The following is a 288,358-nucleotide window of genomic DNA, read 5'->3' on the forward strand; positions in this document are numbered from 1 at the left end:
ATACCTATGAGCTAACGGATTCCAATAGGGTTAATGAAGCCATTCTGCGGGAAGCTGAGCAGAGGGCACTAGACGCATTTTTGCGGGGAATACAACGCGAAACCTCCTGCAAGATTAGGATGGAATTCCCTAAGACTCTCAATGAGGCAGTCGGAATCGCTGTGGCGTTAGAGGAAGTTGAAGCAGTAACAAAGACGCGGGACAGGGAAGCAGTGTTTAATACAGAAATAAAATGTTTCAGATGTGGTCGGGTGGGACACATTAGACGCGATTACAAGCAAGTGCAGTGCAGGAAATGCAGACATTGGGGTCATATGGAGCGTAATTGCAGTGGGTCCTGGCAGAAACATGACAGGAAACGTCACCCCCCTCAGTTAAATGGGGCAGGGGGTGGTGTGTCCACTGTGCAACACCCCTGGTAAGGATTAATGCTAGTGCAGAATCAGTGGCAGACTTTTTCTGACCGGCTGAGTGAGGGGCAGACTGTGCAAATTTTTATTGGATACCGGGTCTCAGGTACGCGTGGCAGGTAGAAATGCACTCGGTAAAGCAGAATTAAAACCACCACACTGGCCGTTAAGTGGCGAGGGGAAGGGGGAGGGGACAGGTGAAGTCATTCGGGTCAACTGCGTTAAACTTCCGAGTGCAAATGAGGAACTTCTAGGTGAAAGTAGAAGCTCTTCCAGTTGTTGGCAGCAGCTATGATGTCATACTCTGATTGGATTTCCTGGTTGCGCATCACGCTAAAGTTAACCTGGAACGGTGTACAGTAGAATTGGACAGAATACAATTTCGACTAGGTTCTGCAGCCGAAAAACCATTACTGTCGCAAGGAACCGCCCAGACGTCGGGTGGGCCACCTAAACTGCGTACAAGGTCCCTTAGGGTTAACTTGCGGGATACTATACCGAAGGGTACAGAGAAAATAATCTGGGCAGATGTTGGAGCTAGCATGCCGGTAAATTCGTTGTGTGTCGTTGAACCTTTGTCTGAGAATGAGCCGCTGGATAAAATGAAGTGTTTTACATGCGATAGCGTGTCCTACGTGCGGGAGATAGAAGGAAAAAAGGTTGTGCCTGTCAGTATTGATAATTTTGGCCTTGAAGAGGTGCAGCTGGCACAGGGTATCGTAATAGCGCACCTGGAGATAATAGGGGAAGTGGATAAGAATTTCGCAGCAGATTACACAATGCCGGGAGAGTCTGTCAGCTGGTCCGCACTGAGGGGCAAAGTAGCACATTTAGAAGGGCAAGGCAGAGAATTCATGGAGAACCTTTTGATGGAATATGAAGAGTTATTTAATTCTCATGGTCCACTGCCCACCACACTGTTAGTTCAGCATTACATCCCCACTGGCAATGAAGCACCAGTGTATAAATGTCCATATTGTGTTCCGAAAAGTTTACAGCCTGTCATGGAAGAATTTATTAATCAACAGCTTAGGGATGTGATAATAGAGACCACTTGTAGTCCCTGATCCGCTCCTGTCATAACAGTGGGTAAAAAATCACCTGATGGGGGCAAGGCATATCGTTTTTGTTGTGATTATCGTTTCCTGAATCAAAAAACTGTATCGGATGCATACTCAATGCCTAATATCACTGAAACTCTGGATAATTTGAGTCAGTGTCGGTACTTCACGACCTTGGATCTTTGAAGCGGGTACCACCAGTTGGAGGTCGCCCCGGAAGACCGACCGAAGACAGCTTTTTCAACACCTACAAGTCATTTTCAATATTGGCGAACAGCTTTCGGACTCAAAAATGCTCCGGCAACCTTGTAACGGTTACTAGATAGCGTGTTACGAGGGCTGAAACCTAATCAGTGTATGCTATATTTGGACGACATAATTGTTTTCTCAAAGGACGTGCAAGAACATGTGCGCTGTCTGCGCGAAGTTTTTGATCTATTGAAAGCAGCACAGTTAACTCTTCATATGGAAAAATGTCATTTTTTGTTGCAAGGTCCGTTATTTAGGTCACATTATAGGAGAGAGGGGGTGTCGCCACGGATCCAAAGCATGTAGAGGCGGTAATGAATTTTCTGACACCTACAAAAGTAAAAGAGTTGCAGTCTTCTTTAGGTCTCTCCAATTTTTACAGGAGGTATATTCAAAAATTTGCGGATATTGCAAGGCTCCTCACAATGTTGTTGAAGAAGGGAGCAAAATTTCACTGGTCAGCAGAATGTGAAGAGTCTTTTAAAAAGTTAAAAAATTTGTTAACATCTAGTCCGGTTTTGGCTTTTCCAGATTTTAGTAAACAGTTTATATTATCTTTTGACCCTAGCAATTTTGCTTTGGGTATTGTATTATCTCAGGAAATATTGTACCCGATAGCATATGCTTACAGATAGCTAAACAATGCAGAAAAATATTACTCAACAACCGAGAAGGAGTTATTGGCATTAATTTTCGGAATAATCTATTTCCGGTGTTATTTGTATGGAAACGTTTCAAGGTGATTACTGACCATGCATCACTTAAGTGGTTGTTAGGGCTTAAAGACCCAATGAGTAGGTTAACTAAGTGGGCTTTGCATCTTAGTGAGTACGATTTTGAAGTGATTCATCTACTGGGTGAATCGCATGGAAATGTGGATGGTCTGAGATAAAGAATGCGCCATGGAATGCACAGGAATAAATGAGAACGAATGAGAGGAGGCACAAACCGCCAACACAGATTGTCAACAATTTACCTCGCAGTGACAGTTCGTCGTGGAAGACGGGATATTGTACCGTAAAACTAGGCACGGTCAACGCATATTCGTACCAGAAAAATTGCAAAGCGAAATTTTAAGGCAAGCACATGATTCAATGTTTCCTGGTCATTTGGGTCGAAGAGCAATGTAAAGGAGGGTAGCACAGAGTTATTGGTGGTCAACGCTTAGGCAAGATGTCGATCAGTACGTAAAGAATTGCATTCCGTGTGCTCAACGGGCGGAATTGAGTCATCAGAAAATTGTGTTGCAACGACTACCAGAAGCGGATAGACCTTTTGAATTACTTGGCTTAGACGTCTTGGGACCGTTTGTGCAAACACCAGCGGGTAATCGCTATGTTTTAAAAATAATAGATCATTTTTCGCGCTATGTGTCTATGACAGCTATTCCGGACCAGCGAGCCGAAACAGTGGCTCACGCCATGGTACATAAATGGATATTGAAATTCGGAACACCTGAAACTGTAATTACAGATCAAGGGACAAACTTTATGTCCGATTTGATGAAACAGTTATGCAAGTTGCTGCATGTAAAGAAATTGAGAATGAGCGCGTTACACCCGCAGGCTAATGGTCGGACCAAGAGAGTTCATCGTACAATAGCTAAGATGTTAAGTTATTATGTAAATTCGCAACACAACAATTGGGATACCCTATTGGCGTTTGTAACTGCAGCGTATAACTCAAAAGTGCATGAAAGTACAGGATTGTCTCCGTATGAAGAACTGTTTAGTCGGAAGATGCCATCTCTGTTTGAACTGCTCAAGACCCCACCAGGAACCGATATTTTGGCTGTTAAGAATTTATACACAAAGTTGAAAATAATGTGGCAGCAAGTGAAAAAAATGAACACTAAAGCTTTAGAGAGACAGGACAAAGTTTACAATAGAAAGGCGGCTTTACCCAAATATCATGTAGGACAATGGGTGATGATGACTGATCCATATGTGCCAAAAGGCAAAACCAAAACATTTGTATCCCGTTATCAAGGTCCTTTCCAGGTGATCGAGATGACATCGCCGGTGAATATAAAATTACAGCTTCCAACTCGCCCTACTATGGTGCATGTGAGCCGAGCTAGGCCTTTCAAGAGGAATTTTGAGGAACTTCCTTCACTGTCTGCAGTAACTTGTGGAGAGAAAGATGAATCTAAGAAAAAGAATAAGAAAGGAGTAGATAAACAAGAGAAACAAGTTAATTGTGGAAGCAATCAGACATGCTATTATGCTCTTAGGCCACACATAAAAAGGAAGAGCTAATGTGAGCTGTTTTTCTTTTGTTTCTCAGGAGGCATGATGTTCTGGTAAGACCAGCAGTTCCTGCGTCATGGGTTGCGCTGAAGAGGGAAGGTGTGCACTATCTCTCAGCATAGTTATTCTGTTTTGCTGCTGCGACTTAGCTGAAACCTTGAAGGTACGTCCTATATCAAGTGGTGTTTTGTTCTCACATCAATGGACCTTAATGGTGGACTGTAATATTTGGGCGGTTGGAGACACACTCTGTAAATTAGAGGATACATTTAATGAACTTTATTCCATGGTGGCTAATCAGTCAAGATTTAATGACATACAGGGGGAATATCAGCTACTACGATCAGCTTTTGCGCACTTACAAGCTCAGTTGCGGCAAACTGCAGGGTTAGTCCCGCACGTCCGTAGGAAGAGAGGATGGTTAGACGCAGGTGGCCATATCCTAAAAACTGGTTTTGGGACCGCTGACGCGGAAGATATTAAAAGTATTAATGAAACGCTACGGCAAGTACAGGATAATGCGAATAGCAGGCAGGGAATGCTAGATCTTCACACAACCCAATTAGAGAGTTTGGAGAAAGATGTAGTTAATAATACGCGCCAATTGCGAGCTTTGGCCGCGACCTTGATGTCCCACATTAAGGCCACAGTCGACACAACCAATCACGACTTGGGTATAATCAGGTACCGGTTGGATAACATCGATTCACAGCTGATAATCGCTAAGCTGCTCCGTTTTCTTGCTGATAGTATTACGGAAGCACGCATAGAAGCCACAGAACTACAGGAGGCTTTGTTGCACGCAATGCGCGGGCACCGAACCCCGGTACTGTTACCTTCGGAACAACTTCGGGAAGGATTACCGAAAGTTCAATCGGAATTTCCCGCATCCCTGGAGCTACTGACGACATTAACAGACGAACACTTATCTCTGTACTACAAAATGGCCTTTGTATGCGGACGGGTACCCTGCTGAGAATTCATATCATAATACCATTAACATGTAAGGATTGTAAATTTGAATGTTATGCCTTGCATACATATCCACTGAAGTGGGAAATTTTGCAGAAATTAACCGTTCGGGAAATACTGTTAGTGGCACGTAGAAGACAAGCTCACGCGTTCCTCATTGCACATGACTTGCTGCATTGTCAAACAGGTCCAGTTACCATCTGCCCCGCGAAATTGTTACACACTGTTCCCAAATCTTGTGTGTATTCTCTATTCCCCTCTCAAGAACCAGTTGCGGAGTGCCCTAAGGAAATTATAGCAGGCACGGTGCAGTTCTTTCAGCAAGTGGGTCCACATTGGGTATTCTCAGTAATGATTACTGGAGCTACAATCATGAGCATAACACACACATTGGTATATGTACCTGACCAATCGGTGCGATTCGTCATGAAAGAAAATCTCACTCTTTTAAATAGCACATGAAACCCGACTTTGCTCGCCTCTTTGGACCGGATGCTAGCAGCTCAGGATGGACTTATAACTATGGAACATATTTTTCAACAAGTGCACGAGTACCGTAATGAGCATTCGCAACACTTACTAGTCATTGGATCATAAACCACTGCCCCCTGCATTTTTATCTTTGTCGTAGGACTAGTGTACTATCGCCTCAAGAGGTAGGTAGCCGAAATCCCGCCCCTTCCAACCTTTAACCTAAGGGTCCAGACAAAATCACTGAACACTTGTGAGCCACCGCAGTAGAACACTGAGTAATGTTTATGAACAAAGATTAGACTGAGGATAGAAGTGAAAGAACACAGTGTAAAAGTGAATCAATCCCATTGTGTTTGTGAAGTGAACTGTAGTTGTTTTGACTTTTTGATTGAATTTGGGGACGAATTCTTTTCGTATAGGGGAGGAATTGTAGAGGACAAGGGGTTATTTTTAGGAAATATGGTGCGAAATTGTGATTTAGTGTGTTTCAGTGCGCGAGGCGCCAGCCTCACGGCAGACGGCGGACGAAGGCTGGCGGACGCGTTATGCAGGTGACACACACATCCATGCCCGAGGCAGGACTCGAACCTGCGACCGTAGCAGCCGCGTGGTTCCGGACTGAAACAAATCTGTGCCTTTGGCAGAATCTCCAGACATGAATGAGTGTTTCGATCCTCCAAAAAAGGGATACGAACGTGAACGGAAATCAACCGTCTTTGACGATTTTAACAAAGAGCTCGTGCGTAGAACTGTACTTATTATTACGACAGAGGAGAGTATCCAACGGCTAAAAAAATAGTCTGACTTCCGTGAAAAATTAATTACTCGGGCTCAGAGACCTCTGTTATTCGTCTTCTCTGCTCCCTTGGTTTCCGATTCAAGAAGTGTAATGACGGACGGAAATTCTTAATGGAACGTAGAGACATTGCAGCAGCAAGAGCCAAGTTTTTGCGTACAATGTACTTCTTGCGTGCTGAAGACACCAGGCCTGTAGTGTCCTTGGATGAAACTTCGGTTCCACAGTAGCACACCAATCAGTATATATGGCACGACTCCAAAGGAAACGGCGGTTTGAAAGGTAGAGGTGGCCGATTAATCATCGCCCACGTTGGCTCATCAACCACAGGCTTCATACCAGAGGCCAAACTTGTTTTTTGTGTAGGGAAAAAGTTCCTGCCAATCCATTACCATTCAGAAATGAATGGAGAAGTTTTTAAGAATATGGGTATATTCGCCTGATGTCTACGCTGGAAGAAGGGTCAATTATAGTGATGGATAACGCCAGCTATCACTCTATTCAGATAGAAAAGCTGCCACGTTCAAATTGGTCCAAGGCAGATATTATGGAGTGGTTAAAGAGAAAGAATGTTTCATTTTCAGTCGATGAAACGAAGGCTGAACTCCTGTCTAAGGAAGAAATCGTAGGTGCTAAAAAGACTTAAGAATTAGATCAACTGACAGACGAAATGGGACACCAAGTGGTACGTCGACCACCGTACCACTGCCAGTATAATTCCACTGAATTGATGTGAGCCCAAGTAAAGCGAGAAGTAGCGAAAAGAAATGCTACTTTCAAACTTGCTGATGTCTAGAAGTGAAGAAACGAAGCTCTTGATAATTTTACTCAGCAGGAATGGGAGAGGTGCGTAAAACACGCAGAAGCATTGCAAGAAACTGATTCTTGAACCAGGGTTTATGAGACACCGTAGTGGAATATGTGACGATACACCTGGCTGAAACAGGCGACAGTGAATCTGAAGACGCAGAGCCAGAACAGCCTCCAGTTTAGGTCAGTGCCGTCTATGTTAAAAGCTGACTTGATTTAAATGTTTGTCTATTCATTTCAGTTACAGAGGACATACTGCGAATGTTTTTCCCCTACAGTAGACGTCTGATAAATTTATCACAGGTGATGGCGATTAGTTTACTCGTCAGTAACTGTCAATTAAAATAAGTTTGTCAGTTCTGCATTAATTAGCAACAGATTTCCTAAAAACCTGTATCGAATGTCTTTACATTCGAGAAAAGCATAGAAATCTATGATATTTGACAACTTTTACAAAAAACTAGAACGTAGAAATGTGTTACTTTAGCATGGCAGAGGATAGTATACGGTGGTTAGAGAAATACAGGGTAATGTCCGTGATAAAATTGATTATTCTGGCCAGTCACTTCAATGCACTGTCTTCTCCACCCACTTGGTTTTTAATTCAGAAACTGTAATGATGGAAAAAATTTGTAACACAAGACAGGGACATTGCAGTAGTAAGAACGAGATTTTTGTGTACCAAGCACGTATTACGTCCTCAGAAAATAGGCTTACAGCAAATTTAGATAAAACTTGGGTTTCACAAAACCTTTCGAAGAAATATTTTGCTCGACTCCAGTGAAAATATTGGCTTCAAAATAACCACAATTACTTTTGCGCAGCGTATATTGGATTTTTGAGTGACGGATGCAATGACGAAGGATATGTATTAGCAGAAAGTAAAATATTTTCGGGAAGAAGGGAATATTCTCGGTCATATTAAAGCGATCCGTCCGAACAAAACTCTTGGCGACGGCCTCTGTACGTGATACGATACAATAATGATGTCTGAAATGTTACCAAAAATAATTTGGTATTTTTCGTAAAAACCTTCTCGCGGGAAGTTTCTTCCCAGTTCTACAGAACGAAAATTCATCAGCGACTACAGTTTTCGCTACACAGTCGGCACAGTTTCACACCTATTTTGATAATTTATTTTTTATCTCAAAATACTTTTATGTTTCCGAAATAAAAGACGCAGCATATGCATCTGTAAACTTTGAGGATGTTCATTTTTTTTTTCAGTCCAATTACCTTAGTGATTCTGTTACTACTACAGGTTGATGTAAAAAATTATTGTCATCCAAAGTTTTTATTTTTTTCCTAGCAGCTAGTGATAACTTTCTTTTGGAAAGTTCTCCATCATATTCTAGACTAAAAATAGAGTTGCCTATTTTTTTTTTATTTTTTACAAACATTTGAAATTATCACTATAAAAAAACTGGCAATGCTGTAAGACGGCGAGATGTCCTTGAAGCCCTGTTTTCGTGCTGGCCACTCTAGACAACATGACTGTGTCAAACAGGATGTTATTAATGCTATATTTGAACATTAACTACTTATTTTTCCTTCACATCCGCATTAACCTACATTTTTCTATATTTAGAGCTAGAATCCAATCATCACACCAACTGGAAATTTTGTCAATCTTGTATCAGGTTAAGAGTACGGCTGCCAGCCCCCCTCCCTCCTCCTCCCCCCCCCCCCCCCCCCGACGAATTAGATATTCAGCAATCACAGGCCCTGCAGCCCACGCGCTGCTTCCACAAACGGTCTCCATTCCTTAATGTTTTGTGCCCGGTTCCTCCAGGTATCTTCAATTCCCAGGGCTGCTAGTTCCTTCGCCAGGTCGTCCATCCAGTGCTGCCTTGGTCGTCCAATGGGGCGTTTGGTGTTTGGTTTCTCTGCTAGCGTCATCTTCGCCTGGCATACTGGCTACATGGCCCACCCATTGTATTCTTTTGCTCTTTATCTTCTGTAGGATAGTTGGTTGTCGCATCTGAAGGTAGATTTCCTCCTTTTTCCTTCTCCTCCATTCTCCAAACTGGTCCCAGTAGCTTGCTCATTACTTTTCTTTAAAATATTAATAGTTCTCCATTTCTCGCTTAGTCATGCTGCATGTTTCTGAACTCTACATTACTGCTGGGCATATCACTGTGTTCTAGTTTTTCATCTTAGTGTTCACTGAGATCGATTTAGAGCCGAGCATCTCTCCGAGGGTACGTATGCATCTCATTCCCACTGCTATTCTTTCCTTGATGTCCATTTTTATGTTGTTGTCCGTGGTAAACCAGTATCCCAAGTATTTGAACTGGTGTACTCTCTTGAACATCTTGCCATCTATCTCAAGAAATTCATCCTGCTCTTGTCTTCTTCCTAATTGCATGAACTCTGTTTTGAGCCCTACCTTCTGTGCGTAATAGTCCATTTTCTTGTACATTCCTTTCAACTCATGCTTTGATTCACTTACAAGGGAACCTCCCCACCGCACCCCCCTCAGATTTAGTTATAAGTTGGCACAGTGGATAGGCCTTGAAAAACTGAACACAAATGGTTCAAATGGCTCTGAGCACTATGGGACTTAACATCTATGGTCATCAGTCCCCTAGAACTTAGAACTACTTAAACCTAACTGAGGACAGCACACAACACCCAGCCATCAAGAGGCAGAGAAAATCCCTGACCCCGCCGGGAAGCGAACCCGGGAACCCGGGCGTGGGAAGCGAGAACGCTACCGCACGACCACGAGATGCGGGCGACTGAACACAGATCAATCGAGGAAACAGGAAGAAGTTGTGTGGAACTGTGAAAAAAATAAGCAAAATATACAAACTGAGTACTCCACGCGCAAGATAAGCAACATCAAGGAGAGTTTGAGCTCAGAGCGCCGTCGTCCCGTGGTTAGCGTGAGCAGCTGCGGCACGAGAGGTCCTTGGTTCAAGTCTTCCCTCGAGTGAAAAGTTTAATTTTTTATTTTCAGACAATTATTATCTGTCCGTCCGATGCGAGGTAACTGCGCCGTAGTGTTCGAGTAGACGTGATTACTATTCCTGCAAGTTGTACACCTCTTGTTCAACTGTTAGATGTGTTTGGTTTTCGGCAAGTGAAATACTTTGTGAAAAGATTCTATGATTTTGCGAAGCTGCACAGGTACACAGAGCAGATTTGTTTACGTGATCGTGTGTCAATTATCAAAGTTCAGGCACTCACACACAATTAACTTCGCTCCCCAAAATTCCAAGACATGTTCAGATTTGCTTGGACATATGCAGGATTTGACGGTCTACACACGGAAAAATTTGAAAACGTTAAAAACATATGTTTTGACAGAGCACAGGGAAAACTGTGCGACTGTGAAACTGTTGCATTCATTTGTTGCAGTTTATGTGACAAACTCTTATGTTTTCGTTACTTTTTTGGGAGTGATTATCACATCCACAAGAAAACCTAAATCGGGCAAGGTAGAAGAATCTTTTTACCCATTCATCAGTGTACAAGTTAGGTGGGTCGACAACATATTCCTGTCATGTGACGCACATGCCGTCACCAGTGTCGTATAGAATATATCAGACGTGTTTTCCTGTGGAGGAATCGGTTGACGTATGACTTTGCGATCAAATGTTTTCGGTTCCCATAGGAGAGGCACGTCCTTTCGTCTACTAATTGCACGGTTTTGCGGTGCGGTCGCAAAACACAGACACTAAACTTATTACAGGGAACAGAGACGTCAATGAACGAACGGACAGATCATAACTTTGCGAAAATAAAGAAAGTAAACTTTTCACTCAAGGGAAGACTTGAACCCAGGACCTCTTGTTCCGGAGCTGCTCACGCTAACCACGGGACCACGGCGCTTCTGAGCTCCGACTATCCTTGATGTTGTCTATCTTGCACATGGACTCCTCAGTTTGTATATTTTGCTTATTTTTTTCATAGTTCCATACAAGTTCTTCCTGTTTTCTCGATTGATCTGTGTTCAGTTTTCCAAGGCCTATCCACTGTGCCAACTTATAACTAAATCTGAGGGGGGTGCGATGGTGAGGTTCCCTTGTTAGTAGTAGTACTATGTCATCTGCATATGCGAGACAATTGAAGTTACCTTCCATCTCTACTCCAGTCCACTCCTGTGGCCTACACTCTTTTATTACTTTCTCTAAGACGACATTGAACAGAACACATGAGAGAGCATCCCCTTGTCTGACGCCTGTCTCAATCTCGAATGTTTCTGATGTGGCTCCTCGGAAACGTACTGCTGCCTTTGACCCTTCCATAGAAGTTTGCACCATTCTCACTAGCTCCTCAGGGTTTCTGAAGTCACGCATCGCACTGTATAGGCTATTCCTGTAGATGCTGTCATATGCACGTTGAAAATCGACGAACAGGCTGCAGATATCATCATCATATACCCAGTGTTTTTCAAACAATTGTCTTAGTGTGAAAATGTGATCTGTTGTCGATCTGTTTGGTCGAAAGCCAGCTTGGTACTCCTGTATGTTGTTCTCTATGAATGGTTGCAATTTTCTGAGGATAATGATGGACAGCACCTAATACGTTACATTCAACAAGCTGATTCTTCTGTAGTTACTGCATTCCATGTTGCTTCCCTTTCTGTATGTTGGGCATATTATAGCCAATTTCCATTCTTCTGGCAGTCTCCTTCTCCCATATCAACTGGATCAGTTTATATATCGCTAAGTGTAAACTCTTCCTCCGACCTTGATTAATTCCGTTGTTATTCTGATCCCCCCTAGGGCTTTGTTGTTTCTGAGTCCTTTGATTGCGATCTTCATGTGTTCTTTACTAACTTTCCATTTTTTTCATATTTCCTTTCCTCTGTAGTATTTGCAGGTAATATCTCATCTTGGTCTGGGCGATTCAACAGTTCTGAGAAGTATTCTTTCCATATTTACACAATTCTTTCCTTGTGATTTATCAAGTTGCCTTTCTTATCTCTAATGAAAAATGTTGGGCTCTGAAATCCACGTTTCCGATTTTTTATGTATTGGAAGAATTGCTTTGAGTTCTTGTTATGACCCTCTGCCTCAAGTTGTTCTAGCAAACTGGTTAGATATATTCTCTTCTCTGCTCTTAGGATTCGCTTTGTCTCCCTTCTGATGTTGATAAAATGTTCCCTTTTCTGCTCATTCTCCCTCATCTTCCTTTTCTTTTCTGTAGCCTTCTGGCATGTCTTGTTGAACCATTTCCTCTTATTCATTACCTTTTTTCTTCCCAATATATCCTCCGCTACAATTAGTACCGTGGAATTTATTTCTTTTCACCTTTCCTCCACATTCTTTCTTGGTTCCAGGGTCTCTAGGGCCTCAAAACGGTTTTTGATTTCTATAGCATATTGTTCTTTAATGGCACTTTCTCGTAGTTTCTCAACATTCACAGCAGGTTCTAGTGTCCCTTCTTCTTATGCATGTAGATGAACGTGAGTTCAAGCCTGCACACAATGAGGAAGTGGTCTGACGCACAGTCGGCTCCTCTATACGACCTGACGTCCATGACTATGGCTATAGCGTTGGTCCAGCAAGATGTGATCTATTTGGTTAGTGGGTCTTCCATCCGGTGAACACTAAGTTTTCTTATGTATCCTCTTGTGTTCGAAGTAAGTCGAACTTACTCTCAGGTTCTTTGAGATAGCTAAGTTGATCATCCTCTGACCATTCTCAGTGGTGCCTTCCTATAGTTGGTATGTAGAATTCTTTTTTTTTCTGCTTTTCCATTAAAATCTCCCATCACTATCCTGATATTTCTAGTTGGTGTGCTCTCAATTGTTTGTTATAGTTGGTCACAGAACTCTTCCTTTTCCTCATCTGTTTTGTCCTCAGTTGGAGGCTGAACATTGATGAATGTAATGTCTGACACTTGGTTTCCAAGTACTATGTAGGATATTCTCTTGTTAACAGCTTTGAATTCCTTCACCGAATTTGCTTTGTTGTCTATCACAAAACCAGTGCCGAATTCGTGTTTACCTGCACACCCGCCGTAGAACAGTGTGTATCCATCCTCTTTGTGAGTTCCTACTCCTAGCCATCTTGTCTCTGGTACCGCCACCAGCTCCAGTTTATATAGGTTAATTTCTGAGACCATAGTCTGGGTGGTTCCTGCTCTATACAAGCTCTGAACAGTCCAAGATCCAAAATTAGTTTCTAAATCGTATGCCGTTTGCCCTTTGCAGTTTTAGTATTCCATTGTATCCATCCACGTCCGAGGCAAGTCCGTTTTTCGTAACAAATTTTTTACAGGACTGGGTTGTTAGCCCAGTGCCCAACCCTCCTCCTCAATCCGGGGTTGAGACCGGCAGTGACCCCAGGCGGGGTTATTACAAGGAATGAGGGGGGATGAAATTACAATAAAGGAAGAAAATAAAGAGGGTTTAGAAACACAATGTGGCAGTAGGAGTAGGAAGACGCGCCGCAGAGCGCACATTCCTAAGGCGAAGTGCCGCGCCACTTGGACTGTTGGCTGGGTGTATCGTAACCGGTAGTGGCTTATCTCGCCTCCCCGTATCTCGCCGTGAGATAACGCCGCAAACGGGCTGCACTGCGCCGCCTTGCGCTCACTCGCGACTAGACTACAACGCACTTGGCAACTCTCGCAGTCGGGTAAGAACTTTCCTCATTTCAGTTTGTCTGAACGTCTTCCACTATAATAGGAGGAGCGGTTCTCAATTATTGGATTACCGTATTTTGGCCCAATAAATAGTGAGATGCTGAACCTGCCGGTCTGCATTGACTGGCGACGTCATCAAAATGGCGGACATAAGTATCGCATTAGAATCTACACTATGTGAGCAAAAGTATCCGGACACCCCCAAACATACTTTTTCATATTAGGTGCATTGTGTTGCCACCTACTGCCAGGTACTCGATATCAGCGACGTCAGTAGTCATCAGACATCGTGAGAGAGCAGAATGGGGCGCTCGGACTTCGAACGTGGTCAGGTGATTGGGTTTCATTTGTGTCGTACATCTGTACGCTAGATTTCCACACTCCTAAACATCCCTAGGTCCACTGTTCTCGATGTGAATAGTCAAGTGGAAACGTGAAGGGACACGTACAGCACAAAAGCGTACAGGCCGACTTCGTCTGTTGACTAACAGAGACCGCCGACAGTAGAAGAGCGGCGTAATGTGTAATAGGCAGACATCTATCCAGATCATCACAGAGGAGTTTCAAACTGCACCAGGATCCACTGCAAGTACTATGACAGTTAGGCTGAAGGTGAGAAAACTGGGATTTCATGGTCGAGCGGCTGCTCATAAGCCACACATCACACCGGTAACTGCCAAACGACGCCTCGCTTGGTGTAAGGAGCGTAAACATTGGACGATTGAACAGTGGAAAAACGTTGTGTGGAGTGACGAATCACGGTACACAATGTGGCGATCCAATGGCAGGGTGTGGGTATGGTTAATGCTTGGTGAACGTGATCTGCCAGCGTCTGAAGTGCCATCAGTAAAATTCGTAGGCGGTGGTTTTATGGTGTGGTCGTATTTTTCTTGGAGGGGGCTTGAACCCCTTGTTCTTCTGCGTGGCATTATCACAGCACAGGCCTACATTCATGTTTTAAGCATCTTCTTGCTTCCCACTGTTGAAGAGCAATTTAGTGATGGCCATTGCATCTTTGTAACACGATCGAGCACCTGTCCATAGTGCACGGCCTGTGTCGGAGTGGTTACACGACAATAACATCCCTGAATCCTATAAGACACCGTTGGGATGTTTTGGAACGCCGAACTCGTGCCAGGCCTCACCGATCGACACCGATACCTCTCCTCAGTGCAGCACTCCGTGAAGAATGGGCTGCCATTCCCCAAGAAACCTTCCAGCATCTGATTGAACGTGTGCCTGCGAGAATGGAAGCTGTCAAGCCTAAGGGTGGGCCAACACCATGTTAAATTCCAGCATTACCGATGGAGGGCGCCACGAACTTTTAAGTCATTTTCAGCCAGGTGTCCGCATACTTTTGATCACATGGTGTACATTCATAACAGCCAGGGTGTCGTACGAGATGCGGATACAGAGTTAGAAGGGGGAGGGGGGTCTACATCTTCACTGATGGTCTAGAAACCACTGGAAGTGTATGGCATAGGGTACTTCCCATTATACCAGTTATTAGAGCTTCCTCCCGCTCCATTCACGAAAGGGGCGCTGAAGAGTGACTATTTAAATGCCTGTGTGTGTGTTGTAATTATCCTAATTTTGTCCTAAGGACGTTTGTGGGACCAGTATGTAGAGCTTTACACTAGCTAAGTACCTGGCGTTGTCCGGGTATGTACTTACTCCATCTTCTATTAGTCCACCTGCTGCACCTATCTATGCCTATCTCCTCCTTCCTCTTCGCTGTCTGTCCATCTCCTCCACCCCTCTACCCAGAACCATCTACTCTTTACCCCTCTATCTATCTCTTCCTCCCCCTCAAATTCCATCCCCTCCTAACCCTGTCAATCTCTTCCTCTCTTTTTCCTTCTCATCCTCCCCCTCTCACTGCTATCTCCTTCCTATTCCTTTCTGTCTTCTGTTTCTCCAACCACTTGCTCCTCCCCTCTCTGTTCATCTCCTCCTCACCCATCTTTCTGCCTATCTCTTCCTTCCCCTGCGTCTGTGCATCTCCTCCTCATACCTTTCTCCATCCATCGCTTCTGCTCCCTCCTCTCTGTCCATTTCCCCATTCCCCATCTCTGTCCATCTCCTCTTCCTCCTCCTCCTCCTATCTATGCCTATCTCCTCCTTCCTCCTCGCTGTCTGTCTCTCTCTTCACATTATCACACTCACCCTTATAGGTTGGCGGTGGTTCTTACCTCTATAGTATTTCTTTCCAGATTGTGAAGCTAATATGTATATCAGATTTCACTGCGTTACAGGGATTTAGGATGAGCTTCTTACCCGTGGCGTTACTCGCATACGCGTGTCTTAAATATACAGGGAATTTAAAAATAAATATACGTACTACAAAGTATTATTTGGTCCAAACTATCGATCGCTGCGCCTCGGAGAAACAAATACATAATCTAGTTTACATTAATAGTCGTTAGATGTCTTCTGTTTTGCTTGGTAACCGTCATATGTTTAAAATGGCTACTCCACAGCAGAATTCATTTTGTGTTCTCGAGGTTGCAAAGACGTTTCAGGTTGACGTACCAAATTCATCCTCCGAATGGGTGGAACATTCGCAGGTGGTATGGACAGTTTCTAGATAAAGGAGATAGTCCTGGCCGCCGTCGTCTTCCTGAAGAAAATCACAACCTGCGACATCGTCGCGAAAAAACAGTGACCCGTATATGTAATAAGTTTCCTTTAATTTACGCCTATGGTCACAAACTTTTTGTTAACAGATTACCGGTTTCGGTCTTTAATGACCATCATCAGATCTGTTTCATGAAAACAAAGCTGTACATTAGCACTTTGTTTTTATGAAACAGATGTGATGATGGTCATTAAAGACCGAAACCGGTAATCTCTTAACAAAAAGTTTGTGATCATAGACGTAAATTAAAGGGAACTTATTACCTGAAGAAAATGTTGGACGAGTTCAAACTGCTGTACAACGTAGTCCTTTAAAAAACTCGTCGTGCCAGTCGGGAGTTAGTTGCCTACAACAACAAATTGGCGTGTTTCCAGACGTCGGTTGGTTATGAAGCCGTACGAGTTACAGCTGTTACAAGCTCTGCGTCCTGACGACAGACTCAAACGTGTCGAATTTTGTAACGAGATTCTCGATGCTATTGGCAATGATAACACTTTCGCACAGCGCATCGTGTTCAGTGATGAAGCGACTCTCCATCTTAGTGGTCAGGTAAAAAAACACAATGTTCGAATTTGGGACCTACAAAACCCACATGCAGCCATTGAACGTGTACGAGATTCGTCCAAGTCAATGTGTTTTGTGCGATATGCCGATCATGTGTTTACGGCCCATTCTTCTTCGATGGAAACACGGTTAACGGTCAGCAGTATCTCGCTGTGTTACAAAACTGGTTGTTTCCGAGGCTGCACGAAGCCGACTTCATTTTTCAACAAGACGGGGCACCGCCTCACTGGAGTCGCCGAGTGCGTGAATATCTGAATGAAACTGGACAGAACCGATTGATTGGTCGGCAAGGAGCTGGCGACGTAGGATGTCTCAGCTGGGCTCCACGGTCACCGTATTTGACACCCTCTGACTTCCTCCTGTGGGGTTTCGTTAAAGACAACGTTTATATACCACCACTCCCACAACATCAGTCACGAAGGATATGCTTGCCCGAGTTTGGGAGGAATTGGAGTATCGATGTGATGTATGGAGGACATATTGAAGATCTATAATCTGAACTTGAGAAGTTCGTAAATGTGTGTGTAAAATTGGTTCAAATGGCTCTGAGCTCTACAGGACTTAACTTCTGAGGTGATCAGTCCCCAAGAACTTAGAACTGCTTAAACCTAAGTAACCTAAGGACATAACACACACCGACGCCCGAGGCAGGATTCGAACCTGCGACCGTAGCGGTCGCGTGGTTCCAGAGTGTAGTGCCTCGAACCGCTCGGCCACCCCGGCCGGCTATGTGTGTAAAGTTTGATATGCGTATGTCTCAAAGTTAAATAAATATATGCCTTCGAAATACGGATATTTTTTTGAAACACCCTGTATTTCACACGTATTTAACATAGTTCCGAATTTGTACGTATATTTCGCAATCATGTCAAGCGAATTTCGCCCTGCAGTTTCATTTTCACGCAGCTCCATGTTTATGGCGTTGCACGTCCTGAACTACGTGCTGTGCGATGATATAATTTTGCGGGTACATCCAGTGGTATACCAGCTCTGTCCAAAAAATTCCAGAACATTCGTAATCTCGCGTCAACGGTGAGTTGAAGCGAAATACGGTTGGCATAGCTACGCTTGAGTTTCATGTGTAACTGTGGAAAGTTTCACTGTTGTATATGTTAGTTATTGTTCAGCGCTGTATTGAGCAGAGCGTTGGGGTCGCACAGTTTGCGAATTTCGAGGTGGCTCAGTCAGAGGAGCAACGCGTTTGCAGTAAACTTTGCGTGAAACTCGAGAAAACCTTTACAGGGACACGCCAAATCATGCAGGCAGGCTACGGTGACGAGCGCTTAAGCCGTACTCGCACGGTTTAAAAATGACCGGATGGAACTTGCAGATGACCTTCGTTCAGGACGCCCTTCGACAACTACCGACGACAATCGTTTCAGGATCGTTAACGAAATTGTCCGAGAGTTTGCAGGAGAATGCAGCATTTCCGTTGGATCATTTCATGATATCCTGACACAGCACCTTGGAATGCGTCTCGTTGCCGCTAAGTTCCTGCCACGGCTCATCAGTCAAGACCAGAAAGATATTCGGCTCTCAGTCTGTGAAGAGTTTTTACATCGGGAAATGAGAAAGAGGTGTTCCTTATCAGAATCATGACTGGTGATGAGACGTGGGACAATGGTTATGATGTCGAGACTAAGGTTCAATCTTCACGATGGGTCGGGAAATGTTCTGCAAGACCAAAAAAAAAGATCGTTAGGTCACATGTCATAGCTATGCTGATAGTTTTATTTGACTTTGAAGGATTAGTTCGTCTTGAATTCGTGCCACAGGGAGAAACTGTTAATGGATGCTACTGTCGGGACGTGTTGCGACCCCTGCGAGAAAATGTGAGAAGGAAATAGTGGCCTCAAATGGGGCGAGACAATTCATGGCTGTTGCGTCACCATAACACACCCGCACATTCATCCCTGTTGGTGCGTGCCTGTTGCGCTAAAAACGAAATCACCGAGCTGCCTCATCCTCCGTACTCTCCAGACCTGGCCCCTGCGGACTTTTTTCTTTTCTTCCAAAGTTGAAAACCCCGTTGAAAGGGCGAAGATTTGCAACCAAAGTCGAGATAAAAGAAAATTCGCACGGTCCAGCAAGGGGCGTAAGAAGAGTGCTTCCGGAAGCGGAAACGGAGTTAGGAGCGGTGTATCAATTGTGGAGGAGAGTGTTTCGAAGGAGACCGTGCACAATAAGTAAAGGGTAAGCGTAGAAAAATTTTGTGGACTGAGTTTTGCAATTTTTTGAACAGACCTCGTATGTGCCTAGTGTCTACAACATTTGTTGTAAATGGAGTTAGCACTAAAGCAGTAATAAATTAAAACGTCGTGCATAGTGGAGGAGCACTTTCGCACGCATGTAGTGTTTATGACGTCACATCTATGTGTCGCATGGTGAGATGCTTTTCTACGTAAATTCGGCGGCGTGTGTACAGCGCGGCTAAACAAAAAAAGAGAACAAACGTTTACACACTTAGATGTCACATATAACAAGGATCAGTAATCACCTAGGAACTGCAGTTTCTCGGAGCACTCTCTGCTGCACAATGGCAATGCGAGAGGCAGTCGTCCAGATTCCCAGCGTCCGGTTGCTCATCCCTGCACGTGGACACGCACGGACCGGTCGCGTGACGTCACCCACCCCAACAAGCAAAGTCAGCCCTCCTCAGTACTACACAGCACCAGGTAGACAAATAATTTGCCTACATAGTAGTAAAGTTACACACCTGCACCTAATGTGGCACATTAGGTCGCTAAATTGGCACCTTAACTCGCACCCAATTGGACTTACACTATGTCATCAAAAGTATCCGGACACCCCCCCAAAACATGCTCTTTCATATTAGGTGCATTGTGCTGCCACATACTGCCGGGTATTCCACACCATTGGCCTCAGTAGTCATCAGACATCGCGAGACAGCAGAATGGGGCGCCCCGCGGAACTCATGGATTTCTAACGTGGTCAGGTCATTAGGTGTCACTTGTGTCATACGTCTGTACGCGAGATTTCCAAACTCCTAAACATCCCTAGGTCCACTGTTTCCGATGTGATAGTGAAGTGGAATCGTGAAGGGACACGTACAGCACAAAAGCGTACAGGCCGACCTCGTCTGTTGACTGACAGAGACCACCGACAGTTGAAGAGGGTCGTAATGTGTAGTAGGCAGACATCTATCCAGACAATCACACAGGAATTCAAAACTGCATGACAGTTAGGCAGGAGGTGAGAAAACTGTGATTTAATGGTCGAGTGGCTGCTCATAAGGCCTTAGCTTAAATCTCTCCCATAGATCTCGGCTGAAGGCCACACATTAAGCAAGAGCAGTGTTACGGCTTAAGGCCAAAACAAAGATTTTCAATGTTAATTCAAAACAAGCTGAAAACTCAGCTGAAGGCCGCATATTAACAAACAATTTAACGGCTTAAAGGTCTAGGAAGAAGAGCTTCCAATTTGAAATGGCTGAAGGCCTTATCTTAAAATATTTCGTCTAAAACTTCGCTAAAGGCCACATACTAAAGAATAACAATCTTATGACGTAAGGGCAAGACAAAGATTTTGAATTTCTAATTTAAGAGAGATTAAAACGGCTGAAGGCCACAAAAACCATGCAGAAAACAATTTTACGGCTTAAGGCCTAAAAGAACAGCCTTGCAATTTAAATAAGCTAAAACTCGGCCACACACAGTACTTAAAAATAAAAGGAAATCACTATGTGAAATAGAAGGAGCGGCGCTCAGAAGCTTCCAAGAGTAGGCTTGGGAGGCAACACAAACGCACGTTTAGGTGAGACAGGCAGCCCGACCGACAAGCTCTTAATCGGAAGGCAACACAACCAAGGGACGGTTCACGACCGACCGACTGACCAACGGTGAGATCCAACTGCACAGGTAATGGAAAATATCGGCCGATGAAGAGTAAACCGAGATACCAATAACTTAAACTAGGCCTCAGCAAGATTAAGGCATCAAACATCACCCAAGACTAGTTTAAAAGAATCCGGAAACACAAGTCACAACTGTCGAGTCACTACTGGAGGCGGCAGATTCTAGGCAAGAAAACACACGACTTGTTATCACACTCGCCATGGGCTGAGAAAACAACAATCCACGAATAACGAAGAAATCGTGACAGTCGAGTTTTAAGAACAGGTAACTAATTACTCAACTTGAGGATCCTGCTTCGGAAGAACGCGAAAAGTCGTTCGCGGAGCTAGCGCCTCCAGATGGAACAGCGCGTGCCCGCCGTCAAAAGCCCCGGCCTGGCTTCGCGCTGTGGAGACTGCGTCGCTGCTCAGTGCCAACGAACCAGCAACGTTCAACCACATCCACAGTCGGAGAATGGTGTTGGTGCTGAGGATCCAAAACGTCGTCGACTGAGACGACAAGCCGAGCAGACGACCCACCTTCCCGACGAATACTAACACCATACGGACCCGACTGTTGCTGGCTGCCAACTCTTCCCCGACTGCTACTGGTGTCAGTGCTCAGCGGACCACATGTCGCCATCCGACGATCAGGCGACCGACCTACCAAAGGTCTACCGTCGGCGTCGACCACGGTCCCGGCGCGTTCTTGCACCGTGCGGACCCACCTGCTGCTGACTGCCAACACCGTGCTCGACTGCTGCTCCCAACTGAACTGACTCCCTTCGGACGGACGACGTGCCGGAGACACTGGCTAGGACCCAACAATGCAGAGGGAACACAGCCGACATCTCTGCACAGGAAGGATCGGATTTGGATTGCTTGGGGGAAGAGACCAAACAGCGAGGTGATCGGTCTCATCGGATTAGGAAAGGACGGGGAAGGAAGTCGGTCGTGCCCTTTTAAAGGAACCATCCCGGCATTTGCCTGGAGTGATTTAGGCAAATCATGGAAAACCTAAATCAGGATGGCCGGACGTCTGCACAGGAAGGAACCGACCCAAAAACACGTGGTCGATGAGACGACGCACCGACCGACCAACCAACCAAGCAACGGTCGTCCCCGTTGGTACTGGCTGTGCAACCAACGGTCGTCCCCGTTGGTACTGGCTGTGCGGACCTCACTGGGGCTCCGTCCCCGACTGCACCATTGCTGCGTCCAGACCGTCCTCCAGGTCCGCCTGCAACACACGACGACCCGGAAATACTATCGGTTACTCCAGAGCTGTTACGACAGTGCTCTTATCGATACTCGCTGCTGCTGCCACTCACGGGCATATAAGGCAGGAAGTTAGTGAGGCTAGTACGTGGAATAAGAAAACGAGGTGGCAGTACCGTAATAGAAGATGACAAACAATAATAGGGCATAAACATGACGCGTGCACGGCTCAGCTTTTAGCTCAATTTCGGATGTTGTTGTTTTATGCGTACCACCAGAATTAAACATGCATTTTCACCAACATACCGAGTGTAAATTAAGGTCATCACCAACAATAACCATATGAGCCGTCTGCTTGTTTGAAATCAAATTCAAGTTTTCTTTCAACCTTTCAGCAGCTGTATCATTTGAATTGGGATGTCGGTAAAAGGATCCAGTTACTATTTTATTCCGGTTGCCAAGAACGACCTCTACCCATACTCACAGGAAGTATCTACTTCAATTTCGCGACAAGATAAACTACTTCTAACAGCAAACAAAAACGCCATTGCCAACGGTGTTTAGCCTATCCTTTCGGAACGCCGTTAGGTTCTTCGTAAAAATTTCGGCTGAGCTTCTCTCCGGCTTTAGCCAGCTTTCAGTGTCGATAACGATTTGAGCGTCAGTGCTTTCTATTAACGCTTGGAGCTCTGGTACTTTCCCGACACAGCTACGACAATTTACAACTGTTATACCAATGGTTCTTGTATCTATGTTAGCCGGCCGGTGTGGCCGTGCGGTTGTAGGCGCTTCAGTCTGGAACCGCGTGACCACTACGGTCGCAGGTTCGAATCCTGCCTCGGGCATGGATGTGTGTGATGTCCTTAGGTTGGTTATTTTTCAGTAGTTCTAAGTTCTAGGGGACTGATGACCACGGATGTTAAGTCCCATAGTGTTCAGAGCCATTTGAACCATTTTTTTTTGTACCTATGTTCTTCCTGTGTTCAGCTTGCATCCTTTGTGACTGAAACCCTTCTTGTATTTTCCCGAGACCCTCTAAAAAAACCGCCCAGTCCACGCCACACAGCCCCTGCTACCCGTGTAGCCGCCTCCTGCTTATAGTGGACACCTGACGTATTCAGCGGAACCCGAAACCCAACCACCCTTTCGCGCAAGTCGAGGAATCTGCAGCCTACACAGTCGCAGAACCGTCTGAGCCTCTGATTCAGACCCTCCACTCGGCTCTGTACCAGAGGAGCGCAATCGGTCCTGTCGACTATGCTGCAAATGGTCAGCTCTGCTTCCATCTTGCAAGCAAGACTGGCAGCCTTTACCACTTCTGTTAGCCGCTCGAAACCAGAGAGAATCTCTTCTTATCCAAAGTGACACACATCATTGGTACCGACGTGAGCAAACCACCTGCAGTTGGCTGCACCCTGTGCTCTTCATGGTATCCGGGAGGACCCTTTCCACATGTGGAATGACTCGACCCTGTATGCACACGGAGTGCACATTGGTTTTCTTAACCTCCTTGTCAGCCAAGTCCCTAAGGGGCCCCATAGCGCGCCTAACGTTGGAGCTCCCAACTACCAATAATCCCACCCTCTGTGATTGCCCGGATCTTGCAGGCTGAGTGGTTTCCTCTGAAACAGGACAGGCAACAGCATCCGGCTCAGCGACAGTGTCAGACACATGGAACCTGTTTGTCAGACAAACCGGGGAGGCCTTTCGTGCAGCCGCCTGGGAAGTCTTTCGCCGCCTGCTTCGCCCCGGGGCGACCTCCTACTCGACCACAGGTGAGGGGTCAGCCTCAGTGCGAGCTGTAACTGGGCTGGCCACCGGTGAGGACCGATCGGAGGGCTCTGACGCGCTGGACGTCCGTTGGATCCCCACGGCCGGCCCACAACAGTGGTGCCCATCCACTGGAGGCTCAAGCTGTGTAACCGAAACCATCACAGCCTGAAGCTGAGAGGGAAGTGTCACCGACTCGTCTCGCATCAGCAGTCCCTGCCCATACTAAAAACCGTGGAAAACTAAACTGTGTAGATAAACGGACTATCGGCACATGCTGCGCAACTGTAGTGTAGACTGACGAAAACGCAGGAACTATGTCTAATAAATTAGATTAACACGCAGAGACGCAGCACTCAGCTGAAACTAACAAGGGGACGCCACGATGTTTGGAACGCGGATTTACTTCAAACTTCGTACACTCGCAGTACTCCATTAGGACAACAAAATGTGTAAGCAGTAGCGCGTACTTCTCAAGCGTTACTGAGAAAATCGCAAGATAATTTCGGTCGTCAAATATATACACCTGTGTGTGGCCATTTTTACCATGAAACGGCGGCAGCCGAAAAAAATAAAAAGGTGGTTAGCGTCCAAGCCCCGTAATCACTGGATCCAGTTCCGATCGTCTGTTTGTTTTTTTTTTCAATGCAGTCATTACTATTTATATTACAGATGATATAATGGGGAAAAATACGTGTAATCGGATGAACTTTTATTAAATTTACAATGTTATTTGGCGGTCTACTACTCTTGTTATCACAAATAGTATAATATTCATAACTATCGACTAGTAAACGACCAAACGCATAAAGTGATACTGAAAATGTATGCTCCGTGATTTGAGAAATCCCTTATACCTGCAAGGAGCCCGAAACCAGTTGTTACCTCGAAGTTTTGACCGGCACACACGGCTTTCGAAAGATGTACAATTAATTGTCGCTTTCGACATTACGAGTACAAGTTGCAGGATGGTATTTTTCGTAAAAACATGGAAAATGTAAAGTTAAACGGCACCAGCTCCATTGAATAATTGCTATGTTTCCGCATACGCAAGGTCTTTTCAGGTTTTCCGTGGAAAAACAAACCTCGTTAACATTTTCAAAAACCTCTATTTCAAGACGATAATTTGGAAGCAAACCATGCATAACGCAGTATTTCCTTAAAAATCGACGCTGATAATTGGTTATGCAGTATCGAGTGTATTTTAATAGCGTCTTCCGAGAAGCAATTTCTCGTTCTCTTTCGATCAAATATGAACAATTTTGAAGACACGGACAAGCATACATCTTCAGTATCACTTTATGCGTTTGGTCGTTTACTAGTCGATAGTAATGAATATTATGTTATTTGTGATTAAAAAAATTAGTAGACTGCCAAATGTCATTGTAAATTTAATAAAAGTTCATCCGATTACACGTATTTTTCCCATTATATCAATTGTAATATAAATAGTAAAGAAAATGACTGTGTTGAAAAATAAAAAAAGTAAAAAACTGACGAACAGAACTCGATCCAGCGATTACGGGGCTTCAACGACAACCACTTTCTTTTTGATTTCATTTTGTTCTGTATTGTTCGTTGAATTTGTTCAGGGCGGACGTCCGATGACACCCGTTCAGTTTGTTCGTTGATCCGTTCGCTCAGGTTTTTTATTACAAAGGATGGCTAACGCTCTGACCTAACACGCTTACCTACCGTGCCGGCACCACTGGGCTGCCGGCGCTTCATGGTAAACATTTCCACGCACACATATATATATATATATATATATATATATATATATATATGACGACCGAAATTATGTTGCGATTTTCTCAGTAACGCTTGAGAAGTACGCGCTACTGCTTACACACTTTGTTGTCCTCGTGGAGTACTGCGAGTGTACGAAGTTTGCAGTAAATCTGCGTTCCAAACGTTGTGGCCCACCTTTGTAAGTAATTCGTCCCGGATTAGGAACTAGTAATATGTCACAAAATCGGTTTACTCTCCGACGCAAACGAAAACGCGAGAACTGTGCCTATTAGAGATTAAATTAACACACAGAAACTTAAGAAACGAACACAATGTTATAAAATTCGCTCCTGCTTAGGAACTCTCAAGTGACAATTTTGGTTACTCCCATGCTGCTGCTTGTGTCTCGGCCGGCTGCTGCTGCCTGACTGACTGACAAACGCCAACCAATTAGGTGATAAACGCTGTATGTTTCATTACCTATGTGTACTGCTGCCAGTAATGAAATCGCCAAAATTTTAACATATTGAGGTCAGACTGATGGGAATATAATGTTAAGTCAGCTTGCGGTATTTTCAACATCTGATGAACTGATGCGCCATCAGGACCTGCATCACTGTCATCAAAAAACGGATCGCTGTTGTCATTAAAATACTCGAACAACATCCGCGTCTTCATTGATTACAAGGTTTCGACGTCAATGCCACGTTGACGCATTGGCATGGCAATGTTTTCATCCAAAGACAAGAATGTATAAATACGTTTAGACGAAAATACATATTTAGCGGTCAGGTGCTACCTAATAGGTTATTATTACTTAAAATTTTGTTAATTAATAAGAAATGTTAAATTAAAGACAATTAGCCTTCTTTCCAAATAACCAAAATATAAGAAACCAGCTGAAACCCTTAACGAACGACCAAACAATTCCTTCCTGTTGCCTAACTTGAATCTTTGGCTTCCTGGGAAGAAATTAAGTGAGGAAGTGATAGTTGGAGTCAACGAATATTTAGCAGAGTTCGACACAACATATTTTTCTGCTGGAAGGATCGCTGGACCAAGTGTGTATCTTCAAAAGAGACTATGTCGAGAAGTAAGGTGCGTTGTTTACGAAAGAAACATTTTCTTGTTTTTTTCCAGGCGTGTCAAACCACGATCATATTAACAGTTCCTGAGGTTAGCCGCAGGGACACCTCAAGGTTAAGGACCGTATGTCTCTTAGGAACAGCTACATAGCGCTGGTTTACCTGCCGGCTCATATACGGTAGATGCTGTTATGGACTTCAGTCCGAAGACTGGCCTGGTGCATTTCACCATCCTAAACATCTCTGCGCAAGCCCCTTCATCTCTGCTTAATTACTCCACCTACTTGCTATATTCGAATGTCGGCCTTCCCCTCCAATTTTTTACAGCTACCCTTTACTCCATCACAAAACTGACGATTTCTCGATACTTCATAATGTGTCCTGTCAACGGATGTCTTATTTTAGTCTGGTTATGCTATAAATGTCTTTCTTTCCGAGTTCGATTTATAAGTACTTCATTAGCTACCTGACCTTCCCGTCCAATCTTCAGCATTCTCCCATAGTACCACGTTTCAGAAGCTTCTATTCTCTTCTTGTCTGAAATGTTTATCGTCCACATTTCACTTCCCCAATTTCTCTTTTCTAGTAATGCTTTCCCTCCTATTGCCCGTCTGCCCAAAATGCAAAACTCATCTAGTACTTTTAGGATCTCATATCCTAATCTAATTCCCTCAGCATCAGCTGATTTAATTCGACTTGCCTTCACAAAAGAAGACGAAGTAAATATTGCACAATCCGAATCGAGAACAGCTGCCAACATGAGTAACGTAGACGTAAATATCCTCGGACTAGTGAAGCAACTTAAATCACTTAATAATTGCAAGTCTTCTGGTCCAGACTGTATACCAATTAGGTTCCTTTCGGAGTATGCTGATGCATTAGCTCCTTACTTAACAATCACATACAACCGTTCGCTCAACGAAAGATCCGTACCCAATGACTGGAAGATTGCACAGGTCACACCAATATTCAAGAAAGGCAGTAGGAGTAATCCACTAAATTACAGGCCCATATCGTTGACGTCGATATGCAGCAGGATTTTAGAACATGTATTGTGATCGAACATAATGAATTGCCTCGAAGAAAACGGTCTATTGACACACAGTCAACATGGGTATGGAAAGCATTGTTCTTGTGAAACACAACTAGCCCTTTATTCACATGAAGCGCTGAGTGCTATTGACAAGGGATTTCACATGGATTCCGTATTTCTGATTTTTCCGGAAAGATTTTGACACTGTACCACGCAAGCGGCTCGTAGTGGAATTGCGTGATTATGGAATATCGTCTCAGTTACGTGACTGGATCTGTGATTTCCTGTCAGAGAGGTCACAGTTCGTGGTAATTGACGGAAAGTCATCGACTGGAGTAGACGTGATTTCAGGCGTTCCACATGGTAGTGTTATAGGCCATTTGCTGTTCCTTGTCTGTATAAACGATTTGGGAGATAATCTGAGCAGCCGTCTTCGGTTGTTTGCAGATGACGCTGTCGTTAATCAAATAATAAAGTCAACAGAAGATCAAAACAAACTGCAAAACTATTTGGAAGAAATATCGGAATGGTGCGCATGCAGTTGACCTTAAATAACGAAAGGTGTGAGGTCATCCACATGAGTGCTAAAAGGAACTCGTTAAACTTCGGTTACACCATAAATCAGTCTAATCTAAAAGCCGTAAATTCAACTAAATACCTAGGTATTACAATTGCGAACTACTTAAATTGGAAGGAACACATAGGAAATGTTGTGGGGAGGGCAAGCCAAAGACTGCGTGTTATTGGCGGGACAGTTAGAAAATGTAACAGACCTACTAAGGAGACTGCCTACATTACGCTTGTCCGTCCTCTTTTAGAATACTGCTGCGCGGTATGGGATCCTTGCCAGATAGGACTGGCGGAGTACATCGAAAAATTTCAAAGAAGGGCAGCACGTTTTGTATTATCGCGAAATATGGGTGCTACTGTCACTGAAATGATACAGGATTTGGGCTGGAAATCATTAAAAGAAAGTTGTTTTTCGTTGCGACGGAATCTTCTGACGAAATTTCAATCACCAACTTTCTCCTCCGAATGCGAAAATATTTTGCAGACACCGACTTACATAGGGAGGAACGATCACCAAGATAAAATAAGGGAAATCAGAGCTGGTACGGAAAGATATAGGTGTTCGTTCTTTCCGCACGCTATACGAGATTGGAATAATAGAGAATTGTGAAGGTGGTTCGATTGACCCTCTGCCAGGCACTTAAATGTGACTTGCAGAGTATCCATGTTGATGTAGATGCAGACTACATCTACTTATCTTTGTTTTACTTTTGTTGATGTTCGTCCTATAATCTCTTTTCAAGTCAATATCCATTCCCTGCAATTGTTTTTCCATCTCCTTTGTTGCCTCTACAGTGTCATCGGCAAACCTCCAAGTTGTTATTTCTGAACTTAAATTCCTTTTCCAAATGTCTCATTGACTTGTTTTGCTTCTTACGCAGATTACATACACCATTCAGAAAAATTAGCGGAACATGATTTTTGGCGTCTGCCATACTCCAATGAGCAGTAACTGAGGACCGTATACGTTACCAAACTATAACTTTATCTCTCACAATGTAAGTACTGATCAATTCGTCAATACATCTTTGATTGCTTACATAAAAAGGACTGAAATGTCCAACAGGTGTCGAAAACAGTGTGGAAACAATCATTCATCCCGTCACCCACGGGGATTTTCACTGGACTTTGAGAGCTTCACTAACATTCATGCCCTCCATGAGCGTTTATCACCACCTAAGACCTATGTAGCTTGCTCCATAGGCGTATAGGTCTACGGAGATCACCATGTGGTGTTCGGTGCCGCTCTTCAGTGAGAGCCCACGAGAGTTCTTGGACACTCTGTGGTGGTACAGGACGATCACGAACACGACTATCAAGCATGTCCCACATATGGATGATGGGGTTTAGTTTTCTCCAAGCAATTCGCTCAACCGTGATATACACTAATGTCCATTAAAATTGCTACACCAAGAAGAAATGCGGGTGATAAACGGGTATTAATTGGACAAATATATTATACTAGAACTGACATGTGATTACATTTTCACGCAGTTTGGGTGCATGGATCCTGAGAAATCAGTACCCAGAACAACCACCTCTGGCCGTTATAACGTCCTGGATACGCCTGGGCATTGAGTCAAACAGAGCTTGCATGGCGTGCACAGGTACAGCTGCCCATGCAGCTTCAACACGATACCACAGTTCATCACGAGTAGTGACTCGCGTATTCTGACGAGCCAGTTGCTCGGCCACCATTGACCAGACGATTTCAATTGGTGAGAGATCTGGAGAATGTGCTGGCCACGGCAGCAGTCGAACATTTTCTGTATCCAGAAAGGCCCGTACAGGACCAACATGCGGTCGTGCATTATCGTGTTGAAATGTAGGGTTTCGCAGGGATCGAATGAAGGGTAGAGCCAAGGGTCGTAACACATCTGAAATGTAACGTCCACTGTTCAAAGTGCCGTCAAGTCGAACAAAATGTGACCGAGACGTGTAATCAATGGCACCCCATACCATCACGCCGGGTGATAGGCCGGTATGGCGATGACGAATACACGCTTCCAATGTGCGTTCACCGCTATGTCGCCAAACACGGATGCGACCATTATGATGCTGTAAACAGAACCTGGATTCATCCGAAAAAATGACGCTTTGCCATTCGTGCACCAAGGTTCGTCGTTGAGTACACCATCGCAGACGCTCCTGTCTGTGATGCAGCTTCAAGGGTAACCGCATCCATGATCTCCGAGCGGATAGTCCATGCGGCTGCAAACGTCGTCGAACTGTTCATGCTGATGTTGTCTTGCAAACGTCCTCATGTGTTGACTCAGAGATCGAGACGTGGCTGCACGATCCGTTACAGCCATGCGGATAAGATGCCTGTCATCTCGACTGCTAGTGATACGAGGCCGTTGGGATCCAGCACGGCGGTCAGTATTAACCTCCGGATCCCACCTATTCCATATTCTGCTAACAGTCATTGTATCTCGACCAACGCGAGCAGCAATGTCGCGATACGATAAACCGCAATCGCGATAGGCTACAAGCCGACCTTTATCAAAGTCGGAAACGTGATGGTACGCATTTCTCCTCCTTACACGAGGCATCACAACAACGTTTCACCAGGCAACGCCGGTCAACTGTTGTTTGTGTATGAGAAATCAGTTGGAAACTTTCGTCATGTCAGTACGTTGTAGGTGTCGCCACCGGCGCCATCCATGTGTGAATGCTCTGGAAAGCTAATCATTTGCATATCACAGAATATTCTTCCTGTCGGTTAAATTTCGCGTCTGTAGCACGTCATCTTCGTGGTGTAGAAATTTTAATGGCCAGTAGTGTAATATCTCTTAATATTTTAAACCGTCTGATAGTGAGCCTTATTTTCTAGGAGGTCTCCAATAAACTGACACACGTGTTCAGATGTTCCACATTCACGTAATATGTTTACTAGGCGACGGAGCGCCATCGAACCGGAGGCTTGCTGGCAGTCGGGAAGCCGAGTGGTGCTCGGATGAAGGGCCGAAAGTTGTGATTGCTACAGCTGCTCGAGAGATATGCTTTAACACGGTGACTCTCGTAACCTTCCTTATCGGAACAGCTTTCCCGTGATCTGGAATGAACTCTGATTCTCTGAGATATGTGTCAAAGAGCATGAGTTGCATAACGTTGTCTTATCTAGACCCAGCGGTGGCTTAACACTATCTGGGTTATTCGCCACTGCTGTAAATAAAGTTGGAGATGACTTGCACAATTGGTTGGACTCCTTACTCAAATCCTTACCTCACCCTGTCAGTGCTAAGCGCCAGCACGTAACCTGCACGTCTCGTGGAAGTTACAACCGAGCGTGCTGGCTGAGACGCGGTGTGTTGAGGTACCGACCTCGCAAACTACAGGGCGCCGGTTCTAATCCACGTCCGGCTGTCGAGATTTAGGTTCCACATTGATCACTCGAAAGCGCTTAGATCTTTCGTGATCGAATTAATTAAAATTTCGCGTGTATCTGTAAAAACTGGTTTCCTTCTTTTGGAACGGACACGAAGTCAGGCCATGTTTCTTAATTTCGATTTTTGTTTACAGTTTCATAATAATTTTAAGTCGGACGTGTATGTCTCGCTGGACTCGACGAGGAATAAACGGTCCCCTTAAATTTATTCCTCCTCGTGTCCGTCAGGACATCACTGACAGAAAAAAATCGCAACACCAGAAAATAATGTACAGTAACGAAATTTCGGAAATACGAGATGCATTCAAGTTCTAAGGCCTCCGATTTTTTTTCTCCGGACTGGAAAGAGATAGAAACATGCGCATTGTTTTAAAATGAGGCCGCGTTCATTGTCAATACGTCCCAGAGATGGCAGCACCGTACGGCAGATGGAATTTTACCGCCAGCAGCGAGAATGTGAACTGTTTTAAATACTTAAAATGGCGACGTTTTCCTTACTTGAACAGCGTGCAGTCATTCGTTTTCTGAATTTGCGTGGTGTGAAACCAATTGAAATTCATCGACAGTTGAAGGAGACATGTGGTGATGGAGTTATGGATGTGTCGAAAGTGCGTTTGTATGTGCGACAGTTTAATGAAGGCAGAACATCGTGTGACAACAATCCGAAACAACCTCGGGCTCGCACAAGCCGGTCTGACGACATGATCGAGAAAGTGGAGAGAATTGTTTTGGGGGATTGCCGAATGACTGTTGAACAGATCGCCTCCAGAGTTGGCATTTCTGTGGCTTCTGTGCACACAATCCTGCATGACGACCTGAAAATGCGAAAAGTGTCATCCAGGTGGGTGCCACGAATGCTGACGGACGACCGCATGGCTGCCCCTGTGGCATGTTGCCAAGCAATGTTGACGCGCAACGACAGCACGAATGGGACTTTCTTTTCGTCGGTTGTGACAATGGATGAGACGTGGATGCCATTTTTCAATCCAGAAACAAAGCGCCAGTCAGCTCAATGGAAGCACAATGTTTCACCGCCACCAAAAAAATTTCGGGTAACCGCCAGTGCTGAAAAAATGATGGTGTCCATGTTCTGGGACAGCGAGGGCGTAATCCTTACCCATTGCGTTCCAAAGGGCACTACGGTAACAGGTGCATCCTACGAAAATGTTTTGAAGAACAAATTCCTTCCTGCACTGCAACAAAAACGTCCGGGAAGGGCTGCGCGTGTGCTGTTTCACCGAGACAACGCACCGGCACATCGAGCTAACATTACGCAACAGTTTCTTCGTGATAACGACTTTGAAGTGATTCCTCATGCTCCCTACTCACCTGACCTGGCTCCTAGTGACTTTTGGCTTTTTCCAACAATGAAAGACACTCTCCGTGGCCGCACATTCACCAGCCGTGCTGCTATTGCTTCAGCGATTTTCCAGTGGTCAAAACAGACTCTTAAAGAAGCCTTCGCCGCGTCAGCGTTGTGAAAAGTGTGTACGTCTGCAGGGCGATTACGTCGAGAAGTACCGCCAGTTTCATCGATTTCTGGTGAGTAGTTAGTTAGAAAAAAAATATGAGGCCTTAGAATTTGAATGCACCTCGTACAGTAAGGACGGCCCCAACATCAACATGCAACGAAGTTAGGAGGTTTGTTCCGCTGTGTTGAGAAATGATTTAATAAACGAGTTAATCTGAATATGACGGTTGCATTTAAAGTTGAACCTCGCTTTGGAGAAACATCCTCGAGGGCCACACACACACTCTCTTACCCGCTTAACATGAAATCACAAACCATAAATACAACTGAATAATCCGTTCAGGATATATTTAACATTCCAAAAACAGAGCAATAAGTTAACTCTAGGACAGAGGCAGGTTGCCACAGGAAAGTTAGGATCACAGTTGACTCGTGTGGCCATGTGGTTCGCGAAGACACAATCAATATTGAATATAACTAATTAAATAGATAAATAATGTAAACAAACCCAGAACCGCCGAATAATTCACCCCAAACATAATGAAATGACTTTGATGAATTATAACCCAACTTCAAAGGTATGTATCTAACAAACTTAGTTGAAAGAAAGGGTATAAAACACATAGAACCAGCAAATCTAACAAAAAAAATGTATACTTACAGAAAACAAGTTATGAGAAAAACAAACTTAGAAATAAGATAATCCAAATAAGCATCTAAAACAACAACTGTAATTGTCAAAAACTTCAAATAATAAGGTAAAGAAATCACACGAGGAACAGGGAAAATTAATCAAGATAAGAGACTACCACCAAAAACAGCAACAAACAATAAACCAATTATACCAAATCAAATATAATAAACCTTACCATCAAAAGAAAATCTTCAGTAAAAATTATAATCTCCAAATGTTGAATAATAAAATAAACGAAAAGAATAAGAAGCCAAATTTTAGCAACATTAAACCACGCAGCCGGGAACAATTAACATTTTACAGAGGACACCTTTGAATAGACAAAGGGTAATGGCAGAGCGCCAACAAACTATAATATTAACCCACGTGGATGGTTTCCGACGGACCAATAGTGATGAAACAAAGAATATTCACAAAGAGGCAAAAATTATCAAGATTGGGAAAAGATTAGAATGTACACACAGGCAATCGGAGGCACACAAACATTGACTGTGAACCGAGGGCGCACTTCTTACGTGAGATCGTTTCAGCACATGCTACGTTCTTCTTACGGACAAAGGTCTGCTATAGGAATCAACCTGAAAGTCTGCCAAAGCCCTGCATTCCTTGTTGCGACCCAGCAAAACAATTTTTATAAGACAAAACGCGAGGCCAAAAGCTGCGCAACGTGCATCTTAAGTGAGACCGAACTACAAAAAAGCTCCACTCTCGCTACGAGACAAAACGCCACGCGGTTAAGAGGTGGTTTACTATCTCTGGCCCAAAAAAGGCACGTACTTTGACAATTTTTTCTCGGGATGTGTTATAGATATCAACGTCAAATTTGATCAAAATGTTTATTGATATTTCCTCTAAAAACTGAAATTTTTTCGACCGGAAATGTCGAAGAGCAAAGGCGGAAGTACCGTCAGAACTAAACAAAATTTCGATGTAGATCTCCACGCGCGGTATGTCACAGGTCAGCCGGCTCGTCTGAAATCAAAATTGAGTCGACGTAAGCGAAGTATATAAGACTCGTTAGGAGTTGTACCTCGCTTAAGTTATTTGGACCATAGGAAACAAAATGGCGGCCATTTGAAAAAATAGGGTTTTTTCATCGATTTTTCGACTTCGTCGGCCAAGTAAGAATACTTATAGTTGATGGATCGGAATAAAAGTGGTACAACTCCTAGACAATGTAGTTAGCTTCGTTGGAAGCAAATGAATCATGCCAATCTGTGCAGTAGATTTGAAGGTACCCTACCGCGCGATAAAAAAAAAAAAAAGTCATTTCGAGACAAATGTTTGAACTTTTGACTACATATAAATGCAATATTATGTAACTTACGTTCAATCTGCTATTCCGGGACAGTAAACTAGTCCTTCCTCTTCCTCATAGTGGGCGTTCTGCTCGATCTGGGCCATCCTGCGCTGCTCCAGAGCCGCTCGTACGGCCGGTGACAAGCGGGTTTTCGGCCGCTCGAATCTGGTGGTCGTCCGAATGCTTAGCGAACTGCGTCGAATAGAGTCCCAGTGTGACGTCCATCGTTGTCATGGTCTTCAGAATTGCTGAATACCCTTCGTCGAAGCTGCTCACTGCCAGGGAAGTCGCAATCTCCACAGTCCTCGCACCAGAATACAAATGCTTGGGGGCTAACTTCCAAACACACACGGCTGGATTCTAAACACTTTTATGGATCCAAAAACGCAATTTAAAAAAAAATTGATTTTTTGAACCAAAAGATAGTAAACCTTCCCTTAAATCAACTCACCCTTCTTCGAGGAGACCTTCGCTGCAGACCCTCGGAGAGCTGGAAGACTGTACATCTCACACTAAAACTTCTCCTACACAACGTCGTGGCCGAGAAAACCCAAGATAAAGGCTTCCGCTACCAACTTAACAGCGATTACTTTAACACAAAGGGAACAAACCTCTTTGCCTACCTGAAAACTACAACGGTTGGCCATTCTGTAAGAATGACACACAGATTAGCCGACCGCAGTGGCCGAGCGATTCTAGGCGGTTCGGTCCGGAACCGCGCGACCGCTACGGTCTCAGGTTCGAATCCTGTCTCGGGCATGGATGTGTGTGATGTCCTTAGGTTAGTTAGGTTTAAGTTGTTCTAAGTCTAGGGGACTGATGACCTCAGAGCCATTTGAACCATTTTGAGTCATAGATTACGAGATTCGATGTCATAAATATTGGGATGCCTGAAAAACTGCTACATCATGCATGACGTTTACATTTATCACTCCTTCGCTACTAATTCTGTCCTGAACATATTTCGCAGGCAGTATCCACACATGCCGCTGAATGTACCTACACAAATGGAGCATTGAATGATGCATAGTTCAAGAAATATAAGGTCATAAACACAGAGATGCGTAAGAAATTGCCGCATCATGCATGAAGTTTCAGTACATTTATTTTTTTACTTGTAAGACATCCATACAATCGAGTGAAATTAAGAAAATCCCTGACACTCGGCAGCTCTTTTGACAACTTTGAACTGCGAAGCGCGAACGGCTGTAGGCGAAAACGGAAGCCATCTTTAGAGTTACGAAGAGGCGTTGCCATGGAGACGTTGTAGACACGCGAAGCATAAACTGTATGGGGTCGTGTTTCTTAATTTGGATACTGTAGTCACAGATCTGTACATTACACGTATTTCTTTGTACGACTGTTTCAAAATTTCTGCTAATTCTGTGCAGCAGACTAAACCACCGTACAGCAAAATGAAACACACCCACGTTCATTCACTCACTCATGCCTGAGAGTTTTGGAATAGGAGAACAAGGGATAAAGATTTTATGGAATCATAGTCGTGAGTTGGGCTACATTTAAAAACACGGAAGACTTATAATGCCGTCATAGACGCATTTGCAATCCTGAAATGAACCAGCATAACTGGCATATGATGCTTGCAAATCGAAGAGAGAAATAGGCCGCAGCTAGATTGAATCATAGGTCAGTCTACTCTGGTACGAACTTTAGCAACGAAAACACCCAAATTGTTCTGTAGTCTACAAAGTGTACTGGAAAGCAAAATAAAGTGTTGATATAGGACTCTTTCAGCATCAGTGTTTTGTGCTGTATATTTCGGCGGTTGCATATTACCGGCTTACCCTACATCCACATCTACACTCCGCAAACCACCTGGCGGTGCGTGGTTGAGGGTACTTTGTTCACCATTCTCACGTCTTGCACTTTCCTGTTCCAGGCGCGATTAATTGGCGGGAAGAACGATTGGCGGTAAGCCTCCTTGATGGCTCGAATCTCTCTAATTTTATCTTCGTGGTATCTTCGCGGTGTATACGTAGGAGGAAGCAACAATATATAGGGTGTTTCAAAATTACTCCGACACACTTAGATGGGATGTAGATGGCATCAAAGCGAGGATATGAACCTCGGTTCGGAAATGTCATCCAACGACGCTACAGAGCTTCGAAGAGCTATGGGAGCAAAAAACATGACAAGAGTCTCCCGTTTACTTTAAAATACTCTGACTGAAAAGTGGGATACCTCATTCTACTTTCTTCAGTATAAAAATTTTCCCAAAAAGAGCTCTTTGAGCATTTCTTCAGTAGAGGAGATGTGTTTCACAGTAGCAAAGAAATAAATTTTCATAGCTCCTCATGTATGCATTTTAGAGCCCATATTTACTGGACTTTTTTTCTTATTTTGGTGCATACTACCACCCCTAAAAATTGTCTATCCCACAATAGTACCAACAACAACAGTGGTACAATTATTCTAGTGTCAGAGGCAATTCAATGAGTTTCGCTTATAACTTTCAACTCGTTCTTTCCCAGCGTCCCTCACCTCAAATTGATACGTTCACACGTTACAAAAATGTACGGCCAAACTTTCAGGAAACATTCCTCACACACAAATATAGAAAATATGTTATGTGGACATGTGTCCGGAAACGCTTACTTTCCATGTTAGAGCTCATTTTATTACTTCTCTTCAAATCACATTAATTATGGAATGGAAACACACAGCAACAGAACGTACCAGCGTGACTTCAAACACTTTGTTACAGGAAATGTTCAAAATGTCCTCCATTAGCGAGGGTACATGCATCCACCCTCCGTCGCATGGAATCCCTGATGGGCTGATGCAGCCCTGGAGAATGGCGTATTGTATCACAGCCGTCCACAATACGAGCACGAAGAGTCTCTACATTTGGTACGGGATTGCGTAGACAAGAGCTTTCAATTTGGGTTGAGGTCAGGAGAGCGTGGAGCCCACAGAATTGGTCCGCCTCTACCAATCCATCGGTCACCGAATCTGTTGTTGAGAAGCGTACGAACACTTCGACTGAAATGTGCAGGAGCTCCATCGCGCATGAACCACATGTTGTGTCGTACTTGTAAAGCCACATGTTCTAGCAGCACAGGTAGAGTATCCCGTATGAAATCATGGCGGTGAATCGAGGAAGTACAGTACATACTGACGAAACTAAAATGAGCTCTAACATGGAAATTAAGCGTTTCCGGACATGTCCACATAACATCTTTTCTTTATTTGTGTGTGAGGAATGTTTCCTGAAAGTTTGGCCGTACCTTTGTGTGTGTGTGTGTGTGTGTGTGTGTGTGTGTGTTGGTTCAAATGGCTCTGAGCACTATGGGACTCAACTGCTGAGGTCATTAGTCCCCTAGAACTTAGAACTAGTTAAACCTAACTAACCTAAGGACATCACAAACATCCATGCCCGAGGCAGGATTCGAACCTGCGACGGTAGCGGTCTTGCGGTTCCAGACTGCAGCGCCTTTAACCGCACGGCCACTTCGGCCGGCGTGTGTGTGTACAGAGCGATTCCTTCACAATATTAAGGACTTCCAGAGATTATGGAGAAGTGTGAACGTATCAATTTGAGGTGAGGGACGCCGGGAAAGAAAGAGTTGAAAGCTATAAGCGAAACTCATTGTGTTGCCTCTGACACTGAAATATATGTACCAGTGTTGTTGCTATGATTGTGGAATAGGCAATTTTCAGGGGTGGTAGTATGCACCAAAACAAGATAAAAAGTTTAATAAATATGGGCTCTAAAATGCATGCGCGAGGAGCTACGAACATTTATTTATCTTTGCTACTGTGAAACACATCTCCTCTACTGAAGAAGTGCTCAGAGAATTTTTGGGAAAATTTTTAAAGGTACTGAGGAAAGTAGTACCAGGTATCCCACTTTTAAGTCAGAGTCTTTTAAAGCAAACGGGAGACTCTTGTCATTTTTCCGCTGATCTCTTTCCCTGCTGCCATGACATCTTCCAGCAGGATAACTGTCTCTGTCACAGCGCCAGAATCGTGCTATAATGGTTCGAAAGGCAGGTTAGTTAACCCACGTTGATGGCTCGGCCACCGAATTCGTCCGATCTGAATCTAATGGCGCACATCTGAGACGCTACCGGGCGCGACGTCCACCCCCACAAAGTACCGGTCCGTAATTTACGCGAACTGCATGGTCCTTACGTAGACATCTGATACCACATAGCGCTTGAAGCCGACCAAACACTTGTCGAGTCTGTAACACGCAGATTCGCTGTTGTAAGGCGTTCTCAAAGCGAACCATAACGTTATAATGTTTCGGCTTATCACTATAAACCGTGCAGCAGTGCGTTTAGATTCCGTTAAAAGAGCGTTTTCTTATGTTGGGTTTCTGCTTTAAGTTAGTAATAATAACCGATTGTTATAAGTGAGAGCAACATCTTCGGAAGGGAGGGGGAGTGGGGGGTGTGGCTCTGAGCACTATGGGACTCAACTGCTGTGGTCATCAGTCCCCTAGAACTTAGAACTACTTAAACCTAACTAACCTAAGGACAGCACACAACACCCAGCCATCACGAGGCAGAGAAAATCCCTGACCCCGCCGGGAATCGAACCCGGGAACCCGGGCGTGGGAAGCGAGAACGCTACCGCACGACCACGAGATGCGGGCAGTGGGGGGGGGGGGGGTGTGTAATATAAGCTATTCCTAAGCTGTCTGTAGCTGTTTTTTAGGTGTTCGTACCTCAGTCGGTGCAAACGGAACCATCATGGGACCATTTTGCTGTCTGTCATCGGCCTGTCGGCCGGTTGGTTGGTCTGTCGGTTGGTTGGTTAGTCTGTCGGTCTGCCTGTCCGACTGTTCATAATCCGTTTTCTAAGAAAGCGTAGTGTTATCAGCATGACATTTATGCCATGTAGTGCAGTCTACACTCCTTTTGTGGTGTAAATAATTGAAGCTTTTTATTCAGTGCAATCAGGACATACGGCCATTTACGTAACGTATTTTGATACTACAAAACTCACTCATGAAAATAAAACCTATAGAGCGGTTCCCTTTGACCTAGAATCACTTAGCTGGGCAAGAAGCAATGTCACACGGTATGTAAGTGTACTGTCATATCGCTGGTTTAGTTGAGTATCTTTGCAGGCAGCCGCGTCTATGTGGAGTCGAGCGCGGGACACGGAACTGCTATGTTGTGTAGTGTGTAGCTCTACATGTGAGAGGCATTATTAGCATGGAATTTGAAGTGTTGCTACAAGTGTTATTACAGTATAGTGATGAAATATGGAAATGATTCAGAGGAAAGTGCGTCAAGAAGTAATTTAAAACTGAGCAGTGCCGCCGATAACGTATTTGTGTTTCCTCTCGTTGCGTGTCGTACCGTACAGTATCAATCATCCGCGCCGTGCTCGGTCTCTCAGAATGTAACACGCCCGGGATTACAAATGGGGGTGGGGGACCATTTTAACTGGTTGTCGCTCTGGACCGCGCGCCCTACCCACTCCACTTACCTGGTAATCCCTCGGCGGTCGTGCTCTTCTGCTCCACACTGCTGCTGGCTTGCCTGAAATTATCTATCGAATTATGCAAGCGGGTTTAGGGGAGCCACTCAACGTTAAGACACAACACAGTTCGATGTCTGCTATGAACAACTATATTTTGAGACGATAAAAGAAAGTCGCAGGTTGCACTGTTTACATTCTAATTCAGAAGTGTTATCCCAATTAACGGTTGATTAACAATCCACAACATCATTCGGACGAGCGCGGGTGATTGTTGATGATGCGAAAACGCGATGATCGAACGCACGTCCTCACGCTCGCCACCAGACACTCGCGCTTGTTTGTACTCTTTTGTGGCAGCTAATTTTTGCTGATTCACATCAGTTCATTCTGAGAGACCGAACACGGCGCGGATGATTGATACTGTACGGTACGACACGCAACGAGAGGAAACACAAATACGTTATCGGCGGCACTGCTCAGTTTTAAAATACTACTTGACGCACTTTCCTCTGAATCATTTCCATATTTCATCACTATACTGTAATAACACTTGTAGCAACACTTCAAATTCCATGCTAATAATGCCTCTCACATGTAGAGCTACACACTACACAACATAACAGTTCCGTGTCCCGCGCTCGACTCCACATAGACGCGGCTGCCTGCAAAGATACTCCACAACTAAACCAGCGATATGACTGTACACTTACAAGTACAAGTAAACGGAAAAATCCGAAATAGTTAATTTCTAACTATATCAGACGACAAAAACATTTCTTATGTTATTTGTTATCCAATGTACAACTGGAAATTGAAACATTCTCATAAGTCTTGGAATCTTTGGGGGCCGTTTCTTGCCATTATCAATGCCGATAACAGGCAAACATGGTCAATATGCGCTATTTCCAGGATGTGTGAACTGTCTGTATACATAATTAAATTTGTATGGAAACTTCTCGCATCTGCCCATTTTTTTTTATTTGTCATCAGACTGTCTGTCTGTTCGTCTGTTGAGATCTCTTTTTCTTGATGACCCATCAAGTTGAAATTTGTCTTGCATGCTGAACTCTATAGTTCCTTGGTGTTATAAACACTTCAAGCTTCCAAGTCAAGGTAATCAAAAGTTACAGCCATTTGTGTCACATATTTTGATGCTCGCAAACTCATTCATCAAAACCTACAGTATACTTCCCGTTGACCTAGAATCATGAAATTTGGCGAAAAGCAAGGTTCCAGAGTACAAGTAGACGAAATAATCCGAAATTTCTGAATCTGTAATTATACCACACGAAAAAATACTTTTTTTCGTTATTTGTTATCTGACTGTCTGTCTGCGCTCCGCTAAGACTCTTTTCCCTCAGGAACGGTATGATGTATCAAGTCCCTCGGCAGTGTAAACAGTGTACGCTTCTACACGAAAGCAATCAAAAGACATGTCATGTAAGAAACATAATTAGAATAAACCTAAGAAAATAATCAAAACATAACCGAATTTTCACACATCACCAACTTCTGGTGGTAACTATGTAAATATGTAATATCTTTGATCCAAGTTGTCAAGAGGAAAAAAAAGGACAAAAAACTGACTAATCTTATATCTAAAAGTCAGATGTAGAATTACGCCCACAAAGAACATACAAGCAACTTGTAAATACAAAGTCCAACAAAGACAGCATCTGGCGGCATCGATATTACACGTAAAGAAAAAACACCAGTCATGTGTAATACCTCTGCAAACATAGCTATAGTTCATATTATACGCAATAAAAACAATGTAGACAGCAATGTAACTGGCGTATTTTAGCGCAATTGTTTAATTACTGTTTAAATATATCTTGTTTATTTTATTGCACTAAATAAAGCCTGCAGCATTCAGCTATTTATGACACAAAATCACATAATTTTCTGTGGTTGTTTTAAATGGTTAACATAAATGAACTGTTAGAGACCTGAATTTTACATCCTGAAAAATTATACTATCTCTTTAGGAAGAAAATTTCCAAGTGAAACTAAATTCCAGGGTTTAAACTTGTCCCAAAAAAGGTCTTCCAAGTATTTTGTTGCAGAAACAGACAGAGCCTCATCACAACTGTTTTGTTCTCCTCCGGAATGATGCTTTTGTTCGATACAGAACTGTGATCACTAGCTATTGTAAAATCGTCGTCTTTTCCGTCTATTTCTTGATCTATACCCCTGACATCTTCCTCTGGACACCGATAAAAAATTTCATCAAACTCGGGAACATTAAAACTGACATGTTCCTGAGAACGGGTGTTGTACAACGGTATCGTACTGAAGAAAACAGTAACGTCCTTAACGAAGCACGGTCTAGGAGTCCGTAACACCTATCAGTAACACGTGTCGACAACAAACAAGGAAGGTGATGACGCAACCGACAGCAAAACATTGCAAGGTTGATAGTTGAAGGAGAATAGATGGAGTATAGCAGCATTCCGCTATTACTAACCTTGAAAAATTTTCGCCCGGTGTCAGAGACCCACTTGTTTCACATATTTTGATATCTTGCCAGCAGAAATATTGATAACAACCAAAAACCGTTCAAATTCTCGATTCCCAGGATGGATGGTCTAACCATTGTTTTATAGTTGGCTCTATTCGCTCTTTCTTTAAAAGAATATAACACCACGGTAGAAGTGTTGCGCCTGTTGAAACTGCTGAATTCTCAGACGGAGAGTGTACAAGCGGCTCTTGCTACTTGTTGCAGGTACACGCCAGAAGCTTCCGTGTACGTGACCTTTGAAGATGGTGCTACTGTTGGTGATGGCCGTGATACTGGCGGTGTACTTCTGGAAGAGGCTAACTGCTCCAGAAGAGGAGTCGTTCGACCAGCGGAAGCTGGAAGAGGCCTGGTGGGGACCTGGAGAACCCAAGCAGGTGGACGAGTCCATCCGGCCCTTCACCATCGACATCCCAGACAGCGTAAGCTGCTCATCTTGTCTCATATTGACAGATCTGGAAACAAAATGTGTGTGTGTGTGTGTGTGTGTATGTGTACTAGCTGACAAACCCGGCATTGCCTGGGATTTAATTTTACCAATTTTGTATTAGAAACGCAAAGAAAAAATGGACTGTCTTTGTAGTGGAGCATCGAAAAAATTTCATTTCCATGTATTCGTGGAAACACTTTTGAAATTATGAAACAGTCGTACAAAGAAATACGTGTAATTTACAGATCTGCGACCACAGAATCCAAATTAAGAAACACGACCCCGTACAGTTTATGCTTCGCGTGTCTACAACGTCTCCATGGCAACGCCTCTTCGTAACTCTAAAGATGGCTTCCGTTTTCGCCTACAGCCGTTCGCACAAAAGCAGTTCAAAGCTGTCAAAAGCGCTGCCGAGTGTCAAGGATTTTTTTAATTTGTCGACTGTATGAATGTCTTACAAGTAAAAAAATGGTTAAAATGGCTCTGAGCACTATGGGACATAACATCTGAGGTCATCAGTCCCCTAGAACAACTTAAACCTAACTAACCTAAGGACATCACACACATCCATGCCCGAAGTAGGATTCAAGCCTGCGACCGTAGCAGCAGCGTGGTTCCAGATCTAGGCACCTAGAATCGCTAGGCCACAGCGGCCGGATAATCTATGTGTCATACAGTGATATCATTCTTTAGCTACATTAAGCGGATACTGTCTGCAAAATGTGCTGAGAATAGAGTTAGTAGAAAAGAAGTAACGAATGTAAACGTTGCAGCAGTTGTATGCGCATCTCACAGTTTATGACGTCATACCTCTTGAAATATTTGTGGTACCACGAAATACTTGGTAGGTGCATTTAGCGACATATATGGATACTGTCTACGAAACTTATTGCGAGTACAGTCAAGTGCACAGAAGTAATATAAATTGGAAATCTGTGGTAAGTTCTATGGGATCAGATTGCTGAGGTCATCGGTCCCTAGGCTTACATACTACTTAACCTACCTTAAACTAGCTTACGCTAAGAACAACACACACACACACGCATGCCCGAGGGAGGACTCGAACCTCCGAGAAGGGGAGCTGCGCGGACCGCGCCAAGGCGCCTAGACTGCCCGGCTACCACGCTCGGCGAAGTTACACAAGGTGACAACTATTGAACTATATGAAAAAAAAAACATAAATTACTTACGAACTAAGGCGTGCATTCAGTATGTAAACGTCTCTACAGACACTCGGATTTTGGTTACGATGTGTTAGACACGTCTGCCATCATTGGCGATAATGTGGCGCTGACGAGTAGCGAAATTCTGCATAACCCGCTAATGTGTCGGAACATCGATGCTGCCGATGACCTCCTGAATGGCTGTTACCAGCTCAGCAATGGTTTTGGGGTTGTTGTACACCTCATCTTTAATATAGCCCACAAAAAGGAGTCACATGTGTTCAGATCTGCAGAATACGGCGGCCAATCGAGGCCCATGCCAGTGGCCTCTCAACATCCCAGAGCCAGGATGCGGTCACCAGAGTGCTCCTCCAGGACATCAAACACTCTCCTGCTTCGATGTGCTCAAGCTCCCCCTCGCATGAACTACATCTTGTCGAAATCAGTGTCCAAAACGTTCACGTACCGTCCGTTAGCCACACCACACAGTCACCCGTTGAGGGTGAAGAGGCTCCTCGATCGCGAAATGCGGATTCTCAGTCCCCGAAATGTGCCAGTTTTGCGTATCGACGGACGCACCCAAATGAAAGCGGGATTCGTCGCTAAACCAAAACATACTAATTCCCATGAAGTGGACCTAAATCAGTTCTTGCTCCAGGAACCATCAATGCTTAACTTATTCATTTATTTTTCCGAATAAAAAAATATGTTCGCCATGTGCGAGTAAGAGTGTGTATGTATAATCATACCTCCCCAACCGTAAAAGACACAAAGATGACGTTTGGACAGTGATATGTGTGTGTGTGTGTTTGCGTGCGTGCATGTGTATGTGTATTTGGCTACATGCTATTCAAGAATTTTTCTACAATATATATATATATATATATATATATATATATATATATATATATACTATTGGCCATTAAAATTGCTACACCAAGAAGAAATGCCGATGATAAACGGGTATTCATTGGACAAATATATTATACGACACCACAGTTCATCAAGAGTAGTGACTGATGTATTGTGACGAGCCAGTTGCTCGCCCACCATTGACCAGTCTTTTTCAATTGGTGAGAGATCTGGAGAATGTGTTGGCCAGGGCAGCAGTCGACCATTTTCTGTATCCAGAAAGGCCCGTGCAGGACCTGCAACATGCGGTCGTGCATTATCCTGCTGAAATGTAGGGTTTTGCAGGGATCGAATAAAGGATAGAGCCACGGGTCGTAACACATCTGAAATGCAACGTCCACTGTTCAAAGTGCCGTCAATGTGAACAAGAGGTGACCGAGACGTGTAACCAGTGGCACCCCATACCATCACGCCGGGTGATTCGCCAGTATGGCGATGACGAGTACACGGTTCCAATGTGCATTCGCCGCGATGTCGCCAAACACGGATGCGACCATCAGGATGCTGTAAACAGAACCTGGATTCATCCGAAAAAATGACGTTTTGTCATTCCCGCACACAGGTTCGTAGTTCAGTACACCATTACAGGCGCTCCTGTCTGTGAAGCAGCGTCAAGGGGAACCGCAGCCACGGTCTCCGAGCTGATAGTTCACGCTGCTGCAAACGTCGTCGAACTGTTCGTGCAGATGGTTGTTGTCTTGCAAACGTCCCCATCTGTTGACTCAGGGATCGAGACGTGGCTGCACGATCCGTTACAGCCATGCCGATAAGATGCCTGTCACCCCAACTGCTAGTGATACGAGGCCGTTGGGATCCAGCACGGCGTTCCGTATTACCCTCCAGAACCCACCGATTCCATATTCTGCTAACAGTCATTGGATCTCGACCAACGCGAGCAGCATTGTCGTGATACGATAAACCACAATTCCTGTAGGCTACAATCCGACCTTTAGCAAAGTCGGAAACGTGATGGTACGCATTTCTCTTCCGTAAACGAGGCATCACAGCAACGTTTCATCAGGCAACGCCGGTCAACTGTTGTTTGTGTATGAGAAATCGGTTGGAAACTCTCCTTATGTCAGCACGTTGTAGGTGTCGCCACCTGCGCCACCCTTGTGTGAATGCTCTGAAAAGCTAATCATTTGCATATCACAGCATCTTCTTCCTGTCTGGGCGCTACAGTCTGGAGCCGAGCGACCGCTACGGTCGCAGGTTCGAACCCTGCCTCGGGCATGAATGTGTGTGATGTCCTTAGGTTAGTTAGGTTTAATTAGTTCTAAGTTCTAGGCGACTGATGACCCGATAAGTTAAGTCGCATAGTTCTCAGAGCCATTTCTTCCTCTCTGTTAAATTTCACGTCTGTAACACGTCATCTTCCTGGTGTAGCAGTTTTAATGGCCAGTGTAGTTGGAGTCACCATCTCTTTCATGGGACGTCTAGTGTCGATGCAAAGCATCACTTTCATTCCCATTACAAACGAAATGACTCTGAATGTGGAATTCTGCGTGCGCATTCGGTAGAGCGGTAACAACTTTGTGTAGTGCGACTGCAGCAACGAGTGAGCAGCGATGTTGCTGCTAGATTACTGGCTGTCGGTAAAACGATTATCGCACTACAGTAAGTTGTTACCGCCCTACCAAATGAGCGAGCAGAATTCCATTTTAAAACCAGTTCTGTTTGCAAGTGGAAACAAACCGACGCTTTCCGTCGGGACTGAAAGAGGTGGAGAGTGTAGGCTGACTCCAGCTACACCTCGCAAAAGCGAATTGCAGATATCAGCCGATGACTCATATGGAGTTTCAGAAATACTTTTACGAACTTTGCTCATCGGCTACTTCCACCAAAACAGGGGAAAAAATATCTTCTGAACGTCGACTCTAAAACGCATACATTAAAGAGCTGTGAACATTTGTTCTTGTTCGCTACTGCGAAACACAGCACTTCTATTGTACAAGTGCTCATAGCTCCCAACGTAAGCATTTTATAGCCCATGTTCACTGGATTTTCTTGGGACTTTGCTCCATACCGCCTCCCAAAATATCGAAAGCAAAGAGCTTGCAGTAAAAGACGTGTTTCACACAAGTGCTCATAGATCTTAATGTATGCATTTTAGAGGCTGTGTTTACTGTCTTTTTTTGTCTCCCTGCATATGTAGATGATAAACAGGTCTGGTGTGTGTGTGTTTGTTGTTTGCTCTGTTTCACAACATAATGTTTATTGCAAATATGACCTATGGAACAAGGACTAACGAACTAAGTAACTTCTACTGCTACCCCATGTATAATTGGCTATAGGGAGGACAAGTACGTACTGAGATAAATAGTAACATACATCTGGAAGCCCTCTGTTTTGACGTTCTGGAGAAAGCAAAATCTACTGACGTTTTTCAGTGCTCTCGGTAAACATGATAAAGTCTGTGTTGTACTCTAGTATGGTAGGTTTCCTTCACCGAGCACTTACGAGATAAGATCGCCAGCTGCTCTATTATTTCGTTTGCTTAGAAGCTGTCAAACCGGTTCGAAAGTCATTCGGCACACATTCATTAACGAAGATATTTCAGTACTGCGGTCAACATGGTGCCAGAAATGGCTCTGAGCACTATGGGACTTAACTGCTGACGTCATCAGTCCCCTACAACTTAGAACTACTTAAACCTAACTAACCTAAGGACATCACAAACATTCATGCCCGGGGCAGGATTCGAACCTGCGACCGTAGTGGTCGCACGGTTCTAGACTGTAGCGCCTAGATCCGCTCGGCCATCCCGGCCGGACTGTAGCGCCTAGATCCGCTCGGCCATCCCGGCCGGCCTATGGTGCTAGAGCTCGTGGAACCAGCCCTACGTGGGCGATGGTTGAAGTTTCCACAAACCACGATTGGACGGTGTGTGGAAGTGTTATTGTTTCACAATTTCTTATTAGTGTTAAAATGGTTCAAATGGCTCTGAGCACTATGGGACTCAACTGCTGAGGTCATTAGTCCCCTAGAACTTAGAACTAGTTAAACCTAACTAACCTAAGGACATCACACACATCCATGCCCGAGGCAGGATTCGAACCTGCGACCGTAGCGGTCTCGCGGTTCCAGACTGCAGCGCCAGAACCGCGCGGCCACTTCGGCCGGCTATTAGTGTTAAACAAATGTCAGCTGAGAAACTGGCAAAGTGGTTTGTTTACAGTGAGCGTTTGTAGAAAGTGTTGTGAAAGAGAAGGGAAATGTGGTTTTCATAGAGGCCTGATTCAACAGCTGTGATTATAATCACTCCGTTCAGCTTTTGGCAAAACTGATGAAATAAGTTACAGTCGGTCTGAAGAATTTGTTCGTTGTCGCGAGGCCATCAGAGAAGAATTTCGCTGAAGTCGACCGAAATCAGTTGTTGCTCCAAGAACCATCGATGCTTAACTTATTCATTTATTTCTCCGAATAAAAAAATACGTTCGCCATGTGCAAGTAAGAGTGTATATATATTTCCCCAATCGTAATAGATACAAAGGTGCCGTTTGGACAGTGAATTGCAGGGACAAGGGATACTTGAATGCATCATATTTCATGTTTGTGCTACTTTTTTTATTACAGAGATATGAGGCCATCTTTGGCTTTTTTTAAATGGAACCCTATGTTAAATTTTAACGTAACATGATGTTCTTAAAAAGACGGTTTCAAAGATGTGTATATCATAATATTTAGGCGAATAGTTTTTGAGACACAGATATGTTCTCGGATCGTGTTCGTCCTTCGAAGCGGCGTTGTCCAGTGCGACCTTTCCTGTTGTGTGGAGCACATGGTAAACGTCGCGAGTCCGTCCTTACACAGACACGCCCATTTACCCGACAATAGTAATACATACTGCGATATTTTGCGCAAAAATTAACTGATGATGTCCCGCAAATATTATTCAGTTATTTGACAACTGTGACACCAAAATAGTAGGCAACATACGGTATTAAAAGACTACAAGATGTTAATACATTTTAAGTAACAGAAATATAAATGTAAATGAGGAGGCCCTTATTCGTCACAATTATTTCGTACATATTTGTTTTTTATTTGAAAATATTTAATATTGATCACAATACGGAGCATATACACACAAGATGCAAAATACATACTGCACATGATACAAATCTTTACTGAAGCATGTGCTCAAAATGCTTCCCCTCTGCTGCAATGCATATTTGTAGTCGCAATTCGAATGATTTGTGAATGGTTGCGAGGGTGTCACGTGAGATATCACCGCACGCTTCGAAGATACGTTGCTTCATATCGCCTGGCGTAGTTTGAGCATACACTTTATGTTTGATTGCTCGCCCCCAGAGAAAAAATCAAGAGGGGTCAAATCAGGAGACCGGGCTGGCCACTTCACTTCAGCACGTCGTCCTATCCAACAGTCCGGGAACTTTTCATTTAACAGCTCTGTAGCCACACGAGAAGAGTGAGCAGGACATCCGTCATGTAGGAACCACATGCACTGACGTGTAGTTAGTGGTACCTCTTGCAGCAAAATGGGCAGAACGTTTCGCAGGAACTGCGCATAGTTATTGCCGTTTAGTATACCCGGAATGACATACGGCCCCACAATGACATTTCCGACGATGCCGCACCGCACGTTAACACTCAACGGTTGCTGATGCTGTACCTGTCGAAGCCAATGAGCGTTCTCTATTGACCAGAAATGCATATTATGCAAATTCACATTGGTGAAAGTCGCTTCATCAGTAAAAAGCACGCACTGAAAAAACGTTGGATCATATTGTAGGCGCTGCAGAGCAAACCGGCAAAATTCCTGGTTCCGTTCGAAATCCGCACCGGAGAGTACTTGATGTAATGAGAGGTGAAATGGGTGAAATCTATGCCGGTGCAATATGCGTAGCACACTTCTCTGACTTATTACCACATTCCGAGGCGATACATCGCAACAAAACAGTAGGGTCGTTATGCGCCAACGCTAGAACGCCCTCTTCAAGTACCTCGCTAGTTGCAGTTTTCTGCCTTGTCCTCTGTATGGCGTTCCGTGATCCAGATTTAAGTACTTTCTTGCAAATACGTGCAAGAAGCTGGCGCGTAGGGCGCTCCTGATCAGGATACAGATCTCCATACCGCTTTATTGCTCTAGCAACATTTGTTCCGCTTTCATCATACATGAGCCGTGTTGTGGCTCGCATTGGTGCTGTTGGTAGGTTGGCATCGTGTAATAGGGATAGTGACGTCTCGTTTTCTTCTTGTGTTTACTGGCGCCACGACATTTGCTAGCATTGTCTGTCCGCGAATGGCAGCAGCAGCGTTTATCAATATCTAGTACGGTGGTACTGTCTTTGGAGGGACGTCAAGTGTTTTCCGGGTCCGAGTGTGTCGGGTAGTTCAGTTGGGACGGAGCAGCAGTGAGGTCTGACAGTGCGGGGGCATGCTGGGATCGCTGGTGGCACGCAGGCGCTGCCGGATCGAAGGGCTGCAGTTGCGAGGGCGACAACCTCGTTCTCCACCAGACCCACGACGTTTGAGTTGAGTGAACATGAACCCAGTAGTGAAACCTCCACTATTTTGAGATCACGCCGTTTGTCGTCGCTGAGACGAAGAACAATGAGTGGAGTGTTTGAAGTTGGCGAAATTAACTAGCCGTCCTCCACCTTTTATTATTCATCATTGAATTCCTTGTGTTATTACTGGTGAAGTTCAACCAGCGGTATTTTTCTGCCCTAATGGCCGCTAACGCCCATTACCTGCCTTGGAGGTTAGCGTATTTTCGCGGCAGTGTACCTTTCCTCGCATTGCCACTGCTGTACGGTAAGGTGTGTAGTTCGACAGCTTCCTTGATTGTAGTTCGGGTATTTTGTTTCTTTTGGACTACTTTGGTCGTAGTGGTTCCTTCTGCTTCTGGATGTTCTAAACTCCAGATTCAGAAGACGCAGTGCTGTCCGCAGGTTCCGCCTTGCCTGTTGTGTTGGTTATCAGACGTTAGGTAGATGTTGCAAGAGTGTTGGCCGGCGTTTAAACTGTCACTAGTTTTGAGTTGCCACCCGGTTAAGTGAATACGACTGCTGGCTGCCTGTCTCATCGATTACGAAGTTGAGCGACCTTACCAGGTCGACCCTTGGAACTCTGTCTGAGGCCTACTTCTCTCTTGATTTTATCAGATTGTGATTATTGACAATAAAGCCTTCAGCAGTGAATGCAATTTTTAATTAGATATTGTCTCTTAATATGATTGTCCTTTTTTTAAATAATATTTTAGTAAGAATTTTATATCTAGGCCTTCAGCCGCCAAATTGTTTTTTTTTAGTAATTACTATTGGGGCCTTCAAATGACAAATAATTTGAATTTCTGGTCAGCCATGAATGTAATTTGTCGAAAGAATTTCTAATTACATATTGTCTTAACAGTCAAATTTGATAATTGTTCCTTATTGTCATCCTTATATGCAATTGGTTCCAAATAAAGTGTACGCAATTTTTTTTAAAAAAAGAAAATCTGAGCAAACAACGGTAACTCCCACCCACACCGAAATCTGCCTTTCCCTAAGTACCCCCTCTCAATACATTAGAAGCATATCTAACTTTTCTTCGTTGGTGTACACGTCTGCTCCAAGAAACTGTGACGGAAATGCGATGTCTCGTTACCCCGGCAGCACATTTATACCCTTCTCTCCAGCTGCCTTGCGGCGTTATCGAGAAGCAGGGAAATAACGCCTTCCCTGTTAAGTTCCTCAGTGGTCAACAGGAAAGGCAGCATTGGACAACACCGCTTCGAGACACGAACACGATACGAGAACAAACTATTCGCCTGAATGATGATATTCACATATCGGAAATCTTCTTTTTAAGCCCATCATGTTACGCTAAAATTTAACATAGGGCTCCATTTAAAAAAAAAAAAACAAAGATGGCCTCATATCTCTGTAATAAAAAATAGCACAAACGAATCCTGCCTCGGGCACGAATGTGTGTGATGTCCTTAGGTTAGTTAGGTTTAAGTAGTTCTAAGTTCAATGGGACTGATGGCCACAGATGCTTAGTCCCATAGTGCTTACAGCCATTTGAACCACTTTTTGAGCAGCACGGTATACAGACGCCCATAAAGGGCTTGAAATGTTGTGTGACGTCGTTGGTGTCTGTGAGGGTACTTGTTTTGTTATAGCTGTGCTGCCTCGACCGTTTCCATCTGCTTGGCCGCACACAGACACCATTTTGTGTTGTTCGCGACACGAATAGCGCACCATTCCACTGCCTACAGTACGCAGCGTCAGTCACACAGCCTGCAACACACGACGAACACACGACACGGGGTCAGGGGAACCGTCATTCGTCAGCGCCGTCTACCGTGGCGTAGTAACGACGCATTTCCGGACACATGATCATGGGACCTCTTCTCCACTTTTAGTCACGAATCCATCCCTGCAGTTTGTCAGTTTTATTAATGTTCACGCTGTATACGGGGTGGGGCGCTTAAATCCAGACAAATGAAACTTTTTTTTAAAAGCAAATTAATAAAACAAAATACAAATGAAAATGAAAATCCTTTTCCATATAAGTAGCGGTACCTTTCAGGAGTAACATTATTCCATGAAATCCCCTACAGCCGCAATGACCGCTTCCAATCTTGTCCTGAAGCGATCGCACGCACTCTTTACAACAGCGCTATCCATATTCGCGAATGCTGCTTCGGCAGTGGTGTTTAGAGATGCGACATTAGAGTGACTCGCCTTACTGATAACTCCAGAATGAGATTTTCACTCTGCAGCGGAGTGTGCGGTGATATGAAACTTCCTGGCAGATTGTGTGCCGGACCGAGACTCGAACTCGGGACCTTTACTGATAACTCTCTCGACTACGCTCCAACCATAGTAGCGAAGGGGATTCAAATCCGGGCTATTCGGGACCCGGAATTCCTTTCACCAGAACATGTGAACGTTATCCGAGAGCCAATTTTGACGTAAAATTAGCGACACCCCGGACGGTGCACAAGTCCCGCCCATTCACCCCCCTCTACACCAATCCATATCCTAAGCTCCGCCCATGGTCTGCCGCATATTCCAACATCAAAGTTGTTCGTATCACAGATATGCCAGTCATAGCAAGGGACAAAATCAGTAGTTAGTACAAAATACAGTTTTTCCGGTACCATTGTGAAAAGAATTAGAAATATGTACATTGAATACGCGAGTTGAAAAATCATCAATAAGAAAGAAAAATAAAAATGGTATCCACACTGTCTTTTTTATTTCATGAGCTTTCATCTGCAGTATATCAAAAAATCTGATATTTGTTAACTGCAGTGAGCGCAAATTTCCGTCACCTCGCGTAGTGTAAGAAATTCTGTTGGGAAATATTAATTGGTTGTATCGCCAAGGAAGCTCTCCATTATCTCGATTGTCTAAAGTCAATGTTGTGCATAAACAAGTTAAAGTTGATGTCTTGGTTTGTTTCTGATTACCTCATAAAAGTTACATTTCCACAAATTTCACACTTAAAACTACTCATTTTAAATACTTTTAATTACACAAACTGCTAAGAAGTACTAACAGCACAAAACTGCTAGTATGAACAATCACGGTAAAAAACAAAGAACGACGAACAAAAACTCGTGGACTGCAAATAGCGGGGAACAAGCAAATTCTCACCCAACAAAATGCGACGAACAAACGCTCACACTGCGAGAAACGGCGAACACACTGTGAGAAAGGGCGAATAAACAAACGCTCACTCTGCAAATCACTACAAACGCTGTGAAACTCGGAAAATGCAAACACGGAGAAACACTTAGAAAAAGCAAATGCCATATGGGGACTACCAAAGATCATATTGATGCGCTCTTGGTTGGTGTGACGGGGGGGGGGGGGGGGGGGGTGTAGGTGTGGAGGGGGATAAATGGGCGGGGCTTGTGCAAATGTCTGGAGCTGTCGCTAACGTTTCCTCAATTTTGGACTAAATGGCCCACATGAGGTCCTCCTCCTGCCATCCGAAGCATTTTTCGCCCGCTGACATTCAACACAGACGCCAGTTTCCTCAGCGATTGCCCCGGGTCCTCCGAAACCAACGCATGAGCTTTTTCGGTGACTTTCGCAGTTCGTGGAAAGCGTTTCCTCGAAAGAAATTTCCTCGCCGAATTAGCGGAACCTTCCCCACACTTCTCCGAAGCATTACACCTGGCCATTATATCGTAAACAGTTGATCGCGGGTAAAGAATCGAACTATTTCACTGGGTGAACGCCCAGCGAGAAAACTTTCGACCATCGCGGCTCTACAGTTGTACTCCGCACGTGTCCGTAACATCTCGGCCATTTTGAGTTTCTGACCGTTTACTGGATGCCTATGGCTGTCAAGAATACCAATCGAGACCTCCAGCGGAACTACGATGTGGCCGGAAATTCGAATTGAAATTTGTCCGGATTTAACCGTCGGACGCCGAAGGCCATTCATTTCAAAAATCGAGAATCTCTACGATTTTTGCCTATTATGGACATTAAGACTCGCAAGACATCGGTCCCAGTGTTTCCAAGACTTTCGAGAATGTTCTCGGTTCGAGTCCCCTGCCGAGAAGTCCGTCACTCCAGTGAAAAGTGAATGATGCGTAGTGGAAACAGTCGTCCAGGCTGACACTGTTTTCCGCGAAATATATTTTTTATAGGAATTTTCGGCCTAGAAAAAGCGTTCGACAACGTAAAATGGAATAAGATGTTCGAAATTTTCAGGAAAATATCTGTAAATTATAGTGAAAGATGGATAATGATAATGTGTACAAGAAGCGAGAGGAAAAAATATGAAAATAAAATGCCTTTGAGCACTATGGGACTTAACATCTGAGGTCATCAGTCCCATAGACTTAGAACTACATAAACCTAAATAACCCAAGGAAATGACACACATCCATGCCCGAGGCAGGATTCGAACATGCGACCATAGCAGCAGCGCAGTTCCGGACTGAAGCGCCTAGAACCGATCGGCCACACTGACCGGCTAAAAAATAGGAATAGAAGACCAAGAACAAAGTGGTCGGATTAGAAAGAGTAAGACGCAGCTGCCGTTTAATCCGTACATTGAAGAAACGGTAATGGAAATACGAGAAAGGTTCACAAGCGGAAAAATAATTGAAAGGTGGCTACACTGAGCCACAGCGCCAGAGATCGCTAGAGAGCATTGTTCCGCCGCCTCCACTGGCTCAGTCATTATTGAGATGTGCTAGAAGTCAGTGCTTGGGGAGAGCTCGTAGTAGTCAGTTCGTGTTGAGATGTGCTAGTAGGGAGTGCTTGCTGAGATGTGATACTGATAAATTCTTGTTGAGATGTTGTAATAGCGAGTCGGTGTGGAGATATATTGTAATAATTTGAGTGCTTGTCATCAATATATGAAGGTAACGAAACTTGATTTATTTTTCATTATTTCCATGTTTTAAATAATGCGTCATTACAGGTTCAGTCAACAAAGCATCTGGCTTGTGTTCTTGGATTAGAGTGTAATTGTGGTTCTCTTGAGTAATTATGGTATTTTTATTTTCTTTAATTAATTCAGTATAAATGATATTTAAAATTTCTTGTGTTATTGAAGAAGAACCGTGCCAGATGCGTACGTTGAGTCATACTTCCACACACAGAACAGTTATACTTGTGCTTTGGTTTCGTAGGTTTTATAGTTGCTGGGGACTTAATTAATTAATTAATTAATTGTGTTAATGAAAATTTCCATTTCATTCCTTGTTGTTGTTCTATGCAGTCAGATAGCGTAATAATACTAGTCAGGGCCAACCGTTACGAGACTTCGTAAACGGACAGACAGCTACTAAAGCAAAAATTAAAATTATTTGCATTTCATAGAAATAAGCCACCATGCACGTGGCGACCACTGCTTCGGATCGTCCCTTGGAATCTTCTGATTGTAAAAAATAGTAGACAGTAGCATTGTTGTAGTAACTTGTAGTTTAGTAATTATAGTCTGTTTTGCATGTGTAGATTTGGTAATTGTCATTCTTATAATGGTATTTTTTCTCTGAATTTGATTGTTGTCTTGTATACGTGTTTGACAATTTAGTGCAATTATTTCAATTGTTCGTTAATCGTGTTTGAGGGAAACATTTCGAGTGAATGGTATTGTTGATGATAAAGAGTCATTGTGTGTAATTTTCGTACAGTGACGAGTTTTGTTTGTTTTGTAAATGATTACGCGATCAATGAAAAAGGCAAAAATGATGAATAGTGAGAATGATGAAATTGTTGACATGGCGAACTCGCCAACACAAGAGAACAGTATGTTGAATAATGAAGTGGAAAACAATGTAATAAGTCGGGAAAATAGTCCGGAACCAATTCAAAACTTTTTACAATTAGAAAATTTTCAGAATTCGAGACTAACGACAGAAGATTCTGGAATAGTATCGAACACAGATGGCTATACAGCTATGACGAAGGAAACTGGTTTTGCGAGAAATGATAGGGGCGAAAAGAATTTCGAACCAGATCAAATGGAGCAGTTGATGGGTATAATATTAAATTTGGGATCTGAATTAAAAACACAGATGGGAACAATGGAAACACGAATGGAAACACGGATGGGAACTTTGGGATCTGAATTAAAAAATGATATGGGAACAATGGAAACACAGTTTAGATCTGAATTAAAAACACAGATGGAAACAATGGAAACACGATTAGATTCACGAATAGGGACATGTTTCAAAAACATGAAAGATGAATTAAAGAAAGAAATTAGAGAGGAAGTACAACCGATTTTGAATTCTCACAATAATAGATTAATTGCAGTAGAGATTAGACAAAGGGAACAGGATAGAGAACAGGAAGAAAGAGATCGCGTGATAGTACAAAAATTTTCAGAGTTAAATTTACAACGTGCACACGATAAGGAAGAAATATTTGAGAGAATCGAGGAATCCGTACCAAATGACAGATTAAATAACCTAACACAACAATATGAACAGTTAACTACCAAATGTGTCAACACTGAAACCCGAGTCGCGACACTTACGGAAGACGTAGGTAAACAGAAAGAAAAAATAGGTGACTTATCGGAAAGAGTTGAGGAGATTTCAGATAAATTGACAAATCTTAGTTTACATGGGGACAGAGATTCAGATGATACAGCTCCATTACCATTTGCAGAAACCGAAGAGTACCAGAACATAAGCAAGCATGTTGAAAATCAGGGAAAATTTAATGAACGTGTTAAAAGGGAAGTTGAGGCATTACGAAAGCAAGTCAAACAAATTGAAGGGGAAATTGTAGGAAAAGACAGCAAAAGAAATTTGGAATCACAGATAGCAGAGGGGTTTGAAGAAAATAATTTGTTTCATTTACGGGATGCAACAAGAGAGCGCCAGGCGCGCGAACTTGACAATAATCGACATTCAAACTGGGACAGACGCGGTAGGTCTTTGTCGCCACGAGGCGAAAACTTTGACTATAAACACTTTTTGACTGTTCGGAAATTTAAGATCTTTTGCAATTCTAGGAATGACATACGTCCATGTTCATGGTTGGATCGATTTACGTGCGCACTTCCGCCAGATTTGCCACAGTGTCACAAACTGGAAATTATGTGCAGCTATTAACGTCCTCAGGGGATTCACTACACTAAGTGAATATGTGCCGTAGCGATCACAGGGCCCCGAGCTGTAGTGGTGCTATTTCCCTTTTAGTTTTCTGCACCGCTGCCTACTCTTTCACTATTCTTTGCATCTATAAAAATAACTCTTCTACTATCCATCTATCTAGACAGTAAGTAAACAATAACCGGATATGACGATTTTACCCAAAAGTGACTTCGGAAATTACCGTTTGGACTTACTATATTTTCTGCAGCATTCATTCGTAGCTTAAATGAAATTTTACCTGTTTGTCTTCGTGACAATATTACTTCATATGTTGACGATATTCTTATTGCTAAACGTTCTTGGAGTGAGCATAACATTTCGGAAATCACTGTTTGGACTTACTATATCTTCTGCAGCATTCATTCGTAGCTTAAATGAAATTTTACCTGTTTATCTTCGTGACAATATTACTTCATATGTTGACGACATTCTTATTGCTAAACGTTCCTGGAGTGAGCACAACAAAATTTTGGATTCATTATTACGTATTTTTGCACGAGTTGGCATGACAGTGAACTTGGAAAAATCTGAATTTGGTCGTTCTCAGGTGAAATTTCTCGGTCACATTATTTCTACAGAAGGTATTCTTCCTGATCCAGAGAAACTAGATGCTATTCGTAATTATGCTGTTCTTACCACAAAACGTGATGTTCGTAGTTTCCTTGGTGTCTGTAATTTTCTTAGACGCTTTGTTAGATTGGATGATTTGGCCACACCTCATTTACACATTTCAGTTATACACATTTTGGTCCCAGAAAATGCTTTCATAAATTGCGAGAAAATTGCTACTTCAATAATATGGAAAAACGTATTCGATCTGTTCTTGCGAAATGGAAATTATGTCAAAAGGCTAAGCCGTCAACTGTTTCTCACAGAGCACCGTTGTTTCCTATCATTCCAGCGAAATTAAAGGACATGGCTGCAGTCGATTTGTTCGGTCCAGTGGTTCGTTCTACTAATGGGTTTGCGTACATTTTCGTAGCAGTGGAGTTGACATCAAAATATGTGTGTTTTACACCTTTACGCAAAGCAACAGCTCGTTCAGTATCTAACGCTTTCATCAAACATTTTCTTAAAGAAGTTGGTCATGTTGATAAGGTTATATCAGATAATGGATCACAGTTTCGCTCTAAAATTTGGCTTCGTACTCTACGGCGTCGTAAAATTAAACCAATCTTCATTTCACTTTTTCACCCTCAATCTAATGCTTCAGAGAGATGGATGAAGGAAATCAATAAATTGTGCCGTCTTTATTGTCATCAGAATCACAGAACTTGGGATCAGTATCTTCATATTTTTCAAAACATTCTGAATGAACTTCCTAATGACTCAACTTCTTTACCGCCTCTATTGATATTAAAAAATAAAGTACCAACAAATCGCATTTCTGAAATCGTTCCTTTTCCGCCTTCACGGAAACTGCGGCATTCTGAAGTTGTCAACCTGGCTCTACGAAATATTGCGTCTGCGGCTGCAAGAAGAGAGAAATCAGCTAAGCGCCCTGGTCGTTTAAAAACTTTGTCAGTTGGTCAGAAGGTGTTAATTAAGTCCCATCGTTTATCTCATAAAGGAAAAGGCTTGTGTCGCAAATTTTTTCTGCTTTATAACGGTCCATATAGAGTTCGCAAAATTATTCATGATAACACTGTTGAAGTACAAACTCTTAAATCTCGACGTTCTAAGGGAATACATCATATATCGAACGTAAAAATTTTTGTAGAATGACATACTTTAGAGAAACTAACAGCTACGTAAACATGCGGAGAATGCAAGAGTACCGCGCTGTGTTTTGGCGGCGGCACATACTCAAAGCAACAGTCAGTCTGCGCGCCGCACAAGGCAGTCGTTGACCGCAAACAATCACTTCCTACGTCACGCGCCTACAGCTGATCGAGCGCTCAGTGCGAATGCACTGACAGACGTAAATAAATACACAGTTTAATTTATCCGAATAAATTCTGTATAAAGCTATAAGGACTTCATAAATTATGTTATTAACGTTCAGCATTTTTCAGGATACGGTTGTATAAAGTATTTAAGACCTTCAGGTAAATTCTGTGCGTGTCCGACGTTAAGACGACTTGCTTTGGAGAAAATTTTCAGGAAGAAGGTCATTTCGAAGAAGAAAGTAATAAACAAAAAAAGGTAACGGTTAATTGAGTTTATTTTTCAGGTAACATAATTCCACTTAGGTACGTACTTCAGACGTAATTTGCTGCTTGCGATTACGTGATTCATACTTTGTGCTAATTTCATGTTCTATGAATTTACTAGTGAAGCGACGTGCTTACGCATATTAACTGATTTTGACAATGATTAATTAATGAACAGGGTTGTTATTTGTATATATTATGCATCGCTTGGCTGCTATGCTTTTTCACTGATGTCATATTTTTCTATTATGTGCCTGCTGTGCTTATTTATTTAAATTATAATTGTCACCTGATTAATTGTGCTGATGTGGTTAGATATGTAAGTTATACTTTGTGATTTATCTGCTTGCGCCTTCATGTTTACTTATTAAGATTACATATGAACATTTATTTGCTTATGTCGATGTGATTCTAATGACCTGTTTATTGTGTAAGGCATGTTTGCTGCTGTGCGTATGGATTTCACATTTACACATTTCTGTTTTGTTGTCATAACTACTCTTCAATTTAGAATATAGAAATGCTGATATACTGTGTACGTACGTAGAGTTTAGGTTACACTGTGGTATTAATTATAGATTGTTCGCTTGGCAGAGCCTCGTTGTAAGAATTGTGCTGCATCCACTTGTTGACATTCTGTTCTCTACTGGTATATTTACTCGCTATTGCATGTTTTGCTTACGCTCAGTGCCTTATATTTTTAAGATAAGAAAATGAACTGCTATAATTCGACGAACGACATTAGTACAAGAAAGTCATAGAAGTCACATGAGCTGAGGTTTTATGGAAGCTGTATAAATTTATGCTAATAGGAAGGAAGCTAACGACATGACAGACCAAAACTAGGTTTAGACCATTGACAGTATTACACTGCATTTTCGTGAGCAATTGAAATAGGAAGTGACACTTGACACAAGGAATACTCCACATGTTTGCTTCTGCCATGATTCTTGAAGTGGTGTACACACTGTGAAATATTATGATTATTCACACTCCGTAATCGTACTTAATTACTGAGAGTTATTCGAACTAAGTCTGTTAGAGGTCATGTATGCATTTCTTTTATTTAATGATGGACAAGGAACCAAAATGTATCTTATAATTTATAATGAGTAGAAAATTTGGGTCAGATGGATTACACAGAGGTTGTGTGTGGACACTGTGTCTTCGGATTGTATGGGATGCTGAATTGAAGTTGCACTAGGATTTTGTCTGTACTTGTTCGAGGAGACTGACTAGAGGAAAGAGTTGTTATGGAAGTGAAATGATATTGGTGCTGAGGTTTATATGTATCGACGTATTATTGAGGTATTAAGATTAAGTGATGATGATGATTATTGGAGTTTTGGTGGATAAGAGGTGAAGTAAGTGAGGAGCATATTTTTTTTTTTTTCGTTGGTCTATATGGAACAAGGAGGATAAAGATGACAGACTAGAACACTAAAGTAGCAGGAAGATTGTCTACACACACACTTTGTTAAATCACTAAGCAGTATATACTTTTTTTTGGAGAGAGGAAGTAATTGCATATCTTGGCACACTGACAGTTGTTCAGCAACAGTACATTTGATCTGGCCTGGCAAACATTGGGCTTGACATGATGACTATGACGTTGACTTAACTATTATTGACTGTTATACATTGCTGCCACTACTACTTGATACACATAATGAACATAAAATTTCGACAGAATTGCATTTACACAGTTAACACTATTCAATTACACAGTAGCACTAATGTGGATGAAAGATGAGTGAGTGTGTTTTGTGTGTTTTCCTTTTATAATCCTAGAGAAGTGATCCCAACCTATCTCCTAAATATTAGTTCACTTGTTTGTTGTGGCTTGCACTGACACCCATAAATGTTATAGGTTTACTGGATTTGTGTATTGTAATAGTTAATAGGACAATTATCTGATATCATTTGTGTGTTTATTATGATTTGTATGTTTAGTGTAAGAGCATTGATAATAATTTGTTAAAGAAATTGTATGTGCATTCAAACTATTGTTCATGACTGAACTGTCTCAGTAGTTATGGTGAATAGTATGGACTGTTACTTGCACTTTTTCTACATGATTGGTGCCACAAGGACATGTTTAATTTCTGCTGATGAACTGTGTGATCAGTGATTGTAAAAAAATTATGGACTGTTACTTGTACCTTTTCTACAATATTGGTGCCACTAGGACATGTTTAATTTCTGCTTATAAACTCTGAAGAACAGTGTAATCAGTGACAGTGTATTTTATGGAACTGCTTCTGCTGAGAAATGTGACTTGTTGCTGTGTGTACCTGCTCAGCTTTGCTGGTGCCACTGATGGACTGCTTCTACCGAAATGATGTCACCTGTTGATGTCTGCACCTACTCAACATTGCTGGGTGCCACTGATGGACTGCTTCTACTGAAAAGATGTCACCTGTTGATGTCTGCACCTGCTCAACATTGCTGGGTGCCACTGATGGATTGCTTCTACTGAAATGAAGTCACCTGTTGCTGTGTGCACCTACTCAACATTGCTGGGTGCCACTAATGGACTGCTTCTACTGAAATGGTGTTACTTGTTGGTGTCTGCACCTACTCAACATTGCTGGGTGCCAATGATGGACTGCTTCTATTGAAAAAATGTTACTTATTGGTATTTGCACCTGTTGACCATTGCTGGGTGCTACTGCTGGAACTGTCAACTGCTTATTCTTGGGCTATGGAAAGCGTTTATGTGAATATTTGTATAAACTGATTTATTGTGTATTACTGTTTGTGGAAAGTTATGAGACTCTTACCTGCACATATTCGTCATTGCTGACGCTATTGATTGAACTGTTTAACCACATAATACTTGTATAAACTGTTATGTAAAGTCACATGTATGAAAGAATTTGTATTGCTTACTGTATTCTATATAATAGGTTATTGAAAGGTCAGTGCAAAGCCAAAATTTTATCTAGTTATATGATATTTACGTATTAATATTATCTTTTATTTTTGTCTATATTTTTTTGACGAATTTGGTGGTATTTTCACCACCAATGCTGGCAAAAATACCATCAAATTCTAGCCGTGGAGGAAGGGCATATGAAAGGTGGCTACACTGAGCCACAGCGCCAGAGATCGCTAGAGAGCATTGTTCCGCCGCCTCCACTGGCTCAGTCATTATTGAGATGTGCTAGAAGTCAGTGCTTGGGGAGAGCTCGTAGTAGTCAGTTCGTGTTGAGATGTGCTAGTAGGGAGTGCTTGCTGAGATGTGATACTGATAAATTCTTGTTGAGATGTTGTAATAGCGAGTCGGTGTGGAGATATATTGTAATAATTTGAGTGCTTGTCATCAATATATGAAGGTAACGAAACTTGATTTATTTTTCATTATTTCCATGTTTTAAATAATGCGTCATTACAGGTTCAGTCAACAAAGCATCTGGCTTGTGTTCTTGGATTAGAGTGTAATTGTGGTTCTCTTGAGTAATTATGGTATTTTTATTTTCTTTAATTAATTCAGTATAAGTGATATTTAAAATTTCTTGTGTTATTGAAGAAGAACCGTGCCAGATGCGTACGTTGAGTCATACTTCCACACACAGAACAGTTATACTTGTGCTTTGGTTTCGTAGGTTTTATAGTTGCTGGGGACTTAATTAATTAATTAATTAATTGTGTTAATGAAAATTTCCATTTCATTCCTTGTTGTTGTTCTATGCAGTCAGATAGCGTAATAATACTAGTCAGGGCCAACCGTTACGAGACTTCGTAAACGGACAGACAGCTACTAAAGCAAAAATTAAAATTATTTGCATTTCATATAATTAAGCCCCCATGCATAATTCAGGATGAAAATATATCAATGTTAAGATTCACTGAGAATGTTGCTATCCTGAGTGAAACTGCGGAAGAATTGCAGCACCTGCTATTGGAATGAACAGTAAATGAGCAGACAGTATGGACTGAGGGTAAACCGAAGAAAGAAGAGAGTAATGAGAAGTAGCAGAAATAAGATTACCGATGAACTTATACCAAAAGTGGGAACCACAAACCAGATGATCGGAGGGAATCGACAGTTGTACAGTTGGGCAAAGACGCTATATGGCTACATTTGCTACGATGTGGTGATACTATCATTTTGTGCTGTATGAATGTTCTTTGTAATCGAGCGTCTGTGGGTAGTTGTTTGTATCTATCCGTTATCTTCCGTTAGCAATTCAATAAATTTTTGTATGAAAAGTTTATATTGAAATCGATTTTTTTACTTAATATTTCATCAGGAAATGTATTGTGTGTATGCAGATTTGTATCTCTTTACGTACGTTCATTGTTATGCCTGTAGGTTCGTTCTGCGTTGTGGTTATCAATGTTTAAGTGGTTGACGAATGTAGACAGAAGAGTTTCGCTAATTCTCGTGTGCTCTCGAGTACCAAAGTTGCTCCTTGTCTGTCATATGTAAAATTTATTGAAATCCTAACGTTCGACTTTCTATATGCGTAGGTTTGTGTGTATCAGTAATTTAGTGTATCGTGAGTGAAGTGTACGGCGCATACTGTTGTTGGTTTTACGCGCAGATTGGTTACTTGCGTTCTTCCTTGCACCTTTTAATTTGTTTGGTTTTCTGGTTCAAATGGCTCTGAGCACTATGGGACTCAACTGCTGTAGTTATCAGTCCCCTAGAACTTAGAACTACTTAAACCTAACTAACCTAAGGACATCACACACATCCATGCCCGAGGCAGGATTCGAACCTGCGACCGTAGCAGTCGCGCGGTTCCTGACTGCGCGCCTAGAACCGCGAGACCACCGCGACCGGCGTTTGGTTTTCTACCTAAATATGTTACAGATGTACGTTGCTTTAGATTGTTTGTGTTTGTCTGGAGTACTTTATGTCCTTCTGAATTTTTGGTTGCTGGGTGCGCCATTTTGTTGGTGTAGTAGTATTACTATTTTAGATTGAAGTCGTTTTGTTGTGCTATATTCACTATGTGATCAAAAGTATCCGGACATCCCCTAAAACATACGTTTTTCATATTACGTGCATTGTGCTGTCACCTACTGCCAGGTACTCCATATCAGAGACCTCAGTACTCATTAGACATCGTGAGAGAGCAGAAAGGGGCGCTCCGCGGAACTCACGGAGTTCGAACGAGGTCAGCTTGTTTGGTGTCACATGTGCCATACGTCTGTACGCGAAATTTCCAAACTGCTAAACATTCCTACGTCCACTGTTTCCACTGTGATAGTGAAATGGACACGTGAAGGGACGCGTACAGCACGAAAGCGTACAGACCGACCTCGTCTGTTGACTGACAGAGATTGCCGACAGTAGAAGAGGGTCGTAATGTGTAATAGGCAGACATCTATCCAGACCATCACACAGGAATTCCAAACTGCTAGAAGTAGTATGACAGGCAGGAATGAGAAAACTTGGATTTCATGGTCGAGCGGCTGCTCATAAGCCACACATCATGTAGGTAAATGCCAAACGACGCCTCGCTTGGTGTAAAGAGCGTAAACATTGGACGATTGAAAAGTGGAAAAACGTTGCGTGGAGTGACGAATCGCGGTACACAATGTGGCTATCCGATGGCAGGGTGTGGGTATGGCGAATGCCCGGTGAGCATCATCTGCCAACGTGTGTAGTGCCAGCAGTAAAATTCGGAGGTGTTGGTGTTATGGTGTGGTCGTGTTCTTCATGGAAGGGGTTTGCACCCCCTGTTGTTTGGCGTGGCACTATCACAACACACGCTTACATTGATGTTTTAAGCATCTTCTTGCTTCCCACTATTGAAGAAGAATTTGGGGTGGCGATAGCATCTTTTAACACGATCGAGCACCTGTTAATAACGCACGGCCTGTGGCGGAGTGGTTACACGACAATAATATCCCTGTAATGGACCGGCCTGCACAGAGTCCTGACCGGAATCCTATAGAACAAAAAAAGTGTTAAAATGTGTGTGAAATCTTATGGGACTTAACTGCTAAGGTCATCAGTCCCTAAGCTTACACACTACTTTAACCAAATTATCCTAAGGACAAACACACACACCAATGCCCGAGGGAGGAGTCGTACCTCCGCTGGGATCAGCCGCACAGACCATAACTACAGCGCCCAAGACTGCTCGGCTAATCCCGCGCGGCGCTATCGAACACCTTTGGGATGTTTTGGAACGCCGACCTCGTGTCAGGCCTCACCGACCGACATCGAGGGCGCCACGAAATTGTAAGTCATTTTCAGCCAGGTGTCCGGATACTTTTGATCACATAGTGTATCGTAACGTATCGAATTCAGTCTGTGAGATCTGATGACAAAAGTCAAATTATAAAAAATACGAGGAAGGACGATTAGCAACAGCAGCAAAGCACGAAACAGATTACAGCATAAGACTCGTGCACTTTCACAACGTTGTAATAGAACACAGAATGATAACGACCACTGATGATATATAAACGTAAATACCAGATTTAAGAAAAAAATAAGATTATGTAGCATTATAATAACATAAGAAATATTATGTAACTCGCATATGGCAATCCATCACAATAGTAATACTAAGCTACTGTAGCAGCAATCTGGATTGTACTACATAATAAAGAATTTCTGCTACCTTGGAAGCAATATAACACGACGACAAAGGAAGCAAGACGAACACAAAAAGCGACTAGCACAGGCACAGAAGCGTTCCTGAACTAAGGAATTCAGCTAGTATCAAACATCGCTCTTAAATTGAGGAAGAAATTTCTGAGAAAGTACGTTTGGAGCAGATCATTTATGATGGTGAAACATGAACTGTTAGAAAGCCGGAAAAGAAGCGACTTGTAGCGTCTGAAATGTGGTACTGCAAGAAACTAAATGGATAAATACGATAACAAGTGAAGAAGTTCTCTGCAAAATCGGCGACGAGGCGAGCACATGGAAAACATTGGCAAGGAGAAGGGACAGGACGACTGGATGTGTGTTAAGAATTAATAGCTCCCATGGTACTAGTGCCTACTGTACGTAGTAATAACTCTAACAGAGACTGGAATACATCCAATAAACAAGTGCAGACCTTGGATGCAAGTTATACTGTGAGGTTAGTGCAAACTGAAGATTGGCACAGGTGGAGCGCGTCAAACCAGCCAGAGGACTGAAAAAAAAAGTAATACTATCAGGTAACTTCCATCTTTCAAAAGTTTTTTCGTACGGTAGTCAGATGTGGATGTTACCTGTTCATCTAGGTGACGCACTAACTGTGAGGGAAGTGATAATTGATCACAAATGAGAAGGCATTGGCGAGGCGCTTGTAAGATTGGCACACTGAGGGTTCCGTACAAATTTAATTGTGCGCATGCGCTGATCAGCCAGAACATTCTGACCGCCGGCCTACTGTCGACGTAAACCCGTCCAGGCGACAGCAGGCGAGGAATGGCTGCTAGTCAGACACACGCACTGTCCGTGTAGCTTCAGCGACCGTGGTGTCCGTGTGTGGAACGGGGAGGCGCACGATCTATCTGAGCTTACCCGAGGGCAGGCTGTGGTGGCTCGCAGGCTCGGCACGGGAATTTCGGAAACTGCGCGACTTGTCGGGTGTTCGAGGAGTGCTGTGGTGAGTGTCTTCAACGCGTGGCGAAACAGAGCAGAAAACACATACAGACGTCGTGCGGTTGGGCGGCCACCCCGCATTACAGATGACGGACGTTGTAGGCTGGGCAGACTGGTAAAACAGGACAGGCGGAGAACTCTGGCGGAACTAACGTCGTACACCACTGGCCATTAAAGATGCTACACCACGGAGATGCCGCACTACAGACGCGAAATTTAACCGACAGGAAGAAGATGCTGTGATATGCAAATGATTAGCTTTTCAGAGCATTCACACGAGGTTGGTGCGCGGTGGCGACACCTACAACGTGCTGAAATGAGGAAAGTTTCCAACCGATTTCTCATACACAAACAGTAGTTGACCGGCGTTGCCTGGTGAAACGTTGTTGTGATACCTCGTGTAAGGAGGAGAAATGCGTACCATCACGTTTCCGACTTTGATAAAGGTCGCATTGTAGCCTATCGCGATTGCGGTTTGTCTTATCGCGACATTACTGCACGCGTTTGTCGAGATCCAATGACTGTTAGCAGAATATGGAACCGGTGGATTCACGGGGGTAATACGGAACGCCGTGCCGGATCTCAACGGCCTCGTATCACTAGCAGTCGAAATGACAGGCATCTTATCCGCATGGCTGTAACGGACCGTGCAGCCACGTCTCGATCCCTTTCAATCAACAGATGGGGACGTTTGCAGGACAACAACCATCTGCACGAACAGTTCGACGACGTTTGCAGCAGCACGGACTATCAGCTCGGAGACCATGGCTGCCATTACCCTTGACGCTGAAATACAGACAGGAGCGTCTGCGATTGTGTACTCAACGACTAACCTGGGTGCACGAATGGCAAAACGTCATTTTTTCGGATGAGTCCAGGTTCTGTTTACTGCATCGTGATCATCGCATCCGTGTTTGGCGACATCGCACATTGGAAGCGTGTATTCGTCATTGTCATACTAGCGTATCACCTGGCGTGATGGTATGTGGTGCCATTGGTTACACGTCTCGGTCACCTCTTGTTCGCATTGACGGCACTTTGAGCAGTGGACGTTACATTTCAGATGTGGCTCTACCCTTCATTTGATCCCTGCGAAACCCTACATTTCAGCAGGCTGATGCACGACCGCATGTTGCAGGCCCTTTCCAGCACATTCTCCAGAACTCTCAGCAATTGAAAACGTCTGGTCAATGGTGGCCAAGCAACTGGCTCGTCACAATACGCCAGTCACTGCTCTTGATGAAGTGTGGTATCGTGTTGAAGCTGCAGCGGCAGCTGTACCTGCACACGCCATCCAAGCTCTAATTCTCTGAATGCCCAGGCGTATCAAGGCCGTTATTACTGCCAGAGGTTGTTGGTCTGGGTAATGATTTCTCAGGATCTATGCACCCAAATTGCGTCACTTCTAGTATATATTTGTCCAATGAATATCCGTTTATCATCTGCATTTCTTCTTGGTGTAGCAACCCACCGATTCCATATTCCGCTAACAGTCATTGGATCTCGACCAACGCGAGCAGCAATGTCGCGATACGATAAGCCGCAACCGCGATAGGCTACAATCCAACCTTCATCAAAGTCGGAAACGTGATGGTACGCATTTCTCCTCCTTACACGAGGCATCACAACAACGTTTCACCAGGCAACGCCGGTCAACTGCTGTTTGTGTATGAGAAATCGGTTGGAAACGTTCCTCATGTCAGCACGTTGTAGGTGTCGCCACCTGCGCCAACCTTGTGTGAATGCTCTGGAAAGCTAATCATTTGCATACCACAGCATCTTCTTCCCGTCGGTTAAATTTCCCGTCTATAGCATGCCATCTTCGTGGTGTAGCAATTTTAATGCCCAGTAGTGTAATAACAGAACATTTTTATTTGCTCAGTAAAACATGACAACTTATCTTTTATGCTTGCGTGCAGCACCGTTGTCCTACTATGCTTTTAACGGATGATGTATCGAATGTCTGTTCATATGTCAAAAGATTTTTATGTGATTAATTACAATTAAACGAGTTACAGATTTTTTTTACTTTACTTGTAGTGTGAAACCTTCTTTCTTGCCGTATTTCATGATTCTAGTTCAACGGGAAGTTCCCTACAGGCTTTGGTGACTGAATTCGCGCCTATCAAAATATGAGACATAAATCGCCGATTATATTTTTCACACCGCCGAGGAACTTCAGACTTCAGTTGTCGATATAAATTTGAACGTGATACGCCAACCTCTTCCAGAGAAAAAGAGGTCTTAAAAGACAGACATATGGATAAAACAATGTCAAAAAGTATTTTTTCGTGTGATATAATTACAAATTACCAAATTTCGAATTCTTTACTCTACTTGTACTGTGACAAATTACTTCATGTCAAATTTCATGACTATGTCAACGGGAAGTGCCCTACGGGTTTTGATGAGTGAGTTTTAGAGTATCAGAATGTGTGACATAAATGGATGTATCTTTTGATTGGAGTGACTTAGAAGCTTCAAACTTTTGCATCGCCAAGGGACCATAGATCTTAATATGTGACGTAAGTTTGAACTTGATACGTTACCCTGTTCCTGAGACAAAGGATTCTTAACAGTAGAATAGAAAGAGACAGAGAGACGGATAACAAAGCGATCCTTTAAGGACTCCGTTTTTTCAGGTTAAGGTACGGAACCCTGAAAAGCACGTAAGAAAGTAGCTAAATAAATCGATGTGTCTGAGATACGGTTTTACAGAGAGATGCTGAAAACTAGATGCACTCATAGGATAGGAAGTGAACAGTTCCCTGCAGAATCATCGAGGAGAGGAACTTGTAGAAAAGCCGACAACAAGAAGAGAGAGAGCAATAGGACAATTAAGAATAACTAGATTTAAGAATAACTTGCATTTGAGGGAGCCGTAGAGAACGATAAATATGGCGAAGACGGGGATTGGAATGTATCCAACAAATAATTGAAAAAGTTTGTTGAGTTGGAGGACTTGGCGCAGCAGAAAAATTCGTGGAGAGCCGCATCGAACGTCAGAAGTCTGATAGCCTCCCCGACTTGCACTCCCCCTTAAAGAAAACCAGAAAAATGTCCTTACTGCCACAAGTTTCTAATTCGACTGCTTCCATATCTAAATGTAATGAACAACGGCTGCAAACCGCGTACAGCTCACTTTCCGCCGGTGTACAAACTTTAGTCTTCACCAAGATCTTCCCTCCAACGTACCAGTCACACACAAGAGTTGCATCGCAGTATCTGAACCTGCTGTGGCCCCAGTTTGTCAGATGCCAGTTGCTAAGGACGTGTGATGTGTCACATCCTCTGGAAGAAATCATACAACCCGTAACTGCTGTAAGTATGTACCCGTATCAAGCATCAGTTAAATACACCGCCTCCTCTTTTATCAGGGAGGAACACTTATGAAACTTATCACAGTTCAAATTCAAATGGTTCAAATGGCTCTGAGCACTATGGGACGTAACATCTATGGTCATCAGTCCCCTAGAACTTAGAACAACTTAAACCTAACTAACCTAAGGACAGCACACAACACCCAGCCATCACGAGGCAGAGAAAATCCCTGACCCCGCCGGGAATAGAACCCGGGAACCCGGGCGTGGGAAGCGAGAACGCTACCGCACGAGCACGAGATGCGGGCAAACTTATCACAGTGGAAGGTGTTTACGTATCAACAGATAACCTTATCGGCTGTTAATAGAATTTTCTGTAACGGTGACCACAAATGCAACGGGAATTCCACTTTTAAATGAGAGGAGATAGCGAATAGGTGAAACCATTACATTGAACGCCTCTATGATGGGGAAGACTTGTCTGATGGCGTGATAGAAGAAGAAACAGTAGTCGACAGACAAGGGATGAGGAATATATTTAAAAGAGCTTTGCAAGGCTTTAGATCAAATAAGGCAGAAGGGATGGATGACATTCCATAGGAATTTCTAAAATCCTAAGGGGGAAGTGGCAACAAAACGACTAAACATGCCGGCCGGAGTGGCCGAGCGGTTCTAGGCGCTACAGTCTCTAACCGCGCGACCGCTACGGTCGCAGGTTCGAATCCTGCCTCGGGCATGGATGTTTGTGATGTCCTTAGGTTAGTTAGGTTTAAGTAGTTCTAAGTTCTAGGGGACTGATGACCTCAGAAGTCCCATAGTGCTCAGAGCCATTTGAACCATTTCAACGACTAAACATGTTGTTGTGTAGAATATATGAAGGACTTATTTCAATAGTGGTACAAGTCCATTTTTGTTCATTTTGAGATACAGAGCCCTAAAGTTAAATGAGCGCTGAAAAATCTGCAGTTGAGATACCATGGCTTCTTGCTAGAGATGAACCTTTCGTTCTGTTTGCTTGGCTAATTAATTTTAGAAGCTTTATAGAAAGAAAAGTGGAGGTAATGGACTTGTACCACTATTGAAATAATCCCTTCATATGAGACTGGCAATATACCGTATGACTTTCGGAAGAATTTCATCTGTAAGTGCGAGAATTATCGAATAATCAGATTAACAGCTCATGCATCCAAGTTGCTGACAAGAATAGTACACAGAAGAACAGAAAAGAAATTCAAGGATGTGTTAGATGATGATCAGTTTGGCTTTAGGAAAGGTAAAGACGCCTCAGAAGCAGTCGTGACGTTGCGGTTGGCAATGGAAGCAAGATTAAATAAAAATAGACACGTTCGTAGTATTTGTAGAACTGGAAAAAACTTTCGACAGTGTAAAATGGTGCAAGATGTTCCAAAATCCGAGAAAAGTAGGTGCAAGCGATAGAGAAAGATAGGTAACATGCAGTATGTATATGAACCAAGAGGGAACAATTTGAATGGAACACCAAGAACGGACTGTTCAGATTAAAAAGGGTGTAAGACTGTTCGATCTAAGGAGCAATGACAGAAATGGAAGAAAGGTTCATGAGTGGGATTAAAATTCAAGGTGAAAGGATATCAATGACAAACTTCGCTGAAGACATTGGTGTCCTTAGTGACACTTAGGAAGAGTTGCAGGATCTGATGAAGCCGGCCGAAGTGGCCGTGCGGTTCTAGGCGCTACCGTGTGACCGCTACGGTCGCAGGTTCAAATCCTGCCTCGGACATGGATGTGTGTGATGTCCTTAGATTAGTTAGGTTTAAGTAGTAGGGGACTGATGACCTCAGAAGTTAGGTCCCATAGTGCTCAGAGCCATTTGAACCATTTTTGATCTGAAATAAACAGTCTAATGAGTACAGAATATCGGCTGAGACTATATCGAAGAAAGACGGAGGCAATGGCAAGTAGCAGAAATGAGAACATCGAGAAACTTAACATCAAAATTGGTGATAACGAAGTAGGTAAAGTTAAGGAATTATTCTACTTAGGCAGCGAAATAACCCATGACGGACGGAGCAACGAGGCTAAAAGGGCATTCCAAGCCAAGAGAAGTCTACTAGTATCAAAGGTAGGCCTTAATTTGAGGAAGAAATTTATGATAATGTACGTATGGACTACAGCATTGTATGTTAGTGAAACACAGAGTGTGAGAAAATCGGAACGGAAGAGAATCGAAGCATCCGAGATGTGCTGCTCCAAAAAAAATGCTGAAAGTTAGGTGGACTGATAAAGTAAGGAATGTGATGATCCTCCGCAGAATTTGGGAGGAAAGGAACGTGTGGAAAACACTGACAAGAAGAAGCGACAGAGTGATAGGACATCTTTTAAGACATCAGGGAATGACTTTCATGATACTGGAGGAACCTGTAGGAGGTAAATACTGTAGAAGAAGACAGAGATTGGAATACATCCAGCAAGTAATTGAGGATGTAGGTTGCAAGTGCTAATTTGAGATGAAAAGATTGGCATAGGAGGAATTGATGGCGGGCCGCATCAGAATAGTCAAAACACTGATGAAAGAAAAAAAAAGCGAGGACAGACATTGCAGATGATTTAATGCTGCAGTATCTCAGTCTTCAGAGACATCGTTATAATCAACCTGAGAGACAGCTGAAACTTCCTTGGCTACCATGTCTACCAGTTTGTCTGTCAAAATCAGGTACAAATTTGGAAGTGGGCGAGGAATAAAATTAGTTGTTTTTAACAGGATGTGATATAGTGAACATCCTCCAGGTAGAATGATGGCTGTTGCACTAACTAAACATAAAACGTTTCCTTCCATAAGGACAGAAGCTGAAGTAATGAGTTAACATTTGAGACTTGAACGTGAGCCCCGTGCCTACTAGGAAGATATGCCGTCCTCTAGACCAACGTTCTAGCTAGCAGGAGACCTTGGTTCAAGTCCTGACCTTAGCACAAGTTTTAACTCATTATTTCAGCTTCTCTCCTTATCGCATTTGAAGCTCAGTACAGGTATGTCTCTAGGGAAGTGAAAGTCCATAGCATCAATAGATCACCTATGTCTGAGGTACAGGCGGGATTTCCCCATTATGAACGAAGTTGGGATGCTATTCCAATACTGGAGAGCTTCGGCGACACTAACTATTTAGGAAGGGAAAATTCGAGATGGACTGGGGTATGAATTGAAGTTTGTGTTAGGGAGGACGTAGGACTGGGGTAATCCGTGTGTTAGCCGCAATGCCAGCGTGGTGTAGTGATCAGCACATCTGACTTATAAGCAGGAGACTCACGTTCAAGCCCTGGTACTGGCACAAATTTTAATTCTTTATTTCAGCAGCCGGCCGCTGTGGTCTAGCGGTTCTAGGCGCTACAGTCTGGAACCGCGCGACCGCTACAGTCGCAGGTTCGATTCCTGCCTCGGGCATGGATGTGTGTGATGTCCTTAGGTTAGTTAGGTTTACGTAGTTCTAAGTTCTAGGGGATTGATGACCTCAGATGTTAAGTGCCATAGTGCTCAGAGCCAATTGAACCATTTGAATTTTATTTCAGCTTCTATCCGTGTCGAAGGTAAAGTTGAGACTCAATATGTCTCCAGCAAAATGTAATTCCATCATATCAAAAAGTCACGTTTGATAGCTGGACGTTTTGCACGCAGGGTGTTTGGAAAGTTGCTGTACAATTACAACATATGTTATAAGTGACGTCCGCAGGCGGCTGCACGAGTCTCAAGCGACTTAATATTGTAGGAAAACACTTTCTGCAGATCCGATAGTGATATGCTTTTTACGTACACAGTTATGCGCGGGTGAACGATTGCTGAACACTACATATTTCAAAATGGTTCAAATGGCTCTGAGCACTATGGGACTTAACATCTGAGATCATCAGTCCCCTAGACTTAGAACTACTTAAACCTAACTAACCTATGGACATCACAGACATCCATGCCCGAGGCAGGATTCGAACCTGCGACCGTAGCAGTCCCGCGGTTCTGGACTGAAGCGCCTAGAACCGCACGGCCACCGCGACCGGCCTTACATATTTCGCTGCTGGCCCAAAGAAGAATGTCTGGAGGTGTAAGGTGCGGCGAGCGAGAGGGGAATGGGTTTCGTTGAAGTGACACGTTCCCCAAAAAACTTTTCCACAAGATGCATCCTGTCGTGAGCTGTGTGTACAGTACGCTAGTTTGTTGAAACCATGAGCAGTTGATTTTATCTACCTCTACATCTACATCGATACTCCGCAAGCCACCGTACGATGCGTGGAGGAGGGTACTCTGTACCACTACTTGTCACTTCCTTTCCTGTTCCACTCGCAAACAGAACGACGGATAAACGAGTGTCTGTATGCCTCCGTATGAGCCCTAATTTCTCGTATCTTTACTTCGTGGTCCTTACGCGCGATGTTTGTTGGTGGCAGTAGAATCTTACGGCAGTCGCCCTCATATGCCGGCTCTCTATATTTTCTCAATAGTGTTTCTCGAAGAGAACGTCGCCTTCTCTCTAGCGATTCACATTTGAGTTCCCGAAGCATCTCCGTAACACTCGCGTGTTGTTCCAACCTACCGGTAAGAAATCTAGCAGCCCACTCATGAACTACTTCGATGTCTTCCTTCATTGCGACCTGGTACGGATCGCAAACACTCTAGCGGTACTCAAGAACAGGTCGCACCAACGTCCCACATGCGGTCTCCCTTTACAGGTGATCACTCTTTCAAAAATTTCTCCCAATAAAAAACCGAAACCTTAGTTTAGTAGCCTTACCTAGCACAGTCCCCACATGCTACCTTACGCCCAGCAACCTCATTAACTTTCATTTTTCCACATTTAAGACCATCTGCTATTCATCACACCAACTGGAGATTTTGTCCAAGTCGTCTTGTATCTTTCTGCAGTCACTCAACTTCGACATAATACCGTATCCCACAGCATCATCAGCAAACAACCGGAGATTACTGCCCACCCTGTCCACGAAATCAGTTATGTACATAGAGAACCACAACGGTCCCATCACACTTGCCTGGAGCACTCCTGACGATACCCTTGTCTCAGATGAACACTCGCCCTCGAGGAGAACATTCTGGGTTTTATTACTCAAGAAGTGTTCCAGCCACTCACAGATCCGCAAACGTATTGCATGTGCTCGTACCTTCGTTAACAGCCTGCATTGGGGCACCGCGTCAAACGCTCTCCGGAATCTACACTACTGGCCATTAAAATTGCTACACCAAGAAGAAATGCAGATGATAAAAGGGTATTCATTAGATAAATATATTATACTAGAGCTGACATGTTTATTACATTTTCAGGCAATTTGGGTGCATAGATCCTGAGAAATCAGTACCCAGAACAACCACCTCTGGCCGTAATAGCGGCCTCGATACGCCCGGGCATTGAGTCAGAGCTTGGATGGCGTGTACAGGTACAGTTAGTTGCACATGCAGCTTCAACACGACAGCACAGTTCACCGAGAGTAGTCACTGGCGAATTGTGTCGAGCCAGTTGCTCGGCCACCATTGACCAGACGTTTTAAATTGGTGAGAGATCTGGAGAATGTGCTGGCCAGGGCAGCAGTCGAACATTTTCTGTATTCAGAAAGGCCCGTACAGGACCTGCAACATGCGGTAGGGCATTATCCTGCTGAAATGTAGGGTTTCGCAGGGATCCAATGAAGGGCAGAGCCACGGGTCGTAACACATCTGAAATGTAACGTCCACGGTTCAAAGTGCCTTCAATTCGAACAAGAGGTGATCGAGACGTGTAACCAATGACACCCCATACCATCACGCCAGGTGATACGCCAGTATCACGCTTCCAATGTGCGTTCACCGCAATGTCGCCAAACACGGATGCGACCATCATGATGCTGTAAATAGAACCTGGATTCACCCAAAAAATGACGTTTTGCCATTCGTGCACCCAGGTTCGTCGTTGAGTACACCATCGCAGGCGCTCCTGTCTGTGATGCAGCGTCAAGGGTAACTGCAGCCACGGTCTCCGAGCTGCTAGCCCATGCTGCTGCAAACGTCATCGAACTGTTCTTGAAGATGGTTGTCGTCTTGAAACGTCCCCATCTGTTGACTCAGGGATCGAGACGTGGCTGCACGATCCCTGCGGAAAAGATGCCTGTTATCTCGACTGCTAGTGATACGAGGCCGTTGGGATCCAGCACGGCGTTCCGTATTACCCTTCTGAACCCACCGATTCCATATTCTGCTAACAGTCATTGGATCTCGACCAACGCGAGCAGCAATGTCGCGATACGATAAACCGCAATGGCGATTGGCTACAATCCGACTTTTATCGAAGTCGGAAGTCGTCCTTACACGGGGCATCACAACAGCGTTTCACCAGGCAACGCCGGTCAAGTGCTGTTTGTGTATGAGAAATCGGTTGGAAACTTTCGTCAGGTCAGCACGTTGTAGGTGTCGCCACCGGCGCCAAACTTGTGTGAATACTCTGAACAGCTAATCATTTGCATATCACAGCATCTTCTTCCTGTCGGTTAAATTTCGCGTCTGTAGCACATCTTCGTGGTGTAGCAATTTTAATGGTAAGTAGTGTAGAAATATGGAACCTGTCTGTTGCCCCATATCCATATTTCTGAGTATATCGTGTGAGAGAAGCGTAAGCTGATTCTCGTACCAGTCATGCTTTCCAAAACCTTTCTGATACGTGGACATAAGCTTCTGAGTCTCGAGAAAGTTTATGATATTCGAAATGAGAATATGTTCAAGGATTCTGCAGCAAGTAGAAATTTTGGATACTGGGCTGTAATTTTGCGAGCCCGTTCTTTTACCTTTGTTATATACTGGAGTCACCTGCGCTTTTTTCCAGTCGCCTGGGAGTCTGCGGTGGGCGAGAGATTCACAATAAATGCAAGCTGGATAAGAGGCCAGTGCCGTAGAGTACTCTTTGTAAAATCGTCCAGGGATTTTACTATCCGGACCTGGTGACTTATTTGCTTCTGTTTTTTCTCTATGCCAGTATGCTCATTTGTATGTCGTCCACACTGGAATCTGTCCGGTGGTCAAATGACGGTATGTTTGTACGAGTCTCCTGTGTGAACGATATTTTGAACGTTAAATTTAAAATTCAGCCTTCGTTTTTCTATCTTGAACTGCCATACCAGATTGGTCAACAAGGGACTGGATGGAAGCCTTAGACGAGCTTAGCGATTTTACGCACGGCCAGAATTTTCTCGGTTTCTCTGCCAGACCTTTTGCTAAGTTGTGACGGTGGTAGTAGCTGTATGCTTCGCTTGCAGATCTCTTCACACACACGCGAATCTTTACTAACCTTCGCTTGTCGTCATTTATGCGTTCTCTTTTGTACCGAGACAGCAACATTCTCTGCTTCCTCAGCATCCGCCGAGTTTCGTTATTAAACCGTCGGTCTTTCCTATTCTTTTTCCCCTTACTACTCATGTAACTCTCCAGACCACGATTTTCAATCTGCTTAAACTTTGCCCATAATTTCTCTACATCCATCTTACTAGAGTTGAGTGACGCCAATTCACCGTCTAAGTGAGATGTTAATAACGGCTTATCTGCTCTGTCTAGCAAAAACACTCTCGTAACCTTGTTGACTTGTCTTACTTTAGCTGTCCAATGAAATCGTTGATAATTAAACAATAACATTCGTTGTTCACGGTTTCTTCAAAAAATAAAGGTGCAGTAACTATTTTCAGCCACACTCCCAATTTTCTGATGATGCAAAAGCGTTTCAAGCACAGCATGACGTTACACTGTTCTTTTTTCCGTGTGTCAACATGACCAGGGAGGTGGAACCAGGTATCACCTGAATAGAAGCTGACAACAACAATATCAAATAAATGGTTCAAAATTTCTCTGTGCACTATGGGACTTAACATCTGAGGTCATCAGTCCTCTAGAATCTAGAACTTAGAACTACTTAAACCTAAGCTGAAGCGCCTAGAGCCGCTCGGTCACAACGGCCGGATCAACAATATCTATGGCAGCTAATCGCAATACACGATGTAAACTATTTGCGGTAATGCACTCACTTTTTGTGAATCCGTATCTTTTAATTCTTGCTCTGCTAGCACGTTATACGGCAACAGCTGCAGTGTTTGCCTACCCGCTTTATGCGCGGTTGTAAACCCGATATCATTTTCTTGTGCCAGCTTACATAATGAATATGCTGCCTAAAGCCACAAACATCCAACAACTTCTGTTCGTTTAGCTCAGGCGGTATTCCAGTTCATTCGGCATCTAACACTGAACTTGTCGCTCAAAATATCTCCGTAAGTCGACGAACCACTTTACGATGAGGCACAGCTATTTTCGGGAATTTTTCAATAATGCCTCCTGCACTAAATTCGGTTATTTATTGCCTTTTCTAAACACATGATCGACAAGAAAAACACGTTTCTCAGTTGAAAGCACCATAATTTTTTTTTAAAAAAAAGCTGAACAGCATTATGCATCTCATTCAATAGCTTTCAACTGAATCAAACAGTTAAAGAAATGATACGCAACACTGGAACGAGTTAAAGTTGTAACGACCCTCTGCGTATTGTTCCCCTGCTTCTAAATGCGTGAACCTTTGTCGTTTCTTGTTACGAGTGGCTGATCACACCTGCTGAACTACATGATCCTGGCTGCCATATTGTGGAACTGACAGCTCACCAAGATTAATAAAATTTACACTTCGAGAACTGTTTTTGATTAAACTGAACTCTTTTACAAATAATATCCACGTGTAAACCTCTCTGAATATTGTCAAAGCTGCCGTAATTCTTCTGGGGCCTTTAGTTGGGGCAGGGGGGAACGTTCTCTCGACATCGCAATTCACTCTTGCCTCAGCTATCGCTCTGATAACTGAAATCTACGACTAAAATACAGTGCTAGTATTTAAAAATGGGAAGGGATCCAGTACAAACAGACCTTCAGTATTTTTCTTTCATAAATAATTCTGCTTACAGTCCTGAAGAGACCAATTTTAAAAATGCTACTGTTTATTGAACTTGAAATTGTTAACGAATTTATCTTTGGCCAAATGCAACTTTAATTTTTAATATTAGAATGAAACTCCCAAGACATTTAGTGTCTTGTCTTTTAAAGAATAGTGTTTAAGAACCTTTGAAAATAAAAAAAGAGTTTACCTACTATTTTTATCATCATCTGATTGAATTTACTTTTATCTTGCGAAACTAAGCAAATTTAACTCAATGCTACTGCAACGTGACATATCGAATTTGCATTTCTCCATATTCTTATGTACAATTTCTACAAAAATTCTGAATTAACTTCAATGTCTTTCTTAGTGAACAACTAATATTTTTTGAAAGGATTTAACCCCTTCATGGTTGATGCAACACATATGTCCCAGTGAATCAATATATAGCTTTGAGCATTGGGATGTCTGTACCTCACATCCGTCTAGTTCTACCACGTAGAGAGATGCTTTGATGATTTTCTGGAATGTACTACAGACCATGGGGTAGATATGTAGAACATTGTGAGCAATGAAACAGAGTGGCGTGTGAAACTTCCTGGCAGATTAAAACTGTGTGCGGGCCGAGACTCGAACTCGGGACCTTTGCCTATCGCGGGCAAGTGCTCTACCAACTGAGCTACCCAAGCACGACTCACGCCCCGTCCTCACAGCTTTACTTCTGCCAGTACCTCGTCTCCTACCTTCCAAACTTCACAGAAGCTCTCCTGCGAACCTTGCAGAACTAGTACCCCTGGAAGAAAGGATATTGATGAGACATGGCTTAGCCACAGCCTGGGGGATGTTTCTAGAATGAAATTTCGAGTCTCGGTCCGGCACACAGTTTTAATCTTCCAGGAAGTTTCATATCAGAGCACACTCCGCTGTAGAGTGAAAATTTCACTCTAGAGTGGCGTGTGTTTGTAGGTGGTATAGTACGTTTGTTCCACGAAAATAAGATTGAATCACCATCTTCTTCATTCCAAGACTGTGTGAATTAACTGTTTTTTTAATATACATCATACACATTGTTTTGTATCATTACTACACACCTAAATAATTCTGTTGGTTTCCAGATAATTCGTTTGTGGTGGGGCGTATATGCCCCAGAAGACTTAATGTCAAAGCCATCGTCAGATTTGATTGCCAGGAGAGTAAATATGTTTTAGTAATGATTTGTTATACTTTCTTCCACAATGTCCATCCTGACAAAATCATAATAAATTTAAAAAAAAATTAATTCTGAAAATCCTAGGCTTACATGAAAACATCGATGTCGTTACGTTTGTAGCGTGTATGTGTCCCACTCCACTGATTTTCGTAAAAGGTCGGCATGAAATTTTTTTGGTAGTATAAGTGTGTTATTTATCACAGAGGAAGGGTGTTTTCGACCTTTTGTTTTTCAAATATAATCAAATTTTAACGGTGAAATGGTTAAGCAAGAGTTATTGTAAGGTATTATTAGAAGAATGTGACACAATAGACAATAAATTATACTATATTCTTTCCAAAAAAGCACTCACCACATTTTCTTCAAAATCTCACTTTTGGAGGAATCTAACACCAAAGACAATAAATTATGCCAAATTATTCCCAAAAAAGCAATCACCACATTTTCTTTCAGTTGCAGACTAAATTAATTAATTGCATTAATATCATTTATAGTATTAATGGAAACAATTAGAAATGTCATTCGACCAGGTACATTAGCAATACGACTAGCAGCAAATATAATTGCTGGATACTTATTATTGACCTTATTAGGAAATACAGGACCATCTATAGCAATAAATTTAATTCCATTGCTAATTATTGGACAAATACTCCTATTAATCCTAGAATACGCAGTAGCTATAATCCAAGCTTATGTTTCCTCAATTTTAAGAACTCTATATTCTAGGGAATATACTAAACTTATGTTAACAACTCACTCAAATCACCCATTCCCCTTAGTAGACTATAATAAAATGTCAATGGCCTGCGTTTTCAGATGCAGTGCAGTCGAGAGTGTGGTGAAAAAGCGCTTTCACAGTGTCTTCACTTCTCGTGCTATATAGATAGAGAAAGCACATCATACTGTCTGTATTTTGGAACCATTATTGATATAACGAAGGTGCAGTTCTTGGAGCACCTAAGTTTGCCTGGAAATATCTTGCATTCGTGGCCAGAGTCCTTTATGAAACTATTTTCGCTGTAACCACATTTGATTAGTGATTAATGTTGTCAGTTTACAGAACCAACTAACACTTTCTTTCCCACGTCACGTAGGGTCGGCGTTGCTTTTGTACTCTATCCATTGCCTCTTCCTTCTTCCATCCTTTCTCCCTTACGTTCCCGGATATCTTATCCTTCCACCTCATCTTCGGTCTTCCTCTCCTACTCGCTCCTTCAATCTTTGTATCTTCAAATCTGTTTCCGATATACTCTTCCCTTTTCCTCTGCAAGTGCCCGTACCACCTTAGTCTGCTGTCCCCATGGGTCCCACTTTCACAGCTCCTCTAACAAATTCATTTCTAATCCTGTCCTTCCTTGTTACCCCACACATCCACCTCAGCATCCTCATTTCCGCCACTTCCATCTTCCTTTCCTGCGCTAATGTGATTGGCCATTTCTCTGCCCCCTATATCATAGCAGGCCTTACCACCGACTTGTACACTTTCCCTTTCAACCCAGTGCTCACCTTCTTGTCACACAACACTCCACTCATTTTCCTCCAGTTGTTCCAACCGCAGTTTATTCGGTGTTGTATCTCGCTTTCCATTCCTGTATGTACGACCCCATGTATTTAAATTTGCTGACCGATTTCAGCTCATCACCCTGGATCTTGCAGGACCTCATCTGCACATCCTTCAGTGCTAAATATTCTGACTTTGTCCTGCTGATTTTCATCCCTCTTTCTTCTAGTGCCTTCCTCAAATCCTCCAGCTTTTCCTCAAGTCTGTCGATGCTCTGCTAAGACCTTGACTCTAATTTTTTTTATTTAACTAGGGCGACTTGACTCAAAAAATTACGACGTGTGTAACGAGTGTCAGTCACCGAACAACATTTTAGATTGATCTTAAGATGGCCGAGTAATTAGTAAAGAAAATTTGCGATCTTGACGTAGGATTTTTTTTATCCACACGATTTTTTTCTGACGCAGGTTATACAAGACTTGCACGAAAGGCTGAAATCCACGCCGAAGTTGACGCCGCCGTTGGAAGGGGTCGGCTTCGAGTACGGCTTCAACTCCGAGTACCTGCAGGAGTTGGTGAAGTTCTGGCGGACGCAGTACGACTGGAGGGAGCGCGAGAAGTTCCTGAACCAGTTCCCTCAGTTCAAGACGACGGTGAGCGGCCTGGAGCTGCACTTCATCCACGCGAAGCCGGCCGAGGTCCCTCAGGGCACAGTGGTGGTGCCGCTGCTGCTGCTGCACGGCTGGCCAGGGTCAGTCAGGGAGTTCTACTCGCTGCTGCCGCTGCTCACCACACCCAGGAAGGGCGAGGGATTCGTCTTCGAGGTGGTGGCCCCTTCCCTGCCTGGTTACGGCTTCTCGCAGGGCGCGGCCAAACCCGGGCTCGCCTGCGTCCAGATAGCGGCCGTCATGAAGAAGCTCATGCAGCGACTGGGTCACAGCAAGTTCTACGTCCAGGGTGGAGACTGGGGCTCCGGCATCGGGACCGCCTTTGCGCAGTACTTTCCCAGCTGGTGAGCAGTTTCTCAGTCCGTCTGTAGTTGTGCAGTACGTCCACAGAGTCCCCATACCCGTAGGCGAGAACAGTATTTCGTACAGAGGATAGTCAAAATAATGTGTAAAAGCGGTGGCTCGTTCCTTTCAGGTTACTATTCCCTGCCGTAGGGGCTGTGATTTTTGATATTTTGTCTAAACCACGCTCTGTGACCAAAATGGTACTGGAACAGAGGATGACAGACTAAAGGCCGAAATACTAAATGTCTTTTTCCAAAGCTGTTTCACAGAGGAAGACTGCACTGTAGTTCCTTCTCTAGACTGTCGCACAGATGACAAAATGGTATATATCGAAATAGACGACAGAGGTATAGAGAAACAATTAAAATCGCTCAAAAGAGGAAAGGCCGCTGGACCTGATGGGATACCAGTTCGATTTTACACAGAGTACGCGAAGCAACTTGCCCCCCTTCCTGCAGCGGCGTACCGTAGGTCTCTAGAAGAGCGTAGCGTTCCAAAGGATTGGAAAAGGGCACAGGTCATCCCCGTTTTCAAGAAGGGACGTCGAACCGATGTGCAGAACTATACACCTATATCTCTAACGTCGATCAGGTGTAGAATTTTGGAACACGTATTATGTTCGAGTATAATGACTTTTCTGGAGACTAGGAATCTACTCTGTAGGAATCAGAATGGGTATCGAAAAAGACGGTCGTGCGAAACCCAGCTCGCGCTATTCGTCCACGAGACTCAGAGGGCCATTGACACGGGTTCACAGGTAGATGCTGTGTTTCTTGGCTTCCGCAAGGCGTTCGATACAGTTCCCCACAGTTGTTTAATGAACAAAGTAAGCGCATATGGACTCTCAGACCAATTGTGTGATTGGATTGAAGAGTTCCTAGATAACAGAACGCAGCATGTCATTCTCAATGGAGAGAAGTCTTCCGAAGTAAGAGTGATTTCAGGTGTGCCGCAGGGGAGTGTCGTAGGACCGTTGTTATTCACAATATACATAAATGACCTTGTGGACGACATCGGAAGTTCACTGAGGCTTTTTGCGGATGATGTGGTATATCGAGAGGTTGTAACATTGGAAAATTGTACTAAAATGCAGGAGGAGCTGCAGCGAATTGACGCATGGTGCAGGGAATGGCAATTGAATCTCAATGTAGACAAGTGTAATGTGCTGCGAATACATAGAAAGATAGATCCCTTATCATTTAGCTACAATATAGGAGGTCAGAAACTGGAACCAGTTAATTCCATAAATTATCTGGGAGTACGCATTAGGAGTGATTTAAAATGGAATGATCATATAAAGTTGATCGCTAGTAAAGCAGATGCCAGACTGAGATTCATTGAAAGAATCCTAAGGAAATGCAATCCGAAAACAAAGGAAGTAGGTTACAGTACGCTTGTTCGACCATTGCTTGACTACTGCTCAGCAGTGTGGGATCCGTACCAGATAGGGTTGATAGAAGAGATAGAGAAGATCCAACGGAGAGCAGCGCGCTTCGTTACAGGATCATTTAGTAATCGCGAAAGCGTTACGGAGATGATAGATAAACTCCAGTGGAAGACTCTGCAGGAGAGACGCTTAGTAGCTCGGTACGGGCTTTTGTTGAAGTTTCGAGAACATACCTTCACCGAATAGTCAAGCAGTATATTGCTTCCCTCCTAAGTATATCTCGCGAAGAGACCATGAGGATAAAACCAGAGAGATTAGAACCCACACAGAGGCATACCGACAATCCTTCTCTCCACGAACAATACGAGACTGGAATAGAAGGGAGAACCGATAGAGGTACTCAAGGTACCCTCCGCCACACACAGTCGGTGGCTTGCGGAGTATGGATGTAGAGGTAGATGTAGAACCAGCAAAGTAAAACAGAGGCCACTACTTTATTTATTTATTTATTTTTTTATTTATCTATTGATAAGTAATCAGCATGGTTTCAGAAAACATCGTTCTTGTGCAACGCAGCTAGCTCTTTATTCGTACGAACTAATGGCAGCTGTCGACAGAGGATCTCAAGTTGATTCCGTATTTCTGGATTTCCGGAAAGCTTTTGACACCGTTCCTCACAAGTGACTTCTAATCGAGCTGCGGGCCTATGGGGTATCGTCTCAGTTGTGCGACTGGATTCGTGATTTCTTGTCAGGAAGGTCGCAGTTCGTAGCAATAGACGGCAAATCATCGAGTAAAACTGGAGTGATATCAGGTGTTCCCCAGGGAAGCGTCCTGGGACCTCTGCTGTTCCTGATCTATATAAACGACCTGGGTGACAATCTGAGCAGTTCTCTTAGGTTGTTCGCAGATGATGCTGTAATTTACCGTCTAGTAAGGTCATCCGAAGACCAGTATCAGTTGCAAAGCGATTTAGAAAAGATTGCTGTATGGTGTGGCAGGTGGCAGTTGACGCTAAATAACGAAAAGTGTGAGGCGATCCACATGAGTTCCAAAAGAAATCCGTTGGAATTCGATTTCTCGATAAATAGTACAATTCTCAAGGCTGTCAATTCAACTAAGTACCTGGGTGTTAAAATTACGAACAACTTCAGTTGGAAAGACCACATAGATAATATTGTGGGGAAGGCAAGCCACAGGTTGCGTTTCATTGGCAGGACACTTAGAAGATGCAGCAAGTCCACTAAAGAGACAGCTTACACTACACTCGTTCGTCCTCTGTTAGAATATTGCTGCGCGGTGTGGGATCCTTACCAAGTGGGATTGACGGAGGACGTCGAAAGGGTGCAAAAAAGGGCAGCTCGTTTTGTATTATCACGTAATAGGGGAGAGAGTGTGGCAGATATGATACGCGAGTTGGGATGGAAGTCATTAAAGCAAAGACGTTTTTCGTCGCGGCGAGATCTAATTACGAAATTTCAGTCACCAACTTTCTCTTCCGAATGCGAAAATATTTTGTTGAGCCCAACCTACATAGGTAGGAATGATCATCAAAATAAAATAAGAGAAATCAGAGCTCGAACAGAAAGGTTTAAGTGTTCGTTTTTCCCGTGCGCTGTTGGGGAGTGGAATGGTAGAGAGATAGTATGATTGTGGTTCGATGAACCCTCTGCCAAGCACTTAAATGTGAATTGCAGAGTAATCATGTAGATGTAGATGTATTTATTTATTTATTATTCCGTGGGTCCAAATTAAGGAGAAGTCTCCATGGTCATGGAACGAATCAACACATGAAATTATAACACGATAGTAGAAACAGATAAAATGAAATGCAAGAAACGTATTCAGGCGACAATTCCTAAGTTTAAATAAAGAAAATCAACAATGTAACACTGGAATTTCCTTAATTATTCAGCTCTTCCAGGAGCTCCTCGACAGAATAGAAGGAGTGAGCCATGAGGAAACTCTTCAGTCTAGACTTAAAATCGTTTGGGCTACTGCTAAGATTTTTGAGGTCTTGTGGTAGCTTATTGAAAATGGATGCAGCAGAATAGTGCACTCCTTTCTGCACAAGAGTCAAGGAAGTGCATTCCACATGCAATTTGATGTCTGCCTAGTATTAACTGAGTGAAAACTGCTAGCTCTTGGGAATAAGCTAATATTGCTAACAACAAACGACATTAAAGAAAATATATACTGTGAGGTCAATGTCAGAATTCCCAGACTATTGAATATGGGTTGACAAGAGGTTCTCGAACTTACACCACATACAGCTCGAACAGCCCGTTCTTGAGCCAAAAATGCCCTTTTTGAATCAGAAGAATTACCCCAAAAAATAATACCATATGACATAAGCGTATGAAAATATGCGAAGTAGACTACTTTTTGTGTTTAACTGTCACTTATTTCAGATACTGTTCTAATGGTAAATAAAGAAGGATTTAGTTTTTGAACAAGATCCTGAACATGGGCTTTCCACAACAGCTTACTATCTATCCGAACGCCTAGGAGCTTGAACTGTTCCGTCTCGCTTATAATATGTCCAATCTGCCTGATCAAAATATTAGTTCTTGTTGAATTGTGAGTTAGAAACTGTAAAAATTGAGTCTTACTGTGATTTAGCATCAAATTATTTTCCACAAGCCACGAACTTATTTCATGAACTACATTATTTGATAATGTTTCAATATTACACACAAGATCCTTCACTACCAAGCTGGTGTCTTCAGCAAACAGAAATATTTTTGAATCACCTGTAACACTAGAAGGCATATCATTTATATAAATAAGAAACAGCAGTGGCCCCAGCACCGACCCTTGGGGAACGCCCCAGTTAACAGTGCCCCATTGGGACTGAACATCACTATCACTCTCAATATTGCGGAGAATTACCTTCTGCTTTCTGTTCTTAAAGTAAGAGGCGAACCAATTCTAAGCTACTCCTCTTACTCCATAATGGTCCAACCTCTGCAGCAATATGTTGTTGTCAACACAGTCAAAAGCCTTCGTTAAATCAAAGAAAACACCTAGCGTTCGCAACGTTTTATTTAATCCGTGCAAAACCTCACAGAGAAAAGAGAATATAGCATTTTCAGTTGTTAAACCATTTCTAAAACCAAACTGTACATTTGACAGCAAATTATGTGAATTTAAATGCTCCAGTAACCTTGTATATACAACCTTCTCGATAACTTTAGCAAACACCGATGGCATAGAAATAGGTCTATAATTGTCAACATTATCCCTGTCTCCCTTTTTATAAAGTGATTTCACTACCGAGTGCTTTAATCGGTCAGGAAACCGACCACTCCTAAAGGAAAAGTTACAGATATGGCTATGTACTGGGCTAACATACATAGAACAATACTTCAGTATTCTGCTAGATACTCCGTCATATCCATGAGAGTTGTTGGTCTTTAGTGATTTAATTATTAACCCAATCTCTCTCTTGTCGGTATCATGGAGGAGCATTTCATGTAACAGGTAACACAACATCAAGTGGATTTAGTGCTCACGTACTCACACTGAGCCGTGAACACTTCCCAATTTATCAATGGGGAATAATAGAAAATGATTATTACTATTATCGGTGCCATGCGTGCAATGCTCGTGCCAGGCGCGCGATATTGAATCTTTATCCTATCGTTAATGGCGGGAGACCTGCACGACCTTATAGCAGCCGTTATAGTTCTACATTATTCTGTGACACTACGGGTGATTTCACGTAATGGGAGAGAGAGACTGCAAGATTAAAGGACTCATTTATTAAACAGTTGAAAATTAAACAATAATACAACCAAATGGGGGTGGGGGAAGAAAGATTCGTGTTCAGCAGCCTACCCCAACGTAAGTTCATAACCAGCCACCATAGTAGGAGAAAAGGAATTTTAGTAACGATCGCAGTATTACCAAATAGAATCCCATTTAGTAAAGGAAAGGGATGCACGCGTGCAACGACCACCACCATGAATCAGCCGAAGACCAAGAAAGATGCTACTGTGCGTGAATCGCTAGGTAGCCTCCCGTACTAAAGCAATAAAACCCGCAAGACACGAAACTATTCATAATGACCTAGCCGGTTCCCTCTGTGCCGCAGGGTGCGAATCTACAGTGCACGTCGGCGCTCGTGCTTACCCAACTTCATCTCCTGGAAGCGGCACCTCCGGTCACCGGCACTGTCACACCAGAACTCAACTACTGCCCCTTTGTCCACCATCCACCCACGGAAGGCGGTTGGCGCCTACAGGCTGAAAACGGGCGAGCACTTAAACTGGCCAATCCGAGGGCCGGAATCTCACAGGGAGACGACCTCGCGACGTTAAACTCGAACAGGAATGGCGGTTACAAAGTTGGTAAGGCAGAACTGAGAACAGCAGAAACTTTGGCCACTACAGAATGTTCAAACGACACCACGTGCTACCCTGGCGATCGGAAAAGGATGGGAAACGGGAAGCCATCATGACTGCTAGGAAGACTGCTGCCCTCGCACACAAACAAAGAAAATTTCTAGCGCCAAGCTCCTCTCACAGATCAGTGTGAGAAAAGCTGTAAAAATCGTCAAATAAATCAGGCAACCTATAGAAATTATTAATATTGCCTGAATTATTATTTTACGGAATACCAGAATGCTGGGATTAGAAATATGAAATACGAGCACTGAATGGTGAGTGAAGTGCACGACTTTCATATGAAGAGGGTTGCGTTATTTGGGGAAGGAGACCAGACAGCGAGGTCATCGGTCTCATTGGATTAGGCAAAGAAGGGGAAGGAAGTCGGCCGTGCCCTTTCAAAGGAACCATCCCGGCATTTGCCTGAAGTGATTCAGGGAAACCACGGAAAACCTAAATCAGGATGGCCGGACGCGGGATTCAACCGTCGTTCTCCCGAATGTTTCATGTGAAGAGTTGTGGTAATGGGACGGTTGTGTCGCGCTGGACTGTGCGAGTTGAGTATGGACTGGGAATCAGTGCAGGCTTTTTACGAGTAGTGCACTGTTCGTACTTGCATTCAGAGGCCGAGATCGACGTGCAATGAAAGACCTAACAGAGTTACAAAGAGGGCAGACTGTGGGGGCCCGATTAGCTGGAGCATCAGTAACCGAGACAGCCAACTTATTCAGTGTTTCAAGAGCAACTGTTTTAACAGTCATGACAGCCTACACAGAACATGGAAAGACATCATCGTGCAAACGTAACAGTGGGTGCAAATCAAAACTAAATGACACAGATCGTCGTACGCTAACACGAATTGTGCCAAACGACACAAAACTACGGCGGCTAAAGTGACTGCAGAGCTCAACAGCCATCTTCGAGACGCCGTAACTATCAACACTGTCCACCGAGAACTAGCGAATATTCGTGGGCGAGCTGCTATACCGAAACCATTAGTAACGGAACCTACGGAAAGAAGCGCAAAACATCGTGTCCGGAGCATAAATATTGGGCTGCCGATCAGTGGAAACACGTCATATGATCCGACGAGTCAACGTTTTCGTTATTTCCAACATCGGGCCGGGTTTGCGTCTGGAGAACGCCGAAAGAAGCCTACAATCCTGATTGCCTGATTCCAGCAGTTATATGTTTGCACAACATGGTTATGGATTAACAGCGATTAATATAAATTAGTATTAAGAAAGCAGTCTTAATCGCGTTTTTTATTTATTTAGTGGCCACAAGTTTCATCCCATCGCAGAGGCCATCTTCAGAGCGAACATACCACTGGTCGACTGCTCGTGACGTCAGTCTCCTGCCACACCTCGGTAGACGTGACGCCACCAGCAGTCGGCCAGCGGTATGTTCGCCCTGAAGATGGCCTCTGCGATGGGCTGAAACTGGTGGCCACTAAATAAATAAAAAACGCGATTAAGACTGTTTCCAGAAGTTATGCGTGGAGGTGGAAGTGTGATGGTGTGGGTAGTCATATCGTGGTATTCTGCTGGTCCCATCATTATCCTCAGAGACCGTGTTACATCCAACGACTATGTGAACATTTTAGGTGATCAGGTGCACGCCATGATTCAAATGATGACCCCAAACAATGATGCCATATTTCAGGACGCTAACGCACCCATTCACACAGTCAGGACAGTACCATCTTGGTAGGAGGACCATCCAACTGAACTGCAGCGTCTTCCGTGGCCAGCACAGTCCGCGGACTTTAACATTATCGAACTCTTGTGTGACGTATTGGAGCACAGAGTCCCTCGTTGCTATAGTAGTTAGATGAGGTTCTGATTGACGTGTGGCATAACATTTCTCTGGAGACTATAGACATTATATGCCAGTATTCCAAGAAGAATCGCAGCTGTATTACAGGGAAATGTGGGTCCAACCCTTTATTAATAAACCATTCCCAAGTAAGCACAGGTGTTCACATTATTTTGCCCATCTCCTGTACGTTGGAATAATTATGTACACTGCCTGACATCAGGCTGAAGCACCCTGAAGACATCTTCACCTGTCAAACTAACTTGCGAAGCATACATGTCATCGGCGGATTTATAAGCAATTAGAGTTGCACTTCTCTGTGAGAGGTACAGCAGCCATCAGATTGCATTGTTCATGTTATGATTGTTACCAGAAATGGTAGAGGGATAAGTGGGGTGAATAGCGTCAGAAGATGAGTGGTCATTGTGGAAGACACGTCAATGAATGTGAGACAGCGTTATCAGCACCTGAAAAGAGTTTGAGAGGGGGGGGCGTCCATTTGGTCATTCGAGTTGTACAACATTCTCATCTGTAGAGCTTTCGGGTGTGACAAAGTTCCCTGTGTAGGAACGTGAGTGGAGGGATGGAACACTCTCACCATGCCAGTCACCTTCACACCTGAACCTGCCATCTGAGAACAGACAACGCACTGCCTGCAAGATTCTGTCTCATCCTGCTCCATTGGCTGGAGACCAGACTAGGGAATTAAAATCCCATGCATAGGCTGCACAACCCAAGTGACTGCAGTTACAGTGGTGCTACGAATTGGAAGCAGCGACTGACGATGAATGGTGCCACACTGTGTCTAGTGGCTGTGCACTACACTGGATGACCATCATCAGCAACGATGGTGGTGATCAGGTCATGGCTGGTAGAGACTGAGTAAATTCTGATGACACAGCGGTACCTCACAGACGTCGTGTATCCTCATACGTTAACTCGCATACAACAGAATTTTGGTGCCATTTTTCAACAGGACAATGCTGGCCCAGGCTTGGCATGTATCTCTAGAAATTGTCTGTGTGATGCTGAATTACTCCTGTGGTCGGCAAGACTTCCAAATCTGTCCTGATAGAACACGTATGGGACGAGATCGGCCTGCCACTGTTGATACTTGGGATATCGAGGACTGGTTGGTACAGTTGTGTGCTCCTTTGCCTCAGGAGAGGATACAATGGTTTTGCGACACCTTTCGCAATATATTCAGAGCACACATATACACCATTATACTGCAAATTCCTTATAGTTGCCGACCGAGACAGACGCAGCAACAGAGAAGTAACCGCTTTTGTGAAATTTACGAGTTTCTAACCATGAGCGAATTTTATTATACCATCTGTGTATTTTAATAGTTTAGTTACTTGAGTTTCTGTATGTTAATTTAATCTCTAATAGCCACAGTTCTCGCGGATTCGTTTGCGTCGGAAAATAAACCGATTTTGTGACATAACACAAGTTCCTAATCAGGGGCGAATTATTTAGTTTCACGTGAGTGCTTTGGAAGTTAGGTTTTTAAATATCTGCGTATTATTAGACACAGTTCCTACATTTTCTTCAGGGTCTACAGCAGAGTTGCACAGGACGTGCCAATAATCCGTTTATCTGCATAACTTAGTCTTCCACGGTCTTTAGTTTGGACAGGGACTGCGATTGTTGTGTGCGGATGTGAGCTGAGTCGGTGACACTTCGCTCTCAGCTCCAGGCTGTGATGGCCTCGGTTACACAGCTTGAGGCTGCAGTGAATGGGCACCACTGTTATGGGCTGGCCGTGGGGATCCAACGGACGTCCAGTACATCGGAGTCCTCCGATCGGTCCTCACCGGTGGCCAACGCAGTTACTGCTGCACTGAGGCTGACCCCTCACCCGTGGTCGAGTGGGAGGTCGCCCCGGGGCGAAGCAGGCGGCGAAAGACTTACCAGGTGGCCGCACATAAGGCCTCCCCGGTTTGTCTGACAAACAGGTTCCAGGTGCTGTCTGTGGCTGACACTGTCGCTGAGCCGGATGCTGTGGCCTGTCCTGTTTCAGAGGAAACCTCTCAGCCTGCAAGATCCGGGCAATCACAGAGGATGGGATTATTGGTAGTTGGGAGCTCCGACGTTAGGCACGCTATGAGGCCCCTTAGGAACAGGGCTGACAAGAAGGGAAAGAAAACCAATGTGCACTCAGTGTGCATACCGAGCGGAGTCACTCCAGATGTGGAAAGGGTCCTCCTGGATGTCGTGAAAAGCAGGTCGTTGCTCACGTCGGTACCAATGATGTGTCTCACTTTGGATTAGAAGCGATTCTATCTGGTTTCGAGCGGCTAACAGAAGTGATAAAGGCTGCCAGTCTTGCTTGCAAGATGAGAGCAGAGCTGACCATTTGCAGTGCAGTCGACAGGACCGATTGCAGACCTCTGGTACAGAGCCGAGTGGAGGGTCTGAATCAGAGGCTCAGACGGGGTAGCAGAGGCTGTGTGGCGTGAACTGGGCGGATTTTAGGTTATAGGGTCTCGGGAAAACACATGAAGGGCTTCAGGAGGGTGCAGGCTGAACACAGGAAGAACATAGATACAGGAACCATCGGTATAACCTGTAAATTGTCGTAGCTGTGTTGGGGAAGTACCAGAGCTCCAAGCGCTAATAGAAAGCACTGATGCTCAAATCGTTACAGGCACTGAAAGCTGGCTGAAGCCGGATATAAGCTCAGCCGAAATTTTTGTGAAGAACCTAACGGTGTTCCGAAACTATAGGCTAAACACGGTTGGCGGTGGCCTGTTTGTTGCTGTTAGAAGTAGTTTAACTTGTCGCGAAGTAGATACTTCCTGTGAGTTGGTATGGGCAGAGGTCATTGTTGGCAACCGGAATAAAATAATAATTGGATCCTTTTACCGACCTCCCAATTCAGATGATACAGCTGCTGAAAGGTTCAAAGAAAACTTGAGTTAGATTCCAAACACGTACCCGATAATAGTTGGTGTTGACTTTAATTTACCCTCGATATGTTGGCGACAATACATGTCAGTTCCGAAATTGTGCTAAACGCATTTTCTGAAAATTATTTCGAGCAGTTAGTTAATGAGCCTACGCGAATAGTAAACCGTTGTGAAAACACACTTGACCTCTGGGATTAGTGAACACAGAGTTGTCGTAGTGAGACTGAATATTGTAATCCCCAAATCCTTCAAAAATAAGCGAAAATTATACCTATTCAAAAAAGCAGATCATTCATTCCAAATTAATAATATAAGTGTAGACCAGATGTGGACTGAATTCAAAGAAACAGTATCGGTAGCAATTGAGAGATTTATACCAAATAACGAACGGCGGAGCTGATCCTCCTTGGTACACAAAACGGGTTAGAACACTGTTGCAGAAACAACGAAACAAAAATGCCAAATTTAATCAGGCGCAGAATCCTCAAGATTGGCGATCTTTTACAGAAACTGGAAATTTAGCGCGGACGTCAATGCGAGATGCCTATAACAGTTTCCAGAACGAAACTTTGTGTCGAAACCTGGCAGAAAATCCAAAGAGAATCTTGTCGTATGTGAAGTATGTTGGTGGCAAAAAACAATCAATGCCTTCTCTGCGCGATAGCAATGGGGATACTATCGAAGAAAGTGATGCCAAAGTAGCGTTACTGAACACAGCGTTCCGAAATGCCTTCACAGAAGAAGACGAAGTAAACATTCCACAATTCGAATCGAGGACAGCTGCTAACATGAGTAACATATCCTCGGAGTAGTGAAGCAACTTAAATCACTTTATAAAAGCACGTCTTATGGTCCAGACTGTATACCAAGAAAGTTTCATTCAAAGTATGCTGATGCATTAGCTCCATATTTAACAATCATATACAACCGTTCTCTCTCGACGAAAGATCCGTACCCAAAAACTGCAAAGTTGCACAGGTCACACCAATATTCAAGAAAGGTAGTAGGAGTAATCCACTAAATTACAGGCCCATATCGTTAACGCCGATATGCAGCAGGATTTTGGAACATATATTGTGTTCCAACAATATGAATTACCTCGAAGAAAACTGTCTATTGACACACAGTCAACATGGGTTTAGAAAACACCGTTCTTGTTAAATACAACTAGCTCTTTATTCACACGAAGTCTTGAGTGTTGTGTGCAAGGAATTTCAGATCGATTCCGTATTTCTGGATTTCCGGAAGGCTTTTGTCACGGTACCACACAAGTGGTTCGTAATGAAATTGCGTGCTTATGTAATATCGTCTCATTTATGTGACTGGATTTGCGATTTCCTGTCAGAGAGGTCACAGTTTGTAGTAATTGACGGAAAGTCATCGAGTAAAACAGAAGTGAGGTATAAGATAAGGTGGGGTAAATCGGACCTAGTAATTTCTTGTGGCTATAAAAAGCTTATCCGAGGTCGGAACGTAATATACGTTAAATTATAGGCAAATATAAAAGAGCAACTGTTTGCAAAATATTTTTGTTACACCATCAATAGTTTTTGAGATATCCGTATTTTAAGAAATGTCCATTTTTGCCATTTGCAAAAGTGGTGGGGTAAATCAGACTCCCTATTTGTTTGGCTGATTTTGCACAGAAATAGTTCTAAATGAATGGTTTTTGGGAAATAATTACAAGCAATTATGTTTTTTACATAAATAAACCAAATGTATTAAAAAACAATGTTTACAGTACTAAATGTACTGAAAATTAAAGGAATGTAAATTTTAATTGAAAAAAGATGATTTCATTGCACGGCGGTGCGACAGCAATGTCGATCTTGGAATGTTAAAATCACGAGCTACAGCTCGTAAAGACATTCCCATTTGGACTGCAGCAACTGCTCAGCGAATACTGTTTTGACTGTGTTTTGTCGTTTTTCGTTTGAAATTTCCTATCATTTTCCTAAAAATAAACGCAAATTCACTTTGTTTACATAAATAAATAATTCCATACAGATAAACGATAAAAATATGCGATCGGATTTACCCCATCATTTAGCGGTCGGATTTACCCCACCATACCATGTTTCATTTGACACATATAGAAACCATTTATACATTTCCAACAAAAACGATACATACACTGAATAGGTCACTAAATGCACTACAAAAATCACTTACCGTTTGTTTTCCGATCGTTTTATTTAACAAGGTAAATCTAGTGATACAATCTGCACAAAAATTAAATTGAAACAATCGAAAACGCAGTTGTTGTCTTTTGCGAGTCTAAATGTCAAACGCGGCCAAGATATCATTTTCGTTATTTCGAATGCTCTATGTGGTGATACTAATGCGAAATCGCTCCGCTTTGCCGTTTCTCACAAAAAGAGGGCGCTCGGGTTTATACACCCGATCGGATCTACCCCACCTTACCATATGTTCCGCCACTCTTGAAATGTTCTTTTTGGTGCACAATTTCCTTGTATTGTTCTGTCACACTAAAGCAGACAGCTCACGTGGCATACTGAGGGTACGGATCACAACATTCAGGTGGATGCAGTATTTCTCAGCCTACAAAAAGCATTTGACTCAAATCACACTGGTACTTGTTATCAGAAGTATTGTAATATGGATTATCAAGTGAAGCATCCTCAAGAGAGGATGTAGCATGTCATCTTGCATGCAGAGTAATCGAAAGATGTGGAAATAGCTTCTTATATGCCCCAGGAAAGGATGTTGGGACTTGTGTATTAATGTCCAGGCACAGAATTATCAGCGATCTCACACGATACAGTGACGTACACTGAAGAGCCAAAGTAACTGGTACACCTGCATAGTACAGTGTAGGGTTCCCGCGAGCACGCGGAAGTGCCGCAACACGACATGGCATGGACTCGACTAAAGTCTGAAGTAGTGCTGGAGGGAACTGACACCATGAATCCTGCAGGGTTGTCCATAAATCAATGAGAGTATGAGGAGTTGGAGATCTCTTGTGAATAGCACATTCCAATTCAAAAATGGCTCTGAGCACTATGGGACTTAACATCTATGGTCATAAGTCCCCTAGAACTTAGAACTACTTAAACCTAACTAACCTAAGAACAGCACACAACACCGAGCCATCACGAGGCAGAGAAAATCCCTGACCCCGCCGGGAATCGAACCCGGGAACCCGGGCGTGGGAAGCGAGAACGCTACCGCACGACCACGAGAGGCGGGCGCATTCCAATTCATCCCAGATATGCTGAACAATATTCATGTCTGGGGATTCTGGTTGCCAGTGGAAGTGTTTAAACTCAGAAGAGTGTTCCTGGAGCCACCCTGTAGCAATTCTGGACGTGTGGTGTGTCACATTGTCCTGCTGAAATTACCCAAGCCCATCGGAATGCACAATGGACACGAATGGATGCAGGTGATCAGAGAGGATGCTTACGTACCTGTCACCTGTCAGAATCGTATCCAGACGTAGCAGGGGTCCCACATAACTACAACTGCACACGCCCCACACCATTACAGAGCCTCCACCAGCTTGAACAGTCCCCTGCTGACATGCAGGATCCATGGATTCATGAGGTTGTCTCCATACCCCTACACGTCCTTCCGCTCGATATAATTTGAAACGGGACTCGTCAGACCAGGCAACACGTTTCCAGTCGTCAACAGTCCAATGTCGGCGTTGACGGGTCCAGGCGAGGCGTAAAGCTCTGTGTCGTGCAGTCATTAAGCTTCGAAAGCCCATATCGATGATGTTTCGTTGAATGGTTCGCACACTGACACATGCTGACGCCCCAGCATTGAAATCTGCAGCTGTTTGCAGAAGGATTGCACTTGTGTCACGTTGAACGATTCTATTCACTCGTCGTTGGTCCTGTTCTTGTAGGATCTTTTTCCGGCCGCAGCGATGTCTGAGATTTGATGTTTTACCGGATTCCTGATAATCATGGTACACTCGTGAAGTGGTCGTACGGGAAAATCCACATTTCATTGCTACCTCGGAGATGATGTGTCCCATCGCTCGTACGCCTACACTACGTTCAAACTCGCTTAAATCTTGGTAAGCTGCCACTGTAGCAGCAGTAACCTATCTAATAACTGCGCCAGATACTTGTTTATATAGAGGTAGCCTGTTTATATATCTTGTAAGGTGCCAGGCAAATCCAACACCTTCCATGAAAACCCTGACATGATAGCAAATCCGGCAGTATGTCACATAGCTCCGAATAAATCGTGACATTAAATTAACCAAAGTAATACGAGTAACGAGTGAGCAAATGGAATACCACAGACTAACACAAGAACGTCTAAATGCATGTCATACCTTCCCACCGTGAGACAGACGCAGCTCCGAGGGGAGAAACGAGAACAGAAGGCGAGAGCAGAGTCGTGTAGGCTAGGAGGCCCTACGATAAGGGACGGACACTCACGTCGCCAGCCGACCGCCAAGACCACCCACAGCCTATGTTAAAAGATAGAGCACTCCAGAAGAACAGTATAGATGTTATGATAACACTAATAGGGCCACACCAGCTGAAAGTTTTAGCGTGAGACTATACGCGTCTCTGTTACGTTGCAAACTTTAAAAACATTGCCCCACCACGAAAAGTATAACGTTTCTCATTGGATAGACAGAATTTTTGTGGGCGGAGCTTAAGGTTAACATTGAGAGCCTGATTGGTCAGATGAAAACACAGCCAGATAGTTTTTTTAAACCAACTTCGTTAAATTGCAGTAAGGAGAAGTTAGGAAGTTGTTGCTTCCGAGGCGGCGTGATGAGCGGTGCTGTGCTGTCCGCCACCCCCTGACGAACACCGACAAGGTAATGAATGCACGCGATGCCGCATAACAGCGCATAAGGCTTCACTCAGAACTGCAGAAGTTCATGCCCTTTTTGCGTAATACTAGTGTCGATCGTCAATTAAAGCTCATGGTATTGACATTTGCTACGAGAAGTTAAAATCTGAAATGCGATGATTTTTCTGTTATATAAGTATTGAGAAGCCACATCAGCCACTGTAAATTACGATAAGTTAAATAAGTAATTAAAGATAATTGAGGGTCACTGTAGACCACTTTGATAGTTTTCTCCTTTATGAAACTTAACTTAAACCTAGATTATAGATGTGATATGGCATAGGTCATCCTTCGATCCATTATAGAACTTGGAAACCCATTCAGGGAATATTCGTTCACGTTTCTGTTGAACGCAGTTGGTTTTTATCATCCTGTATTAAAATATTTCTTTTATCAATAGTGCAATTTATAAACAATGTTTTGTGAGTAGAATAAAAATTCCAATGGTAAACTTAAATGCTTTCTCGACGTTATTTTACCAGCTAAATAAAAATAGGAAAGCCTTGAACCCCTTCCACTAAATTTAGTTAGTATTAAGATTATTTTACAGGGAGTGCAGTGGAGCTGACGCTGAAATCATTAAGTATTTGATTATACCATCGCCAGTCTTACTTCATGTCATGTGTGGTCTGGCGTCTCCTTACCAGCAACAGGTCTCAGGGTTCAAACTAGTCAATTCCCCAAAAAACACGCTCAGAGCGTCGTTGCGCGAAAGTGGTAGGGAGACACGACTTAGAACAGACAGACACCACGCAGAATGTTAGAATCTGTGAATCTGAATACGCATGCCTATACCTGTTTCTTCGGCGTATAATCAATTACATTCTGAATCAATTATTGGGTGGTATCTTTAAAAGACTTAAAAATGTTGCTAAGGTTCCAGATAAAGCAGACACGTGACTTTAACGTAAGAGCTGTTTCTCGGTCTCCTTTCTAGTGTACTGGGACTCCACGTCAACATGTGCCACGACAGCGGGCCCAAGGCGGTGGTGAAAGGCCTCATCGGCTCCCTCTGGCCGACGCTGTTCGTGGAGCGCCGCTACGTCCATAAAGCGTTCCCTTTCTGGAAGCCCTGGCTCAACACCGTTCTCCTCGAAATGGGGTACTTCCACCTTCAGGCTTCGAAACCGGATACCATAGGTAAGAAAGTGGTACTTGTAACTAGATAAGCTGTCGGGTTCTAGTCACCTAAGATTTTGAAAATGTATTTCATGTATAGGGCACCACGATGTAGAATCTAGAGAGACAGAAGAATGTGCAGTGAAATGTATTGCAACAGGCACCACACCAGTGCGACGTTTTCTTTTTTTTTTTTTGACGTGGATAGGAATGTAAGACAAACTGTCTGGCGATGAAGAATTGTTCGATGAGTAGAATTTGAGGAGGTAGAGTAGAAGCGAACGGGAGATGATTTCACGATAAACAGCTGCCAGCCTTGTAAGGGGTACCACTTTTGATACTAATATGTCGTTGTATGTCGTACCTTTACACAAGATTCGTTCTCTGACTTAGCCTTTTACCAGCTGTGGCATTTTCTTGCTTATTTTACACTACTGGCCGTTAAAGTTGCTACACCAAGAAGAAATGCAAATGATAAACGGGTATTCATTGGACAAATATACACTCCTGGAAATTGAAATAAGAACACCGTGAATTCATTGTCCCAGGAAGGGGAAACTTTATTGACACATTCCTGGGGTCAGATACATCACATGATCACACTGACAGAACCACAGGCACATAGACACAGGCAACAGAGCATGCACAATGTCGGCACTAGTACAGTGTATATCCACCTTTCGCAGCAATGCAGGCTGCTATTCTCCCATGGAGACGATCGTAGAGATGCTGGATGTAGTCCTGTGGAACGGCTTGCCATGCCATTTCCACCTGGCGCCTCAGTTGGACCAGCGTTCGTGCTGGACGTGCAGACCGCGTGAGACGACGCTTCATCCAGTCCCAAACATGCTCAATGGGGGACAGATCCGGAGATCTTGCTGGCCAGGGTAGTTGACTTACACCTTCTAGAGCACGTTGGGTGGCACGGGATACATGCGGACGTGCATTGTCCTGTTGGAACAGCAAGTTCCCTTGCCGGTCTAGGAATGGTAGAACGATGGGTTCGATGACGGTTTGGATGTACCGTGCACTATTCAGTGTCCCCTCGACGATCACCAGTGGTGTACGGCCAGTGTAGGAGATCGCTCCCCACACCATGATGCCGGGTGTTGGCCCTGTGTGCCTCGGTCGTATGCAGTCCTGATTGTGGCGCTCACCTGCACGGCGCCAAACACGCATACGACCATCATTGGCACCAAGGCAGAAGCGACTCTCATCGCTGAAGACGACACGTCTCCATTCGTCCCTCCATTCACGCCTGTCGCGACACCACTGGAGGCGGGCTGCACGATGTTGGGGCGTGAGCGGAAGACGGCCTAACGGTGTGCGGGACCGTAGCCCAGGTTCATGGAGACGGTTGCGAATGGTCCTCGCCGATACCCCAGGAGCAACAGTGTCCCTAATTTGCTGGGAAGTGGCGGTGCGGTCCCCTACGGCACTGCGTAGGATCCTACGGTCTTGGCGTGCATCCGTGCGTCGCTGCGGTCCGGTCCCAGGTCGACGGGCACGTGCACCTTCCGCCGACCACTGGCGACAACATCGATGTACTGTGGAGACCTCACGCCCCACGTGTTGAGCAATTCGGCGGTACGTCCACCCGGCCTCCCGCATGCCCACTATACGCCCTCGCTCAAAGTCCGTCAACTGCACATACGGTTCACGTCCACGCTGTCGCGGCATGCTACCAGTGTTAAAGACTGCGATGGAGCTCCGTATGCCACGGCAAACTGGCTGACACTGACGGCGGCGGTGCACAAATGCTGCGCAGCTAGCGCCATTCGACGGCCAACACCGCGGTTCCTGGTGTGTCCGCTGTGCCGTGCGTGTGATCATTGCTTGTACAGCCCTCTCGCAGTGTCCGGAGCAAGTATGGTGGGTCTGACACACCGATGTCAATGTGTTCTTTTTTCCATTTCCAGGAGTGTATTATACTACAACTGACATGTGATTACATTTTCACGCAATTTGGGTGCATAGATGCTGAGAAATCAGTACCCAGAACAACCACCTCTGGCCGTAATAGCGGCCTTGATACGCCTAGGCATGGACTCAAACAGAGCTTGGATGGCGTGTACAGGTACAGCTGCCCATGCAGCTTCAACACGATACCACAGTTCATCAAGAGTAGTGACTGGCGTATTGTGACGAGCCAGTTGCTCGGCCACCATTGATCAGACTTTTTCAATTGCTGAGAGATCTGGAGAATGTGCTGGCCAGGGCAGCAGTCGAACATTTTCTGTATCCAGAAAGGCCCGTACAGGACCTGCAACATGCGGTCGTGCATTATCCTGTTGAAATGTATTGTTTCGCAGGGATCGAATGAGCACATCTGAAATGTAACGTCCACTGTTAAAAGTGCTGTCAATGCGAACAAGAGGTGACCGAAACGTGTAACCAATGGCACCCCATACCATCACGCCGGGTGGTATGCCAGTATGGCGATGACGAATACACGCTTCCAATGTGCGTTCATCGCGATGTCGCCAAACGCGGATGTAAACAGAACCTGGATTCATCCGAAAAAATTACGGTTTGCCATTCGTGCACCCAGGTTCGTCGTTGAGTGCACTATCGCAGGCGCTCCTGTCTGTGATGCAGCGTCAAGGGTAACCGCAGTCACGGTCTCAGAGCTGATAGTCCGTGCTGCTGCAAACGTCGTCGAACTGTTCGTGCAGATGGTTGTTGTCTTACAAACGTCCCCATCTGTTGACTCAGGGATCGAGACGTGGCTGCACGATCCGTTACAGCCATGCGGATAAGATGCCTGTCATCTCGACTGCTAGTGATACGAGGCCGTTGGGATCCAGCACGGCGTTCCGTATTACCCTCCCGAACCCACCGATTCCATATTCTGCTAACAGTCATTCGATCTCGACCAACGCGAGCAGCAATTTCGCGATACGACAAACCGCAATCGCGATAGGCTACAATCCGACCTTTATCAAAGTCGGAAACGTGATGGTACGCATTTCTCCTCCTTACACGAGGCATCACAACAACGTTTCACCAGGCAACGCCGGTCAACTGCTGTTTGTATATGAGAAATCGGTTGGAAACTTTCCTCATGTCAGCACGTTGTAGGTGTCGCCACCGGCGCCAACCCTGTGTGAATGCTCTGAAAAGCTAATCATTTGCATATCACAGCATATTCTTCCTGTCGGTTAAATTTCGCGTCTGTAGCACGTCATCTTCGTGGTGTAGCAATTTAATGGCCAGTAGTGTATTCTGGTAGCTTGGAAGGGCGTCTACCTACCTCTACTCACCTACTTTGAGTTAAATCTGTGAGCACGCCCGACGCCTTCTTCTTGCTGGATTTAAATTTAGAGTGGATCTGCCTAGCTCTTCTACCCTCACTTTCTCCTCCAGAGATCTTTTGCAAAAGGTCCTCTTCAGCAGATCGCCTACAATATTTACCACGTTGGGCGCACAGCACTTTACACGCAGTTTCAAAGAAAAACAGGACCAGGTGCTGCGAGCAACGTAGCACCCTCTGTGCCAGCAGTTCACGTGCATCGCACGTGCAGAAGGAAACACAGCTGGCCTGATCGCAGAGCCGTCGACTTTCGTTTCGGCACTCGACACTGGTTTCCAGTTATCGTGGAGAGAGCGCTGCAAATCAGTCTTTGTCCGCTTGATTTGTATATCAGCACGCACTCTAAGACAAATGGCGTAATTTACTGCGATTTTCAGCTCCTATTTGCAGAGAAGTAGCATAATTTTAGCGCAATATTTACAGTGTGCTGTTGCCAATTAGCACGTGATCACCAGCTGCCGCAATTTATAGAAAAAATGGTTCAAATAGCTCTGAGCACTATAGGACTTAACATCTGAGGTCATCAGTCCCCTAGAACTTCGTAAACCTAACTAACCTAAGGACATCACACATCCATGCTCGAGGCAGGATCCGAACCTCCGACCGTAGTGGTCGCGCGGTTCCAGACTGTAGCGCCTAGAACCGCTCTGCCGGCGCAATTTATAGAGCTACTGCTAAATTTCTTAGTAAGTCAAAGACATTCGTTGCGAAATGAGTGAAACGATATTTAGAGGTTGGAAATATGGATGAGAGAGCTAAGGTGCCAAGCTGTAATCGATAATGGATGAGACTAGAGTAACTATTAGGTGATTGTGCAATTAGTAATAACATGTATTTTCATGTAAACATATATAATAGTGCCATCACTGGCATGTCCTCGCCGACATCACTGGCATGTCCTTGCCGACATCTCTGGCATGTCCTTGCCGACATCTCTGGCATGTCCTTGCCGACATCTCTGGCATGTCCTTGCCGACATCACTGGCATGTCCTCGCCGACATCACTGGCATGTCCTCGCCGACATCACTGGCATGTCCTCGTTGAAACCACTGGCATGTCAGCCTTGACACCAACAGATTGTACACCTGACATCGCTTGCATGGCCACTTTGATGTCACTGACATGTCCTGTTTGATGTCAGTGCCATGTTCTTGTTGACACTACTTATTAGGACGACAATGACGTCGACTTCCTCCCCTGCCAGTCTCTCTCTCTCTCTCTCTCTCTCTCTCTCTCTCTCTCTCTCTCTCTCTCTCTCTCTCTCTCTCTCTCAACTTCCATGTCTCTGTCTTTTCTTCCTATTCTATGTATATCATCCCATCCCTTATGTAACACACAGCAGGCCCCTCTGTTCTCTGTTCTAATTTCTTCCCTGTTTGTGTTTTATTTCTTTCTTCCTCCAACTTTATCTACTAATGATTGAATATAAGTACAAAATGTGAATTGTAAATTGCTCCTTTTTTTGTTAACTGAATTGCTCACAGACTGTGAGCAAGCATTTTCAGTGTGTGCTTCTAGGTCGACTTTTTCACACACGATATTCTTTCGCCAATTCACTGTTCACATCGTTTGCAGGACTGGCTCTGCAGACGACACCTGTGGGCCTGGCGGCGTACATCCTGGAGAAGTTCTCCACCTGGACAGACCCCTCCTGGAAGAGCCTCCCGTGTGGAGGTCTGACCAAGAAGTACGAGATGACAGACCTGCTGGACAACGTCATGATCTACTGGCTCACCGGCTGCATCACCACCTCCGTCAGGCTCTACTCTGAGCAATTCAGCAAAGCGGCCAGAGTCGGCCGGAAGCGAGTGTAAGTTCTGGCTCCCTTCTCTTACCAAACCTTCACGAAATACAGTTTTTACATGTCATGCGTGTGTAATTTCCAACTGAAGATGTTTTGCCATAGATCTCATATGGCCGTCCCGTATTGATGTACACGTCATTTTTTCCTCATCATTCATAATGCACCATGTGAAGCATCATTACAGTTATAATAGCGTAGTAGGTGATAGCAGGTGTTTATAATTGAAGTGCAAACTACTCGTGGAGGTTCTAACAATACCACCACTTGCAAAGTAGGTTACGAATCGGATTAATAATGTTTTATCACGCAGAATATGTTCGCTTTATCGGGCAACAACAAAGTTATTGACTGTGGATGGTATCGTCAGAATCGAAATAATGAAGTCACTGTAAAAAGAGTCATTAATTTTGGCACTTATCTTGAATGGATTCCCACGTAGATTTCGTCGAAGTTGTTATGGCTAATCTTGATGATTCTAAGGTGACTCCACTTTGAGTGCTAGAAGGTCCTGATCTGTATTTTAGCAATATTTGAAGACCTAACAAATGCGTTTTTCAGGAAATTCTAAATGATCAAACAATCTCAGGTCAGAACAATGGTATGGTAGAAATAGTTTTTGACTTGGTGTTCACGATCCACATTTTTATGAAACTTCTTATAAATTCACATATGCTTCTTCTTAATTGTCACATCATCAAGAAAACAGTTTTTTATCAATCTTCATATATTTAATTTCCACTTTCACCAAACACAAGACTTGACTGTTCTTTTACAAAGCGAAATAACAACTTCTTCTGCCAAAGCGAAACAAAGATTGCTCTGTGCACATTCGTGCCAAAACGGTTACAAGTAAGTCAAACTTTATGACAGTCTCACAGAAATGAACACACACAAGAACCATATCACTGTAATATATCGACACATCGGAGTACCTATACATTAATAAAACCAAATGTGAATACTGTCACAAAAATGTCTGTTACTTCGCAGAAAAGTAGTACGATATTACTGGTATCGAGAACTGGGGTTGGAGTGCCGTAATAGTCACGTAAATAGAGAACCATTACAAGGTCTAGTGTGGGCTGCAATTATCGTATGCCAGTGAAACATAGTAGGTATGGTAATGCGTAAATGCAGAACAGATTTAAGGCCAAAAAACAAATTAGTTTCAGTTTTGGGCACCAGGAGCAGACCTGACGCTGTACACCGTTTGTATGACGGTATGTGATCCACACTGTCATTTGATAAACAACGACGTGAGTGGACAAGAGGAGAGACCGTGCACTATTTGTGAAACTGTTTCACGTGAACAATAGCAATTACAGTGCTGCATTCAGAGCGTATTCAAATGGTTCAAATGGCTCTAAGCACTATGGGGCTTAACACCTGAGGTCATCAGTCCCCTAGACTTAGAACTACTTAAACCTAGCTAACCTAAGGACATCACACATATCCATGCCCGAGGCAGGATTCGAACCTGCGACCGTAGCAGCAGCGCGGTTCCAGACAGAGGCGCCTAGAACCGCTCGGCCACAGCGGCCGGCTAGAGTGTATCGCCGACTGAAAAGTCTGAGGAGGGGTCCGATGTCATTAAATGATTTGAAGAAGGTGGTGATGAAATTCGAAAACATTGGTGAGCTTGGTGTGGCGCCTGTAAGAGGGGGGCGTCTCCTGTCCCGGTGGATGCTGTTGACGAGGCTGCTGCTGCACAGCACGGGCCCTGGGTGGTGGCAGGATTGCCCGTCCCATGGCCAACAGTACGCGAAGTTTTGGGTACGTTTTACACTGGTACCCGTACAAGATCCTCACGGTGCAGCAACTGAAGTCTCATCATCCCCAGCACAGTTCTGAATTTGTTCTTCGGTTCCTGACTCGAATCGAAGTTGATGACATACGTCGACTTACTGGTTGTGGGCTTGTTCTGCAGATTGCTAATGATCCCAAACGTGCTCCTAAATTCTGAGAGAATTATAGAAAACAGAAATGCGGGGAACGGAAGAATATCGTTTCGCCAAGTCAGTCACTTGACTTAAAACCCACTGAAATCTTAGGGGATGAACTTAACACATAGGTCAGAAGACTAAGGTCGCCTAATGGTGACGGTCTATACAGCAATTTGGAGAGGTGTTGGACAGCAATATCCGCAAAAACACTACACAATTACCTCCAGAATGTGCAGCTGTTCTGAGGGCAAGGGGTGCAAACTTTGAAGAGGCTAAAATCTAAACCATATTGTATTGTGCTTAATGACAGAGAGAGAGACAGAGAGAGAAAATATTTAAAACTTTGGACATAGCTGCTAAGGTTCAGTGACCGTGTCAGAATTATATTAGAACAAATAAGCCGTCGGTAACAAATATTAAGTCAGAATTGACCAGGTTTCGACGCTACTATGAGCGTCGTCTTCAGAATTAAACTAACTGTTCTAAAACATAATAGGTATATAAGACATTAATGAACTGAAGTGTGTACTGACTGGAAAGAGATGCAGTACTTACAAGTCACATTATAAAAAAATCTAAGCCGGAAAGGCGACGTCATGAAAAGTTGTAAACAACAGTTTTGTTGCAACCAGTGTTGACTCAGGTACAAGCAGCCCTTAGCGGCATGACGTCGCCTTTCCGGCTTAGATTTCTTAGAATGTGACTTGTATGTACTGCATCTCTTTCCAGTCAGTACACACTTCAGTTCATTAATGTCTTATATACCTATTATGTTTTAGAACAGTTAGTTTAATTCTGAAGACGACGCTCATAGTAGCGTCGGAACCTGGTCAATTTTGACTTAATATTTGTGATCGGGGGCTTATTTGTTCTAATATAGAGAAAATATTTGTTTCGTTGGTCTATTTAATTTGTACCACATGTTTGTACACTGAAATAGAGTACAAGGTTACTATAAATGATCTCAAATATTTGCTGCTGCTGTATTATTTGACACACACACACACACACACACACACACACACACACACACACACACACACACAGAAGGTCCAAGCTGATAATTAAGTTCTTCACACATTTTGCACAGCATGTCCTTATCCATTTGTTGAGAAGCACTGTTGATGCGAGGTCGTAGTTCGGGTAGGTTTGTTGTAGAGAAGGGATGAACACTGAATCTTTCACATAACATCGCACAAAAAAAACAACCTGGCGTCAGGTTCGCAGGGTGTGGGGTCTACGACATCAACTGCGAATCATCGAACTCACCGTGAACGAGCCATCGGTTTCTCAATTTCCTGGTTAAGAATTCACGATCATCATTGTGGAAGTGGGGTGGAGCATCATCCGGGTGGTGGGTGAAGTCCACACTATCTGTCTCCATTTGTAACGTCAGCCAGTTTTCCAGGACGTGTAGAAACAAATGTCCTGTAAGAATAGGGGAGCACAGACTGTAAGCCGTTAAGGCCATCTGTATACAGGATCGTTTCACACCTATGATGGTCAGTATAAAGTGTCAAATCAAAAACACTTTCAGCCGTCTATATTTCCAATTTTATTCTCGCTACCAGTTTCGGCGTTAGACTACGCCATCTTCAGGCCCCCTGAAGAATCGCACCCCTTGTACAATCGAAGTAGGGGCCGGGATACTGTCACTGGTATCCGTAGACTCCTTTTGAACAACGCAGCCACTTTGTTCATCAGTTGCAGACTCAATCTGAAAAAAACTGATCATTCGTCAAGACATTGGCACCTGCCCACGTAAGTGTCTGAGCAAAGTGACGCGGTGCTACATCTACTATTTTCTCCCATGTGTGCTCCTCAGATCTGCACATCTTTCCAAAACTCAAAGTCTACCTTGCCAGCCAGTTTTTCGTCCAGCTGAGTAGCGATCACAGTTATAGACGAGTATCTTGCAGTGCTTCCAGAGCAACGCTACGCATGTGGGATGTTTGTTACTGGAACAGCGCTGGATGAAGTGTACTAATGCTAAACGAAATTTCGATGAAATATAAGAGCCAATTTTGATGCCATAAGGCACAGCCACTGTAGGTTAATTAAGGGAGTGTAGGAAATTTGACTGAGTTACCATCAAACAAACATGGACCAGTGCACGACAACATATGACTTTACTGGTGTAAAGGCAGGGCAGGACCTCAGCTCGCTCCCAAAGGAGGTTACCCCAGCTTCGGTATACCGCTCGCGGTTCGTCGAACTTGGTTCGAAGTTCATTAATACGATCTTCATTTATATAGATGGCTCTAAGACCAATGACGGTGTCGGGTGCTCTTTTATTGTCGGGGCACACAGTTTCAAATACCGGCTCCATGGCTATTGTTCGGTCTTCACAGCTTAGCTATTTGCCATCAGGCTGTTCTTTACATCCGCCGCCGCCGACATTCTGCTTATGCCATCTGCTCTGATTCCCTGAGCGCCATCCAGAGCCTCAGTGATCCGTATCCGGTTCACCCGTTTGTGCACCGGATACGACGCTCTCTTCAGCAGCTGGCGGACGACGGTTCTCGGGTTACCTTTATGTGGGTTCCTGGCCACGTCGGTCTCCCTGGGAACGAAGCTGCAGATGCCGCGGCCAAGGCTGCGGTCCTCCAGCCTCGGACAGCTTCTTGTTGTGTGCCTTCGTCTGATTTTAGCAGGGTCATTTGTCAGCGCATTTTATCGCTGTGGCATGCCGATTGGTCTACACTTACTGAAAACAAGCTTCGGGCCTCGAAACCTCTCCCCACGGCTTGGACACCTCTTCACGCCCTTCTCGGAGGGAGGAGGTCGTTTCGGCCCGGTTACGGATTGGACACTGCCGGTTCAGCCACCGCCATCTGCTGACGGCTGCGCCGGCGCCGTTCTGCCCGTGTGGGCAATTGCTGACGGTACGACAGATTTTAACGTCCTGGCCGAATTTTAATACACTGCGCACTGATCTTGGCTTGTCATGTACTCTGGATGAAATTTTAGCGGATGACCCAGGAGCAGCTGCTCGCGTTCTTCGTTTTATCCGCTTGACAAACCTGTCTAAAGACATTTGATTATGCTGTTTTCTTTTAATTCCTTGCCTGTTAATGTGCCTTTTATAGTGTTGTCCTTTTTAGTTGCTGTTTTAACCTTGTGCCTCGCAGTGCATTCATAACTTAGTCTGGGCGCTAATGACCACTGTAGTCGTGCGCCCTAAAACCACAAAAAAAAGAAGGCAGGGCTATAAACCAATAAAGTCAAATGTTGTCATGTACTGCATCGAGTTTGTTGGGTGGTAACTCAGTCAAATGCACGGAACATGGCTATTTATAGCTGAAATCTGTATAGGCAAGAATAATTTAAAAAATCAGTGTGACTGCGACTGATTGCTGTGTTTCCATCCATGTTCCTTGAAAACTAAACGGTTTTTCAAAACGTAAATTCTCATTTCCACTATCAGGCCGATAATTCTTCGGACCACCGTATTGTTGTTGTTGTGGTCTTCAGTCCTGAGACTGGTTTGATGCAGCTGTCCATGCTACTCTATCCTGTGCAAGCTTCTTCCTCTTGGTCTCCTCCTGCGATTTTTACGCTCCCCCCCCCCCCCCCCCCCACCTCTCCTCTCACTTCAATACCAAACCTACAAAGTCCGGTTCTATGCGCTTCAGTCTGGAACTGCGCGAACTCTAAGGTCGCAGGTTCGAATCCTGCCTTGCGCATGGATGTGTGTGATGTCCTTAGGTTAGATAGGTTTAAGTAGTTCTAAGTCTAGGGGACTGATGTTAAGTCCCATAATGCTCAGAGCTATTTCAACCTACAAGGCCTTGATGTCCCAGAATGTGTCCTATCAACCCATCGCCTCTTGTAGTCAAGTTGTGCCACAAATTTCTTGTCTCTGCAATTCTATACAGTACCGCCATATTAGCGACGAGATCTACCTGTCCAATCTTCAGCATTCTTCTGTAGCGTCACATTTCTAAAGCGACTAGTATCTTCTTGTCTAAACTGTTTATCATCCATTCATGGCTACACTCCAGACAAGTACATTCAGAAAAGAAGTCCTAACACCTAAATCAGTATTCGATGTTAACGAATTTCTCTTCTTCAGAAAAGTTTTTCTTGCCTCTGCCAATCTACATTTTATATCCTTTCTAATTCGCCCCTCGTCAGTTATTTTGCTACCGAAATAGCAAAACTCATCTACTACTTTAAGTGTCTCCTTTCCTAATCTAATTCCCTCAGCAAGACCTGATTTAATTCGACTACATTCCGTTATTTTGCTTTTCTTCATCTTCATTTTATAACCTTTCCTCGAGACACAGCCCATTCTGTTCTACTGCTCTTCCAAGTCCTTTGCTGTCTCCGACAGGATCACAATATCATCAGCAAACCGCAAAGGTTTTGCTACTTCTCTCTGAACTTTAATTTCCACTTCAAATTTTTCTTTGGTTTCTTTTACTGCTTCTTCAATGTACAGATTGAATAACTTCTGGGATAGGTTACAACCTTGTCTTTCTCCCTTCTCAGTCACTGCTTTGCTTTCGTGTCCCTCGACTGTTATAGCAACCATCTGGTTTCTGCACAAATTGTAAATAGCCTTTCGCTCACTGTATTTTACCCCTACCACCTTTAGAATCTGAAAGAGACTTTTCCAGCCAACATTGTCAAAAGCTTTCTCTAAGTCTACAAATGCTATAAACGCAGCTTTGCCTTTCCTTAACCAATCTTCTACGAGAAGTCGCAGGGTCAGTATTGTCTCACACGTTCCTATATTTGTCTGGAATCCAAACTGATCTTCCCCGAGGTCGGCTTCTACCATTTTTCCATTCTTCTGTATAGAACTCTTGTTAGTATTTTGCAACCGTAACTTCTTAAACTGATAGTTCAACAGTACTCACACTTGTCAGCACCGTGGTAGAAGGAACGAAACGTCTATAGGCTGGTGTCGGGCCAAATACGCGTGTGCCATCCAGTAACCGACTGTGCGCCTGTGTTCCAGCATCGAGAGGTACCCGCCGACCGCCGTGGCACAGTTCGAGCACGACATCTTCTTCACTCCCGAGTGGGTGGCCCGGGACGTCCACCCCAACCTGGTGCGCTACAACGTCTTCCCCAACGGAGGACACTTCGCCGCCTTCGAGGAACCCAAAGTGCTGGCCGAGGACATCTGGGAGTTCGTCAAGTCGGTACACGTGTAGCGTGTGCGACTACTCGGGTGTCCAGCGTGTGCGAACTACACCGGCAGCTACCAGAACTGAAACTCACCTGCTGCTGTATGTAAAATACAAAGTACACGGCATTTACCAGTGTCACACTGTACAGTCGATTTCTTTTAGTGACATTAAAATTTGCTGTTTTCCATACAGACCTATATTTATTATTTCTCGCCTACTTTCTGGCGTTTTAGTTGTCACAGTAGTTACGATAATGAATCTTCCTTTAATCCTCGCATGATATCAGCTCGGAAAAAAACATGCATAAGGGGTCTTTTTTGACCCCAAAGTGATTCTAGCAACTAAGTGGCAATAAAGTGTAAAATATTTCCACAAAAATAGTAACTTCTTATTGTAATACCCGTGAACATGGTTAAAATTACAACTCCATTGCTACATCTAAATCTACATGACTACTCTGCAATTCACATTTAAGTGCTTGGCACAGGGTTCATCGAACCACAATCATACTATCTCTCTTCCATTCCACTCCCGAACAGCGCGCGGGAAAAACGAACACCTAAACCTTTCTGTTCGAGCTCTGATTTCTCTTATTTTATTTTGATGATCATTCCTACCTATGTAGGTTGGGCTCAACAAAATATTTTCGCATTCGGAAGAGAAAGTTGGTGACTGAAATTTCGTAAATAGATCTCGCCGCGACGAAAAACGTCTTTGCTTGATTGACTTCCATCCCAACACTCTCTCCCCTATTACGTGATAATACAAAACGAGCTGCCCTTTTTTGCACCCTTTCGATGTCCTCCGTCAATCCCATTTGGTAAGGATCCCACACCGCGCAGCAATATTCTAACAGAGGACGAACGAGTGTAGTGTAAGCTGTCTCTTTAGTGGACTTGCTGCATCTTCTAAGTGTCCTGCCAATGAAACGCAACCTGTGGCTCGCCTTCCCCACAATATTATCGATGTGGTGTTTCCAACTGAAGTTGTTCGTAATTTTAACGCCCAGGTACCTAGTTGAATTGACAGCCTTGAGAATTGTACTATTTATCGAGTAATCGAATTCCAACGGATTTCTGATGGAACTCATGTGGATCACCTCACACTTTTCGTTATTTAGCGTCAACTGCCACGTGCCACACCATACAGCAATCTTTTTCTAAATCGCTTTGCAACTGATACTGGTCTTCGGATGACCTTACTAGACGGTAAATTACAGCATCATCTGCGGACAACCTAAGAGAACTGCTCAGATTGTCATCCAGGTCATTTATATAAATCAGGAACAGCAGAGGTCCCAGTACGCTTCCCTGGGGAACACCTGATATCGTTTCAGTTTTACTCTATGATTTGCCGTCTATTACTAGATGCTCTAATTCAGTTGTACAATTGTACAAAAAGTTATCAATGGTAATGTTCCTACCGCTTCCCCCAGGTGATCAACTAAATCATGTACTACTTATCCGTCGCCCTTGATTTATTTCCCACATTCAGCAAATTTACCTGTATACAGTTGTTTATTTTTCAGATGATTGGTCTCAGAATCTACAGATGCGCAGACTTTTGTCCTGAACTTTTCTGATTTTGAAGGAATGTACAACTCGAGTGGTCACCGCCCCTAGGTGCTCATCAACTGCAATATAAGGCCCATGGATACAAGTGGAATGCATGCGTCAATGAACATTACAAACGCAGCTCCTGTAGGTTCAGTTTTTGATTCAGAAACTGCTTTCCTTCTCTCTTAAGTTTACCATCGAACCGTAGGCACACCATAATATCACCAAATATTGAAAGGCTCATTGTAGCTCGAAAAACAGGTAAGATACACTCACCTGACAGAAATTCACTGAAAGATTTCCCATGTGACTTGTGTAAACCAGCTGTTGTTAGTAGCCCAAAGAACACCTGTAGTTCCGTAGAGTCAAGCTCAACCCAGCGTTCAAAACATGGGTGAAGGACTTCACTTCATCTGTACGATTGTCTAAATGCACTACTATTTCACTCTGCATGTGATTGGCGATAAGAAGTCTGAGACTATCCGTCCTTATCTGTAACTGTGGTCTAAGGTGACGATGAATACATACAGTTTCACGTATTATACTACTGGAAGCCTGCTTGCACACATCAGTAGGTACTATGCCATGTGTTATCGCTCCACTTCTATGTTACAGTGTAAGAGTAATAGAGTGTGGTGATGAAAATCGTGGTATAGAGATATGCACATATACACATGGCGTGGTATAGAGATATGCACATATACAGATGGCGGTGGTATAGAGATATGCACATATACAGATGGCGTTGTATAGAGATATGCACATATACAGATGGCGTTGTATAGAGATATGCACATATACAGATGGCGGTGGTATAGAGATATGCACATATACAGATGGTGGTGGTATAGAGATATGCACATATACAAATGGCGGTGGTATAGATATATGTACATATACAGATGGCAGTGGTATAGATATATGTACATATACAGATGGCGGTGGTATAGAGATATGCACATATACAGATGGCGTAGTGTAGAGATATGCACATATACAGATGGTGTGGTATAGAGATATGCACATATACAGATGGCGGTGGTATAGAGATATGCACATATACAGATGGCGGTGGTATAGAGATATGCACATATACAGATGGCGTGGTATAGAGATCTGCACATATACAGATGGCGTGGTATAGAGATCTGCACATATACAGATGGCGGTGGTATAGAGATATGCACATATACACATGGCGTGGTATAGAGATATGCACATATACAGATGGTGGTGGTATAGAGATATGCACATATACAGATGGTGGTGGTATAGAGACATGCACATATACAGATGGCAGTGGTATAGAGATATGCACATTTACAGATCGTGTGGTATAGATATGCACATATACAGATGGTGTGGTATAGAGATATGCACATATACAGATGGCGTGGTATAGAGATATGCACATATACAGATGGCGGTGGTATAGAGATATGCACATATACAGATGGCGTGGTATAGAGATATGCACATATACAGATGGCGTGGTATAGAGATATGCACATATACAGATGGTGGTGGTATAGAGATATGCACATATACAGATGGTGGTGGTATAGAGATATGCACATATACAGATGGCAGTGGTATAGAGATATGCACATATACAGATGGCGGTGGTATAGAGATATGCACATATACAGATGGCGTGGTATAGAGATATGCACATATACAGATGGTGGTGGTATAGAGATATGCACATATACAGATGGTGTGGTATAGAGATATGCACATATACAGATGGCGTGGTATAGAGATCTGCACATATACAGATCGCGGTGGTATCGCGTAACAAGGTGTAAAATGGCAGTGTATTGGAGGGGTTGTCACTAGTACTCAGGTGATTCGTGTGAATGTGGCTGCACAACTAAAATTAACAGACTTCGAATGTGGAATGGTAGTTGGAGCGGGAGCAGGTAACAGCGGAAATCGTTAGGGAATTGTGTATTCCGAGATCCACAATGTCAAGAATGTGCCGAGAATATAAAATTTCAGGCATTGTCTCTCACACGGACAGTTCAGTGTCTGGCGGACTTCACTTAACGATAGAGACTAGCGGCGTTCGCCTAGGGTTGTCAGTGCTAATAGACAAGCAACATTACGTGAAATGTGGGACGTACGAGGAACATATCTGATAGGACAGTGCGGCGAAATTTGGCAGTAATGGGCTATGGCAGTGACACCACATACAGCACCACTGCTGGCCTCGTGACCATATTGGCTGGACCCTAGACGATTGGAAAACCGCGGCCTAAGCAGCCGAGTCCCGATTTCAGTTGGTAAGACCTGGTGGTAAGGTTCGAGTGTGGCGCAGACCCCACGAAGCGCTGGATCCGAGTTCTGAACAAGGCACTGTGCAACCTGGTGGTGGCTCCACAGTGGTGTGGGCTGTTTTTACATGGAATGGGTTGGGTCCTCTGGATGTTCGGCTAGTTCCATCCCATTTGCATCCATTCGTGAACTTCATATTCGCGAACATCGCAATTTTCATGATTACAATGCGCCATGTAACCGAACCACCGTTGGTTTGAAGAACATTTGTGACAATTAGAGCGAATGATTTGCCTACTCAGATTGCTCATCATGAATGTCACAAAAGAGTTATGGGACACAACTGAGAGATCAGTTTGTGCGCAAAATCCTGTACCATCAATACTTTCGCAATTATGGACGGCTATAGAAGCAGAATGGCTCAATATTTCTGCAGGAGACTTCCAACGACTGGCTGAGTCCGTGCCGCTTTGGGTTCACTTCTCACCTCACTGTAGCTTCCTGAATACCATTGTCATCTCATTCACATTCATTCATATCCGCATCTCCGACCTGTCTATCTTACTCTGTCACATGTCTCATCCACATTTCCAAAAATTGATTCATTATAGCTCGAGCCTGTAACCCCTTTCAAAGCATGTACAGTAGTAGTAGTTGTGGTCTTCAGTCCAGAGACTGGTTTGATGCAGCTCTCCATGCTACTCTAACTTGTGCAAGCTTCTTCGTCTCCCAGTACCTACTGCAACCTACATTCTTCTGAATCTGTTTAGTGTATTCATCTCTTGGTTTCCTTCTACGATTTTTACCCTCCACGCTGCCACCCAATACTAAATTGGTGATCCCTTCATGCCTCAGAATATATCCTACCAACCGATCCCTTCTTCTTGTCAAGTTGTGCCACAGACTCCTCCCCAATTCTGTTCAATACCTCCTCATTAGTTATGTGGTCTACCCATCTAATCTACAGCATTCTTCTGTAGGACCACATTTCGATAGATTCTATGCTCTTCTTGGCCAAACTATTTATCGTCCATGTTTCACTTCTATACACGGCTACACTTCATACAAATACTTTCAGAAACCACTTCCTGACGCTTAAATCTATGCTCGATGTTAACAAATTTCTCTTCTTCAGAAACGATTTCCTTGCCATTGCCAGTCTACATTTTATATCCTCTCTACTTCGACCATCATCAGTTATTTTGCTCCCCAAATAGCAAAACTCCTTTACTACGTTAAGTGTCTCATTTCCAAATCTAATTCCTTCGTCATCACCCGATTTAATTCGACTCTATTCCATTTTCCTGGTTTTGCTTTTGTCGGTGTTCATCTTTTATCCTCCTTTCAAGACACTGTCCATTCCGTTCAACTGCTCTTCCAGGTCCTTTGCTGTCTCTGACACAATTACAATGTCATCGGCGAACCTCAAAGTTATTATTTCTTCTCCATGGATTTTTATTCCTACTCCAAATTTTGCTTTTGTTTCCTTTACTGCTTGCTCAGTATACAGACTGAATAACAGCGGGGACAGGCTACAACCCTGTCTCCCTCCCTTCCCAACCGCTGCTTCCCTTTCATGGCTCTTGACTCTTATAACTGCCACCTGGTTTCTGTACAAATTGTAAATAGCCTTTCACTCCCTGTATTTTACCCCTGCCACCTTCAGAATTTGAAAGAGAGTATTCCAGTCAATATTGTCAAAAGCTTTCTCTAAGTCTACAAGTGCTAGAAACGTAGGTTTGCCTTTCCTTAATCTTTCTTCTAAGTCGTAGGGTCAGTATTGCCTCACGTGCTCCAACATTTCTACGGAATCCAAACTGATCTTACCCGAGGTCGACTTCTACCAGTTTTTCCATTCGTCTGTTAATAATTCGTGTCAGTATTTGGCAGCTGTGACTTATTAAACTGATAGCTCGGTAATTTTCACATCTGTCAACACCTGCTTTCTTTGGGATTGGAATTATTATATTCTTCTTGAACTCTGAGGGTATTTCAGCTGTCTCATACATCTTGCTCACCAGTTGGTAGAGTTTTGTCAGGGCCGGCACTCTCAAGGCTATCAGTAGTTCTAATGGAATGTTGTCTACTCCCGGGGCCTTTTTTCGACTTAGGTCTTTCAGTTCCCTGTCAAACTCTTCAAGCAGTAGCATATCTCCCATTTCATCTTCATCTACTTCCTCTTCCATTTTCATAATATTGTCCTCAAGAACATCGCCCTTTTGTAGACCCTCTATACACTCCTTCCGCCTTTCTGCTTTTCCTTCTATGCCTATAACTGGGTTTCCATCTGAGCTCTTGATATTCATGCAAGTGGTTCGCTTTTCTCCAAAGATCTCTTTAATTTTACTGTAGGCTGTATCTATCTTACCCATAGTGATATACGCCTCTACATCCTTACATTTGTCCTCTAGCCATCCCTGCATAGCCATTTTGCACTTCCTGTCGATCTCATTTTTGAGACGTTTGTATTCCTTTTTGCCTGCTTCATTTACTGCATTTTTGTATTTTCTCCTTTCATCAATTAAATTCAGTATCTCTTCTGCTACCCAAGGATTTCTACTAGCCCTCGTCTTTTTACCTACTTGATCCTCTGCTGCTTTCACTATTTCATCTCTTAAAGCTACCCATTCTTCTTCTACTGTATTTCTTTCCCCCATTCTTGTCAATCGTTCCCTCATGCTCTCCCTGAAATTCTCTACAACCTCTGGTCTGTCAGTTAATCTAAGTCCGATCTCCTTTAATTCACACCTTTTTGCAGTTTCTTCAGTTTTAATCTGCAGTTCATGACCACTAGATTGTGGTCAGTCCACATCTGGCTCTGGAAACGTCATACAATTGAATACCATTTCCTAAATCTCTGTCCTACCATTATATGATCTAGCGGACACCTTCCAGTATCTCCAGGCTTCTTCCATATATATACGACCTTCTTTCATGATTCTTGAACCAAGTGTTAGCTATGATTAAGTTATGCTCTGTGCAAAACTCTACCAGGCGGCTTACTCTTTCATTCCTTACCACCATTCCATATTCGCCTTCTACGTTTACTTCTCTTCCTTTTCCTACTATCAAATTGCAGTCGCCCATGACTATTAAATTTTCGTCTCCCTTCACTACCTGAAGAATTTCTTCTATCTCATCATACATTTCATCAATCTCTTCGTCATCTGCGGAGCTAGTGGGCGTATAAACTTATACTACTGTGGTAGGCGTGGGCTTCGTATCTATCTTAGCCACAATAATGCATTCACTATGCTGTTTGTAGTAGCTTACCCGCATTCCTATTTGTTTATTTATTATTAGACCTATAACCCTGTATTCACCTGACCAGAAGTCTCGTTCCTCCTGCCACCGAACTTCACTAATTCTCACCGTAACTAACTTTAACCTATCCATTTCCCTTTTTAAATTTTCTAACCTACCTGCCCGATTAAGGGATCTGACATTCCACGCTACGATCCGTAGAACGCCAGTTTTCTTTTTCCTGATAACGACGTCCTCTTGAGTAGTCCCCGCCCGGAGATCCGAATGGGGGACTATTTTACCTCCGGAATATTTTACCCAAGAGGACGCCATCATCATTTAATCATACAGTAAAGCTGCATGCCCTCGGGAAAAATTACGGCCGTAGTTTCCCCTTGCTTTCAGCCGTTCGCAGTACCAGCACAGCAAGGCCGTTTTGGTTAATGTTACAAGGCCCGATCAGTCAATCATGCAGACTGTTGCCCCTGCAACTACTGAAAAGGCTGCTGCCCCTCTTCAGGAACCACACGTTTGTCTGGCCTCTCAACAGATACCCCTCCGTTGTGGTTGCACCTACGGTACGGCTATCTGTATCGCCGAGGCACGGAAGCCTCCCCACCAACGGCAAGGTCCATGGTTCATTGGGTATACAGTATTATCATTAATTATGAATAAAACATAATACCACGCTTTGCTTCAACGAAAAGCAATTCATAACTTACTTTGTTCAAACGATGCACATGTATATATTTTCTACGAACTGGTTACAACAGTGGACATATAAATGTCCTTTGAAGGAGAGCATAGTTGTGAAGTTTCTATTTTCGTCGTAAAGTCAAAATATAACATCGAAAATTTCATGCTGTATACCTGGGGTGTTTTCTGACCCCACTGCAAAAATTCCAAATTATTACATTACGAAATACGACTTAGCCATAAATATTTTGCCCAGTTATAATGAAAAGTCCTTAAAACGCATGAGAATTCTATGTACAAATTACAACAGTTTCTCTGTAGTTAAAAAACCTTGGGCCTAAAAAGCAAGGTAGGATCGCCACATACAGTGAGTGGGCAAACGTTCTGGGAAGGTACTACAATACGGTTCGATCGTCGGCTGCTAAAGCGTATTGTCAAATAATTCCTTTCAACTAGCCCTGATTTTCAAGAATCTGAGGTCGATTGTGAACGATCAATCTGCTCCAAATATACTCCTGGAAATGGAAAAAAGAACACATTGACACCGGTGTGTCAGACCCACCATACTTGCTCCGGACACTGCGAGAGGGCTGTACAAGCAATGATCACACGCACGGCACAGCGGACACACCAGGAACCGCGGTGTTGGCCGTCGAATGGCGCTAGCTGCGCAGCATTTGTGCACCGCCGCCGTCAGTGTCAGCCAGTTTGCCGTGGCATATGGAGCTCCATCGCAGTCTTTAACACTGGTAGCATGCCGCGACAGCGTGGACGTGAACCGTATGTGCAGTTGACGGACTTTGAGCGAGGGCGTATAGTGGGCATGCGGGAGGCCGGGTGGACGTACCGCCGAATTGCTCAACACGTGGGGCGTGAGGTCTCCACAGTACATCGATGTTGTCGCCAGTGGTCGGCGGAAGGTGCACGTGCCCGTCGACCTGGGACCGGACCGCAGCGACGCACGGATGCACGCCAAGACCGTAGGATCCTACGCAGTGCCGTAGGGGACCGCACCGCCACTTCCCAGCAAATTAGGGACACTGTTGCTCCTGGGGTATCGGCGAGGACCATTCGCAACCATCTCCATGAAGCTGGGCTACGGTCCCGCACACCGTTAGGCCGTCTTCCGCTCACGCCCCAACATCGTGCAGCCCGCCTCCAGTGGTGTCGCGACAGGTGTGAATGGAGGGACGAATGGAGACGTGTCGTCTTCAGCGATGAGAGTCGCTTCTGCCTTGGTGCCAATGATGGTCGTATGCGTGTTTGGCGCTGTGCAGGTGAGCGCCACAATCAGGACTGCATACGACCGAGGCACACAGGGCCAACACCCGGCATCATGGTGTGGGGAGCGATCTGCTACACTGGCCGTACACCACTGGTGATCGTCGAGGGGACACTGAATAGTGCACGGTACATCCAAACCGTCATCGAACCCATCGTTCTACCATTCCTAGACCGGCAAGGGAACTTGCTGTTCCAACAGGACAATGCACGTCCGCATGTATCCCGTGCCACCCAACGTGCTCTAGAAGGTGTAAGTCAACTACCCTGGCCAGCAAGATCTCCGGATCTGTCCCCCATTGAGCATGTTTGGGACTGGATGAAGCGTCGTCTCACGCGGTCTGCACGTCCAGCACGAACGCTGGTCCAACTGAGGCGCCAGGTGGAAATGGCATGGCAAGCCGTTCCACAGGACTACATCCAGCATCTCTACGATCGTCTCCATGGGAGAATAGCAGCCTGCATTGCTGCGAAAGGTGGATATACACTGTACTAGTGCCGACATTGTGCATGCTCTGTTGCCTGTGTCTATGTGCCTGTGGTTCTGTCAGTGTGATCATGTGATGTATCTGACCCCAGGAATGTGTCAATAAAGTTTCCCCTTCCTGGAACAATGAATTCACGGTGTTCTTATATCAATTTCCAGGAGTGTAGATTATTACGAAATAAGAGTGCTTTGTTCCTCATAACCTTAATTCCGCCTAATTAAAGTTGGTTGTTATGTAACATGACAGACTGCATGGAATTATCCATCCATTTCCGTACTGATCTTTTTACTTATTTGTCTTTGCATGTCTCTTGTGTGTTTCAAGTTTTCGAATTCGGTTTGTGTTTCAGAAATTATCCGCAGGATTATCAAGATGTACAGGAACTCAGAACATTCCCTTATTCGCTGTGACGTAATAGGTTTTGTGGCGGGGACAGCATCCATCCTATAAAGTCTGTTATGATAACGCTGCACATCTTAATTTTGGCAATTATTAAAAAAAATACGTTTACAGCAGCTGATATATTTCAACATACGAAGGGCGTTCAATGGGTAATGTAACACTTTTTTCTCGGCCAATTTTGTTTAAAAAAGTGTGGAATGTATTGTGGGACATCGTGGAATGTTCCCGCTTGAGCGCCTATAGTTTCATGAAGTTCCAATAGATGGCAGCTCTATACATAGCCTTCAAAATGGCGTCTGTAAAGGAGGTGTGTTCCAAGCAGAGAGCTAACACAGATTCTTTTTGCGGGAAACCAGAGCGTCGCAGATATTCGTAGGCGCTTGCAGAATGTCTGCGGAGACGTGGTGTAACATTACGAGTCAAGACAGCTGTAACGGAACTTGAATAGCGTAAAGTTATCGTTAAAAACGCACGCCGCGCGATTTGTTACGATTTGGTCGGTCATAATAGTAGTAACATGCTTTTGAATACAATTAAAATATAACGGCGATATCTGTTTAGCGTTATTGGAAATAATATGTAATAAATTCATGGGTAAGGTAGCCGATCCTATAAGAAGAGGTAAAATTGGGCATATTAAGGTGTTTTGCTTTATATCGACTAAGCCGATGATACGGCGTCTTTTTTTTCCGTTTACTCTTAGAAGAAGAAAAAAAGAAAACAAGTAACGATGTGCTAATTGTGCGTTGTGGAAAATATAGGGGCGAATTTTAAATAGATACAGTGTATAATCAGACTAAAAAATGGACATTCAGTTACGTAAAATAGCGGACAGTGAAGTGTGGTCATTAAATTGAGTACACCTACAGGGCGGTAAATTCCGGAATAAGTATATTCGCATCTCACGAGGGACGCGATATTGAGACCGTTTTTTTTTATTATATCACGGAGAACGGGCTTCAATTTACAAAAAACGAGAAAAGCTGTATCATTATCATTGACTGTTGGTGTCAAGTAACCAAAACTGTTCATCAAAGGGTTTCGGTGAATGAGTGGTGAATGTGAAATGAAACTGTGAACAAAGTTATGTTAAATAAAGCAGAAGAGACAAGACAGTTTGGTAGTATCTGTTATTATTCCATAGACTGTAACATTTCTTCTCGTTGTACGAAGCCTTTATAGACGATCGTCATGACAATTTGCTTTGAAGGGATCTCGTTACGAGTTAAGTTTTGGGGACCTGGTCAAGAGGGGATAGTTCGTAGATCTTAACTACTGCAGCTATTCTGGAATCAGGTGCTACCGTGACCGTTGTGTGTTGTCAATGGCTTAAGGTCATCATATCTCATGCTCAAAGATCGACGCGCCTTTCCTCTTGATATAACGGTGTCTCACGGTAACAACGACAACGCCGACGGCGAAGGAAGACACGGTAGAAGTGGCGCCACAACGTGCGGCTCGATCGAGGAGGATTGCTGCATCGAGTCGAGTGTCATCCGGATTCACGAACCCTAGAGTTGGAAAATATTGTAGCAGCCAGTGAGTCTGTCCAATGAAAGAGGTATTCTTCAATAATCGCTAAAAGTGAGTGATACTACCAGGTATGATTAAAATAACTGTATAATTATAAAAAAAAGGAAGTTGAGACTTGTGATTTCGGTAGATAAATATATATAAATACATAGTGAAAATAAGTGTATGTCTTGGTAGTGAATAATCATGTCAAAACGAACGAAAAGAATACATGGTAATGTGCAGTTGAGTAGAGTAATGAGTAGAGAGAGAGAGGAAAGTGAAGAGGATAGGGATGATGCATTCCATGAGCTCAATGTGGGACAGGAGACATGTACAGATAATAATATAGTTATTGATTTAGAGCCGTTAGGAGATTCAAATACAATGATAAGTAAGGTAAGCAGCGTGGGAGAACATACAGATCTTGAGGTTTCGGAAGTAGATCAGCAAGTTGAACCTCAAAATGGAAATATTAATCAAAAAATATTTGATATGCTGGTATCAATAAATACTCAAATGGGTGTAATGAATGGAAGATTTGGTTCACTAGAAAAAGATAATAAGCAATTAAAAGAGGACAATCAAAAGTTAAATGAAAAATTTGAGGCCAAATTTGGTTCATTAGAAGTTAAAATGGATTCTTTGGAAAGCAAGCTGAACACCTTTGATTATAAACTAGAAAATACTAAGAAAGAATTAAAGACGGACTGGGAGACTCAATTAAATGCGAAATTTGGAGAACTAGATGTAGAGTTTTCTAACACCTTAGAAAGGCAATATAATAATTTAATGGGAAAACTTCATGACGTAGAAAAGAAATATGAGGTAGTTTCGAAGAGTTATGATGGCCTGTCCAATAGGATGGTTAAGTGTGAAAGCAGCTGTTTCAATGCTAGCGCACAGATAGAAGAGCTTTCTAAACAAATAGTCGAGTTTGAGTCCGATGCTCGTAAGGGGATTGACAAGTATTTAGTAGATCAAACTAAAAGACTTGACGAAGATCTATCTGAATGGATAGAAATAAAAGGAAATGAAATTGTAGACAAGGTTAAGACTACTATTGGATCCCAGCCAAATGAAAATATCAATGAGTACCTAAGTAGAAATGATGAATTAATTAAGCTCTTCACTAGCGAATTTCAGAAAATAAAAGACAAAATAGTTGATGAGTTACCTAAATGGCAAAAGGAAACCAATCATAAATTGGCGGAGTTAGAACGAAAGTCATCACAAAATTTGTTGACAGAGGACGAACGTTCGGAGAATAGGTCGAAAAACAACCGAACATGTGATAATACGAAGTACAATTGTGGTGCAAATTTGCATTGGGAAGTTGATGATTCGGTTGGTAAAGATGATGATTCTTTTGGTCAGCGAGGATATTTGTCTTCTTTAAAGGTGGAGAACAGCATTTTTAAAAGTAGACAATTCCCAACATTCTCCACTGAAAAGAACAACCTGCATCCGAAAATCTTTATCAATAATTTCAAAAGAATATTTCCACGTAGCTGGTCAGAACACGACCGACTTCAGTTTATAGTATCCAAAATTACCGGAGAAGCCGCATTATGGGCCGCCGAAGTAAGTGAAAGTTGCCATACTTGCGCTGAGTTTGAACAACATTTTTTGGCTAAATACTGGTCGTCGAGTAAACAAGAGAAATTAAGAAAAGAGGTTTACCAACCTGAGTATTTTAACAGCAAAAGGAGTACTTTAAGGCAATATTTTGAAAAGTACATAAATAAGACACGTTATTGGAGTGATCCAATTTCTCACAAGGAAGTGATCACAATTTTGAAGGGAAGGTTGCCCATAAATATACGTGAAAAGTTAATAAATGTTCCTGACCACGATGTAGAACAATTCTTGTCGGTGATTGACTCTATAGATATGATTATGGAAGACGCAAGACAAATGAGTAGTAATCAAATGTCGACTCACACTCATAGTAATACGAGTAATTATAATAATAATTTAACGTATGATAATAATAATACCGAAAACCAGGTCAAACCCGCATCACAGGAGCGTGGACAATCTTCATCCTATGGTTGCAATAAAAACAATGATTATAATAAATATAGAAGAGATACTTACTGTGCTAGAGGTAAACCTCGATATGGTGACGCGAATGTGCATAGTAGTGATATTAATAAGAGTAACAGGTACCCAAGTGATGAACCCAATTGCATTCGACCTTGGGAAGATAATTCGAAGCATAATGTTCATCGGCAGGATGGAACAAATGCCTCGAGTCCTCATCCAGCACAAGGAGTTATACCAATGGGCGAAGGAGCCTCCAATGTGCGACGGGGTGAATACCATAACTCGGATCATACTGTACGGATTGTGGAAGTTCATGAACTCCCACCGATGACTCAACGAGATAGATTAAACTAATACCAGTCACCAAATGCCTTCCTAGGATGACTGGAAAGGAGAAGGAAGGCAGGCATCAATTTGAAGTGAGAGTATTAAGGTACAATAATAATCAGGATATAAGGAATGAGTTAATTGAAGAAAAACCTGAAGTTTCTAATAAATGTGGACAAATTTTACAGGCAATAATTCCAACAAGTATAAATAATGTTGATGTTGAAATATTAATTGATACTGGAGCAACTATTAGTGTCATGACGATGGACTGTTTAAAACAGATAAGCCGAGGGGTAAAAATGCCCACTTTTCCTATCACAGGATGTACCGTGTCTGGCGCGTTCAGCGCAAAAATGCAAAAAGTTGTGAAACAGGTACGTGTTGACGTTACAATACAGGGGGCTCAAATTGAAAGTACATTCCTGGTTGTTCCTAAAATGACAGTACCATGTATCTGGGGTTTGGATTTTTTATGTGAGACCGGTGCAATCATTAATTTAGAGAAAGGTGAATGTATATTTAATTCCAATGGTAATGTTTTGACAACCACCCTGAGAAAGGGCCGAGTAATTCCAAATCAATTGTGTATGAATCTAATGGTAAAATATGTCAGTATTGATGATGAAAATGTGTATGATATATGCCTTATTGAATGTTCTGAAGAAATGATGGATAAAATGTCATTGCAGGAAAAGGTGTTAGAAACAGAATATTTATCTGTTATCCAAAGGGATGAACTGTACTACTTGTTGGAAGCATATCAGTCGATTTTTAGTAAACGTCCGGGTATAATAAAAGACTTTGAATACCATATAAAGACATATGCACATAAACCCTTTTGTCGTACTTCCTATTCTATCCCATGGACAAAGAAAGAAGTAGTCAGAAAGGAAATCAATAAAATGTTAGAATGGGGTATTATTGAGCCCTCAGATTCTGAATATTGTAACCCTCTTGTGGCGGTAATTAAACCCAATGGTGACATCAGATTGGTGTTGGATGCCAGAGAGATCAATAAGATCATTATACCTGTGCAAACGCGACCAGAGAACCTAGAAGAGTTAGTACAAAAGTTTTATGGTGCCCGCTTCTTAACTTCTTTGGATATGCGTAGTTCATATTGGCAAACTAGAATATCTAAAGAATCTAGAAAATATACTGCATTCGTTTTTCTGGGCCGAAGTTACCAGTTTACTGTCATGCCATTTGGGTTGAAAATAAGCGGTGGTGTTTTCATATCGGCCTTAGATACCGTACTGGGCAGAGACCTTTTGAATGAAGTTACTTTATATGTGGATGATTTGCTAATTGCTTCTGAAACTTGGGAGGAACATTTGGACTTATTAAGAAGAGTTTTTGCGAAATTTTTGGAATACGGAGTTACTGTAAATTTGAGAAAATCCAAGTTTGCTCATAACCAATTGAAATTTCTTGGACATATAATCACTCCTGAAGGGATAAAACCAAATCCTAAAAAGATGGATGCGATTAACAGATGTGCTTATCCAAAGAATAGAACGGAATTAAAGTCATTTATCGGCTTAGTTTCATTTTTTCGACGATTCTTACCCAATCAGTTAGGAAGCCAAGACTGTCTGTTACGGCTGTTAAGAAAAAATGTCATGTGGGAGTGGAATTCCGGATGCACGCAAGCTTTTGATAACATCCGCAATGCTTTGACTAATGCTCCACTGTTACATCATCCGAGACTTGATCAAGATTTTTATATTGCTGCGGATGCTTCTGAAACAGGATTGGGTGCCACTCTTTTCCAGATGGACAATCCAGAAGATATCAATACCATCAAAATAATTGGGTTTGCCAGCAGAACACTCTCTAGCTGTGAACGTGCATATTGTACTACTGAATTGGAAGTACTGGCCGTGGTCTGGTCACTTAGAAAGTTTCGCTATTTTGTATATGGAAAGAAGATCATTATATTCTGCGACCACAAAGCTTTATCTTTTATTTTAACAGGAAGGATGTTCCATTCACGTTTAACCCGGTGGGCCTTGCTACTGCAAGAATATGATATTACGCTCAAATACATCAGAGGGAAAGACAACATCATAGCCGATGCTCTTTCAAGACTACCGAAAAGAAAGAATGACGACGAGTGTGAAGAACGGACTATTGACTTTAAAGTCATGAATTTATCAAGACAATATTGTGAGAGGCAGATTTCACAGCTATCTCGAAGTCTTCCACAACTGCAAGAAGATGATAAGTTGTGGAAAGCCATTAGGCATGCTGTTGAAAGCAAAACGCTTAGTCACTCTCAAGAACAGTATCAATTAAAATCCGGAATATTGTATCGGAGGAAGGATGAAGAAGATGTTTGGAAAGTTTGTGTTCCAAATAAATATTTAGAATCAATAGTATGGTACACTCACTTGAATTGGGGTCATTTTGGTGCCGCTAAATGTACAGCCAAAATAGCACAATACTGCTATCATCCAAATTTGGGACGTATAGCTACAAATATTATTAAGAAGTGCAAAATATGTCAGAAGGCGAAACCCATAAACTATTGTCGGAAGATAGAATTACATCCTATCATCCCACAACAACCTTTAATGTTGGTGTCATGTGATGTCTGTGGGCCATGTCCCGTGACACGTGGACGGTTCAAATATGTATTAGCTTTCTATGATCTCTTTTCAAAATATGTGAAATTATATCCTTTGAAAAATCTCCACGTTCGACCCATGTTACGCAAATTTATCAACAACTATATAACTGAGCTTGGCAAACCTATAATGATCTTGACAGACAACGCTGCTTATTATACAAGCAAAGTATGGAGAGACACTATGAAAGAACAAGGAATCCAGCACATTTACATCTCAAGATTTTACCCTTGTGGAAATCCGGTTGAAAGAATCTTCCGAGAGTTGAACCGATTTTTACGGACGTACATACCCAAACAACATTATAAATGGATCGATTGGATTTATGAATTTGGGAAAGTGTATAATGACTTGCCACACTTATCGACAGGTTATTCACCTAACCAAATAGTATTTGGTGAAAGTATTGTGCCAGAATGGATGAAGAAATTACCTGCGATAGAACAAAAGATTACCAAGAAAGAAGATATGGTGAAGAAGGTCTACGAAAACCTGAAGCATCAAGCACAATTGAGAAAAACCCGTTCTGATAAAAATGTGAAGAAAGTAGTCACATATGATGTAGGGGAAGAAATTTTATTGAGAAATCACCCAAAAGCATCAACCAGGAAAAGACTGAATAAGAAATGGCAATATTTATATACAGGTCCATATAAAATAATGAAAATACCTCATGAAGGGAGCTACCTCCTGGCAGATTGTGATACTGATGTAATTAAAGGCTTGTTCCCTCACATAGACCTGAAGAAGTATTATCAATAAAGAGCAAAATATAGATTCAAGAAACACTGAATGATAGCAAGACTACACTCAGTGGACTAAATAAAAGCACCAATGGATAAATACGTACTTATACTAACTTACAAAGAAAATTGAAGAATGTACCGACGATTTCCATGAGATACCTTCTTGGTATCAACAACAATGACAACGCTGAAATACGATTTATCCTCTCACCGAACAGCGAGGATGGATGATTTAAAAGTGGAATTAAGAGGAAAAGAAAAGGACCAAATCCTTTCTGGTTAAACAAGTGGCCTGATAAGGGTTTTGGCCTGGGATGCCAATCGTCGAACCCGGCTGTGATCCCTGCCTTGCACAGTCGGTTGAAGAACTGAGGGCTTCATCCAAGAAACAAAAATGTGGTGTGAAAATGAAGTGATTAGTGCGAAGTGTTCCTAAGACAACCTATAAACAAATGTGGAATTTAGTTAAGGGCATTTTGTCTAGGCCCATTAACTCAACTTAAATATTGTAGAATGTATGTACTGACTTGTTGAGTGAATCTGAGAGTGAGTGTATTCGCCGAAACAAATACCCTCTCCTGTCACAGTACACAAAAAAAAAGCCTGTTCTGTCTGGAACCCTCTTCAAGACATCACAGTCTGGGGGGCCGTGTAACATTACGAGTCAAGACAGCTGTAACGGAACTTGAATAGCGTAAAGTTATCGTTAAAAACGCACGCCGCGCGATTTGTTACGATTTGGTCGGTCATAATAGTAGTAACATGCTTTTGAATACAATTAAAATATAACGGCGATATCTGTTTAGCGTTATTGGAAATAATATGTAATAAATTCATGGGTAAGGTAGCCGATCCTATAAGAAGAGGTAAAATTGGGCATATTAAGGTGTTTTGCTTTATATCGACTAAGCCGATGATACGGCGTCTTTTTTTTCCGTTTACTCTTAGAAGAAGAAAAAAAGAAAACAAGTAACGATGTGCTAATTGTGCGTTGTGGAAAATATAGGGGCGAATTTTAAATAGATACAGTGTATAATCAGACTAAAAAATGGACATTCAGTTACGTAAAATAGCGGACAGTGAAGTGTGGTCATTAAATTGAGTACACCTACAGGGCGGTAAATTCCGGAATAAGTATATTCGCATCTCACGAGGGACGCGATATTGAGACCGTTTTTTTTTTTATTATATCACGGAGAACGGGCTTCAATTTACAAAAAACGAGAAAAGCTGTATCATTATCATTGACTGTTGGTGTCAAGTAACCAAAACTGTTCATCAAAGGGTTTCGGTGAATGAGTGGTGAATGTGAAATGAAACTGTGAACAAAGTTATGTTAAATAAAGCAGAAGAGACAAGACAGTTTGGTAGTATCTGTTATTATTCCATAGACTGTAACATTTCTTCTCGTTGTACGAAGCCTTTATAGACGATCGTCACGACAATTTGCTTTGAAGGGATCTCGTTACGAGTTAAGTTTTGGGGACCTGGTCAAGAGGGGATAGTTCGTAGATCTTAACTACTGCAGCTATTCTGGAATCAGGTGCTACCGTGACCGTTGTGTGTTGTCAATGGCTTAAGGTCATCATATCTCATGCTCAAAGATCGACGCGCCTTTCCTCTTGATATAACGGTGTCTCACGGTAACAACGACAACGCCGACGGCGAAGGAAGATACGGTAGAGTGGCAGTGAACAAAAGCACGGCGAGTCGTTGGGCAAGGCGTCTGTCATCGTCGCAACAAGGTCGCGAAAGCCTGTCCGATGTCCCACGTGTCGGCCAGCTGTACGCAGCTGTGACTCCTGCAATGTTGGAACGTGAGGAGACTCTCATTCGAGGTGATCGACGTATTACACTCAGACACCTTGGTTGCTGCTACTGACACACTCGCCCAGCAGTTGGCGGCACTCAAATGTGTGTGCCCACTGGATACATGACTGCCTCACAGAATACCATAAACAGCAACGAAGAATCATCTGTGTGGAATTCCTCGGTCGTTGCGAAGGTTACAGTGACAATTTTTCGTCGAACATCGTCACAGGCGATGGGAGATGCGTTCATCACTTCGAACCGGAAACCGAACGGCAGCCCATGGAGTGACGCCTCACCACTTCACCTCCGAAGGAAAAGTTCAAAGTCGCACCCTCAGCTGGTGTAGTCACGGCGACGGCCTTCTGCGACTCTGAAGGGGTTATTGTATTTGATGGTGCAACGGTCAACTCAGAGGTGTGCTGTGCTACCCTCAGGAAACTGAAGGAACGACTTCAGCTTGTTCGTCACTACGAAAATGCAAGCGATCTTCTCCTTTTCCATGGCAACGCAAGGCCTCATACATCCGAGAGGAGCCCACAAAACTCCACTGGACTGTTCTCCCTTATGCACCCTAAAGGCTGAATCTCGCACCTTCCGACTTCCGTCTGTTTTGCTCAACGAAGAGTGCACTCCACCTGGATGATGTGGAGGTGGTTGGTGCAGCAGGACGCTGGGACTGACGTCGACCAGTAGAATGGTACCACGTGGGCATACAGGTCCTCCCAATAAGGTGATATAAGTCCGTCGCACTGACCAGAGATCATGCAGAAAAAGTAGGTTCTGTAGCGAAAAGAATGGGGAATAATGTCGTGCATTGGAATCCTGAATAAACCAATCTAGTTTCAGAAGAGAATTGTGTTGCATTATTTACTGAATGCCCCTCACAGATAAATATAGATCAGTGAGTTTTGCAATGCTTTACCTCAACAGATGCCAATTTCAGTTTCCTAATCCTCTGACTGAACACAATAATTTGATGTATATCACAATAGCATTCTGTTTGATTTTTGTTCTGGTACTTTTCTAATAATTTTGATTTTTTTATGATTTTAATCCTTTCGAAGTCATTACCACCCGTTTCAGTCAAAAAAATTATAAACAGTATTTGCACAATGTCGTTTGGATATATTGAACCACCTATCAAACGGCCATCAACATACATTTATGTCCTGCTAAATTGGATTCATAAGACTCATTGTAATTATGACATACGGATTTTTAGATGGCACTCTCTATACCAACCACTAGGATCAAAGTAACAGCGTCAGCTTATGGGTTGCGGTAGCGCCTGGGCAGTTGTGTGGGGCACTTTTTGTGGCGAGAACGTTGGAACGGTACCGGCACCTAGAGGTCTGCGTGCACAGGGCGTAACGGGCATAAGGGCCGATATTTCTATTGGTGACTGAGGACAGTGTACTGAACAATATTACATCAGTATTTACATCGTTTGCAGACTAATTACTACATCTATTACGAGTCATATGTTTTTAGGCTGATTTGTACCTACAAGTACATGTGGCAAGACCCGGTCATTAATGTTTATTTTCCCCTGGGCAGCATACCAGGTGTTGAAGTGTGGATGTGTGGATGCTAAACCGTGAGTGTTAGTGGTGCTGTTACTTCTGTGCAGAAAACCTCAGGTAGTAAAGTTTGTGACGTGTTTGTGCGAAGACTCTTCGATACAGAGAAAAAACAACCGACACACTGATGTGTGTACATATTAAGGTACCACACAGAAAATATCTGCATTTGTACCTGATAAACCTGTATTTCCAAGATGGCGCTGAACTGTTTTTGGTCAGTAAGAAATTAGTAACAACGATGCATTGCTATAGTTGATACATTTGACTACTGTTGTTGTTATTTTAGGAGCCGAATAAACAAATGTTACACAAAGCTTTTGTTTCCCTAATATAAAAGTGGTTGCCCGATCCTGCAACTGCGGACAACCACATAAGTTGTGGATGTGGAAATCTGCATTATCGCCATTTGAAACAAACTATACGTAGATCTCAGCAAACGGTGCATTTGTCCCCGCGTGGTCGTGGCAGAAATGTGTTCCTTACGTCCCACGTTCAAATGGGCGACTATCTGATCCTCCAGTAGACTAACATACCATACACAGCTAGTTAATGACCAGGTAAATATTGTAAAGCAGACACTAAAAAACCACTGAACACATACTGAAAAAATTCCTTCTCTGCCTCTGAATATCGGATCCATTTCATCACTGCCGCTGTCTCTCTTCTTTATCTCCTTAGCTGACTCTCTTGTCTCACTTTGCATTAATTGTTTTCTCCGTTTCCTCGTCTATGCCCTTTCCCCTCATCCACTCTCGATTGACATCATCGACTCGTAACCTCTCCCTTCCTAATCGGCTTACTGGATTGCGATATAACTGATCGCGATCGCGTATGCTTAATGAAATTATACAGTTAGTAAGACTATCGTTATAGAAGGAGAATAACACCGGTTATTTGGAGGAAAGTGTACAACAGACCGTACCGAATCTAAATACTGATGATAATTTTGAAATGGGTGGAATATACTGCAATCTCTCACGAACCACACAGGGGGAAAAAGGATACCACGTAATGTTTCTTACAAAAATTACTGATAATAGAAAGAAAACACTGATTAGCTAAAAAGGGGATAATTAAACGGTCGCCAGCCCGCTAGGACAATGAATTCCAGACTCTTAATAAAGGTAATGGCAAAGAAATTTAGGCAGTAATCACTGGCGTGGCAACAGAAGGTTGTCACGCTTTTTCACAGCACACCAGTTCACGAGAAAGTAATCATAAAGCACTGAGTTTGCTGTTACTTATTCTGAGATACTAAATTTTGGAAGTAAAATTGACTGGATTTACCGGTTAAATAAAGGTAACTAAAACTTTGTCATTAAAAAAATTACTTTCAGTAACCTCAGTATAACTTTATCCAAAATGTAGAAAGAGATAAGCAATTCACTTTCGATTATTGAAACATTGCATTAAGTTTACTTTAAGCAAACGAGCAACTGATTTTACGTTTAGTATAACAACAACAAGACTCATACCAAACCAGCAGAAGTCACTCGCTAAGTTAATTACAGAATAAATGAAATGTGCACTCTTAATTTGCGCTGTACCTGTGGTTATTAATGTTGCCAGTGATATTTTACGTTACTTTAAGTGAATGAAATTAATACTTAAAAGTGCAAGTTAGTTAAGCCTCTGTTATACAATACAAGAATGAGCAGTTACTGGGGCAGAAAATTTTAGACTGAAACTGTCATTAGGAAACACACAAAACTGGCAGTAAACAGTTAATCAGTTTTCATATTGTTACCACACTCGGTGATTGCATGGAAAGGAAAGGGACTCTGCCTGGTAATAATGTCTGACGACTGTCAACACAGCTGCCCAACAAGTTTTAACTATTGCGTGTTATTATTATAGTCATACTTTGTGAAAGAAATGTCAGTGAGTAATGCCTACGTAAGTTTATAATTTTTCTCTTGACAGGCTTACAGTGTTATAGCTGTGGGGATGACAATGCTGAGCTGCTGCTGCTGCCAGGTGGGAGCCCCGAGTCGTCCCCAGAGCCGGGGGTAACTACGGGACATGCAGTGGTTGTAGTCAGATGTCAGATCTTCCTCCGCTGTCCACTCCTACCGCGCTCTCAATACTCGCGGAGCCACCAAGTAGAGGCGTCTACACTGGCGCGAGCATAGCTGCACACCGCACTTCCGCACTCTTTTACAACTCAAGCTGCCCTGCCTCGCAACGCGACAGACACTCTCCATACGCAAAAATAAACAACGGCATACCTACTGTCATTTCGTCGTTGCTATCGATACATTTACAGAAAATTCCCTTGGCTATTACCCAGCAATTCACAATATTTTCATTATATTTACAATCAATTATATGCAGTCAGAAATAAATACACTCTTACATCCAGTATGTATTAAATCTGTTGTTGTTGTGGTCTTCAGTCCTGAGACTGGTTTGATGGAGCTCTCCATGCTACTCTATCCTGTGCAAGCTTCTTCATCTCCCAGTACCTACTGCAGCCTACATCCTTCTGGATCTGCTAAGTGTATTCATCTCTTCGTCTCCCTCTACGGTTTTTACCCTCCACGCTGCCCTCCAATACTAAATTGGTGATCCCTCGATGTCTCAGAACAGGTCCTACCAACCGATCCCTTCTTCTAGTCAAGCTGTGCCACACGCTCCTCTTCTCCCCAATTCTATTCCATACCTCCTCATTAGTTATGTGATCTACCCATCTAATCTTCAGCATTCTTCTGTAGCACCACATTTCGAAAGCTTCTATTCTCTTCTTATATAAACTATTTATCGTCCACATTTCACTTCATGGCTACACCCCATACAAATACTTTCAGAAACGACTTCCTGACATTTAAATCTATACTCGACGTTTAGAAATTTCTCTTCTTCAGAAACGCTTTCCTTGCCATTGCCAGTCTACATTTTATATCCTCTCTACTTCGACCATCATCAGTTATTTTGCTCCCCAAATAGCAAAACTCCTTTACTACTTCATGTGTTTCATTTCCTAAACTAATTCCCTCAGCATCACCCGACTTAATTCGACTACATTCCATTATCGTCGTTTTGCTTTTGTTGATGTTCATCTTATACCCTCCTTTCAAGACACTGTCCATTCCGTTCAACTGCTCTTCCAAGTCCTTTGCTGTCTCTGATCGAATTACAATGTCATCGGCGAACCTCAAAGTTTTTATTTCTTCTCCATGGATTTTAATACCTACTCCGAACTTTTCTTTTGTTCCTTTATTGCTTGCTCAATATACAGATTGAATAACGTCGGGGAGAGGCTACAACCCTGTCTCACTCCCTTCCCAACCACTTCTTCCCTGTCATGTCCCTCGACTCTTATAACTGCCATCTGCTTTCTGTTTTTTGTCATCAGTCTACTGACTCGTTTGATGCGGCCCGCCACGAGTTCCTTTCCTGTGCTAACCTCTTCATCTCAGAGTAGCACTTGCAACCTACGTCCTCAATTATTTGCTTGACGTATTCCAATCTCCGTCTTCCTCTACATTTTTTGCCCTCTACGGCTCCCTCTAGTACCATGAAAGTCATTCCCTCATGTCTTAGCAGATGTCCTATCATGCTGTCCCTTCTCCTTATCAGTGTTTTCCACATATTCCTTTCCTCTCCGATTCTGCGTAGTACCTCCTCATTCCTTACCTTATCAGTCCACCTAATTTTCAACATTCGTCTATAGCACCACATCTCAAATGCTTCGATTCTCTTCTGTTCCGGTTTTCCCACAGTCCATGTTTCACTACCAATCAATGCTGTACTCCAGACGTACATCCTCAGAAATTTCTTCCTCAAATTAAGGCCGGTATTTGATATTAGTAGACTTCTCTTGGCCAGAAATGCCTTTTTTGCCATAGCGAGTCTGCTTTTGATGTCCTCCTTGCTCCGTCCGTCATTGGTTATTTTACTGCCTAGGTAGCAGAATTCCTTAACTTCATTGACTTCGTGACCATCAATCCTGATGTTAAGTGTCTCGCTGTTCTCATTTCTACTACTTCTCATTACCTTCGTCATTCTCCGATTTACTCTCAAACCATACTGTGTACTCATTAGACTGTTCATTGCGTTCAGCAGATCATTTAATTCTTCTTCACTTTCACTCAGGATAGCAATGTCATCAGCGAATCGTATCATTGATATCCTTTCACCTTGTATTTTAATTCCACTCCTGAACCTTTCTTTTATTTCCATCATTGCTTCCTCGATGTACAGATTGAAGAGTGGAGGTGAAAGGCTACAGCCCTGTCTTACACCCTTCTTAATACGAGCACTTCGTTCTTGATCGTCGACTCTTATTATTCCCTCTTGGTTCTTGTACATATTGTATATGACCCGTCTCTCCCTATAGCTTACCCCTACTTTTTTCAGAATCTCGAACAGCTTGCACCATTTTATATTGTCGAACGCTTTTTCCAGGTCGACAAATCCTATGAAAGTGTCTTGATTTTTCTTTAGCCTTGCTTCCATTATTAGCAGTAACGTCAGAATTGCCTCTCTCGTCCCTTTACTTTTCCTAAAGCCAAACTGATCGTCACCTAGCGCATTCTCAATTTTCTTTTCCATTCTTCCGTATATTATTCTTGTAAGCAGCTTCGATGCATGAGCTGTTAAGCTGATTGTGCGATAATTCTCGCACTTGTCAGCTCTTGCCGTCTTCGGAATTGTGTGGATGATGCTTTTCCGAAAGTCAGATGGTATGTCGCCAGACTCATATATTCTACACACCAACATGAATAGTCGTTTTGTTGCCACTTCCCCCAACGATTTTAGAAATTCTGACGGAATATTATCTATCCCTTCTGCCTTATTTGACCGTAAGTCCTCCAAAGCTCTTTTAAATTCCGATTCTAATACTGGATCCCCTATCTCTTCTAAATCAACTCCTGTTTCTTCTTCTATCACATCAGACAAATCTTCACCCTCATAGAGGCTTTCAATGTATTCTTTCCACCTATCTGCTCTCTCCTCTGCATTTAACAGTGGAATTCCCGTTGCACTCTTAATGTTACCACCGTTGCTTTTAATGTCACCAAAGGTTGTTTTGACTTTCCTGCATGCTGAGTCTGTCCTTCCGACAATCATATCTTTTTCGATGTCTTCACATTTTTCCTGCAGCCATTTCGTCTTAGCTTCCCTGCACTTCCTATTCCTTTCATTCCTCAGCGACTTGTATTTCTGTACAACTTGTAAATAGTCTTTCGCTCCCTGTATTTTACCCCTGCCAACTTCAGAATTTGAAAGAGAGTATTCCAATCAACATTGTCAAAAGCTTTCTCTAAGTCTACAAATGCTAGAAACGTAGGTTTGCGTTTCCTTAACCTTTCTTCTAAGATAAGTCGTAAGGTCAGTATTACCTCACGTGTTCTAGTATTTCTAAAGAATCCAAACAGATCTTCCCCAAAATGAATGAGATTTTCACTCTGCAGCGGAGTGTGCGCTGATATGAAACTTCCTGGCAGATTAAAACTGTGTGCCCGACCGAGACTCGAACTCGGGACCTTTGCCTTTCGCGGGCAAGTGCTCTACCACTGAGCTACCGAAGCACGACTCACGCCCGGTACTCACAGCTTTACTTCTGCCAGTACCTCGTCTCCTACCTTCCAAACTTTACAGAAGCTCTCCTGCGAACCAGGAGAGCTTCTGTAAAGTTTGGAAGGTAGGAGACGAGGTACTGGCAGAAGTAAAGCTGTGAGTACCGGGCGTGAGTCGTGCTTCGGTAGCTCAGTGGTAGAGCACTTGCCCGCGAAAGGCAAATGTCCCGAGTTCGAGTATCGGTCGGGCACACAGTTTTAATCTGCCAGGAAGTTTCAGATCTTCCCCAAGGTCGGCTCCTACCAGTTTTTCCATTCGTCTCTAAAGAATTTGCGTTAGTATTTTGCAGCTGTGACTTATTAAACTAATAGTTGGGTAGTTTTCACATCTATTAACACCTGCTTTCTTTGGGATTGGAATTATTATATTCTTCTTGAAGTCTGAGGGTATTTCGCCTATCTCATACATCTTGCTCACCAGATGGTAGAGTTTTGTCAGGACTGGCTCTCCCAAGGCTGTGAGTAGTTCTAATGGAATGTTGTCTACTCCAGGGGCCTTGTTTCGACTCAGGCCTTTCAGTGCTGTGTCAAATTCTTCACGCTGTATTATATCTCCCATTTCATGTTCATCTACATCTACATCCTCTTCCATTTCCATAATATTGTCTTCAAGTACATCGCCCCTGTATAGACCCTCTATATACTCCTTCCACCTTTCTGCTTTCCCTTCTTTGCTTAGAACTGGGTTTCCATCAAAGCTCTTGATATTCATACTAGTGGTTCTCTTTTCTCCAAAGTTCTCTTTAATAGCTTCTGTAATAAAGCTTACTGATTCAGAGTGAGAAGTACAGTACAAGTTATCAAGGATATTAAACGGAGAAATATTTTGAACGGTGCAGAATGTGTTTTATCTGCATTTTCGGTATTACAAACGTGCTCGCTATTCTTTCATTCGACTTACATTTCTACATAAGCAGATATTTAAAAAGTGAAACGGCATAATACGCCTAAAGTAACGCAGAGAGGAAAAGAACTTTTTTTAGATGACTTGGCAACGCTACACACACAAATCACGTGGACATATGTTTATCCGGAAGAACGAAAATAAATTTTAGTGGTGCAATAACTTTCGTGTTTGAAGTAAAAATATGAACTGCTGCAAACCAACGTGAAATTAGTTCAAAAACATCAGTGGCAAACGTACCAACAACCAAAAAGTGTGCGTTCATCCTACACGTTCCCAAATTATCGGAACCAAAAGCGCCCTAAGTGAAATCACTCTTCAATACCTTTTGTTTTACATCTTCGAAGCAAAGCAAAACTGTTAACACATTTCATTCCAGACCACTGACGATGTTTTAAACGAATAAAACAAAACGCATGTGGTGAACGAATTACGAATTTTTTAATAGTTACAAGGACGGCTTTGAATACCTTAAATGCTTCGCGTATATTTATCTAAGTATGTGCATTCATACATAGTTTAGTTTGTTGCGCAACCGAGACGATACCTCCGCAAAAGTGGCCCCCAAAATATCCCACTGCCCACTGGTTCTGGTAGAGACAGGCTATTTGACTGCTTTCTTGAAATTAAAATAATTTGGAAGCCCCCAAGACGCTCCATTCGAGTCACGTGACAGCTGTGACGTCAGAAGCTGGCTCGCTGCTCCTACTGCCATAAAGCTAATTGAAAGAGTTGTCTTGTTTTGGAATTTATGTTTCCGAAAATGGATTACAAATGGTGTGTAGTACCACATTGTACAAATACATCCATAAAAACTCTTGAAAACGTTTTTGAACGTTCGAAAGAAGGAGCGTAAAGAGTGGTTGCACAGTACCGGCAAAATGCCACCACATCGATGCCCAAGTTCCCTTACTTAATTAAAAATGTCTTCCACTCTGTAGTTAACATTAATTTACCTCCGACATATGCCTTCGTACTGTTACAAAGAAGGATAGCGTCATTCTAAGAAATTAAGCTTTTAGAAAAAATTGTGGCTATACCGCTTCATTTCACATCATTACGTAGCTTGTTTGGCAGAGCGGTGGACATTAGAATAAAGTAAGATGATATCCGCAGGTCGTGCTTTCGAATCCAGCCTGCCACAATATTTTAACTTACGAGTGTGAGTCAAATGAAAACCTTAAATTTGTAATAACAAATCGAAATTCCCTTCCGTTATCCTGTAAGTTGGTAAGCATGCTACAAACAGCGTGCAGAATGGCCTGTAGGTGGCAGCAAAGTGTAGACGCACACATACCGTCGCAGTGTCAGTATAAAAATGGCCGCCCCACTTGCGACTTGCACCAGGGAAGCACAGCGTTCTGTTATTCGGTTATTGTTTAGTGAAGTGTGAAACCTACTGAAATTAATCGAGAATGAAGGTTCAGTATTGTGATGCATGTTTGTTACAGCAGCAAGTCTACGAATGGAGTAGGAAGTTCGCAAATGGTGTGACTTCAGTGGAAGGTGTTCCTCGTCCAGGTCAGGCACAACGAGTTGTGACTCCACAGAACATTGCAGCAGTTGAAGCCATAGTGAAGGAAAACCGCCGAGTGACATAGCAGCATGTTTACAGATTAGTCATGTGTCAACACACCACGTTGTGCATGATGTGCTCCAGTTTGACGAAGTGTCTGCAAGATGGATGCCACGGCAGCTGACTCCCGAAATGAGAGAATGACGTGTCGACGCTCGTGAAGAACTTCTTCGGCGCTTTGAACGAGAAGGTGATGGGTGATGGCTTCCTTGCAAGAATCGTTACTGGGAACGAAACATGGGTTCACTTCCACCAACCGAAAACGAAGAGAGCGAGCAATGAATGGCGCCATTCCTCATCAACAAAACCAAAGATGATCCGAACAGATCAGCAGGGAAGGTTATGCTGACGCTCTTTTGGGATGAAAAGGCGTTATTTTGGAGCATTACATAACTAGAGGGACCGATGTCACCAGTGCATCATACTCAGATCTCCTAAAAAATCATCTGCGACCTGCAATCAAATCAAAGCGACGTGGATTGCTGTTAGCAGGTGTACTTTTGGAACGTGACAATGCAAGGCCCCGTCCGCAGCTCGTGGTCGTGCGGTAGCGTTCTCGCTTCCCACGCCCTGGTTCCCGGGTTCGATTCCCGGCGGGGTCAGGGATTTTCTCTGCCTCGTGATGACTGGGTGTTGTGTGATGTCCTTATGTTAGTTAGGTTTAAGTAGTTCTAAGTTCTAGGGGACTGATGACCATAGATGTTAAGTCCCATAGTGCTCAGAGCCAATGCAAGGCCCCACACTGGCCATACAACATTTGCAACAGTCACAGACCTGCATTTTGAGTGTCTTCCTCATCCAGCATACTCACCAGACCTTGCCCATAAGTGATTTCTATGTGTTTGGACCACTCAAAGACGCAATGGGAGGAAAGAAGTTCCGTTCTGATGAAGAGGTACGCCACGCGGTGCATGAGTGGTTGCGTGGACTACCACAAGAATTGTTTTCTAAATGAATTTATGCACTTTGTAAGCGCTGGAGGACTTGCACTGAGAGTGAGGGAGATTACGTTGAAAAGTGATACAGCTGTGTACCATTTCTGCACAATTAAAAAAATATTTAAGGTTTTCATTTGACTCACCCTCGTATTTGTAGAAATAATCGGCAGCTCCTTCATATGAACACAAAGCCACAATTAGAAACAGTATTATTGGTTATTTTACTTGGCGTTTACATGCTCTTACATTTTCAAGAGTGTTTACACACGTCACGTTCAAAAAGATGTTTTCTAGTTATGTGACCACACACATTTTACTTTATTACAAACGAGGTTTTTTTTGTATCTTCGTATTGACCAGCTAGCCTCCTTATAGTTTAAGCTTTTAAGGTTTCATCCTCTTACAGGAGGTGAAATTAAGTCTGCTTCAGACACTGACGTTAGTTTACGCTCACAAACAGCACAGTCCTTATGTTTGTGTTACCTGCATGTTGTTTTATATCGCTCTACGTATAAAACCCCATCGTCCTACAGCTCGTTGTACTGAGTGAGGGAGTTTGGCGACATCTTCAGTACTGGCAATGATTTCCGAAACAATGAATTGTTTGTACGCAAGTGCATTTGTCCATTTCTGAGATTAAGATTGCTGTGACGCAATATATAATACAGGTACCATCGAAACAACTGTTATAATGAATTATTGCTAACGCAATTGCCATATTTCGTGTAAAACTTTTTGAAACTTGTGTGCTACGGTCGCAGGTTCGAATCCTGCCTCGGGCATGGATGTGTGTGATGTCCTTAGGTTGGTTAGGTTTAAGTAGTTCTAAGTTCTAGGGGACTGATGACCATAGATGTTAAGTCCCATAGTGCTCAGAGCCATTTGAACCATTTTTTTGAAACTTGTGTTATATTCATCGGTAGTCACATTCGCTATCTGTTGCGCCATAGAGCGCTTCGTAGAGGTGCCCTCTCTGCTGAGTATCTTACGTAGCGGAAATCAGCACTAAGATTTCCCAGGAATTAATTTATTGTGCTTTGGGCCACAGTTCATGACTGACAGTCGACTATCTAGATAACTTGCGAAAGTTCTACAGTTGGTTGGTTTGTGGGATTAAATGGACCAGACAAGTTCTACAGTTCCTTAGTTTTGAGCGAGTTTAATGAAGTTGTAGGGAGCAGAGAAATGAATATCCGTCGTAGCGCATATCGCCGCTCTAAACTGGTGGGCATAAGCGCATCAACTTTCGCAAGGCTTCCACTACCACCGTCCAAAAAATTCCTTTCTTTCGTCACTTAACAGTTGCAAATGCGTTTTCCATCACTAAATAGCCAAACTGTTTGCAGAAAAAGTACGTAAAAACCTCGTAACTCCCATCATAGCGTGTAGGCTATCACGGCCGGCGTCTTCAGTCGAGTCGTAGACTCACCTCAGATGATGTTGCCCGCAGCTGGCAACGAAACGTCAGCGAGAAGTATTTCTACTATTGGACCACGGCCTCTTAGCGCAGAAGTTTTAATTACTCGTAACTCCCGTTGGCACTCCTGCAACACAAGCACTGCTTCGTCTTACTCCTAGTCTGTGACGTCATCAGAGCTTCGGCCAATAACAGAGCGTTTTCGATCACGTGACCAAATACTGATATTTGATGGTTCAAATGGCTCTGAGCACTATGGGACTTAACTGCTGAGGTCATCAGTCCCCTAGAACTTAGAACTACTTAAACCTAACTAACCTAAGGACATCACACAAATCCATGCCCGAGGCAGGATTCGAACCTGCGACCGTAGCGGTCGCGAGGTTCCGGATTGAAGATCCTAGAACCGCTCGGCCACAGATTAAGAGAATAAGAGTCTGGCGCAGTTGTTAGACCGGTTATTGCTGCTACAATGGCACGTTATCAAGATTTAAGTGAGTTTGAACGTGGTGCTATAGTCGGCGCACGAGCGATGGGACGCAGCTTCTCCTAGGTAGTGATGGAGATTTTCCCGTGCGACCATTCGACGAGCGTACCGTCAATAACAGGAATCCGACATGGCTGCGGCAGGAAAAAAGATCCTGCAAGAACGAGACCAACGACGACTGAAGAGAATCATTCAACGTGACAGAAGTGCAACCCTTCCCCAAATTGCTGCATGTTTCAGTGGTGGGCCATCATCAAGTGTCAGCGTGCGAACGATTCAACGAAACATAATCGATATGGGCTTTTTGAGCCGAAGGCCCACTCTTGTACCCTTGATGACTGCACGACACAAAGCTTTACGCCTCGCCTGGGCCCGTCAACACCGACATTGGATTGTTGATGACTGCAAGCATGCTGCCTGGCTGGACGAGTCTTATTTCAAATTGTATCGAGGAAATGGACGTGCACGGTTAAGGAGACAACCTCATGAATCCTTGGATCCTGCATGTCAGCAGAGGACTGTTCAAGCTGGTGGAGGCTCTGCAGTTGGTGTCGTATGGGACCCGTGATCCGTCTAGGTACGACTCTGACAGGTGACACGTACGTAAGCATCCTGTCTGATCACCTGCATCCATTCATGTCAACTGTGCATTCGGACGGACTTGCGCCATTCCAGCAGGACAATGCGACACCCTACACGTCCAGATTTGCTACAGAGTGGCTCCAGGAACACTCTCCTGAGTTTAATCACTTCCGCTGTCCATTAAACTTGCCAGACATGAACATTATTGAGCATATCTGGGATGCCTTGCAACGTGTTGTCCGTAAGAGATCTCCACCCCCCTCGTACTCTTACGGATTTACGGACAGCCCTGAAGGTTCATGGTGTCAGTTCCCTCCAGCACTACGTTAGACATTAGTCGAGTCTATGCCACATAGTGTTGCGTCACTTCTGTTTGCTCGCGCGGGTCCTACACGGTATTAGGCAGGTGCACCAGTTTCTTTCGTTCTTGAGTGTATATATTTCTCATGGATCAAGTACTGTGTCCCTTGCTTTCAATGAAGGAAGATGCAATTACGTACGATTTTAGAGTACTTCTACGTGAATACTTCGTAGTTTACACCATTTCGTTCATGAGTTCTGCCTGTGTTTACATTCGCTTTAGCATTATTCGGGTCTCTTGGTAATTGACTATCTCATGGCACCCAAAATATACAACAGGTATTTTGTACATGACATTATCTTACCGAAAGTGTCTGGACGGCCATTAGTGGATATCAGCATGGAGAGTGTGTGTGTGTGTGTGTGTGTGTGTGTGTGTGTGTGTGTGACGTTTGTTTGAACGCTGCTGAATACAGTTACAATGAGATTTCTGATCTCTGTCGATGAATGGTAGCCAACTGTTGCTCAAGAGCCGAAATCAGAAAAGGTAGTGATGCCAGTCTCTGGGGTGTGGAGCGATGTCAAAGCTGTAACACATCGCAAAGGTGTTCGGTTGGGATCAGGTGGGGATTCTCAGCAGGAGGAATGTTAGTGTCCACGAAAGAGCATTTCCTCACAAACGCAGCTTTGCAGTGAGGTGGCTAAAGTCATGGGGCAGCTCCTCATGCAGTGTCGGAGTTCCTTTTGTCTAGAGTAGTGCTACAGCTACACGTGGCAGGGACTCAGCAAGTCGTTACAAGTCTCCTGCAGAAATACTGAGCCGTGCTGCCATAATTGCGAGAGTGTTGCCGGTGCAGGTTTTTGTGCACGAACTGATTTCCCGATTGTGTCCCATAAATGTTCTATCTGGGAGGCCAAATGATTTAATCGAATTGTCCAGAATGTTTTTCAAACCAATCTGGAACAATTGTGGCCAGGTGAGATGGCGTGTTGCCATCCATAAAAATTCCATCGTTGTTTGGGAACATGAAGCCCATAGATGGCTGAAAATGACCTCCAAGTAGGCATTTCGAGTCAATGATCGATTCATTTGGATCAGAGGACCAACTCCGTCCCATGTAAACAAAACCCAGAGCATTACGGAGCCACCACTGGCTTGCACAGTGCTTTGTTGACAACTTGGGTCTATGGCTTCGCGGGGTGTGTGCCACCCTCTAATCGTAACATCAGCTCTTACCAGCTGAAATCTCGACTCACCTGACCAGGCCACGATTTACCAGTCATTTAGGGACAAACCAGTACGGTCACGAGCACAGGAGCTGCGCTGCAGGCGGTGTCCTGCTGTTAGCGAAGGCACTCGCGTCGGTCGTCTGCTGTCACAGACCATTAAACCCAAGTTTCGCCTCACTGTCCTAAAGGATACGTTCGTCATACGTCCCACATTGCTTTCTGCTGTTATTTCGTGCAGTGCTACTTGTGTGTTAGCACTGACAATTCTACGCAATGAACCGAGCGCCGTGCCGCAGTGCTTAGGACAGTGGACTCGCATTCGGGAGGGCGACAGTTCAAACCCGCGTCCGGCCATCCTAATTTAGGTATTCCCTAAATCGCTTCAGGTAAATGTCGGATCTTTTCCTTTGAAAGGGCAAGGCCAAGTTCTTTCCTCATCCTTCCCTAATCCGATGGGACCAAATGTTCAAATGTGTGTGAAATCTTTGGGACTTAGCTGCTAAGGTCATCAGTCCCTAAGCTTACACACTACTTAACCTAAATTATCCTAAGGACAAACACACATACCCATGCCCGAGGGAGGACTCGAACCTCCGCCGGGACCAGCCGCACAGTCCAGGACTGCTGTGCCGTAGACTGCTCGGCTGATCCCGCGCGGCCCGATGGGACGGACGCCCTGCTGTCTGGTCCCCTCTCCCAGATGAAGCAATCAACCAACTTCATAAACCATACGTCCAATTTCAGTTAAACTTGGTACACGTACCTGTTACCGTCTGCAAAGAATCACTGTGGGGTAAGAGCCGCCCACGTATCAAAGGAGCGGCGATGAGTGTGAAAAACCATTGTAGCCCACGACAGGAAAATACCCGTACTTCTAGTCATTCAGTCTTCGAGAATGAGAACACTTACACACTTGCAAAAGGCCGTTGGCTACTGCGTTGTCCAATGGTGAGAGGTAATGCCTCAGATTTCGTATTCTCGGTATACTTTTGAGGCTCTGGATCTCGCAATTATAAATTGCCCTAACGATTTCTGAAATGAAATGTCCCATGCGTCTAGCTCCAACTACACTCATACTGGTAAATTAAGGATAAATGCAGAATGTGGTGCAACACAACGTGGCACTACACAAAACTGGCGCTAATAGCATAGGCACATAGGGAACACAGACGACACCCATCTGTAAGTCCACGGTATTGGTGATAAGTTGAGAAAACCGTCCCGAAGCACATGTGCTACAAAACGCCACTGTTTCCTGCGCATGTACCCCGACATCAATGTGGGGTATGATCACCATGCACACTTTCACAGGCCGCACAACGGGTTGGCATACTCTGGATCAGGTGGTGGAGCGGCTGCTGGGGTATAGCCTTCCATTCTTGCACCAGTGCCTGTAGGAGCTCCTGAAGTGTCGTAGGGGTTTGAACACGTGCAGCGATACGTCGACCGAGAGCATCCCAGACGTGCTCGATGGGGTTTCGGTCTGGAGAACAGGCAGGCGACTGCATTCGCCTGACATCTTCTGTTTCAGGGTACTCCCCCATGATGGCAGCTCGGTGGGGCCGTGCGTTATCATTCATCAGGAGGAAGGCGGGACCCAGTGCAGCGCTGTAAAGGCGGACATACTGGTGCAAAATAACTTCCCGATGCACATGACCTGTTACAGTTCCTCTGTCAAATACATGTTGGGGTGTACGTGCACCAATCATAATCCCACCCTACACCATCAAAGCACGACCTCTATGCAGGTCCCTTTCAAGGATATTAAAGAGCTGGTATCTGGTTCCTGGCTCACGCCAGATGAAAACCCGGCGAGAATCACTGTTCAGACTATACCTGGACTCGTCCGTAAACATAACCTGGGACCACTGTTCCAATGACCATGTACTGTGTTCTTGACACCAGGCTTCACGGGCTCTCCTGTGATCAGGGGTCAGTGTAATGCACCTTGCAGGTCCTTGGGCGAATAAGCCGTGTCTCTTCAGTCGTCTGTAGGCTGTGTGTCTGGAGACAACCAGTGGTTGCGGTAAGTTCCCGAGCAAGGCTACCTGCAGTACTCCGTGGCCGTCTGCGGGCACTGATGGTGAGATACCGGTCTTCTTGTGGTGTTGTACACTGTGGACGTCCCGTACTGTAGCGCCTGGACACGTTTCCTGTGTGCTGGAATCGTTGCCATAATCTTGAGATCACAGTTCGAGGGCCCGTGCTACGACCTTTGACCAGCCTCCAGTCGCCCTAGTATTCTACCCCACATAACGTCATCAATATGTCTTCTTTGAGCGATTTTCAACATAAAGTCACCATCAGCACGTCTGAAAACTTCTGCACACTTACTCGCTGCACCGTACTCTGACATCCACCAACACACCCATGCGTATGTGGACCGCTGCGCATGTCCCGAAGCACATATGCTACAAAACGCCACTGTTTCCTGCGCATGTACCCCAACATTAATGTGGAGTATGATCACCGTGCACACGTACACAGGCCGAACAACGGGTTGGCATACTACAGACTACCATCGTCTGTAGCTGTGGATATCTCTGTCCCACGACTTCCGTCACCTCAATGTTTGGCAGGATGCATACCCGTACTGGTAGAAACAATCGTCATTTCTGGACTGTTCCTCTAGTTATCACGCAATGCTGTAACATGTGTTCCTATTCTGCCTAACTGAAAAAAGGGGACCAGAATCTAACCACGAGAAACTTGCCCATACCATAACACAACGTCCTCTGGGGACTGGTGCGTTCACAGTCCTCGTCTGAACCCAACGGAGATGAGTTGCAGACCCCAGCGTCCATCACTACCTTTCCTGGTCTAGCCCCTTCGGGAAAAGACTCCTCCACAGACATTCAGCTGCCTCACTGAAAGTGAGGTCATCATGCAGGCGAAGGATGGACAGAACCTATTTTCAAATGAAACTACACGGTTCCAGAGACCTTTTGAAGTCTCACGCGTTTATGATGTATGTGCAGACTGAAGCGACCGAGTGGGCCTCCGTGTGAATGGTAATTTGGATTGAGCAGGGAGGTGATCTAGGGTAGTCTGTGAATTTCTACTAAGCCAGTGCGCCAGGATCGCATACTGCTTAGCGCATCTGTCCACTGAGCAGAAGACCCGGGTTCGAATCCCAGTGAAGGTGCAAATTTTTATGCGTAGCTTCATTGTGTATAGAACGCACCTGAATGTGCACTAATAGGTGTCGTGAACTTTTGATCGGACTGCATATTTTATGCAAGTCTGCAGGCTTTCGTGACCGTTGTCACTGAAGTTAAAATCTTCTGGGTTATTAGGCCGCGTCAAGTTTCTTCTAAAATGTTCGGCGTTTCGACCCGTCTCCTGGGATCTTCCTCAGGATCTTTTGGTGTCCGCTACTACTGGAACACATATTTTATGAATTTTGAAGGCGAATACTGCGACAGTCATTACAACGAGCTGTTTCATAATAATGCTTTTTCTTTCATTTTCTCCGTAAACAGCTGGAGAGCTGGTCATCGGATCACAAAGTATTACAGAAGCTTGTTTCTGACCCATTCGTCTTCTGAAATAAAGCAGCTCCCTGCTGTGTGTGTGTGTGTGTGTGTGTGTGTGTGTGTGTGTGTGTGTTTGACTGCGTTGTAGGCAAAGGCAGGAGGAACGGCAAGGAGCGGGCGGCCACTTTATCTGTCCCGTGTCGTATCTCAGCGTGCGATAACGGGCGAGCACTTAAAGAGCCGCTACTTAGCACAGTCACACGCGCAGTGCAAGGTCGGAGAGTCACGTCGCTACGTCTGCTGCTGACGGGTAAGTGCGTTGCTCGCTGCCTCTATGATTATTAGTGGACCTGCTTGTCAACCAGTATACCACACACATACTTCGTCTACGCCAACATAGACATCTGCATGTATTGGCTTAGTGCATGCGTTCATAGCGTTTTTCCATAAGTTTAATGAACACAACACATAACGGAGACTTTAGTCATCAACAATATATTCTCCTTCACTATTTACAATAGTCTGACACCGCTGGGTAACTCCTCGACTGCGCGACTGTGGAAACCACGTGGTTTTGAGACGAAGTACTTGTCGAGCCATGTTCGGGGGGCATCTTCATTCTGAAAGGAAGTTTTTTTGTGGCTGTTCGATAGAGAGCGTAATAGGTGAGTAGTTGAGGCTGCAAGATCGGGAGAATAAGATGGCTGTGGAATCACTTACCAGCCTAATTCCTACATAGTGTCTTTTGACCGTGTAGCAGAAAGCGCGAGGGCGCTATCGTGGAGTAGCGTCGCTTCACGCGGTCTTTCTTCTCGCTATTCTTGCACTCCCTCTCTAAGACGTCTCAGTTGTCGACAATAAGTGTCAGCAGCGATGGTTACATCTCGCGGAAGCGATTCGTAGTACACCGCATCGTCGCTCTCCCACCAGATGCATAAATTACCTTTTGTGGATGCGCGCAGCTATTTGTACGGGGAGTTGCTGCTTTATTTGCGCTCAACTATTCCTTTGTTTTCCTTACGTTACCACTTCTCGTCACCAGTAACGGTACAGGACAGAAACGGCTGGCACTGTTCACGAGCCAATTGATGACGAACAAGCAGAGAAGCTGACGTGACCACCAACAGATTTTTGTGATTTTTGGCTCAGAGCATGCGGTACCCATACAACCGATTTTTGAACCTTACCCACTGCACGAAAATGTCGCATGACAGTGGAATGATTACACCACATCACAACTGTCAGTTGTCCAGTACATTGACGTGTCATATAGTGAATTGATGCGTTTACACGATTTTCTTCAAACGCCGAAGGTCTTCGTGAACGCTGAGAGTCACTAGTGTCAAAACGATCTTCCTTAAAACGAGAAAATTACGTTCTTGCGTTGCTCTATCCGATGGCGTTGTGCCCAGACAAAGCACGAATGTTACTGCCTGCTTGCGCTACTTTCGCCCCTCTGTTGAACTCAAAACAGAAGAATATCTACATATACAGCTATATCCATACTCCGCAAGCCACCTGACGGTGTGTGGCGGAGGGTACCTTGAGCACCTCTACCGGTTCTCCGTTCTATTCCAGTCTCGTATTGTTCGTGGAAAGAAAGATTGTCGGTATGCCTCTGTGTGGGCTCTAATCCCTCTGATTTTATCCTCGTGGTCTCTTCGCGAGATGTATGTAGGAGGGAGCAATATACTGCTTGACTCCTCGTTGAAGGTATGTTCTCGAAACTTCAACAAAAGCCCTTACCGAGCTACTGAGCGTCTCTCCTGCAGAGTCTTCCACTGGAGTTTATCTATCATCTCCGTAACGCTCTCGCGATTACTAAACGATCCTGTAACGAAGCGCGCTGCTCTCCGTTGGATCTTCTCTATCTCTTCTATCAACCCTATCTGGTACGGATCCCACACCGGTGAGCAGTATTCAAGCAGTGGGCGAACAAGTGTACTGTAACCTACTTCGTTTGCGGACTGCATTTCCTTAGGATTCTTCCAATGTATCTCAGTCTGGCATCTGCTTTACCGACGATTAATTTTATATGGTCATTCCATTTTAAATCAATCCTAATGCCTACTCCCACATAATTTATGGCATTAACTGCTTCCAGTTGCTGACCTGCTATATTGTCGCTAAATGATAAAGGAAATGTTCCGATTTCTCCACTTCATCTTCTAGCCTACACACGTCAACTCACTATCTCCAAATGTCAAAATGATACATACAAACAGCAATAGTAAACTACTTATAAAAGCCGGCCGGAGTGGCCGAGCGGTTCTAGTCGCTACAGTCTCGAACCGAGCAACTGCTATGGTCGCAGGTTCTAATAACTTATGCGCCAGCCTAATACATCTACATGACTGCTCTGTCAACCGCACTTAGGTGCACGGCACAGGTATCGTGGAACTGCTTTCAGAATATTTGTCGGCCTGTCCACTGTACAACAGCGCGTGGGCAAAACTGAACACCCAAATCTATCATTGCGAGCTCTGGTTTCTCTTAGATTATCATGATTATAATTTCTCTCTTGTAGTCGAATTAAGTCGGGTGATGCTGAGGGAATTAGATTAGGAAATGAGACGCTTGAAGTAGTAAAGGAGTTTTGCTATTTGGGGAGCAAAATAACTGATGATGGTCGAAGTAGAGAAGATATAAAATGTAGACTGGCAATGGCAAGGAAATCGTTTCTGAAGAAGAGAAATTTGTTAACATCGAGTATAGATTTAAGTGTCAGGAAATCGTTTCTGAAAGTATTTGTATGGAGTGTAGCCATGTATGCAAGTGTAACATGGACAATAACTAGTTTGGACAAGAACAGAATAGAAGCTTTCGAAATGTGGTGCTACAGAAAAATGCTGAAGATTGGATGGGTAGATCACATAACTAATGAGGAGGTATTGAGTAGAATTGGGGAGAAGAGGAGTTTGTGGCACAACTTGACAAGAAGAAGGGAACGGTTGGTAGGACGTGTTCTGAGACATCAAGGGATAACCAGTTTAGCATTGGAGGGCAACGTCGAGGGTAAAAATCGCACCGCGGCGTAACGTTCTCAAAGCGTTGCGTCCTCTCCTCTACTCGCGATCGGCACTCCCTTATATCTCGAGCCGGCCCAAGTCCAAAGACAAACCTCGGCACTAGGAAGTCGATCGTACTCATGTCAGAGATACTACTGGCGCCAGTCCCGCCACAGATCAGTAACAGAATGACGCAGTTATTAAATGTAACGAATTTCTTTTCCTTGTCTAATACATACATAGAAAGAAGGATCCTTTATTGTATGATTATATGATTGCAGAACAAACCCTGGTAGCAGTTACTTCTGTAAAATATCTGGGGGCGTGCGTGCGGAACGATTTGAAGTGAAATGATCATATAAAATTAATTGTTGGTAAGGCGGGTGCCAGGTTTAGATTCATTGGGAGAGTCCGTCAACAAAGGAGGTGGATTACAAAACACTCGTTCGACTTGTACTTGCGTATTGCTCATCAGTGTGGGATCCCTACCAGGTAGGGTTGATAGAGGAGGAAGAGAAGATCCAAAGAAGAGCGGCGCGTTTCGTCACAGGGTTATTTGGTAAGCGTGATAGCGTTACGGAGATGTTTAGCAAACTCAAGTGGCAGACTCTGCAAGAGAGGCGCTCTGCATCGCGGTGTAGCCTGCTGTCCAGGTTTCGAGAGGGTGCGTTTCTGGATGAGGTATCGAATATATTGCTTCCCCCTACTTATACCTCCCGAGGAGATCACGAATGTAAAATTGGTGAGATTCGAGCGCGCACGGAGGCTTTCCGGCAGTCGTTCTTCCCGCGAACCATACGCGACTGGAACAGGAAAGGGAGGTAATGACAGTGGCGCGTAAAGTGCCCTCCGCCACACATCGCTGGGTGGCTTCCGGAGTATAAATGTAGATGTAATGATGGAGATGAGTCTTCCATGATGTTAATACTGATTATACATTCTGTTAATCTCCACTGGTTTTTCTTCTGTCATAAGCCTTCAAATGGCTCTGAGCACTATGCGACTTAACTTCTGAGGTCATCAGTCGCCTAGAACTTAAAAATAATTAAACCTAACTAACCTAAGGACATCACACACATCCATGCCCGAGGCAGGATTCGAACCTGCGACCGTAGCGGTCACGCGGTTCCAGACTGAAGCACCTTTAACCGCACGGCCACACCGGCCGGCCATAAGCCTTCATACGGCTAAGTTTTAACAGCATATAGTTCACATTATTTTGTATCTCTTTTCTCTTAAAAATATATTTTCTTTTCTGTCTCAAACATAATAAACTGGACACTGCGTTGACGAAACCAATACCCTACTTTTAAAAGATGTTTAGCTGCTCAACCTGTGCACTTTCATACTGTAGGCGCCAAGAAACCAAAAACACAGATAGGAGGAGGAAGAGTTGAACAGACATAGGAGAGGAATAAATGGACAGACAGCAATGGGGAAGAGGGATGGGTACAGAAAAGAAAGGGGAGGAGATGAACCGAGAGCTGGTGGTGTAGATGAAGAGAGAAGGAGAGCTGTGGAGATGATGGACAGGGAGAAAGAAGATGGAAAAAAAAACAGAGGGGGGTGTGTAGAGAGAGGCGGGCGGATGATGTGGATAGAGGGATTGGAAAGGAGATGGCCAGACAGGGGGGCAAGAGGAGTAAGTGACTCATTTGTCAGTTACATAATACTTTTCATGTTAGCTGCTTTACTTCGTGCTATCCAAGAAACCCGGCGTTTCCCAGCTAAGTTTAATTTACGTCTATGGTCACAAACTTTTGTTAACACATTACCGGTTTCGGTCTATAATGACCATCATCAGATCTGTTTTATAAAAAGGAAGTCCTAATGTACTGCAGCCATAGGACTTTATTTTTATAAAACAGAGCTGATGATGGTCATTATAGACCGAAATCGGTAATATGTTAACAAAAGTTTGTGACCATAGACGTAAATTAAAGAAAACTTATTGTATATATGGGTCACTGTTTTATTCGCGACAATGTCGCAGCTTGTGATTTCCCAGGTATTTATTAGTTCCAATTTTCTATTACCCCATTTCCTTCTTCCTCCTCTCTCTCTCTCTCTCTCTCTCTAGCTCCTCCTCCACCCTCTGTGTGTCCATCTCCTCTTTTGCGCTCTCTGGCTGTCTTTTCCTTCCTCCCCTCTCTAGCCACATCTTCCTCCCACCTGTCTCTATGCATCCCCTCTGTTTTTTTTCCATCTCCTCCTCTCTCTATCCATTTCCCCCATCCCTGTCCAACTCCACCGCTCCCCTTCTCTGTTCATCTACACCCCCCCCCCCCACCCCTCTCAGTCCATCACCACCTTTCTTTTCTGTGCCCACCTGCTCCTCCTCCCCATCTGTCTGTTTATATTTTCCTTTCCTACGTCTGTTCAGTTGCTTCTCCTCCTATCTGTTCCCATCTCCTCCTTTCCCCCTCGCCGTCTGTCCTCCTCGTTGTCCTCCCTTCTGTCTCCATGTTATCATACTCACACCAATAGACCGCTGGTGGTTCTTACCCCTACTGTTTTCCTCTCCAGATTGTAACTGACATTTTTACCACATTTGTTCGAAATCGTTCCAGCGTTTAGGATGAGTTTTTTACCCGTGGCTTTACTCGCATTTGCCCATCAAAATATACTTGACACATATTCTACTGATTTCACACACACACACACACACACACACACACACACACACACACACACATATATATATATATATATATATATATATATATATATATATATATATATATATACACTCCTGGAAATTGAAATAAGAACACCGTGAATTCATTGTCCCAGGAAGGGGAAACTTTATTGACACATTCCTGGGGTCAGATACATCACATGATCACACTGACAGAACCACAGGCACATAGACACAGGCAACAGAGCATGCACAATGTCGGCACTAGTACAGTGTATATCCACCTTTCGCAGCAGTGCAGGCTGCTATTCTCCCATGGAGACGATCGTAGAGATGCTGGATGTAGTCCTGTGGAACGGCTTGCCATGCCATTTCCACCTGGCGCCTCAGTTGGACCAGCGTTCGTGCTGGACGTGCAGACCGCGTGAGACGACGCTTCATCCAGTCCCAAACATGCTCAATGGGGGACAGATCCGGAGATCTTGCTGGCCAGGGTAGTTGACTTACACCTTCTAGAGCACGTTGGGTGGCACGGGATACATGCGGACGTGCATTGTCCTGTTGGAACAGCAAGTTCCCTTGCCGGTCTAGGAATGGTAGAACGATGGGTTCGATGACGGTTTGGATGTACCGTGCACTATTCAGTGTCCCCTCGACGATCACCAGTGGTGTACGGCCAGTGTAGGAGATCGCTCCCCACACCATGATGCCGGGTGTTGGCCCTGTGTGCCTCGGTCGTATGCAGTCCTGATTGTGGCGCTCACCTGCACGGCGCCAAACACGCATACGACCATCATTGGCACCAAGGCAGAAGCGACTCTCATCGCTGAAGACGACACGTCTCCATTCGTCCCTCCATTCACGCCTGTCGCGACACCACTGGAGGCGGGCTGCACGATGTTGGGGCGTGAGCGGAAGACGGCCTAACGGTGTGCGGGACCGTAGCCCAGCTTCATGGAGACGGTTGCGAATGGTCCTCGCCGATACCCCAGGAGCAACAGTGTCTCTAATTTGCTGGGAAGTGGCGGTGCGGTCCCCTACGGCACTGCGTAGGATCCTACGGTCTTGGCGTGCATCCGTGCGTCGCTGCGGTCCGGTCCCAGGTCGACGGGCACGTGCACCTTCCGTCGACCACTGGCGACAACATCGATGTACTGTGGAGACCTCACGCCCCACGTGTTGAGCAATTCGGCGGTACGTCCACCCGGCCTCCCGCATGCCCACTATACGCCCTCGCTCAAAGTCCGTAAACTGCACATACGGTTCACGTCCACGCTGTCGCGGCATGCTACCAGTGTTAAAGACTGCGATGGAGCTCCGTATGCCACGGCAAACTGGCTGACACTGACGGCGGCGTTGCACAAATGCTGCGCAGCTGGCGCCATTCGACGGCCAACACCGCGGTTCCTGGTGTGTCCCCTGTGCCGTGCGTGTGATCATTGCTTGTACAGCCCTCTCGCAGTGTCCGGAGCAAGTATGGTGGGTCTGACACACCGGTGTCAATGTGTTCTTTTTTCCATTTCCAGGAGTGTATATATCTAGCGAATTCCTGCTGATTACGGCAGGTACACCCAGTGGTATGTCTGTCTGAACCGTAAAGTTACTACTGGTTCACCAAAGGTTATTAATCAGAATTAATACACAAAATGTAAAGTGGAAGTAGGTGCCAAGGAATAACTGGTGAAATTACACACAATTTTCAGTAACACTCTATATTCAAATTTGGTGCAAGATTTTCCTTTTTTTTTAAAAAAAGCAACAATCATTTAACGCATAAGTCACAATTTACGATAGGCAAGGACTATTAATTTATTAAATTATTATAAAAAAATTGCACGCCAGTAAAAGTAAGTACAGGCAAGCAATTTAACATATACAACGCGACGCTGCATGGTATTTCAAACTCATCTAAATTACAGGTGAATTTCACTCCATTAATAAATGAATACAATTTGAATATATGAATTCACTTGTGGGCAGACAAATTTCCCATTTGGTTACAACAGCCGTAACTACGGCCGCCCACAACAGCTTCACTCAGGCTCATTAAATGTCGGATAACCTAACTTGTCTGCAACACATAAAGGCAATCCTGTCTCAAAATGGAAAAACCCTAAACGCATGAATCATGCACACGGGTGGGAAGGGGGGGGGGGGGCGGGAGGGGGGGGAGGGGGGTCACTCACAGTTAATAACATTTCCAAAATATATAAAAAAACAAATTTTACAAATTTCTGCCAGTTAACTTACGGGAAACACACACGTTCGCAAGGCAGGACTTGCGAAGCTTTACAACATTCTCCTTTCAAGGCAACGATTTCTACCAGTAATAAAATGGCATACTTTTGCATGGCAATAAAACACACCAACTTCCTGTATAAAACACATAAGCACGTTGAGTAAAAGCCTTACAAGGTATTGAATTGGAAAAACACACGACAATTTTTGGTAACTAGAAACAATATAAAAAAAAAGTCCACTACGGCGTACATTAACAACCTGCCGAGACGCCCGCTGAGAGCCGCTTCAACGGACGCAGGAAGGCGCGCCGATTTTCAGAACCTCCTCGCCGGTCGACAGCATACGGCCGAATTACAAATTAGGCCCCTCGCGGACCCACGCTCAGGAAGATTCCTTTCGCGACGAGCAGTTAACGCCCCATACCACGGAGCCGCTGCTCGCGTCGCTTACGCTGATGCCGCGGTCTGCGTGCTGTCCCTCTAGCACCGGCAGAGAAGTCGCTTCTCGATGCCCCGACTGCCAACTCTCCACGAGAGCCCATACAGCCACTTCTTAAACCCACGCAAACAGCCCACTTTTGCCCTTTCCCGCTGGAGGGAGACACCGAAGCCTTCCATTGCGACAACGGCGCCACCGCCAGGAAACGGAGGGCGACCGCTTCACGCTACGCGCCGCGGCGCGCTTTTCAAAGCGGTCGTCAACGAGAAAAAGTTTCCTAAATGTTGCAAGTCTCTAAGTGCTGTTATTCTCAAATACTGGACAACTGAAGCATGAGAAACTCAGTGACTTGAAAATGGCATAAAAGGTGGAAACCTGGGTCGTAATTAAACAAACAACAACACAGTCAAATGGCGGTGTGTTCATTTAACAATTAAAGTATGGGTGTTCGACCCGTCGCGGGCTACACTAATTTTTCACCCCCATCCGCACCTCTTTGATAGGTGGGTTGTTGTTACCCCTATAGTAATTCTGTCCAGACACTAAATGATATGTGAACCAATAATTATCAATGCGATAGTGGCCGCAGCTGCGATGCAGTTGTTGCAACTGCTCGAAAGTAACGTGCTCCTAAAATAACGTGAACACCTCGAACTAATTTATGAGCATAACATGATGTCATAGGAGCAACGACATACATGGCATAATCTGTTACTAAAAATCATCCATAAAATACTTGAAAATACCCTAAGGCCGAAATTATACAATCGTACTGGAAGGCTTCAAGAAATTATTCAAAAAAAAAATGTGAACCAAGTTTGGTTGAAATCGGTCCAGTGGTTTATGAAGAGATATGGAAGATAGATACATTCATGTATGCACACCTATATCCATTTTAACAAAATGTACGGATTACAAAAATTTCACACTTTTCCAGTTTTAAGTTGTAACAAACAATCTTTTAAGTACTTAAGGATAGAGCACACTCATACACCTTTACAAAAAGTTATTCTAAATATGCTCAACAACATGGATGTACAATTACATGAAATCCGTAAGTTTTTCATATGTTGTTGTTGTTGTTGTCGTTGTCGTCGTCTTCAGTCCAGAGACTGGTACGATGCAGCTCTCCTCTTCTCCCCAATTCTGTTCAGTACGTCCTCATTAGTTACGTGATCTATTCATCCAATCTTCAGCGTTCTTCTGTAGCATCACCCTTCGAAAGCCTCTATTCTCTTCTTGTCTATTTATTATTATCCATGTTTCACTTCCATACATGCCTACACTCCATACGAATACTTTCAGAAACGCCTTCCTCACACTTAAATCTATACTCGATGTTAACAAATTTCTCGTCTTCAGAAACGCTTTCCTTGCCATTGCCAGTCTACAATTTATACCCTCTTTACTTCGACCATCATCAGTTATTTTGCTCCCCAAATAGCAAAACTCCTTTACTACTTTAAGTGTCTCATTTCCTAATCTAATTCCCTCAGCATCACCCGACTTAATTCTACTACATTCCATCATCCTCGTTTTGTTTTTGTTGATGTTCATCTTATATCCTCCTTTCACGACACTGTCCATTCCGTTCAGCTGCTCTTCCAGGTCCTTTGCAGTGTGAGAGAATTATAACATCGTCGGCAAACCTCTAAGTTTTTATTTCTTCTCCATGGACTTTAATTCCTATTCCAAACTTTTCATAAATCTGTACAAATAATCAAAATAAAAACTCGTGTTATAAATTTTGTCACAAGCTTACACATCGATTTAGAAACACCAATACTAATAAAATGGCTCTCTAACATTGTTAATTTATGAGATTTGAGGACAAAAGGGGTAACAAAGCTGACGTCCCTTGACAATACATATTCTTGATTTCTTTAAATAATCCATGTTGACGTTTCAGATAAAATTAGTAGCACAATGTAAGATATCTTTCTTCTTGCTGGATAACGACGTTTGTTAGTCAGACGGAGACTGCCCATTCCAGTCAACAGGACCTGGAAGACTTCTTCAGTGTAGGTGAGATTGACAGTGTCATCTGAGAAACCTATCAACCTTAGGCAGGTAATACTGCAGCTTAAAAGGACGATCATTCATGATCAACAGCACTGGAAGTGAGTTACCGGATGTTTTGGGCGAGAGGGATAAGAAAACTTAACACGTCTCTTGGACATCAGAGACACGGGACTGTACAGGTTGCACGACGATGCTCAACGGAATGGGCCCCAACCTCTTCACGGGAACGCAGCTAGCTCTTTATTCGCACGAAGTAATGGCCGCTACCGACAGGGGGATCTCAAGTTGATTCCGTATTTCTAGATTTCCGGAAAGCTTTTGACGCCGTTCCTCACAAGCGACTTCTAATCAAGCTGCGGGCCTATGGGGTATCGTCTCAGTTGTGCGACTGGATTCGTGACTTCCGGTCAGTTCGTAGTAATAGACGGCAAATCATCGAGTGATATCAGGTGTTCCCCAGGGAAGCGTCCTGGGACTTCTGCTGTTCCTGATCTACATAAATGACCTGGGTGACAATCTGAGCAGTTCTCTTAGGTTGTTCGCAGATGATGCTGTAATTTACCGTCTAGTAAGGTCATCCGAAGACCAGTATCAGTTGCAAAGCGATTTAGAAAAGATTGCTGTATGGTGTGACATGTGGCAGTTGACGCTAAATAACGAAAAGTGTGAGGTGATCCACACGAGTTCCAAAAGAAATCCGTTGGAATTCGATTACTCGATAAATAGTACAATTCTCAAGGCTGTCAATTCAACTAAGTACCTGGGTGTTAAAATTACGAACAACTTCAGTTGGTAAGACCACATAGATAATATTGTGGGGAAGGCGAGCCAAAGGTTGTGTTTCATTGGCAGGACACTTTGAAGATGCAACAAGTCCACTAAAGAGACAGCTTACACTACACTCTTTCGTCCTCTGTTAGAATATTGCTGCGCGGTGTGGGATCCTTACCGGGTCGGATTGACGGAGGACATCGAAAGGGTGCAAAAAAGGGCAGCTCGTTTTGTTTTATCACGTAGTAGGGGAGATAGTGTGGCAGATATGATACGCGAGTTGGGATGGAAGTCATTAAAGCAAAGACGTTTTTCGTCGCGGCGAGATCTATTTACGAAATTTCAGTCACCAACTTTCTCTTCCGAATGCGAAAATATTTTGTTGAGCCCAACCTACATAGGTAGGAATGATCAACAAAATAAAATAAGAGAAATCAGAGCTCGAACAGAAAGGTATAGGTGTTCGTTTTTCCCGCGCGCTGTTCGGGAGTGGGATGATAGGGAGATAGTATGATTGTGATTCGATGAACCCTCTGCCAAGCACTTAAATGTGAATTGCAGAGTAATCATGTAGATGTAGATGAACCGTCCCAGCACTCACCTACTTGCTGCGAAGATGGACGAGGATAGTTGTACGGTGTCATCCGTGTCCGTCCTGCGCCGCGCAGGCTGTTTGGTTTGGAAGCGTGGAGCGGGTGACCACTTATCTACGGGTGATTGCTGCCGCCTCGTTCTTCGCCGTGACTCGAAAATGGTTCAAATGGCTCTGAGCACTATGGGACTCAACTGCTGAGGTCATTAGTCCCCTAGAACTTAGAACTAGTTAAACCTAACTAACCTAAGGACATCACAAACTTCCATGCCCGAGGCAGGATTCGAACCTGCGACCGTAGCTCGCCGTGACTCGGCGAGTTCTGCAGTGACGTCATCGGCAGGCGGTTTCGAGGGGCCATTCTGCGACTTAATCTGCTCTTCTCCGCAGGTGACTCACGCCGGTAGAGCGATAACTGGAATGTGGCGCCGGTCGACTGATAAATGGACAGGCAGATCAGCGCCGCCCTAAGATTCAACTCGCTAACTTTGATTCGTCCTTATTTTTTAGGAGAGAACGTCTAAAGTAGTGGAAATCAGTACAAACGGAGCATTCCAAGGAAGCAACAGTGCAGTGTCTGAAGCATACGTATACCGAATTTAGTAAGATACTAGTAGATATATGTAAGACATAAACAATCATGACGAAATCACGCAGTTTCTTTCATAACACGAGTAACAAAATATGGCGTTTGCATTTCCTGGCTGTAAACTGGTACAAAGGTACTCGTTGTCTTGTTGCGTTATTGCATTGTCCAGCCTCTGTTCTTGCTAAAAATCTCAGTGATTTCGTTAGAGTTTGTACACTAAAGAGCCAAAGAAACTGGCACACCTACCTGGTATCGTGTAGGGCACGTAGAACTGCCTCAATACGACTTGGCAAGGACTAATATCTGAAGCAGGACTGGAGAGAAATGACCCCATGAATCCTGCAGGGCTGACCATAAATCCGTATTTCTATATTTCCGGAAAGCTTTTGACACCGTTCCTCACAAGCGACTTCTAATCAAGCTGCGAGCCTATGGGGTATCGTCTCATTTGTGCGACTGGATTCGTGATTTCCGGTCAGTTCGTAGTAATAGACGGCAAATCATCGAGTGATATCAGGTGTTCCCCAGGGAAGCGTCCTGGGACCTCTGTATACTCGTACTCTACGAGTACGATGGGGTGGTGATCTCTTCTGAATAGCACATTGCAAGGCATCCCAGACATGCTCAATAATATTCATGTTCGAGGTGTTTGGTGGCCAGCGGAAGAGTTTAAACTGAAAAGAGTGTTCCTGGGACCATTCTGTAGCAATTCTGCACGTCTGGGACGTCGCACTGTGCTGCTGGAATTGCCGAAGTCCGTGAGAATGCACAATGGACATGAATGGATGCAGGTGACCAGACAGGATGCTTCCGTACGTGTCACCTGTCACACTCGTATCTAGATGTATCAGGCAGGGGTCCCATATCACTCCAACTGCACAAGCCCCACAGCATTACAGATCCTCCACTAGCTTGAACAGTGCATGGCTGACATGCAGGGTACATGGATTCAGGATGTTGTCTCCATACCCTTACACGTCCATCCGCTCGATACAATTTGAAGGGAGCCTCGTACGACCAGGCAACATGTTTCCAGTCATCAACAGTCAATTTCGGTGTTGACTGGCCCAGGCGAGGCGTAAAGCTTTGTGGCGTGCAGTCATCAAGGGCACAAGAGTGAGTCGTCGGCTCCGAAAGCCCATATCGACGATGATTCGTTGAATATTTCGCACGATGACACTTGTTGTTGGCCCAGCACTGAGGTCTGCAGCAATTTGCGGAAGTGTTGCACTTCTGTCACGTTGAAGGATTCTCTTCAGTCATCGTTGGTCCTGCATGGGAACCAGCACTGAGTCTAATTAAAAAGAGGCTCAGCAAAGAAAACGAACGATCGACCGCCGACGCGGACCGCGGAGAGAACGCCTCGCGGTGGAAGTGGATTTAGGACGGCCGCCCGCCCTCAGGAGCTCAGTTCGTCAGCGCACCTGACGATGGCGACATGTCTGATCGCTGAAATATTGTGCCCGTTGGACACTATGGACCTGCAGTACACCCGTGGACTATTCGAGCAAGAAGTACGCCGGGAGAAGTTGAAGAATCACATTTCCCCTCCTGTTCCACTAGCAAATAGAGCGAGGAAAAAGCGACTGTCCGTATGCCTCCGTGCGAGCCCTAATTTCTCGTATCTTATCTTGGCGGTCCTTTGGCGAAATGTACATTGCCTGTAGTAGAATCGTTCTGCGGTCAGCTTCAATTGCCGATTCTCCGAATTTTCTCAACAGTGTTCCTCCAAAAGAATGTCGACTTCCATCCAGTGATTCCCATCATAGTTCCCGAAGCATCTCCGTAATACTTGCGTGTTGTTCGAATCTACCGGCAACAAATACAGCAGCCCGTCTCTGAATTACTTCGATGTCTTCCATTCATCCTACCTGGTGCGGATTCCAAACATTCGAGTACTACTCCAGAATAGATTCTCCTCTATGTAGCCTCCTTTCCAGATGAACCACACTTTCCCCAAAATTTTCCCCATAAACCATAGTGGATCATTCGTCTTTCCCACTAAGTTGCTCGTTTCAATTCCTGTCAACGTGACTGTGTCAAGCAGGACACTGTTAATGCTGCATCCGAACATTACAGGTTTGTTTATACTACTCATCAACATTAACTTGCATTTTTGTACATTTAGAGCTACCTGACATTCATCAGACCAACTAGAAATTTTGTCTAATACACCTTGTACGGTCACTCAGCGACATATCCCTCTACAGAACAGCATCATATACACACATCAAAAAAGTTTTACTTCACCTCGGTTCCGAGAGTTCCGGAACCTGTACAGAAAATTGGAATAGAGATCAACATAAACATAATTTCCGCCGTTTTTATTGCTCATGAAAACCACACATTGTATGTTGTATCGCCATACAGCGAGACCTTCAGATGTGGTGGTCCAATTACTGTACATATTGGTACCTCTAATACCCAGAAGCACGTCCTCTTGCACCGATGCATGCTTGTATTCGTCGTGGCATACTGTCCACAGGTTCATCAAGGCACTGTTTGTCCAGATTGTCCCACTCCTGAACGGCGATTCGGCGTAGATCCCTTACAGTGGTTGGTGCGTCACGTCATCCATAAAGAGCCCTTTTGATTCTATCCCAGGCATATTCGAACGGGTTCGTGTCTGGAGAACATGCTGGCCATTCTATTCGGGTGAAGTCATTGACAAGATGTGTACGATTGGGGCGCGAATTGTCGCCCAGGAAGACGAATGCCTCGCCGATATGGTTGCACTATCAGTCGGAAGATGGCATTCACGCATCGTACAGCCGTTACGGTGCCTTCCGTGACCACCAGCGGCGTACGTGGGCCGCACATAATGCCTCCCGAAAACAGGAGGGAACCTCCACTTTCCTGCATTCGCTGGACAGTGTGTCTAAGGCTTTCAGCCTGACAGGGTTGCCTCTGAACAAGTCTCCGACGATTGTCTGGTTGAAGGCATATGCGACACTCATCGGTGAAGGGAACATGATGTCAATCTTGAGCGGTCCATTCGGCATGTTGTTGGGCCCATATGTACTGCGCTGCACGGCGTCCTGGTTGCAAAGATGAACCTCGCCTTGTACGTCGGGACTGAAGTTGCGCGTCATGCAGCCTATTGCGCGCAGTGTGAGTCGTAACACGACGTCCTGTGGCTGCACGAAAAGCGTTATTCCACATGGTGGCGTTGCTGTCAGGGTTCCTCAGAGCCATAATGCGTACGTAGCGGTCATCCACTGCAGTAGTAGCCCTTGAGCGGCCTGAGCGAGGCACGTCATCGACAGTTCCTGTCTCTCTGTATCTCCTCCATGTCCGAAAAACATCCCTTTGGTTCACTCCGAGACTCCTGGACACTTTCCTCGTTGAGAGCCCTTCCTGGCACGAAGTAACAACGCGGACGCGATCGAACCGCCGTATTGACCGTCTAGGCGTGGTTGAACTACAGGCAACACGAGCTGTGAACCTCCTTCCTGGTGGAAAGACTGGAACTGATAGGCTGTCGGACCCCCTCCGTCTAATAGGCGCTGCTCATGCATGGTTGTTTACATCTTTGGGCGGGTTTCGTGACATCTCTGAACAGTCAAAGGGACTGTGTCTGTGATACAATATCCACAGCGTTTATTTTCAGGAATTCTGGGTACTCGGGCGACGAGAGAGGTGCTGTCTCTCTTCCCTGGGACACTCCTGACGGTACCCTCTTCTCTGATGAGCACTCGTCTTCGGGACAACATACAGAGTCTTATATCTTTAGAAGTCTTCGACCCACTCACATAGCTGTGAACGTCTCCATCAGTTCGTATCTTCTTTAACAGCGTGCAGTGGAGAACCGTGTCAGACGCTTTCTGGAAATGTGGGAATATGAACTATGCCTGTTGGCCTTCATCTAGTTACACTGGGGGAAATGGGCTTAGTAACGAAGTACGAGGAATCAGATTGTTCCCACATGGCCGCGCGGGATTAGCCGAGCGGTCTCAGGCGCTGCAGTCCCGGACTGTGCGGCTGGTCCCGGCGGAGGTTCCAGTCCTCCCTCGGGCACGGGTGTGTGTGTTTGTCCTTAGGATAATTTAGGTTAAGTAGTGTGTAAGCTTAGGGATTGATGACCTTTGCAGTTAACTCCCATAAGATTTCACACACATTTGAACATTTTGTGTTCCCACGTGCGTTTCGAGATTGGAACGTGTAACGCCGGAAATGCATATCCTCCTATTTCCGTCTATTGTACTGTAAGTTTTTTCCTTATTTTGTTACCTGAATATATGACATTTCTGTGCCTTTATATATTGTAATTGTTTAACTATATATATATATATATATATATATATATATATATATATATGCATTTATGTCGATGTATAATTGGTTTGTTTCGTAAATACTATTTGTATTTTTACGCTGGGTCTTGCCTAGGGAAAACTGCTATCGAACGATTACATCGATAGGTCGTGTGAAGAATCAAAGTGTGTAGGATCTTTGGTAGTGTGAACTCTGCCGCGTGGAGCGCGGGCAGAGAGAGTCTGGCTGGAGTAGCGAGTGGAGGAGGTGTGTTGTGTGACGCTCCCGCGAGTTGCCGCGCTTTCGGTGTTTAGCAGCATGTAATTGCGCTCGACTTGCGATGATAGTTTCTGACACGGTGTCGCGGACGGGAAGCATTAGCTGGCGCACATCAAGAGCCCGTTTCGCCTGGTGACCGTGCCGAGAAGAAGGCGCGCCAGCATCCAGCTTCTGCAACAGCGACGGCCGACAATGAGTGACTGTCGCCACCTTCTCGATCGACGGCTTCAAACCTTCAATCAACCAACAAGGAAGACTAAAAGCACGTAAAGTTTCAGAACTGTATGGCAGACCTCAGCTTTTCAAATTGTTGCATTTGCCTCGCAAAATTACAGCAACTTAGCATGAACCTTTGTTGCTCATTGTCCCAATTGCATTGCCAAGCAGGGTCCCTTCCTTTTCCGAAATGAACCCGAGTGTCGTTGAAATTCAAACACCAGCATTAAAATAATATAATTAGATTTCACTGCTTTAATTTCAAAGTTCAGTTAAAGTATTCATAGCTGGCTACAATATTTAGATTACACGAGCACAAATTAAGAGTGTGAGTTTTGTTAGCTTATTTTAGCTTACCTGTGACTGCAGCTCAGCTTGGTACGTACTAAATTTTACTATTGTTAATTGTTCAGAATCATTTAATTCAAGTTCAAAGTTAAATCTCTTGTTTCTAAATTGCGTAGAGTCAAGTTGCTTTTGAAATGATTGTTGAGGTAGTCCAAGACTAACCGTATTTTACTGGATTTCGATGTGCTTCAGAAAGAAAGCTCACTATTAACTTCAGTCACTAAATTAACTTCCGATTTTCCGGTTTTATTAATTCTTTTGCTAAATTAAGTCAGAGTGTAGCGAAATTTATTACTTCTGACAAACTTTCAGTTTTCACACTACACGTGTCAACCTTCAGTTGCCACGCTTCTAGTGCTAATTATATGTGTAATAACTTTTCTTTTTCAGTTACTATAGTAATTGTCCTTAGGACTGGCGACCGTGATTTCCCCCAAATCTCAAATATCTAATTACCGCTAGTTAATTGTTAACGTAACGGCCGCACATTTACTTTCTTTATTAACTTTACCCTTTTCAAAATTAATTTCCACCAGTTTCATTTGCATTTTTCCTTTGATTTAGATGTAACCCTTTCCTCCCTCTTTACCGACAGATTAACTTCGGTGACGATTGCTTTCCCAAATTTCCATTAGGTACACGCGGTTTAATTTTTCACTGCCATTAAGGTCGATAAGTGAGGGGGAGGTTACAAACGGTCGGAAATAGTCTGAACCTGTTTGTATGAAACCTGTGCCAAGAACGTAAGCGTGAATTACGGAGTATCCGTGAAGATGTAACTACACGACTGCCGTTCTCTGGCGGCAGAGTTTGCATCATAAGCTGTACTGTCCCCGGCCGCTGTACCGTGTAGAGGCGAGCTATCGGCGGACGCGGCAGCGCCTTATCTCGAGCCCGCATCGCAGCTCTCAGCTCGCCTGATCACTCATCGGCGTGAGTCGTACAGCCCGTGACTTGCAAATCTGGTGCAACACGGGCACAAGAAAAAACACTTACCACTATCAGTACGGACAAAGTACCCGGTATCTACAGATCCGACCTCGGTTCCCGAAGTACTGAAACGTCTCTTCCTTGTCATCCTCGCAGGTTTCGTCGCATCGTTCCACTAACAGAAAGGATCGGCTGATCAGAAACACTTGGAGAGGCATCAAGGAATCGTGAATACGAAACTTCCTGGCAGATCAAATCTGTCTGCTGGACGGAGTCTCGAACTCGGGAGTTACCTTTCTCAGGCAAGTGCTCTACCGACTCAGCTAGCTACGATCCGTCCCACGGCTTTACTTCCACCAGTATCTCGTCTCCTATCTTTCAAACCTCACTTGCAAGGATAGCACTCTTGGAAGAAAGGATGCTGCGGAGATATGGCTTAGCCACAGGCTGGGGTATGTTTCCAGAATTAAGTTTTCACTCTGCAGCGGAGTTTGCGCTGATACGAAACTTCGCAAGGTAAGCAGGAGAGCATCTGTGAAGTTTGGAAAGTAGGAAACGAGGTGCTGACAGAAATAAGACTGTGAGGTCAGCTCGTGAGTCGTGCTTGGGTAGGTGAGTCGGTAGACAAAAGACAAAGGCCCCGAGTTCGAGTCTCGGTCCTGCACACAGGTTTTACCTGCCAGGAAGTTTCATATCAGCATACACTCCGCTGCAGAGTGAAAATTTCATTCTGTAAGGAACTGACAAGGGTGAACAGTTGTAAAGGCAAGCCAAGACTTGAAAACAGTAAGCAGGTTCCGAATATTTTTCGTTTGCTGTAGTTATGCCGAGATTGAAGAGGTTGCACAGCATAAACTAGCTTAGAGAACTGCAGCAAATCAGTCTTCGGACTGAACGATGCTGGGGATTTGGGGGTTGTGCCCTATCTTCGAGGACTCTATGTCTGCAACTTTAAACAAGATAACGAGAGAGCATATGTTGCCTTTACTGCCCTGAACTCTCTCGATGCAACGATTTTTGTGATTTTGGCCTGACCAACTCTTCCACAGGTCTGGGAACGTCTGGTAACGGTTTAATGAGAGACTGACACGACACCATTCCCCAGGCACTGCGATTGACGAACTATAGTAAAGAGCAACGTGGCATGACCTAGTCGTATCTCTCATCTAAGTTCAGCTCTACTCGATGCTCAGCCTGGTGAGACACTGCTGTTACTGCCCAGAAATGGCAGCTCTCGTACTGAATTTCGCACCCTGTACACCCCCAAATCAACTAAAAATCTAATCATGTGTTTTCTGTGCTGTGTAAGCATAAAAAATTTTCAATCTTTTTTGGAGCTGCAATTTCAATGGCCCCAGTGTACGTTGTCAGTGACACAGCCTTGGAAGGGAAACTCCCCGTCGCACGCCCCTCAGATTTAGTGGTAAAACGACGCCGCAGATAGCCCATCAAAAACTAAAAGATCAAACACGAAAAAAAGGAAGAAGGTGTACTGAACTGTGAAAACAGAATCGAAGTAGAAGCAGTGAACTGTCCAAGCTGAAGGATGACGGTGTCATGGTTGTGTGACCACGCTACGAAATGGAAGATCCGTGTTCAGACATCTGTCGTTTCTAATTTTTTTTTCACAAAATTATAAACTTCCCATCCGGTCAATGGCGTATCTGTTCACCTTCTGTAGCCTTGGCAGATATCATACTGTACATTGGTTATAGAATGTGAGTCACGTGGTAAGAATATATTACCATCGTAAATGTGATGAATAGTGAGAACAGGCGAGATGCCGCATACACGTTTCAAAGAAATGAAAACAACAAATACGCGGCGGTGAAGTATGTTACAATGAAGAATCATACCATGTGCTACTTTTGTGGAACGAACAGGGTGTATATGCGTCTGCAGGCACCTCCCTTACACCGCACTGTTGCAACCGGACGGTACACCAAGTCACAGACACAAATTTTAACGCAGCGAACAGACACATCAGTGATCGGACGGACAGTTCATAATTTTGTGGTAAAAAAATTGGGGCACGACAGAGATTTGAACACGGTTCTCACTCTTCCCAGTCCAACACCGTGACCGCATAACCACCGATGCCGTTACTGTTCACATTTCTTCACAGTTCAGTACACCATGTTCAAGTATTCTCAAGTATTCTTGCTTGATTTGTGTTCAGTTTTCGACGGACCATCCATTGGGCCATCGTACCACTAAAACTGAGGGGGGGGGGCGGAGAGGGGGGGGGCGGGGGGGGGGGGGGTTACGGGGAGTTTCCTCCCCTTCTGAGTCGTGCCACCCAGAACGATCACCGTCTCTCAAGCACACTGCAGCATTGTCTTCACGTTTTTTAATTGTTCATGTTAAAGTATTCTTGACTCGGAATACTTCAACAAGACCACAAATAGATGTAATTAAACTTTGTTTATTTGAGCAAGTAAACCTCAAAAACAGCTAGTATGCTGTTTCTGATGCAATACAATAACAGAAAATAAACATTTCCAGATTTGTTATTCTACATACACTCCGCTAGCCACCAAGCGGTGTGTGATGGAGGGCACAATTCGCGCTAAAGTCATATTTCCCCCCCTCTGTTCCAGTCGCTGATAGCGCGAAGGAAAACCGACTGTCCGAACGCCTCAAAAAATGTTCAAATGTGTGTGAAATCTTGTGGGACGTAAGTGCTAAGGTCATCAGTCCCTAAGCTTGCACACTACTTAACCTAAATTATCCTAAGTACAAACACACGCACCCATGCCCGAGGGATGACTCGAACCTCCGCCGGGACCAGCCGCTCAGTCCACCACTGCAGAGCCTGAGACCGCTCGGCTAATCCCGCGCGGCTGAACGCCTCAGTGCGAGCTCTAATTTCCCTTATCTTTGAATGGTGATCATTGCACGATTTGAAAGTTGGTGGTAATAATATACGCTCTACATCCTCGCTTAGATCGGATTTTGGAATTTAGTAAGCAGCCCCTTCCGTTTAGCGCGTCGTCTATCTGCAAGTGCGACCCACTTCAAAATTTCTATGAGATTTGTAACGCTCTCGCGATGGGTAAATGTACCAGTCACGGATCTTGTCGCTCTTCTTTGGACCTTCTCAATCTCTTGAATCAGACCCAACTGGTAAGGGTCGCATACAGACGAACAATACTCCAAGAACTTAAATATCTTCAACATTTCGTGGTTCTGTCAGCAACTGTATAAATATTAAATTTAATTACCAACAGCCTCAGTTGCAGTTCCAGTACAGCATTCGTGGCTGCCGCATCGCGAAGTGGGGGGCCGAGGCAGTTTCAGATAAGTTTTTACAGTCCGACGATGATTTATGGATTTGTAGTTTTTGCTTGACGATGTCCACTATGGACAAAAGGTATTTACTGTTATTCTGAAACCTAGGTAAATTCTAGGTAAACGGTGCAACTGTGGCTGTTGGTTATTAAAATTAAAATTAATACTTCAAGACTGGACGAACCAAAGTATTGTATGCAATTTCCTTTCTTGAAGGACTGCATCGCTTCAGGATTCTACCAATAAAACGCAATGTAGAGTTCGCCTTACCCGTTACTTGTGTAATCTGATCGTTCCATTTGAGATCATTTCGAATAGTTACACACAAATACTTGACGGATGTTACCGCTTCCAAAGACTGGGCATTTATTTTGTATTCGTACATTAATCTCGATTTTCGCCTTGTTGTACGCAGAGATAACTGCCAGTCATCACACCACGCATTTATTTTCTGCAAATCCTCATTGATTTGTTCACAACTTTCGTGTGATACTAATTTCCTGTAGTCTACAGCATCATCGGCAAACAGTCTCATGCCGCTGTCAATACCATCAACCAGATCGTTTATGTAAATTGTAAAAAGGAGCGGACCTATAACGCTGCCCTGGGGCACACCTGAAGTTACTCTTGTTTCTGTTGAAGTCACCCCGTTCAGGGCGACATACTGCTCTCTGTCTGTTAGAAAACTTTCTATCCAACCGCATACGTCATCGGAAGGACCGTAAGCGCGCACTTTTTGTGGCAAGCGACAGTGCGGAACTGAGTCGAACGCCTTTCGAAAGTCGAGAAATACGGCATCAACCTGGGAGCCGGTATCTAGAGCCTGTTGTATATCATGCACAAAGAGGGCCAGCCGTGTCTCGCATGACCGGTGTTTCCGAAAACCGTGCTGGTTTCTGCAGATGACCTCCTTAGAGCCTAGAAAGGTCATTATGTCTGAACACAAAATATGTTCCATTATTCTACAACAAATCGAAGTCAGTGAAATTTGCCGGTAATTATGTGCATCCGATTTTGTACCATTTTTATAGATTGCTGTGACCTGGGCCTTCTTCCAGTCCCGTGGAACTTTCCGATGTTCCAATGATCTCTGATAAACGATGGATAAGGACGGTGCTATATTTGTAGCATAGTCAACATATAATCTAAAAGGGACACCGTCTGGGCCAGATGCCTTCCTGGGGTCTAAGGCGTTTGTTCGGTAATTGAGAAGGGGAATGGTGCTGCAGTCCCCTACCATAAACGAGGTTTTGAAAGCTAGGTTTAGAATATTTGGCCTACTGTTTGTCACCACCCGTTACATTACCTGTACTGTCAGCAGAGAAGGTACTGAATTATTTGTAGCGTTCATAGATTTTACGTACGACAAAATGTGAATGTGGATGTGAAGGAAAAGTTCGTCACAAACAACTGTCCTTTAACGAAACGAAAATAGATTCTTGAGAGCGTACATTATGCTCTCTTGACTAATGCAAAGTCTGTCTTCAAAACAAAATACGTAATCAAACTCTTATCTCAGGAGACCGATTAACCATGGACCTTGCCGCTGGTGGGAAGGCTTGCGTGCCTCAGTGATACAGATAGCCTTACCGTACGTCCAACCACAATGGAGGGGTATCTGTTGGTTCTCGAAGAGAAGAGGGGCAGCGGCCTTTCCAGCAGTTGCAGGGGCAACAGCCTGGATAATTGACTGATCTGGCCTTGTATCATTAACAAAAACGGCCTTGCTGTGCTGGTACTGCGAACGGCTGAAAGCAGGTGGGGGGGGGGGGGGGGGAGGGAGACTACAGCCGTACTTTTTCCCGAGGCATGCAGCTCTACTCCATGGTTAAAAGATAAGAGTCGAGAGGCACGAAAGGGAAGCAGTGGTTGAGAAGGAGCTGACAGGGTCGTAGCGTATCCCTGATGTAATCCAATCTGTATATTGAGCAAGCAGTAAAGGAAACAAAAAAAAAAGTTCGGAGTAGGTATTAAAATCCATGGAGAAGAAATAAAAACTTTGAGGTTTGCCGATGACATTGTAACTCTGTCGGAGACGGCAAAGGACTTGGAAGAGTAGTGGAACGGAGTGGGCAGTATCATGAAAGAAGGATATAAGATGAACATCAACAAAAGCAAAACAAGGATAACTGAATGCAGCAGGAATAAATCAGGTGATGCTGAGGAAATTAGAATAGGACATGAAACAAAGTAGTAAATCAGTTTTGCTACTTGGGGAGAAAAATAACTGGTGTTGGTCGAAGTAGAGAGGATATAAAATGTAGACTGGCAATGGCAAGGAAAGCGTTTCTGAAGAAGAGAAATTTGTTAACATTGAGTATAGATTGAAGTGCCAGGAAGTCCTTTCTAAAAGTATTTGTATGGAGTGTAGCCATGTATGGAAGTGAAACGTGGACGGGGGAATAGAAGCTTTTGAAATGTGTTGCTGAAGATTAGGTGAGTAGATCGTGTACCTAATGAGGAGGTACTGAGTAGAATTGTGGAGAAAAGAAATTTGTGGCACAAACTGACTAGAAGAAGGGATTCGGTGGTGGAACACATTCTGAGACATCAAGGGATCACCAGTTTAGTACTGGAGGGAAGCATGGGAGGTAAAAATTGTAGAGGGTGACCAAGAGATTAATACAGCAAGCAGATTCAGAAGGATGTAGGTTGCAATAGTTACTCGGAGATGAAGAGGTTTGCACAGGATAGAGTAGAATGGAGAGCGGTAATAAACCTTTCTTTCAACTGAAGATCACAACAACAACAACATCTCACGAGCAGTACGACTTATCCACTAGGAGCACAGATAGCCGGAACGCAGTTGTCCAGGTGGTGAAGGCGACGTCCGATCCGAGGCAGTGTCCGAATGGTGATGGGACATCAGTCGCTGGTCGGATAAGACGGAACTGGCTCTTGCCGGCTCCGCGCGAGCAGAATAACTAGCGCGGGGGAAGATTACAATTTTCCTATCCGCTATCGAAGTTGCGGCGGATGCAGCGAGAGATTCGTGTCTGGAGCGACCCCAGCTGCTACCTTCTGCGCCCTCTGGCTGGATACCGGTAGGCCGTCTGGAGGCTTTGTCGGACACCGCGGAAACCAACAACACGGGCCTCGAGCGGACGGCAACCCGCTAAGCGTAGGTGCGCTGCGGGTTGGCGTCGTCGAAGGCGAAGCCGAGACCCACACCGCATACATGTTGACAATGAAATTTAGGGCGTTCAGACTGCATGGTTGGCCGCGGGGCATGATGGGAATTGTATGGTTTGGTTTAGCGACGAAGGCCACTTTCATTTGGATGGATTCGTCAATAAGCGAAACTGTCGCATTTGGGGGACTGAGAATCCGCATTACGCGATCGAGAAGTCTTTTCAACCTCAGCGGGTGACTGTGTGGTGTGCAATGCCCAGACACACAGTATTCAGTGCGATATTCCTTGATGGAATGGTCACTACCGAACGGTATGTGAAGGTTTTGGAAGATAGTGTCATCCCCATTATGCGAAGTGATCCTGATTTCTACAACATGTGGTTCGTGCAAGACGGAGCTCGGCCTCATCGGAGCAGGAGAGTGTTTGATGTCCTGGAGGAGCACTTTGGGAACCGCATTCTGGCTCTGGGGTTCCCACAGGCCACTGGCATGGGCTTCGATTGGCCGGCATATTCTACGGATCTGAACACATGCAATTCCCATAAATACGCTTCTCGGGTTTGCCGCCGGATCGTATTGTGTAACTCGCACAATATTTCGTCGTAGTCTTGCTGCAGTTAGAGCAGTAGTTACCACCACCTGATGATGCTGAGCAATTGCATCGACGAAATATTGTGCGAGTTACACAGTACGATCCGGCGGCAAACCCGAGAAGCGTATTTGTAATAGATCCGTCGGGAAAGCATGAAAACTCACATGCGATTCCTTTTTATGGAGGTTGGTTGGTTGGTTGGTTGGTTGGTTGGTTGTTTGGGGAAGGAGATCAGACAGCGAGGTCATCGGTCTTATCGGATTAAGGAAGGATGGGGAGGGAGGTCGGCCGTGCCCTTTCAAAGGAACCATCCTGGCATTTGCCTGGAGCGATTTAGGGAAATCACGGAAAACCTAAATCAGGATGGCCGGACGCGGGATTGAACCGTCGTCCTCCCGAATGCGAGTCCAGTGTCTAATTTTATGGAGGTATATTAAAGACAAGGTGTACAGCAGTAACCCAAAACCATTGCTAAGCTGAAAACAACCATTCTTTGGGTCATCGACTGCATCGATATTACGATACTTCAGCGCGTCATGTAGAATTTCGTTATTCGTCTGCCTCAAATCATTGCCAATGATGGCAGGCATATCGAAGTGCCATCGCCTAGATCCGAATATCTGCAGTGACGTTTACATGTTGAATGAAGTGTGTGCACGCCGTAGTCTGTAGTTAATTTAAGTCTTTTTCATACAGTTCAATAATTGACATCCTGTGTGATCTCAGAAAATCTGGCAACGCTACTAAAAATGTACAAATGAACAAAAGGAATCAGACAAATATTAATCGCACGTGTTATATCACGTGGAAAGTGGTTGACGAGGATACGATTACTAGATGTTTCGAAAGCAACACAAAAAAACTTAGTCACAAATTTCACTTACTTCCCACGGTAGGACGAATATCACGAAGAAAATCTGTTTAGAAGGCGTGTCGCTTCGAATAAAACACTCGACCTTTCGATATCTGTTACCGCCGTCGTCGTCTTCATGAGTAATGAAGTACCGACTGCCAGGGCTGGCCACCTATTGAAATCTCGAGCGTTTCATGTGAAGTGACTCGGCTTGTAAAGCCGAAAGATTTTATTCACTCTCGCCTCCGCGAATGACACGGTTACTGAGCTTACAGAACTCATTCAGCTTTTGCCGTTTCAAAATTTATTTATTAAAAAACTTGTTTCGCCAGAGAAGATCAGATTGTGGTTTCTCCTCGTAGTCGTCGCATGAACGCGAACATGACAGATATCGAAACAGGTTACAGCGGGGTACGAAATCAACTAAAATCGCTGAGGCACGGTGGGAATACGAATAACACTCTTCATAGACTGAAGAAAGTGCATTTTTAAAGGTTGAAAACCTATGCTACTGTTTATTTGCTGGCTGACTAATTTCGAGGTTTGCTGTTTTCGCAAGCCACCTACTGCAAAGAAAAAAATTTCTAATGAGTATATGTATCGTATGTGGACAATAAGTACAAAATGTCGTACGTAAGTGTTTGCCCGAACGATATTACCCCAATGCCTTTGTTGTCCGCATTCGAGACATACACTCACAGCAAGTGCAATCTTAAAATAAGTAAAGCCCTTAACTAATAAAGCAGCAAATACACAGCAGCTTTGGTGTTAACCATTTAAAAAAAGGCCTTTTATTCAGTATTTGAGAGCCGGAACACGCGACTTACTGAAATTATGTTCTGCATACAATGAGCAAAAGAGCTTGCTGCTCTTCTAGCAGCATAGGTAGCTGGAGGAGCGAAGCATTTCCAGTAGGTGGAAAAATGTGAAGATCATACGTGTTGCACAGATGCACAACACTATAGGCCTGTATCGCTCAACTCAGTCTGGTATACGATTTTAGAAAACGTTTAATGCTCGCGTATTATGACATTTCTGGAGACCAAAAACACAGACTAGTCGCAACGCTAGGAAACTGTTGCGAAATGCAGGCCAACCTGTGCAGGTTCGACGCTTGCTCTAAGGATTCGCAGTCCAGTCTTAACATGAACAAATGCAACGTGTTACGCGGAAATGGGCGGACACGCCCGTTACTTCATGATTACGTGATTCCAGAACACTGGAAGCAGTGACGTCCATAAAATATCCAGGAGTCCGCGTAAGGAGAAAACTCAACTGGAATGACCCGATAAAACTAATCGCAGGTAAGGCAGGTGCCAAACTAAAATTCATTGCAAGAATCCTCAAAAAGTGTGAGGCTACCACAAAGGAGGCAGCTTACTCAACCGTCGTTCGACCGATGCTTGAATACTGATTGTCAGTATGCGGTCAGTACCAGAGAATATCAGTATGTATTTACTTACTGCTTCCGTCAGACGTTCTCTCTCTCTCTCTCTCTCTCTCTCTCTCTCTCTCTCTCTCTCTCTCTCTCTCTCTCTCTCTCTCTTCCTGTGTAATACGTAATGTTTTAACATTTTTTGAAGCTGTTGTGTGTTTTGATTGACTACAGAAGTATTTCACAGAAGAAAAGTAGGAACAATAATACTAATAATCAGAATAGTGGTGGTATAATAAAAATAATATTGTTAATAGTAATCAGCAAGTAATAGTTAAGAAGAAGAAGAAGAAATATATAAATATATAGGGTGACAAATAAAAAAAAAACAAAAAAACCGACAAACTTTAGGGGTCGTTTCCTTGTACAGAAATAAGTAAAAAACGTCTAGTAAAATAGGCTAAAGGAAACCTGAAGTGGTGTAAGCACTTGTTCATCTTCGGTACTATGAAAGATCTCTTCTACTGGAAGGTCTTTCCTTACCATAGTCTCCTATACGATATGTCACAGGAATACAACGTTGCCAATGAGGTTTTAAATTAGAAGTTATGAAATACAGGCCTGTCCTACCCTCGCAGCACGTATATTGTAAATAACGATTGTGTAGGCATTTCTATTCCTCCGATCACAGCGCCATCTGTGGTGAAACGAAGAAAATGAGTCAGACAAAACTTCTGTAGATTTTGACGTAGAATCGTATTCTACAATAAAGAACGAGAGTTCCCATTGAAGGTTTCAAAGTTGTTGCCACGCACGCACAGGGTGGAGGGTGGGGGGCTCGAGACAAACAAATTGGAATCATAACTTTTTGTGATTCTATGTGTAGTTTTCGAGATATTTCAATGTCTTCAGCTAAAAGGAACACCCTCTATATCCATGAATATACACTCAAGCGCGAAAGAAACTGGTATAGGCACGCGTATTCAAATACAGAGATACGTAAACAGGCATAACACGGCGCTGCGGTCGGCAACGCCTATATAAGACAACTGTCTGGCGCAGTTGTTAGATCGATTACTGCTGCTACGATGACAGGTTATTAAGATTTAAGTGAGTTTGCACGTGGTATTATAGTCGGCGCACGAGCGATAGTACACAGCATCTCCGAGGTAGCGATGAAGTGGGGATTTTCCCGTACGGCCATTTCACGTGTGTACCATAAATATCAGGAATCCGGTAAAACATCAAATCTCCGACATAGCTGTGGCCGGAAAATAGACCCTGCAAGAATGGGACGAACAACGACTGAAGAGAATCGTTCATCGTGACAGAAGTGTAACGATTCCGAAAATTGCTGCAGATTTCAATGCTGGGCCATCAACAGGTGTCAGCGTGTGAACCATTCAACTAAACATCATCGATATGGGCTTTTGGAGGAGAAGGCTCACTCGTGTACTCTTGATGACTGCACGACATGAAGCTTTACGCCTCGCTTGGGCCCGTCATCAACGACACTGGACTGTGATGACTGGAAACATGTTGCCTGGTCGGACGAGTCTAGTTTCAAATTGTATCGAGCGGATGGACGTGTACGGGTATGGAGACAACCTCGTGAATCCATGGGTCCGTGTGTGCCCAGGGGACTGTTCAAGCTGGTGGAGGCTCTGCAACGATGTTGGGCGTGTGCAGTTAGAGTGATATGGAACCTCTGATCTAGATACGGCTCTGACAGGTGACACGTACGTAAGCACCCTGTCTGATCACCTGCATCCATTCATGTCAATTGTGCATTCCGACGGACAATTCCAGCAGGACAATGCGACACCCCACACGTCCAGAATTGCTACAGAGCGACTCCAGGAAACTCTTCTAAGTTTAAACACTTCCGATGGCTACCAAACTCCCCAGATATCAACGTTATTGAGCATATCTGTGATGCCTTGCAATGTGCTGTTCAGAAGAGATCTCCACCCCGTCGTACTCTTAGGGATTTACGGACAGCCCTTCACGATTCATGGTGTCAGTTCCCTGCAGCACTGCTTCAGACATTAGTCGAGTCCACGCCACGCCGTTTTTCAGCACTTCTGCGTGGTCGCAGGGGCCGTACACCATATTAGGGAGGTGTACCAGTTTCTTTGGCTCTTTAGTATTAGTGCATTTATACAGAAATGTGAATATGCTCGGGAACGGCATCAGAACACATTACCACTTTCTCTCTGCCGCACTGACAACTTTTTTATTTTTATAATAATTGTTTTTTATAATAATGCTGATGGTATGTGTGTGTTTGTCTCGGAGGAACACAAGAGAAGATAGAACTGATAGAAGAAACAGGGAACATCCAAAGAAGAGCAGCACGTTTCGTTACAGGGTCATTTAGTAAGCGCGAAAAGCGTGACGGAGGTGCTCTGCCAAGTCCAGCGGCAGACGCTGCAAGAGAGGCGCTCTGCATCACGGTGTGATTTATTGTTAAAGTTCTGAGAGCATACGTTGCTAGGAGAGTCAACCAGTACATAGCTTCCGATACCTTTTATCTCGCGTATAGACCATTAAGGTAACATCGGGATTAGAGATTACATTATATTAGTTTTTCGTTCCATATATACGTGCTGAGGAGATCCTCGTGGATGTGGAACATGTCAATTTTTTTTAAGCTGAAGTAACAATACTAATAGTGTGAGTATATGCAATACATCATTTGTTTCTATTAAAAAAATTCGTCAATGGAGTAGGAGTTGGCCATTAGTAAGTCTTTCAGGCTCTTTTTAAACTGATCTTTATTTGTAACTAAATTTTTTATGTTTGCTGGCAAACTATTGAAGGTGAGTGTTCCTGAGTAGTGGACCCCTTTTTGAACTGAATTAAGTGCTTTTAAGTCCTTGTGCAGATCATTTTTGTTCCTGGTATTGTATGTATGAACTGAGCTGTTTGTTGGTAAAAGAGATATATTATTTAGGACAAATTTTATTAAGGACTAAATATTCTGAGAGGCAGTAGTATACCCAGCTCCTTGAAGAGGTTTCTACAGAAAGTCCGTGAATTTACTCCACAAATAATAAGTATTTCATGCTTTTGGACTCTGAAAACTTTTGTTTGACTTGAAGAGTTACCCCAAGATATTATATCATATGACATTATGGAATGAAAGTAGGCAAAGTATGCAAGCTTTTTCATTTTTATGTCACCTATGTTTGCTAACACTCGAATTGCAAATACAGATTTATTAAGGCGTTTCTGCAGTTCTGTGGTGTGTGCTCCACCCAGCTGAATTTGTTATCAAGTTGTAATCCCAGGAATTTAAGACTGTCAACCTCTTCTACCTGCTCTTCTTCATACTTTATGCATATGCTGGGTGGAAACCTCTTACAGGTTGTGAATTGCATATAGTGAGTCTTTTCGAAGTTTAATGTCAGTGAGTTGGCTTTAAACCATTTATTAATATCGATGAAAATATCATTAGCGATCTTTCGAGAACTACACTCGACATACTATTTATTGCAGTACTTGTATCATCTGCAAACAAAACGGACTCTGCTTCAGGCAGTGTAATTGATGAGATATCATTAATGTACACAAGAAAAAGCAATAGCCCTAAGATGGATCCTTGTGGGACACCACATGTAATTTCTTCCCATTCTGTTGGTGACTGATGACTTAATCCACTAGTCCCTTGCACTGAGACCCTTTGTTTCCTGTTAGCGAGGTATGAATTGAACCATTTTGCAGCACTACCCGTGACACCATGGAAATCTAATTTATTTAAAAGTATGTTGTGGTTCACACAATCAAATGCCTTTGACAAATTCTCCATAGCCTTAGTAACCATCATTCTTATAGCGTGCCTTTCGCGTCTGGAACATGATAGGGTGGAGTGGCACTGAGACACAAAGTACCCTCCACGGCACACTGGAAGTTGGCTTGCAGCGACGAATGTTGATGTAGATGTAATGCCTGTCTCTCACGTGTGGATTGCCTTCTCACTCGTTGCAGCTGAGAGACCGCTTCCCGCTCTCATGTGCTGCTGCGAGATGGTGCTGGTGCTGGTGTTGGCCGCCATTCTGGCGGTGTTCGTCTGGAAGAGGCTGACGGCTCCAGAAGAGGAGCCGTTCAGCCAGCGGAAGCTGGAGGACGCGTGGTGGGGGCCTGGAGAGCCCAGGGAGCTGGACGAGGCCGTCCGGCCCTTCTCCATCGACGTCCCGGACAGCGTAAGTGGCCGCACCGGCTCCTCGAGCAGCGGGTGGTCAGCAGCAAGGCGCCAAGTTTCAATAAAATTCTGGAAGTAGCTGCCACGTACTTCAACAGGAGTAGCACTTAAGGCGTACTCTTTGCCAGGCACACACCCAGTTAGAAGGGGTAGTCATCAACTTTTACGTATCACTTGAAAAGAGTAAAGTTGCGTAATTAATTCGAAGTGGATGTTTTACCAAACAGCGGAAATGTAGACTTGTACGAGCAAGGTCACCGGTCAGTAATGAATCGTTCGGAAAAATGCATCGTGTCGCACTGACAGATGAATATGGAGAGAAGGACCAATATCGCCATTAAGACTGGTGGTCCCACCTGTTATTTTTTTCTCGAGTTGGGCATTAAAATTTCGTGAATACCGCTGGTACTAGCACCAAGTTGATATTCAGGAGGGATTACGGAAGTGTCTGATTCCACCCGTCTGCTTCGGTCCATGACGTCATCAATATGGCGGAAATGGCTATTCTAAGCGTCTCTAATATGGCGCCTATGATGTCGCTATATACTCATGGCAACAAACACGAAAATACGAATAAGGCAATAACATCTCCCTCCAAAAATACAATCAAACTAACGGGGCAGCCGCGGGAAATTTGGGGTTTTAGGGAGGGGACAAGCTAAATATAACAGTAAAAAAAAGACAGCACTATCCCAAAACACACAAAATTATGAACAAAAAACAAATACCAAATCTACAGCAATCTGACTCTTCCTTTGACCTATATAGATAAACCGCTGCCGACGATACAAAAACACCAGCGCCAATAGCAAAAACTACGAAAACTGGAATCAGACATTTCTCTCGACCACAGCTCAGGATACCAAACCACCAATACCCATATATAGAACTTCGAAAATTGGAATCGGTCATTTCCCTTGACCTATATAGGTCAACCATAACTATTGATACGAAAAAACCACCACCTACAACTAAGAAAAAAAAACCACAACGCCTCAAAAATTCAAAAGTTAAACATCCATAGGTAAATTAAAACACATTCAATACACAAAAAATTACAACTCGAGGAAAATAGACCCAAAAAAACAAATACTTACCACCAACAAATGTCGGCGCTGAACGGCGGTCGGTCACCACACACACACACACACACACACACACACACACACACACACACACACACACACACACACACACACACACACACACAGAGAGAGAGAGAGAGAGAGAGAGAGAGAGAGAGAGAGAGAGAGAGAGAGAGAGAGAGAGAGAGAGAGCGGCGGGGGGGGGGGGGGGGGGGCAATCAGACTCAACAAGGGAACTTCTACAAACACAACCAACTCGAACTTCGCTCCGTTATGACATCACACACAACAACACACTTAAGGCATGGGTCAAAACAGACGGGCGGAATCGGACGCTTCCGTTGAGCCATTCAGGAAGAAAATATACTTTGTTGGTTGGTTGGTGGGAGGGGACCAAACCATCGGATTAGGAAAGGATGGGGAAGGAAGTCGGCTGTACCCTCTCAAAGGAACCATCCCGGGCACTTGCGTGAAGCGAAATCACGGGAAACCTAAATCACACTGGACTCGCATTCGGGAGGACGACGGTTCAATCCCGTCTCCGGCCATCCTGATTTAGGTTTTCCGTGATTTCCCTAAATCGCTTCAGGCAAATGCCGGGATGGTTCCTTTGAAAGGGCACGGCCGATTTCCTTCCCCATCCTTCTCTCATCCGAGCTTGCGCTCCGTCTCTAATGACCTCGTTGTCGACGGGACGTTAAACACTAATCTCCTCCTCCTCCTAAATCAAGATGGCCGGATGCGGATTTGAACCGTCGTCCTCCCGAACATGAGTCATGTACTGAACACTGCGCTGCCTCGCTCGGTGGAAATATTGTATCAACAACATGAAAAGTAACTGACCTTCATTTTAATCTGTGGATGCAACTATTTATTTGACGATGCGAATTTGGTTTTGTTGCTTTAGAACATGTGTGTATGAAGTCGTAGACACACTGCCGGACAAAAAATAGTGAAGCACAGGCAAAGTGATGTGAAAAAAAAATGTGTTGTGTTACGAATGGAGGCCGAAATGCACGCGTTTTAGCTCGCGCCGGCTGGCGTGAGGAGGGACGAACTATACTGACGTGAGGTCTGGAACATGACAAGGAATGAGAATTCAGAAAGCGGACATAATTATTTTGATACTTAACTTTAATCCATTAATGATGAATGTCGCTCTTGACGGTACATGATTCACAATATTATCTGTTCAGAATACATTCATAGTAACTGAATATGGCGCCTTACTAGGTCGTAGCAAATGACGTAGCTGAAGGCTATGCTAAACTGTCGTCTCTGCAAATGAGAGCGTATGTAGACAGTGAACCATCGGTAGCAAAGTCGGCTGTACAACTGGGGCGAGTGCTAGGGAGTCTCTCTAGACCTGCCGTGTGGCGGCGCTCGGTCTGCAATCACTGATAGTGGCGACACGCGGGTCCGACGTATACTAACGGACCGCGGCCGATTTAAAGGCTACCACCTAGCAAGTGTGGTGTCTGGCGGTGACACCGCAAAATGGCACTCACAGATTGAGATAGAGTGTCATGCTACTTCACTGGTTACAGACTCGTGTTAAAATTTAGAACGAGTTGGCAACATGAGCCGACTTATCAACATGATATCCCACCCCTGTGACCCAGAAGCACACACCAATTCGGTTAGTAAGGGTGCCACAAAACCTTTGTATCCCTGTCGGAGGCGAGGTGGCCCACAGCTGTAGTAACTGGTCCTCGATGTCGCGGATACTGTCACTGGGACAGTTCACATCCAAGGTGGTCCCACACACCTCGAACAGGGAACAGATACGGGGACCTTCCTGATAGCAGTAATACCTCAACACTGCGCAGACATTTCATAGAGACACGTACGACGTGTGGAGGAGCATTGTCCTGTTGGAAAATGGCATCATAATACTGCCACATGAGAGGCTGCACATGAGGATACAGGATGTCTGCTAACACCACTGGGCCTCTCGAAAGCGTTGTAACCATGGGCCCTCTCCCCAGGTGGCCGAAATACTCGCCGACAATGGTCACTTGGAGTGGCGTAGAACCACGACTCATCGCTGGTGACCCCCATTCCTCAGCAGTGGTCACGACAGCTTTCCAACGCAGCCGTGTCTGGTGCTGTGTCACCGGCAACCTACGTGTGGGACGGTAATCCCATAGCCCGCTGCTAGTCTCCAACCAATGGTGCAGGATGACACAGAACGTGTCACTTGGTCTCAGGTGGCAGGCACAGATGTAGAGGCACTACAGTGTGCTTGGCGCACAGTACGGCGATCCTCCCTGATGGTGATCAGAAGTTATCGACTCGAACATGGAAGACAAGTGAACCACGGCCAAACACGGCGTCAAGAAGAAAGCAGTCGACCTAGAGACACCACAGGACGGGAGAACCGAGCAGTCGTCAGACAGGAACTTAGAGCTCCAGATTCGTCCTTACCATAGATCCGACGTGTAACTGTTGCTTCAGTGACCACAAAGACAATTAAGAGGCGGCTCGCAGCGCCCATTTTGCGGATTACCATTGACCTCTGTACACCCACAAACACGTTTGCCGTGGTGTTGGCCACGTTCGGTCTGCAATCGTCTTAAGTCGCGCTTGGAACTGAGACCTGATGATGAACAGCCAGGACGTGTCTGGCGACGCCCAAGACAGCGCTGGGATACCAACCTGACCGTGGACCACCATTCAGCTCGACAGGCAAGAGTGACGGTCTGGGGTACCATTTCATTTCATAGCAGGACACCTTTGGTTGTCATCCACGAAACCCTTACAGCAGAGCGGTTCCTCGACCATGTTGTCCGCTCTGTCTTGTTGGCCTTTGTAGTAAGCCATCCTGGGCTTACATTTCAGTAAGATAATGCACACCCGTACACAGCGGGAGTTTCTACTGCTTGTCTTCGCGTTTGCCAAGCCCTACCTTGGTGATCTCTCCCCAATTCAGAACGTTTATAGTATTGTAGACAGGGCCGTCCAACTAGCTCGTGATTTTGACGATCCAGTGCACCAGTTGGCACAGAATTTGGCACTACGTCGCTCAGGAAGACATGCGACAACTTTGTCAATCAATGCCAAGTCCAATAACTGCTTATGAGGTCCAGAGGTGGACAAACGCTTTATTCACATGCTTAATTTGTGAAGCACTTTCTCTTGAATAAATCAGTTTTTCTGAAACTGAAATCACTTTTTTGCTGGTATGTGTACATAACGTCTACTGATTTCCGTCCCATTCAGCATTTTTTTAGTCTTAGAGTGTATTTACTCATCTGGGGAGGGAGGATCAGATAGATGGTATGGGGTTAAAAACAAGTACAAGACAAATAGTAAATGTAAAAATGGAGGAAAAAGGAGACTGAATTGGGTATGAGACGGAGAAACGTGTAGTTAGAAGCTCAACAGAGTGAAGCCGGAGAGAGAGAGAGAGAGAGAGAGAGAGAGAGAGAGAGAGAGAGAGAGAGAGAGAGGGAGAGAGAAGCTGTTTTATATATAGTAGATCCGGTTAGGAAAATGTATGGCAACTATGGACACCTTTTCCATGAAAATTTAGAAATTAAAAAAATTCTTTGTCGCTGAATGCTGATTATTTTCTAGCTTTTTACTGACTATTTTTATTCAACAATGACTTTTATCAAGAAATAAGTTTCTCAGAGTATTCCAGGTATATTTTGTGTAGGAGCTGCTGAACAGCTTTGATGAAGGGTGTGTTTGTACACATTGTCTTTTTGTTAATTTTACTACATTTGTATGTGTTATTATTATAGTATGAATTTAACTTTTAAGGTTTAATTGTTTTAATGAATATTTTACAATGATCCCACTGTGTAACTAACGCTAAATAACGAAAAAATAATCAATGTAATGTGTGGTTCAAGTAATAAACAGCTCTAATTTTAGAGCATTATGAAATATTTGATATGGCAGTAGGCTGAATACATCCGTAGCCATAAATCTTTACTTCTTGAGCCTGTATCAAAAGTTCTTTGGGGAACACAGTTCAAAGTTAGAGAGTAAGTCGTGTTAGATGTTTGTAAGGTATCACTGTTACTGATAGGCAGCTGGTATAGGAATGGGACATTTTGAGACTTTCATTATTTACTGCAATTTTGCAATGCAAAGCTAAATACTTTTTGTAAATATTATCTTGTATGAACATGTGGCTCTTTGCATGTAATGTTTGTACACATGATGACCAATGGTTCATAGGCGCTTTGTATAATAATTGTATGTAACTATTACCTGGTTATTGTCTTTAAGTAGAGATGACCCAAACATAGATTCACGAGCGAAGTGGATTCTCTTTAATAGAAATAAAGTAATACAGCTGTGTATAATACAATGGGATTTTTAGCCTCTATAGGTTTGTTCCCCATTTATTTCTACGCCAGAGTTTCACTAGAGGACTGTAAAGATCTTTTTCCTTCTAGCATTATATTGATGGCTGTGTGTTACACTCAAAATGCGATGGATTGTTGACAACTAATTTCATCAGTGAATAAATGTACTCTGACGTTGTGGTTTAATGGTTTAAACTGATACCTGCAAGATGTACAAATGTGGAGCCCACACTTAGTTCTAATTAATTTCTTTTTTACAATGAATAATTTTTATCAACGTGAGGATTTAACCTGCAATACTCTTCCAGAATGTTGAAGTCCAGTGGGGATCCCTGATTGCAAGACAAAGTTCGTTTTGGGAAACCATTGAGAAACGAAATACCCTGGATGCTCTGACATACGAAAGTTAGCGTCTGGCCATAGTGTGTGACGGGGGTGGTTCGAGCGAGGGGTGATTCTGTGATGTTTTGTGTTTATCAGAACATGACCAGGAAACACACAGGTCACCATTAACTCGCTCAAAAAAAAAATGGTTCAAATGGCTCTGAGCACTATGGGACTCAACTGCTGAGGTCATTAGTCCCCTAGAACTTAGAACTAGTTAAACCTAACTAACCTAAGGACATCACAAACATCCATGCCCGAGGCAGGATTCGAACCTGCGACCGTAGCGGTCATGCGGTTCCAGACTGCAGCGCCTTTAACCGCACGGCCACTTCGGCCGGCTAACTCGCTCCAAGACGTTTCTTTAAACATTCCTTGGTGTCAAGTGTTGTCCTTTCGTATGCGCTCATGGGAGCCCAAACGAACATTGCATCACACTTCTTAATAACACAGGTACTGTCTTTTCGTATTTATTCGCCGATAACAGGTCCTCGACTCAAATGTACGTATGTCCCTCCTGGTCAGGTATATACATAATGTATGAGTGCAGGTTGTGACATATGGAAGTTAATCTCTGGCCATGATTCGTGCACGGATAGCCGAAGCGATAAAACTGGAAATCCGGGGTCGAGTCTCTGTCTAGCATAACTTTTCGTACATTACTAGTAATTCGCGAACTGGGAACTCTTTTTCATAAGCTACTGAGAAAGTTTAGGGATCCAGCTACTGCGACAATCTGCAGAAAGATTCTACTGCCATCTATATACATATCATACAAGGACTACAAAAAGAAGAAGAGAAGAGATACTGGGGCTTGTATAGAAGCATACAGACAGTCGTTTTCCCCTCGACCCATTTCTGAGTGGAACATGAAAGGCAACAGGTAACAGTGATACAATGTACCCGCTGCCATGCACTGCATGGTTATTCTAGAGTGTTTGATTCTGGAGCACGTGTAATGTCTGTAAACCTTGGGATCTTGGGTCTGGACTTCGAATCTCAGTCCGCCACACAGTTTTAATTTGCCAATAAGTTTCATTAGAACGTGCACTCCACTGCAGAGTGAAAATTTCATTCTGGAAACCTTGGGTTCTTCACATACACATTGTAACAGTGATATTCGTGTATAGATTGCTGCATTACTGTAATAATATAACTTTCGGCATGTAGGTGATTCAAGACTTGCACGAGAAACTAAAATCCACGCCGAAGTTGACGCCACCGCTGGAAGGGGTCGGCTTCGAGTACGGCTTCAACTCCGAGTACCTGAAGGAGGTGGTGGAGTTCTGGCGGACGCAGTATGACTGGAGGGAGCGCGAGAAGTTCCTGAACCAGTTCCCGCAGTTCAAGACGACGGTGAGCGGCCTGGAGCTGCACTTTATCCATGCGAAGCCAGCCGACGTTCCTCAGGGCACAGTGGTGGTGCCGTTGCTACTGCTACATGGCTGGCCAGGGTCAGTCAGGGAGTTCTACTCGCTGCTGCCGCTGCTCACCACTCCCAGGAAGGGCGAGGGATTCGTCTTCGAGGTGGTGGCCCCTTCCCTGCCCGGGTACGGCTTCTCGCAGGGTGCGGCCAAACCCGGTTTCGGACCCGTGCAGATGGCGGCCGTCATGAAGAAGCTCATGGAGCGACTGGGCCACAACAAGTTCTATGTCCAGGGTGGAGACTGGGGGTCTGCCGTCGGGACTGCTCTGGCGAAATACTTCCCTAGCTAGTGAGTACCGCCACAAATATTTTACCAATGCATAAAAGTGTGTAACTCGATCCCTCTCTCGCGCAAGGTTTCAGGTTTGAGCATAAGTTCAGAGTGTTTATATTATGCATGTTGGTCTTACAGTTGCTATGGGTTTATTTATCGACTGTCATCTGTTGGTGCCTGAGTTGAAATACTGTCATTTTGTCATCTGGAGATAGTGAGTGGAACTGTGGTCGCTAGAAAATGGACCACCAAGTAGAGAAATTGGAACACTGCCGACATATTCTCCTGTTTGAATTCAGACAGAAACAGATGCAATAAGAACAATTTGCGCCCTGTGTGGGAATAATGCCACTGGACAGGCCACCTCAAGAAAATGCTTTCCTCGTTTTAAGTAGGTTCGTTTTGAATTTAGCGACCCTAAATGGGGGATTAGTGTTTAATATCCCATCGACGAGATCATTAGATGGAGCACCAGCTCGAGTTTGGGAAGGCTGGAGAAGGATATTGGCCACGTCCGTTCAAAGGAACCATCCCAGAATTAGCCGGAAGTGATTTAGGGAAATCACGGAAAACTTAAATCAGGATGGCAAGACTCAGGTTTGAACCATTGACCTCCCATGGGTAACAGAAGAAATACTTCAGTTGATTGATGAAAGGAGGAAGTACAAACATGTTCCGGGAAAATCAGGAATACAGAAATACAAGTCGCTGAGGAATGAAATAAATAGGACGTGCAGGGAAGCTAAGACGAAATGGCTGCAAGAAAAATGTGAAGACATCGAAAACGATATGATTGTCGGAAGGACAGACTCAGCATACAGGAAAGTCAAAACAACCTTTGGTGACATTAAAAGCAACGGTGGTAACATTAAGAGTGCAACGGGAATTCCACTGTTAAATGCAGAGGAGATAGCAGATAGGTGGAAAGAATACATTGAAAGCCTCTATGAGGGTGCAGATTTGTCTGATGTGATAGAAGAAGAAACAGTAGTCGATTTAGAAGAGATAGGGGATCCAGTATTAGAATCGAAATTTAAAAGAGCTTTGGAGGACTTACGGTCAAAGAAGGCAGAAGGGATAGATAACATTCCATCAGAATTTCTAAAATCATTGGGGGAAGTGGCAACAAAACGACTATTCACGTTGGTGTGTAGAATATATGAGTCTGGCGACATACCATCTGACTCTCGGAAAAGCATCATCCACACAATTCCGAAGACGGCAAGAGCTGACAAGTTCGAGAATTATCGCACAATCAGCTTAACAGCTCATGCATCGAAGCTGCTTACAAGAATAATATACAGAAGAATGGAAAAGAAAATTGAGAATGCGCTAGGTGACGATCAGTTTGGCTTTAGGAAAAGTAAAGGGACGAGAGAGGCAATTCTGAAGTTACGGCTAATAATGGAAGCAAGGCTAAAGAAAAATAAAGACACTTTCATAGGATTTGTCACCTGGAAAAAGCGTTCGACAATATAAAATGGTGCAAGCTGTTCGAGATTCTGAAAAAAGTAGGGGTAAGCTATAGGGAGAGACGGGTCATATACAATATGTACAACAACCAAGAGAGAATAATATGAGTGGACGATCAAGAACGAAGTGCTCGTATTAAGAAGGGTGTAAGACAAGGCTGTAGCCTTTCGCCCCTACTCTTCAATCTGTACATCGAGGAAGAAATGATGGAAATAAAAGAAAGGTTCAGGAGTGGAATTAAAATACAAGGTGAAAGGATATAAATGATACGATTCGCTGATGACATTGCTATCCTGAGTGAAAGTGAAGAAGAATTAAATGATCTGCTGAACGGAATGAACAGTCTAAAGAGTACACAGTATGGTTTGAGAGTAAATCGGAGAAAGACGAAGGTAATGAGAAGTAGTAGAAATGAGAACAGCGAGAAACTTAACATCAGGATTGATGGTCACGAAGTCAATGAAGTTAAGGAATTCTGCTACCTAGGCAGTAAAATAACCAATGACGGACGGAGCAAGGAGGACATCAAAAGCAGACTCGCTATGACAAAAAAGGCATTTCTGGCCAAGAGAAGTCTACTAATATCAAATACCGGCCTTAATTTGAGGAAGAAATTTCTGAGGATGTACGTCTGGAGTACAGCATTGTATGGTAGTGAAACATGGACTGTGGGAAAACTGGATCAGAAGAGAATCGAAGCATTTGAGATGTGGTGCTATAGACGAATGTTGAAAATTAGGTGGACTGATAAGGAATGAGGAGGTTCTATGCAGAATCGGAGAGGAAAGGAATATGTGGAAAACACTGATAAGGAGAAGGGACAGGATGATAGGACATCTGCTAAGACATGAGGGAATGACTTCCATGGTACTCGAGGGAGCTGTAGAGGGCAAAAACTGTAGAGGAAGACAGAGATTGGAATACGCCAAGCAAATAATTGAGGACGTAGGTTGCAAGTGCTACTCTGAAATGAAGAGGTTAGCACAGGAAAGGAAATCGTGGCGGGCCACATCAAACCAGTCAGCAGACTGATGAGCAAAAAAAGTAAATAAATAATAATAAATAAAAAAAGGAGCTGATGGCAGCTCCCACGAAACCATCGAGCCAGGTTGACAACAAGGCGCTGTCCAGGCTGGTGGTTGCTCCACAATGGTGTAGGCTCTGTTTAAATAGAAGCGAGTTGGTCCTCTGGTCCAAATGAACCGATCATTGTGTCCGGCTACTTGGAGACTATTTGCAGCCATTCATGGACTTGATTTTAATGGCGCTATGTCATGGAGCCACAATTGTTCGCGATTGGTTTGAAGTAAATTCTGGACAGTGAATGAAATTACAATGAAATCCAGACGTTTAGCTGCTTACAGGCGTTGGTAATCACCAGGGGGGTCAGGTGAAAATGTATGTCCCGACCGAGACTCAAACCTGGGGCCTCCTGCTTACATCGAGGACACGGAGGATAGTGCGAGTGCAGGGACTTACCTCTGGCACGCTCCCCGTGAGACCCACATTCCCCAATTACTGTCCACACACTACATGGGTAGTGTCCCTGTCCACAACACTCATTACTCGGGGCAGTTAATCTACCGATTCCCGTAAGAGTCTGAGCAATGTGAGTGCATCCGCACTGAAAAAGGTCATTCACCGGTAAGCCTTATCTATATGAAGATGGTATCTGTTCTTTCGGTCATGTCCGAAAGTAGGTGGACAGTAAGGTGGAAATGTGAGTCTTACGGAGAACGTGCCAGAGAAAAGTCCCTGCACTCGCACTATCCTCTGTGTCCTCGATATCTCAGTCGGATAGAGCACCTACCATGTAAGCAGGAGGTCCCGTGTTCGAGTCCCGGTTGGGACACACACTTCCAACTGTCCCCGTTGATATTTACCTGTAAGCAGCTAAAGGTCTGGATTTCATTCTTCGAGAGCTGCGAGATCACGAATGTCCGTAAGAACAGATACCACACTCATATAATTCTGGACAGCTCGAGCGAATGATTCGGCCAGCCTGATCGCCGGACGTGAATACCATTGAATATTTATGGTACATAATGGACGGGTCAGTTAGTACACACAAGCCTGCCCTCGCAGCACTTTCGCAGTTATGGATGGATAAAGAGCCAGCATGGTTCAATATTTTTGGAGGGGACTTCCACCGACTTTTTGAGTCCACGACACGTCACTACGCCGAGCAAGATTTTTGCTACCGCAGTGTATATTGGAATGAAGGCAGTGAAAATTTTTTCCAGACCGGGGCTCCAGCGTGGATTTCCCGCTTTAGGTGAGAGGACCGCTTAACCACACTGGCTGGCTATCCATGCACGAATCACGGCCGGACTTCGAACTTCCATATGTCGCCATCCATTTGCCACAACCTGGTATCGGCGAATAAATACGAAATAGCAATACCAGTGTTATTAAGAAGTACGGTGCAATGCTCCTTCGGCCACGCAAGCGTGTACACGAAAGGGCAACAGTAGATACCCAAGAACCTTGAAATAAACATCGTGGTGTGCGTTCATTGTAACCTGTGTGAGTGTTTCCTGGTGTCAATGCGCAAAACACTCCCAAAACAGCACAAAACCGCCCCTCGCTTGAACTACCCCTCCACACTCAAGAGGTTAAGCGGTTCATTGGGCTGTTGATGAACTTGATGTCCATCTTTGGTCCATTCAAGGTGTACAGTTTTATGTGCCACAATGTGAGCAATGGCGTTTTGTAGGTATCCGACCCCAGTGTTCATTGCATGTGGTTTCCTTCACAACATTTGCTGCGAAACTGTTCGAAATTGACCTGTGTTCACCGACAGCAGAAATTTCTGTAACGTTTGCATCCGTTAGTCGTTGACAGAGCGTAACACACGATTTCAATCCGACTGGTATAGGATCATTTTGCGGGGACTGTTCTTACATGGGATTCGAGTGGAACACCTTTCCTTGTAAGACATGTCGGACAGCCCGTACCAGTTCACCAGCAAATCGAGGGACTTTATCCAGCGTGTGGCCGTAGGAACGACTGAACACCTTGTCTCCTTTCTGCCATTCTGTCATGTCGATCCTTTTTACATCGCTACTTCGATACAACTGTTGGATAAATACGCACCACTTCACAGCCATGACCTACCAGTTGTGCACCATCTAGACCACTGTACTCTTGTAAGGATACGAATAATATTTTCTAAATGAGATTACTGCTGTTGTTGCTGTGGTCTTCAGTCTGAACACTGGTTTGATGCGGATCTCGATTCTACTTATTCTGCGCATCTCTCTTCGAATAACTATGGCAACAGACATACTTTTGAATCTGCTTACTGTATTCATTTCTTCGTCTCCTTCTACAGCTTTTACCCCCATTCCCCTCACACGCACACACACACAAAATGGTTCAAATGGCTCTGAGCAATATAGGGCTCAACATCAGAGCTCATCAGCCCCTAGAACTTACAACTACTTAAACCTAACTGACGAAGGACATCACACACATCCATGACCGATGCAGGATTCCAACCTGCGACCGCAGCACTCGCCCGGTTCCGGAGTGAAGCGCCTAGAACCGCTCGGCCACCGCGGAGGACACACACACACACACACACACACACACACACACACACACACACACACACACACACACACACACACACACACACACACACACATTCCAAAACTACGTTTGTGATCCCTTGATGTCTCAGAATGTGTCCTATCAACCGATCCATCGATCCATTCTTCTAGATAGCACCAAAAACTTCTTTTTTCACAAATTCTATTCTGTACCTGCTCATTGATTGCATGATCTACCCATGTAATCTTCGGTATTCTTCTGTAGCACCACATTTCGAAAGCGTTCATTCTCTTGTTGTCTAAACTGTTGCCGCGTGGGATTAGCCGAGCGGTCTGAGGCGCTGCAGTCATGAACTGTGCGGAGGTTTGAGTGCTCCCTCGGCCATGGATGTGTGTGTTTGTCCCTAGGATAATTTAGACTTCCTAACACTTAAATCGACATTTTATGTTAAAAAATTTCTTTTCTTCAGGATCGCTCTTCTTCCCATCGCCAGTCTACATTTTATATCTTCCCTACTTCAGCCATCTCTTTTCCTAATACAATTCCGTCAGAATCGCCTAATTTAATTCGACTACGTTCGATTATCCCTATTTCGCTTTTGTTTATGTTTATCTCATAACTTCCTTTCAAAGCACTGTCCATCCCGTTAAACTTCTCTTTCAGATCCTTGGCTCTCTCTGACAGAATTACCATGTTATTGGCAAGCCTCGAAGTTTTTATCTCTTCTCCCTGAACTTCAATTCCTACTCCAAAGGTTTCTTTGGTTTCCTTTAGTGCTTGCTGAATACTGATTGAATAACTTCACCCACTGCTTCCGTTTCACGCCCTTCGACTCTTAGAACTTCTTTCGCTCCAGGGATTTTACTCCTGCTACCTTCAGAGTTTCTAAGTGTGTGTTTCAGGCAACATCGTCAAAAGCTTTCTCTAAGCCTATAAATGCTGTAAAAGCAGGTACGTCTTTCCTTAACCTGTCTTGCAAGAGAAGCCGTAAATATAGTACTGCCTCGCGTCTTCTTATGTACATGCGGAATCGCAACGGATCTTCCCCCAGGTTGGTTTCTACCACTTTTCCTTTCTCCTGTAAAGAATTCGTCTTAGTATTTTGCAAACCACGACTTATTAAACTGATGTTCGAAATTGCTGTACCTGTTATTATTGGAATTAATCCTAAAATATCGTGTGTATTTATAGCTTCTAACGTTTGTATTGGTTAGTATTTGGTGGTACTAACTGATTCGCCTGCGCGCGTTGCAGCATACTGGGACTGCACGTCAACATGTGCTCTGCAGACAGCCTGAAGGCCAGGGTCAAAGCCACGATCGGCGGTTTCTGGCCGACGCTGTTCGTCGAGCGCCGATACGCGCGCAAGGCCTTCCCCTACTGGAAGAACTTCTTCGACCTGGTACTGCAGGAGATGGGCTACATGCACCTGCAAGCTTCCAAACCGGACACCATAGGTAAGGAAACTGGTCTACCAACTATCAGCTAAGTATTCGCTACTTTCTCTACGTCTGTAGACAAGGTGTTCCAAAATTCCCATTACAAACTTCTATGACTTGTAGATGGGAGTGGATAAATAATAATTAGAACAGGTAACTACGACGCTTTGAAATCAGATGCGTAATGAATCAAGGTCTGCTTCCACTCAAGCTAACGGGTCCTGTACACGTGATCTTCCTAGAAAACGTACTGGCTCCGTTCTTGGAAACTGGACCTCTGACTGTCCACCAGGAAGTGTGGTTTCAGCATCGTGGTGCACCATCTCACTTCTCCCGTGCGGTTTTGAGGCGTCTCAGCAGATATTTTAGGCCGAGGGGATCCACTCACGTGGCCGCAGCTATCGCCGATTTTAATTCGTATGGACTACTACTTGTGCGGTCGTATGCAAAGTTTACTTTACGAGACTCTCTAGTATGATAAAAGAGAGAAAAAAGTTAAATATAATTCAATTTTTTTCAATTTTAATCTGATTATATATAAATTGTGTTTCATACTAGAATGTCGTGTTCCCAGTTTGGCACAGCTTTGGCACAGGAAACACGAAAGCGGTCGAAGACGTCCGTCTTCTGGTCGGCTCCTGATTGTTGTCAGAAGGAGGCTAGTTTTTTGATTACGCAAAGGCTTCTATTATTTGGAAAAGAACAACCCGGATTTCTTTACGTAATCAGTATGAATTTTATAATTAGCTAAGGGACCTTTAGCAATGAACAATAAAAAAATTGCATTTGCAAATGAAATCATTAATAAATGGGGCAGCTGTGAGTTGTATAGAAGGCATGGAGCGGCCTTCTGTCTACGACCATGATGTCGCTGTATTCTCTGCTGTAGTAAAGGCAGTTTGGCATTTATAAAAATAATATGGCATGGAGGTAAGAAAAAAAAAGGAAAAGAATAGAATAAGAAATCTGGTAAACACTAAATTTATTCAAATAATTCTCACAAGTAATTAGGGCTTATTTATAAACATTGTAACTTACATAAGTACTTTTCTGTATGGTGGGAGCAGATTTCAGCCTGTCCTGTGCTAGTTTCTTGGTTCACGTTTTTGTCACAAATTACAGTCATTACTTTTGTCTTTCCTTCGAGACAATTCTTGCACCGTTCAACACCTACATAACAATAACTTGCCGGTTTGGAGTATCGAACATAAATTACTTGAATTTCATTAATAACTGTTGTCTACACGCTGGCAAGACCGCTCACTTTTATGGCTGGAAGATGACCTTCTTTACGCTTTCACATTACAAGCAAAAGTACGATAAAATCTGAAGACCTACAAAGGTTTTTACTGTCATCTTTTATTTAGAGCAGGGGTCTTCAAACTTTTTAGTCCGCAGGCCACATTGACTCCTCCACGAAGTCATAGGGGCCAAGATCTACTTAGTGGGGTTAAAGCACCCTAGCACTCCACGATCACCGTAATGTAAGGCTAAAGGAAAGATGAAATCGCAAAAATCTAAGGTTGTGGGAATAGCTAGCACTGAAACGAACTACAATTTTTATTTAATTACATAATTTTGATTGATGGACGTACCTGACCGAAATTCTGGCGTATTTTACTCTGGCGAGTTTCACCGACAAAAAAGTATGTCACTGCACATTCTTCACGAAAGCGTCCTGCAAAGTTAACGAAATCTCAAAATCATTGTTCACTATTACTGCAAGACGTAACAGAGGTAGAGTATGTCAACGCATTGTTATTTCAAGCAACCCAACAATAAGTTTAGTTATGCAGTCTTGTAGCGAGTAGCAGAGCCAATGTCGCGGTGTATTGGTCGCGATAGGCCTCGAAACTCAATTGTTGGCAGTACAGGTATTACCTCAAATATTTGGCGGACCGGATACCGGGGGTGTCCGGCCAGCTAACGCGGGCCGGTTTCGGACCGCGGGCCGTAGTTTGGAGACCCCTGATTTAGAGCGAAGCGGAACGATCAGTTCAGCTTCTGTTAAAATGTTTCTTTGACTGCGCAATCGATGTATTAGCGTCCGCGCTAGATGCGCATCTTTACAGTTACGTAAATGATATAAAACAAATGTCTTTCAAAGAATAGGTCTCACCTCATAAGTTGATCGTTTAATATACAGATAGGCGAATGCCTTTCCAAGGGTACTCACAGCTTTCATACGACGGAAATCCAAATAATATTACAACTCCTGCAGAGACAGACAAAGACATGTTGGCACGAGTTTCGGCCGCTGCGCTGGAAACTGAAGAGACGCCAGGTGGGACGGTGACTGTGTACCAGAACATCTTCGTAGGTACAGTGTCTGTAACAGCGTGGGTGGTCGCCGCATCGAGCCCCTGTTGTAACGCATCAGTACTTCCTGTACATAAAGTGTGCTGGGTTATTTTTTTTATTTTGGAGTAATGTAAATACGTAATGTTTCAGTGTTAATACACACAAATTTGCTTAAGTGATAAATGGATGTTTCCTTTCGAATTGTTACCTAATAACTGCACTGCGTCTCGCCTAATTCAGTTCCTCAAACAGAAGTGGACGGGTTAAACATCTGAACTGAAACCTTCGTAGAATTTAAACAGTACTCGCTCCCCTCTACAGATCCTAGAAATTTGGAGCGGGAATTTCTGAAGACCTTATTAGTGACTGATTCTCCATCGCCCAGCCCAAACCGCTACGTATAGAATCCTGAAGTATGGAGAGGGTGTTGATCTTATAACGCAGGCGTCATTTAAGAAGAGATTTTTCAAAATTTCATCCGTGAGAGGGTGAAATAGGGGTTGAAAGATTTTTTGAAAATATGTTGCTATTAAGACAGTTTTCAAGCTTGGTCTGCGTAAATTGGTATTTGGTTTCTCCGTCAGAAATAAACAAATATATGTTCCAGCATTTTTGGATGTTTTACCCCTGTGGGGTGAAACAGCGTTTTTTTTCTTTTGAAAATAAATTATTTTTAAAGGACAACTAACATATTTTTCAAGCTACGTCAATGACACTTTGTTTTTGACTTCTCGGTTACAAATAAAATATTACCTGTTTCAGCGTTTTCGGAAATCTAATCCCTAAGGGTCTGCCTACTTGACTGTCTCATCATCGTCTAAACACTGAGGATAGAAACTTGAAATTTCGAGAGGATGTGAAAATGATGCTTTAGACATAGTTTAGGAAGTGATTGTTCGAAATTCCTCTCCTAAGGGCTTGAAATGAGGGATGAAAAGCTTTTTGAAAATGTTTCCTTATCAGGACAATTTTTTAGCCAGAAGTACTAAAACTGGTGTCTGGTTTCTCAATCAGAAATAATAAAAAATTTCTGTTAACTGTTTTTGGAAATTCAGCCCCTAAGGTAGTGAAAGAGAGGATGAATATTTTTAGTGAAGTATTACGTTACGTTAAAAACTGTTAGAGGTAAAGCTATAAAAATTAGTATTTCGCCTCTCAGTTATATGTAACGAAATATGTATTAGGGGATGAAAGTTTCTATGGAAATATCACCACAAGAAGGCAAAAGGCATGATTAACACAAACCTTGGACTCTAGGTACCAGAATAGCTTTTTGGTTACGAACACATTCGGAAAAGACATTGCTTCTTTGACCTTAATTAGTGTGTAATAGTTTAGAAGGTGCTACGATTTTCGAACAATATGAAAACTCGATAGCAGAAAAAAACGAGTCTGTGGGCAGATCATACAATCTAGGCGAGCGAAGTTAGTTTACATATGAATTGCTAACTGCACAACGGAAACATATCCAAAACTTTCAAAATTCGTTTTATTGTGCCAGAGAATTCCAACTGGCTAGGCGTATAGTTTATTGCAGACACGGAACTCGTCTTCTGTCAATAAAGTTCCTTTAGAAACAAGTACGATTCACCCCCAATTGCACGAAAGGCAACCTGTTCTGGTAATGTTGGCATCTGCACGAGAAAACTGAGAAAACAGGTGTGATACCACACTGGTAGTGGGATGATGCACCCTGTATGAATCCTTCGCAGAAGAACGAGAAAACTAGCTTCCTTCCTTGCAGATTCCAGTATATACTATTCAAAATTCTACGTGGAAAAAAGAAGAAAAAAAAACACCTTGACTTAGAAATGGTTCTAATGCAAAAGATGTAAGGGATAGAGACATTTATTTTGCCATATCAATCTATCGTGAATTTAGTTTCAACAAACATATTATTATAGGTATCTGAACCTAAGATAAACATTAATGGTCTCCCTTTATTTAAGGAATGCTGAGGTGAATCTAGAACTTCCCCAGTAATCTGCGTACAAAGCCAGACTATCTATAAACATCTTAAAAATGTATTCAAATGGTTCAAATGGCTCTGAGCACTATGGGACTCAACTGCTGTGGTCATAAGTCCCCTAGAACTTAGAACTACTTAAACCTAACTAACCTAAGGACAGCACACAACACCCAGCCATCACGAGGCAGAGAAAATCCCTGACCCCGCCGGGAATCGAACCCGGGAACCCGGGCGTGGGAAGAGAACGCTACCGCACGACCACGAGATGCGGGCTTAAAAATGTATTGTATTAAAAAAGTTTAGTTCATATTCCAGAAGGATGGATGCAGTTTCGGGATGTTATTTTGACATATCCAACAAGAAAGGGATATGAGACTACAGAGAGCCTTTAAATCCATGAACTTATTTTGATGCATTTGGTTTGAAGAAAATATGTAAAACGAACTAGTATCGTCATAATGCAAGGCTTTAGATGTATTAGGTTGGTGCATAAATTCGTAGCATTCTTCTATATGCTTAATAAACACAACAGATACACGTAACAGAGACTTTAGACATCAATAAAGTATTCTCCGTCACTGTTCTGTCTGCCAACGCTGGGGTGACTTTTCGATTCCGCGACCGTAGAGATCAGGTAGTTCCGGGGCAAAGGACTCGGCGATCCATGTTCGGAGCGCGTTTTCATCCTTAAAGGAAGTTCCTTGAAGATTGTTCGGTAGAGACCGGGGAAGGTGAAAATCTGAGGGTGCAAGATGAGGTTAATAAGGTAGGTAGATAGTTGACTTCCCAACCCAACTCATGAATAGTGTTATTCGCCAGTCTAGCAGAATGTTGGTGGGCATTATCATGGAGTAGCATCTCTTCACGCAGTCGTCCTGGTCGTTGTTCTTGGACTGCTTCTGCAGGACGTCTAAAGTTTTGACAGTAAATGTCGGCAGTGATGGTTACACTCGGAGAAGCAATTGGTAGTACACCACACCGCCGCTGTTCCACCACATGCATAGCGGTATCTTTTGTGGATGCGCGCAGGTCTTTGTACGGGGAGCTGCTGATTTGTTTGCGCTCAACTGTTCCTTTCTGTTTCTTATGTTAGCATAAAATCACCATTAATCATCACTAGTAACGACACAGCATAAGAATGGTGAGTGTTGTTTACGAGACAATTGATGCTGAGCAGGCAGAGATGGACACCGCTGATTTTTTGTGATGTTAGCTTACAGTATGAGGTACCCATACACACTATTTCTCAACTTTCCCCACTGCATGCAAATGTCGCACGATGGTGGAATGATCACAGTTCATCACATTTGCTACTTCTCGAGTACATCTACGTGGATAGTTGTGGATTAATGCATTTACGTGAACTTCGTCAAACCCTGAAGGTCTTCCTGAACGTGGGGAATCACTAATGCCAAAGCGATCCTCTTAAAAGGAGAAAACCATCTTCTTGCCATGCCGTGTCCAGCGGTGTCATCCCTGTACACGGCGCAAATGTTTCTGCTGTCCCCGCTGCTGTCACCCCTTAACTGAACACAAACAGAAGAATATGTCGGAAATGTTCAGGTTTCTGCACTCGGCGCTCCATTTTCTAGCGCCTACATCTCTACTCACTATCTACAAATGAAAAAAATGACCCGCTATGTATCGTAATCTCAAACTGTCCCACTAGCTCCAATTTTCCTTCCCGTATGTGCATAGTAGGAAAAGGTCTTTTTCAGTAACCAACGAAGAGTGATTTTGATGGGTGTGCGTGCCTGCGGCCGACTTTTTGAAATTACACTACTGGCCATTCAGACTGCTACACCAAGAAGAAATACAGATTATAAACGGGTATTCATTGGACAAATATATTATACTAGAACTGACATGTGATTACATTTTCACGCAATTTGGGTGCATAGATCCTGAGAAATCAGTACCCAGAACAACCACCTCTGGCCGTAATAACGGCCTTGATACGCCTGGGCATTGAGTGTACAGGTACAGCTGCCCATGCAGCTTCAACACGATACCACAGTTCATCAAGAGTAGTGACTGGCGTTTCACCAGGCAACGCCGGTCAACTGCTGTTTGTGTATGAGAAATCGGTTGGAAACTTCCCTCATGTCAGCACGTTGTAGGTGTCGCGACCGGCGCCACCCTTGTGTGAATGCTTTGAAAAGCTAATCATTTGCATATCACAGCATCTTCTTCCTGTTGGTTAAATTTCGCGTCTGTAGCACGATCTTCGTGGTGTAGCTATTTTAATGGCCAGTTGTGTATTAAGCCCAAAGTCTTGTCTGCGTTCCTTGTACCTCAACTTGAACGACCTGACAGTTTGAGCGATGTAGTTCACATTACAGCTATTGCACCGAACTTTGTTGATACCAGATTTATCATATTTGTCTTTCTCCAGTTTTAAACTGTTTCTTAATTCTCATAGTAACATGTTGGTGCTTCTAAATGCGGCTTCAATTTTTTGAACGGCGTAAGTATATTAGCTCCTTCCAGAGATAAGCTACCGAAATACGGAATTTATTACATTGTAACTTATTAGAAGGCACTGCTGCTACTTTCAGATGCTCGAAATTTTGAGTGCCTCCATAGTTTCCGTTTGCTTCCACATCTCAACTGTTTGCCACTATTTCTGCTACAAAATTTATAATAAAGAATTATTAAACATAAGATGTGAATTATCATTATATTATAGTCATTCAATTTAGTTTCTGGACCACGTTCGGCAATGCCGGGGTTTCCTACCCCTCATGTCATTATGTTCTATATATCTTACATCGTATGAGGGGCGTCCAGTAAGCAATGCAACACATTTTTTCTAAAAGCAGGTTGGTTTTATACAGGAAACCGCTACACTACATTATTTCCCACTCTTTTGGCTACAAAACCCTGTTTTCCAACATAATCTCCGTTCTGTGCGAGGACCTTACGCCACCTTACTGGTGGGGCATGTATGTCCAGATGGTTCCTCTCTACTAGTCGACCTCAGAGCCAACGTCTTACTACATGAATGACCTCCAAATCATCCACATATTTCTTCCTGCGGAGTGCATCATTCACTGGGCCAAACTGATGAAAGTCGGAAGGTGTGAGATCCGGGCTGGAGGGTGGATGAGGAAGAACAGTCCAACGAAATTTTATCAGCTCCTCTCCAGTGGGCAGACTTTCGTGAGGCCGACAGGAATGTCCGGTTGTGCAGCGAGGTGTCTGATTACGATCTGTGGATCACCTGGAATGAAAGTGAACAGATTTTCGAAGATTGCAGGAGTCACAGCTGTGCTGCACCAGCCGGTATGCTGAAGATCGGACAGCTCTGCGAGACCTGACTGCGGTGATGACAGACGCCTCGCCCAACGACTCACCGAGCTTTTGTTCACTACCAGACCACCTTAGACATTCTGCAAGCTCCTGTGAATACCTGCGATGCTCTCGCTTTGCACCGAAGGCAACTCCTTTACACAGCCCATTTTGGTGGTTACGTATAGAGCCATCACCAACTGGGAAACTGCCGGCCGTAGTGGCCGAGCGGTTCTGGGCGCTTCAGTCCGGAACCGCGCTACGGTCGCAGCATCGAACCCTGATTCGGGCATGGATGTGTGATGTCCTTAGGTTAGTTAGGTTTATTAGTTCCAGGTCAAGGGGACTGATGACCTCAGATGTTAAGTCCCATAGTGCTCAGAGCCATTCCAACTTTATGAAACTATAGGAGCTCCGCATTTTTTCGACCGAAGTTGGACGAGAAAAAAACGTGTTGCGTTTCTTATTGAACGCCTCTCGTTCATAGACGTCCGACCATATCTTCCTGGTGCTTCACATCCTTTGTCAGGCAGTGTACTTATTATTTAATTTCTTTTTTCTTTTCGCAGTCTCTTTATGTGCTCTGTCTTGACTTTCCGTTGCTAACCTTTTCTATCCTTCGCTCCCTTTCTTCAAACTCAATAGCATATCCTTGTTTCGTCTTCCTCAAGGGCAGTTAATTCTTTTTATACATTTTTATGTGTGTTTTGCTGTATGCACTCAATAATCGTGGTTTCTCCAGGGATTGCACTGCAGACTACACCTGTTGGCTTGGCCGCCTACATCCTGGAGAAGTTCTCCACCTGGACCGACCCGTCTTGGAAGACTCTGCCCGACGGAGGTCTAACCAAAAAGTACGAACTGGCGGACCTCCTGGATAACGTCATGATCTACTGGGTCACTGGCTCCATCACCACCTCCGTCAGGCTCTACTCTGAAGCTTTCAGCAAAGCAGCAAAAGTCGGCCGCAAGAGAGTGTGAGTACTGATGTTATCTATGGGTACAGTAACCTACCCTACTGTAGAAAATCATTTGTCTGGGTTGCGCACGTAAACATTCGGTCTCTCGACTGGGATTTCCCATGTATGAAGTGTCTACGAGTATAGCTATAAGAACACGGTATCTGACATGGACTTACTACGCTCCATCTCTTTTAGTAACAGTGTCTGCAAGTATAGTTTATGACGTTGAGGTGGGAGGTTCATACCCCATTCTGTGGCATCTAATAGACAGGCCTACTAGCTGAGTGGCTTGCCAAGCGAGTGCAATTATCATCAGAAATATTTTCATGATTATCATACCCACTGCTTGAAATATTAGCGCTAGTGCCCATGTTAGGCTATAATTTACTCTCGTCCTTACTTTTTAATGCAAAGTAATGCATAACGCATATGACTAGTAGCTAGTGCACATTTCTGATCGACTCACTCCACCCTGGCAAGGCCACATTTTCTTCCTGTGGTATATGTTTTATCCAAAGCTTAGACATCCCAGCAAGAAAGCCGGATACCAATATAGCAAAGAAGGCCAATTTGTATGTTTAATCATTCAGATGTGCACTTCCTTAAAATAGATCCCTGAATCCAGTAATTGTGAACTGAATGAATGGCTGGCCGTCTGCTGATCACAGATAGTGAAGGTAGATTCTATAATCATCTTTTGGACAGTCCTCTGGTCACCTTTGGCCGAACCAAAGAGAGGAAGCATACCAGAACACCAGAGGGCATGGAATGTGGCTGACCAATACGGTGGCAAGGTCCTCCCCCCACTTCTGCGGAAGCGCGGGATCACCAGATGATAGGCCACGTTTCGGCACTCGGTCGCTGGTTCCTGAGGTGTGAAGACATGCTCTATGTGTGCTCCAGAAAAACAAATTTAAATAAAAATGGTATGCATGTGGAATATTTAGGAGTAGATGAACTAATAATTTCTCTTTTCAGTAAGTTTCATTTTGGCCACCTAACGGCAGATGAGATTTTCTCCGGTTTCGCCTTACAAATAATGAACAAGAAATACTGAAGATCATTGCATTCCGCAATATCTCAATCTTTGTGACATTTGGCACACAAATAACCAGTAGCCCCTGAGACCCATGTTAATAATTAAAGTTTACGTAAGAATACGCATATCTTCTTTTCTAAATAGCAGCGCTCACGCAAACTATTTATTAGAAGGCGGTGAGTCGCGCGTTGTGTTTAAAAAATATTATATCGTACGCACTTCCGGGCTGTCGATGTCCGTACGAGTGTTATAGCGGTATAAGTTAATTAAAAGTCTCATGCTAGCCCACGATATTTAAAGCCACCCCAACCAAAATAATGAAATATATAATTATAAAAATAAAAATATATAATTATACCGTGATAAGTGGCCACATACACACACATATACCCTTATACCGTGATACAAACTCTTACCATATGATGTCTACCATTACCTGGTTTCCGCGTAACCGTTGTGGTGTAGAATTAATGCAGTTATTTCGTGTAAGTCAGTGGCGACTGCTACGTGTGGTTTGAAATATGCACGCAGGCGCCAGTTGCAACCTACAACGATGCTGACATAACGTAGCAGTTTGAATTCTAAATATTGTTTTTGCAACGCCACGTGTATCTTGAGCGCGAGTAAATGCATCTTACATATACGTAGCATGACTTAATCTCAATACACAGGCAGAAAGTTATTTATTATTAATGGAAATGTTACGCCCTCTTCCAATGAATGACAAGCGAGCGTAACCTGCAACTAACCCACCGATAATATAGACCATGAAATGATTCCTTTTCCCAGCAAATTAATCTAATGTTGCACAGAAAGAAACAATGGTATAAACACCTGCGTGTTATTGAAATAATTGGAAAGAATTTCTTTACCTTTATCTCTTTACGAATTGAGTTAGCTTTTAATCCTTTGAATTAAATAAAAATATTTGAAAACACAAGTGAAGCCTCACCTAAGCCATGCGGAGTTAAATCTCTGAATAAGTTTCGTAACCAAAAATATTAACCAACTTTAATATTGAAAACAGACTTTGGAAATTCATAAAAGCACGTAGAATGATTTTCCTTTGCGAGCGAAGCTCGCAAACACTGAAATATTTTTCAGCACACGTAAAGGCTGACTCAGCGCCACCGAAACAGTCGAAGCCAGATTTGTAATCGACAGCAATATTATCATTGTCTTTAAATAAATTTCACTTGAAGGCAGAAGCATTTTTGAAAGGAAACATAAGATACTTTGAATTAACAATATATTGTAACCTTAAAGTACAGACAGCATGTTATACATACATGCATCCATAGGCGACAGAGAACAAACAGGCGAAAAACAGAGAACAAACAGGGGTGAGCAACACGCCTCTTGTGTGTATACACTATGTGATCAAAAGTATCTGGACACTTGGCTGAAAATGACTTACAAGTTCGCGGCGGCCTCCATCGCTAACGCTGGAATTCACTATGGCGTTGGCTCACCCTCAGCCTTGATGACTGCTTCCACTCTCGCAGGCGTACGTTCAAATAGGTGCTGGAATGTATCTCGGGGAATGGCAGCCCATTCTTCACCGAGTGCTGCACTGAGGAGAGGTATCGATGTCGGTCGGTGAGGCCTGGCACGAAGTCGGCCTTCCAAAGCATCCCAAAGGTGTCCTATAGAATTCAGGTCAGGACTCTGAGCAGGCCGTTACAGGGATGTTATTTTCGTGTAACCACTCAGCCACAGGCTGTACATTATGAACAGGTGCTCGATCGTGTTGAAAGATGCTGTCGCTATCCCCGAATTGCTCTTCAACAGTGGGAAGCAAGAAGGTGCTTAAAACATCAATGTACGCCTGTGCTGTGATAGTGCCACGCAAAACAACAAGGGGTGCAAGCCCCTCCATGAAAAACACGACCGCACCATAACACCACCGCCTCCGAATTTTACTGTTGGCACTACACACGCTGGCAGATGACGTTTACCGGGCACTCACCATACCCACACCCTGACATTGCGATTTGTCACTCCACACGTTTCTCCACTGTTCAATCGTCCAATGTTTACTCTCCTTACACCAAGCGAGGCGTCGTTTGGCATTTACCGGCGCGATGCGTGGCTTGTGAGCAGCCGCTCGACCATGAAATCCAAGTTTTCTCACTTTCGGCCTAACTGTCATAGTACTTGCAGTGGATCCTGATGCAGTTTGGAATTCCTGTGTGATGGTCTGGATAGATGTCTGCCTATTACACATTACGAACCTCTTCAGGTGTTGTCGGTCTCTGTCAGTCCACAGACGAGACGAGGTCGGCCTGTACGCTTTTGTGTTGTACGTGTCTCTTCACGTTTCCACTACACTATCACATCGGAACCACAGGACCTAGGGATGTTTAGGAATGTGGAAATCTCGCGTACAAACGTATGACACAAGTGACACCCAATCACCTGACCACGTTCGAAGTCCGTGAGTTCCGCGGAGAGCTCCATTATGCTTTCTCATAATGTCTAATGACTACTGAGTCACTGAAATGGAGTACCTGGCAGCAGGTGGGAGCACAATGCACCTAATATGAAAAACGTATGTTTTTGGGGGGTGGCCGGGTACTTTTGATCACATAGCGTATGTCCAATTGGGCGTGACCTAGTTTAGCGAGCTATTGTGACCCATTAGGTGGAGGTGTGTAACGTTACTTCTCCCCTGTTGCACTGTGTAGCGGCCATCTGCCGCTGCAGTTCACTGTGGTCGACAACCTCGTCTCTCCGAACAGCAGCGCCCTTGGTTCGGAACGCTCCCCACACACGTGAAGCAATGCTGTGAGCAGCAGCAAACTCCTGGGCTGCACTCGTCATTCTTCAAGTTTGCCAGTGATTCTTCCCCATGTGAACTCATCCAAATGTTGTCTCTGGGTCATGTTGTAATGAAGACCACCACCACCACAGGGTACCTCAACCGCTAGCTGATTGACACACACAGTCTTTTCCAGTTCCTTCAACTGCCCTACTGAGCTGAGTGGTTATGCAGTTGCCTATCATGCAGCAGGACCGGGTTTGATTCCGGGCACCACCATCACCACCACCATCACCACCACCACCACCACCATCATCACCATCACCATCATCACATCACCATCATCACATCACCATCATCACATCACCATCATCACATCACCATCATCACATCACCATCATCACATCACCATCATCACATCACCATCATCACATCACCATCATCACATCACCATCATCACATCACCACCACCACCACCACCACCACCACCATCACCACCATCACCACCACCACCACCACCACCACCACCACCATCACCACCACCACCACCACCACCACCACCACCATCACCACCACATCATGACCGACCGCGCCAGTCGCCCAGCGTGGCGTCGACTTAAACAAGACTTGCAACCCGGCGGCCGAACTTCCCCGGACGGGATCTCCCGCGCAACAACGCCACACGATCATTTCATTTCACTCTTTTTCTTCAACTGCATAGTGTAGCCCCATTTGGCGCTATGGTCACATTCACCTCACGCCACGAGACGTCCAGCTTTCTGGGGACGACTGGGAGCCCTCTGTAACACACTGCCGGACTGATATCAATTACTACAGAGTCGTTGATGTGTCGCATTACTCTGTCTACCTCGATCGCAAGTTTGTCAGAGCAGTGTGCAGTTGGTGTATAACACTTGATATTAGTGCACTCCAAATTAGTCCCGTGCTCAGTCACGTTTGGAATGTGTAGGCGGTTTTCTGACAGACTGAAATACTGGTTAGTGAAACTCACTTTACAAAATGTGAGAGACAGATAAAACAGACGACTACCGGCCAGTTTCTTTGCTATCAGTGTGTTCGACAGTTTTGAAAAACCAGTTTATAAGAAATAAGTGCCGGATCTCGGAGCAGATAATCTGCTGTCAGGTACGAAATTTAGCTTCAGTAAAAGAGTACCAGCAGGAAAAAAAATATTCTTTTGTACGAGGTACTGTCAGGAGTAGACGGTAGGCTGACAACTGTAGGTATTTTCCGTAATTTAACAATAGCATTTGATTGTGCGGATCATCAAATACTTTTGCGTAAAGTGAGACGTCGTGGCATTAGGATAAATTTCAGCAGTGGTTCACTTCAGACGTAAGTGTTCAGTGTCAACAAAGAGGAAAGAGGTTAGAATCTGACTGGGGGGCGGGGGCGACAAAGTCAGAGATGCCGAGGAGTTCTACTCTGGCTCTACCCCTTTTCTTGATACATGCCAAGAATCTGACACTAAACGTGAGTGATGATGCAAAAATAGTTCCCTATGAAAATGACAAGTCTTAATGCGAAAGGCGTCGAACGTAATATAAATGAGGTCGCTACTATGGTAGTCTGGAACATAGTACGTGGCTTCGAGAGAACAGATTAATGTTTTGATGTGATCTTCTCGGATTATCAGCCGGGTCACGGCATCGTGTTGTCGCAGCGTTTCGACGGGTTTCCAACTCGTCATCATCTGTCGCAGTTCTTGCCCAGTACGTTCGTTTATAGCTACTGGACCGTTGGCGCTGCTTCTGGGATTCGGTCATCCGAGAGGCAGGCCGCCAAACAATTAAAACTCAAGTTATTAAACTCTTAAGATCAACCGTAAATTGATATACCGGGTGATCAAAAAGTCAGTATAAATTTGAAAACTTAATAAACCAGGGAGTAATGTAGATAGAGAGGTAAAAATTGACACACATGCTTGGAATGACATGGGGTTTTATTAGAACAAAAAAAAATTGCTACATGCGTGGAACATCTCTTGCGCGCGTCGTTTGGTGATGATCGTGTGCTCAGCCGCCACTTTCGTCATGCTTAGCCTCCCAGGTCCCCAGACCTCAGTCCGTGCGATTATTGGCTTTGGTGTTACCTGAAGTCGCAAGTGTATCGTGATCGACCGACATCTCTAGGGATGCTGAAAGACAACATCCGACGCCAATGCCTCACCATAACTCCGGACATGATTTACAGTGCTATTCACAACATTATTCCTCGACTACACCTGTTGTTGAGGAATGATGGTGGACATATTGAGCATTTCCTGTAAAGAACATCATCGTTGCTTTGTCTTACTTTGTTATGCTAATTATTGCTATTCGGATCAGACGAAGCGCCATCTGTCGGACATTTTTTGGACTTTTGTGTTTTTTGGTTCTAGTGAAACACCATGTCATTCCAAGAATGTGTGTCAATGTGCACCTCTCTATCTACATTGTTCCGTGATTTATTCAGTTTTCAAATTTATACTTTTGATCACCCGGTATATAATGCGGAAGTAATGAAAATTAACTTTTAAATAAATAGATGTATAATTTTTGAAAATATTTCATGTTTACGAACATGATTTTCATTTACCTCCCCATGCAATAAGATACGTTATTTATCTACGTTGGAGTTGACTCACCTATAACCGATAATCTCCCTAAACGACGCAGCTTGTGTCCGGGGCTGAGGAAATCTACACCATGTCTATGTTGTGTTGCAGCATCGAGAAGTACCCGCCGACAGCCGTGGCGCAGTTCGAGAACGACCTGGTGTTCACCCCTGAGTCCATGGCCCGCGACGCACACCCGGGGCTGGTGCGCTACAACGTCTACAGGGGTGGACACTTTGCGGCCTTCGAGGAGCCCAAAGTGCTGGCCGACGACGTCTGGGACTTCGTCAAGTCTATACGAGCGTAAATGTGTGTGTCAGAGAGAGAGAGAGAGAGAGAGAGAGAGAGAGAGAGAGAGAATCGTACACATACTCACCAGAATTAAATGTTAGAGTGTATGCGTTGCACTAAGGACAAATTTAAACTGTCAAGTTAATTGTAATCATTGTAGTAAAAATAGTTTCTTTTTTTTTAACCACATTGCGTTCGTTGCTTATTATATCCATGTTACCCTCATACAAGGTGCCCCATGAGGACTGGTCAGCATTCAGGGATTTCCCAGCAACGGTCATTCGAAGCAGAAGAATCTAATAATTGTGGGGTCCAAAATACACACCTCAGAAGCGCTCGTTCATTTTCGCTACTGTGGAAACACACCGCTTCTTCTAAACAAGTACTCGTAACTCTTAACGTGTCCATTTTGTACCAGTGTTTCCTGCTTCTACTGATCGTTGGTGCACGATGTTCGACGCTCTGAGACAAAATAGAGGTAAGCTGTATGGAAAGATAGGTAATGTACAATTTGTACAAGAACCGAGACGGAGCTTCTCGGATTGAAAACGTGTGAGACGGGGACGTAGTCTTTCACCGCTACTGTTCAATCTATATATCGAAGAAACAAAGGTGGAAATACTAGGTAGGTTGGACAGTGGAATTAAAAATTAAGGTGAAAATATAGCAATGATAAGATTCGCTAACAACATTACTGTCCCCAGTGAAAGTGAAGAAGAATTACAGGGCCCGCTGAATGAAATGGTCTAAGGAGTACAGAATATGGACTGAGAATAAATCGAAGAAAGACGAAAGTACTGAGCAGTAGCAGAAATGAGAACAACGAGAAGCTTAGATGAAGGAATTGTGCTACCTAGGCAGCAAAATAACTCCTGACGGACGGAGCAAGGAGGGCATAAAAAACAGGCCACCACTCCCAAAAAGTGCATTCCTGGCCAAGAGAAGTCTACTAGTATCAAACACGAATCTTAAAATTTCAGGAAAACATTTCTGAGAATGTACGCTTGAAGCACAGTATTGTATGGTAGTGAAACATGTACTCTGGGAAAACCGGAACAGAAGAGAATCGAAGCATGTGAGATGTGGTGCTACAAACGAAAGTGAAAATTAGGTGGACTGGTAAGATGAGAGAAATGAGGTTCTCCGTACAATCGACAAGGAAAGGAATATGTGGAAAATATTGTCAAGGAGAAGGGACAGGATGGTAGGACATCAGGGAATACCTTCCGTGGTAGACGGACTGGTAGAGGGTGACGGATTACAACAGAACCGGAAGTAACTGTTGACGTAGGTTGCAACTGAGGAAGCAATTTGTGACAGGCCGCATGTTGACTTAAGGGGGACGTTCATGAAATTGAGCAAAAATGTCAATTTTCGATTTATTTTTCTATTTGTTAGTACACCTCATGCACAATAAGTTCTCAAAATTTCAATGCTGAAATCGCATTCGAAGTGCCTGAAAATTAATTAAAAGTGTGACGTGGCCTACCTGCCACGCCCACGTTTTGAAGCAGCACTTCAATACCAGCACAGTGAACGACAATTCTGTGTATTGCTTTCAACCAGACGTGTGCGGGATGCATCTAGAAGATAGATCATCTTTGACTGATCCTGCACTTCTCAAAAACTGTGTTCATGGCAAAACCCAAAATCCAATTGAGTAAATTCACTCATATGGAAACGATGCCCTAAAAACACATTTGCATCTGCTACAGTTGTCAGATTTACAGCTTATGACGCAGTTATTGTATTTAATGATGGGAACGTCGGGAGGATGAAGGTATTAGATAGAATGGGCTTCAAGACAGGAACTTTTACTCAAGACATCCTGCGAAAAATAGATTTACAGCGCGTCTCTACAGCTAAAAAGTCAGTTGAAGAGCTGGTAAAGGAAAGAAGACAGACAACAAGAAACCAGAAGAGAAGCCTTGAAGGGAAAGACGACCCAGAGTACAAATGTGGTGCCATCTGAAGAAGTGACATAAGGAAAAAAGGTTGAACTTTAAATTGCGTTTCCTGAAAAATTTGTTTTTTAAAGCTTATGTACCTTTCGCTCAGATTCTATGAATGCTAGAATTATGAAATTTTTTACACATATTTCTATAAGCCTAATAAACGTTGTCGCAAGAGCAAATTTTGAAATTCTGATTGCAAGCTGAGATATGGGGCAAAGTGCTTGGAATTTTGCATGAATTTAAAATTGTACTTGTGGAATTATAATTAAAAAATTATGAAAATTCTCCTATTTCACCTATTCTAAAAACCTCAAGAGAGAAGTTTACAACATATAAAGAGATGAAACAGTGAAATTTCTACAATACTTTCTGAGAGAAAGTCTTTCTGAGTCTTGTTGCAACCCCTGTCCACAGTACCAGCACCCCTTAGCGGCTCGCCATCTGACAAATGTTCATGACTTCGCCTTTCCGGCCGAGATCTTTTTTAATATGTGACTTGTAAGTACTGCATCATTTCGAGTCAGTACAAACTTTAATTTTATTAATGTACTATATACCTAATGTTTTAGTACAGTTAGTCTAACTCTGAAGACGACGCTCATAGTAGCGTCGAAACCAGGTCAATTTGGACTTAATATTTGTGACCGAGGGCTTATTTGTTACAATATAACATACATTATTTTTTGAAAATAAAACTTCAAATTTCATTCAAAAAAGTTGAAAATATTACCATATCTCCAAAACTGTGGATTTGGTGCATTTTTGAAATACTATGTGTTTTTCATCAACGTCCGCCCTTAATACATATATATATATACATTGCGCCGCAGCTGTTGCGGAAATGGAAAGTGCTATTCATGTGCTGTTTCCACAGAATGGACTGGTAGTCAGGGACTCATATTGTTGGCCAATAGACAGAGTGCAGTAATACTTAGAAAATGTACTTTTTTTAAATGGCATAGCTTTTAACCTTTCCGATGGACTCGCATTCGGGAGGACGTTTCCAACAATGCAAGAGTGACAGCTGTGTGCGGTCGGCAGGCGCGCCACATATCCGGACAGGTTTGCGCGACCTGCTTGCCATGATGGCAGACGCCTCGACGAAACAACTCACTGTACTTTTGTTTGATTGCCAAGCCTTCGTACACGCTATGCAAGTGCCTACGAATATCTACGATGCTCTGGATTTTCCTACGAAAGGAACTCAATGGCCGCTCTCTCCTTGGAACACAGCTCCGTTACAGTCGCTATTTTCAAGGCTACATATAGCGCCGACGCTTACCGGAATTCGTGAAACTGTAGGAGCGGAAGCTGGAATACTCCACGATGCCCCACGACAAAAATGGGGGTCCGCCACGAATCAGTATTGGGGCCACTCCTGTTCCTTATTTATATTAGTGATATGTCCTCTACTATAGCGGGTAACTCTTAAATATTTCTCTTTGCTGATGACACTAGCTTGGTATTAAGGATGTTGTGTGCAACATCGGCTCTGTTTCAACTGGTGCAGTTCATGATGTTCGTGACTTGTAGAAAATAAACCAACGATAATTCACATTAAGACTCAGTTTTTACAGTTCCTAACACACAATTCAACAAAACCCGACGTTTTAATCTCACAGAATGGGCATACGATTAGTGAAACAGAACAGGTCTATTTTCTAGGTGTTCAGGTAGATAGTAAGCTGTCGTGGAAAGTCCACGTTCAGTATTCGAACGGTATCCTAAGTGAGTGATCGTTCGCCGCGCGGGAGTAGCCGAGCGGTCTCAGGCCCTGCAGTCACGGACCGTGCGGCTGGTCCCGGCGGAGGTTCGAGTCCTCGCTCGGGCATGGGTGTGCATGTTTGTCCTTAGGATAATTTAGGTTAAGTGGTGTGTAAGCTTAGGGACTGATGACCTTAGCAGTTAAGTCCCATAAGATTTCACACACACACACACACACACACACACACACACACACACACACACACACATTTTTGAGTGATCGTTCGACACGAAAATTAGTGTGCTTGGCTTATTTTCATTCGCTTATATCGTACGGTATTATATTTTGGGGTAACTCTTCGCATTGTAAAAGGATATTTTTGACTCGGAAACGGATGGTTCGGGTAATAAGTGCTGTCAATTAACGAACCTCTTGTCGACTCCTGTTCACGAGATTCGGAGTATTTTGACATCGTCCTCTCAATATATATATTCCTTACTGTCATTTCTTGTTAACAATATTAGCTTATTCCCAAGAATAAGCAGCTTTCACTCATTTAATACTAGGCAGAAATCCTATCCGCATTTGGGTTGCACCTCCTTGACTTGTGCAGAAAGGTATACAGTATATTGTTGCATCCATTTTCAGTAAGGTACCACAAGAATTCAAAAATCTTAGCAGTAATCCACAGGCTTTCAAATCTAAACTGAAGTTTCCTCATGGGTCACTCCTATTCTGTCGAGGAGTTCCTTCAAAAATTAAGCCGATTCCTACGTTATACTGTTGACTGCGTTTTTTTTAACTTATGGCTTCTCTCCTTTTGAGTTCATAAACATTTTATTATATCTGTTATTACTTTTAAGTTGTAATTTCATGTACTGAAAGGTTCCGTGATTTTGGAAATTTGCTCCTCAATTTGCTCCTACGGAAGAAGAGGTATAAAACAAAATGAAAACAAATTCCGCCTTTTTTCCAATCGAAAATGGCCGAGAAAATAAATGTGTTGCATCACTTATCGAACGCCCTTAGCGTTTCTGCATATATGATCGTGTAAAAACCCTGGTAATCTTTGGAGTCCTTTACCTGAGACTTTTACGGGAAGTGTAGTCAGCACTTCCCTGGCCAATGACGCGCTGCCCGCTCAGGAAAACAGGCATGGCGCCGTCTTCTGAATACCATGCTCTGGTGTGTGCTACGGGGGGAGTGGGGGGGGGTGGTGGAGGACATGTGCCTTGTGTTGAGTGCGGCCCGTCGCTGAATCGCTGTTTGGTGAGATCATTCGTGTAATTTCGTTGTCCGTAGGAAGTACATATCTGAAATATTTCTTCGTTAATCATGCAAGAGCTACTTGCATTATCTGGTTAAATTTGCATTAATTCGCGTTGCGAAAATGCTGTCAACTACGAGAGTTGACTTGAGTTTTGGAACCGCCGATGCCGACTTTCTGCTTTCTTGCAAAGACAGTAGTTACGAGACTTGCCACGGTATTTGACTTTATTAAATTAATCCGTGGAACATCCTTCCTATTGGTTGAGCTTAGGTTAGTGAGTTGTCTGGAAACTTTGTTCGTATGATGCTTACATATTTGGATTTTACCTGCAACTTGTCGTTCGTGCGCTAACAGGAAATCTGCTCACTTGATTTCTCAAGTTAATTGTAGGAAGTAATATCTAAATATTTTCTCTTATTTAATTTTCTCTGTTCATTTGTTTGTCATTTAAATGCTTTTGCGTGACATATAATTTGCACCCATTTTAAAATCACTCAATGCTACTGCATATGCTATCTTTGCTTACTAGCCCCGATTTCAATTTGATATTTCACTTGAAAGATAGCATATACTTGACAAACCCTTGTACTTGTAGCCGTTTGCTGTCCAGCAGCACAGGTCGATGACTTCATATGTATATTTGAACTTTTGATCTTGCAAATGCCAAACAAAATCTTCAAAAATCTTGACTTATTATTGTTTTGTACGTAAAAAACATCACGGAATTGATTCACTGAACGACCGAAGTTTTCTGCTGTCTCAGTAAGGTATTGTTGCTACCTTAACCCTAGGCAAGAACATTTGCAGCGATACCCTGTGAACATCCGCCCATCTGCAGTCTGTTGAAGTGACCGCCAGGACTCTCAAAACAACAACAACCGCCCTCGCTGCTGCCAGAAAGATCCCCATTACAGATGAGGCGTCTGCTTTTATAACTGTCGCTTCTGGCGTCATCCCTGTTTCGTCGGACAAGCCCTGCCTCACAATTACGACTTGTCTTACGGGTCTAGTTAAGTACTGTGTAAATTTCAGACATGTTGATGGCTAATTGTACAGATAATAACTAGCGACTAATCACGAATTCCGTATGTCAATTGATCTGGGTGAAGTAAAGCAACAGACGGTCAAAAATAGTATCCTAAGCTGTGGTTACTTCGGCTCTTCGCGAGTAACTTCGACACACTCGTCGGTAAAAGATTTAATTTTTTTCCGTTAATATTACATCATTAGCATGGAAGAAAAAGGTAATGTACATTTACAGTGTGTGAAGAATGATCTAGAAGATGTGAGATCCATGACGTACTATTGTGTTGGCAACACTGGGTTCAATGTGGGTCATAAATATTTGAACATCTATTACGCCCAACAACTTCTGCCTGGAGGCTTCACACCAGTTAAGTGAAAAATACGCTGAGTATAATTTTGCATACTATCAGGATTAGGTAACAGGGCGAGAAACTGGCATTTTCGTGACATTTAAGTTAGGTAATACGTTCAACACTTGTGTAAAATGGTGCACATTTTGTGCAAAATATGAGATTACTTTAGCCCTGGTAACAGTAACCCAAAAAGGAAGATTTAGTGGCGCTAGAATCTCATGGTGGTTCTGAAAGTTTCTCTGTTGTGTAAGATGATGTCCAGCATCACAAAGTGCTGAAATATAAATTAAGAGCAATACGCTATAGTTTTAAATAACAAAGAACAACAGTCCGCAATTTGGACTGAGGTGAGCGACGATAGTGGCGAAGTGAGCTGTTGAGACAGACCAGGTCCTGCTGCGAATGGTCAGGAAAAAAACATGGACTGTCTTATCGTTGGGAGGATTTAATTAGAATATTCAGTCCGACACGACTAACAAGATTTAGCTGTTTTAAAATACCAGAGCTTCAGTAATTTGTGTAGTAAATCTCCCGCCCATACAGTATCCTTAACATATGATATAAGCTCTTTGCAAATAGCTACCACAGTGTAATACGTAACTTGAAAATTTGTCAGTTGATGAATTATACAACACCTGTATGTTCACTGTCTCACTTTCAGAATGAAGTTAAATATTCCCTGTTGATACCTTCAAAAACTAGTGTTTTATTTATCCCTCGCGCTCATGCATGTCTACTCCAGAGGAAGTCATAGAATTGCTTTATCCCTATATCATATTACGACTGTTTCATAAAGAAATGACTGAGTCGGTGAAAGTAGCGCAGGCAACATTTATTTTCAGGTACAGAAGTTAAACTTATTGTTTAATAACATGCTTAATTGATCGTACAAATCATTGAAAACACTAGAAAAAAGTATTCGGAAATTTCTTTCTGCCACTATCCTTTGTTTTATTTTGCGACATATAAAAAGACAGGCAAAAATTGGCAGAAAGGACACCCAGTTTATGGTTTTATAGACTGCCTGGGTCAGTAGCTGTAGTGTAAAGAGCTACAGAGACAACTTGGATAATATCATTAGGCCGACCGCTGTGGCCGAGCGGTACTAGGTCCTTCTGTCCGGAACCACGGGGCTGTTACGGTCGCAGGTTCGAATCCTGCCTCGAGCATGGATGTGTGTGATGTCCTTAGGTTAGTTATGTTTAGTCTAAGGGAGTGATGAACTCAGATGTTAAGTCCCATAGTGCTTAGAGCCATTTGAACCATTCGTAATTTTCCTGATGATGTAGCTGTAATAGATGGTGACTTACTTCCCAGGTATAGATTAGTGGAGTCATACCATCAAAACCGATGTCAGAGACAAGGATTCGTGTCACATTATTCTGTGTCTTGTCGCGAAAAATTACCACGAGCAGGTAATAAGAGGCCCAACTCTTGAATGTAGCGCCTTAGATCACCTTGCAACAAACAGGTCTGACCTTACCGAATCGGTTAACTTACAGGAACATATCAGTAATCATGAGGCTGTGATAGCAACTATGATTATAGATTTTAAGAGGAATGTTAAGAAAGGTAGGAAACTGTTATTGCTTACCAAGAGTGTGACGGCATACAAACTGCAGGGTATCTGAGTAATCAGCACCAAATATTCAGTGCTGAGAACTAAGATATGGAGCACAAATGGAAAAAATTCGAAAGTATCGTTCAGTGTGTCTTAGATAAGTATGTTGCAAGCAAGATCTTAAGCGATGTGTTAGAGCACCGCTCCGTAAACAAAGAGATCATCATCATATATTCAAGACAAGTAAACATCTAGCGGGCAAACAAAAGCTGAACAAAATTAGAACTATATATTAATACCTTCGGCTGCTGACGGGCGTTGATATATATGAACGGGGACAGGTGAAAATGTGTGCCCCGACCGGGACTCAAACCCATCCCGGATTCGACTCCTGATCAGGTCACACATTTTCACCTGTCCCCGTTGATATACAGTATATCAATGCCCGTTAACAGCTGAAGGTACTAATATAATTCTAATTTCGTTCTAGACGGCTGCAGGTTATCAATGGTGTCTGTCCTTTCGGACATGTCCGAAAGGACAGACACCATATCCATGTAAGTATAAAGCTGCACAAAGTGAAAATGAGTAGACCAGTGAGAGGGGCGTCCACAGATTTTGAAAGTAAAAATGTTGTCAACCTATCTGGGTTAAAACTCTAAGAGGATTTGCTATTACGTAAGATCAATAAGCGGCTCGATATCATTTATTCGTTCCCCCTGTGTTCAGACTGACACGGAAACGGAAAATGACAAAGAAAAGGCCGAAAAATTGAAAAAAATGGTTCAAATGGCTCTGAGCACTATGGGACGTAACAACTGAGGTCCCCTAGAACTTAGGACTACTTAAACATAACTAACGTAAGGACATACCACACATCCATGCCCGAGGCAGGATTCGAGCCTGCGACCGTAGCGGTCGCGCGGTTCCAGACTGAAGCGCCTAGAACCGCTCGGCCACACCGGTCGGCCCCAAAAAATTGAATCAGATCTTTCGAAAATGTTTCACCACCGAAGACCGTAACACGGTTCCTCCTTTCAGTCATCGTACGACCTTCGAAATGGCAGCTATTGAGATAACCGATCGCAGAATAAAAAAACAACTACAATAGACTAGTGGGAGAAAGGCATCAAGAACATATGCGATACCTGTAAAATTCTGCAAAGATTATGCGAAAGAACTTGCGCCCCTTCTAGCAGTAGTTCATAGTAGATTGCTGGTGCAACGGAGGGTACTTAGCGACTGGAAAACTGCGCAGGTGATTCTCGTTTTCAAGAAGAGCCGCAGCACAGACGCACACAATTATAGCTCTATATCGTTGACGTCGTAGAATCATGGAACATCTTTTATGCTCAAGAATTGTGACTTGTTTTGGAGAACGCAAATCTCCTCTGTGAATGTCAGCATGGATTCCGCAGAGACGTTGCGAAACTCCGCTCTACCATCACTGGCACCGAGAAAGAACCAGCTTTCATTGGAAAAGACAACAGACCTCCACCCTTCCCTCCTCTGAGCTACCGAGCGAGGTGGCGCAGTCGTTGGACACTGGACTCGCATTCGGGAGGACGACGGTTCAATCCCGCGTCCGCCCATCCTGATTTACGATTTTCCGTGATTTCCCTAAATCGCTCCAGGCAAATGCCGGGATGATTCCTTTGAAAGGGCACGGCCGACTTCCTTCCCTAATCCGATGAGACCGATGACTTCGCTGTGTGGTCTCCTTCCCCAAGACAACCCAACCCAATCCTCTGAGCTCTCGCTTGACACCACTGCAGTCGCAAATGGCGGTGGTTTGGAGTCAATGGAATGCACGCTCCGGAGCTGTCCTCGAAGTAACTGATTTGTAACAATTTGTTGCGCCACTGTGCTGCCAACTGCTGCCAAAATTGCCGCAGTACGATGCCGCAGTACGATGCACCAGAGCCATACGTGAACACGATGGTCTTCTCACTCGGTAGAGCGACGTGGTCATCCAGAGGGGTCTTCTTGCGACTGTACGTTCTCGTGACCACCGCTGCCACCAATCATGTACAGTGGCTGCATTCCTGATAAGTCTTTCTGCCGTACTGCAGAAGGATCAGTCAACTTCTCGTAGTCCTGTTACACGACTTCGTTCATGCGAGTGACGCGAAATTTGACGACATCATCTTTCAGATGTAATAACACGCCTACTAACTTTCGTTTACGTCGCACAGTTCTTGGCGCCGCATTTCTTTCCGTCAGTGTAGTTGGGTTCAGATGAACTGCCCGTCTCATGTAGGCGGAAGGAGAGCGGAAATATTTTATCTAACTGTGATTCGGAGTTTGGTTGGTATCTTCCAAACTATGGACACGCTGGTGGCTAACTTTAGGAACCGCCACTGCACTGAATATTTATTTCTATTTTTCTGCAATGAGTCACGTTGATTTATAAAACTTTGAACATAGCTGCTAAGGTTCAGTGACCATATCAGAATTATATTAGAACAAATAAGCCCTCGGTCACAAATATTAAGTCAAAATTGACCAGGTTTCGACGCTACTATGAGCGTCGTCTTCAGAATTAAACTAACTGTTCTAAAACTAATTAGGCATATAATACATTAATAAAATTAAAGTTTGTACTGACTGGAAAGAGATGCAGTACTTACAAGTCACATTTTAAAAAATCTAAGCCGGAAAGGAATTAGATTAGGAAATGAGACACTTAAAGTAGTAAAGGAGTTTTGCTATTTGGGGAGAAAAGTAACTGATGATGGTCGAAGTAGAGAGGATATAAAATGTAGACTGGCAATGGCAAGGAAAGCATTTCTGAAGAAGAGAAATTTGTTAACATCGAGTAGAGATTTAAATGTCAGGAAGTCGTTTATGAAAGTATTTGTATGGAGTGTAGCCATGTATGGAAGTGAAATGTGGACGATAAATAGTTTAGACAAGAAGAGAATAGAAGCTTTCGAAATGTGGTGCTACAGAAGAATGCTGAAGATTAGATGGGTAGATCACATAACTAATGAGGAGGTATTGAATAGAATTGGGGAGAAGAGGAGCTTGTGGCACAACTTGACAAGAAGAAGGGACCGGTTAGTTGGACGTGTTCTGAGGCATCAAGGGATCACAAATTTAGCATTGGAGGGCAGTGTGGAGGGTAAAAATCGCAGAGGGAGACAAAGAGATGAATACACTGAACAGATTCAGAAGGATGTAGGCTGCAGTAGGTCCTGGGAGATGAAGAAGCTTGCACAGGATAGAGTAGCATGGAGAGCTGCATCAAACCAGTCTCAGGACTGAAGACCACAACAACAACAACAACAACAAGCCGGAAAGGCGACGTCATGAATAGATGTAAATAAGATGGCGGGCCGCTAAGGGCTGCTCGTACTTGGGTGAACAAGGGTTGCGACAAGCGGCTCGCCATCTTATTTACATCTATTCATGACGTCGCCTTTCCGGCTTAGATTTTTTAGAATGTGACTTTTAAGTACTGCATCTCTTTCCAGTCAGTACAAACTTTAATTTTATTAATGTATTATATACCTAATATGTTTTAGAACAGTTAGTTTAATTCTGAAGACGACGTTCATAGTAGTGTCGAAACCTGGTCAGTTTTGATGTAATATTTGTGACCGAAGGCTTATTTTTTTTAATACGTTTATTTAGCTTGCGTTTAACATACTGCATGACGTTTCAGACACGATTTACTCATCAGGCGTTTAGGCATGCAGAAAATTGTTACACAAATGCCGGCCGCGGTGGTCTAGCGGTTCTAGGCGCTCAGTCCAGAACCGCGCGACTGCTACGGTCACAGGTTCGAATCATGCCTCAGGCATTGGTGTGTGCGATGTCCTTAGGTTAGTTAGGTTTAAGTAGTTCTAAGTTCTAGGGGACTGATGACCACAGATGTTAAGTCCCATAGTGCTCAGAGCCATTTTTTGTTACACAAATGTAAGCTACCTTGCAAGGCCACTTCTTGTATTACGAGTGTATCTTTACAACTGTGTAGAAACGTTTGTGCAGTGGATTACGTCCGGATCAGTGTCAGAGTAAGCAGTGAAGTAGCCTAATGTTACAGAACAACTCCGCCAGTGTACTAACGTACAAATGACGCGATAATCGTAAGTGGACAACTGCCATATAAAATATGTATCGCACCCTAACAACTGACTCAACACTGCATCCCACAGATTCTGAGGTGTCAGTCACAAGAAAGAGCTAGGCGCGGCTCCCCCCTTCCCCCTCCCCCCCCCCCCTCTCTCTCTCTCTCTCTCTCTCTCTCTCTCTCTCTCTCTCTCTCTCTCTCTCTCTCTCCTTCCCCACCCCCCTCCATCCCGTATTCCTCCAACACCTCTTTCCATCTCCATTAACCCATCTCTCTGACCTTGAGCCTCGGTTATTGGTATTGGAAATTCAGTTTCTGTAGTAATAGCAGTAGTAGTAGTAGTTTCCTAATCATAAAGCAATGCGCCGTAAATACAACTCGCACTATTGAATTTTTTACGTGTAAGTTTATATACCAAAAAGTGTGTTGCCTATACGAGTCTAAACGTTTATTATAGTAGCGTGTAAAAATTTGAAATAAATCGGAAAGGTACGTTTCGAAATTTTTGGTAACAATGTGTTCCATTTATGTATTACGTATATATATTTTCATATTATACGTATTAAAATATACATATATTAAAGAATCAGCTACCTAAAAATACTTCCGTGTTAGAGTACAAAGCTATGTCAAAATTTCAAAGCAATCGGCCAATAACTTTTGAAGATTTTCAATAAACCAACATTATTGTCTTCACAACATTTCTCATTTGTTAAATACGGAAGTGGGGCAAATAAAAGTGTTGGATGAAGTGTCCCAGCTCGGGGTACTTCCACGGTAAGTCAGTGATTAAATACACAAATCAGTTTGTTGACAAATTTAAGTTTTATGGTCCTGTTAGTAGTTCAAAAGAAATAAAAAGAAGTCCTTCTCGAAGAATAAAGTAATGACTTCTTTGACAACTACAAGTTCTTGGAAAACGACAAAAATAGAACTTTGCGTGAGACTGTCCTCTTGTGAACGAAAGCAACTATGAGGTTAGGACTCGGTCACTATTTTTAACGAATTAACCGGGTTCAACACTGCTAGGAGTGTCTTCCTCAGAATTTAAATCAACTATAAGTACTGCCAGTCTTTCACGATAATTCTCTACTTATACTCTGTATCATACGTTTGTAGTCACAATTCTGTGACCATGTTAAGACCATTTTTTGATTTAAAATCCGAGGAAGACACACCTAGCAGTGTTGAAACCCGGTTAATTCGTTAAAAATAGTGACCGAGGGCGTTTTTTCTTTCAATTGTAACTACACTCCTGGAAATTGAAATAAGAACACCGTGAATTCATTGTCCTAGGAAGGGGAAACTTTATTGACACATTCCTGGGGTCAGATACATCACATGATCACACTGACAGAACCACAGGCACATAGACACAGGCAACAGAGCATGCACAATGTCGGCACTAGTACAGTGTATATCCACCTTTCGCAGCAATGCAGGCTGCTATTCTCCCATGGAGACGATCGTAGAGATGCTGGATGTAGTCCTGTGGAACGGCTTGCCATGCCATTTCCACCTGGCACCTCAGTTGGACCAGCGTTCGTGCTGGACGTGCAGACCGCGTGAGACGACGCTTCATCCAGTCCCAAACATGCTCAATGGGGGACAGATCCGGAGATCTTGCTGGCCAGGGTAGTTGACTTACACCTTCTAGAGCACGTTGGGTGGCACGGGATACATGCGGACGTGCATTGTCCTGTTGGAACAGCAAGTTCCCTTGCCGGTCTAGGAATGGTAGAACGATGAGTTCGTTGACGGTTTGGATGTACCGTGCACTATTCAGTGTCCCCTCGACGATCACCAGTGGTGTACGGCCAGTGTAGGAGATCGCTCCCCACACCATGATGCCGGGTGTTGGCCCTGTGTGCCTCGGTCGTATGCAGTCCTGATTGTGGCGCTCACCTGCACGGCGCCAAACACGCATACGACCATCATTGGCACCAAGGCAGAAGCGACTCTCATCGCTGAAGACGACACGTCTCCATTCGTCCCTCCATTCACGCCTGTCGCGACACCACTGGAGGCGGGCTGCACGATGTTGGGGCGTGAGCGGAAGACGGCCTAACGGTGTGCGGGACCGTAGCCCAGCTTCATGGAGACGGTTGCGAATGGTCCTCGCCGATACCCCAGGAGCAACAGTGTCCCTAATTTGCTGGGAAGTGGCGGTGCGGTCCCCTACGGCACTGCGTAGGATCCTACGGTCTTGGCGTGCATCCGTGCGTCGCTGCGGTCCGGTCCCAGGTCGACGGGCACGTGCACCTTCCGCCGACCACTGGCGACAACATCGATGTACTGTGGAGACCTCACGCCCCACGTGTTGAGCAATTCGGCGGTACGTCCACCCGGCCTCCCGCATGCCCACTATACGCCCTCGCTCAAAGTCCGTCAACTGCACATACGGTTCACGTCCACGCTGTCGCGGCATGCTACCAGTGTTAAAGACTGCGATGGAGCTCCGTATGCCACGGCAAACTGGCTGACACTGACGGCGGCGGTGCACAAATGCTGCGCAGCTAGCGCCATTCGACGGCCAACACCGCGGTTCCTGGTGTGTCCGCTGTGCCGTGCGTGTGATCATTGCTTGTACAGCCCTCTCGCAGTGTCCGGAGCAAGTATGGTGGGTCTGACACACCGGTGTCAATGTGTTCTTTTTTCCATTTCCAGGAGTGTATTCACGGTCTCTGAACGTGCAGCCATGTACAAAATTTTGAGCGCAGTTATGCCCACGTGGCTGATGACTACTACATGGTCATTGGTCTGGCTATGTGGGCTCGGATTGGCTGAGGAAAATGGCGCGGCGGATGCATCTATAGGTGGTCCGTATATGTGACCATCTCCACTGCTCAGCTGGCCGGGGTGGCCGAGCGGCTCTAGGAGCTACAGTCTGTAATGTGTGTGCTGTCCTTAGGTTAGTCAGGTTTAAGCAGTTCTAAGCTCTAGGAGACTCATTACCTCAGAAGTTAAGTCCCATAGTGCTCAGAGCCATCTGAACCATCCACTGCCCTTGTGGGCGCCCCCTGAACCAGCCTGCTTCCTGCAGGTCAGGCGAAGTTGCGCTGACTTCGGCCGGTGCGCCTGCCGAGCTGGAGGGAAGACCCGCATAGCGGTGCTACGTTGCGGGTTGCCGGTGTTGAAGGGGACACCGGAAACACGCCAGCCCAGACGAGTGAATGTACGCACACAACACCCTAACAGGATGGAGCAGCAACCCATACAGAGGGCCTAACCTTGGAGGACATTTACAGTTTTCACGTCTGACAGAGTTGTTAACAGAGATCGAGATGGTCGCGGCTCTAGCTGCCCACCCAAGTCACCTGATCTATCGGAGTGCGATCACTTTTTGTGGGGAGCCCTCGAGTCTAAGGTGTATCGCAACAACCCTCATAGCAGCAGAACATTTCGGATGAGGAAACTCCAGCAGTGCGCCTCCGATACGCCTTCAGCAACTTGCTGACGGGTCCAGAAGCGCCAAGAGATCAATTGTGGTCACTTTGAACACCTGCTATAGTCAGGTTAGTACTGCGTTTCCTTTCCTCTGCTATGTTTATTTATCCCATGGAACTCTGTTCTCCGGGCCACTGATCGTGACCGGGCCAAATATCTCGCGAAATAAGCGTCAAACGAAAAAACTACAAAGAACGAAACTTGTCTAGCTTGAAGAGAGAAACCAGATCGCGCTATGGTTGGCCCGCTAGATGGCGCTGCCGTACGTCAAACGGATATCAACTGCGTTTTTTAAAAATAGGAAACCCTATTTTTATTACATATTCGTATAGTACATAAAGAAATATGAATGTCATAGATGGACCACTTTCCTTGCTTTTTCACAGATGGCGCTGTAATAGTCACAAACATATGGCTTACAATTTTAGGCGAACAGTTGGTAACAGGTAGGTTTTTTAAATTAAAATACAGAACGTAGGTACGTTTGAACATTTTATTTCGGTTGTTCCAATGTGATACATGTACCTTTGTGAACTTATCATTTCTGAGAACGCATGCTGTTACAGCGTGATTACCTGTAAATACCACATTAATGAAATAAATGCTCAAAATGATGTCCGTCAACCTCAATGAATTTGGCAGTACGTGTAACGACATTCCTCTCAACAGCGAGTAGTTCGCCTTCCGTACTGTTCGCACATGCATTGACAATGAGCTGACGCATGTTGTCAGGCGTTGTCGGTGGATCACGATAGCAAATATCCTTCAACTTTCCCCACAGACAGAAATCCGGGGACGTCAGATCCGGTGAACGTGCGGGCCACGGTATGGTGCTTCGACGACCAATCCACCTGTCATGAAATGTGCTATTCAATACCGCTTCAACCGCATGCGAGCTACGTGCCGCACATCCATCATGATGGAAGTACATCGCCATTCTGTCATGCAGTGAAACATCTTGTAGTAACATCGGTAGAACATTACGTAGGAAATCAGCATACATTGCACCATTTAGATTGCCATCGATAAAATGGGGGCCAATTATCCTTCCTCCCATAATGCTGTACCATACATTAACCCGCCAAGGTCGCTGACGTTCCACTTGTCGCAGCCATCGTGGATTTTCCGTTGTCCAATAGTGCATCTTATGCCGGTTTACATTACCGCTATTGGTGAATGACTTTTCGCCGCTAAATAGAACGCGTGCAAAAAATCTGTCATCGTCTTGAAATTTCTCTTGCGCCCAGTGGCAGAACTGTACACGACGTTCAAAGTCGTCACCATTCAACTCCTGGTGCATAGAAATATGGCACAGGTGCAATCGATGTTGAAGTAGCATTCTCAACACCGACGTTTTTGAGATTCCCGATTCTCGCGCTATTTGTCTGCTACCGATGTGCGGATTAGCCACGATAGCAGCTAAAACACCTACTTGGGCATCATCATTTGTTCCAGGTCGTGGTTGACGTTTCACATGTGGCTGAACACTTCCTGTTTCCTTAAATAACTTAACTACCCGGCGAACGGTCCGGACACTTGGATGATGTCGTCCAGGATACCGAGCAGCATACATATCACACGCCCGTTGGGCATTTTGATCACAATAGCCATACATCAACACGATTCGACCTTTTCCGCAATTGGTAAACGTTCCATTTTAACACGGGTAACGTATCACGAAGCAAATACCGCCCGCACTGGCGGAATGTTACGTGATACGACGTACTTATACGTTTGCAACTATTACAGCGGCATCTATCACAAAGCGAAAAAAGTGGTCCAACTAAAACATTCATATTTCTTTACGTACTACACGAATATGTAATATAAACTGGGGCTCGTATTAAAAAAAACGCAGTTCATATCTGTTTGACCTAGGGCAGCGCCATTTAGCGGGCCAACCATAGCGCCATCTGGTTTCCCCCTTCAAGCTAGACGAGTTTCGTTCTTTGTAGTTTTTTCGTTTGATGCTTATTTCGTGCGATATTTGGCCCGGTCACTATCAGTGGACCACCCTGTATACCAGATCGCGTTATAGTAGATCTATAAAAACACTTGAGTATTCGAATGCAACGCCGTGTCAGAATTTCAAAGCAATGCGTAAAGAATTTTCGGAGGTTTGAGATTTTGAAGAAACGAACATCTACGTTTGTACTTATATAGAAAATGTAGATGTTCCTAACCGCGTGTTTTTATTTACATATTTTTTAAATATGTGTAATACATAAATTTATAAAAATTTAATAATAGAGAAACGTTGCGACAAAAAACAGAAAAGGTACAAATACGTATATTGTACATCATATATTACAGAAAAAAGCACCTCAAAGCTCGCTTGTATTAGAATGCAACGCTGCGTGTCAATTTCAAAGCAATCGATCAAAGAACTTTCGGAGATACACGAGTTTGAACGAACTAACATTCACGTTTTTATTTACGTTTATTATTATTATTATTATTTATGAATTCTCCCAATAACGGAAGACATTAAGCAAATGACATTAAGCAAATGACAATCAACTTTTTTTCTGGTTCTTCTTGTTGCTCCAATAGATCTTCATTCTTTTTGAGAAGGCTTGCTTTCGCTCTTCTGACCACTTCGGTCTGTACTGTTTTTGTTTTGGTTGCTCTGGTAAAACTTTCCACTTCTCTACTTTGTGCTTAAAAGTATCTCTGTCTGAAATATCGGTTGCTGTTATATCCGCGTTGGTGAGGTCTTTTCTAACTTCGATCATCCAAGGTGTTGAAGCTTTAAGTGAGGTTACGTAATTTATTAGCTTTCTGGTCAAACGGTTTTCTGGTAATCTGCTAAGATGACCAAAGAATTTCAGTCGCCTTTTCTTAAAATCAATTTCTATGTTTGAAAACTTTTCTGTTGTTTTGATTGTTTGCAGTCTGTAGCCATCTTTAGTCTGTCTCGCTCCTAAAATTTTCCTAATGATTTTTCTCTCTTCTTTTTTGATGTCTTCGAGTTCTCGCTTTCTGTTCAGTACTAGTGTTTCACTTGCATAGAGGACTGTTGGTTTTATGACGGTATTGTAATGCCGAATTTTAGTTTGTCTTGACAAGGATTTCTTGTTGTAGAGGTTGTGGACTAACCAGAATGCTTTTTTGACTTTTTGTAAACGATTTTGCTGTGATACTATTTCTTGGCCTGTTGGTTCAATGTATTCTCCGAGGTACTTAAAATACGGGATTCTATTGATTTTGCCATATTTTGTTTTTAAGCTTGCAATTTCTACTTTTGAACATAGGAATTCAGTTTTTTCAAATGAGATTTGTAGCCCAACTTTCTCAGCACATTCTTTGAGTGTGTCAATCTGTTTAATGGCGGTCTGCTCATCCTCCGCTAGTATTGCTAGATCATCTGCAAAAGCGAGGTATGGAATGTAAAGATTGTTTTTGGAAAAGCCAAGTGAAATTGGTTTCCAACACTCATTTTTCCGTAGTTGTTTCTCCCATTCCTCCATAACTTTGTCAAGAACGATGTTGAACAAAAGAGGAGAGAGTCCATCGCCTTGTCTCACACCTGTCTGAATGCCGAAGGGCTCCGAAATTTCTCCCATGAATTTTATTTTAGACTTCGTGTCAGTTAGTGTTTGTTTTATTAGTTCTCGTGTCTTGTAATCTAATCCCCTTTCTTCTAAAATTTGAAATAATGAGGGTCTATCTATTGAATCGTATGCTTTCTTAAAGTCTACAAATGTGCATACTAATGGCTTTTGTCTGAGAGCTCGCATTTTGACTATGGTTTTGAGGTTAAAAATTTGTTCTGGGCATGACCTGTTTGTTCTAAATCCTGCTTGGTATTCAGATAATTTTGATTCTAGTTGTTCTTGTGTTCTCTTCAGGAGACAGGCTGACAAAATTTACGTTTATTATTATTATTATTATTATTATTATTATTATTACTAAACAATAAACAAAACAAATAAATTCCCTATGGTGGATTTCGTATTTTACCACTGGCTAGAGACTTCCCAAGCTCTACGGTTGCGTGATGTATCGGCGGAAAATATGCACTTCCCAGTAAAGTGGCTTTCTGTAGACGGCTGACATAATTATTTTGTCACTGCCAGCGGTCTTCAAGTCGTGGCACTGAGAACCACTGGGATCTCTCTCACTGATTTACGCCAGAGCCACTGTAGTTCGATTTTTAAGTCCTCGTATTTGATATGTTATTCACGTTGTTTCTCGTCGATTCTGCTATCACCGCGGATGGCGACGTTCAACGACCCACCTTCCTTCTCTTGCAAAGCTGTGATGTCTGGTGTACTGTGTTCCAGCATTCGATCAGTCTAAAGTCGGAAGCTCCACAGTAACGCGTCATGTTCGTTTTCTGGTTAAAATGACACATTTATTTATTATGATCAGTATGGCTAACTTAATGTCATACCATCATCATCCTCAGAGTGGGAGCGCTGCAAGGGTACGTATGGCAGAGTTACAGAGAGTAGTGAAACATATGGCGTACAAAGACATACATAAACGATGTGGCATTTACCCCTGTGGCTTTTGTTGGCGGTTCCTCCGCTGTTCTCGTCGTAGCACGATCTTAGCTGCCAATGATGGCCGCAGAGCCACGGGCTAAAATAGCGTGCAGTTTCCGCAATGAATACGGATTACGTCAGCACCGGCCAATGGCAGACGCTTCACACACAGTGAAATGTGGATGGTATACGAAATTTACTAACTAGGTTCTCGTAGGCCAGATATAAATACGTAGAGGGTTCTGCCTAGAAAATAGACGACGATATATATATTATATATACACACACAAGTGAACAAGAATTAGGAAGAAAATTACAGTAAAAGACACACCTATATATATACACTCCTGGAAATTGAAATAAGAACACCGTGAATTCATTGTCCCAGGAAGGGGAAACTTTATTGACACATTCCTGGGGTCAGATACATCACATGATCACACTGACAGAACCACAGGCACATAGACACAGGCAACAGAGCATGCACAATGTCGGCACTAGTACAGTGTATATCCACCTTTCGCAGCAATGCAGGCTGCTATTCTCCCATGGAGACGATCGTAGAGATGCTGGATGTAGTCCTGTGAACGGCTTGCCATGCCATTTCCACCTGGCGCCTCAGTTGGACCAGCGTTCGTGCTGGACGTGCAGACCGCGTGAGACGACGCTTCATCCAGTCCCAAACATGCTCAATAGGGGACAGATCCGGAGATCTTGCTGGCCAGGGTAGTTGACTTACACCTTCTAGAGCACGTTGGGTGGCACAGGATACATGCGGACGTGCATTGTCCTGTTGGAACAGCAAGTTCCCTTGCCGGTCTAGGAATGGTAGAACGATGGGTTCGATGACGGTTTGGATGTACCGTGCACTATTCAGTGTCCCCTCGACGATCACCAGTGGTGTACGGCCAGTGTAGGAGATCGCTCCCCACACCATGATGCCGGGTGTTGGCCCTGTGTGCCTCGGTCGTATGCAGTCCTGATTGTGGCGCTCACCTGCACGGCGGCAAACACGCATACGACCATCATTGGCACCAAGGCAGAAGCGACTCTCATCGCTGAAGACGACACGTCTCCATTCGTCCCTCCATTCACGCCTGTCGCGACACCACTGGAGGCGGGCTGCACGATGTTGGGGCGTGAGCGGAAGACGGCCTAACGGTGTGCGGGACCGTAGCCCAGCTTCATGGAGACGGTTGCGAATGGTCCTCGCCGATACCCCAGGAGCAACAGTGTCCCTAATTTGCTGGGAAGTGGCGGTGCGGTCCCCTACGGCACTGCGTAGGATCCTACGGTCTTGGCGTGCATCCGTGCGTCGCTGCGGTCCGGTCCCAGGTCGACGGGCACGTGCACCTTCCGCCGACCACTGGCGACATCATCGATGTACTGTGGAGACCTCACGCCCCACGTGTTGAGCAATTCGGCGGTACGTCCACCCGGCCTCCCGCATGCCCACTATACGCCCTCGCTCAAAGTCCGTCAACTGCACATACGGTTCACGTCCACGCTGTCGCGGCATGCTACCAGTGTTAAAGACTGCGATGGAGCTCCGTATGCCACGGCAAACTGGCTGACACTGACGGCGGCGGTGCACAAATGCTGCGCAGTTAGCGCCATTCGACGGCCAATACCGCGGTTCCTGGTGTGTCCGCTATGCCGTGCGTGTGATCATTGCTTGTACAGCCCTCTCGCAGTGTACGGAGCAAGTATGGTGGGTCCGACACACCGGTGTCAATGTGTTCTTTTTTCCATTTCCAGGAGTATATATATATATATATATATATATATATATATATATATATATATATATATATATATTTGGAAACATTATGTGATGCCATTCCTGTCCCCGTAGATGTCGTTGCATACACCACCGCCGCCTAGCAGGTTTCTACAAATTCGTCAAAGGTAGGGGGAGAAGTGGAAGACGCGTACGTAACATGTGCCGCAATAAACGGCGACGGACTGTCACCGCTGACCGTGCACCATGTGTCACAGAGTTCCACCGCTGTGCCAGGAGGAGGCCGCAGATCTGTCCGGCAGTGCTATTCGCACGAGGTGTCGGTCTTGTGGGCGATGTGGTCTGGGTGGTGCGCCCTGACCCATTTCTACGGCCTTCCCTGAACCATTCTGCGTACACCCGTTGCACTGCCGGAACACTTCGTCCTACCCGAGCAGCAATTTTCCGGATGGCTGCGTCACATTTTCTCAAGCCAATAATGTGCCCTCTTTCAAACTCACTGATTTGTCGGTAGGGTTCGCGTATACATCTGCACCGAACCCCGCACGTCCACTCGAATCACACTCATCCATTACCTTCGGTTTATAGCGGCAACGAGTGCTGCAAGCATATTCAACCGGTAGATAGCGTTGCACCGCAATACCGTTGTTGACCTCGAACACACGGTCCGACACGGTTCAAATGCTAATCACTTCTGCAAAACACAGTAATGTATAATAAAATTTTATCGGGCTTAAAGGCGCGTCAGTTACTTAAAATCTCACGAGCTTTCGACCGAGCTCTCCTCAGTCATTGTCAAGTGCTAAGACTGACTGCTGTGCCGCCGTGGCCACGTAGTTATGTAGCCTCACTGCTGGCTGTGACGTCACTGGTGCTCTCTTCCTCGCCATATATGGTAATGTTTTCATCCCGCGTCCGTCACACCCGTTTTAACGTCGCGATGGCCGGGTCCCAGGCTGTGCTGAACTGCAAACCGCCGTCCTTGTTGATGGTGTTTTCAGAGGTTTTTATTTCAATAGCTTCTTTTTCTCCAAAAGAAATGCATACTATTTTTTTAAAAATCCATGTTTTATTCTACATGTTTGAAAGTTTTACAGTGTGTAGATACATCCTTTAGGAACAATATTTTCATTTCTCCACATAATTTCCATCCCTCTCAACTGCCTTACGCCATCTTGGAACCAGCGCCTGTATACCCGCACGGTAAAATTTTGGACCAACCTGTTGGAGCCACTGTTTCTCAGCTCGCACAAGGGAGTCATCTTCAAACCTTGTTCCACTAAGAGAGTCTTTCAGTTTCTCAAAGAGATGATAGTCACATGGAGCCAGGTCAGGACAGTAAGGCGGCTGTTTCAGTGTTGTCCATCCGAGTTTTGCGATCGCTTCCATGGTTTTTTGACTGACATGTGGCCGTACATTGTCGTGCAACAGCAAAACATCCTGCTTTTGCCGATGTGGTCGAACACGACTCAGTCGAGCTTAAAGGTTCTTCATTGTCGACACATATGCATCAAACTTTATGGTGGTTCCACTTGGCACGATGTCCACAAGCAAGAGTCCTCCGGAATCGTAAAACACCGTAGACATAACTTTTCCAGCAGAAGGTGTGGTTTTGATTATTTTTTCCTTGGGTGAATTTGCATGATGCCACTCCACAGATTGCCTCTTCGTCTCTGGTGAAAAACGATGGAGCCATGTTTCATCACCTGTCACAATTCTTCCAAGAAATTTGATTCAACCATTCTCGTACTGTTCCAAAAGTTCGCTGCATACCGTTTTTCTTATTTCTTTGTGAGCCACTGTCAACATCCTGGGAACCCACCTGGCACAAACCTTTTTTAAAGCCAAGACTTCCAGTATTCTGCAAACACTTCCTTCCCTTATCCCAGCGTAGCGTGACAATTCGTTCACTGTGATGCGGTTGTCAGCAGTGACCAATTCATTAACTCTCTGCACATTGTCTGGAGTGTGTGCAGTACGAGGCCTGCCGCTGCGAGGACAGTCCTCAATATTGCCGTGCCCGCTTTCATCACGTAAGCTGCTTGCCCACCGACTAACTGCACTGCGATCGACAGCAGAATCTCCATACACCTTTTTTAACTTCTTGTGGATGTTTCCCACTGTCTCGTTTTCACAGCACAGAAATTCTATGAGAGCACGTTGCTTCTGACGAACGTCAAGTGTAGCAGCCATCTTGAAGACGTGCGGTGAAGGCGCCACTCACGGGAACAGGTTGAACTAAGTTTGAAAACAAGCGGGAAGGATGTTTCTATACACTGCAAAACTTTCACACATGCAGAATGAAAACTGTATTTTTACAAAAATAGTGCGGATTTCTTTTGGAATGAGCCTCGTATGACGCTATCCCAAAATCCCTTCGTCCTCATAACGACAGATGTTTCGTCGAATAGGATTCGGTGTCCATTTTATAAGGCGTGTTCTGCCACGGCTGATCCTCCTGGCTAGCTTAGGCGTAAGCACTTCTCGTGTTCCGTCCGGCGTTGCTCCACAGTGCGTACTATTTGGCCGACGTAGTAACAGCCACACGGACATGGTATCTTGTACACTCCAGGCGTACTAAGATCTAGATCGTCCTCCACAGGCCTCATGAGCTGCCGAATTTTTGCTGGGGGCCGAACACCGATGAGATGTTATATCTCTTCAGGAGCCGGCTAATCTTTCGCGACACTGTGCCACAGAAAGGCAAAAACACAAGTTCCTTGCTTTCTTCTTCGGTGGTGTTCTCTGTTGGTGTGTTTCTTGTGTGTCGCACCAGATATATTCTACCAGTTTTTCACGACCATGGGGCCAGATGATAGAAGTGTCATAGACGTAACGATAAAAGCAACTTGGCTTAGCTGGAGCTATGTCCAAGGCGATGTCTTCAAATTTTTCCATAAAACCACCTGACGCGGCTGAAAGCCCGAGATATTATTATTAATTTATATCGCGGTGTTCTGTATTTTTTTTTCAGAAAGTGGGTATTTCTCAGCAAAACGTACTTTGCAATACCCTTAGAAGCTTTTCAAACTGTTTCTGATCACAGTGTATAAGTCGTTGATGACTATGGAACGTTCTCCTCGTTCGAGTCCATTACGCCAGCACCAATACTGCCTGATAAAAGAACGGAGGCACCCGGAAGACACGGTCGAATGTCGCTGCGTCATCGTGCATGAACAAGCCGTCGGCGGGTACGTAAATGATTACAGCTGGAGCTCCCTGTGACAAGTGCAATGTCCAGCAGACGGCATTAGTGTTATTATCCTGCACAGTAGGATACACAAGGCGGTCCTAAACTGTATGTAAAAGATGTAGAGGGGACCTAAAGAAGCAGATTTCGTATAGGAATGTGTGTGAGCTAATGACACGTTACAGCGCTAGCTTGTACAGCAGTGTGAATCACAGGAAACTGAAAAAGCATGTGAAGACAAACGACAGTAGAAATTTATTACTAGTTCACAAGTGGTGATCGAGAGAGTGGCCATCAGCGATACGCGATTCACAGCAACGACTCACGGGTCGGTGTACGAGGTGGGACAATAAAATAATGAGACTGATTTTCTTTGCACGATGTAGCAATCCTGCAGGCTTGTGTAGGCACAATATCTTTGACCTTGGCCTATAAGCTGCTTCTAGTCCAAGCGGCACATCGATGGAACTGCTCAGTCGTGAGTTGTGCTGTAATAAGTTAACATGTGTTTGTGTTTTGCGTCACGGAAATGGAACTGCATAATATTGCGCAACGGCATGACATTTGTTTTTGGGTTAAATTGGATGAAAACTCGACGACAACTTACGGTAAGCTCAAGGAAGGCTTTTGGACAGGAGGTTATGTCAAGAGCTCAAGTTATTCGTTGGCATAAAATGTTTAGTGAAGGCAGAACGAATGCTGAAGATGAAGACCGCAGTAGACGACCATCAACCGCACGGACGGATGTCAACTTGGCCAGGGTGCGTGAACTCGTACGATCTGATCGAAGATTATCCGTGAAAATGACTGCAGAGGAACTGAACATCAATCGAGAAACGGTTCGTCTAATAATAACTGAAGAGCTTGGTATGAAAAAGATTTGTGCAAAAATGGTCCCCAAAAATCTCACACCACATCAGCGAGAAACACCGAAAAATGTCGGAGCCGATCTGTTAGAGCAAACAGCAATCAATCCAGAATCGTTGAGCCGTGTCATCACTGGTCACGAAAGTTGGTTTTTTCAGTACGATCGAAAGACAAAACGCCAAAGTTCGCAGTGGTGCTCAAAAAAGCTTGCATGTCAAAGTCAAAAATGAAATGCAAGCTTGTGTGCTTCTTTGATTCCAAGGGAATTGTTCATAAAGAGTGGGTGCCTCCTGGACAAACAGTTAATCAATACTACTACAAAGAAATTTTAGACAGACTTCGTAAAAGAGTTCTTCGTGTCTGAGCCAACATTGCTGATAATTGGATTCTGCATCACGATAATGCACCATCCCATACTGCTCTGTCAGTAGAGCAATTTTCAACCTCAAAACAAATTTCATTACTACCATAGCCATCTTATTCACCAGATATCGCTCCGTGCAACTTTTTTCCATTTCCAAGAGTCAAAACTGTGGTCAAGGGACACCATTTTCAAACAACACAAGATGTCCAAAAAGCTGTGACGATAGTCTTGGAGGATATTACAGAAGATGAGTTCCAGAAATGTTATGATCAATGGCAGAAGCGCTGGAAAAAGTGTGTGCAATCAGAAGTGAACTACTCTGAAGGAGACAACACTAGACTAAAACGGTAAGCAACATTTTTTTTCACATCAGTCTCATTACTTTATTGTCGCATCTCGTATATTACAAAGTCAGGCATGCCGATCACTTGTAGATCAGCTAGATCTTCTTCAGACGTGACGGGGGTCTCGTACGCCAGGCTTTTAATATGACCCTCACAAGACAAAATACACGCAGGTTATATCGGGAGAACGCGGTTGCCCCGTCCTATCCACTGTTGGCAGTAAACAGCGTCCGTGTGATTCCTAACGTTTCGACTGGAGTGAGGTGGAACCTGATTCGTCTGCGGACAGCTAGAGGAACATCGCCCCGAAGCTCACGTAAGACCTCCTGTAGGAAGATGACGTATGTGAGGCCAGTTATACGACTAGGTCGAACGTACGGCCGTACTATGTCACTTCGCGCAATGCCGGCCCAAACATTAATGGCGTACCTTTGTCGGTAGGCGCCTACTATTGTGCCATGTGGGTTACCGTGAGCCCACAGTTGAGCACTATGGATGTTCAACATACCCGTCCGCGTGAAGGCAGCCTCACCAGTTACTGAAACATGTGCAGGGAATGTTTCATTGGCTACAGTCTGCTGCAGGTATCAGTGAGCAGAATTGAGACGTCAGGAGTCATTGCTTTCACTGCCTGTAACTGATACGGATGCATTCCGTCTTCATACGAAGTCCTCAAAACACTTTGACTGCTCACACGCAACGCACTTCCTACGGCTCCCGAGTTTGCCGAAGGATTATCCGCATGAGAGCTTCTGTAAAATTTGGAAGGTAGGAGACGAGATACTGGCGGAAGTAAAGCTGTGAGGACGGGTCGTGAGTCGTGCCTGGCTAGCTCAGTTGGTAGAGCGTTTAATATTCTTTGTTCCACTGCACGTTGTAATGGTACTTGAATTACGTAACCATTACGGCACCTCAACTCAACCTCTCGATACCAGTAATATTCTATTGCGTTTCTGTAAAGTAGTTGACATATTTCTGAGACAACATTCAGATTTGATTTCATTAATGTAGAGGTATTTTGATACATCGATATGTTTATATTGCAATGATATTATTCTTATGTATATTATTTCTTTTGTCACTATGATATTTGACGTACTTGTAACTCTGATTTTTAGGTGCGTAAGCGGTTATTAAAGTTAGAGAGTCGGACCTTGAGACGGTCAAGCCTTGGACGTCATGTTGGAAAGACGCATATTGTAGTCAGCTTATTAAATGTGAACTTTAACAGTGAGGAAGATGTTTTCAAGTATGTTTTGTATTGTGAAGTGATGTTTTGTGTGTTACGTGACATTGCAACAAAAACCATAAAAAAGAAGTGTAACTTTAATTCGGAGTGCTGATTATTTTTGTACATCACCATTGTGCCAACTTTGAAAGGTTTAATCTTCAAGAATGGTTAGTGAAGCGCAACTACAAAACTTTTGAATATAGCAGAATAAAACCTAGGCCTCTTTGCATCCGAGCTTGGAATCACCACCACCTAGATTTTCGACGATTGAGCCATGATTTTACAACGAGACCAGCGAGAGGAAACACGAAAAGATGAGTGCCTAGTTTATTCATTATTACATGAAATGACTTTATTAACTGTGCTCTAATGACACCTGCCACATAATAACTTTGTTGTTGCCCGAAAATGCAGTATTTAGCAGCGTGAGCAACACCACAATCATTATTAAATTTTGACCTTTGTTGTGGTAGAGTTGTTAGAAGGTGTTCTGCGATATCTTCCAATGGCAGTTCCACGCCTGGAAGCATAAATCTCTCTATTAGTGCGTAACTCTTGCTGAAGACGCTCAAAGGCTCGGCGATCAGGCTGGTTCCTACACGGGAATCGCTCCCTGTGCATGCTTTGAGCTCCTTGTGCAGCCCCATACAATGAAATGCACGTCGGCGACCTCCGTATTGGTGCTGCATGCTGCTCGAGATCCGTGCAGGCAATGATGGATCCGACTGGTGAAGCGCAGTCAACGGCGTTTGCTGTCTGGACGAGGCGGTATTACCCCAGACACATTCCTATATATCTGCTTACCTGCCAGGTTGGCCGAGAGCTCTATTGCGCTGCTTCCTGGACTCAGGTATGCGCACTGGCCCCGGATCGAATCCGCTTGGCGGATTACAGACGTCAGTCAGTGTGCCAGGCAGCCTGGATGTTGTTTTTAGGCGGTTTTCCACATCCTGCTAGGTGAATACCGGGCTGGTCCCCCCGTTCCGCCTCAGTTACACGTCTCGCAGACATCTGCACACGTTCGGCCTATTCCATGAACTAAACTAGACACAGACAACAGGGGGTATACTAATTCCGTCACAGGGGGGTATGGGGTGGCGGCAGGAAGGGCATCCGGCCACCCCTTTACACTAACCTCGCCAAATCCGTTCCTCACAACGCCGACCCTGCGTCAGCGCGGGACATGGCACCAGTGAATGAAAGAAAGAAAGAAAGAAATTCCTATATATCTGCTTATTTCGGTCCCCTGTACGTGCCTGACGTATGTTTTGGACCACCGAGTGTAAGTGACATGAGTAACTTCAGATGTTGAGTAATGACTGTGAAGAACGAGGGGAGGTAGTGTACTCGTGTGAGACAGCATTATCAGCACTTGACGGACTTCTAAACGCTCTTCGTTCTGGGGGTTCCATTTCACCTGCTGTTCGTGGTGCATTCGGACGTGACAGTGAGCCGACGATGGGCTAGAATGGAACGTGATGGCGAGCATACCAGTCGTCCCGGTTCCCGACGACCACATATGACCACCGTGATACGGGATCGCTGTCTGGTGTACCCAGCTCCTCGCATCCTCTCCACACTTGCGCCTGTCATCCGAGACGAAGTAACGGACAGCATGTGCCGTTCTGTCTCATCCCGCACCACTTGCTGGAGACTAGCAGCAGCCGAACTACAAATTACCATCCCCTGAGTTGGCTGCAGTTAACAACACGATACAACGTCGGCTTTATGGAACGCTTTCGAATTTTTTCAGGCAGTGTGTGCATTAGTGGACAAATTAACTGGAACAAGACGATTGAACTATGAACATCAATAAAACCGACAAACTTCAGGGACGGATTCCTGAATGGAAACGGAGGGAAAAACTGTCCTATGAACGTGTCCTGAAATGCGTCGTTACCACAGTAGATGGCGCTGACGAATTAAAGTTCCCCTGGTCCGGTCCCGTGCCTTGTGTTCGTTGTGTACGGTCAAGCAGATGGAAACAATCGAGAGGTAGCACGGCTACACTAAAACAAGTACCCCTCCCACACAGCACCAGCCACATCAGACAACATTTGCAGCCCTTTTTGGGCGCTTGTGTGGTCACGGATGCTTCCAGACAGACGAAGGTGCAGGGAGGCGGCGGACTGTGTGTACACCACATCTGGAGGGCCGTGTGCTGCATCTCGACAGTTTGCATCTGCTCGGATGTACACAAACACCACCTCGGCTCGATCCGGACACGAATATCTGACCATTCTGCTGCTTACAGTACACTGCTTCAATCACACAACCAGCAACACACGAGAACACTTAATCTCATTACCAATTTTGGACGAATACGGCTATTAATTCTAGAATCATCAGGAGAACTGTGATTCGTCACTCAATCTACCGTGGCAGCGACGCATTTCCAGACACACGTTCGTACGACCTTTCTTGCTCCGTTTACATTCACGAATCTGTCCGTGCAGTTTGTCGGATTTATTAAGATCCAGCCTGTATGTATAATACAGAAGTGTGTCCTCCTTTTGCTTTAATGGTCCTCTGAACACGTTGTGGCATAGTTTAGACGACGTCACAGTAAGTATTTCTCAGTTCGTCGTCAGGAAACACACTTTTACGACATTTACTAACGTAAGTTCTTTAATTGGTTCCGTCACCGTCGGGAAAGGTCTGTAGGAATGAGAGAATCCTGTGCCTAAGAATTTCCATGTAATGTATTCGCAGTTGCAAATATGGGCAACGATCAGTTGTGGAATTGAATGACAATGAAAATTTCTGCCAGACAGGGACTGGAACCCGGACTTCCCGCTTACTGGCCGCATTACTGTGTGGCTACCAGAGCAATGCTCCACCACGGCCAGACACGAACTTCCGTGTGTCGTCAACAGGTGTGTCTACGACCAGTACTCGTACGTCCGTTATGTACAGTCCTGTACAGGGCAGACATTCTAGTAGAAAGTCGCTTGCTCGCATACATGCGTGTCCGCAGGAACCCTGCATCGTAATTCTGAACAATACAGGCTCTGGAATACCGTATTCCGTGTGTGTGGTTGAACTCACCATACTCTCAACTGGGTAGTACTGCCCCACGGCTACTCGCAGTGAAGAAATCCCAAAAATTTTTTTTAGGAGAGTAATTTACGTTCTGCTTTAGATGGCTGTCTCATTGCGTCGTGGATGCTTCGCCGGACAGTCCTTGCTTTGTAACTTCAAAATGGTTCAAATGGCTCTGAGCACTATGGGACTTAACATCTGAAGTCTTCAGTCAGCTAGAACTTAGAACTACATATACCTAACCAACCTAAGGACAGCACACACATCCATGCCCGAGGCAGGTTTCGAAGCTACGACCGTAGCGGTCGCGCATAGCCAGACTGAATCCCCTTGAACCGCTCGGCCACTCCGGCCGGCGCTTTGTAACTCTGAACAATAAAAAGTGACTCATCACTGAAAATTACGGGCTTCCAGTCACTGGAGGGCCAAGATTTCTACGTTCTGCCCAATACGAGTCGTTTTTCTTCACTACAGGTGTTAACAACCGGTTCTTTATTAGCTTTCATGCCTTCCGCCCCGAACTAAAAAGCCTACACCATATCGTTGAAGAGTCAGTTTCAATCCTTGTAGTAGGGATTTTTACAAAAACAGATATAATGTCTGACAGGACAGCCGTAATCAGTGATTTTACAATGTAACTTTTAATCCGCCTTGCAAAATGTTTGTTGACCTGACCGGTTTCGGTTTCTTTAGAGTTTAATTATAACACTATTCATATAATTATTATAAATGAGGTGCATTCTGCCAACCAATTTTACGTGACGCAGCATGTGAAAGTTGCTGTATTTGGACGGGTTACTCCTGTAACCGAAATATCAGAGCTGAAGATGGTTCTAAAGAAACCGAAGCCGGTCATATCAATAAACATTTTACCTGTAGGGATTGTCTGAAGCTCCTTAATAGTCAGGATGAATTTTCTTGTTTCTAAGTAGAGTTTTTCAGATCTAGGGGCGGTTTTCGGTTTTCGTCCACGTCTCTTCCTCTCTTAGTGAGCCAGTATCGCTATACCCCCTAACCGTGCTTGAAAGAGTAGATTTACCCATACCAACAAAGGAGCTAAGGTCTACCTTTTTTGCCAACTTCTTAGGTGAAATGTTCACTTGATCTCTCTCGATCTCTCTCTCTCTCTCTCTCTCTCTCTCTCTCTCTCTCTCTCTCTCTCTCTCTCACACACACACACACACACACACACACACACACACACACACACACACACACACAAAGATTTCCTGTTGAGAACACAGGAATCACACGACGTTGCTATCCACACACTAGCGCTCAACTGAATTGGCGGTGACCTAAAAGGGGACAATTATTGAACTGTATGAAATAAAATCGACATAACTTCTGAACGATTTGCGTTAGGAAGTTCAAACTGCACGGTTGACTCCGTGGTATGATGGGAAGTAGTATGCCCATGTACGTTTTGGTTTAGCGACGAAGCCCACTTTCATTTGGACTGGTTCGTCAATAAGCAAAATTGGCGCCTTTGGGGGACTGAGAATCCGCATTTCGCGATCGAGAAGTCTCTCCACGCTCAACGGATTGTGTGGTGAGCAGTGTCCAGTCACGGAATAATCGGCGCGGTATTGTTTGATGGCACGGTGACTGCCGAACGCAAAGTGACCCTCATGTCGGCAAGATGTGGAACACGCAAGTCGGAGTTCGACCCCATCGAAGTAGGGGAGTGATGTCTTGGAGGAGCACTCCGGGGACCTCATTCTGGCTCTTTGGTACACAGACGCCACTGGCATGGGCCGTGACTGGCCGCCACATTCCCTGGATCTTTTTGTGGGGCTTTATTAAGGAAGAGGTCTACAGCAGCGTCACCAAAAACATTGCAGAGCTGAAAACAGCCATTGAGGAGGTCATCGATGTTCCGACACATCAGCGAGTCATGGAGAACTTCGCTAATCGCCTGCGGCACGCCCCTAATGACTGCAGGCTACCTAATATCTGCAGTGACGTTTACATGTTGAATAAAGTGTGGGCACGCTGTAGTTTGCAACTAATCTACGTTTTTTTCACATAGTTCAACAATTTTCACCCTGTACAATTGTCGTTCATACACAACGCAACAACAATTTGCCAAGAATGCAACAATTGGGCTGATAAAATCGGTTACGGCTGACGAACTTCAGTTTCTTTGTAAAATATGAGTTTAATCCAATTACTTTGCACACTACTGTATATTTAAGTGGCAGGCGTGCACCAAAGACACCCACAAGTGTAACTGCGTAAAAGTATGAGGATAAGAAGCACCACTTGAAAATGATACCTCGCCGACATCAGCTGATTATATGAATTAAAAATGAAATTTTCTTTCGATTGCTCAACGAGGATGTTTGCTCTTGTAGTTAATAGTTTCGTCACGAAAGATCTGACAGTGTTGTTAACCTTATCTGATAAATTATTTACGGTTACTGAGAACCTTATCAGTTTAATTGCACTTTCTCGGGATACATCCGTTGCTAGTTTCCCATCTGTTGTACATTCGCCGTCCAGTGTAGCGCACGGCGTTCTATCAGCGAAAAATATTTCTCCTTATCTGTCTGTGTATATAAAGAAGAGTGCCCGTCTGTTTGTTTTTGTTTGTAATTGATACAAATCTATAATTTTAAACTGTTCTTGATTAAATATCGCACACTTTACCTTTAAGGCAAGAAGATGTCTGTCTACATAAATTCCGTAATCTGACTTAAAATATATAATATACAGCGCGTATAAAAAAAACACGCGATTTTTTAAAAATCATAACTATTAAAAAAATCATAACTATTAAAAAAATCATAACTATTAAAAAAATCATAACTATTAAAAAAATCATAACTATTAAAAAAATCATAACTATTAAAAAAATCATAACTATTAAAAAAATCATAACTATTAAAAAAATCATAACTATTAAAAATCATAACTATTATGCTATTTGGGATATGTGCTTCGACGTACTGTTGGAAAGAGCAAACTCTCGAGTTTTACATGGTTCCGCTAGGTAGCAGCACTGTTCAGTTCTTGCAAAATTGGTGTCGGGACAACAGAAAGCGTTGTGTGTGCTACATTTTGCGCAGTGCAGGTCAGTAATAACTGTTAAGCGTGACTTTCGTACTAGGTATGGCGTGGATCCTCCTAAAGCATAGGGCATTAGCCGGTAGCACTAACAAATCCGGGAAACAGGTTGTTTGTGTAAAGGCAAACAGCCGGGCCGTTCCCGTGTGTCTGACACAGACGTCGAACGCATCCGCCATAGTTTCACAAGGAGTCCGCAGAAATCCGTTCGCCGTGCAGCTCGACAGCTCCACATGCCCCCTATGCCCGTCTGGCGTGTGTTGCGTCGACTTTTATACATGAAACCATACGAAACTCAGCTACTGCAGGCGCTTCGTCAACGCGACAAACGACAAAGTGTGGAGTTCTGTAACTTCGTTCTTGACAGGATGGAGGACGACAGTTTTCCTCCACGTTTAGTTTTTGTGACGATACAACATTCCACGTAAATTGAAATGTGAACAACCACATAAAGTTGTAGAACATGAGATGGACTCTCGAAAATTTAATGTACTTCGTGCAGTTTCACAGGAAAAGGTGCATGGTCTATTTTCCTTTGCAGAGAACACTGTTACAGGAAGCAGATATCTCGATATGCTTGAGAACTTCCTTTTCCAACAGCTGGAGACTAATTCGAATGACTTCATTTACCAACAGGGTGGGGTAGCGGCACACTCACATCTGGAGGTGTGGGAATTTTTAAATCAAAGGATTCCTGAACCATGGATCGGTCGCACTGGACCAAATGATTCAGCCTTACGTAACGGTCCTGACTGTACGTGATTATTTCTTGTGGGAGTTTATAAGAGGCTCTGTTGTATGTAAAGGGGGCACATAAACAGTGAATGAACTGAGGCATCGCATAACAGCAGCTGGGGGAGCTGTAGCTCAGGCTGCAGTACGCAAAGCTGTTTGGAATACAGGAACAGGGAATACAAAATTCAAATGGCTCTGAGCACTATGGGACTTAACTTCTGAGGTCATCAGTCCCCTAGACTTAGAAACTACTTAAACCTGACTAACCTAAGGACAGCACACACAGCCATGCCCCAGGCAGGATTCGAACCTGCGTCCGTAGCGGTCGCGCGCTTCCAGATTGTAGCGCCTAGAACCGCTCGGTCACACCGGCCGGCGAACAGGGAATACACCTTATAACAATATTTGTTAATGGCTCATTTAAATTTTTCATAATTTTTTTTGTTTTAAAACTTTTGCGTATTGGTACTGTATTTTCTGTATACGTAAATTAAAATGTTAAATAATTTTCTGGTGACCTTTCGTATTTAAAATATTGTGTACATAAATTGTTCACGTTAATGTAAATTTGACAATTTAAGAAATGGTCACGCTTAGCAACAATATAAAAAACAAATGTTATATAAAAGCCAGTGTGCTTTTGTTTGAAACGAAAGTGGCTCTGGGGAGTGGAAAATATGGCAAGGGCGAACTGGCTCGCTACCTAGAGCAAGCGCGGGAAGGAAGTCACACGGGCTGTGACTGGGGCAACTCCCTTGTGAAGCAGGAGAAGCTTTGCCCTCAAATTCACACAACATGACTCGGATGGAGACTGCAAACGGCTTGCGGCATAGCTGCGAGTTGTTGGGCCACTGTATGTGGATCTGACCAACGCCAAGAAGAGGAACTAAGTCCATACAGCAGGAGACTTGCACGCCGTACTGTGGGCAGTGTAGCCGCCATAGGTGTTCGCCACACTCAAGCCTGCAGCCACCAGGTAAGACTTACTTTATAGTAAATTTACTTTTGTGCAGCGTGAACCATTAATTTAAACTGTTTTTAATAGTCATTCTTGAACTTTAATCAAAGTGGTTCACCCTGTTACTTCATCCTGATCATACACCTGTATCCTATATCCGAGTACGCTATTTTACAAACTTATGAAGTGCCAAATTAATATGAAGAGGCACCATTTAAATAGTTTTTGTGTTTTCTTAACTATTGCAAAGTCTTATAGGAAAAGTTTGCTTACGTAAAATTCAATCAGACTGTAACCAAGTTAGTAGAATCTGGCAAATCTCTATACAGAGTTAGTTCAAAGCATAATAGCTTTTTAAACTACATTCCAGTAAGAAAGAGATTTTCTTGAAGTGAAATGTTTAGTATAAGAATTTATGCTTTAGTATCTAAGTATTTTAGTATTTAAGTTGTTCATTATAGAAAATGCTTTTCTATATGTCCCCCCTGGCCAAACTTTTTTAGTTTCCCTGGCCTCTTTTTAAAACGCATTGTATAAGCGTGTAGTAGTCAAAAAGAAATTCCAGTGTCTGCACTAACATTTTTTACGTGGAGTAATATTAATTTGTAGAACCAAATTAAAGAGTAGGAAGAAAGTGGGTAAATTTCATACTTCTGATTTTCCACTACTTCACTGTTTTATTGCCTGAATAGACTGGCGACGTGTTTTAAACCACTAAATGAACTTGGAACTGAGTTGTCCTAGCCGCAGTATAATATTATTATTCATACTGCGTTTCTACTTAACAGCTGGGTAAAATCTTAGGAAAAGAATTGAATAGTATGATTTACTTATCCATTAGACAACAGACATTCAAATCCTGTAAAAAGCGTAACTCTCTTGATTAGCTTTTGCCGTTAACAGGACTATCCTCCAATAGTGTACTTTATTTGGAAGCTAAAGTAAATTTTAGCTAGAGGGTTATGCGTGGCTTTTCCCGTAATAGGACTATTTGTTCTGTTGGGGTGCAGTATATGTGCCAACACAGAGACAGAATTTCTACTATTTAGGTGAAAGCAAACTAAATTAGAATAGTAGAGGTGGCGTTATAACCTGTTCACTGGCATCGGTTGTTTGTAAGGCATTTTTTGTGATTATACTTTCCTGAAACCGCATCGATTTATTGAGAAGAGCTACATTTCCGGGTTAGGATATGTTGAAGGATCCACGGAGAGCCAGGCCTCAGCTTAGCACACCGTACAAAACGTTAGTCAGGCACCAGCAGAAATGACACCAATACTGGGTAATCCAGAGGCTCTAGGCTTGATAATGGCGAGGGGAGTCCACGAGTTCCTCCACGTCTCCCATGTTCAACTGAACCCACTATTAGATCCCGTGCGGAATGCTGATTGCTGAGTTTCACCTCGTATTCCAAACCCTGATATGTTGTATTAGGGTGAGGTAGGGATATTTAGAAGGCCACTTGAGGTCCGATAGGTTGCTTGAGTGTCCGTCAAACCAGGACATCATTTCTGTGTAAACTGATCATTATTTGCCCTTTTTCTGTGAATCTATGAGCTAATTCCAGCGACGCTCTGCCAGTCACAATAATATCTTTGATCAGCCAGAAGATTATGACCACCGATCTACTGTCGATACAAACGCTTCCTGGCAAGGAATGACTGCTAGTCAGACACACGCACGGTGCATGTAGTATCTACATATACATGGTTACTTTGCAATTCACACTTAAGTGCCTTGCAGAGGGTTCATCGAACCATTTTCATACTACTTCTCTACCATTCCACTCTCGAATGGCGGGTGGGGAAAAAGGAACACCTAAATCTTTCCGTTTCTCTTATTTTCTTGTGATGATCATTTTTCCCTGCGTGGGTGGGTGTCAACAAAATATTTATTGATTTATTTAACCTGGCAAGATTAGGGCCATCAGGCCCTCTCTTACATCTAACCAGGCATTCTACTTATTTTACATTCATATGTTTTGGTAGGCATGGTAAACTACATCTAGAACAAAAAGTGAAATAAACAATTACAAAGGCACAATTGGAAAAATACATACATATAGAGTTTATATTCGTAGATGATAAGTACTGCTATAGACATTATGAAAGAGACAAATTTTAGATAGGAGTGCTGGCAGCAGGGAGTATGAGGGAGACTGATGGTGAAGGGAGGAGAAGAATAGAGACATGATGGAACATAATTAAGGAAATATAAAGGAAAAGAAGATTGCGTGGTTAATAGAGATAGATGAAGAGGAAGAAGAGAAAGGAGCAAGATAGGAAACACTAGCTTTGCTATTTGACAGAGGATTGGCCTAGTACATTAATTTTGTGGAAAACGTTATGAGGATGATAGTAGGAAATGCTTAAATTTCTTCTTAAAAGCAGCAGGGGATTGAATTTTGATCAAGGTAAGGGGCAGTTTGTTCCAGAGGCGGACACCGGCAACTGAGAAGGAGTTTGCAAAAGTTTTTGAGACCTCGTATTTCGATTATGATGGCATGAAGGGTGTTTAATCTCTGAAGCAAGACGAGGAGTCGGTGAAGTAGTCATAGAGTGTGGTAGTCACGCAATTTGTCCGGCAGCAGCCGCCCTAGCTGGGAGTATGAAGCACTAACATGATCATACCGGCGAATGTTGCAGGTGTAACGCACACAGGCATTCATAGTTGTTTTCACTACTCATGCCTCGTTGAATTACATCACAATAGTGGAGGTTCGGTTGAACGAGTGCTTGCACGAGCTCGCGTTTCAAGTCCTGTCGAAACACGTCCCGAATCTTTGAGAGCATAGAGACAAGCGGACGTCTTCCGGCACACTGCGACTGTATTATCCGCCCCGTTGAGATGCTCATCCAAAGTTACATCCAAGTTCTTAACTGTTTTCTGATATGGTATTGGAATACCGTCGAGCAGAATAGGAGGCAGCCGTTGACGGAAATCTGAACTTCGGAAGAGAAAGTTGGTGATCGAAATTTCGTAAATAGATGTCGCCGCAAAGAAAACCTCCTTTGCTTCAGTGACTGCCACCCCAACTCTCGCATCACATCAGTGACTCTCTCACCCATATTGCGTGCTAACACGAAACGAGCTGCCCTTATTTGGACTCTTTTCTATGTCCTCCATCAATCGTACCTGGTAAGGATCCCACACCGTGCAGCAATATTCCAGCAGAGGACGGACAAATGTAATGTAGGCTGTCTCGTTAGTGGGTTCGTCGCATCTTGTAAGTGTTCTGCCAACAAAGCGCAGTCTTTGTTTCGCCTTCCCCACAGTATTATGTGTGTGGTCGTTCCAGTGGTCTGTCAGTGAGCGTGCTGGCCGTGTGTGGAATGGGGAAGGCACTCGACCTGTCTGACTTTGACCGACGGTAGATTGTGATGGCCAGGAACCTTGGAAACTGGACGAGTTGTTGAGTGTTCGAAGAATGCTGCGGTGAGTATCTTTAGTACGTGGCGAAACCAGGGTCAAGCGACATCCAGACAACGAGGGTGTGGGCGGCCGCCCGTCATCACAGATGTCCGACGTCGTAGGTTGGGCAGACTGGTGAAACACTACAGGCTACGAACTGTGGCGGTACCACCATCAGAATTTAATGCTGGACAGAGTACAATTTTCTATGAAGACAGTTTCTCGAAAGAACAGATACCATTGATGATCGTGCAGCTTCTCTAGAATAAATGATAATTAATTGAAGGCCTCAGATGCCGACAGGTGTTGTTGATATATCTCGTTTTGGACAGCTAAAAATGTGTGCCCCGACCGGGACTCGAACCCGGGATCTCCTGCTTACATGGCAGACGCTCTACCCCTCTGAGCCACCGAGGACGCAGATGAATAGCGCGACTGCAGGGGCTTATCCCTTGCACGCTTCCCGTGAGACCCACATTCCCAACTGTCCACAATCTACATACGTAATGTTCCTAATAGATATTTGCCCATCCACTCATTACTCGAGCACACTAAGGTGACGATTCCAGTAAGAGTTCGGGCAACCTGTGCACAATCGCACAGACGAAGGCCAATGGCCGGGTAGCCTTTAACTATATATATGAAGATAGTAACTGTTCTCTGCCCGCCGGAGTGGCCGTGCGGTTCTAGGCGTTACAGTCTGGAACCGAGCGGCCGCTACGGTCGCCGGTTTGAGTCCTGCCTCGGGCATGGATGTGTGTGATGTTCTTAGGTTAGGTTTAATTATTTCTAAGTTCTGGGCGACCGATGACCTCAGAAGTTAAGTCGCATAGTGCTCAGAGCCATTTGAACCATTTTGAACTTCCTCTATTAGCGAGTAATGAGTGGATGGGCAAGTATCTATTAGGAACATTACGTATGTACATTGTGGACAGCTGCGAATGTGGGTCTCACGGGAAGCGTGCAAGGGATAAGTCCCTGCAGTCGCGCTATTCATCTGTTTCCTCGGTGGCTCGGATGGGTAGAGCGTCTGCCATATAAGCAGGAGATCCCGGGTTCGAATCCCGGTCGGGGCACACATTTTCAGCTGTCCCCATCGAGGTATATCAACAACACCTGTCGGCAGCTGAGGGTTTCAATTAATTATTAGAGAACAATTGTGTCTGAACACACACAGCACCGAACACCCCTAACGATGGGCCTTCGCAGCCGACTATCCGTGCATGTGCCAGTGTTAACACCACGACATCGGCAACTGCGACTCAAATGGGCACATCACCGTCGGCACTGGACGTTGCCGCAGTCGCAGAAAGTTGCACGGTCTGATGAATCCCGATACCTCCTTCATCGTGACGATGGGAGAGCGCGAATCCGTCGTCTTCCAGGGGAACAGCTCCTTGACATCTGTACTGCGGTATGGAGACAAGCTGGCGGGGAACTTTTACGTGGGTATCCATGGGGCCAGAGAAGCTCGTACGAGGCTCCGTGGCGGCCAAGGACTATTGTACACTGGTTGCAGACAACGCACACTCCTTCATGACGATCCGGTTTCCCGACCGCACTGGCATTTTTGAACAAGGTGATGCGCCATTTCACGGTGCCAGGAGTGTAATAGAGTGGTTCGAGGAACGCAGAGGCGAGTTCCAGTTGGCGTTTTGGCCCCCCGACTCGCTGCATCGGACACATCTGGGCTGTGATTGTATGCGCTGTCGGAGCTCGTCAGCCACCTCCCTGGAGTTTACGGGAATTTGGCGACTTGTGTGCACAGATGTGGTGCCAACTCCCTCCAGGGCCTCACTGCCTCCATGCCACGACGACTCGCCGCTGTTATCCGTTCCAGAGGTGCACGTACTGGCCATTAGGTATGTGGTCATAATGTTGTGGTTGGTCAGTGTATGCAATTGTCATTCCTAAAGATGGATTGTCAATTGGTAGTTGTGTCCCTCGGCGTTACCCATGGTTGAAATAGTTACTTATAAAGACGTATTAATGCCGACACTCGCTGTCCATGCGTCCGCTCAATCACAGAACTTCTCGTTTGGAGGGACTGAGGTGTGAGCCATTTCCGGCCCAGCAAACTGCGTGGCATCGAAAAAAAAAAAAAAAAACAAATTTCGGGTCATTTGGAGAAGCTGACGAAATACATGTCGCTCGCAAATTCCACAGTACAATTTCTCAACATTATTTCTTCTGAACTGTCGAGATCTCAGAAGCAAATGAAATCTACATATATAATTCAAATGCAAACAGATAACCCAACACAGCGTTTAAGATTTCTTATAATCTCACAACCTAATAATTTCACAAGCCGGCCAGGGTGGCCGAGCTGTTCTAGGCGCTACAGTCTGGAACCGCGCGACCGCTACGGTCGCAGGATCGAATCCTGCCTCGGGCATGGATGTGTGTGATGTCCTTAGGTTAGGTTTAAGTAGTTCAGAGTTCTAGGGGACTGATCTCAGAAGTTAAGTCAGATAGTGCTCAGAGCCATTTTTTTTTTAAAATGACATTAAATACAGACGTTACAGCTTGACCGTGACCCTTAGTCGAAATTAGCTAATCGTACACTTAAATAAAAATCGCATTATGGGCTACTACGGACCATGTTTACCCTTATTAAGCATCAGGAGGCTGTGAGTCCCAATAAATACACCGCTGGCCACCGTAAATGCAACACCCTGAAGGAAGCATCCGAATCAAGTGAAATTTACACCATGAGTTTGCAGCGATGAGATATGCAACTGATTAGAATTTCAGGGCAGACGCACATCACGCGCGCCTGTGGCGCCACCTCATAGCGCCATTTAAGGCTTGGCGATTTCGACAAGTGTACGTTCGGCACGTGTGTTTACCTTTTGGTTGTTTCACAAGACGATCAGTTATGCCTCGTAGACAACAGCGAACATCTTTTGATCAAGTATCCGAGTTCGACAGATGAAGGATAGTGGCTTACCGAGATTGTGGATTATCGTACAGAGAAATCGCTAGTCGTGTTGGACGAAACCAAACAACTGCAATGCGGATATGTGACCGTTGGATGCAGGAGGGTACGACGGACCGACGTGGTCGATCGCATTCACCTCGGTGCACCACTGCACGTGCTGATAGGCAAATTGTTCGCATGACAGTGACGGATCGCTCAGTGACATCCCGAACCATAGCACAGCACATTGCGTCTGTAACGCATCATCCAGTGTCTGCGCGTACCATTCGACGCCGTTTACAGCAGAGTGGTCTGTCCGCAAGACGTCCATTGCTTCGTCTACCATTGACGCAGAACCACAGACGTCTCCGTCGCCAATGGTGTGATGACAGACGGATGTGGACGGCAGAATGGAATGACGTTGTCTTTACTGACGAGGCACGCTTCTGTCTGCAGCACCACGATGGTCGGATTCGAGTATGGAGACACCGTGGAGAGAGGATGCTGGACAGCTGCATTATGCACCGTCACACTGGTCTTGCACCGGGTATTATGGTATGGGGCGGTATTGGATATTACTCTCGCACGCCTCTAGTACGCATTGCCGGTACTTTAAATAGCCGGCGCTACATATCCGAGGTGCTGGAGCCAGTTGTACTTCCTTACCTTCAGGGCTCGGCCACAGCCATATTTCAACAGGATAATGCGCGATCACACGTGGCACGCATTGTCCAAAGGTTCTTCGTCCCTGGCCGGCTCGCTCTCCGGATCTTTCGCCGATAGAAAACATGTGGTCCATGGTTGCTCAACGAGTGACCCAGATTACATCCCCAGCTGCCACACCAGATGATCTTTGGCAACGTGTGGAAGCTGCTTGGGCTGCTGTACCCCAGGAACACATCCAACGTCTCTTTGACTCAATGCCGAGTCGTGTGGCAGCGGTGATCTCCAACAATGGCGGCTACTCTGGCTACTGATTCTGTCAGGAACCACATGTCACAGACGTCTGTAAACGTAATCATTTGATACTTGGTCAACATGTTATCTACAAAATAAATTGTGTTGTGCTACCTATTGTCTTTCTTGGTGTTGCATTTACGGTGGCCAGCAGTGTACAAAATTGTTGTTGTTGTTGTTGTTGTTGTTGTTGTGGTCCTCAGTCCTGAGACTGGTTTGATGCAGCTCTCCATGCTACTCTATCCAGTGCAAGCTTCTTCATCTCCCAGTACCTACTGCAACCTACATCCTTCTGAATCTGCTTAGTGTATTGATCTCTTGGTCTCCCTCTTTGATTTTTACCCTCCACGCTGCCCTCCAATGCTAAATTTGTGATCCCTTGATGCCTCAAAACATGTCCTACCAACCGATCCCTTCTTCTTGTCAAGTTGTGCCACAAACTTCTCTTCCCCCCAATTCTATTCAATATCTCCTCATTAGTTACGTGATCTACCCACCTTATCTTCAGCATTCTTCTGTAGCACCACATTTCGAAAGCTTCTATTCTCTTCTTGTCCAAACTAGTTATCGTCCATGTTTCACTTCCATACATGGCTACACTTCATACAAATACTTTCAGAAACGACTTCCTGACACTTAAATCTATACTCGATGTTAACAAATTTCTCTTCTTCAGAAACGATTTCCTTGCCATTGCCAGTCTACATTTTATATTCTCTCTACTTCGACCATCATCAGTTATTTTACTCCCTAAATAGCAAAACTCCTTTACTACTTTAAGTGTCTCATTTCCTAATCTAATCCCCTCAGCATCACCCGATTTAATTTGACTACATTCCATTATCCTCGTTTTGCTTTTGTTGATGTTCATCTTATATCCTCCTTTCAAGACACTGTCCATTCCGTTCAACTGCTCTTCCAAGTCCTTTGCTGTCTCTGACAGAATTACAATGTCATCGGCGAACCTCAAAGTTTTTACTTCTTCTCCATGAATTTTAATACCTACTCCGAATTTTTCTTTTGTTTCCTTTACTGCTTGCTCAATATACAGATTGAATAACATCGGGGAGAGGCTACATCCCTGTCTCACTCCTTTCCCAACCACTGCTTCCCTTTCATGCCCCTCGACTCTTATAACTGCCATCTGGTTTCTGTACAAATTGTAAATAGCCTTTCGCTCCTTGTATTTTACCCCTGCCACCTTCAGAATTTGAAAGAGATTATTCCAGTTAACGTTGTCAAAAGCTTTCTCTAAGTCTACAAATGCTAGAAACGTAGGTTTGCCTTTTCTTAATCTTTCTTCTAAGATAAGTCGTAAGGTTAATATTGCCTCACGTGTTCCAACATTTCTACGGAATCCAAACTGATCTTCCCCGAGGTCCGCTTCTACCAGTTTTTCCATTCGTCTGTAAAGAATTCGCGTTAGTATTTTGCAGCTGTGACTTATTAAACTGATAGTTCGGTAATTTTCACATCTGTCAACACCTGCTTTCTTTGAGATTGGAATTATTATATTCTTCTTGAAGTCTGTGGGTATTTCGCCTGTCTCATACATCTTGCTCACCAGATGGTAGAGTTTTGTCATGACTTGCTCTCCCAAGGCCACCAGTAGTTCTAATGGAATGTTGTCTACTCCCGGGGCCTTGTTTCGACTCAGGTCTTTCAGTGCTGTCAAACTCTTCACGCAGTATCTTATCTCCCATTTCATCTTCATCTACATCCTCTTCCATTTCCATAATATTGTCCTCAAGTACATCGCCCTTGTATAAACCCTCTATATACTGCTTCCACCTTTCTGCCTTCCCTTCTTTGCTTAGAACTGGGTTGCCATCTGAGCTCTTGATATTCGTACAAGTGGTTCTCTTCTCTCCAAAGGTCTCTTTAATTTTCCTGTAGGCGGTATCTATCTTACCCCTAGTGAGACAAGCCTCTACATCCTTACATTTGTCCTCTAGCCATCCCTGCTTAGCCATTTTGCACTTCCTGTCGATTTCATTTTTGAGACGTTTGTATTCCTTTTTGCCTGCTTCATTTACTGCATTTTTATATTTTCTCCTTTCATCAATTAAATTCAATATTTCATCTGTTACCCAAGGATTTCCATTAGCCCTCGTCTTTTTACCTACTTGATCCTCTGCTGCCTTCACTACTTCATCCCTCAGAGCTACCCATTCTTCTTCTACTGTATTTCTTTCCCCCATTCCTGTCAATTGTTCCCTTATGCTCTCCCTGAAACTCTCTACAACCTCTGGTTCTTTCAGTTTATCCAGGTCCCATCTCCTTAAATTCCCACCTTTTTGCAGTTTCTTCAGTTTCAATCTGCAATTCATAACCAATAGATTGTGGTCAAAATCGACATCTGCCCCTGGAAATGTCTTACAATTTAAAACCTGGTTCCTAAATCTCTGTCTTACCATTATATAATCTATCTGATACCTTTCAGTATCTCCAGGATTCTTCCAGGTATACAACCTTCTTTTATGATTCTTGAACCAAGTGTTAGCTATGATTTAGTTATGCTCTGTGCAAAATTCTACAAGGCGGCTTCCTCTTTCATTTCTTCCCCCCAATCCATATTCACCTACTATGTTTCCATCTCTCCCTTTTCCTACTGACGAATTCCAGTCACCCATGACTATTAAATTTTCGTCTCCCTTCACTACCTGAATAACTGCTTTTATCTCGTCATACATTTCATCAATTTCTTCATCATCTGCAGAGCTAGTTGGCATATAAACTTGTACTACTGTAGTAGGCATGGGCTTTGTGTCTATCTTGGGCACAATAATGCGTTCACTATGCTGTTTGTAGTAGCTAACCCGCACTCCTATTTTTTATTCATTATTAAACCTACTCCTGCATTACCCCTATTTGATTTTGTATTTATAACCCTGTAATCACCTGACCAAAAGTCTTGTTCCTCCTGCCACCGAACTTCACTAATTCCCACTATATCTAACTGTAACCTATCCATTTCCCTTTTTAAATTTTCTAACCTACCTGCCCGATTAAGTGATCTGACATTCCACGCTCCGATCCGTAGAATGCCAGTTTTCTTTCTCCTGATAACGACGTCCTCTTGAGTAGTCCCCGCCCGGAGATCCGAATGGGGGACTATTTTACCTCCCGTTTTACTCGACGCCATCATCATTTAATCATACAGTGAAGCTGCATGCCCTCGGGAAAAATTATGGCCGTAGTTTCCCCTTGGTTTCAGCCGTTCGCAGTACCAGCACAGCAAGGCCGTTTTGGTTAATGTTACAAGGCCAGATCAGTCAATCATCCAGACTGTTGTCCCTGCAACTACTGAAAAGGCTGCTGCCCCTCTTCAGGAACCACACGTTTGTCTGGCCTCTCAACAGATACCCCTCCGTTGTGGTTGCACCTACGGTACGGCCATCTGTATCGCTGAGGCACGCAAGCCTCCCCACCAACGGCAAGGTCCATGGTTCATGGGGGAAATTATATAAACTTAAGGCTGTTTGATGTAAAATAACGCATCAACCGATTCCGTAAGTTATCCCAATAAATTTCTATGTAATTTGAAAATGGTAAAGTTATTTTTCACACACCCTATATTTCCGCCCTAAAAGTTCACGGTTTTTGTGATTTATCCAGTAATTTGACTACTGCATTATCCCAGGAGAGTCTTTATGTTCCGAGTCTCGTTACATGTTTCGCAGTAGCGCATGAGTAGTCACTCAACGCGACATGGGAAGAGGCGTGAGCTGTTTCATCGATATCAGACGTGTGATGTTGCACTATGTGGAGGATTAATGGCCAGGAATTTGAGCAATAATCTTCAGTCGTGATAGCCTTCTAGCGGAGCGCTTTCGTTAAGCGAAAAGAAGCCGACATGTCGAAATTTACGAGCAGAGTTTAAAGATTTTGAGAGTTAAGCTTTATGAGTGTCAACGAATTCGAAGAACTTACTCGACTGGTAAGAGAGTTACGACGACTTGGAAGTCGGGAAACTCGTCATAGTTTATCACTGGAGCAATGAAATCGAAGTGCCCAGACGGAATAAACGCCCTTCTTGTAATAGAATGTACATACATCACCATCTGAAGATAAATTGTTTTCTAGGAAGGGTTCGTGACACTGACCAGCCAGAGCATTACGACGAGAGAAGCGTCACCTGGCGGGGAATGACTGCTAGTCAGACACGCACCGTGCATGTACACTACTGGCCATTAAAATTCCTACACCACGAAGATGTGCAACAGACGTGAAATTTAACCGACAGGAGGATGCTGTGATATGCAAATGATCAGCTTTTCAGAGCAATCACACAAGGTTGACGCCGGTGGCAACACCTACAACGTGCTGACGTGAGGAAAGTTTCCAATCGCTTTCTCATACACAAAGAGCAGTTGACCGGCGTTGTCTGGTGAAACGTTGTTGTGATGCCTCGTGTGAGAAGGAGAAATGCGTACCATTACCTTTCCTACTTTGATAAAGGTCTGATTGTAGCCTATCGCGATTGCGGTTTAGGATATCGCGACAATGCTGCTCACGTTCGTCGAGATCCAATGACTGTTAGCAGAATATGGAATCGCTGTGTTCACGAGGGTAATAGGGAAGGCCGTGCTGGATCCCAACAGCCTCGTATCACTAGCAGTCGAGATGAAAGGCATCTTATCCGCATGGCTGTAACGGGTCGTGCAGCCAAGTATCGATACCTGCGTCAACATATGGGGACGTTTGCAAGAACGACGTTTGCAGCAGCATGGACTATGAGCTCGGAGACCACGGCTGCGGTTACCCTTGACGCTGCATCACAGACAGGAGCGCCTGCGACGGTGGACTCAACGACGAACCTGCGTGCACGAATGGAAAAACGTCATTTTTTAGGATGAATCGAGGTTCGTTTACAGCATCGTGACGGTCGCATCCGTGTTTGGCGAGATCGCGGTGAACGCACATTGGAAGCGTGTATTCGTCATCGCCATACTGGCGTATCACCCGGCGTGATGGTATGGGGTGCCATTGGTTACACGTCTCGGTCACCTCTTGTTCGCACTGACGGCACTTTGAACAGTGAACGTTACGTTTCCGATGTGATACGACCCGTGGCTCCACCCTTCATTCGATCCCTGCGAAACCATACATTTCAGCAGGATAATGCACGACCGCATGTTGCAGGTCCTGTATGGGCCTTTCTGGGTACAGAAAATGTTCGACTGCTGCTCTGGCCAGCACATTCTCCAGATTTCTCACCAACTGAAAACGTCTCGTCAATGGTGGCCGAGCAACTGGCTCGTCACAATACACCAGTCACTACTCTTGATGAACTGTGGTATGGTGTTTAAGGTGCATGGGCAGCTGTACCTGTACACGCCATCCAAGCTCTGTTTGACTCAATGCCCTGGCGTACCAAGGCCGTTATTAGGGCTAGAGGTGGTTGTTCTTGGTACTTATTTCTCAGGATCTATGCACCCAAACTCCGTGAAAATGTAATCAGATATCAGTTATAGTATAATACATTTGTCGAATTAATACCCGTTTATCATGTCCATTTCTTCTTGGTGTAGCAATTTTAATGTCCAGTAGCGAAGAATCAGTGAGCGTGCTGTCTGTATGTGCGGTGGGGAAAACGCGCCATCGGAGTTTGTCTGAAGGCAGACTGTGATGGCCTGGAGGCGCTGGCCGTTAGCAGAGCGTGCACGGGCTGAAGAATCCCGATACCTGCTTCATCACGGCGATGGGAGGCCGCGAATCCGTCGTCTTCCAGGGCAACAGCTCCTTGGCGTCTGTACTGTGGGGCGGAGACAAGCTAGCAGCCGTTCCACTGTGCTCCGGGGAACATCCGCGAGGGCACCCGCGGGTTCGGTGTAACTCGTGCAGGGCACCACGACGGCCAAGGTGTATCGTACACTGGTTACAGACCACGTCCGCCTGTTCATCACGACCATGTTTCCCGACGGCAGTGCCCGCATCTCGTGGTCGTGCGGTAGCGTTCTCGCTTCCCACGCCCGGGTTCCCGGGTTCGATTCCCGGCGGGGTCAGGAATTTTCTCTGCCTCGTGATGGCTGGGTGTTGTGTGCTGTCCTTAGGTTAGTTAGGTTTAAGTAGTTCTAAGTTCTAGGGGACTTATGACCACAGCAGTTGAGTCCCATAGTGCTCAGAGCCATTTGAACCATTTGAACCCGACGGCAGTGGTATTTTGACCTTCCCCCCCCCCCCCCCCCCCTCCACCTCCAACTCGCTAGATGTCAACGAGATCTAGCACATCTGGAATGTGTTACTTCATGAGCCCACGTGAAGAGTAAACGGTTGTCAAAACACACTTGACCTCTTAGCAACAAATAAAGCTGAATTAATAACGAGCATCAAAACAGATTCAGGGATTAGTGAACACAGGGTTGTCGTAGCGAGATTGAATATCCTAATCCCCAAATCCTCGAAAAAATAAGCGAAAAATATACCTATTCAAAAAAGCAGATAAAAATTCCCTTGACGCCTTCCTGAGAGGCAATCTCCACTCATTCAGAATTAATAATATAAGTGTAGACCAGATCTGGCTTAAATTCAAAGAAATAGTGTCGGCAGCAATTGAGAGAGTTATACCAAATAAATTAACAAATAACGGAGCTGATCCTCCTTGGTACACAAAACGAGTTAGAACACTGTTGCAGAAACAAAGAAACAAACATGCCAAATTTAAACAGGCGCATAATCCCGAAGATCGGCAATCTTTCACAGAAACCATAAATTTAGCGCGGGGGGGTCAATGCGAGACGCCTATAACACTTTCCACAACGAAACGTTGTCTCGAAACCTGGCAGAAAATTCAAAGAAATTCTGGTGGTATGTGAAGTATATTAGCGGCCAGAAACAATCAATGGCTTCTCTGCGCGATGGCAATGGAGATACTATCGATTACAGTGCTGCCAAAAGAGAGTTACTAAACACAGCCTTCCCAAGCGCCTTCACAAAAGACGACGAAGTAAATATACAATAATTCGAATCGAGAGCAGCTGCCACCATGAGTAACGTAGAAGTAAATATTCTCGGAGTAGTGAAGCAACTCAAATCATTTAATAAAGCAAGTCTTCTGGTCCAGACTGGATACCAATTAGGTCCCTTTCAGAGTATGCTGATGCATTAGCTCCATACTTATCAATCATATACAACCGTTCGCTCGACGAAACAGCCGTACCCAAAGACTGGAAAGTTGCACAGGTCACACCGATATACAAGAAAGGTAGTACGAGTAATCCACTAAATTACAGATCCATATCGTTAATGCCGATATACTGCAGGATTTTAGAACATGTATTGTGTTTGAACATTATGAATTACCCCAAACAAAATGGTCTAGAGAGACACAGTCAACAGGGGTTTAGAAAACATCGTTCGGGTGAAACGCAACTACCTCTTTATTCACACGAAGTCTTGAGTGCTGTTGACAAGGGATTTCAGATCGATTCCGTATTTCTGGATTTCCGGAAGGCTTTTGACACTGTACCACACAAGCGGCTCATAGTGAAACTGCGTGCTTATCTAATATCGTCTCAGTTATGTGACTGGATTTGTGATTTCCTGTCAGAGAAGTCACAGTTCGTAGTAATTGACGGAAAGTCATCGAGTAAAACATAAGTGATTTCTGGCGTTCCCCAAGGTAGTGTTGTAGGCCCTTTGCTGTTCCGTATCTATATAAACGATTTTGGAGACAATCTGAGCAGCCGTCTTCGGTTGTTTGCAGATGACGCTGTCGTGTATCAACTAATAAAGTCATCAGAAGACCAAAAGATACAGCAAAACGATTTACAAGTAATATCTGAATGGTGCGAAAAGTGGCAGTTGACCTTAAATAACCAAAAGTGTGAGGTCATCCACATGAGTGCTAAAAGGAACGCGTTAAACTTCGGTTACACGATTAATCAGTCTAATCTAAAAGCCGTAAATTCAAATAAATACCTAGGAATAACAATTACAAACAACTTAAATTGGAAAGAACACACAGAAAATGTTGTGGGGAAGGCTAACCAAAGGCTGCGTTTTATTGGCAGGACACTTAGAAAATGTAACAGACCTACTAAGGAGACTGCCTACACCACGATTTTCCGTCCTCTTTTAGAATACTGCTACGCGGTCTGGGATTTTACCAGATAGGACTCACGGAGTACATCGAAAGAGTTCAAAGAAAGGCAGCACGTTTTGTATTATCGCCAAATATGGGAAAGAGTGTCACAAAAATGATACAAGATTTGGGCTGGAAATCATTAAAAGAAAGTCGTTTGTCGTTGCGACCGAATCTTTTCACGAAATTCCAATCACCAACTTTCTCCTCCGAATGTGAAAATATGTTGTTGACACCGATCTACATAGGGAGGAAAGATCACCACGATAAAATAAGGGAAATCAGAACTCGTACGGAAAGATATAGGTGTTCATTCTTTCCGCGCGCTATACGAGATTGGAATAATGGAGAATTGTGAATGTGGTTCGATGAACCCTCTGCCAGACACTTGAATGTGATTTGCAGAGTATCCATGTAGATGTAGACTGTGTGTAGCGTCAGAGCTCATCGCCCCTCTCCACGGAGTTTACCGCAATTAGGTGTGTGTGTGTGTGTGTGTGTGTGTGTGTGTGTGTGTGTGTGTGTGTGTGTGTGTGTGTGTACAGATGTTGTCCAACTCCCTCCAGCGACCTACTAGAGTCCCATTGCTTCCATGCCGCGACGCGTTGCCGCTGTTATCCGTGCCAAATGCAGACACACCGGCTATCGGGTAGATGGTTACAATGTTCTCACTGGTCAATGTATGTCCAATATCGATTATATTTGCTTCCTGGAACTTGTATGTTTCCCTATGTGTATTGTAATATCTGTGTTAGTACGTTCTTTGGCTCAACATACGTTTAAGTAATTGTTATTTTCTGTAGAGTTATTTAACGGGAGTAATACGTGGATGTAATTTTCGAAACTATCTCCTTTTGCAATAGTATTGTGTTAAAGTAATGTATGTGAAACGGATTCATGAATAGCGCACTTAGTATTATACTAAATGTAAAACCGGCAGCCAACCGCCTCCGCATCGGAAAACTGTAGGCGAGAATGTGGAAAGTGCATTGGAGCGAACTGCCGCAAGAAGTCTTTGTGGTAGAAACAGTTAACGTACTAAGTGCTAAAGCACGCAAGGACAGCAGCGACACTGAATTAATTGTGTGAATCTATATCGGCTATTAGATCATGGCAATCATGACTTCAGGATCATTACTGTTTTTTAAAACTTTTCATTAACTTTCATGGAGGTGTAATTTTCTCAAGCAGTTAGTTAGCGTTTTGTATAAAACGCTCCATGTGGTCAGTTACAGTAAATGGTTGAAGTACCAGAACGATTCAAATGCTTCAAATGGCTCTGAGCACTATGGGACTTAACATCTGAGGTCATCAGTCCCCTAGAACTTAGAACTACTTAAACCTAACTAACCTAAGGACAGCACACAACACCCAGTCATCACGAGGCGGAGAAAATCCCTGACCCCGCCGGGAATGAAGTACCAGAACGAAAAATGCTCCTACCACAGTACAAAAAAAGGCGAATATGCCCCAGAAAGAGTTAGGGATGTAAACGAAGGCAACTAGGCACTTGACATATCTGGCAGCTTCACAGAAATTTAAACCAAAACATGTTGACATATGCGCGCTTTTTTTTTTACTTGTGCCAGTAGCCATAACAATGTATCGTGTCAACTAAAGTTGCACACGATGTCATCCCTCCAGGTACAAAGTGACGCCCGGAAATGTTATTCCCCCCAAATACATTCACTTTTTTACCTGTTACATATACGCTCTTCAGACATTCGATATTACGTATTGTTTACCATGTCTGGCGAATCTTTTGGATTTTGGGCACAGGATCAGGAACTTTAGCCTACAAAGTCCAAGATGCAGGTGTGCAACATCTTGCAGCTAAGAAAGCTCACTGCGCTGGGGAAGTATGGTTAACTCGTGAAAAGGTGCGGATATCTCAAGATGTTTTGACTGAAATGCCTCTGAAGCTGCGGGATAAGTCGAAAAGCTAGTTCCCTTCCCAGAATGAGATTTTCACTCTGCAGCGGAGTGTGCGATGTTATGAAACTTCCTGGCAGATTAAAACTGTGTGCCGGACCGAGACTCGAACTCCGGACTTTGCCTTTCGCGGGCAAGTGCTCTACCAACTGAGCTACCCAAGCATGACTCACGCTCCGTCCTCACAGCTTTACTTCCCCCAGAGCGCTTGCCCGCGAAAGGCAACGGTCCCGAGTTCGAGTCTCGGTCCGGCACACGGTTTTAATCTGCTAGGAAGTTTCTAGTTCCCTTCGTTTACATCCCTTACTCTTCCCAGGACATTCTGCTTTCTTGTGTTGTGGTAGTAGAATTTTTATTCTGGTTCGCAGCTTTTACACTACCATAATTTTGATATTAGACTTCCATAGCTTGGTAGCTGATGCAGATTTTTGTTGGCTCGGGTGACGACTGTTCTCCTATAAACGTTTTTCAAAAAATTTCAATCCTAGTGTGGCAGTGTGCTACACCAAGCAGTTTCGAATTATTTCAGAATAAAAACTGTGTTGGTCGCGACGGCATTTAAAGCCAACAACGCGTTTCACACTTTCCGGACATCTCCAGACTGTCCACAGAGACAAGTAACCACCGAATTAGAAACAAATAGAGGAAGAGGCATGGTCCTATCTTGCTCGACCACGCAGGTAAAATGAACTAGAAGTCCAGAAACGTGCGCCAGAGTAGCTGAATATCTAATCCCTCCTTCATTAAGACACAAGAAATGGAACAAGGAGGCAACAGTAACTGCATGTGTAATCCATCCGCTATAAAGAAGTATGAAATGCAAATTGGACCTACATGTTAATGGAACGTTAGATTGATACGCCGTATTCGTCAAATATTTACTATTTGCAAGATATACGAAAGAGAATTGTCAGAGCATGTACTTCCGAAGTGACAAGGAATACCACTCAAGCCGTGATAAGAAGATTGCAGCACTGCACTTATACCAATGGCCATCACTTCGAACACCTTCTGTAAATGGACGTTCATGCCACCTTTTTGTCCTTCCTTGACCTTCGAAGACTTTACTGCTACACAACATTGGATTCGTCTCGATAGGCGCTATCAGAAAACATGTTGACATATTCTCGCTTTTTTCACTATAATATCCCATTAAAAAAAAGAAGTTGACCTTCATATCTCTGAAGCGACCCCACCTAGCAAGAAAAAACCAAGGTAATATTATGGCCCCCGTTGTCCCATGTAGCTTCTGTCACACAAACCTTTCAGCACAGTGATTCACCCTGTATATCATCAAGAAGGTAAAAGAAGATGGCGGAAAAATTTCGACTATCGCATGTCATCTTGAACGTACCTGCGGACTCCGCCATAGCGGTACAAAATAGGGTCACGCTTGCAAAATAAAGTCGTTATGAGCCGCGTGCATCACATAATGTCCCTTTGAGGTGCACAAAAACACTACTGTGCCAGATCAAGATGCCAACACCGCGTATAGTACCGAAAACATTTCAAACGTTTTACCACATTGCATGCTATCAAAAGCCTTCTCGAAACCTTCAGAAGCTATGTAATCACATGTAACTCAAATGCTTTTGTGTATACGTACTGGAAAGCTATCTGGTATATATGTAGTATACAAGGTGGGACAAATGAAAGTCGCAGGGACAGATGACCTCAGCAGTTTGGTCCCTTAGGAATTCACACACATTTGAACGTTTTTTGAATGAAAGTGGCTCGCAGAGCCAAGTTCATTGGCGCAAAGAAACACAGCAGGGGGAAGGAAATACAGTACTAACCCGACTATAGGAGATGTTGTAAGTGACCACCACTCATCTGTTGGCACTTCTGGGTCCCAGTCAGCAAGTTGCTGAAGGCTGGTTGATGCTAGACTGCAGTCCCATCGGAAATGTTCTGCCGCAGGTCTTGAAGACTATGAGGGTTGTTACGATACACTATAGACGTGATGCTGACAGATCAGCTGACTTGGGTGGGTAGCCAGGGCTGCGACGAGACTGGCTTCTCCTAACAGCTCTGTCAGGAGTGCAGATGTGTGAACCGTGATTTATTTTCAAACGATATTCTTAATAATTTATTTTATTTACTAGTGATCCATCAAGAACATTAACACACACTGTACGCATGGAAGGAGTTGCCAGGGAGTGACAGATGAAATCATAACCAAATTCCTTTTAATAAATGGGAATTTTATTCACTTTAATAGTGCCTAAAAGCATTTTTAAAAGAAACAGATTTAAAATTATAATCAGACAGAAATAAACAAGATTTGACTGTATGAGCTTTCGGGCAGAGAACCTTGCCGCTCCCTTTTGACATGGCCGTAGTTACGACCGCTCTTCAAAACAGCAATTTTTACCAAAGTGCTCCAAGGTTCGGCCGGCTGTATGGGCAGTTGCTCCATCCTGTTGGAAGTAACCGTAGCTGCTCTCCTCCTCAATTAATACTACCAGAAATTCACATCCAACCGTATCCACTCGTCCAGGCTACTTTCATTTGCTCCACCCCTCACAACACGAATGAAACAGGACGGCAGCCGCACGACAAACCTGGCAGTGTTTACGCAGTCAGAGGTTCAGGAAATGTTACCTCAGCCACGCGTATGTATATTTAATTTTAACTCACTCTTTTCTTCACATATAGCCAGTGGTCCATCTCTCCCAGTACACTAACCCATCTCAGCATACAGCTATGGGCGAGATGGACCGGGCATGTATGGAGCGTGAACATGAATAAAACCGACAAACTGCAGAGTGGGATTCCTAGCTGGAAATTGAGGAAAAATGGCCCTATGAACGTGTGTGTCCGGTAGAGGCTGCTGACGAATGACAGTTCCTCCGACCACGTGCCGTCTGCTTCTTGTGTGCTGCAGGCTGTGCGAGTGACGCGTCGTACTATAAGCACCAGAATGGTCCGGTATTTGTGTCGGAAACAATACAGGATGGTTCCAGAATGAGATTTTGACTCTGCAGCGGAGTGTACGCTGATATGAACCTTCCTGGCAGATTAAAACTGTGTGCCGGACCGAGACTCGAACTCGGGACCTTTGCCACTCCGCTGCAGAGTGAAAATCTCATTCTGGAAACATCCCCCAGGCTTTGGTTAGGCCGTGTCTCCGCAGTATCCTTTATTCCAGGAGTGCTAGTTCTGCAAGGTTCGCAGGAGAGCTTCTGTGAAGTTTGGAAAGTAGAAGACGAGGTACTGGCGGAAGTAAAGCTGTGAGGACGGGGCGTGAGTCGTGCTTGGGTAGCTCAGGGGGTGGAGCACTTGCCCGCGAAAGGCAAAGTTCCCGGGTTCGAGTCTCGGTCCGGCACATAGTTTTAATCTGCCAGGAAGTTTCAATACGAGATGGTGTTTGTGTACGGCCAAGCAGATGGAAACGGTCGAGAGGCAGCACGGCTGTACCAAAATTAGTACATTCACGGACACCAACATCACATCACACAACATTTGAAGCCATTTTTGGTCGTTTGTGTGATCACGGGTCATTCCAGACAGACGAACGTTCAGGGAGGCAGTGGACTGTGTGTCCACCGGATTTGGAGGACCAGGTTCTACAGGATATTCAGCTGAAGTCTTGTACAAGCTCCAGGCAGACGGTTCACCAACACGATGTAGGCCGAAGTACGGTTACGTGTATCCTGTATGACAACCGCTACCACCCTTGTCACCTGCAATCCCATGGACGCCACTCTGAATATCTGTTATGACGGCAATGCGATGCAGTTCTGTACAGCGTTCCGGGACGATCTGTTGTCGCTGCGCGCGTACTATCCATTTCCCGACACATGTTCACCAGACCTTTTCCTTTCATTTCCAGTGAGGAACCCGACCCAGAAGTTTGTCGGTTTTATCAATGTTCATCCTGTATTTTCATCAATTCTCTTTTATTTCAAGTGACAGTCCCTCGGTAATTTACTGTGTTCGCGTTTATGTTACACTCTGTACGAATATGCTCCCAGATGCTAAAAAGCACGTAAATTATATACAGAGGAAGAAAAGTCGTCAAAATTTCCCAGATTTACCCTAACACGGTGGTAACGTAGACGGCAGAGGGACAGTCGCTCTCGGACATTGATGAGATGAACATCCTTGCTCAGGTTCATTGTAGCCTGAAAAACTGGTGCCACCTCATGGTAGGAAAAATGTGTGTCGTGCATTTCAGAAGCACGTCCTCCCTCATGAACCACACACACACACACACACACACACACACACACACACACACACACACACACACACTGAGCCGTTGCCATACTCTATGCCTCGCATCGTTTAGGGAATAGAGGAGGCGAAATGGTGGCTCCAAGGACCAGAACGGACACCTGTCAGCCACCGGATAGTTCCCGTGTTGTTTGGCCCACCGGAGATGCGCAGATTCGTGTATCTCTGTGAGCAGCGGCCTTTTCTGAGGTACCGGACTCCAAAGTCCACTCCACACTGTCCCCACTTGCAATGTTCTCTAGGAAACCGATCGAGATGCAGAGGAGAGAGCAGATAGGTGGAAAGAATACATTGAAAGCCTCTATGAGGGTGAAGATTTGTCTGATGTGATAGAAGAAGAAACAGAAGTCGATTTAGAAGAGATAGGGGATCCAGTATTAGAATCGGAATTTAAAAGAGCTTTGGAGGACGTACGGTCAAATAAGGCAGAAGGGATAGATAACATTCCATCAGAATTTCTAAAATCATTGGGGGAAGTGGCAACAAAACGACTATTCACGTTGGTGTGTAGAATATATGAGTCTGGCGACATACCATCTGACTTTCGGAAAAGCATCATCCACACAATTCCGAAGACGGCAAGAGCTGACAAGTGCGAGAATTATCGCACAATCAGCTTAACAGCTCATGCATCGAAGCTGCTTACAAGAATAATATACAGAAGAATGGAAAAGAAAATTGAGAATGCGCTAGGTGACGATCAGTTTGGCTTTAGGAAAAGTAAAGGGACGAGAGCGGCAATTATGACGTTACGGCTAATAATGGAAGCAAGGCTAAAGAAAAATCAGGACACTTTCATAGGATTTGTCGACCTGGAAAAAGCGTTCGACAATATAAAATGGTGCAAGCTGTTCGAGATTCTGAAAAAAGTAGGGGTAAGCTATAGGGAGAGACGGGTCATATACAATATGTACAACAACGAAGAGGGAATAATAAAAGTGGACGATCAAGAACGAAGTGCTCGTATTAAGAAGGGTGTAAGACAAGGCTGTAGCCTTTCGCCCCTACTCTTCAATCTGTACATCGAGGAAGCAATGATGGAAATAAAAGAAAGGTTCAGGAGTGGAATTAAAATACAAGGTGAAAGGATATCAATGATACAATTCGCTGATGACATTGCTATCCTGAGTGAAAGTGAAGAAGAATTAAATGATCTGCTGAACGGAATGAACAGTCTAATGAGTACACAGTATGGTTTGAGAGTAAATCGGAGAAAGACGATGGTGATGAGAAGTAGTAGAAATGAGAACAGCGAGAAACTTAACATCAGGATTAATGGTCAAGAAGTCAATGAAGTTGAGGAATACTGCTACCTAGGCAGTAAAATAACCAAGGACGGAGCAAGGAAGACATCAGAAGCAGACTCGCTATGGCAAAAAAGGCATTTCTGGCCAAGAGAAGTCTACTAATATCAAATACCGGCCTTAATTTGAGGAAGAAATTTCTGAGGATGTACGTCTGGAGTACAGCATTGATTGGTAGTGAAACATGGACTGTGGGAAAACCGGAACAGAAGAGAATCGAAGCATTTGAGATGTGGTGCTATAGACGAATGTTGAAAATTAGGTGGAGGTTCTACGCAGAATCGGAGAGGAAAGGAAAGGAATATGTGGAAAACACTGATAAGGAGAAGGGACAGGATGATAGGACATCTGCTAAGACATGAGGGAATGACTTCCATGGTACTAGAGGGAGCTGTAGAGGGCAAAAACTGTAGAGGAAGACAGAGATTGGAATACGTCAAGCAAATAATTGAGGACGTAGGTTGCAAGTGCTACTCTGAAATGAAGAGGTTAGCACAGGAAAGGAATTCGTGGCGGGCCGCATCAAACCAGTCAGTAGACTGATGGGAAAAAAAAAAATGAATCCGCATTCACTGATATCTGAAACTACTGGCAGGGCTGAAACAGACTGCCCTAGAGCGAGCTTCGTGACGCTACATACCGACAGCGTCCTGCGATCACTTTCCTTACGACGTTGTAACACTGCTGTCCAATATCGACTAGACCTACATCACGTAATTTCTTTGTCTTCTTATGGTTAATGTGACATCTGTACCACCATGTTCTTTAGTTACACATCTATGTAAATGTTTATTCGTATTTTCTCTCGATTTATCTCCCTGTGATTAATTTAGAGTAAAACAGAAGTGATTTCTGTCGTTCAACAAGGTAGTGTTATAGGACCTCTGTTGTTCTCTGTCTATATAAACGATTTGGGAGACAATACGAGCAGGCGTTTTAGGTTGTTTGGAGCTGATGCTGTAGTTAGAAGATCAAACAATTGCAAAACGGTTTAGATGAGGTATCTGGCATAAATAATGAGAAGTGTGAGGTCATCCACATGAGTGCTAAAGGTAATCAGTTAAACTAAGGTTTCAAGATTAATGAGTCAAATCTAAAGGCTTAAATTCAACTAAATGCATAGGAGCTACAATTGGGAACAACTTAAATCGGAAAAAAACACATAGAAAATGTTTTGGCGGGAGGGAGCTGATTCAAAGACTGCGTTTTATTGTCATAACGCTCAGAAGATGCAAGATCTGCTGCCTACACTACACTTGTCCATGCTGTTTTGGAGTACTGCGGCTCGATGTGGAATTCTTACCAGACAGGATTAACGGAATACATCGAGAAAGTTCAAAGAAGGGCAGCACTTTTCTTACTGTCGGCAAACTGGGGAGTGTGTGTCACGGACATGATACACGATTTGGGGTGGACATCATTAAAACATCTCGTTGCAGCGGGATCTTCTCACGAAATTTCAATCACCAACTTTCTCCTTCGAATACGAAAATATTTTATTGACACCGACCTACACAGGGAGAACGATCATCATAATAAAATAAGGGAAATCAGAGCTCGCAGAGAAAGATATAGGTGTCTGTTTTTTTCCGCGCTGTTCGAGAGTGAAATACTAGCGAATTATTGTGAAGGTGGTTCGATGAACCCTCTGCCAGGCGCTTATGTGTGAGTTGCAGGGTAGCCATGTAGATGTTGATGTACTGTCCTTGTAATTTTCCAGTCTGTGTTATGTTTAATTGCTATTATTTTAAAGTAGTGGAACTTAGGTTTGTAGTTACGTAAAACCTAGAGGGAACTTCCACTCCTACAAAACGTGCAAGGTGGGAATAGAAAAGGTGGATTTGGCGATGGAACCGCTAGGAACCTTTGTGGCGCAGTCAGGCGGTGGTTAGCAAGCAAACTGTTCACACCCTGCGTGTTGAATGAGGGTAGAAAAGCCGCAAGATTGATTAACAATACCTCGGATGAGGAGGATTCATCATCATCAGCCAATTCAATCATTAAAGGATGTGGCCTCTTCGAGTCGTGGATTCAGGTAGGCTTTCAGCAGTCTTCTCCAAGTGGGACGGTCTTGGGCAGTCCTCTGCCAGGTGCTACCAGCGATCTTCTTGATGTCTTTGTCCTATCTGTCTGGTGGTCTTCCTCTAGACCTCCGGTGCTCTCTCGGACTCCACTCCAGTACTGGCTTCGTCCACCTGTGCCTTTTCTTCTTGCGACGTGGCCAGCCCACTGCCATTTCAAGGAACCTACTGTTTCTAAGATGTCATTAACCTTCGTCACAGACCGGATGTCATCTGCCCTTTTCCTGTCCTTTCTTGTATAGCCCAGCATTGATCTCTCCATGGCTCTCTGTGCTGTCCTACGTTTCCCTTTTGTAAATGAGTTCAGTGTCCATGTCTAGAAGCCATACATCACAGGAAGAATGCATTGATCAAATACTGCTTTCTTCAGATTTACTGGCATTTTTGATCTTAATACTGTTGAATTCTCCCCAAATGCTTGCCAGCCAAGCTTGATGCGTCGATAGATTTCTGGCTAATTATTCATGATATTTATTGGTTGTTCTTCTTCTTGAACTTGTTTATACTGCGGATATGGCCACAGAATTCCATTCTTCTTTTTCTAAATGTCTTCGTTATTGTGTCTGTCTGGTTGAATGATTAGGTATAGTCATCTATTTTTATGTTTTTGTTGATAATAGTAAGATATAGCCTTTCACCTAACCAGGCATTCTACAAAGCCTTCTGTTAGAAGTAACTGTAAGTTGCGAAGTAGAAATTGTAGCAGCTGATCTGAAAAGGCACACTTTATATTTCCTCATAAAATGTAGAAGAACAATGACAGGCGGATTTAAAATGACGTCAGTGGCAGGTGGAGAGGAAGACGGAGAGCAAGAGGGAGATGATAAAGCGCAAGCAAGGAAAGGAGAGGGTGTGACTGACTGGAAAACGAAGACCGACAGAACCGCATCTGGGAGCACGTGCTGTGCCTTCGACAGGGAGGAACTGGCCGTATCTATTATTCTACCATCTACCAGATGTCAAAATAATTTCTTCCGATACTTATCCTGATAACCTTAGAGCCATCTTCAAGGTTAATTGCTGGTAGAATTTAAACAACTTGGCGCAATATTGTGGACCAGACGCGCGTGCGTCAGAGATAATGCTGTCGGCAAGACGACTGTCGGTCACAGATAACAGCGAAACAAAGCAAGCCGAGGGCCAGGAAATACCCAATAATTACCAGTTGTCTGGTTGATTATTTACATGCGTGACATGGAGTACCAGGCAGTGAAGTCTCAGAAGGGTATTGGTTGAAAACAGTCTTGGATGCAATTGTTCTTTTTTGTTTTTCAACTACGCGTTTCGCCTTATTGAGGCATCTTCAGGTTGATCTACACATAAAACAGAGAACAAATACATCTATTTAAGAATCGCGATCGCGTTGTGCAGACTTGGATAACCTAAAAGCATGTATGAACAGATCTACTGGAAGAGCAAATACCTTAATTTGGTATTTCTTAGAACGATCTTTTAGACAGTGTAGCCAAAGGGCATCGTCGAATACACCAGGCAAACATCGCCTTCGTTAAACTCAGTAAAAACTAGAAATATAGTAAAAACAGATAAGAAAATTCACCAGTGATCGGACACTCAGAAATGTAATTATATTGCCGAAGCCTTATGATAAGGCCTTACCTTTTCTAGATGGACGCGAGTACTTCACGACCCGGATAACGCGTTCCCGTTTACAGGAACGAGTAACAGAGTAAGATGGGGGCTCAGGTAGTAAGCGTAATGCACCACAGCGTCGTGTGCTAGTACTGACGCATAATACAGAATCACCTCAACAGGTGGCGCTGCCACGCAGCTGCTGGAAAGAATGAGAGATAGTAAACTGGATATACATAGCCACTAAAGCTTTATAAACGTAATGCACACAAAACATTAATAAGATGGAATTAGTAGGGGCGAGAGCTGTGCAATAACGTATCCCAAAATTTTGACGAAGTAAAATACAAATGAAGGCGGTAGATTTAAAATGAGAAAACAGAGTTTATAATATAACACACAGAACTCCGCTACGCCGGTCCCAAGCCCGGGGCCTCACCATACAAGAGGTGAGGAAGGAGGAGGGGGAGGAGTAACAACCTCGTTAAAAAATCAAGGTTCACCTGGCCCGGGTGATAGCACCTTGTAAGGGCTCCTTGCTAGGACTACAGTGAAGACCTCAACGGTAGTGAAGGCGGAGGGAATAGTTCTCGGTACGGCGGAACTAGCGGAAGAGGCAGCCAAAGAAAAAAAAATCCACTTGGCGTCTGTCTTGAAACAAGCGGCTGAGTGGTCAGCGTCTGTCCACCAGTGGTGCGGCTGAAAACCATTCCTCGGAGCTAATAACCTCGAGTAGAATCCTTAGGGGACGTGTTCCCCTAACCCAACAAAAAATCAACAATGGATACGCACCTTGTAAGAGATTTTACCCCAGGGAGTAACCAATCTCCAATTTCTAAGGAAATTAAAAGTAGGCATTCGGATTCTGGGGGCCTACAGCAATGTGCGAAGGATGAGTTGGAGTACCCTGAAACCTGCCTTAAGCAAGCAACAAATAAAATTAAACACAAAAATATAAACTACTTGGCAACGTTCAACGTAAACTCACTTCTAAAAACAGGAAAACTTAAAACGTTAATAAATTTTATAAAACAGAAAAATATAATGATAACTGCACTCCAAGAAACAAGGTATACTGATGAACATTCATTTGATTCAGAGGGATTCAGAATCTTCAAAGGGAAGCCAGGAAAAAGAGTTATGAAGAATGTACCCCAATTTGGAACAGGATTCATTGTAAACCAAAATATATTAAACTCGATAGTAGAATTTAAATCTGTCAATGAAAGGCTTTCAACATTAACCTTCAAATCAGTAAACAAACTGTATACCAATGTAAACTCACATGCACCAACAAATGAGAAAAACAGAACACAAAAAGAACAAACAGAAATTTTTTGGCAGGAACTGTCAAACACCTTAGACCAGATTTCATCCAAAAACACAATAATATTGTTGGGAGACTTTAATGCTCAAACCGCCAAAGAACGTCATCACCAATCCATAGTAGGCAAATTCCCTGCACATAAAAGAACCAATGCAAATGGAGAAAGACTTATTAGTTTATGCAGAGAACCACACATAGTTCTAAAGTCTACATATTTCAAAAAACTCCCTAGAAAACAAACTACATGGGTATCCCCGAATCCAGTCTGTGGGGAGAAACAACTTGACCATGTTGCTATAAGCAGACTGTCTGCATCAGAGATACTCAATGTAAAAGTTGCTAAGAGTGCAAGTTTAGATTCAGATCACTATCTATCTGTCGTTAAATTCAAAATTAGACCAATATATAAAAGAAAGAGCGAATATCAACCTAAAAAGTTTGACACTCAGAAATTAACCAAGGAACACAATTTCAGGACACTTTTGGAAAAGAAAACACCTAAAACATGGGAACAACTTCAAAAAGATATAGTACAGACAGCAGAAGAAACCATTCTCCTTACGAAAAAATGGAAACATGCCTGGTGGAGTGATGAGTGTGACAAACTAATCCTAACAAGACAACGAGCTTGGAACATTTGGAATGCCAACAAAAATGATAAAAATAGGAACTCCCTAAAAGAAGCCCGGAAGCAAGCTTCAAAAGGCCTTAAAAAGATCCAAGTTCAATACATAAAAGACCAACTAGCATCAACAGACTCCAACTTCAAACAGAACAATGCTAGGGACTTTTACAAAACCTTCAAAAGTAACTTAAAGAAATACTCTCCTCCTAGTCTATTTTTCACGGACCCAAAAACGCAGAAAACTGCATACAATAGCATAGAGAACTGTAGAATACTTGCTGAATATTTTGAAGAACTACATAACTGTTATCCACCGAAAGAAAAATTTAATTTCGATATTGTAAACCCAACACCACCAGACTCCAAGCCGCCAACCACAGAAGAAATAAAAGAAATCATAAAAGAGCTTAAAAATAATAATGAAGCCCCTGGAGAGGATAATATAGTTGCTGAACTATGGAAGTACTCTAGTGACAACATGATACAGTGTCTATCAGAAATACTAAAAGAAATCTGGCCAACACACAGATTACCACCAGACTGGACATCTGCATTAATACATCCACTACATAAAAAAGGGAAGAAAACAGATCCTAGCAATTATAGGGGAATCTCCCTCTTACCAGTGACCTATAAGATCTTGTCTAAGGCGCTTTTAAAAAGAGCAGAAGAGATACTTGACGAACAGCTAGGAGAGTATCAGGCTGGATTTAGGAAGGGAAGGTCATGTGCAGAACAAATACTAAATTTAAAGAACATAATAGAAATGAGGAAAAACAGGAACTTAAAATATGTAATTACTTTTGTGGATTTTAAAAAAGCCTATGATTCAATTGACAGAAATACACTGCTTGATATCTTAAAAGAATTGGGACTCGATGCTAGAACAACTGCAATAATTAAAGGTACTTTGACAAATACAAAATCGAAAGTAAAATTTAGGGGAGAGCTCTCAAAATCGTTTGAAATAAAGTCAGGTGTTCGACAGGGAGATGGTATGTCACCTCTGCTTTTCAATTGTGTCTTGGAGAAGGTAGTTCGAGAATGGAAGAAGGCCATCAATACTAAAGGGATTCAACTAGAGAGAAATGCAAACAAGATCACTGTCGACTGTTTAGCCTTCGCAGATGACATGGCATTGATTACAGACTCACTAGACAATGCCCAAGTACAAATAAGAGAACCACAAAAACAAGCAGCGAAAGTAGGACTACAAATATCCTATGAAAAAACAGAGTTTATGACAAACATCTGTGATGCTCCTCAAAATATTGCAGATGACAACAACACAATACACAAAACAGATTCCTTTAAATACCTAGGAGAGTGGATTACATACAATGCCAAAGAAAAGATAGCTATAGAAACTAGAGTGCACAAAATGGAAAGAGTGTTTCATATGACCAAAAACGTTTATAATAAAAAATCCTTGTCCTGGAACACGAAATTAAGACACTACCAAACAGTGGCCAGACCTGAAGCTCTCTATGCGGCAGAAACACTTAAACTAACAAGAAATGGAGATCTTTAGAAACTAGAGAAGGTCGAAAGAAGAATTTTAAGGAAAATACTGGGAGCTAAAAGAAACGATAATGCTGAATACAGGTGAAGCCCAAACAGAGAGCTATATCTGAAAACGGAGAAACTAACTGATGTAACGAGGAAGAGGAAACTACAGTTTTTTGGACATATATTCAGAATGGGTAACAACAGACTAACCAAGCGGATATTCACATTACTCAATAGCTACAAATCCAAGCCAGCACTCTTCATAGAGACTGAAAAGGACATTGAAAATGCTGGAGTTACAATAGACACAATAGAAAACAGAACACATTTCAGAAAGGCAGTTCAAAAGGCAGAATTTCAGGAGAGAAAGAAAATAACTAGACGAAAGTGGACTCAGGAAGAAAGGGAACAACACTCTAAAAGGATGAAGGAAATTTGGAAACTGAAGAAATCTAATACAATGAAGAGTAGCCAAAGTTGATTCATCGTAGCATCCAAATGGGTTATTCGAGAGGGAAAAAAAAAATAACACACAGATGCAGTACATGAACAGATTTTACGTATCATATACCACTAGAAGGAGGACATTAAAAACCCAGGACCGTAGTTTCAGATGAAGAGGCCCCCACCATATAACACTTAATAATGCGTCATTCGGAGCTAGAACTTCTACCTAACAAGAAAACATTTGTTTATAAAATACAAGTAAAATTATTGCGCATAAAATACACACCAACATGGAAGACGGACGTAATGCGGGTAAACATTTTATAGGTACATTGAAGTGTGTAAAATGCGTCGACATTTAAAGCGACAAACTCGCAAGTATCATATTTGAGTCAAAAACCCGCAGTGGCTTGGCTAACAAGACGACGTAAGGTCAGGGAGGAACAGGGCTCATATTTAGGCAGAATTACATTAGTAACAGGATTACATTAATAACACCGATTTCATAACTTCTGAAAAGGCCTGACTGGCGCCAAATATTTGGCCGTTAAGGAGTGACAGATCTTTGTCCTCCATATGCCTAAATATTTCAATTCCAAAATGTTTAACTTGTTACCCATTTGCGCAAAATGCAAAACTACTGGCTCTGCTTTTGTCCAAAGCCTTTTAAGCGTAATAATTTTACTTGTATCTTATAAAAAAAAAGAGTTTTCTTGTCAGGTAGAAGTTCTAGCTCCGAATGACGCATTATTGAGTGTTATATGGGTGGCCTCTTCATCTGAAATTACGATCCTGGGTTTTTGATGTTCTCGTTCTAGTGGTATATGATACGTAAAACCTCATTATGTACTGCACCTGTGTGTTGTATTCTACACCCTGTTTCTTCATTTTAAATTTGCCACCTTCATTTGTATTTTACTTCGTCAAAATTTTAGGATAAGTTATTGCACAGGTGTTGCTGCTACTAATTCCATCTTATTAATGTTTTGTGTGCATTACATTTATAAAGTTTTAGTGGCTATGTACATCCAGTTTACGATCTCTCATTCTTACCAGCAGCTGCGTCACAGCGCCACCTGTTGAGGTGATTTTGTATTAGGCGTCAGTTCTAACACAGGACGTTGTGGTACATTATGCTTACTACCTGAGCCCCATTTTATTCTGTTACTCGCTCCTCGCGTTATGCAGGTCTTTGAGTCACTCACGTCCATCTAGAAAAGGTAAGGCCTTATCGTAAGGCTTCGGCAATACGATTACATTTCTGAGTGTACGATCACCGGTGAATTTTCGTATCTGTTTTTAGTATTTTATATTTCTAGTTTTTACTGAGTTTAAAGAAGATGTTTGCTTGATGTATTCGACGATGCCCTTTGGCTACACTGTCTAAAAGATCGTTCTAAGAAATACCAAATTAAGGTATTTGCTCTTTCAGTATTTCATCTGTTCATACATACTTTTAGACTATCCAAGCCTGCACAACGCGATCGCGATTCTTAAATTGATGCATTTGTTCTCTGTTTTCTATGTAGATCAACCTGAAGATGCCTAAATAAGGCGAAACGCGTAGTGGAAAAATAAAAATAAAAAATAAAATTGCAACCAAGACTGTTTTTAACCAATACTGTTAAGCACTGCTTGGCTGTATGCCACATATGGATTGGAAGAATTTCTAAGCCTCAGAAGAAACAATTCCAATGAGAGCGCGAAAGTAGAATGCGAGATTTCCATGAAGTATGGCGCTGTAAAACCCATCTAGTGAAGCTGGTCACTGCTAACCCTATATCCACGGCTTCCTTGACCAGTGAGTGCCAACTAAACGGGTCTGTGGTCGGTATTTTGACCTGCATGTAATCCATGTCTACTCCGCAGTACTGTATCTAGTGGTTTTAAACGCTGCCAGCGACTCGCCTGGAGGACAGGAGTACGGCTATCAGCAGAAACATCGGAAGAAGGAGTAATACTATCTACGATGACCGCCCGAAAGATGGTGGTATTTTCTGTCCGCCGGGACAACTTCAAGGAACACATGGACATACCTGTTAATACACTGACGGAAAAAAATACCTAACGTCAAAAAAAGTTAATGTCGAGTAATTAAATTTCAGGAATACATCTGACTAGGTAACATATTTAAGTGATTAGCATTTGAAGGTCGTATGTTAATGAAAGCGCAAGACAAGCCATTGCATTTGTGAAATATTGATATCTTATTAACCAGAGTAACCGTCAGAAAGTTGACTGCAAAAGTGCATACATTGAATTGCACAGCTGCTGAAGGTAAGTTTGTGCAATGCAGTTCAAATGTTCAAATGTGTGGTAAATCTTATGGGACTTAACTGCTAAGGTCATCAGTGCCTAAGCTTACACACTACTTAACCTAAATTATCCTAAGGACAAACACAATATTCCATTCTTGTTTTTCTAAATGTGTTCGTTATTGTCTCCGTCTGGTAGAATGATTACATATAGTCATTTATTTTTATATTTTTGTTGATGACAGTAAGATATAGCGTTACACCAAACCAGGCATTCTACATGATGGCATGATAGCGGAACAAACACTGGTAGCAGTTACTTCTGTAAAACATCTGGGAGCGTGCGTGCGGAACGATTTGAAGTGGAATGATCAAATAAAATTAATTGTTGGTAAGCCGGGTGCCAGGTTGAGATTCATTGGGAGAGTCCTTACAAAATGTAGTCCATCAACAAAGGAGGTAGCTTACAAAACACTCGTTCGACCTATACTTGAGTATTGCTCATCAGGTCGAGTTGACAGAGGAGGTAGAGAAGATCCAAAGAAGAGCGGCGCGTTTCGTCACAGGGTTATTTGGTAAGCGTGATAGCGTTACGGAGATGTTTAGCAAGCTCAAGTGGCAGACTGTGCAAGAGAGGCGCTCTGCATCGCGGTGTAGCTTGCTGACCAGGTTTTGAGAGGGTGCGTTTCTGATTGAGGTAACGAATATATTGCTTCCCCCTACTTACACCTCCCGAGGAGATCACGAATGTAAAATTAGAGAGATTCGAGCGCGCACGGAGGCATTCCGGCAGTCGTTCTTCCCGCGAACCATACGCGACTGGAACAGGAAAGGGAGGTAATGACAGTGGCACGTAAAGTGCCCTCCGCCACACACCGTTGGGTGGCTTGCGGAGTATAAACGTAGATGTAGACACACACCCATGTCCGAGGGAGGAGTCGAATCTCCGCCGGGACCAGCCGCACAGTCCATGACTGCAGCGCTTTAGACCTGCAATGGAGTTCCGCGCCTGTTTGTACTAGGTCGATCAATACGGGGGTGGTTAATGCTGTTTGCAGGTGACGTTGGAATTGTGGTCTGACGATGTCCAACATGTGTTCGATCGGAGACAGATCTGGTGGTCGAGCAGGCCGAGGCAACATGTAGCCACTCTGTAGAGCATGCTGGTTTACAACAGCGGTATGTGGGTGAGCGTTATCCTGTTGGAAAACATCCCCTAGAATGCTGTTCACGACTGACAGTACAGGAGGTGGAATCACCAGACTGAAGTACAGATGGGTGCGTTGGGCGCTCCTGCTGTCGCAAGAAATCGCACCCCAGGCCACAACTGCAGGTGTGGCTCCAGTGTGTCCAGCACGTAGTCAGGTTGGTTGCAAGCGCTCAGCTGGTCTCCTAACCAACACACGGCTATGACTGCCACCGAGGCAGAACCAGCTTTCATCAGGAAACACAACAGACCGCCCTGCCCCCCTCCAGTTACCTCTCCCTTGGCAACACTGTTCGCTGTGTTAGTGTCGTAACTGCTGCTCAATTTTCTGCTCCAGATGCGGTACGGTGCGCCAGAGCCACGCGCTGAACACGATGGCCTTTCTCGGTAGTGCCATGTGGCCGTCCGGAGCCCGGTCTCCCTGTGGCCGTACGTTCTTGGTACGCCCGCTAAACCCGCTGGGCAGAACAGGTAATAGGATTGTGGAATGGGCAAAGGGTTGAAGTCTACTTCTGCTTCTAACGGTCATTTATTGTAATTTAGGAACTCTTTCACGGCTGAAGGCCTCCAACAAGAAATCTTGTCAAGATAAAAATCCTATTAAGATAGCAATAAAGTAATTTAAAAAAACATGCAAAGTGCAATACCAATGGCTGAGGCCCACAATTTCCAAAATTTTAGAATATCAGGGTGTTACAAAAAGGTACGGCCAAACTTTCAGGAAACATTCCTCACAAACAAAGAAAGAAAATATGTTATATGGACAAGTGTCCGGAAACGCTTACTTTCCATGTTAGAGCTCATTTTATTACTTCTCTTCAAATCACATTAATCGTGGAATGGAAACACACAGCAACAGAACGTACCAGCGTGACTTCTAACACTTTGTTACAGCAAATGTTCAAAATGTCCTCCGTTAGCGAGGATACATGCATCCACCCTCCGTCGCATGGAATTCCTGATGCGCTGATGCAGCCCTGGAGAATGGCGTATTGTACCACAGCCGTCCACAATACGATCACAAAGAGTCTCTACATTTGGTACCGGGGTTGCGTAGACAAGAGCTTTCAAATGCCCCCATAAATGAAAGTCAAGAGGGTTGAGGTCAGGAGAGCGTGGAGGCCATGGAATTGGTCCGCCTCTACCAATCCATCGGTCACCAAATCTGTTGTTGGAAGCGTACGAACACTTCGACAGAAATGTGCAGGAGCTCCATCGTGCATGAACCACATGTTGTGTCGTACTTGTAAAGGCACATGTTCTAGCAGTACAGGTAGAGTATCCCGTATGAAATCATGATAATGTACTCCATTGTGCGTAGGTGGAAGAACAAAACTAAAATGAGCTCTAACATGGAAATTAAGCGTTTCCGGACACATGTCCACATATTTTCTTTATTTGTTTATGAGGAATGTTTGCTGAAAGTTTGGCAGTACCTTTTTGTAACACACTGTATTACCATAGACCTTTAAATGTCAGAGGCCAACAAGAAATCTTAAAAAAAAAATCAGTTATGATAGCAATTTAAAACCCAAAAGCCAACATATACAAGGTGCAACACAAATGGCTGACGGCCACAACTACATTTCAAAACTTCAGCATATATTACCATAGACCTTTAAAGGCAGAAGGCCAGTATATTTAACAACAAGAAATCTCAAAAATCAACAAGATAAAAATCCAATTAAGATAGCAATAAAATAATTTAAAGAAACAACATATGCAAGGTGCATTATCAATGGCTGAGGACCACAACCAGACTTCAAAATTTCAAAATATATTACCATAATCTTTAAAGGCACAAGGCCGCAGTGTTTAAGCTTGAAAGATAAATTTACAGTTAATTTTGCAAAATTTTAAGAAACAAACTGTGGTGTCACCGCCAGACACCACACTTGCTGGGTGGTAGCCTATAAATCGGCCGCGGTCCGTTAGTATACGTCGGACCCGAATGTCGCCACTATCATTGATTGCAGAGCGAGCGCCGCCACACGGCAGGTCTAGAGAGACTCCCTAGCACTCGCCCCAGTTGTACAGCCGATTTTGCTAGCGATAGTTCACTGACTACGTACGCTCTCATTTGCAGAGACGACAGTTAAGCATAGCCTTCAGCTACGTCATTTGCTACGACCTAGCAAGGCGCCATATTCAGTTACTATAATCTGAACAGATAATATTGTGAATCATGTACCGTCAAGAGCGACGTTCATCATAAATGGATTAAAGTATCAACTAGCTACGTCCGCTTTCTGAATTCTAATTGCGTGCATTTCGGCCTCCTCTAGTAACACGGTGTTGGCACTTCTGCCAACACAACAGAAACAACAACCATAAGCCTAAAATTTAAAATAGCTGACAACAGATAATTAAACTCAGGTGGCACTCAGAATGCCTCCAGGGAGGTCGGTCTGCCCTCGTTCACTGAGGCTAGACAGGTGGTGAGCCGACCGACAACAACAACTTGTTTCCCGTCAATCAGTAGATGAGAACCCCAACCGGCAATGTTACAAACGTGATAACACACACCATGTTGGACAGCGACGACAGGCGAGTAAAGGACGCTGCCTGAAATTACGTTAGTGCCCAGGGCAGGTAAGCGGAACACTAACGGCCACTAGGCAAAAAATTCCGCTGGTACATTTGAATAGTTAACTCGCTCAAAAGAACACTGCCCATGGCAGGTAACCAGAACACTAACGGCCACAAGACAGAAAATTCCACTCAAATCGTAGTCGACCGAACTAGTTAATTGCACCGCATGGCGGCTAAATCTCAACAGTAGAACCACTCGGTGTTGCTCACCGGAAAACCTCGCCAACAGCAAACCACCGAAGCGAACCATCACAACATGAATGAGATTTTCACTCTGCAGCGGAGTGTGCGCTGATATGAAACTTCCTGGCAGATTAAAACTGTGTGCCGAACCGAGATTCGAAGGTACTGGCAGAAGTAAAGCTGTGAGGACGGGGCGTGAGTCGTGCTCGGGTAGCTCAGGTGGTAGAGCACTTGCCTGCGAAAGGCAAAGGTCCCCAGTTAGAGTCTCGGTCCGGCCCGGCACACAGTTTTAATCTGCCAGGAAGTTACATCACAACATGAATAGACGGGGCTTGGGTATTTGAAACCACTACTCAGCTTTGACGTCCTGAGCCGGTGAACCACGAAGCTCGTAGCCGTCGGACAGCTCTACACACGCTCCGACACTGCGCAGGGGCTGTCAGCGGACCCAGCCGACTGCACCGCGCGGAGATAACTTCCCTGGTCCGCAACAACCGACCGACTCACTCCAGACCCCCTTGCCGGATACTATATGGACCAAACCAGATATCGATACACATCACTGCTACCACACGTAGAAGGAAGAAGAACCACGACGCAACGGCGACTAGGGCGGAAAACCAAACACAGACGGGCAGCGAAGTTCACGAAAAGCGCATAGCTGGGGGAGAGTACGGCTCAGTTCTCGTGACCACCACTACCATGTACAGCGGCTCCAAGCCTGCAAACTCTTTCTGCAGTATCGCAGAAGGAACATCGAGCTTCTCGCAGCCCCGTTACACGACCTCGTTCAAAGTCAGTGAGGTGCCAGTAATGGCATCTTTGTCGCCTTAGAGGCATTCTTGACTAACATCCACTCTCTACGTCCAGTCTCTAAGGTTACGAACGCTCACGACCGTTACGGCGTGGATTTAATGAAAACGTAATTTGCAACCTCACAGTGGCGCTACCGGGGTCACTCTTATGCGTCTGGCACGAAATATGAGTATACTTAATCTTTCAGATGTAGAAACACGCCTACCAACTTTCGTTTATGTTGCACAACTCTTTCCTGTTGCTGCGATTATTTTTCATCAGCGTATTTTATGGAATGATATGACACAATGAAGCGCTACAGATTTTTTCTGATAAGCAGTATGAACCGTGATTTATTTCCAAAGAATATTATTAAGAATTTATTTTATTTACTAGCGATTCATCAAGAACATTAACACATTGAATCACACTATACAAGCATGGCCGGCCGCGGTGGCCGTGCGGTTCTAGGCGCTGCAGTCCGGAACCGCGGGACTGCTACGGTCGCAGGTTCGAATCCTGCCTCGGGCATGGATGTGTATGATGTCCTTAGGTTGGTTAGGTTTTAGTAGTTCTAAGTTCTAGGGGACTGATGACCTAAGATGTTAAGTCCCATAGTGCTCAGAGCCATTTGAACCATAAGCATGGAAGTAGTTGACAGGGGGTAACTGACGAAATTATAACCAAATTCCTTTTAACAAATGGGAATTTTATTCAGTTTAATAGTGCCTAAAAGCATTTTTTTAAAAAAAGAAACAGATTTAAAATTATGATCAGAAAGCACCCTCTAAATATCAAATTTACAATTTATTCAGAGGCAGAAAGAAACAAGTTTTGACTGTATGAGCTTTCGGGCAGACAACCTTGCCGCTCCCTTTTGACACGGCCGTAATTACGACCGCTCACAGCAGCCTATGAAAGACTTCACTGGTGCAAATCAGCTACACACCAGATAACTTTAAACTAAGAGTTTTAACAATTGCACAAGCACACAAACTATGGACCCCGCCCCCCCCCCCCCCACCCCCACCCCCACCCCGTAGGAGGGATGGAAATGGTACAAAACACTAACAATTAAAATATTAACCTTGCCACCGAAGGTGCAACTTGATTTTAACTTTTAAGAAAATTCTCACGGTGCAAGGGTGTCAACTTTAGATACTAAAATGATCATTTAAATAAAAGCCCATGAAATGGCATGATACATAAAATTCTACAAGGTTGGCCAAACAATAGTTAAGATGATCTACAGTACACAGATACCGCCTCTCAAGATCATAGGCAATAATATCAAAGTTTCCAAAGATCGAAACATATTTCAGGTATTAGGCCGATACACTACAAGCAATAAATTCGTTAACACATCGAATGCGACAAACATGACAGAGGCAGCTATTAACGTACGGCAGGTTGATAGGGAGATTACCGAACAACCGGAACCGCAGGTTGCTCTAACCCGCCCCTACTACAAAACGGACTACCCAATTTACAAACAACCACCTTCCCGCGGGTGGGCAAACGGAGAAGAATGGTGGGACGACCCCAAAGCAAAGCGGCTGGTGACCTCACCAAGAAAACATATCACCAATCACTTAACTTCTAATAAACTGCGATTTCTCGAAAAGACCTGGCGCAGCACCCCCAAATCGCTCTCCCGAACCGTACGCTGCCAGCCGCTTCAACGGACGCAGGAAGACGCGCCGATCTCCCGTCTCGCGGCGTCGCAGCTCGCGCCGGCCAGACCGACGTCGTGGTTAGACTCCTGTTGCTCTCGTCTCGACCGCGAAGCCACTACCCCTCGCTATACGCCGCGTCCCACTGGACTCACGTGGCGATCTCACATGCGCCGACGCGCAGTGAGCGACCGACCAACCGATCGATCGATCCAACCGGCAATAACCATTGGCTGAACAAACTCGAGCATACCGGCGGCCTAACGCGCAGACTCAGATGCAGGAACTAAGTCCCGACCGGGCGACCACTCGTTGAGTTCTCTTACTGGCGGAGTGGAAAGACTAATTTTTCTGGCTTTAAATGTTGATCCGAACGACAGACATACTAGCACTCCGAACGACAGACAGACACTAACTGCCTAACAAATGCGGACGAGAGAGAGACTAGCAAGCTGGGGACGAGGCACTGATCCAGACTGACCGACGGGTGAGCTCATAGCGCCCCTTAAATGCACGAGAACAGACAACCTTTCCCCTTTCCCACCAGAGGGAGACACCAAAGCTGCGATTGCCACAGCGGCGCCACCGCCAGAAACGGAGGGCGACTGCTTCACACCACACGCTGCGGCGCGCTCTTCAAAACAGATTTAAAATTATGATCAGAAAGCACCCTCTAAATATCAAAGTTACAATTTATTCAGAGGCAGAAAGAAATAAGTTTTACCACGGCTCACAATAGTTCACACAATTGGGCGGGTAACTCGCTCCAGAGGTGGAAAGCAGCGACAGTGAAACAGTTTGCGGTAGGTTTCTTATGTTGGGTCACAGCCGGAGTAGTAAGTGGAACCTAGCGTTTCGATTGTGATGAGATTACAATAAAAACTTCATGTCTGATGTGAGATAACGGGGAACATGCGCACTCTGAAGCAGACAAAATAGGCACAGTGTGTGGGATCAACTAACTTGTCACTAAATGTATAAATCACTGGCACAGTGAAACAACCATGGGCATCCGCAGAAATTTATACAGGAGGGGGGGGGGGGGGGGACAGCCAACTAAATGTGTTCGTCAGTTTCGGGACGTTTCATACCACAAGACGTAAGTTTTACAGGTGACACAAATAACTTATTATACCGTATAGGAAATGAGTAAAAAAGAATCATGGATATTTCTATGAGAATCGTCCTCTGGAATAGTTATGCACAACGTTTATGCAATGGCATGAGGTCCAGTATGGTGACAAATGTAGCAATATGGGGTATCGCCTCTGAAGTCAGTAGTACCGTGTATAACAAGACAACCATTCAGGTGGTGGAGGGTGGAACTCGGTATAAAGGCAGTCTGCTGTGTGCGGTGTTAGTGGGTGCGTTCGTGTGCCGGCCGCTGTGGCCAAGCGGTTCTAGGCACTTCAGTCCGGAACTGCGCTGCTGCTGCGGTCGCAAGTTCGAATCCTGCCTCGAGCATTCATGTGTGTGATGTCCTTAGGTTAGTTAGGTTTACGTAGTTCTAAGTCTAGGGGACTGATGACCTCAGATGTTAAGTCCCATAGTGCTTAGAGCCATTTAAATCATTTTTCTGCGTGCGTGCCTTTACTGCAGACAGGAAACAAGACACCATTAGTGGTAGTATGTGTTGCGTAAATGTATCACGACTGACAATGCCATGAGGAAAACAGTTGTCATGAGATGAAAAAGCAAAAATCAGTGAGGACAAGGAAATGGGACTCTCTGATCGTCAAATCACCAGGAAATTGAGCCGTTGAAGTACAGCGACGGATAATTTCGTTAGATTCGGCGCACGATATGAACAGAACGGAAAATACGGGGAAAGTAGAAAATTATCTGAGTCATCGAAGCGGCTACTTTTTGCGCAAAGAAAGGGCCACAAACCGTTATTTTTTTCAACTTTTTGCTGATGCACCATTGCCAATAACCACCAGACGTGTGCGACAAGTTATATCACACGACAAACGACTTGCATTCAAGAAACGACTGCAGAAACCTGCTCTAGCACCCAAACATAAACACGATAGATTGGAGTTTGGTGAGAAACGTATGTCATGGTCTTCAGAATCGGATGAAGTGATCCTTAGTGACGAGAAGAAGTTTAATTTAGATGATCCGGAAGGATTTCATTGTTATTGGCATGATGTGAGAACGGAGCAACAGCTAACATTGAGCAGAAGTTTCGGTGTTGGGAGTACTATGATTTGGGCAGCCTTCTACGCTATGGGTAAGTCACGCATGGCTTGGCTGAACACTGAAGCGAAATCCAATGTGTTCACTGAGGTGCTAGAGACATAACGCATGTATGAGGATCCAGCGGACGAAAGTCGGACATTTCATCAAGATAATTGTAACGAAACTACTATTGTTACGAGGGGAAGACAGTGAAATTTTGCTGGGGCGAAAATTTTCAACATCGAAAAGAGATTATTTGATTTAAACAAAAAAACCTCAAAAATTTGTTGTTATTGTGTTCCATAGACATCAAGAAAGTGTGATCATGGGGTTGTTTCTTACTGATCACATTGGCCTCCACCACTCAAAGAATTACTTTGAGACAAATGCAAATGTTTACTGCTAGAACAGTTTCCAATATATTACACTTTAGTAATTAGTTTTGCAGTGACACTTACATAGTTCATTTGACTTCTTATGCGTATCTTAGTTCGGTGTAATTCGGAGTAATCTGCGTCCCGATGCTGCTGAAGTAGTCGTTGCCTCGGTCCATTTCATCTAATTCCATCAACTTACGTGAATTCCACGAAATGATCCAGGTACCAAGTCGTTTTGTAGTGGTTTACTTATGACAAGCTGCACCATTTCCTCTTAGTGGGAGCCCACTCCACATAACAGGCTACATAGTCACAATACTGTATTACAACACACACCGAGCGAGGTGGCGCAGTGGTTAGCACACTGGACTCGCATTCGGGAGGACGACGGTTCAATCCCGTCTCCGGCCATCCTGATTTAGCTTTTCCGTGATTTCCCTAAATCGTTTCAGGCAAATGCCGGGATGGTTCCTTTGAAAGGGCACGGCCGATTTCCTTCCCCATCCTTCCCTAACCCGAGCTTGCGCTCCGTCTCCAATGACCTCGTTGTCGACGGGACGTTAAACACTAACCACCACCAACCACCACAACAATTACATTATTGCACAGACGTGCGACACAGTGGTTGGGTCTCAAAACTGTTTCCAACTGTTCATCCTTGAGTCTTGTGCTCCTCCTATTTATACATTTGTTAACAATCAAGTCAACAAAACTACAGTGAAAATTTATTATATTAACAATTGAAAGTTTAACATTTTTATGAGTAACTATCCACAAAACCTTGCTTATTTTATGCTGAAACTGCCGTATACAATAGAAAAGACTTT

General features: G+C 44.0%; 2 protein-coding genes and 1 non-coding gene across 3 annotated transcripts; all 3 read left to right on the forward strand.

The window, feature by feature from the left end:
- The first annotated feature begins 13,534 nt into the window (after positions 1-13,534).
- LOC126215251 (juvenile hormone epoxide hydrolase 1-like) lies at positions 13,535-112,548 on the forward strand. The gene is made up of 6 exons (XM_049941924.1): positions 13,535-13,614; positions 43,119-43,333; positions 83,142-83,686; positions 99,975-100,177; positions 105,046-105,280; positions 112,184-112,548. The coding sequence occupies exons 2-6, from the start codon at positions 43,157-43,159 to the stop codon at positions 112,380-112,382; spliced, it is 1,359 nt and encodes a 452-aa protein (XP_049797881.1). The 5' UTR covers positions 13,535-13,614; positions 43,119-43,156; the 3' UTR covers positions 112,383-112,548.
- A 37,163-nt stretch (positions 112,549-149,711) lies between these two features.
- LOC126215250 (juvenile hormone epoxide hydrolase 1-like) lies at positions 149,712-210,598 on the forward strand. Its single transcript, XM_049941923.1, has 6 exons — positions 149,712-149,765; positions 181,015-181,229; positions 188,190-188,734; positions 195,002-195,204; positions 203,490-203,724; positions 210,238-210,598. Exons 2-6 carry the CDS (start codon positions 181,038-181,040, stop codon positions 210,431-210,433), a joined length of 1,371 nt encoding a protein of 456 aa, XP_049797880.1. The 5' UTR covers positions 149,712-149,765; positions 181,015-181,037; the 3' UTR covers positions 210,434-210,598.
- Positions 210,599-250,253: 39,655 nt separating this feature from the next.
- On the forward strand, positions 250,254-250,327 carry Trnai-uau (transfer RNA isoleucine (anticodon UAU)). Its single transcript has one exon. It is a non-coding gene; the product is annotated as a tRNA-Ile (tRNA).
- Positions 250,328-288,358: the final 38,031 nt, after the last annotated feature.

Source organism: Schistocerca nitens, chromosome 12 (genome assembly GCF_023898315.1).
Source record: "Schistocerca nitens isolate TAMUIC-IGC-003100 chromosome 12, iqSchNite1.1, whole genome shotgun sequence".
Lineage (NCBI taxonomy): Eukaryota > Metazoa > Arthropoda > Insecta > Orthoptera > Acrididae > Schistocerca > Schistocerca nitens.

What these genes read in the sequence shown, in the direction of transcription:
- LOC126215251 (XM_049941924.1), top strand. Translation starts at nt 43,157, where the DNA reads ATGGTGCTACTGTTGGTGATGGCCGTGATACTGGCGGTGTACTTCTGG. An exon ending in GCGCAGTACTTTCCCAGCTG is followed by an intron (nt 83,687 to 99,974) that starts GTGAGCAGTTTC and finishes TCTCCTTTCTAG; the next exon opens with TGTACTGGGACTCCACGTCA. An exon ending in AGAGTCGGCCGGAAGCGAGT is followed by an intron (nt 105,281 to 112,183) that starts GTAAGTTCTGGC and finishes CCTGTGTTCCAG; the next exon opens with CATCGAGAGGTACCCGCCGA.
- LOC126215250 (XM_049941923.1), top strand. Translation starts at nt 181,038, where the DNA reads ATGTGCTGCTGCGAGATGGTGCTGGTGCTGGTGTTGGCCGCCATTCTG. An exon ending in CCATCGACGTCCCGGACAGC is followed by an intron (nt 181,230 to 188,189) that starts GTAAGTGGCCGC and finishes TTCGGCATGTAG; the next exon opens with GTGATTCAAGACTTGCACGA. An exon ending in TTCCAAACCGGACACCATAG is followed by an intron (nt 195,205 to 203,489) that starts GTAAGGAAACTG and finishes TGGTTTCTCCAG; the next exon opens with GGATTGCACTGCAGACTACA.